This window comes from Nyctereutes procyonoides, unplaced genomic scaffold (genome assembly GCF_905146905.1).
Source record: "Nyctereutes procyonoides isolate TBG_1078 unplaced genomic scaffold, NYPRO_anot_genome, whole genome shotgun sequence".
Lineage (NCBI taxonomy): Eukaryota > Metazoa > Chordata > Mammalia > Carnivora > Canidae > Nyctereutes > Nyctereutes procyonoides.
The window spans coordinates 25,872,905-26,161,262 of record NW_026575046.1 but is presented as its reverse complement, the minus strand read 5'-3'; the positions used below and the strand labels follow the sequence as shown (position 1 = coordinate 26,161,262).

The 288,358-nt window shown below is 37.7% G+C and overlaps 2 protein-coding genes and 2 pseudogenes across 3 annotated transcripts; 1 reads left to right on the top strand and 3 right to left on the bottom strand.

The window, feature by feature from the left end:
- Positions 1-27,298: 27,298 nt before the first annotated feature.
- On the bottom strand, positions 27,299-28,154 carry LOC129509906 (leucine zipper transcription factor-like protein 1; annotated as a pseudogene).
- Positions 28,155-113,091: 84,937 nt separating this feature from the next.
- LOC129509324 (SUMO-activating enzyme subunit 1-like) lies at positions 113,092-114,108 on the bottom strand (annotated as a pseudogene).
- A 60,112-nt stretch (positions 114,109-174,220) lies between these two features.
- On the top strand, positions 174,221-183,696 carry MOCS2 (molybdenum cofactor synthesis 2). Of its 2 annotated transcripts, none has more exons than XM_055324999.1 (6): positions 174,221-174,327; positions 177,079-177,223; positions 179,814-179,941; positions 180,503-180,653; positions 181,501-181,624; positions 183,578-183,696. In XM_055324999.1, the coding sequence occupies exons 2-6, from the start codon at positions 177,126-177,128 to the stop codon at positions 183,641-183,643; spliced, it is 567 nt and encodes a 188-aa protein (XP_055180974.1). In that variant the 5' UTR covers positions 174,221-174,327; positions 177,079-177,125; the 3' UTR covers positions 183,644-183,696. The 2 variants fall into 2 exon arrangements, with proteins under 2 accessions (XP_055180974.1, XP_055180973.1); XM_055324998.1 differs by lacking the exon at positions 174,221-174,327 and adding an exon at positions 175,522-175,643.
- A 2,641-nt stretch (positions 183,697-186,337) lies between these two features.
- Positions 186,338-287,920, bottom strand: ITGA2 (integrin subunit alpha 2). Its single transcript, XM_055324997.1, has 30 exons — positions 287,738-287,920; positions 261,299-261,419; positions 246,799-246,908; positions 244,282-244,373; positions 241,258-241,372; positions 240,958-241,085; positions 238,003-238,151; positions 232,852-233,002; positions 232,403-232,568; positions 230,248-230,324; positions 227,941-228,079; positions 226,328-226,473; positions 224,316-224,459; positions 217,822-218,025; positions 216,961-217,097; positions 214,177-214,316; positions 210,901-211,052; positions 209,093-209,203; positions 208,446-208,528; positions 207,896-208,037; positions 206,646-206,738; positions 205,951-206,027; positions 205,780-205,863; positions 202,230-202,332; positions 200,369-200,479; positions 199,315-199,419; positions 196,997-197,110; positions 193,506-193,595; positions 190,945-191,061; positions 186,338-190,264 (listed from the first exon to the last, which is right to left on the bottom strand). Exons 1-30 carry the CDS (start codon positions 287,793-287,795, stop codon positions 190,184-190,186), a joined length of 3,540 nt encoding a protein of 1,179 aa, XP_055180972.1. The 5' UTR covers positions 287,796-287,920; the 3' UTR covers positions 186,338-190,183.
- Between the last annotated feature and the right edge of the window lie 438 nt (positions 287,921-288,358).

The following is a 288,358-nucleotide window of genomic DNA, read 5'->3' as shown; positions in this document are numbered from 1 at the left end:
CAAATCAAGGCAAGATGGCTAGGTTTTTACTCATATATCAAGCAGTGATTGGAAACTCGGTGTCCACATTGGGCCTTTTTGCTAAAGCCTCTGTGGTGTTACAATAAACTAAAATCCAAACTTTGGGAAATCACTGCTCTGAATTGTTATGTATTATGGCTTTCCCTGATTAGAGACTGTACTATTTCTGAGAATTATTGTTTGCTCAAGAGAATCTGTGTGTTTGTGTATGTGTGTGTGCACACACACATCTATTCAAAGTTTCCAGTGAGAAATTAAGGTATTCAAGAAGAATCTTGAGAGAAGGACATATCTTTATCACTCATTAGTAGAGAAGCCCTGAAGTATAATGAGATTGGGAAATGAGTATGTCACCTATGGCAGGGACACTGTACACTGCTGAACTCCAGGGGTTGTCTTTCATCTTATAACTAAACCTATTACTATCCCATTCAAGTGACCTGTCTTTCCCAATTACTTTATAAGACAAGCTCACAGTCTTGAATTTTGTATTTTTCTTCCCCTCATTTTTATTCTTTCTGATTTTTTGTCTGGTTGATCTATCAATTATTGAGAAAGAGTATGTTGAAATTTTGACTGTATAATTATGGATTGTTATTTCTTCTTTTAAGTTCTATTCATTTTTGCTTCGTGTATTTTCAAACATTGTTTTTAGGGTGCTTATATATTGATGATTATTATGTCCTCTTGACTTCTTTATCATTATAAAATGCCCCTCGTTATCCCTGATAATATTTGTTGTTCTGAAGTTTACTTTCTCTGACTTTTGTATACTCGCTGCAGCTTTCTTAGACTTAGTGTTTTCATAGTATATGTTTTTCCATCCTTTTATTTTTAACCAATCTGAGACTTTTATTTAAAGTGAATTTCTTGGAAACAACATATCCTTTGGTTTTACCTTATCATCCAATCTGAGGATCTTTGCTCCTTTTAATTGGAATGTTTAGGCCATTTACACTTAATATGATTATTGTATGGTTCTATTTGAATCTATCATCTTGGTATTTGTTTTCTATTTATCCTATATCTCCTTTGTTCCCCTTTTTTCTTGCCTTCTTTTGGATGAATTGAATATTTTGTAAGATTACATTTTTACTACTGGTTTTTCACTAATAACTCTTTGCTTCATATTTTTGGCAGTTGAAGTAGGATTTATAGTACACATCTTAAATTTATCACGGGTTACCCTCATATATTACTTCATATTTAATACAAGAGTCTTATAGCAATATTTGTTCAATTTCACTTCTCATCCTTTATGGTATTTTGTATATAAGCCCTACAATACAATGTTATTATTATTGCTTTAAACAGTTATTTAATTTTTAAAAGAGATTAAAAAAACTTCTTTATATTTACGAACACATTTACTATTCCTAGTGCTCTTTATTCCTTTGTGTAAATCCAAATTTCCATCTGGTATCATTTCCTTTCCGCCTAAAGAACTTCCTGTAGTGCAGCTCTGTTGGTGATAAATTCTCTCAGCTTTTGTTTGTCCCAACAATCTTTATTTTGCCTTTATTTTTGAAAAATATTTTCACTGGATGTAGAATTCTAGGTTGACAGTTGTTTTCTTCCATCACTTTAAAGATGTCATATCATGAAAAGCAAGCCCTGGAGTTTTGTGTTACACAGCCTGCATCACCATATGTGGCAATCCCATGTCCCAATTCAGGCACACTTCAGGGCTTCTTTGCTAGTGTGATAAAGATATGTCTTCCTCCCTGAATTCTTCCTGAATCCTTCTAGTTTTCTACTATCAGCTTTGGAAAGAACACACACACACACACACACACACACACACACACACAGTTCCTTGATCAAATCATAATTCTCAGAGATAACACAATCTAATTCCCTATTAAAGCAGAGAAAGATTTTTTTTTCAAGTCAATGCTATCTGCCTGCAACACTTTATGTCATCATGCAGAGAACATTTGATTCCCCCTTTCTGATGTTTGGATTCCATAATGTCTTGCCTTGTGTAAGATATTGGATTAATAGTATAAGTAGATAACAGGGTTATCTTCTAATGCCTTCTCTTCCTTATACAAAGAATTGGTGAGAATTTTGAAATAATAGTTTTTCCTTATATTGGGCCACTTCAAGTTCTTAATCTGCTCCTAATTAGAGAGATGTGGCTGTGTGTATGTTTTTCACTTTCAGTTATAGTTGTATAATATTGTTCCTCTTCCCTTAAAGATAGAACTGATTATTCTATCCTTTGGGATCTCATTTTATCCTGAAGATCAGTGATAACACCCGTAACATTTCACTGCATTTGTTTATTTACATATCATTTTTTAATTCTATATATCTTTAGAAGATTTAGGAGAAAATATGTAATTTGTTTTTGTTTCTACAATATTGCATAAAGCATTAGACATATTTGTTGGTTGAATTAATGAATGAACGAAGTCCTATGTAATTATTTTGGTGCTATTGCCTGAATCCTGATATTAATCAAGGAAGTATGATGGTCAGTTTTGTTCAAAGAGTTTTGATTTTAGCACTATCATCCTGATTTTCTAATATGTATATTCAGTCTATTTAATGAAGTCAATATGAAGATTACAGCAAGGACTAGGATTGGTGAAGTAAATCTGTGATCTTTGGGAAAATCTTTCAATGTAATCGAAACACTTGAAGAAATCAGTTCTTAGTTGCTTTTTGACGATATTTGCTGTCTAAAAATATGAAAGACCTAGTAGGAACTGGGTGGAAAAGTGGTTTGAAGTGGTTAAATTCTTTAGTACATGAGATCAAGACAAGACATAAAAATGTACAAAAAGGGATTGGAAACATGGCAATGGTGTAGATCCTTTGAGAATTCAGGCCTATCCATTTAGACCTCTCCAGATTGGTGCCAGAGGGGTCAGGAAATTAGGGCAAAAGAGTCTTTACTATCTTTTCTTTTTTATTGCTTGGAGTCCAAGTGGAATGCTTTGGCAGAACCCTAGAGGCTGATAGTTTGTCCAATCTAAATATGTTGTATTGAAAATCACCCTTAGGAATGAACAGTAGCCCACTGGTTCTTGATGTAGCCCAGAGAAAATTTAAATTGTTTATTTTATAAGCTGGTCACATATCCATCCACAATTTCCAGAGTTAATATCACAGAAGCAGCACAATAAGACTCATGTATATGAAACTGTTTTAAAAAGAAGGAAACAGAACATTACTATATGCGTATTACCAGTGGACTTCTGGGAGTACATTTATTGGAGGAAAGGGGGATGTGCAAGAGTTTGTGTAATTTAGTTAGAGCTGTTTGTACTGAGAGAAGTTTGGTAAAGATTACAAACTACAGAATCAGAGTTAACTTTATTTTTCAGAAAAGGAAGAGTCGTGTATGTTAAAAGGATAACAAAATTAACACTATTCTGTGCACTCTGGGCCACATCTGTGCTGCAGATTTGGCTATTGGTTGAGTGGTTGCATTCATTTTATAGATATAGATCTGGGAAAACATAGTCATGACTTATTATGATTATAAATACAGTCCATGTAAATGCACATGTATGTGTTCAAACACAAGCATAGATGCCCTTACATGCTCCTCCTGATAAATGGTGCTACAGTTCTAACATAAGCTACATCTGCTATGTTAATATTTACATGTGCTTTCCTCTAACAGCTGAAATTCAGAAGTTATTTGTGAACTAGTTATAGCTAGAACCATAAACTCAGAACTTTTCACGGCATGTTTTTTAATTTGATGACCCTAACTTTTGGTGTGTGTGTGTATTTGTTATATTTTACTGCTGTGTGCAAACAAGTCAAACTGTATTTAAGGTAGCAGTTATGGATCTTCAAGATGGAACACAGCTCAGACCCAAATAGGATTTTTTTTCAATTATATTTTGAAATATTTTAAGTCCAGAAATTCATTTCCCTTAATCCCTGTTTTTAAGAGACTAAATAACATGCCCTTGACCTTCTCAAAAATTTTGCATAGTGATTTAAAAATGGTTTTCTGAAGTTAAAGTTAGAGAGCTTGACTTTATGAGCTGGGACTATTATTTGTAAGGTCTCTATTTTCTTATTAGTGATATGTGGCTATTAATGACATTGAAATGAGAAGGTTATTTTGAGAGGCATGTAAACTGCCTCTCACAGTGCTTGGTTCCTGGTGAGTTCTTAGTAAACACTAGCTATTTTAATTATAGTTAAAACAATTCTTATAGTTCAACTACAAGAAGGGCTTAAGTAATATCTATCTCTTATTTACTCTCTGAAAAAGTAGTCAGATCTGTTGAAGTACTGGTAGATGGCTAGCTTCGTGGAAAATCAGGTAAATGTAAATTACATTGTTACATGCATCACAGATATATAGGGTAAGAAGGTAGATACAGCCATGAATTTCACTAGGGCTTTTTTTTTTTTAAGCATAGTGCTATGAGAGTATTAAGTCAAATAACAAGCACTATGAAATCAACAGTGTTTTAATATCACATTAGCAATTACATGGAATTATCCTAGAGTGATTTCCAAGTGATTTATTCTATAACACAAACCAGTGCAATTGGTACAGACATACACAAGCATACACTTGCACTTGAGCATTGATTTAAGAACGAAGACTCCCTGAGGGAGTTTTAAAAACTGCTATGTCCCAGTGTGCTAGTCTATATTTTATATACATTTCTGAGTCAGCAGAAATGTGTGTAGAATCATATTAAGTCTGATAAGTCCCTTGCTAGCCCATGAAGCCATAACCCATGAATTACTTATCCTAGGTCTGGAACATGTCATTATCACAAAATTCATTCCCTATGCAATCATCAGGGCTGATGGTAATTAAAGAACAGTTGGGGCATGAAACTGTAGTAGATTGTCAGGATTGTCTAGCATATGGTAGATCAGAAACAGAGGTATTGCCTTCTGCTTTTTGTGGAAGCAATATTGTGCTATAGGCTGGGCAACAGGTATTAACTTGGGGCCCTAATTATAATTGTTTGTCACTAACCTGTGGTGCCATCTGCAGCTAGTCACTTGGTTTCTTTTTATGTAGATGAACATACACTCAGAGGCCCATCTATATAGTTGCAAATAGTCTTCAGAACAAGCATTAAAGCAAATCACAGAGACTTATTCTGAAGTCTGAAGAGTGTAAGGGCCAAATCAACAAACCATTCCAGTAAGGGGCAACGGCTGTCCAGTCTCACTTTGCTTGGTAAATGTTGTGGGAGGATGAAAATAAACCTGTTGTTTGTCTCTCTTTATAACACGGAGTGGCATTCCTGCTGATTAATCCAAATGGTATGGATCCTACGGTCTTTTTCAGTGGCTCTCAGTTTGGTCAGGGCATTGAGGAATAATGAGAATCAACGTAATACAATGGTAGAGAACTTGGGTTTTGGAGACAGACGGTCAAGAGTTTGAATCTCAGTTCTGCCATATACTGTTGCCTAACCTTGGGGCAAGTCATTTAACCTTTTAAAGACTGTTTACTCATCTATAAGATGGGGAAAAAAATAGAACAATAGAACATTATGTGGATCATAGAAAATCCTTGGTATATTTGTTAGCTTGTAGTTAGCTACAAGTTAATAAATGTAAGGTGAAACCATTGTTATGCATTCAAATGGATGATATAATTACCATTTTGGACTATGAAACTATAATTGAGATTTTGTAGGTATTAATAACAAGGGGATTCTTAGGATTATCTGCCAGGAAGATTCCATAAACCCAGGAAAACAGGGTGAGATTTTGAGGATAGTAATGATCAGTTAATGTCATCATTACTAAGTGCTGTGGGAAATCGCCAACCCTGAACTAATTTAATAATATTTATTCCCAAAGCTTGCCTTGAAATGTAAATGAGATAAGGGAAATAAAGGATAGGCACAGTATTTGATACATAGTAAACACTCAAGGACAATATTTTTCATTCTTTTATTTCTTGGATGTAGTTACCTTGGACCTGCAACTTGGGTTTGTCTCAGGGTTGCCTGGGGCCACTTTAGGATCTGGTTCTATCTCAGGGGTTCCCAGTAGGTGCCTGGGTCCAAGGTGGAGTCCACCTGGAGAACCCCTGGGATATTGGATTGGTTGCAAAATGGCTTCAGAGAGAGGGATCCTATAAAAGGGAGGCAGTATGGTATATAAAGAAAAAGCCTGGGAATCCCTGGGTGGCTCAGTGGCTTAGTGCCTGCCTTTGGTCCAGAGCATGATCCTGGAGTCCCGGGATTGAGTCCCACATCGGGCTTCTGTGTGGAGCCTGCTTCTCCCTCTGCCTGTGTCTCTGCCTCTCTCTCTCTCTCTGTCTCTCATGAATAAATAAATAAAATCTTAAAAAAAAAAAGGAAGAGCCTAAGGAAAAGTACTCAGAAATATTGCTTTTTAATCTTATTGGCCTTATGACCCGAGTGTTTTACCGATAATCTACTAATTTTTTTTTCCTCCTTAAGATGGAGGAAATAGTCTATACCATAGTATCTATGGTGATATATAAAAACCAAATGTCAAAAGTGACTTAATGAGAGTGCTCTGAAGATGGGAAAGCATATAAATATATGGAAAGTGGGAAGTATATATGTTGAAATCAGTCTGGAGCCCCTCAAGTAGGACAAAGCTAGATCTTGATCAAATTGCACTGGTCATAGATGATGTCAAATTCAAGTTGTTTCTTCTGAAACCTCTGCCTGCATTTCTCATATGAGTCTAAGCTTGAGAAAGTAGCTTAGCTCAAATGCTAGACTCCTCCAAAGTCTCCTTTGATCTTCTGCTCCCCACTCCCTCAATGCTAAAAGTAATTGCTAAGATTTCTAAACATCTATAATCCCTTATCTGGATAAGCACTGTCCAACAGAAATATAATGTGAATCATGTATGTAATTTTACATTTTTTGGTAGCCACATTAAAATGGTAAAAAAATAAGTTTGAGTAATTTTATTTTATTTTAAAGATTTTATTTTAAAATATTTAGTTTATTCTTGAGAGACACAGAGAGAGAGGCAAAGACAGAAGTGAGGAGTCTGATGTGGGACTCGATCCCAGGACCCTGGGATTATGCAATGAGCCAAAGGCAGACACTCAACCACTGAGCCACTCAGGTGCCCCCAAGTTTGAGTAATTTTAATACTTTACTTAATTAAATACATTAAATGTTTTATTTAGTTTTAATATTTTATTTATGCCAAATATTATAATTTCAAAATGTAATCAATATAAAACACTTTAATGAAATATTTTACATTGTTTTTTTCATATTGTCCTCAAAATCCAGTGTGTACTTTACACTTACTGTACAAGCCAAATTTCAAGTGCTCAGTGGCCACATATGGTTAGTAGCTACCATATAGTCAGTACAGGTGTCTATCTATCTTCCATGTGGTATTGAGGTGTGTCTTGTATTTGATGTATGTAAATGCTACAAATGTGTTATTGAACTGTGGACTTCTTGAGGATTCCTGTATGATTGGTCTTTGTTTCCTTCACAGTGCACAACACTTCATTTTGTGTATAGTAGGTACTTGCCCAGTGGATTGAATAAATTAGTATATTAACAAAGGAACAAACCAATGAATAAGAAAAAAAATGGAAACCCTGAAGAACTAGGTTTTTTTTTTAAGAATTTTATTTATTTATTCATGAGAAACACAGAGAGAGGCAGAGACATAGGCAGAGGAAGAAGTAGGCTCCCCACTGAGCAGGGAGCCCAGTGCGGGACTTGATCCCAGGACACTGGGATCACGACCTGAGCCAAAGGCAAACGCTCAACCTCTGAGCCACTTAGGTGCCCAAACTAGTTTTTAAAAAAATCTGGGAAATACCACTTTGATCAATACAGTTGGGCTGTGACTACTCAATGCAACCAGTATTTACCAAGTACCTACTATAAGCAAAGCAAGTGCTAAATTCTGCAGGGTTTGTCATGTTGAATAAAGATACAGTTCTTGCTCTAAATGACCTTAGTTGCCATGGTCACCTAAGTTTGGGAAAATTAGTGTTCCATGTGCCAGCTTTGATAAGGGAGACATAATTCATCATGCTATTTATTCAGCAATCTAGGATTTTGCACACCTAACGAATTACATATATTTGCCTAAAAATTTGTCATTTTAGCTACGCCAAACAACTTTCATAAAAGATGTGTTTTCCCCCCTGTATCCTCCCATTTTAGAAGCAAGAACAAGATAAGGGGGTATTTTAAATTCACATTACAAATTTGCAATAAGTTATCCCTGAGGAACTTAAGAACTTAATAATATCTTGTGCTTCAGGGGAAAAAATGGACACTGAGTGCTATAAATATATCAAAATCTAATCCAGTTCAATGGAATGGGCACAAAAATTTCCTCAGGGGAGTTCCCAAATTCCATGTTCTGAGCCTGAATACTTGATTTTGTTTTTTAGTCAGTAAAAAATGTTTACTTGTTTGATGACTTTCCTGATGAAGGATATCTTTGAGGGTCAGGAGTATTATCTGTCTGTCTATCTACTTACCTACCCAACATCTATCCACTCATTTATCTGTTCAGTTATGCACCTACCACAATTCCTGGCTCATATTGGGAGTTCAACGTGGCTTTTGCGTGAATAATGCAAAGTAAAACCTATGATGATTTTTATTTGTGATTCATTACATGTATCTTCTGAAATTAGTAATCTGCATTTTCCAGATGAGGAGAAAATGAATGACCAGGGTTATGCACCCTATATACTTTCTTATTCATGACTAATCATGCTCACAAATTTGTGATGTACTTTCCTATGATGTTTTTATTTCCTCATACCTTTTCCCCTTCATATGACTCATATTGTTACAACTCTTATATATTAATCATTTTGAAACCACAGTACTCTGAATCATTGATGGATCCTGGGTTACAATGAAATACATCCACTTGGAAATGAGAGCCCTTCTAGGAAACATCTTGGTGCCACGTGGCTCTTCTGATAAGGTTCCAGGCTACCAACTTGAGTCTATCTAGAGGAAAACGTTGGAATTGATCTTCAGTATTCTGTAGGGAACTAAGAAACCCAAGAGAGGTTATGAATACTGGCAGTTTCTCAAGACTATTGTATCAATGTGAATGCACTGCTCTTTACACTTATTTCAACCATGTTATACTTTTTATAATGAAAGTGAGGAAATGAGTTTTTACATAGAAGCTCTCTAGTGGACATCAAACTAGTTCCCTTTTCTATTTTTGCATGTCATTAGATGCTGAATTTCCACAGTTTGTTTCTAGACATAAAACTTGATTGTCAGAGTCTCTTAGGCTAGAAGTCTTTAATCTTCCTATCTAACCATCTTAACAAAGGTTATATTTGTTTTCATAAACATACTAGTAAGACTTGGGCTTCATATGCTGACTGAATAACTGGATTATTGGAAGGTTGTACAGTTTGTGTTTTACTGGTTGTGAAATCAAAGGCTGTATAATCTCCATTTATGTTTAAGTGTCATCCTGTGCTGCCTACAGACTGGGGAGGTTACACATTGAATCAATCTTGAATTTTAAGACACTGTATGTATTTATATGTTATATATCTCAATGCTTTTTTTTCCACAGTTGAAAATTTGCTTTTAACTATTTTTTTAAAAAGTGTAATATATGAGCCAATTCTTTTGAAACACTTTCACTTTATTCTAGGATTATAAAGCTCTATAGGATCTCAACTTTCTCTTGAGCCAATTTGGTAAAATAGCATATGTTGGCAGAGTATTCAAAATTGGAACTTATAGCTTATAATCAAAGCCAACGTTATCATTCCACATATTCCCATATAAACCCATTTTGTGGGTCTAGTTCTTCACTGTCCCTGGTCCCATATTTTCCCTTTAGAAACCTTTTCCCTTTCAGTTACAAGGGCAGTTTTATTTTCAGAATGTACATGTCATGCCTGTTGTAATAATTAAAATACAAACAAATGCTGGGCCTCACTCCAACTTAAAGCTTGGTTTCTCCCTAACGTAGGCCTGCCTCAGCCAGCCTTTAGGACCAAGGAGGGTCTGATGGCTTCTCTAGTTCCACTTCCTTCTTCCTCTCTTCCTCTGCTCCCATTTCTCTGTGTAGTTTTGAGTCCTGCAAAGTGGAGGAAGGATAGGGGCAGGAGAGTCATACTTGCAGGACACACTGGCAATATGGCACTGAGTTTCTCTGCTAGAGGAACTTTGCCCTGGGGTGCTTTGTAGGCATTTTAGAGATGTCACTGCAGGGCCCCCTAGTGCACCCCTCTTGACTCAGGCAGCATCTTGTCCTCAGCTGGGTTACACAATCTGCTAAATCTGTTTCTTTCCCCAGCAGATGCTCTTTTAGGTGGTGGTGTAGGCTGAATTGTGTTCTCCCAAAAAGATATGTTGAAGTTCCAACTCTTGGCTCTTGTGAATGTGACCTTATTTGTAAATAAGATCTTTGCAAATGTTATTCACTTAAAATGAGTTCATTAAGGCAGACCCTAATCCAATATGACTGGTGTCCTTATAAGAGGAGAAGATAGACACACAGGGAGAGCACTATTTGAGGGCAGAAGCAGGAATTATAGGGAGGCAACTGCAAGTTAAGAAACACCAAAGATTGACGGCCACCACCAGGAGCTGAGAGGACAGGAAAGACTCTCCATAGGCTCAGAGGGAGCTCAGTCCTGCTGGCACCTTGATTTCAGACATCTAGCCTCCAGAACAGGGATAGAACGTGTTTCTGTTTTTGGTACCCAGTCGATCATACTTTGTTACAACAGCCTTAGGAAACTCATACAGATAGGATCTCTTTTGGGAGTACTCCATCATGACATTCCTACTTCGGGTTTCCCATTTGGTCTTTAGGAATTATGCATCTTTAATCTATCATTGTCAAGAAAGCAGTAACTCTTCAGTTTTGCACCTCAAACCTATTTTCAAGGGTGAGTCAGGCAGCAGTCCACTGTGTTTCCTAGGCTGCAGGAGACACACTTTTACCCATGGAGTAGGAGGAGAGCTGCCAGTGAGCCAACACGCTTTTAATTTCTAACAATTTCAACCCTTTCAAAGCCTCTCTTGTATTGGGCTACAGATAAGAAACATCAATTGCAGGCTCTGCACAAGTCATTTAGCACCTCACTTTGGCAATTAGGAGTATTTGCATCTGTTCTTTTAGTTTTTGCCTTCTGGAACCTCCACCAAAACTGAAACAAAAATGTCCCATTTTAACATTCTGACTTAAGTCTAAATTAATTTCTGCCAAATTGTCAAGTTTATTGATATTAAGTTGGACAGAGATTTTTTTTTTTCGTTTTAAAAATCTCTGTATTTGTAGTTATGTCCTTTTTTGGTTCTTAGGTTGCTTCTCTCTCCTTTTTACCTTGTTCAAACTTAGTAATCTTTATTTTATGTACTGTTCTAGCCTTTTTAAAAACATCAGCTTTTGATTTTATTGATAATTCTGCTAATATATTTGTCATTGTCCATTTCTTCTATTTTTTGTTTAAATTTTATTAATTTTTATCTTCTTTCTTTGGTTTACTGGGTTTTGCTTAACTTCCAGAGATGGAAGCTTAGTTATTTGTTATGAGCAGTTTTTTTTTCCAGTAAGTGCATTTTTTTTTTCCGTGAGTACCGGTGTGGCTATGTAGCAGATGTTCATTAAATGTTCATCTACTCTGCCTTATTCTCTTCCCCAGGATCACAACCTGAGCCAAAGGCAGATACTCAGCCACTGAGCTACCCAGATGCCCCATTTGATTTCTTCTCTAATCCAAAAGTTATTTAGAGGCCTTTGGTTTTTCTGGTTGATACTTTGAAACTGCTACTGACCTTTTGTTGTTACCTTTTGAGTTGCTGTCCTTTTCATGTTAACTTTTAAATTTTAATTGGATTTTATTTTATTGGATTTCAATAGCATGTTATTGGATTACAATCAGTTAATATGGTTGCTTGACTCTGCTTTGGAAATTTATCAACATTTCCTTTATTTTTTAATACATGGTAAATTTTTGTGACTGTTCCATGTATTTGAAAAGAACATATGTTCTGTTTGTTGGAAACAAAGTTCTATGACACACCGGGTGATATGCTATATGTTGGCAAATTGAACTCCAATAATAAAAACAAAAAAAGAACAAAGTTCTATGACAATTTATAGGTTAAACAACTTAATTGTGTATCACAAATTCTCTATATTGTCATTTGTGAATTAATTTTTAAAAATATTTTATTTATTTAATTGAGGGAGAGAGAAAGAGAAAGAGAGAGCATGAGCAGGGCGAGGGGCAGAAGGAGAAACAGACTCCCTCCTAAGCACGGAACCAACTCGGGGCTTGATCCCAGGACCTTGAGATCATGACCTGAGCTGAAATCAAGAGTTGTATGCTTAACTGACTGGGCCACCCAGGCGCCCCTTGTGAATTAATTTTTTTAAAGATTTTATTTATTTATTCATGAGAGACACAGAGACAGAGGCAGAGACAGAGGCAGAGGGAGAAGCAGGGTCCATGCAGGGAGTCTGATGTGGGATTTGATCCCGCGGGATCATGCCTGAGCTAAAGGCAGACGCTCAACCACTGAGCCACCCAGACATCCAGTGAATTAATTTTTAAATATACATGTGTTAAAAAGTTCTGTGATTTTTGAGTCGATTTTTATTTGTATTTTTATAAGATTTTAATATCAAGGGCTGTCAGGAATACAAATATCTGTGACCCTGAAGTTTTAATATATTTTATATTTCATTAATATGAAATATCTACCTTTGTCACTCATTTGTCATTTTTATCCTGAATTTATTTTATCTCATATTAATGTTACTATACCTATTCTTTTTTTTAAAAATTATATTATTGTGCTAAGAATAGACCTACTTAATATGAGATCTACTTAACATGAAATATACTCTCTTAACACATTTTTTAGCAAAGGAAACAATCAGAGTGAAAAGGCAATGTATGGAATGGAAGAAAATATTTGTAAATCATATTTGATAAAGGATTAATCTCCAAAATATACAAGGAACTCTTACAACTGAATAGCAGAAAAACTGATAACCTGATTTAAAAATGGGCTAAGGACTTGAACAGACATTTCTCCAAAGAAGACGTACAAATAGCCAACAATTGTTTGAAAAAATGTTCAATGTCACTGATCCTCAGAGAAACGAAAATAAAAACCATAGTGAGATCACCTCACACCTGTCTGGATGGCTATTATCAAAGAGCAAAAGACAACAAGTGTTGGCGAGGATGTGAGAAAATGGAACCCTTGTACACTGTTTGTGGGAATGCCAAATGGTGCAGCCATTATGGAAAACTGTATCTGCTATTTAGCTTTTGTCTTAAATACCCTTTTGCCTTTCTTTATTTTTTAACCTTCCTGAATTGTTTCATTATACTTGGATATCTTTATCTTAAATACCTTTTTGCCTTTCTTTATTTTTTAACCTTCCTGAATTGTTTCATTATACTTGGATCTCTGAAAAAGATATATGGCTATGTTCGAGATGTATGAGAACTTTTATCCTTTAATAAATGAATTTAACCCATAGCAATTTATCACAGTTACTAATATACTAGAATATATTGTTGCAATTATATTTTATGGTTTTCTTTTGCGTGCTTTCTTGGTGTTTCTTTTTCTTTACTGATTTTTATATGACTTGGTTCTCTTTGTTCCTTTTTCCCTCCAAATGGTTTGGAAATAATATGTCCTAACTCTTAGTGGTTAGCCTTAAGTTTTTTAACAAGCACACTTAAACTTATAAAGAAAATCAACACCTAGAGTTGATCAGCATCTATATGTCTCCTCCTAGGACAGTAAGAACATCACCCCTCATTCTGCTATACTTCCCTGTTCTTTATCATATACCCCTCAATTCTTTCACTTTCTTTTTACCTTCTGCAACCTTCCAGCATCCAGTCAATAAATTTCACCTGCATTTTTTCCTCTGTGGAGTTGGGTAGATGAAATCGGGGTGAGGTAATTTCAGGTTCAGTTCTGCTTTGCTGGTGGAGGTCTTAAATGCTTAAAGTTCTGAAAAGAGCTAAGATAAAACTTTCCCTTGATAATACTAATAATCTTGTGTAACATAGTTTTGATGAATTACTTACTCCAACACAATCATTGTCTGTATTCTCCATCTAACCAGAGATTCAGTCCTGTAAACCAAGAGAAGGGAATGTAGAGAGAAAGGAAAGGGGAGTAGAGAAGTACCATTCACACTGCAGCATTTAAAATGTATATATCACAAAATAAATTTTAAATGAAATAAAAAGACCAAAAATATAGGCAGTACAAGATTTGTAGCACATAAATATATAAAACCTTAGTAATAAGATTGCTTCTGAAAACATTAAGAAATGGAACATGACATGAAGAAAATTTGCTGAAAAATACAGTTAATATATAAAGATAATGACAATCATTAATAAGTAATACAAAACAAATTTAATCGACAATAGATGCTCTTTCTTTTTTCTTATTGGATTGGTGAAAAAATTTTAAATGAGTGAAAATACCAAATGTTGATGAAGATGTGGGAAAACTATTATAATGAAAATTCATTGCTGAAAGGACTATATATAGATTGATACAATTTTGTAGATGGATTGGTACAAACTTTAAAAAAATGTGGTTATTTCTATTAACCTAAAATGCAAATAAATTATAACTATTGGGAACCAAGATCTCACTGCTAAGAATTAATCCTATAGAAATAGCAAATTGATTTTTTAAAGACATTCTTTCTTCTTTCAACAAAAATTTTTAAAGTTTTATTTAAATTTCAGTTAACATACAGTGAAATACCAATTTCAGGTGTTCAATTTAGTTTTCAACACTTCCATGTATCTGGTACTCATCACAAGTACACTCCTTTTGACTGCCTACTAAGTGTCAGGCATATTCTATACACTTGAGATATATCAGTTAGTAAAACAAAGATCCGCACTTTTGTGGAACATACATTACCATGGGGAATCCTGGAATCTAAGCAATTATTTTTGAACTATTATTGGTTTTCGTGTGTAGTATGTGATATTACTTGGACAGGAAAGGTATCTATAAATAGCCAAAACTAAAGATGTTAATGATGAGGATTCATTTAAATGTGAATTAAATACCTAAAAGGCAGCCAAAATACTTAAGATACCTTGACTAAAATCCAGAGATAAAAATCTTATGTGACTTATTTCAGATTTAGTGTGTTTTACTTAATATGGTAAATCACAAAATATTTATTCCATGTAGTCAATTATCTTGTTTCATCTTATGGAATAATGAATATCATTTAATATCTTAACAACTGATATTCATTTAATATATTAACCTTAAATGATATTCAGTCTATATTTTCCATCCTTTATTAAGAAAAAAAATATATCTACTTGTCTTAACAGTTTTTGACTGTACTATATATAGCTTTCTTTTTTATTACACATATATAAGTTTTGAAAATATATAATTAAATTACTGGAATTATTTTTATTTTATTTATTTCTTATTTTAAAGATTTTATTTATTTATTTTAGAGAGAGAAAAAGAAAGAGTGTGAGTGGGGGAGGGGCACAGGCAGAGGTAGAGAGAGAAAATCCTCCAGCAGACTCCCTGCTAAGCACGGAGCCCAACATGAGGCTCAATCCCAGACTGAGATCATGACCTGAGCTGAAATTAAGACCCAGCCACGTCACTGACTGAGCCACCCAGATACCCCTATTCCTTACTTTTATGAATAATTCTTTTTTTTTGAAATGAATAATTCTTATTTAATTATTCCTCATAGCCAAATGCTGAGTTTTGATGCATAAACACATATATTTATAATATTCTTCAAATAATGACTGACACATTAGTCACACAAAATACTGCCTTTATTACAAATTAAGAAATGAGAAAGTGCATAGTATTTTTATAACAAATTAAAAATTATAACAAATTGTAATATACATTTATTACATTAGACCTATACCATAATAATCTTGATCTTATTACTTTCAGTAATCTACCTTTTAATATAATCTCTGTGAATTTGTTTCTCCATGGTTTTATATTTTGCAACCTTTTAAGTATTTTATTTACATTAAATGAATCCTCATTAAAATGTTTATTTTAACTCAAAGTCAGTTTTTTTTTATAATAGAAGATAAGTCTGACTTAAAGACTTGACAACCATTACTGTCTTTGCTAATTAAGTTACATGATGGGGAGTTTCTACATAAGTCATATGATAAAAATGATAAATTTGTAGCTCCAAACATATAACAATATGTATTTAAAGCATATAAAATAAAACTATTTTATTTTTAAAATTATATTGGAAAAATGTACTGAAATGAATGATAATTCAGATTTTCCATTCTTCCTGGGCATATCATGTTATACAAGAGACCACTAACTGAAAGAGCAACAGATATAATTAACAATAATTTGATAAATCTTGGTTGTGAGAAAGTGAATGACAAATGTATATGTAATAGATTTGGAAAGTCAGGTATTTCTATTTTATTTTATTATTTTATTTTATTTTATTTTTTTATTTGCGTGTGTGTGTGAGAGAGAGAGCACAAGCAGGGGGAGCGGCAGAGGGAGAGGGAGAGGCAGGCTCCCTGCAGAGCAGGGAGTCCAAAGTAGAGTAGAGGCAGGCTCCCTGCAGAGCAGGGATGTGAGTCTTGATCCCAGGATCATGACCTGAGGTGAAGGCAAATGCTTAACTAAATGGGCTACCCAGGCACCACTGCAAGTCAGGTATTTCTAATCCTTTGCTTTCAACAAAATTTCAGAATATCTTATTCAGGTTGCCAGCTGATGGATCAAAATAATTTTTGGCAGTGATCACTATGACATATTGGGTATTGCTAATAATTTCATATTTTAATTTTTCTTAGAATGACTTTAAGTAGTAAATAAAAGCCCCATGACAAATAGAGAGTGAGGTTAAACAGAGAAGAGTTTAATATGTTACTATTGTTAACAGCATCTTTTCTCTGATTTTGAGCAAAGGACCCTACATTTGTATGTTGCACTGGGCTCTGGAAATTATATGTATCTGACCCTGGTGCTCCCTTTATTTGGGAAAAGGGCCAACAAATAAACATAGCAAAAACTCCTTCTTGGGAGTGAAGGGGAGATGGGGAGGTAGGGGTAGACCAAGGGAAAGTTCAGAACTCCATAAATGTTCAGAATTTCCAGGGACTGGGAATTAAGTTAAGTAAAGCGTGGGGGAGTAGCCTCTTGACTCCAGGACATGTTCTCTAGTCCAGCAATACCAATAACACAGCGACAGTTTGATGGCTTTCTGACTTCAGTTTGGTGTTGCTTTCTAAAATGGATATTGAGTAAAATGTCAGCAGGGAAATTTACTTTTTCTCAAAGAGAATTCAAAGTCTGAGGATGTATTTGTTGTAAAAAATACTATTAGGAAATAATAGAATAATAACCCTAATCTTTTGAAAGTACTTTTATAGTTGTCATTGCTAGATTCAGAGGACAGACTTTAGCATGAAGACAAGGGAGCTTCCTTGCTGGAATGTTTCAGTGACACTGGAGCCATATAAAGTAGTGGTTGAAATTTAATATGAGCTTATGGAATCAACCAGAACTGAAGTTGATCCAAGCTTCTGTTCCTTCCCAGTTATATGACTGAACATCTTTTTTTTCAGGGAGTCCCATAACATAGGCATGTTGTGAGAAAGAAAAGAAGTAATACTAGGATATCCTTAGCACAGTGTATGTTATGGAAAATCTAAATAAATAAACGTTAATTTATTATCATTGATAAAATTTGGAAGCAATTTTACTTAGGAGGAAATGATTCCTTTTGAGACTCCCCACTCTTCTTATTCCCTATATCCTTGTTCTTCCTCTCCCTTAATGCAGTCACTTATTAAGAATATAGAATCATAGGTCATGATTGCTGATGGAAAAATGCAGAAAAATATTCAGACACATTTAGATACTGTCCTGCCTCAAATAAGATGAATGAAAGTGGTGATTCTCAGACATCCTTCCAGTTTTGTTTGAGGATTATCAGTGTCCTAATGCAGTGTATAGTGGTTAATTCCTCCTCTAATCCATTTTTTCCCCCACAAACATTTGTTGAATATCTACTTTCCTCAAACTCAAGGAGGTTGTAGTCTAATGGGTGGGCAATCATATAATTTTGATGATGTGTCACTATACAGAAGGGGATACGGTGTACTAGGGGAGCATGTGGGATGTCACCTAATACAGTTAGAGTGATTTCTGGAATGCTTCTTGGAATTGATAACAGGTTAACTGAATTTTGAAGAAAGAACAGAAGTTAGCCAGATGGGTAAAGATGTCTCTGGTTTAGAGTTGCAAGTATAAAACATGGAGTTCTGTGAGGACTTTGTGGGTTTAGAGACGAAGAGATTGAACAGTAACCATTTATTTTCCCTTGTTTTACTAAGCATATTGTTCCATTCATTACTTTATACATTGTAATTCCCAGAAAATAGGAATTAAAGACTCTTTTGTGATCACATAAATGGTTAAAATAAACTCTTCGGCCTAAAATGATTTTATTAGGTGTTTCATATACTTAGAACTGGTGAAAAATAGCACCCTGATATTATTACTTCATATCTCTCTTAAATAATTTATTCTGCATTGATTCTGTTTTTCTTGAGAAAAACTTACTTTAGTCGAATGTCATGCTTATGAAGCAATGGATTTATCAAATACTGGCATTATCTCACTGTAATGACTCATCATTCTAACCCCTAGACTTTATATTCCCTTGAATGGCTTATGTTATTTATTTGTGGAAATTCCAGTGGGGTGGAATGCAGTTTTTATTTTTGCTTTCAATTCATGATTTTGTTATTTAGTCATCCTCAACAAGTACATATTGACCACTTATTCTGTTCCAGGCACCGTGCCAGATACTGGGAATGAAACCATGAACAAGAAGACTTCGCTTATCAGCAACTGACAGACTAATCTGTGTGTTAGCAATAGAGGTGTGGATGGAGTCTGAAGTAGGAGTAGGATGAGTGGGGGGTGAGGATGTAGAGAAGCTAAAAGGCAGTTGCAATGAAGCTATAATGTAGGCAATGGGGAGAGGGGGGACAATGCACAGGCTCATTTGAGAGTATTCAAGAGAGAAAGATATCCCAGCTGAGAGAGTTCTCCTAAATTAAACTAGGGAAGAAGGGAAAGAGGAAAAGTTATGATTGCAAGAAATGTTTAGAATCTATGGAGATTCACCGATAAAAGAAGCTCCAGAGGCATAAGTGAGGTCTGGGGTTTTATAGTATCATTCAATCCTTCAGTCCTCGAGACAAATCACAAATGCATGAGAGAGAGTGAGAGATTCTAGATGAATCCAGCGACAATGACAACATCAAAAGCATTGCTGTGATCAGCCCTAGTTTGCAGAATCATGAACAAATAGATGGCTGTTACTTTAGATCTCCATGGTTTTGGGTGGTTTGTTACACAGTAACAGGTAACACAAATACCTGGGTTAATCATCCATTTAAACACAAGTTCCTTCACAAATCCCCTCTTGCATATCATCCACTGGGAAAATCCTTCTCACAAACTATGACATTATGCTATCCACAGGGAGTTCATAGCCTGGGGACAAGAAAATTTAGTCATTACCTAGTACCTCTTCTTGCTTTCCTGCCATTACCAGCTTTAGCAAACACTTCCTAGCCTGAACTACTCTGGAATTGGAGGAAAACATTGGGAGTATGGAAGAGTCCAATCCAAGTTGCAGTTTTACTCTTGGTTTTAGTTCAATGCAGTTTGTTGTATTGCAATTAGAAGGCAAATAGGAATGTCCTTAAATGATTACAAGAATTGTGTTTATTGCCAACAAGGAGGCATACTCTCTTAGGGTAATAAAAGACAAGACTTATTTTTTCCTCTGTAGAACAGTTAATTAAACCAGGAGTTTGAACAGCCCTTAGAGACATCTCTAGTTTCATCTGAGGTGTAAGTGGTGAAGGATGCCAAAGAAAGAACTAAGATGGGATGGAGCAGAGAGGAACTCCTTCAAGGATTGGTTTTTGTATTAGAGGAAGAACACCCGGGCTGTGTCTTTTTTATTATTATTATTAAAGATTTTATTTATTTATTTATTTGAGAGAGGGAGAGAGAATGAGCGGGGGGGGGGGGGCGGGGAGAGAGAGAGAGAGAATGAGAGAGAGAGGCAAACTCCCTACCCCCTCCCAGCAGGAAGTCTGATGTAGCAGACTGGCCTGTGTCCTAAAAAGATATTTTCTACATCTAGAAGTGATTCGACTTTTTTTTTTTTATAAAGGAACTGAGGTGTAGGTAAGGGTGGATCATGAGTCTATCATCTTTTTCAGGAAGATTATTTTGAAAGTTTCCCTAATTATGTACCCCAAAATTATGAGTTGTCTTCAGCTATATTTTGCAATAGCAAATGGCAAGTTTTGCTGAGAGAAGCAGTCTTAACTCTCAGAAGGTAGTTCTCCAGAGTCTTATTACACAATAAGAGATTACAGAATCAGCACTTATTCTGGAAATTTGCAAGTTTGTGCTGAAGTGACCCTCCCTAAGCCTTGCGTATTTGGCAAAGAGAATGGGATATAAAAGGCAAACAGAGTTCAGCTATTTATTTCTTTATTAACTAAATGTAACAACCAGAATCCAAGTGATGACTCCATAGCAATGAACCAGTTTTGCTTTGCAAAGATTTGATGAAATATTTGATTATATGATAACAGTTGCCATTACATCACTGAAACTTGAGACCAGTAAGAAAGAACAGCACTGTCTTATCGCCTCTAAACACTAGCATAAGTTGTCTTTGATACTGAGTTCTATTCATATGACTTATGTAGCTAAATTTCTCTGGGAAAAAAGTTTTATTATGCACTGGATCTTATTCAAGGTGATTTCTGACTTAAAACTCTCTCCTGGGCAACATTCTTAATAATACTGCCTTCTTGTCCTGCTGATACCCATCTATTCACCAAACCTTTAATCAACTCAAATGTTTGCCTATGCTCCTACAACTTAGCAGCCAGAAGAAGTGATAGAATTGCACAAAATGGTGCTACCGAAAATTTGTAGACAACTTTCAGATGGATTTTTTCACATGCATTGTCAGTTCTTGTACTAATTCACCAAAGGAGCAATTCCAAATTATTATCATTTTGCTCAAGCACAGTGCACACTCTTGTCTTCAGTGAAGTGGAGATGTTGAGAATTGGGAACTTTCAAATATGGCCAATGAGACTTTAAATTGGTGTAATATTTCTTGAAGATTATATTGGCATAAATTATAAAAGATTTAAATACACAGATTTTATTTCTGACCATGATGAAATAATAGTGGCTTCACTTACTTTTTTTTCACTATTTAACTATTTTTATATCTTCTATATTTTGTATTTGTAAGAGCCTTAAATATGACAGATATCATTCTTTGGTTTGTCACGTATATTACAAGTATTTTCTATAATTTCTATTTTGTTTTATGATTTTATTTATTGAGATTGGAGCTAGGGTGAGGCAAGTGAGGTGCCTAGGGTGAAAGTTTTAAGATTCTGGTCTTGCATTTGTGTAACCCCAAGAGTGAATGCCTCTTTTTCTTTTCGATATTTTAAAATTTTTAGATAATCTCTATACTCAACATGGGGCTCGAATTTATAATCCTGAGATCAAGAGTCGCATGCTCCACTGACTGACCCAGTCAGAACCCCAGAGTGATTGCCTCTTTAGGAGTAAGCTGCCAAAAGTTTCACCCAGGTTCTAACTCTATAATTTATGATATTCATATTTTGCTGTAAACAATTAGAAAGTTGAGCAGGCATATGAAATATCTGTTTTTAGTGCAAAATTTGATGTCTAAGAAAAGAAAAACAATATGTCTGATATCTGTGATTTTCTGCCTGGAGGTACTTTCTGGATCACTGTGCAGGGAGGAGATCCCCCAAAGTAGGTCAGTTTTACTAAGTTGAAGAAACAGATAAGATTTCATGGTAGTTTAGACAATAAGAAGTGTGACACCTCTGGCTTTGCTTTGTTCTCAAGATTTCTTTGGTTATTTAGGGTCTCCTGTGGTTCCATACAGATTTTAGGATTTTTTTTTCCATTTCTGTATGACATGCCATTAGAAGTTTGGTAGGGATTAGGTCAAATCTGTAGATTGCTTTGGATAGGTAGTATGGACATTTTAGCAATATTGATTCTTTCAGTCCATTAACATAGGGTATCATTCCATTTCTTTGTCTCTTCTTCAGTTTCTTTCATCAATGTCATAAGATTTTCAATGTGCATATCTCCCATCTTATGGGTTAAATTTATTCCTAGGTATTTTATTCTCTTTGATGCTATTGTAAATGTGATTGTTTTCTTAACTTTTTTCAGATAGTTCACTGTTGGTGTATAGAAATGCAACTGATTTTTGTACGTTTATTTTGTAAACTAATTTTGTTTGTTCGTTTTTTTTTTTTAGATTTTATTTATTTATTCATGAGGGACACACAGAGAGAGGCAGAGACACAGGCAGAGGGAGAAGCAGGCTCCATGCAGGGAGCCCGATGTGGGACTTGATTCCAGGACTCCAGGATCACAGCCTGGGCTGAAGGCAGAGGCTGAACTGCTGAGCCACCCAGGTGTCCCTTGTTTGTTAGTTCTGATAACTTTTGTGGAGCTGTTAGGGTTCTATGTGTAAGATCATGTCATCTGCCGAAAGAGATAGTTTACTTCTTCCTTTCCAATTTGGATGACTTTTACATATTTTTTCTTGCCTAATTGCTCTGGCTAGGACTTCCAGTAGTATATTGAATAAAGTGGTGAAAATAGGCATATTTGTCTTCTTATTGATCCTAGAGGAAAAGCTTTTAGCTTTTCACCATTGTGTATGACGTTAACTGTGGGCTTGTCATATGTGGCCTTTATTATATTGAGGTACATTCCTTCCATACCTAATCTTTTGAGAGTTTTTGTCATGTATGAATGTGGTATTTTGACAAATGCTTTTTTTGCATCTATTGAGATGATCACATGATTTTCTCCCTTTTTTGTTGATGTGGTGTATCATGTTTATTGATTTGCATATGTGGAACCATTCTTGCATCTTACAGATAAATCCCACTTATTCATGGTGTATGACCTTTTAACATATTGTTGAATTTAGTTTGTTATTATTTTGTTGAAATTTTTTTCATCATGTTTATCTGGAATATTGGCTGTAATTTTCTTTTCTTGTAGTGTCCTTATTCAGTTTTGGTGTAAAGATAATACTGGTCTTGTAAAATGAGTTTAAAAGTAATCTCTCCTCTTCAATTTTTTGAAAGAGTTTGTGAAGATTAGTATTAATTCTTTATATGTTTGGTAGGATTATCCAGTGAGGTTTTTTTATTTGGTCCTGAGCTTTTCTTTGTTGCGAAGTTTATTGATTACTATTTTAATCTCCTTACTTGTTTCTGGTCTGTTCGGATATTCTACCTTTTCATGATTCAGCTTTGGTAGGTGGTATGTTCCTAGGAATGTATCTATTTATTTTAGATTATCCAACTTGTTTGGCATATGATTTTTCATAGTACAATTGACGCTTGAACAACATGGGTTTGAAGTGCAAGGTCCACTTACTGGATTTTAAACAGCACAGTATTGTAAATATGTTTTTTCTTCTTTCTGATTTCTTAATAATATTTTCTTTTGGGCAGCCCCGGTGGCGCAGCGGTTTGGCGCCGCCTGCGGCCGGGAGTGTGATCCTGGAGACCTGGGATCGAGTCCTGCGTCGGGCTCCCTGCATGGAGCCTGCTTCTCCCTCTGCCTGTGTCTATGCATCTCTCTCTCTGTGTGTGTGTCTCATGAATAAATAAATAAAATCTTTAAAAAAATAATATTTTCTTTTCTCTAACTCATTTTATTGTAAGGATACAGTGTATAATACATATAACATACAAAAGATGTGTTAATGACTGTTAATGTTATCAGTAAGGCTCTGTTCAACACTAAGCTATTAGTTAAATTTTTGGGTAGTCAAAAGTTGTACATGAATGTTCTATTGCATAGGGGGTTGGTGCTCTGTTTTTAACCTCCACATTATTCAAGGGTCAGGTGTAATTTCTTAAGACTTCTTATTTCTGTGGCATCATTTGTAATATCTCCTCTTTCATTTATAATTTTATTTATTTGAGTTTTCTCTCTCTCTTTTTTTCTTAGTCTATATAAAGGTTTGTCAATTTTATTTATTTTTTGCAAAACTCATTCTCAGTTTATTGATCTTTTCTATTGTCCTAGTTTCTATTTTATTTATTTCTGTTCTAATGTTGTTATTTTCTTCCTTTTGCTAACTTTGGGTAGTTTGTTCTTTTTCTGGTTCCTTGAAGTGTAATGTTGGGCTGTATATTTGAGGGCTTTCTTTTTTCCTAATATAGGCATTTATTGTTATATGCTTTCCCTAGAACTGCTTTTTCTGCATCTCATATATTTTGGTATACTGTGTTTGCATTCTTGTTTCTGGATATTTTTTTTATTTCTCTTTCAATTTCTTCTTTGACCCATTGGTTGTCTGGGAGCATGTTGTTTAATTTCCACATATTTGTGAATTTCCCAGTTTTCCTGTATTCATTGACATGTAGTTTTGTACCCAACTATTAGACTTTTATAGAATACTCCACATCTCCACACAACATTAGGAGATTGTTCATGGTTTTCAAGCATACTTGGAATGTCCCATAAGACCAAGTGCTGGAACATAAAATAGGTATAAATAATTTTAAAATGATTGAAATAAAAATCATAGAGTATGTTTTTTTTTACCACAACAGAATTAAACTAGAAATTAATGATAAAATATTTTCTGGAAGATTCTTAAGTATTTGGAAATTAATAAACACTTCAGAAAATAACAATCAAAAGGAAGAAATCAATAGGAAAACAATCAAAAGGAAGAAATCAATAGGAAAACTAAACATTTTAACTTAATGAAAACAAAGGCTTAGGATGTAAAATTTTGTTGGATGCTGCTAGAACAATGCTAGGAGACATTTAAAGGTTAATAATGTTCATATTAAAGTGAAGAAACACTGAAAATCAATTATCTAAATTTCCATCTTATGAAGCTAGAAAAACAAGAACATGTGAAAGGTAATTTAGAATAAAAGAGGTTACTGAAGATAGAGTACAAATCAAAGAGAATATGGACAACTAATAGAGAAAAATCAAACTAAGAGCTGGATGTTTGGAAACATAAGCAAAATTGGCAAACCTCTAGCTAGATTGATCAAGGAAAAAGAGGAACTTGCAAATATCAGGAGTGAAAGAGAGAATAGCACCACAGATACTACAGAAATTAAAACAACTTTCAAATGTGAATATCCCTAAATCTAGTAAAGAAATTGAGTAAGTAAATTTCTTTCTACAAAGAAAACTCTAGTACCAGGTGGACTTACGGGCGAATTCTACCAAATATTTGAGGATGAGATAATACCAATCATACCAACTCTTTCAGAAAATGGAGTAGAAGGCAATAACTCCCACCTTATTTTATGTGGCCAGCATTACCTTGATTCCAAAACCAAAGAATTACAAAAAATGAAAACTGAAAGGCAAATATGTTTCATGAACATAGATGTAAAAATCCATAATACAATATTAGCAAATTGAATACAGTTATTTCTGAAAAGGGCAATACACCATGGCCATGTGGAGTTTATCTTAGAAAAATGTTGGTTTAACTTAAGAAAATCAATGTGTTATTTACCATATGAATAATAAAACATAAAAACAATATAATTATTTCAATAGATGCAGAAGAAATATTTGACCAAGTTTAGCATTCATTTATGATAAAATTATCCAGCAAACTATGAATGGAAGGTAAATTCTATGAAAATATACAATAATTATATTTAAGAAATTTATTACTAAGATAGAGAATGAAGCAAGGCTGTTCACTTTCACCACTTCTATTATCATTTTATTGAAAAGCTTAACCAGTGCAAAAAGGCAAGAAAATAAAAGAAGAGGTATACACAATGGAAAAAAGAGAAGAAAAACTGTTTTTATTCTATGACATGATTGAATGTGTAGAAATACTAAGGAATCTATACTTACCAGACCTGAAGGAAAATTAGCAAGGTCTTTAGATACAAGGTTAATATACAAAGGTTAATTGCATTTATATATATTAGCAATAACATTTTGAAAGCAAAATTTCAAATATTTGATTTTATGGCCTCAAAATAGAAAATTTTAGTAGTAAATCTAACAAAATATGTGAAAAACCTGTATACTGTTCCAAACATGGGTAAGAAAATCTAAGTAAGACCTAAATAATTGGAGAATTATGCTGACTGACTGGAAGACTGTTTTGTTACAATGGTCAGTTATTCCCATATTGATCCATATAGTCAACCAATTCTCAATCAAAATCCTTGCAAATGTTTTGGAAGAAATGCACAAATTGATTCATATCTATCTATCTATCTATCTATCTATCTATCTATCTATATATATATGGGAACAATATATATATTGGTCCACTGGTCTATTGATTCTAATATATATATTATATATATTATATGTGTGTATATATATATATATATGTCCAATTAATGTTCATATGCCAAAGTAATTAAATGGGGGGAAGGAAAATCTTTCTAAACACTAGTGCTGAAAAACTGGATATCCATTTGGGAAAAAATGAATCTAAACCTTTATTTCATACTCATTTACATACCACCCCACAAAATTAACTCTAAATGAATCCTATGCCCAAGCATAAAATTTAGAAGTATAGGGATCCCTGGGTGGCGCAGTGGTTTAGCGCCTGCCTTTGGCCCAGGGCGCGATCCTGGAGACCTGGGATCGAATCCCACGTCGGGCTCCCGGTGCATGGAGCCTGCTTCTCCCTCTGCCTGTGTCTCTGCCTCTCTCTCTCTCTCTGTGTGACTATCATAAATAGATAAAAATTAAAAAAAAAGAAAACCCTTTAAAAAAATTTAGAAGTATAAACCTACAGGAAGAAAGTATAAAGAAAATCTTCTGGACTTCAAGTTAGGCATAGATTTTTTTTTTTACTTTAACATTTATTGAAATGGTGTACTCTTTATACTAATGCAAAAGGATAAAACTCTTCTTCCCACTCTAAAAACCTCTTCTTTACCATAAAGAATTCTCACTGCATTGGAACTAAAACTCTAAATCTCTCAGCAAAGGAGTTTGGGATGACTGGACAAAATCAGTCACCAGGTTCCCCTTTTCTCAATTAAAAAATAAGGAGAGGGAGAGGGAATATAACAAACTGCTTCACATATATGCTAGGCAAGAAATAAGAGGTAAGGTAAGAAATAGTTCATACTTTCACAGTGTCAGCTTCCAGAAGAAATCTTCTTCAGGTTTTAATCTTCAGGTTTGTATTTGGCCAGTCATCTCAGATCTTTGATTTGTTCATTTTTCCTGGTGTGAATCTCTTTCATGTTTCAATAAGCTGTTGTTGGAATTTCTCCTCTAATTCTTTTTCAGCCATCCCCAGCTGCTCCTGAACCCTGAGTAGGTCATGCTTGGCCATTGCTAGATTCTCCTCCAGGGACTTCTGGTTTTCTGTCTTGTCATTAAGTGTCTTCTGAAATTCACTCTTTAAAGCAACAAATGTGTTTTCCAATCATTCAAGTCTTGGGCCTTTATAAAATCCTTATTATTTCCTTGGTCAAGCTGTAAATCCTGCAGTTCCCTTTCTAGCTTTGACTTCTCATCTAATGCATGCGTTGCCTATATTTCAGTGGCCTTCAGCTGTGACTTCAATTTCTCATTCTCCTTGAAATCTTAAAATTTCCTTGTTCAGAAGTTCTGTTGTTTTACTCTCGTTAAGTGGTGCAAGTTTCGGCTTCCTGATATCTATGATGGGTGTTCTATTTGAAGATGTAAATTCTGCAACTTGTTCTAATAATTCTGTTTTCAAGTTCAGAGATACCTGTCTGTAGCTTGAGGTACCTTCTCAGCTTGTGAGAAAAGCTGCTGCAGAAGTAACACACTGGTATGAGCTGTGTTGATGAGCTCAAACTCCACCTTGCTGTAGACCACAGCGGCAGTGGAGACCTCTTCTACAGTGAAGGTCTCCTCTACCAGCCTGCTTTCCTTAACGTCTTGGAGGCAGGAATCTATACTTTTGAGTCTTAAGCCTCTTTTTGAACAAGCAAAATGCATGTACTTAGTAACTTCATTTTGATTGTGCTCATTTAAGTGCAACTCTGCCATGGCGGTAGCAGAGGTTGCAGCCCTGAGAAGCTCCACCAAGCCTATGGTCACTAAGGGTGTTGGGCCAAAAAACATACGCACAGATTTCTTTCTTTCTTTCTTTCTTTCTTTCTTTCTTTCTTTCTTTCTTTCATTTATTTGAGAGAGGGGGAGAGAGAGCGTGAGTGCATGAGTAGGGGGAGGGGCAGAGGCAGAGGGAGAAGCAAATTCCCCACTGAGCATGGAGCCTGTGGGGGCAGGGATGGAGGAGGAGGGGGCTCAATCCCAGGGCCCTGAGATCATGATCTAAGCTGAAGTCAGATGCTTGACTGAGTCACCCAGGTGCTCGGGCACAGATTTCTTAAATGGCATACCAAAATCATCATCCATTACAAATTATAAATTGGTTATTATTAAAATTAAAATCTTTCTTTAATGAGAGATTTAATTTAAACAATTAAAAGGAAAGATATAGACTGAGAAAAAGATTTACAGTACAGATATATTTTTAAAGGATTGTATCTAGAATTTATAAAGAACACAACTCAATAGTAAGACAAACAATTCAGTTAAAAATAGGGAAAAATCTGAGTAGACATTTCAAAAAAGATATAAAAATAGCAAATTAGCATATGAAAAGATGTTTGACAGCGATATTTATTAGGAAAATGCAAATTAAAAGCACGACATCATATCCTAGTAGAATGGCTAAAATTGAATAGACTGACAATATCAAGTGTTGAGAGGATATGGAAGAGCTGAAACTCAGGTTGCTGGTGGAATGTAAAGTAGTAAAACCACTTTGGAACAGTTTGGCAGATTTTTATAAAATTATCTATATATTTACAACACAACTCAGTAATTACACTCCATAATTTTTTTTTTAAGATTTTATTTATTTATTAGAGACACACGCACACACACAGAGGCAGAGACACAGGCAGCAGGAGAAGCAGGCTCCACACAGGGAGCCTGACGTGGGACTCAATCCTGGGTCTCCACGATCACACCCTGGGCCGCAGGCAGTGCTAAACCACTGAGCCACCCGGGCTGCCCCACTCCATAATTTCTACCCAAGAGAAACCCACATATCCACTCAGATTTGTGTGTGAATAAAGGCATTTTTATTAATCATAGCCCAGACTGGAGTTAGTCCAATTTTTCATGACCAGGTAAGTGATTAAATAAATTTTGTTTATACCCATGCTACAAAATACTGTTGAGTCATAAAAAAAGAATGAACTATGGATATGTGTAATAATGTGAATGAATCTCAAAAATATGTTGAATGGAAGATGCAAATATAAAAGATTACATACTGTATGATTTCATTTTTGTGAAATTCTACAAAAAGAAATCAGGTCAATACTGACAGGAAACAAATAATTGGTTTCCTAGGGCAAGTGGTGGGGCTAATGTTGACTGTAAATGATCATGAAGAAGCTTTTTATATTGATGTACTCTATATCTTGACTGTGGTGGTAGTCACACGGATGTATTTGTCAAAATTCATTTGTTAAAGCTCATTAAACTGCATGCTTATAATTGGTATATTTTTTTCTGTAAATCAAATCTCTATGAATTTGATTAAGAAGAATTAAATGTAATTATAATTTGAAACAACAATCCCATTTCCCAGAATTTATCATAAGAAGTTGGACAATTGTGAAAAATGTATAAACAAGAATATTTATTCCTGTTGTCTTTGTAATCTTTACAAATCAAATTCAACTCCATTCCCATCAACAGAAGATGGCTGAATAAATCCATAGAATGGATTATTCTGTGGCCATTGGGAAGTGTGAACTAAAGCTGTGTGTATAGTCCAAAGAAGTTGCTTATAATAAAGAAGGAATAATGTATAATGCAGAAGGGATTTGTGCATAAACTGTAAATGTGTATTTATCTCTGTCTAAATATATGTATGTATGCATGTATATTACAGAATAAGATGTGTGTGTATACAAGTGAGATTTATTTTAGGGACTTGATTAACACAATTATAGATGTGTGATGAGTCTGGTGGGGATACTGTCAGGCTGCAAAGAGTTGCAGTTTTACTCTAAAGGCAGTCTGCTGTAGAACCCAGAACTGCTGTTGCAGATGAAGTCAAAAGACAGTCTACTGGAGAAGTCTCTCTTGCTCCGGAGAGGTCCGCCTTTGTTCTATTCAGATCTTCAACCCATTGGATGAGATCCATCCACATGGTGGAGGGCAATGTGCCTTACTAAAAGTTCACCAATTTAAATATAAATCTAATTCAAAAACAACCTCACAGAAACATCCAGAATAATGTTTGAATAAAGTTTATTAACCAGAATATCTGGATACCTTGTAGTCCAGCTGACACATAAAATTAACAATCACAGTATATGTGTGCTTACCCACAGAAATGTCCTCTCTCCCTTCCTGCCTTCCTCTTTTCTTTCTTATTTAAATTCAATTACCTAACATCATTAGTCTCAGATGTAGTGTTCAACAGTTTATCAGTTGCATATTAACACCCAGTGCTCATCACATCACATCCCTTCTTAATGCCCATCACCCAGTTATACCCTCACCCACCTCCTCTCCAGCAACCCTCAGCTTGTTTCCTATAGTTATGAGTCTGTCATGATTTTTCTTCCTTTCTGATGACTTCCCATTCAGTTTTCCCTCTCTTCCCCTATGATTCTCTGTGCTGTTTCCTATATTCCACATATGAGTGAAACTATATAATTGTCTTTCTCTGATTGACTTATTTCTGTCAGTATAATACCTTCCTGTTCCATCCATGTCCATGCAAGTATTCATCTTTTCCTTTTTTTAAATTTTCAAAAAATTTAAATTCATTTTGCCAACATATAGTATAACACCCAGTGCTCATCATATCACGTGCTCTCCTCAATGCCTGTCACCCAGTTATCCCATCCCTCCACCCACCCTCCTTCCACAACCGTTTGTTTGCTTTACAGAGTCAGGAGTGTCTCATGGTTTGTCCTCTCTAATTTTTCCCCACAGTTTCCGCTCCTTCCCTTATGGTCACTTTCACTATTTCTTATATTCCACATATGAGTGAAATCATATAATTGTCTTTCTCTAATTGGTTTATTTCTCTCAGCATAATATCCCCCAGTTCCATCCACGTCAATGTATTCATCCTATATACCACATCTTCTTCATCCATTCATCTATTGATGGATATCTCTGCTCTTTCTACAGTTTGGCTATTGTGGACTTTGCTGTTATGAACATTGGGGTACAGGTGCCCCTCTAGACCACTGCATTTGTATCTTTGGGGTAAATATTTAGTAGTGCAATTGCTGGGTCATAGGGTAGCTCTATTTTTAACTTCTTGAGGAACCATCATGCTGTTTTCCAGAGAGGCCATACCAGCTTGCATTCTCACCAACACTGTAAAAGGGTTCCTCTTTCTCTGCAACTTCACAAACATTTGCTGTTTCCTATCTTGTTAATTTTAGCCATTCTGACTGGTGTGAAGTGGTATCTTATTGTGGTTTTGACTTGTATTTCCCTGATACCAAGTGATGTAGAGCATTGTTTCATGTGTCCCTTGGGCATGTGTGTGTCTTCTTTGGAGAAATGTCTGTTTACATCTTTTACTCATTTCTTGACTGAATTATTTGTTTTTTTGAGGGTGTTGAGTTTGATAAGTTCTCTATATATCTTGGATACTAGCCTTTTATCTAATATGTTATTTGCAAATATCTTCTCCCATTCTGTAGGTTGCCTTTTAGTTTTGTTGACTGTTTCCTTTGCTGTGCAAAAACTTTATCTTGATGAAATCTCATGTTTGCTTTTGTTTCTCTTGCCTTTGGAGATGTGTCTAGCAAGAAGTTGCTGTGGCCAAGGTCAAAGAGGTTGCTGCCTTTGTTCTCCTGTAGGATCCTGATGGTTTCCTGTCTCACATTTAGGTCTTTCAACCATTTTGAGTTTATCTTTATGTATGGTGTAAGAGAATGGTGCAGTTTCATTCTTCTGCATGTGGCAGTCTAATTTTCCGAGCACCATTTATTGAAGAGACTATCCTTTTTCCATTGGATAATCTTACTTGCTTTGTCAAAGATTAGTTGACTGTAGAGTTGAGGGTCTATTTCTGGGTTCTCTATTCTGTTCCATTGATCTATGTGTCTGTTTTTGTGGCAGTACCATGTTGTCTTGATGATCACAGCTTTATAATATAGCTTGAAGTCAGGCATTGTGATGCCCCCCAGGTTTGGTTTTCTTTTTCAACATTCCTCTGGCTATTTGGGGTTTTTTGTGGTTCCATACAAACTTTAGGATTATTAGTTCCAGCTCTGTGAAAAATGTTGACAGTATTTTAATAGGGATTGCATTGAATGTGTAGATTGCTTTGGGTAGCATAGACATTTTAACAATGTTTATTCACTTCTTTTTCTTTTAATGGTTTTGCACTGATTTTTTTTTTATGATAGTCACAGAGAGAGAGGGGGGCAGAGAGGCAGAGGGAGAAGCAGGCTCCATGCACCGGGAGCCCGACGTGGGATTCGATCCCGGGTCTCCAGGATCGCGCCCTGGGCCAAAGGCAGGCGCCAAACCGCTGCGCCACCCAGGGATCCCTGCACTGATTTTTTTAAACCAAAAGCATTTTGATATAATCAGAAAAAATCGTCAATATAAATCTAGTCTGCTTTTAAAACTTTTTCATTGTATTTATTTTTATTGAGATATAATAGTAAGTGATGCATAGCATTATGTAAGTTTAAGGTGCATACAGTGTTGATTTGATAAATTTAAATATTGCATTTATTTTGTCTTTATTGTATAAAATATACATAACAATATTTACCATTTTAACTATTTTTAAAAATATTTTATTTATTTATTCATGAGAGATACAGAGTGAGAGGCAGAGACATAGGCAAAGGGAGAATCAGGCTCCCAACAGGGAGCCGGATACAGAAGTGGATCCCAAGACCCTGGGATCGTGACCTGAGCCACAGGCAGACGCTCAAACACTGAGCCACCCAGATGCCCTGATGTTAACTATTTTTAAGTGTACAGTTCAGTGGCATTAAGTAAATTTACATTATTGTGCAATCATCACCACTAACCATCTATAGAACTTTTTCATCTTCCTAAACTGAATCTATTTGTTTTGTTTTTAAGCTTTTATTTCAATTCCAGTTAGTTAACATAGAGTTATATTAGTTTCAGGTATATAATATAGTGATTCAACAATTCCATATATCACCTGGTACTCATCATGATGAGTACACTCCTTAATCCCCATCACCTATTTAACCCATCCCCCTATCAACCTTCCCTCTGGTAATCATCAGTTTGTTCTCTATAGTTAAGAGTCTGTTTCTTGGTTTGTCTCTCCCTCTTTCTTTTTTTCCCTTTGCTTGTTTCTTTAGTTTGTTAAATCCCACATAATAGTGAAATCATATGGTATTTGTCTTTCTCTGACTTATTTTGCTTAGTATTATACTTACTAGCTCCATTCATGTTGTTGCAAATGGCAAGATTTTGTTCTTTTTTTGTGGCCAAATAATATTCCAGTGTGTGTGTGTGTGTGCATAGATATCTATATCTATATCTATATCTATATCTATATCTATATCTATATCTATCTATCTAATATATATATACACTGCATCTTTTTATCCATTCATTAATTGATGGACACTTGGGCTGTTCCCATAATTTGTAAATAGTGCTGCTAAACACATAAGAGTTAACGTATTCCTTTGAATCAGTGTTTTTTTTTTTTTTTTAGTCTTTGAATAAATACCCAGTAGTGAGATTCCTGGATTTTAGGGTAATTCTATTTTTAACTTTTTGTGGAACTTCCATACTCTTTCCCATAGTGGCCGCACCAGTTTGCATTTCCACCAACAGTGCATGAAGGTTCCTTTTTTTCCACATCCTTGCAGTATTGTTGATTCTAGCCATTCTGATAGATATGAGGTGATATCTCATTGTACTTTTGGTTTGTATTTCCCTGATGGTGCTTACCATGGGTATCTTTTTATGTGTCTGGTGGCTGTCTGTATGTCTTCTTTGGAGAAATGTTCATATCTTCTGTCCATTTTTAATTAGATTACTTGTTTTTTGGGTATTCAGTTTTATAAGGTCTTTATTTTAGATACTAACCTTTTATTGGATATATCACTTGGAAATATCTTATCCCATTCTGTAGGTTGCTTTTTAGTTTTGTTGATTGTTTCCTTTGCTGGGCAAATGCTTTCTATTTTGATGAAGTCCCAATACTTCATTTTTGTTTTTTCCCTTTGCCTCAGGAGACATATTTAGAAAAAAGTTCCTACAGCCAATGTCAAAGAAGTTACTGCCTGTGTTCTCTTCTAGGATTTTTATGGTTGGAGGTCTGACATTTAGGCCTTTAATCCATTTTAATTTATTTTGTGTGTAGTGTAAGAAAGTTGTCCAGTTTTACCTTTCTTTTTCATGTTGTAGACCAGTTTTCCTAACACCATTTGTTGAAAAGACTGATCCATTGGATATTATTTCCTGCTTTATTGAAGATTAATTACCCATATAATTGGGAGTTTACTTCTGGGGTTTCTATTCAATTCTATCTAAATATCTATTTTTTTGTGTGCCAGTATCATACTGTTTTGATTGCTACAGCTTTGTAATATCACTTGAAGTCTGAAATTGTGATGCCTCCAGCTTTTCTTTTCCTTTTCAAGATTGCTTTAGTTATTCGAGGTCTTTGTAATTCCATGAAGAACTTTAGGATTCTTCTAGTTCTGTGAAAAATGCTGGTGGTATTTTGACAGGGATTGCATTAAATATGTAGATTGCTTTGGGTACTATAGATATTTTAACAATATTTGTTCTTCTAATCCATGATCATGGAATGTTTTTCCATCTCTTCGTGTCTTCCTCAATTTCTTTCATAAGTGTTCTGTAGTTTTAAGAGTACAGATCCTTTACCTCTGTGGGCAGGTTTATTCCTAGATAGCTTATGGCTTTTGATGCATTTGTAAATGAGATCAATTATTATGTTGAGGTATATTCCCTGTAAACCTACTTTGTTGAGGGTTTTTTTTTTTTTATCATGGATGGATGTTGTGCTTTGTCAAATGCTTTTTCTGCATCTATTGATATAATCACATGATTCTTACCCTTTCTCTTATTGATATGATGTATCATGTTGATTGATTTGCAAATATTGAACCACCCTTGCAACCCAGGAATAAATACCATTTGATTGTGGTGACAATACATTAAATACCTGTAAGTTGGATTCACTTTCCTAGTAGTTTGTTGAGGATTTTTGCATCTGTATTCCTCAGGGATATTGGCTTTGTAGTTCTCTTTTTTATTAGTGTCTTTATCTCATTTTGGTATCATGGTGATTCTGGCCTCATAGAATGAATTTGGAAGTTTTCCTTCCTTTTATACTTTTTTTGGAATAGTTTGATAAGAATAGTTATTAACTCTAAATGTTTGGTAGGATTTGCCTGTGAAACTGTCTAGTCCTGTTTGTTGGGAGTTTTTAAATTACTGATTCAATTTCTTTGCCGGTAATTGATCTGTTCAAATTTCCTATTTCTTCCTCTTTTAGTTTTGATAGTTTATATGTTTCTAGGAATTTATCCATTTCTTCTAGGTGGTCCAATTTTTTGGCATATAGTTTTTTATAATAATCTCTTATAATTGTATTTCTGTGGTTTTGGCTGTTATTTCCCCTCTCCCATTTGTGATTTTATTATTGTAGTCTGTTCTCTTTTTTTCTTGATAACTCTGGCTCGAGGTTCATAAATTTTTTTCTTTTTTCCCCCCGCAGAACCAGTTCCTGGTTTCATTGATCTGTCCTCTTGTTTTTTTTGGTATCTGTATCATTCATTTCTGCTTCAATCTTTACTATTTTCTTCCTTCTGCTGGTTTTAGGTTTTGTTTGTTATTTTTCTAGCTCCCTTCAGTGTAAAGTTAGTTTGAGATTTTTCTTGCTTCTTGAAGTAGGCCTGTATTGTTATAAACTTCCCTCCTAGAACCATTTTTATTGTATGCCAAAGGTTTTGGACCATTGTGTTTTCATTTTAAGTTCTTTCCATGTATTTTTAAATTTCTTCTTTTATTTCCTGATTGACCAATTCATTGTTTAGTAGGATATTATTTAGTCTCCATGTATTTGAGGTCTTTCCATATTTTTTCTTGTGGTTGACTTTAGTTTCATAGCACTGTGGTCAGAAAAGATGTATGGGAAGACTTCAAACTTCCTGAATTTGTTTTGTAGCTTAATATATGATCTGTTCTGGAGAATGTTCCATGTGTCCTTGAAAAGAATGTGTGTTCTGCTGTTTTAGGATGGGATGTCCTGAATATATATTTTAAAAATACCTGTTCTGGTGTGTCATTCAAAGACATTATTTACTTGTTCATTGATGTTAAGTGGGGTATTAAAGTTCCCTACTATTATTGCTTTATTATGAATTAGTTCCTTTATGTTTGTTATTAACTGTTTTATGTGTTAATTATCAGGTGCATATGTGTTAATATGTTGGATGCATAAAAATTTACAATTATCTCTTTTTGTTACATTTTACTGTTTATTATTATAGTCTCCTTCTTTGTCTCGTTACAGTCTTTGTTTTAAAGGCTATTTTGTTCAATATAAGTATATAAGTATTGCTACTCTTTCTTTTGCCACCCATTTACTTGATATATGTTTGCCCATCACCTCCTCACTTTCAATCTGCAGACATCTTGGGTCTAAAAGGAGTCTTTTGTAGGCAGCATATAGATGGGTTTTGTTTTTATAATCCATTCTGTCTTTTCATTGGAGAGTTTAGCCCATTTCCAGTCAAAGTAATTATTGATAGATATCTATTTATGTCATTTTGTTGTTTTGTGGTTGTTTCTAAAGATTTTCTCTGATCCTTTCTTGTCTTTATTTCATAGTTTGCTAATTTTACTGACATGCTTGGCTTTCTTTTTCTTTTTCTTTACATATTAGTAGTTTCTGATGTGTAGTTAGGATTATATTTATATATAACCTCTTCTGCAAATAGCAGTCTATATTAAGTTGATGGTTGTTTACATTTGAACCCATTCTTTACCCCTCTCCTCTCCACATTTTAGATATATACAATCATACTTTATACCTTTTATTCTGTGAATTCCTTTATTTTTTTAACAGAAATATTCAATTTTACTGCTTTTGTGTTTCCTGCCTTCATACTGTCACTTTTGGTATCTTCTTTCCACTCAAAGAGTCCCCTTTAATATTTCTTGATGGGCTGATTTAGTGATCATGAACTCCTTTAGTTTTTGTTTGTCTGGGAAACTCTTTATCTCTCTATTCTGAATGATAGCTTTGCTGGGTAGAGTATTCTTGGCTGCAGATTTTTCCCATTCAGCACTTTGAATATATCATGCCCATCCCTTCTAGCTTGGAAAGTTTCCACTGAAAAATCCCCTCCTAGCCTTATGGGGCTTCCCTCGTATGTTACTGTCTTTTTTTTTTTTTGTCTAATTGCTTTAATTTTTTTTCTTTATCACTATATTTCACCAAATAATTAAAACATGTCTTGATGTAGATCTGCTTTTGTTGGTTTTGTTGGGGGTTCTCTTTACCTTCTGGATCTGTATATCTGTTTTCTTCCCCAGATTAGGGAAGTTTTCAGTATTTATTTATTTATTTATTTATTTATTATTATTTATTTATTTATTTATTTATTTATGAGAGCAAGTGAGCAGAAGCAGGGAGACAGGGGAGAGGAAGAAGCAGGTTCCCCATTGAGCAGGGAGCTTGATGCGGGGTTGGATCCCAGGACTCTGGGGTCCTGACCAGAGCTGAAGGCAAATGTTTAACTGACTGAGCCAGCCAGGTGACCCTCAGCTATTATTTCTTCAAATAAATTGTCTGTCCCCTTTTCTCTCTCTTCTTTTTCTGGGACTCCTATAATATGAATGTTACTATATTTGATAGAGTCACTGAGTTCCCTGCCCATTGTTGTTTTCTATCCATAATTCCTTTTTCTGTCTTTTGTTCATGATTGCTTTTCATTACTGTGTCTTCTAGGCCATTAATGCATTCCTCTGCTTCTTCCAGCTTGTTGTTCATTCTATCAAGCATGTTTCTACTGTCATTTGTTGCACTCTTCATCTCTGATTGATTCTGTTTATCTATGTGCTAAGGGTCTCACTAATTTTTCCCCCTCTTTTCTCAAATCCAGTGAATGTTCTTATGATCATTGCTTTTAATACTCTATCAGGAATGTTACTGATATCTGTTTCGGTTAGATCTATGGGTGTGGCCACAGATTCCAAATGGCTTTGGAATACATTTCTCAGTCTTTTAATTTTGTCTAAGTCTCTGTGCCTGTTTCTCTGTGTTAGAAAAGTCAGCTACATCTTCTGTTCTTGAGGGTAATGGCCTTATGAAGATTGGTCCTATGGTGCCCTGCTGTGTAGGGTACCCTCTTCACCAGGAGTGTCTCCAATGTGTGCTGTGTATGCTTTGTTGTTTTATCCTGGCCACTATAACCTGCAGGCCATTCATCTTCAGAGGTTCTCTTTGCATATTGTGAGCAATGTATTGTCCCTGGCCTGAATGTGGCACTTTTTAACTAGGTATGCTGGTATATTTGTGAGATGAGACCTGTTGCTACCACCACCACTGGAACAAAGGCCTCACACAACTCCAAGGTTGAGCAAGGCAATGTGAGCAGGGGTTGGGCTGGTCTTCTGGAGACAGGAAACTGCCTCTCTCCAAGAGAAGCACAGTGCTCTTTGTGCTTTGTCTCACCCAAGCCCACTGACCTTTAAAACTCCAGGTTTAATTTATTTTAATTTGAATTAAATTTAGTTAACATATATAGTGTATTGTTAGTGTAGTATCTGTATATCTGTTGATAGACATATGGGCTTTTTCCATATTTTGGTTATTGTGGACATTGCTGCTATAAAAATAGACTGCATGTGCCCCTTTGAATCACCATTTTTGTATTCTTTGGAGAAATACCTGAATCATAGGGTAGCTCTATTTGTAACATTTTGAGGAACCTCCATGCTGTTTTCCAGAATGACTGCACCAGTTTGCATTCCCACCAACAGTATAAGAAGGTTCCCCTTTCTCTGCATTCTCACCAACATCAGTTGTTTCCTGAGTTGTTAATTTCAGCCATTCTGAGTGGTGCAAGGTGGTATCTCATTGTGGTTTTGACTTGTGTTTCCCTGATGGCAAGTGGTGCAGAGCATTTTCTCATGTGCTTGTTGGCCATGTCTATGTCTTCTCTGAAATTTCTGTTCATGTCTTTTGCCCATTTCATAATTGGATTGTTTGTTTCTTTGCTGTTGAGTTTAATAAATTCTTTCTAGATCTTGAATACTAGCCCTTTATCTGCTATGTCATTTGCAAATATCTTCTCCCATTCTGTAGGTTGTCTTTTAGTTTTGTTGACTGTTTCTTTTGCTGTGCAAAAGCTTTTTTTTTTTATCTTGAGTAAGTCCCAGTAATTCATTTTTGCTTTTGTTTCCCTTGCCTTCATAGATGTATCTTGGAAGAAGTTACTGTGGCCAAGTTCACAAAGGGTGTTGCCTGTGTTCTCTTCTAGGATTTTGATGGATTCTTGTCTCACATTTAGATCTTTCATCCATTTTGAGTTTATCTTTGTGTATGGTGTAAGAGAATGGTCCAGTTTCATTCTTCTGTATGTGGCTGTCCAATTTTCCCAGCACCATTTATTGAAGAGACTGTCCTCTTTCCAGTGGATAGTCTTTCCTGCTTTGTCGAATATTAGTTGACCATAATGTTGAGGGCCCATTTCTGGGTTCTCTATTCTGTTCCATTGATCTATGTGTCTGTTTTTGTGCCAGTACCACACTGTCTTGATGACCACAGCTTTGTAGTACAACTTGAAATCCGGCATTGTGATGCCCCCAGCTCCAGTTTTCTTTTTCAGTATTCCCCTGGCTATTCGGGGTCTTTTCTGATTCCACACAAATCTTAAGATGATTTGTTCCAACTCTCTGAAGAAAGTCCATGGTATTTTGATAGGGATTGCATTAAACATGTAAATTGCTCTGGGTAACGTTGACATTTTCACAATATTAATTCTTCCAATCCATGAGCATGGAATATTTTTCCATCTCTTTGTGTCTTCCTCAATTTCTTTCAGAAGTGTTCTATAGTTTTTAGGGTATAGATACTTTACCTCTTTGGTTAGGTTTATTCCTAGGTATCTTTTACCTGCAGCCCAGGAATAAATCCCACTTGGTCATAGTGAATAGTCCTTTTAATATACTGTTGGATCCTATTAGCTAGTTGCTTGTTGAGAATTTTAGCTTTGATGTTCCTCAGGGAAATTGTTCTGTAACTCTCCTTTTTAGGTGGGGGGTTGTCTGGTTTTGAGATCAAGGGTAATGCTGGCCTCAGAATGAGTTTGGAAGTTTTCCTTCCATTTCTATTTTATGGAGCAGTTTCAGAATAATAGGTATTCTTCTTTAAATGTTTGGTAGAATTTCCCTAGGAAACCATCCAGCCCTAAACACTTGTTTGTTGGGAGTTTTTAAAAAAGGATTTTACTTATTTCTTTGAGAGAGAACATGAGTAGGGGAGGAGCAGAGAGAGAGGGGGACAAACAGACACTGCTCTCAGCATGGAACCTGACATGGAGCTCAGTTCTAGGACCCTGAGATCATGACCTGAGCCAAAATCAAGAGTTGGATGCTCTACCCAGCTGAGCCATGCAGGCATCCCTGTTGGAAGATTTTTGATTACTGATTCAATTTCTTTGCTAGTTATGGGTCTTTTCAGGCTTTCTATTTCTTCCTCTTTCAGTTTTGGTAGTTTACATGTTTCTAGGAACTTATCCATTTCCCCCAGATTGCCTAATTTGTTGGCATATAATCGCTCATAGTATTCTCTTAGAATTGTTTGTGTTTCTCTGGTGTTGGTTGTGGTTTCTCCTCCTTCATTCATGATTTACTTATTTGGGTCCTGTCTTCTTTCTTTTTGATAAGTCTGGCTCTTGGTTTATCAATCTTGTTAATTCTTTCAAAGTACTAGCTCCTAGTTTCACTCACCTGTTCTACTGTTTTTTTTTTTAATTCTATAACATTTATTTCTGCTCTGATTTTTATTATTTCTCTTCTCCTGCTGTATTTAGATTTTATTTGCTGTTCTTTTTTCCAGCTCCTTTGGAAGTAATGTTAGGTTGTATATTTGAGACTTTTCTTACTTCTTGAGGAAGGCCTGTATTGCTATATACTTCCCTCTTAGGACCACCTTTGCTGCATCCCAAAGGTTTCGAACTGTCATATTTTCATTTTCATTTGCTTCTATGTATTTTAAAAATTTGTCTTTAATTTCCTGGTTGACCCATTCATTCTTTAGTAGAATGTTCTTTAACCTCCATGTATTTGTGGTCCTTCCAAATTTTTTCTTATGGTTGACTTCAAGTTTCATAACATTGTGGTCTGAAAATATGCTTGGTATTATCTCAATCTTTCTGTACCAGCTGAGTCCTGATTTGTGACCCAGTATGTGATCTATTCCGGAGAATGTTCTATGTGCACTTGACAGGAATGTGTGTTCTGCTGCTTTAGGATGAAATGCCCTGAATATATCTGTTAAATCTATCTGATCCAGTGTGTCACTCAAAGCCCATGTTTCCTTGTTAATCTGCTTTGATGATTTGTCCATTGCTGTGAGTGAGGTGTAAAAGTACCCTACTATTTTTGTATTAATATCAGTTTTTAAAAATTTTGCTATTAATTGGTTTATATATTTGGCTGCTTCCAAGTTAGAGACATAAATATTTACGATTGTTAGATCTTTCTGTTGGATAGGCCCCTTTATTTATGATATAGTGCTCTTCATCTCTTGTTATAGTCTTTGGTTTAAAATCTAGTTTGTTTGATAAAAGTATTGCTACTTGGCTTTCTTTTGATATTCATTAGCATGATAAATGGTTCTCCGTGCCTTCACTTTCTATCTGCAGGTGCCTTTAGGTCTAAAATGAGTCTTTTATGGGCAGCAATATAGTTAGGTCTTGTTTTTTTTTTTTTAATCCATTCTGGTACCTCATGACTTTTGCTTGGAGCATTTAGTCCATTTACATCCAGAGTGATTATTGATAGATATGAATTTAGTGCCATTGCATTACCTATAAGGTTGGTATTTCTGGAGATTTTCTCTGTTCCTTTCTATTCTTTTTTGCTTTTAGTCTTTCTTTCCCACTCAAAGCATTCTCTTTAATATTTCTTGCAGGGCTGGTTAGGTGGTCATGAACTCCTTCAGTTTTTGTTTGTGTGAGAAACTCCTTACCTCTTCTATTCTGAATGACAGCCTTGCTGGATAAGGTATTCCTGGCTTCATATTTTTCCCATTCAGCATGTTGAATATATTATGCCACTCCTGTCTAGACTGTCAAGTTTCTATAGATTCATCTGCTGCTAACCATATTTGTCTTCCCTTGTAAGTTAGGGATTTCTTTACTCTGGCTGCTTTTAGGACTTTTGCTTTTCTCTGTATTTTGCAATTTTTACTATATGTTTTGGTGTTGGCCTGCTTTGGTTGATCTTGATGGGGCTTCTCTGTGCCTCCCAGGAATCTGATGTCTAGTTCCTTCCCCAGACTAGGGAAATTTTCAGCTATAATTTGCTCAAATAAACCTCTGTCCCCTTTCCCCCTCTCTTCTTTTTCTGGGACTCCTATGATATTGGTCCTTCTTCATCTATTTTTACAGCCTTTTGTTTAAAATCTAGTTTGTCTGATATAAGTATGGCTACTCCAGCTTTCTTTTGATGCTCATTAGAATGATAAATGGTTCTTCACCCCTTCACTTTCAATCTGGAGGTGGCTTTGGGTTTAAAATGAGTCTCTTGTAAACATCATATTTATGGGTTCTGTTTTTTATCCATTATGATACCCTATGTCTTTTGATTGGAGCATTTAATCCATTTTCATTCAGAATAATTATTAAAAGATATGAATTTAGTGCTTTTGTATTACCTGTAAAGTCACTGTTTCTGTAGATTGTCTCTGTTCCTTTTTGGTCTTTATTACTTTTAGATTCCTTTTCCCCTTTAATATTTCTTGCAGGGCTCGTTTAGTGTTCAAATTCCTTTAGTTTTTCTTTGTCTTGGAAAGTCTTTATCTCCCCCTCTGTTCTAAATGACAGTCTTGCTGGATAAGCTATTTTTTGCTGCATGTTTTCCCCATTTCACATGTTAACTATATCATGCCAGTTCTTTCTGGACTGTCAGGTCTCTGTGGACATGTTGCTGCAGCCTTATGTGTCTGTCCTTGTAGGTTAAGGACCTCTTGTCCTGAGCTGTTTTCAGGATTTTCTGTTCATCTGTAATTTGCAAGTTTCACTATAATATGTTGTTATGCTGACATATTTTTGTTGATTTTGAGGGTTCTGTGTGCCTCTTGGTCTTGAATGCCTGCTTCCTTCCCCAAATTAGGGAAGGTCTCAGCTGTAATTTATTCCAATAATCCTTCTACCCCATTTTCTTGCTCTTCTTCTGGGACTCCTATAATATGGATATTATTTCACTTATGGGATTGCTGAGTTCTCTACGTCTACCTTCATGATCTAATAGTTTTTTTTTCAGTCTTCTTTTCAGCTTCATTATTTTCCATAATTTTATCCTCTATATCACTGATTTTCTCTACTGTTTTATTCATCATCATTTTTATGGGCTTCATTTGGGACTGCATCTCAGTTACAGCATTTTAAATTTTGGCCTGACTAGACTTTAGTTCTTCTAACTTGATGCTAAGGGATTCTCTAGTGTCTTCTATGTTTTTTCATGTCCAGCTAGTATCTTTCATAATCATTATTTTTTTTAAAGATTTTATTTATTTATTTATTTATTTATTTATTTATTTATTTATTTATTTATTTATTTATGAGAGAGAGAGAGAGAGAGAGAGAGAGAGAGAGAGAGAGGCAGAGACAAAGGCAGAGGGACAAGCAGACTCCATTCAGGGAACCCGACGTGGGACTCGATCCTGGGTCTCCAGGATCACGCCCTGGGCTGAAGGTGGCGCTAAACCGCTGAGCCACCCAGACTGCCCTATAATCATTGTTTTAAATTCTAGTTCAGACATCTTTCTTATATCTGTATTTATTAAATCTCTAGCTGTGAGTATTATCTCCTATTCTTTCTTTTGGTGTGTATTTCTCTGTCTTGTCTTTCAAATGGTGGTTTGCTTTTCTATTTATAGACTTGCAGCATTTGTTTCTCAAACCTCCAATTGATTTCTCGGGTGTTCAGAATGATTTGATAACTATCTAGATGTATTCATGGGATGAGACAAACTTAGAGTCCCACTACTCCTCCTAGGCTCCTTTTTTCCCCAAAAATTTTATTAAAATTCCAGTTAGTTAACATATAATGCAATATTAGTTTCAGGTATAGAATTTAGTGATTCATCACTTACATACAACACTCAGTGCTCATCACAAGTGCCCTCCCAAATACACGTCACCTATTTAGCCAATGGTCCCTGTCCACCTCCCCTCTGGTAACCCTGAGTTTGTTCTCTGTAGTTAAGTCTGTTTCCTGGTTTGCTTTGGCTTTCTTTTCCTCTTATGTTTATCTGTTTTGTTTCTTAAATTTTACATATGAGTGAAATCTTATGATATTTGTTTTTCTCTGGCTGACCTATTTTACTTAAATAATACTGTCTAGTTCCATCCAATCATTGCAAATGGCAAGATTTTATTCTTTTTTTATGGCTGAGTAATATTCTATTATATACATATTATCCTATTACAATATATATAATATTCTATTATATATATGATATAGGATATGTATATATGATTTATATATCACCTCTTCTTTTTCCATTCATTAGTGGATGGACATTTGGGCTCTTTCTGTAATTTGCCTATTGTTAATAATGCTGCTATGAACATCAGGATGCATGTGTGCCTTTGAATTAGCATTTTTGTATCCTTTAGGTAAATACCTAGTAGCACAATTGCTGGATCATAGGGTAGCTCTATTTTTAATTTTTTGAGGAAACTCCATACTGTTTTTCAGAATGGCTGCTCCAGTTTGCTTTGCCACCATCAGTGTAAGAGGGTTCCCCTTTCTCTGCATCCTCAACAACATCTATTATTTCCTATGTTGTTCATTTTAACCATTTTGACTGGTTTGAGGTGATTTTTCACTGTAGCTTTGATTTTTATTTCCCTGATGATGAAAATCTTTTCATGTGTCTGTTAGACATCTGAATGTCTTCTTTGGAAAAATGTCTATTCATGTCTTCTACCCATTTTATTTTTTTATTTTTTTAAAGATTTTTTATTTATTCATTTATGAGACACACACACAGAGAGAGAGAGAGAGAGAGAGAAGCAGAGACACAGGCAGAGGGAGAAGCAGGCTCCATGCAGGGAGCCCGACGTGGGACTCAATCCTGGGTCTCCAGGATCATGCCCTGGGCCAAAGGTGGCACTAAACTGCTGAGCCACCGGGGCTGCCCTCTTCTACCCATTTTAAAATTGGATTATTTGTTTTTTGGGTGTTCAGTTTTAAAAATTCTTTATATATTTTAGATACTAACACTTTATTTTTACTTTTTAAAAGATTTTTTGAAAATTTATTCATGAGAGACACAGAGAGAGAGGCAGAGACATAGGCAGAGAGAGAAGCAGGCTCGGCGAGGAGCCTGAAGTGGGACTCAATCCTGGAACCCTTGGATTATGAACTGAGTCAAAGGCAGATGCTCAACCACTGAGCCACCCAGATACTAACCCTTTATTAGATATTTGTTTGTTTGTTTTTATCTCAACGAAGTCCCGATAGTTAATTTTTGCTTTTGTTTTTCTTGCCTCTGGAGATATATCTAGTTAGAAGTTGCTATGGTTGATGTCAAAGAAATTACTGCCTATGTTGTCCTCTAGGATTTTGATGGATCCCTGTCTCACATTTAGTACTTTCATCCATTTTGAATTTATTTTTGTGTATGGTGTGAGAAAGTGGTCCAGTTTCATTCTTTTGTATGTTTCTATCCAGTTTTCTCAACACCATTTGATGAAGAGATTGTCTTTTTTTTTCCATTGGCTATTCTTTCCTGCTTTGTTGACCATATAGCTGTAGGTTCATTGGTGGGTTTTCTATTCTGTTCCATTGATCTCTGTGTCTGATTTTGTGTCAGTATCATACTGCCTTGATCACTATAGCTTTGTAATATAACTTGCAGTTCATAATGTGATGCTTCCAGCTTTGCTTTTTCAAAATTGCTTTGGCTATTTGGAGCTCTTTTATGGTTCCATACAAATCTTAGGATTGTAAAACTCCAGGCTTTAAGCTGCACTGGTTGCCAGAAGCCATGAAATTTGGCCCCTCTTACTTTCTAAGCCAGTTACTATGGGTATTTGTCTTCCCCCTGTGTTCACCTGTGTGGTAGTCTGTTTCTTGCTCTTCTCTGAGTTCAACCCCATTGCCACCGCAGTGGCTATGATCTGTTTCTCTCCCAAACTGTGTCTCTGTATATTCTACCTTCTTTGATGTTGCCTCTTATCTACCTTTAGTTGTGGAATTTGCTCTGTCATTCTTAGGTCAGTTTCCAGGGTATTTAGGATGATTTGATAGTTATCTAGTTGTGTTCATGGAATGGGCAAGCCTAGGGTAATTATACTTTGTCACCATCTGTCCACTCCCTTGAATCTCTTTGTTTTTAAGTGTGGCATTAAATAGGCAAAGGACAGACATGTAAAATGCCATGATCTTATTTTTAAGGTGATCTCATTCTCCAGTATCAGATTTAGTTGTAATAAGCTTACATTTTAATTTTCCTCTGTCTGACCTTGATGCCCATTTCTCAGTTGGTTTGAATGCCTAATGGGATCTGAGAGGGGATGTTATGTATTCATGTATCTGCCTCATTAAATCCTAATATGGTACATAGATTCATCTCTACTGTTAAATGAGTAGATACTCCCCTTCACTCCCATGCCATAAATCCTCTTGGCTGCATGTCTGCTGATGGGTGTTAGAGTTGCTACATCATTACATTGTTTTTAGATGTACCACAAGAATGCTGTGAGCCCTAGCCCTCTTGGCTTTTAGGATACTACAAACTTAGTAAATGAGAATAATATATCATAACCTTTCCTGTGTGAGTTTCTGTGTCCTGTAAAGGACATGGGCATGGATGCCTCTCTTGGGATTTTTCTCTTTATACTGAAGAACAGATTTTCATAGAATCAGGATAGCCCTATGTTCATTTTGTAGAGGTAGAATTGAATTATAGAGAAAGTAAAGCTATATGTCTGGTCACTTAGAAAAAGTTTTCTTTCCAGTTTGCCTGTAAAATTGTGATTTTTTGAATAAGAAGTGGTATATTTCAGTGCAGTCTTATTCAAGTTATGTTCTTGAATAAAATTGTTAGAATATGAATTCAGCAATAGAAGGATGTTGTCTAATTCAAAGCATTCAAAACTGAAATCAGAATATTAAAGTACTAAACTCATGTGTAATCTATTCAACTACTGTTTTTCAAGTTGGTAAGATAGAATATTTTTTATTTCCATCCACATTATTTTGTGCATTCAAGAAAATATTGTGAAATATTATAAATAGACATCTACTTTATTAGCCCATTATATTTTTTTTTGTGCAACCTACATTTCAATAAATGCACCTCCAGGTGCTAAAAATAAAAACTGGTATTCTAACCTAGTTATCCAACAGAAATCAGTATTAACATTAGAAATTCAATGAGTGGCTATTGGTAAGGCAGTACATGATTTAAAATGGGGAAAACAATAAAACCAACTTTAGTATTGTTAGTAACTGAGATGAATATTACGTGCTTTGGGAACTATGTTTGTATTACATGTCACATCCCATTACAAAATATGTCACTAGAATGGAAAAGTTAATAGAAAAGAGCATATCCACACCCCTGGCCAATGGCTCACTTATTTAAAATGACATTCAATGTAAAACAGAGATATTTCCACTGTCTTTGGAATTCACTAATAAAATTTGGCTTGTATTGCCATATACCTCCTGCCAAAAGATTCACATCTAGTGCACATTTTCCTGTGCATTGATCCTAGAACTGTATTCTTCATGATCCCTTTCTACATTCTCTTGAATTCCCTCCCCACATTCCTGCTAGACTCTTGAACTAGACCATGGATTTTCTTCTATTGAAATTTCAAAATGGGTGAAAAGTATTTAAGGCAAGCCAGGAATTCTTTAAGAGCTTTTCTGAGATCTAATTATTCCAGATGATAAAGCATTAGCTTCCAATACATGTCAGGATTGGGTAGCATAATCTGCTGATATCTAAGGAATGTAGTTCAGTAATCACTTTGGTTTTAGGGTTTTCAGAGGATTGATTTGGATGGGTAATGGTTCTGTTGCTGAATCAGAATCCAATTTTAGTGACAATTTCAGAATCTCTGGTGATAAAATGGAGAAATATATGATATAATTGTTCAATTGAACAAATTTCCAATATAAGAAGCATCTATAAGAAGCATCTAAATAATTTCTGGGAACTAAAACTTCTTGAATGTACTGATTTTACATACAAAGGTTATCACCTAATTTGTAAAGTGCCACAACTGGAATATGAAAAACTAGATCTCAAAGAGGATAATACTCCTTGGTAAGGCTTGGCCTTACCAATAGCCACTCATTGAATTTCTAATGTTAATATTCAGTTCATTGGTCACACTAGCCACCTTTCAAGCTCTCAATAGCTTCATGCATCTAGTGACTATGATGTTAGACAGTATAGATATAGAACATTTGCGTCATCATGGAAGGTTTTTTGGACAGTGCTATTATAAAGCATATAAGATTATAATATTTTGTACTTTTTTATAAAAGGAAACAAAACTTACATTATAACATTGTGTTTTTTAAGATTTCTAAGGCAAGCAATAGGAGTCCCATTGCAAAAATTCTAGGCTTCCAGGCAACCAATAAGAAATCCTTACACAATCATGTGAATTTTACTCTGCATTGTTTATCTTATTTTACACTTCAGGAAACAGCGAGAGGTCACAGGACTTGTCCCATCATCCTTACAGGGTTAGTGAGTAGCTCAGGTAGAATGAAAGCTGACAGCCTAGACCACTTAATCTGTGGAGAATCCAGGTGCCAGACACAATGGGGATAAACATCACAAGTGAAGACAATCTCACATGGGCCTCTGGAAAACCCTTCAAAACACTGTGCAAGTGTTCTTTGTTACAGACTAAAATAGAAGAGTGCTTATTTTGTTTTCTTTTCAAATTGTCCTTGGAACTGAGAGCTTATTCACTTCATTACCTTCAGTAGACTTATAGTGACTATAGAATTCATCAAGTTATTTAATACAGAAACATGGAAATATAGGAGATGGTTTTACATTTTTAAACTTGAATGGGGACATTCAGACACTAGGAAAAACTAATTAGCTCAACCCTTGGTAACAGTATAACTGACTTGATTAGAAATAGAGGCATGGCATACTGGAACTGGCTTGTACTGGCTCACAAGAACCCATTGTTAAAATTTCAGGAATTCTGCAAACTGGTTGTTAAATACAGCTATTATTAAAAGTTAAATTATGAAAACTTATAATTAAATAAACCATATTAAAAACAAAGGTAAAAATACTCAACAATCATGTTTTCTAGTGGTTTTACTACATTATACTGTTACGTATGTTCTTGAGGTTATTTATGTTTACTATGTCTGGACAGCAGACATACCATATAAGGAATGCTGTTGTACATTTCCCCCCAAATACCTGTAACTGAAATGGTCTGTTCAATTTTCAGTTTCCCACTACATTTGGTGCATTTGGTGGGAAATCTTTTTTTTTAAGATTTTATTTATTTATTTGAGAGAGAGAGAGAAAGAGAGAGAGAGCACAAGCAGAGGGAATGCCAGAGGCAGAGAGAGAAGCAAACCCGCTGCTGAGCAGGATCCTGGGACCCCAGGTCATGACCTGAGCTGAAGACAGACTGTTAACCGGCTGAGCCACCCAGGTGCCCTTGGTGCCTTATTTTCAAGGAATCATGTTATACAGAGATGAGGACAAATTAGAGATGCTTTCTGAAGTCTTACATATCCCATTTCTCTCTGTAAGTTGTTAGAGAGCAAAGTGAACATTTGAATAGAGTCTCCAAACATATAGATGATTCTAGCATCAGAGAAAGGGTTAAAGGATGGTATTCCAGATTAAGGAAATAGCATGGTCATAAAAGTAGAGGAGGAGAAACATATCACATGTGTAACATTCAAAAAGATTTCTGTAACTCAGATGTTACCTAGATCTTCCTAGAGCTTTTGGTAAAATAGATTCAACACCCTAGTTCACCTCATATAGAAGTCCAACAACCAATTCCAACAACTCTCTGAATTTCTGGGAGAGTTAGAATATCATGGAGACTTAGAATCTGAGTTCCTACTTCTTTTAAATTAGCTAAGTTTAGGGATATCTCTCCTCAACTTGTGCAGGTTACTCCCTAGTCCCTAGTATGTCATCCAGATATGTCACTTAGCTCATCTCATCAATTCTACCAAAACTAACAACAAACACTCACATCAAATCTTGTGAATGTTCATATGCGTGCATGTATGTGTTAGGTCCTTGCTATGAGAAGTGTGACCCACAGACCAGCAGAATCAGTCTTGCCTGGGAGTTTGTTAAAAATGCAGAATCCTAGGCTTCTATTCAAGCCTACAGAATTAGAATTTGATTTATATGTACATTGATGTTTGAGAACCACTAAAGGTAAATGGTGGTAAGAAGCAATATATATATATATATCTTAAAAAGGCTGGAAGATCTAGATGACATCTGTGTTACAGAAATCTTTTTGAACATTGTACATGTTCTGTGTTTCTCTTTCTCCACTTTTATAACCATGCTGTTTTCTAATCTGGAATATCATCCTCTAACCTTTTCTTTGACTCCTGGAATCATCCATATTCTTAAATTTCAATTCAAATACTCATTTTGCTCTCTAAGAACTTACAGAAAGAAACAGCAGATGTAGAATTCCAGAAATCATTTCTAATTTTTCCTCCTCTCTATATAGTGTGACTCCTTGACAGAAAACACCAGATATAGTGGGAGTTGAAATAGCAAATAGACCATTTCAATTATAGGTAGTTGTATGTGTCCTAATTTAAAAATAAATTTGCTGGGGGGATTTAAATGTATAAGCCCTGAGTATTGACAATCTTTGGGAAAAGTGAGAGTAGTGATTATTGATATCTCCATTTCATTTTTAAGTGAGATGGTCATACCATTGGCCTAAAACATCCTGATGTAGAGAGACAACTTCCCTTCGATCCCTTTCTCTGAAGTTACTTCAATAAATTATTCATTAGATATAATGATAAGCAGCCAGGGAGAACATTTGGGTGAATGCTTTGATCTTGTTTGTATACCAAACAAGGTAACAAGTAAGACTAGGTTCCAGACAGAATTGTTCTAGCTCTGTGTAGAGGGCAATCGTATGTCAGGGGATGTGGGAAAAGAAGGGAAGGCGTGTGAGTAGAAGCAGCACTAGCTGTACAGTGAAGAAGCTCAGAATCTAGTACTAGTTCCAGCACTAAGATTGTTTGGGGACTTTGGTTTTCTTCCTCTGGGTTGTATCCCCTTTCTTAGTCTCTTCTGTGATCAGTCATCAGAGTACAGAATATCCCAGGTCACTAAGTATTAGTATTATACTCAGTATTATTTACTCAGTATTATTTACTTTGGGGCCTGATGGGACACCTAGAACTGCTACAGCTTTTCCAAACTCACACAATATTGAATCCAACAATTTTTGTAACTTAGAGAACAATGATTTTGCTCATCTTGTCATTTTCTTAAAACTCTTTCCCTTAATTACCTATAACATTTTATTCTTGTCTCTGCTGTATTATCAGCATTGCTATTCCGGTTACATTTATTGGAATACAGTGGATGCATTAGTTGCCTGGATGTGAAACAAATGCTAAATAAAGATGTTTTTTTCTTTTCTCAGTGGTGCTTTAGCCTTGAATAACCTATTTTCTGTTGTGGTAACAATGTTATATGAAAACTAAGAATAATTATCAGAGATCAGGGATAATTCTTATTTTCAGAGGAAACTGAAGTCCTTCCTGAGTCTTGCCTACCAAAAGTCAAATCCAAGTACATTATTGTAGAAAATCTAGTGAAGTTTATTTTTTACTTCTTTCCGGCTTCCCACAGGGATATGCCTAATGATGAACCTTTATCAAAGATGTGGTTTCCTCATGTTACCTTTTGCTTTTCTAGTTCTTCCTCAAGTGTCTGACATCCTAAACTTATTGCCTTGGCTCAAACCTCCCTCTTTCCTCCTCGTTTCTCTCTGAATATTTGTTCTAATACTGGTTGGAAAGTCTTGATAACAGAATTCACAATAAAATGTTGATGTGTTTGATCCTGTTGAAAAAGTTTACATTTCAGGGTTTTCTTGTTTAGCCAAAACAAATGAATACTTATGTACCACATCTTTATCCATTCATCTGTCGATGGACATTGAGTCTTAGGGGAAAGGAGGGAAAATGAGTGGGAAAAATTGAGAGGGAGACAAAACATGAGAGACTCCTAACTCTGGGAGATGAACAAGGGGAAGTAGAAGGGGAAGCGAGCAGGGGGCATGGGGTGACTGGGTGATAGGCACTGAGGAGGGCACTTGACGGGATGAGCACTGGGTGTTATACTATATGTTAGCAAATAGAGCTTCAATAAAAAATATATAAAACAAATGAATACTTATGTGAGAATAATCAAGAGACTGGTTAGCAGTCCTAAAATTTAAACCAAACCTCCATTCCTCCTACATCTAAGGGTGGCCTTTGTCCCAAAAGGCCATTAAGAACAGCCAATATTCAATAGGACAGAGGAGCTGGAAGGCATGAATCAGAGCCCCGAGAATATCGCTGTTCAGTTTAAACAATGATATTTTACCAGTATATTTAGTATATAGTAGGCTGTTGGTACCTATCTAGATCCCATTTACCATGCTTGTGTGCCCATCCCTCATCTATGAGTGTCAGCTCCTAAAGATACAGTAGTCTCCGTCTCTAGACAATTTCTCATGACCCAATGGGAGATACTTCATCTTGGCTGCTATGCCTCGTGGGTAGGAGAGAAGTTGAAGACAGCAGTGCAGAGACCCTTTGCCTTAAGGTAGGAACAAATCTGTGATACATTCATGCTTCAGAATTCCTATATATATTAGGCAAAGCTGATCTCTAGCTGAGGCTTCATTCTTGTTTAGTTTTATCATGGCATATCCTGTTTTCTTTGCCCTCTTCTGAAAATAATATTTGAGTAAATTTGTCATACAAGAATTCCATCTCAGGCTCTGCTCCTAGGGCATTTGGTACTAGGAATAGTACTAAGAAGTGCTCTCTGCAGACAGCATTCTGGAGGTGGGTTAGTCACTGGCCAGGTGGCAGTGAAAACCCCATCTTAGGTAGCTGGAGCCTTGATAGTTCCTGACATGCTGCAGAAGTGCAGTTGTTAAGATGCTCACCTATGGTGAATTGGCATAGGGTACAGATGGAAGGAGGTATACTAACTGGTTCAGTGTTTCTGGCAATTGAAAGGTACAAGGAAAAGAGTAACTCTATGGATTGTGAAATGGTTTGCTTTTGCAAAATGGCATTTATATGTTGAAGAGAGATGATGACAATCTCCAATCTATTAATCAGCAGTTTAAAGCAAAATATGAGTCAGAAATCCTCTAATTTCTGTAGATTGAAGGCAGACAAAGCCAATAGCCTGGAACAGGACTTAACTGCAAGTGGCAAGAAACTTTAGAGAAAGTTGAATTCTCAGCCTAAGAAGGTCTCCTAATCTAAAGGTAGAGGTTTGATATGAGAGAAGTGGGAGCCTGAGATGGGAATATCTAAACAGATGCATTTGAGTACCTTGAATTCCTAGATTTTCCTTAACTCTCTGAGTTTTCAGAATTGACCATTATCCTTTATTGGAAGATAAAATTTTCTCTCTCTTGCTTAAAGACCATGTAAAGATCTCAAAGGAGAAAGGCATCTTCAGGAAAATCTTCCTCAGGAGCTGTTTCTATTTGTCTTTCTGCCTACCATACCCATAACTTGGGTTAAATTTCAGCAAAATTAGATTGGAGAATTGTTCGCCTATTAAAGAAGAGGTATTGAACACACACACACACACACACACACACAAACGCTGGACTTAGTTAACACGTACTGTCAGGATCAAAGAGATGATGCCTAGGAGTGGATCTTGAAGCTACTGGGAAGGATTAGGGATAGTATATTGATATGGGGGCACTTTTCTGTGACACAGGATTTAACAATCTGGCAGAGGTCCAAAGAGGCATTTTTAATGCCCTACTGGGATGGCTCTTAGAAGATTGGAAAAAGCAATGCCATGCATCAAGTGTTAGCAAGCTTTTTCTGTAATGGGCAGGATAGCAAATATTTTAGAACTTGAGTGTAATATAACCAATATATAAACAAATGGGTGTAGCCAATAAATTGGGTGTTCCAATAATACTTTACTTACAGAAAAAGGAAAGGGCTGGATCTGGCTCAAGGGTCATAGTTTGCCAACTGCTGCTCCACACTTAATGAGATAGAGGTGCCAACATTTCTGTGGCAGACTATGAAGGAAAGTATTAAATGGCTTAGAAAGTAGGCATGTTAGAATGGGGCTGTTACTTAAGACTGGAAAAGCCACCATTTGACTGTATTCCTTGGGAGGTCCTGGAGGAGATTTTACTTATTATAACAATAAGGAGTGTGCCAGTAAGAGAGAGCCAGTATTTTTAAGTAGCTATGAGGTGGCTGTTCTATACACTAGGGCTGAGTAGGAGATGCTATTACAGACCTGGGGATGATAGGATATGGGAATAGCCAGGTGGTAGCACTTAATTGTTAGAGCAAGGTGGGCATAGTTACCATAATGCGCAGAAGCTTGGAATGGCAGCCAGGAAGGGATTATTCACAGGGATCTATGGAGATTGCTAATATAGCATCACATTCCTAGGGGCAAGATAGATGGGCAACAAACAAGGGTATTTATTGCTTAATATACGTAGCAATCAGAATAGATCATAAATATGTGATCAGAAAGCCGAAGGCAGCTGCCAGAAAGTCACAATTCCTTGCCCAGTTTATCCTGAGGAGATTCTTAGACATAGAGCCCATCAACTGAAAGAGCAGTCAGAAATCCATACAAAAAGACTTAGCAACACCATGAGTATATACAGCAGTGAGATACTCCATCTTTCCCTCAAAGATACCTACTGCCACTTACCTGGGTAACTAACTGTATACTTTGGAGAAGGATATACCCTAACATTTCACTAACTGATGGATCCGGGTCTTTGTTGATCCTGATGCCTAGGGACCCAAAGTCCCTCATTTGTCCCCTGTTAGAGTAGCAACATACAAGATCAGGTAAAAAACAAAACAAAACAAACCCAAAGTCTTGGTCTATGTCTATTCACTCTGTTCACTGGGATTAGAGACTCACCTAGTGGTCATTTCCTCTATTTTTGAATGCATAATCAGAAAGAACATACTCTGTAGTCAGCAGGGCTTTCATATTACTTCCTTGACCTTTATTTTTATTTTTTAAAATTTATTCATTTATTTATTCATGAAAGACACACACACACAGAGGCAGAGACACAGGCAGAGGGAAAAGTAGGCTCTCTGTGGGGAGAGGGTCCCCCAAAGTGGGACTCGATCCCCTGACCCAGGATCACCCCCTGACCCGAAGGCAGACACTCAACCACTGAGCCACCCAGGCATGCCAGTTCCTTGACTTTTAGAGTAAAAGCTATTGTAGTCAGAGAGCCAGGTAGAAGTATTTGAAACTGCCTCCACCCTGTCAGAATAAATAAAAACAATATCATTTAAAATGATATTTTTGAAAGGGTTGGTAGATTAAAACCTAAGGGATGCAGGGCTGGTAATCTTTATCCCAGTTAATTCACCAGTCTTGTTCTTGCAAAAACTGGATGTCTCATGGGAGGATGACAGTGGACTAATGCAAACTTAACTAATTGCAGCTGCTGTGCCAAATCTGGTATCTTCATGAGAGCAGAATAACACAGCCTCTTTATGTGGTATAAAATTATTCAGCTGGCAAATACATGCTTTTCATATCCATAAAAAATGAGAATCAGAAGCAGTTCCTATTCACGTGGGGTGGGCAGCAATACACATTTGCAATCTTATCCCAGAGAATTTTCCTCTCTTTGTCACAACGTAAACTAAAGCAACTGGATCATTTGGTCATTCTGCAGAAAAGTACATTGGTCCACTTTATTGATGATATCTTATTAATTAGATCTGATGAGCAAGAAGTGATTAATGTTTGCCTTGGTAAGACACATGTGCTCCTGAGGGAAAGAGATGAATTCTAAAAAGATTCAGATTAGTGACACATTACGTGTCATTTAACATTAGTGACTTTTTTTTTGCAGGTTCCAGTGTTGTGAGGCATGTTAGAACATTTTCATTGAATATAAAGGATGAATTGTTGCACCATACACTTCCTAGCACTAAGAAAGGAGCACATTCCTTAAACCTGTTTGGGTTTTTATTATATATTTAGGAGTATTGCTGTGACCCGTTTTTTGAGAAGATGAAAGCCTGTTTTGAGTGGATCTCAGAGCAAGAAAGAGCTCTGAAGCAAGTCCAGGCTGTGCAACAAGCAGTTGTACTCTTGAACAATATGGTCTGACAGACTCAGTGGTGCTAGAGGTATTTCTACTAGAGAAAAGCACAATCTGGAGCATCTGGAAAGTCCCAATAAGGGAATTTCAGCAAAGGGTTCTGGATCAAGGTCATGCCATCTGTAATAGAATTACTTCCCATTTGTAAAACAGATCCTGGAATGCTATTAAGCCCTGGTATAAGTTGAGCATCTAATCATGTGGTACCAAGTGACCATTCTGACATAACTTCCCATTATGAGCTGGATACTATCAGTCCACCAAGTAGTAAATTTGGGCCCAACATCAATCCATTGTAAATTGGAAGTGGTAGATCCAGGCTAGGGCTTGGGCAATTCCAGGGAGCAAAAGTAAGCTGCATGAAACACTCATGTCACAGACCAGTGTTTCACCAATGCCTCTCCCTCAGCTCACATCTACAGCCTCTGGGGCTTTCTTACAAATGGATGATGAGAGGCAAAAGCCTGAGCTTGGTTTGCAGATCATTCAACTTGATATGTGGCTATAAACTAAAAATGGACTATTGCTCTGCTATAGCTACATGCAAGGGTGCGACTGAATGACGGTGGTAAGAGGAAATCCTTCAAATGGGCAGTTATTCAGTGATTTAGTGATTTGACTTAGTCACTTTGTTGGAGTGGAAGGTGGCCTGAGATATGGTGTCTGCAGATCCATGAGTGGTGGTGAATGGTTTATCTGGTTGGATATATGTAAACTCATGGGCAGTGGTGAATGGTGTAGCTGATTGGTCAGAAGCTTGATAAGAGCAAGATTGGAAGATCAGTGATAATGATGTCTGGGAAAAAGGCATATGATCAGAACTTTAGAAAAGAGTGCAAAGTGTAAGTAACTTTATATTGTACCTTAATGCAGAAGATGTACTAAACAACTAACCAGACAAGATAGATATCAGCCTTCCTCTCCCCTCAGTCACGTCAGGGCTTGTGCAATGAGCTTCTGAATGGAGTGTCCACAGTTGGAGGCCATAGTGAGTGAATCTTTGAATGACCCAACAATTTAAGTTCTCTCTCACTTGCAAATACTGCTGTTATTAATATCCAATCTATCAGCCACCAAGACAAATACTGAGTCCCTACTAAGCTGCCATTTCTCAAGGAGACCAAGGAGTTATTTGGGGGAAAGTTTTTGCTTTGATCTCCCTTTTACCCTAAAAGGGACAATGATTCATTCTGCCAGGATTTTCTTGTATTTCAGGGTGGATTGACCTTTCCTACCTTGGCTGTAATCACCATCCAAATGTTCCCAAAGTATCTAATCTATTGACATAAGATATCATATGATATTGGCTTGAACAAAGAACCAAGTTATGGCACGGCGAGTGTGATGGTAATCACATGACCATGGGATCCACTGGTCCTACCACCTACCACACCATTCCAAAACTGGATGGCCTGGTAGAGCAGTAGAATTGCCTCTTTCAGGTGAGGTATCAACTTGAGGATGACATCCTGTGTGGATGGGGTACCATCCTTCAGGATGTGAGGTATACATTAAACCGATGGCTATCATATGCTGTTTTATGTGTCTGAGAACTAACAGGTAGAAGTAGAAGTGTCTGTACTCACTGTTACTTCTCTTGACCCATTTGGGAACCTGTGCTTCTCATTCCTGCAACTATAAGCTCTGTGTATCTGGAGGTTCTAGTTGTCAGAGGGAGAATTCTTCCTCTAGAAGACATAGTAAAAATCCATTTAAACATTTGGTGCATGGTTATTTTGGGGCTTTTCATGCCAGTAGATCAGCAGGCTAAGGTTATAGTTACATAATGGTAGGATAATTGACCCCAGTTATCATGAGGAGGTAGGGCTTCTGCTACATGATGGGGGCATGGAAAAGTGCTTTTGTTACTAAGTTGATCCATTTGGGTATCTTTTGGTTTTACCATGTTCAATTTTAAGTGTAAATGTAACCATAGCTACCCCAGCCTGACAAGGAGATGGTCATTAGGATTTAGTTTCTCAAGAATGAGGGCCCACCAAGCAAACTACTTAGTTAGGCACAGATGCTGGCTATAGAGGAAATCAGTTACAACGTTGGAAGCAACGGCAGCAGTTGGTTGATTGTAGTTTGATCTATTAAACTACATTTTGTAGTCTTCACTGAATTTGTAAGTGATCTAAAGCTTGGAGAAACTATTCCTGGAAGGAGTAAACTTAATGTGATAATCAGGTGGGTCTGAGCAGTGTGAGGGGTAGACTGTAGTTGATGTTGGTGTCCTGTGTAGAACCTCTTTAAAGGAAGGTGTACTTAACTCCTAGCTGCTGTGAATGTTGGCTGTCTAATGGCTCATAGCTGCCTCCTTCTCTAGAGGTTTGCCTTTGGCCAAATGGGAGCCCTCCTTTGTGGGAGATGACTCTTCTCTCCAGAAGATTGACCCAGGGTACAAAAATATGTCTTCTTTGCCTTAATATGGGACCAATTTTATGATGCAGTTCTTGCTTCAGAGCTCCCTGTGAGATCAGCCTGGAATTAGTCACTATATATATATATTTTTTTTTCTTAGCTTCCTCCCCTCTCCCTGACGACTTTTGCAATGAAGTCCTATTACACTGATACAATAACTTATAAGTAGCTGGAATGAAAGGAGAGATAAGATTATCTTCCCTACTTTGCATGCCTTATTTTCCTTCTCCTTATTTTATTTTCTCAATAAATTGTTGCACAAGAATCCTTATCATAGGTTCTCTTTCTAGGGAAACTGACTTACAATAAGGCATAAAGCAAATTTCCAGGAATGTTGGTTGTTACTAATTTTGAACACCATCAGTTATAACCAAAGGATTTCTCAGTAAAGAAAGATTTGATCCAAGAGCTATCCCAAACATACCAAACATATGTATATACACACATACATGTATATGTACTTAGGTTATGTGTATGTGTTTACATAAATAATAGATACTGTTTCATTGAGTAAGTAAGCCAAACTTCTAACTCCCCAAAATGGTTTGGGACCCTTTACCTTATAGCAGCCAGGAAATGTGAAGGTTCAAATCCTAAGTGGTGGGCATGCCTGTTTCAGTGACTTGTGAGCACATGTATCTTCTTGGAAAGGAATGTAGGCTGTATGCCTGCCTGGGAGTGCCTGGGATGAATGCATGACTCAATCGCATGTCTTGGAAAAGAACCAGTAGACTCATAGCCCGCTGACTAGAGCACAGGTGAAGCCGTTTTGGTTTACAAATGTACTTTGGGAAGATTTTATATTAGGCAATAATTAGGACCTTCAAACTAGGCACAAATCTAATTTTTTGAACTTGGATATAAGTGGACTTTTGTAGTTAGAGATGTGACGTTAATGATTTTTAAATAGCTGAAATGAGAAGGAGAGATAAGATCATCCATCTGCCCTGTAGACAGAGATGGCGTGTATACTTTTAAAGTTATGATAATGAGAGAAGATATTCAGTGACTTGCAAAAATCAACATCTCAGCAGGAATAAACAAGATAGATCAGAAGATCTGAATCTGAAAACTGTCCAAAATAATAAAAACAAACAAACCACTTTATTTGCATGCTAGAAGCCTTACTGAAGCCACATGTGTGGTTATTGAAATATTCGATAAATGTCAAAGTTGTTCTGGCCCAACATTTTAGTACATTTGGTTTAGTTTCATTAACTATATAATTTTGAAGTTGGCTTTGTCAGCAATCTTTCACATGCCAAAAATACCAAAAGAAAACATAGACAATTGATTTTATCTAATAATAAATAAAAGTTGTTCAGGCCCTTTTCTATGAAGGCAGAGATGCTTCAAATCCCTTTAGGGATTTACCCATCAGTTTGCTTAGGGTGAGAATCAATGAAAAGAATGTTAAAGAAGGCTGATATGGGGCATTAAAAAGAGGGCTCCACAGGAGTAGAGAAAGAAATCAAGAGAGCAATGCCTGAATATTTGCTCTAGACAGGTGAAAATCTGTGGCACAAATACAGAGTTGTGGGTTGCTGTCTTTACAAATTCTACTCGCTGAGGGCCTTGTGAAATTTCTTCCAGGTCTTTGAAATTCTGGCTCTAATAGCATTTCTTCCAAATTCAGCTGTATGTGGTTGGTCTGTTATTCTTCCTGCCTGACTGTTTCACACAAACTTGACCAAGAATATATTACTCAAGAAGATTGCTGTGGCAGGCTATCCATTTATATTGCAACAACTCCGATATCACAGTCCCTGTCCTTGGAGTCATCCAGTATGGGCTGGAGATTTGGAACTTGATCAGGATCTAATCTAGGCAAGTGATAAGATGATATCAAGACTGGTGCTCAAGTCTATGGAAGCACCTGATATGGGTACTTCTCCAAACCCAGAATACTCTTAAGAGTCAGCAAATCTGGACTGGAAATTTTAGAATAAGATGATTTGCTATGATTTTTCTGGTAGTTTTTCTTTTCCATCAGGTCATAAATGTTATGAGAACAGCTTTTCTTATTATATTTAAATTTATCCAGTGCTAGCTTAGGTCTTGGCCCAAAGTAAAAAACTCAGAATAGGGATATATTAAAAGGAAAAAAAATGGTCATTTTGAAAGAGCCTAGAAAGTTCTGTGTAGATTATGATCTAGAAGATTTTGAAGGACGGAAGGCAGATGATTCTTATTTTTGTAAGCTCGTTCCTTCATCCAGATGGTGGTTTTGATGGGCCTCTGGGCTGAAGGTCTCTACTTGAGTCATCTGTCTGCTGAGAGGCAACTGTTTCAAGTGAACAATGTTGGACAATGTTATTGTAATGGAAGAATCTCAACTGGTACATCAAATAGGTTAGACTTGCAAATCTTAAATCATGTGTACATAAACAGACAAAAAAAATTCCAGCTGAAGATTTAAGTTTTCTGGAATGAGAGGAACCACTAAGTTTAGAGTATGGAACATAGAGGAATAAAAAGACAGGGCAAGAATGAAGTTGCAATGTTGTACTGCAAAGTGTACATATAGAGGAGGCCTGAATGGGAAGTTGTGGTGGTGAGAAGAGATTCAAGTGTGGAAAGAAGTACATCCTTGCTCTCAGCCTCCTAATTTCCTAATAAAATATCAGAATCCAGTCTCTTGGGTATTGGCATACATTTACATATTTCTTTATGGCTTTTAACTTTTTAAAAGTCTCTGAAATAGGTAGAAAAGAGGTCTGTATATATGAGGTAGCCAGTACTTTTTAACTGATTAATTAACCTCTAATTTCATCTACTAGAAATTCCGGGTATAATAAGTGTACAGCAGGAACAAATATTTTATTTTTTATTGCAAATGAGTTCTACTTTTCTTTATTATAGAATAATATATAATTCTGGGGGCTTACTGCTTATTGATTTGTCTTCCAACATTCATTTACTGAGTGCTTGCTCTCAGACACTGCAATAAGCTTGGGTGTTACAAATATAATAAGATAGATTATTGGAGCAAAACTGGCTTCATAGGTATGTAACCTTTATAGTGGTACAGGGTCCCATTGTCAGAAGGCCCAATGCTTGGCTTAAAGCTCAGGTGTCCCTGTCCTGAAATTTTTAAAAATTTTTAACAAGGGGCCCTGCATTTTCATTTTCACTGGGTCTATGAATTATGTAGGTGGTTCTGCTTCTGAGGCTTGTCTGAGGGGAAAAAAACACATTTAAATAGGTAACTACAATACAACAATATCTCATACAATATGATAATGTTAACAAAAAAAGAAAGTAATAAGCATATATCCAGTGTTGTGTTGTGAATCCCAGAAGGTATATTTATATGTGCTTGTGTGAGGTCATGTTTTCATTTAGGATGTGTTATTTTGGTGAGGATTGTAATACATATTTGTACCTTATAACTCCATTTTGTGAAGACAATGCAAAGTTGTTATCAATTTGTACAGTTAGTTTAGCAAAGCCTAAAGTACAAAGAGCCAGACAGTATAATTTGTTAAATAATTTTGCTTCTAACTTATCATGCACTATTCTTACTTCCCGTTGGGTATCATAATGGAGCAAACTTAAGGAGAGGGAGCAGAGAGTATGATGAAAAGGATTGTGTGTGTCTCTGTGTTAGCGTGTATGTGAATGTGTATGCAAGCATTTCAGCTGAGGACAGGCAGGTAGACATTTGCTTATTAATTGTTTGCTTTAAGTTGGTAATAAATGCATTTTAGTAATCTCACATGACTAAATTTTCAGAGGAACCTGCTAAGGCTAAGTTAAGGTAGGGATTTAATGCAGACAAAGATCTGTATTTAGAGACAGAAATTTGGGACAGATAAGGATGAAGATAAAAAGAAACTTAAAAATAATGGTCTTATCATATATATATATATAGTTATATAGTTATATAGCAATTCCATGTTTTATATTCTAATTCATTTCTTTGGCCAATTAGCAACAATAGCCCTTTGTCTTTTCATCAAGTGGTTTTTTTTTAAGGAAGCAATTTAAATGTCAGAGTTGAGAATTGGAATACCAAAAATTTCTACTCTTTTCCAAGATGTGTTTTGAAGCTGTAGGCGTATATTGTCTTTAAGGATATTTTTTTTTACTACATGATATGAGCAATTTTTTTTATCATAAGAGTTTCCCTTTCACCCAGCATTGTCCCTCTTTAAAAACTGAGCTTTCCTGCTCTTAATCCCCCCCCCAAAAAAAAAGGCAGCTACCCTCAAATGCCAAATGGAAGGATTTCCATGTCATTCAGAGGAGAACAGTGACAGTGCTTTTTATTTTCATTTATGAGGATTGGGTTTTCACCTGAGCTGTAGTCTACACATCTAGAATCACACATGGTAAAAGGACGAAAGAACGTATTGGATATTGAGAAAGTATTCAACTGAGATGGAAAGGCAGAGGCCTTGACAATAATTTAATATGATCAAAATAAAGAGGAGATTATAAACCTAGAGGCTTAGGCAAGAGAAAGGAGGTAAGTTAGGTACATGGGACTCTTCAGTTTTGGTAACACTCATAATAAAATGGGCATTGTCACAGTTAAAGCAATATTTGTAGATGCGAGTTAACAAGGGAGATGTTTTCTAATTTGAAAAGATATCTGCACCCCTAAGTTTATTGCAGAAATATTTATAATAGCTAAGTTATAGAATCAACCCAAGTGTCCATCAATAGATGAATGGATAAAGAAGTTACACACACACACACACACACACACACACTCACACACACTGGAATATTACTCAGCCATAAAAAAGAATTAAATCTTGCCATTTGCAATAATGTGGACAGACCTAGAGGGTATAAGCTAAGTAAAATAAATCAGTCAGAGAAAGACAAATACCAGATGATTTCACTCACAAGTGCAATTTAAGAAACAAAGAAGAAAAGAGACAAACCAAAAAACAGACTCTTTTTTTTTAATAAATTTATTTTTTATTGGTGTTCAATTTGCCAACATATAGAATAACACCCAGTGCTCATCCCATCAAGGACCCTTCTCAGTGCCTGTCACCCAGTCACCCCCCCCCGCCCACCTCCCTTTCTACCACCCCTAGTTCATTTCTCAGAGTTAGGAGTCTCTCATCAAAAAACAGACTCTTAAGCACAGAGAACAAACTGATGGTTACCAGAGGGGATGTGAGAGGGGAATGATGAAATAGGTGACTGGGATTAACAGTATACTTATGATGCGTACTGAGTAACATACACAATTGTTAAATCACTATATTGTACACCTGAAACTAACATAACACAATATTAATTATACTAGAATTAAAAAAGTAACAGAAGAAAGGAGATGTGTGCAGGGTAAGAAGTTTTGAGGGAAGGAACATATTGACAAAAATTTTCTTAAAAATTCAACATAGATAAACCCTACAGAGTGCTGTTATGCAACACAGAAGTGTGTTTGTACAGGTGAATTCTTGGAAAATAAAGCAGTATGAATAATTTTTACAGTTGTACATATTGGAAAGATGATTAATTGAAAGTATGCATTTATTTGAAGAGGCCAAGAAGATCTGTCTCAGTTTCATAGATAAGTGTGTGTAGGTTGTGATTTGTGGTTTTAGAACCAAGGTGCCCAGAGAGAGGGTAACACAGCTGGGTTGGTGGCTGCGATCTTTGTTATTATCATCATCATCATTAGGCAACAAGGACACTGTACATTTTGGGGTGCTCAGCCCCACAAGTGTGATCCAAATATCAACTGCCTAAATATTTCCAATCCTCCCAGATTACTGAGGTCACCAGTCCAGCCTCAGTGCCAACTGAGTAACCACCATCGTCAACTACATTCCCTATCTCCTCAACCTCTAAGGATTCCAGGGGTTCTTATTTCTTATTATTCCTAGTCTCTACTGTGAATCTTACTTTATGTGACTGCTTCTCTCTTCTTCATATCACTTTGCCCCATTCTGCACACTGCCTTGCTTATTTCAGTTCCCCAAACTGCCAATAAAACAAGGCTGAGCATGTGGCAGAGTTTTACTTTGATGGTATTTGCTGCAGACTGAGTGTTTGTATCCTACCCAAATTCACATTTTGAAACCTTGATCCCTGGTATTGTGGTATTTAGAGATAGGGCCTTTATGAGGTAATGAGGTCATGAGAGGAGCGCTCTCATGATGGGATTTGTGCCCTTTAAAGAAGAGACAAAAGAGAGTTTGCTTTCTCTTTGCAGTGCACACTGAGGATAGGCCACGTACGGACATAACCAGAAAGAGGGGCCTCACCAAGAACCCAATCATACTGGCATCCTGATCTTGGGCTTCCAGCCTCCAGAACCATAAGAAATAAATGTTTGTTATTTAAGCCACACTGTCTATGGTAATTTGTGATAGCAGCAGAAACTAGACAGTAATAGAGTGATTACATGGTAAAACTATAGAGACAAAACAAGAAATAGAATTTAGCATTGTTCTAACATTCATTACCAATTTCCTATCTTCACATAATTTTTGCTTTACCTATGACCTCCTTAAGTTTTGGTTGCCTTCATCTTTTTGTCTCTGGTTCTATCTGCTAGCCTCCAGCCCCCAAATTCCTATTAATTTTTTAGGCAATATGATTTAGTTTTCAGCCTGCTACTCTAAACTAGACATGTAATTGAGCATGTTTTAACAGAAAGGACTTTCTACTGTCGGTGGCTCTCATTTCACAGCATAAAACTTTTAAGAAGCTCTGCTAATCTAAAAGGCTTTCTACCACATATGTCTAAAATTTAACAGTAGAGGGAAAAAAACTAGCAGAAGCTCTGTAATTTTTTCTTTTAACAAAATCAAAACTTTAGACACTATTTCCTCTCGCTCATTAGAGCACAACCCATGGAATATTTTGTTCTCCTTCCTTTAGAAACACAAATTGAACACAAATGATACTTGTAATTTTAATGATAATAAAGGGATAAATAGAAAAATGTATTTATACAAAAATCTTTAAGAAACTTTATAAGTCAAACTTTGTGTCCAAGATTTTCACATACCCAATTTCTTTAATTTTTACAACAACCTGGTGGCTAGTTTTTAATTTCACATATTGCTGAGATATTGACATTCAGATAGAAATGTTGACCAATGGGTCATTACATTTCACATTGTGTTCTTAGTCTGACAAGTTAATAATCTGTTCAATTTCATATACTCTAAAATGATCAGGATTTCAGTAACAGATTCATACTACCTTAATCCAAAAAAGGCTGATATATAGTCCAGAATTCCAAAATTTTAATTTATAATGGAACACTTCCATCCTCAATTACCATAACTTTTGTGTATTACATCCTTGGGGACTACTTCCTTCTTCCTGGAATCAATGTATTTGGGGGTAAAATTAATAATCATAAATATATCATTGGAAAATAGGAAGAAGGGTTGCTTAGATATATTTTACCTACATTCAGAAAACCTTGATCAGCTATGAATACCCCAACATCTCTTCCAAGTAGGCATTTTCAGTGCAGGCCACCCTCTTTTCCTTGACACATATTTTCTTAAGATCAGTTAATATTATCGATTAATACATAATCTAGCCATTAATTCACAGAGCTGAGAAAGAGTACAATTCTCAGAGTGTTGGATTGCCCCAAATCATAGTTTAGGTACTCTACAGAGAAAACGGAAGGCTGAGATTAAGTGACTCATTCAGTGTCCCAAGGGGAGCAGGTGCTTGTGTATTTTGCTTCTCTACCACAGAAGGAGAGCCACTTTACTTTAAACTAAATTGCTATAGCATCAAGAGCTATTCAGGGGAAAAATCAAATCAATATGACTGAGTAGGCCCTTGATTTATAAGAGGAATAGTATTATTAATGTGTAATCTGGACACAAAATGTTGCTAAATGTATATTTACATCTGTTCCCTCTTTTCACTTTCATCAGAGGGAAAGATTCTTGCCCTCTCCATCAAATTCTGGGGTCTCCTTTGGGGTAGAGAACATTAGTAATGGGCAGAGGAGAGAAAAAATTTAAAGAGAAATCCAAGAGGTTGAGTTGATTTACCTAAGAACTGGGAGTGGGGGTGGCGAAGGGGAGAGCAAAAACTTTTATGGACTTTTTAAAACAGATTTTATTTATTTATTTGTGTGTGTGTGTGTGTGTGTGTGTGTGTGAGAGAGAGAGAGAGAGAGAGAGAGAGAGAGCAAGAGAATGCAAGCAGGGGGAGTGACAGAGGGAGAAGGAGAAGCAGGCTTCATGGGACTTGATCCCAGGACCCCAGGATCAGGACCTGAGCCGAAGGCAGACACTTAACCAACTGAACCACCCAGGTGCCCCTCCTTATGGTTTTTTTTTATCAGGGAGGACATGTTTTGCTATAAAATGGCAAATGAGAAGCAAAGGATAAAAGATTCTAGAGCAGCTTCCATAAGGGAGGACCAGAGAACAGAAACAAGGAGTTTAAAAATTATAACTCTGTGTTATGAATTAGATTCTCTTTATTGGTCTTTGCATAATGCAAGCAAAGAGTAGAATTATTTTAATTACACTTAGCTACTTTACTGGATTGTGTTTCTTTGAGTGAGACACCTTGACAAGGTTAAGTCACTTGAAGCCCTGGGATTTATTTGGATCACAGTTGGAGGAAAGACACATTGTTCCTGAAAATTCATTTATTTGAAGTAAGTTTGGGCCTGGCTTCATGGGTATGCAGCACGTGCAATGGCACAGGTCCCTGTACACACAGAACCCCATGTTTGCCAAATGTAGTCTGAAATTCTTGATAATTCTACCTCAGAATTTGTGAATTTTTTTTTAGTTACTGAAAAGATTTTTAAAATTTAAATTCAATTAGCCAATATATAGTACATCATTAGTTTCAGATGTAGTTTTCAATAATTCATTGATTGCATTAATACCCAGTGCTCATCACATCACATCGAATTTGTGTTTTATAAGTGAGGTCTCATGGGACAACGGAGCATGGGCATAAAAGTGAGCTAGTTGGAGTCAGGCCATGTTTGGGAGTGGGGCCTAGTGGTAGCTGTCCTAATGTCAATAATATGGAGCATTAAATGGCACAGCAGAGTACAGCCTCCTGCCCACTCTGATTCATGAACTGAGCTATTCCTGGTGCAGAGTTTTTAAGATCCTTGGGGTCATTCATCTGCCCAGAGTTGGGTCAGTGGGAAGGGGGTAATGGTTGACTGACTTTTTCTAGGGCAGCTGGTGGGAGCGGGAACCCCTGCCGGAACCTGATGAAGCAAGTGCACATGCTCTACTTCCCAAGGCCAGATATTCAGGGTCTGAGGTTATAGGGTGGGAGTGCTCTGGGAAGGTCTTCTCTCTCCCCCCACAAGTTTTCTTGTGGCCTCGAGTGCTCCTTTGATCACTTTTCATTTGTGGGCATGCTCTTCCTACTTCCTACCTTGTGTCTGACTTGTGTTGGTCTCTTCTAGTCAGTTCAGAGGGCCTGTGGGGATCAACCACTAAATACAAACTGAATATTTCTGGTGTTTCTCCACATCAATTAAATACTCAAATATTTCCATTTAGAACTGGCACTGTGTAGTATAAATATGGATGGTAACATTCAAGCTAGTAATTTAAAATGTCAATTTTCCTTTACTTAGGATGACATTAAGTAGCAAATATAAAACAACATGATAAGTAGAGAGGGATCATTGGGAAAATGACAAAACTGTATATTTTAGTTTATTTAATGGCATTCCTCACCCCTACCCGGGTTTTTGAACAAAGGCTCTGTGTGTTTGTGCATGTTTGTTTTGTTTGCACTGGGACTCCCACATTATGTAGCCAGCTTTCACGAGAGAAATTTATTAATTTAATTTTATTATTATTTTTAAGATTTTATTTTATTTATTCATAAGAGAGAGAGAGAGGCAGAGACACAGGAAAAGGGAGAAGCAGGCTCCATGTAGGGAGCCCGACGACGTGAGACTCAATCCCGGGTCTCCAGAATCACATCCTGGGCTGAAGGTGGCGCTAAACCACTGAACCACACAGGCTGCCTTACGAGAGAAATTTATTAGACGTCATTGATAGAAGAAGGGAGAAGGCTTGTAGAAACGGATTCAGGCTTGAGATGGAAATGCAGTCAAGATGCTTTACTGCTGGAGATGATAGAATTACTTTGGATAAAGTGCTGCAGAGCACAGGATGCCGCCAGGATTCTATGGTATGGCATTTCAAGCCATGACTTTAATAGTGTATTTATGGAACTTTGATTTTTTTGGGAAAATGAATCCTTCCATCAATTGTAGCATGGAGGGTTGCTTGAATATAGGGGCCATTTGAATATTTTGACACTTAATGAATTTTCCCAAGATTTTTATATTATTCGGATGGTGTTTGTGAGATTGTCTACCAAAACTTGTGTTCCACCTTCCATAATGTAGTTATCACTGCAAAGTGGCAACCAAGCCAGGGACTACATTCCCAGTCCCTCTTAATGCTAAATAGGATCATGTGATCTGGCCAGTAGAATACAAATAATGAAAATCGGGTGTCATTTCTAGGCAAAGGAGTTGAAGAAATGGGTGTACTTTTCTTGCTGCTTCTTTACTCTTTTTTAAAAGATTTTATTTATTTATTCATGAGAGACACACAGAGAGAGAGAGAGAGAGAGAGAGAGAGAGAGAGAGAGAGGCAGAGACACAGGGAGAGGGAGAAGCAGGCTCCATGCAGGGAGCCTGATGTGGGACTTGATCCCAGGTCTCCAGGATCAGGCCCTGGGCTGAAGGCACCGCTAAACCACTGAGCCACCCAGGTTGCCCACTGCTTCTTTACTCTTTTGTGGGTCAGGTGTAGAGAGATCCAAAGCTTAGGGAACAATAGAGACACAAGATGGAGGAAATCTCAGTTCCCAAACTGACACATGGAAGAAAGCTACCTGTAATGTGCTTATGGAACTTGGTCATGTAATGACCAGTAAATAAACTTCTCGTGTTATGCCTCTAAATTTGGGGAATTTCATTGTTATATAACTAGCCTGCTCTAACAGCTTTCACCAAACTCTGTAACAGACTGTCTGTAATCTTTAAAAAAATTGAATCTATACTCTGATTTTACAGATGAGGGAATCAAAGTCTTGGCACCTAAATTACTTTTTCATATAAATGTAAATAGCTGCTAGCAGGAACCAGAGATAGATACTAGAGCTCCAGTCCTCTAGTCCAGTTTTCTCCTTTTGGTGATAAATTCTAAATTTAAAATATTTATCTATGGCATGCTTTTGGAAGCATTATTAGGTAGAGAACTGCAATAACATTTCTTACTTAAAAATCATATTAGAACTAAACTAGTCAATATATATTTTTTAATGTAAAATTGAGCATTATTCAATTTTATTAATCACAAAGTCAATCTTTTTCCTTTAAACATAATTTTAAAAGTTTCATAAAATTTTAATCTTTTGCTATGCATGTTTAATTTTAAATGAAAATCACAAGAGAGCTTGATTCACTTATGAACAATTTTCTTTACGGCAAACTTTGTTAGAATGTTCATTAAAATCTCCTAAATGAAAAAAGAAATGCCAGTGATGAATGCTATAGTTTAAAATTGAATGGCATTTTTGGAGAATGCCAAGAGATTTCTATGAATTCCATCACCAAACACTCTGCTCCATCAAACAAAGGAATCAGATAAAGAAAAAAAAAAGCACAAGAGAAAGAATGTGGAACTTGTCTTGTGCTTGAAAATTGAAAAGGAAAAAGGGTAAAAATAATCTTGTGCTTCCGAGTTTTTGGTAAAAATCTTGGTCAAAGAATACTTTTGTAGGAAGATAATGTAATGATATATCCTTGTATAAGTATAGGAAAAATATTTTGGGTGGAAAATAGTGATATGTAGTGTATGTTGAGAGTGGTTCTCCTGGGGGAGGATTAGGAAGTTTTCATCATTTGTGTTAAGTATTTCTGTAATAATAGAATTTTGAGAATTAATAACTGCTTTTAAAAACAAAACACCTTAAGTTAGGCACAGAGACTTAAATCAGACTATGCACTGTATTAGTTTTGCAAGATATTGAGCAACGTGTTCTAAAAATCCGTTATATCTTATAGTTAAGGAAACTATCAAAGGTGAGGTTTTAAGGCATAAAGTCATCCATTTGAGAGAATTTAGAAGTTGTAACTAAAGGCTTCTAGATGGAGAGATAGATATTTGTTAGGATTTTGTTGTGATGTGAATATATCATCATGCCCTTTACCCAAATTTCCTTTCCTGGTTATTCAAACTCTCATAACTATTTCCATAGTTAACACTGGTTTACTACATTCTTGGAATGGGGGTGGAGATGGAGACAGGAAGGAGCAGTATTAACTGAGAGAGAAAGCATTCTTCAAGGCAGGCCATGATCTGCAAAAATATCTCTGAGGTATCTCTCAAAGGCACTCCTGTTCTTAATTTTTGTTGAAACCATGAACACCTCTTTGATGTACTGGGTCTAGTAATACACACCTTCTTCCTTTCCAGCCAGCCATATGAATTTATTTACATCACAAGCCTCTGCCAGAGGCCAGGAAAGAGATCTGTAGTAATTCCAAACACAATCAAAAAAGGAAGTGGCTCAGTAGTTTTCATAAAAGTCAATGACACCTATCAAATGGCATTAGAAATATTTAGGAAAGACTATTCATAATTGCCTCAAACTAACATGATAGTACCTGTCTCAAATGAAATTGCACATCACTGGATGGTCTTTTAAACATTCATCCAAAGTCATGCAGTCAGCAAGACAGTTCTAGCTGCCCAGCAAAACAGATGTTAAGTGGCAATTGTGCTTTGAAATAGAAATGAAGTCAAGGGTCTTCTATTGCTTTTGAGTATCTAAAAGGCATAACAATTTAAATGAAAGCATTCCTTTATATTGTACTTTTTTACTCATAATTCACATTGTGTTGTCTGTGTGTACAATCCCATCTATTTTTATAATTAGGAGGAAATCCTAAAAGCAGTTTCTACATAGAATTGCTAGTAAAATCAGCTGTATAACATTAGGCCTCTATTCACCTTATTATGTTGGAAGCAAATTTAATTATAAAAACAACTGTATGCTGGCTAGGCAAACATAAAATGATTAATTCTTCAACTTATAAATTAAACAAGAAGTATGCCATACCACATCATACACTGATAGCTCCATTTTTAAAAACCAAGTCTTTTTTATCTAAAAGAAGTTTTTTCTGGTTCTCAAACTAATACTCTCACTTCTAATATCATCACTAATTCTTATGTACTGATTTCAAACATGCTCAGTAGTACCAGGAAGCATTTATTTTTGCTCAGTTGTATTCTTTTAGCAAGTCTTACGGTACAAGCCTTTAAACAGCAATTTGCTTTCATAATCTGTGCCTCTGTGATATTTCATTCCAGCAGTTTAGAGAGTCTTCCAGTCACTCTCTTGTATGATTCAACCTCAGGACTTCCTAAATGAGAACAGAAGGCTCACTCAGCATTCTTTCCCCACTTTGGGGTAACAATGACTTTTCCTCATTACTTGAGGGCAGCCCAAACTCATGATTATGATGACATCTGCCAAGGATGTAGGACTGATATCTTGTTCTAGCACTGAATAGTCAAAGGAGTTTGGCTAACTCATGTGTGTATGTGGATGCACGTATGCATATATATTATATATATATATATTTGCCTCTTTAGAAGATCAACATGTATTTACACAACACACTGATTTTAAAGGATCAATTAATCTTTAGATAGTAATGAATATATTCTATGTAAGTATACAAATTGCTAAGGTACAATTTAGTAAAGTACTGTTTTGACATGCAAAGCACTGACAGCCAAAATCCTATTTATCAAGTCTTAGGCTGTTGCTCACATGTTTCAAACAATATTCCATATTTAAAAAAATGTATCAGGGCACTTCCTTGAGATTGTGTTAGTAATATTTTCTAAAATTTGAAAGCCAAAAATTTAAAATAATCAGCTGAATATATCCAAATACCCGTATGTTTGGCATTATACCTTAAAACCCCTTGATATTTTTGTAGAGAACTCTTATCCTAATGTTTGAAGTCAGGTAGGTATGATCTATGTCAACTATGAAAATAAGCATTCATCCACAAATGGCCTTGCCCAGGGCTTTTCCCAGGACTTTGCCCAGCATATGCTTAAGGGAGTTAGGCAATGCATTTAATGGAAATCGGGTGCCTTAGACACATAAAGTAGACTCTCATCATTACCTAAACATGGGATTTTACATTTGAAAGAGACACAAACTGCTATTGTTACCCATAGATACTAGTATTTTCTTGGACTAAGTTCCATTCAATGATAAATATCTGACGACTTGTCTTACTTTTCTTTTTTTAAATAACTGTCTCTTTTTATTACTCTTGCCTTCCTCTCTATCTCCCCTTCATCAAGTTTCATTGGATATATCTGCTCTATTCTATCATCCAAACTTAGAGAACCAATTACAGTGTATTTCTTTAGGTTTCAAATCTAGGCTCTCTTAAAGAACTTAAACTGATACATACAGATGGCTAACTGACACATGAAAAGGTACTCATCACTCATCATCAGGGAAATCCAATCAAAACTACAATGAGAAATCACTTAGCATCCATCAAAATGGCTAAAATGAACAACACAGGAAAAAACAAGTGGTAGCGATTATGTAGAGAAAGAGGAACCCCCTTACACTGTCAGTGGAAATGCAAACTGGTGCAGCCACTCTGGAAAACAGTGTGGAGTTTCCTCAAAAAGTTTAAAATAGAACTACCCAATCCAGCAATTGCACTATAGATACCCAAAGGATACAAAAATACTGATTCAAAGGGATACATGCACCCCAATGTTTATATCAGCATTATCAACAATAGTCAAATTACGGAAAGAGCCTAAATGTCCATTGATTGATGAATGGATAAAGAAGAGGTAATATATATATATATATATATATATATATTATATATATATATATATATATAAAATAGAATAGTCAAAAAGAATAGTCAGCCATCAAAAAGAATGAAATCTGCGTCCCAGTTCAGTAAATGAATTGTGGAACAAAAAAAAAAAAAAAAGAATGAAATCTGCCATTTGCAATGACATGAATGGAGCTAAAGAGTATTATGCTACGTGAAATAAGTCAATCAGAGAAAGAAAAATACCATATGATTTTACTCATAGGTAGATTTTAAGAAATGTAACAGATGAACATAAGGGAAAAAAGAGAGGTAAACCATAAAACAGACTCTTAACTATATAGAACAAACTGAGGATTGCTAGAGGGGAGTTTGGGGGGAGAATGGGTCAAATAGGTGATGAGTATTAAGGAGGGCTTGTGATGTGCACTGGGTGTTGTATTTAAGTGATGAACCACTCAATTCTATACCTAAAACTAATATTACTCTGTATATTAACTAACTGGAATTCTAATAAAAACTTGGAGAGAAAATAAAGAACTTAAGTTGATTACTCACATTAATCAACACTAGTATATTGATACATTATCCTTTCCAGTTAAGCTCTTTGTAAAATTTTATTTTATTTTATTATTTTTTAGAGATTTTATTTATTTATTCATGAGAATACACAGAAAAGAGAGAGAGAGGGGCAGAGACACAGGCAGAGGGAGAAGCAGGCTGGGAGCCCGATGTGGGACTCGATTCCAGGTCTCCAGGATCATGCCCTGGGCTGAAGGTGGCGCTAAACCATGGAGCCACCTGGGCTGCCCTCTTTGTAAAATTTTATTTTATTTATTTATTTATTTATTATTTATGATAGTCACAGAGAGAGAGAGGCAGAGAGGCAGAGACACAGGCAGAGGGAGAAGCAGGCTCCACGCACCGGGAGCCCGACGTGGGACTCGATCCCGGGTCTCCAGGATCGTGCCCTGGGTCAAAGGCAGGCGCCAAACCACTGCGCCACCCAGGGATTCCCCCCTCTTTGTAAAATTTTAATGATTCTTTCTATATCAGCTTTCAAACTGGTTGTGTAGTACAACAGAAAGGAATATAGAATTTGTAATGAAAATATTTGGGTTAAATTCTGATTTTTCTACTTAATCCTAGACATGAATCTTCCAGAACTTTAATTTTTCATCTATAAAATAGAAACACAAAGAAAATCCTGCAATATGTCATAATATGGATGAAACCTCAGGGCATTATATAAGGTTAAATATACCAGTAACAGAAGGATAAATATCAAATGGTTCCACTTATATGAGGTACCTAAAATATTCAAACTTATAGAGCAGTGAGTGGAGTGATAGTTGCCAGAGGCTGAGGGAAGATGAAATGTGGGGTTGCTAACAAGTATAAGGTTTCACTTATATAAAATGAATAAGTTCTAGAGATCTGTTGTACAACATAATGCCTATAGATAACAATACTGTATTATATACTTAAAGATCTATTAAGAGAATAGATCTCATGCTAAGTGTTCTTAAAACAATAAAATTAAAATAAATTTTGAAAAATCCAATGCACTTATTCTTGCCTCAGACATAATGGATACATTTTGGGGTTATCTGCATAACTTATTACAAACCAATTGCTCTGAAATTTCCCATTGCCCATAGGTGGGCTATGGCAGCCATGTTTTCAGTACCTGGCCCCAGCCTGCCAGCCAAAAATGATTGGATCAGGAAAGGGTATCTTTTCCAACTGGGCTGATCAGAGTGTACTCTCCTGGGAACTTGAATTGATACTGAGTAATTATAATTTAGCGGGGCTGGTCACTTGATCAGAGGAGGAGTAAACTGGGAGTGTTGATCATCAAGTTGGGCATAATGAAACAAATGTACAGAGAGAAACAGAGCCAGAGATGAAGAGTGAGACCCTCAGATCCTCCTGGCCTTCCCAGGTCCTGGTTCCAGCCATTTTTGAGACTGGTTGCCCTTTGGGTTTCATGAGATGATGATGATGGTGATGATGATGGTGATGATGATAATGATGATGATGATGATTTTTTTTCTTAATATTCGATCTGGGTTTCTTTTATTTGCTATAAGAAGCCTTGACTAAGCCATCATAGGTGTGCTATGAGGATCAAATAATATTTAGGAGCCTTTGTAAAACCATATTGAACTATATACATATATATACATTTTTTTATATAAATATATTTTTAAAAGATTTTATTGTTTATTTATTTATTTAGAGAGAGAGAACAGGGGGAGGAGAAGAGGGAGAGGGAGAGAAAGAATCTTAGGGGACTCCATGCTGAGCACAGAGCCTGACTCAGAGCTCTTTCTCACAACCCTGAGATCATGACCTCAGCCAAAATTAAGAGTTGGTTGCTCAACCAACTGAGTCACCCAGGTGCCCTGAACTATGTGTGGTGTAGATAGCTATTACTCTACCATTTCCAGTTAAAGAGAGAAGTAAGAATAAATTTGGCCTAGAATTGAAGAAAAGTAGCCCTGAAAAATTGGAATTGCCTAATTTAACATTTTTTAAGCCAAATAAATTTTGTCATCTAAATATTTTTGGAAGTGATTGGCAAAAATCTAATAATATAATAAACTGAGAGAATTAGTGGAGATCCTAAATCTTCATATATAAAAACATCAACCAGTAGAACTGAGATTAGTGATTGAGAAATGGAGGCATAATAACAATTGTTAACAAATATGCTCTTTTCTTATGTTTTTTATTATTTTGTTTACCTGTGACTTTTAAGTATATATTTTGTGTTCATTCTTTCCAACCTGAGGGTCAAGGTTGCCTGGCCTGAAGACATGGGAGTGCAAGAGTAGATTTAGAGAAAATGGCCCTTAAGTTCATATATACACCAGTCATTATCTATAGATGCGATAAATACTTTACTTTGTATTAAAAATGGCTGATCTTTATTAAACGATTACCTAATGAATTGTATGATTTAATTCTCACAACAAGCCTAGATTTCATCTCCATGATATAAATGTGGTATCTGGGACTTAGAGTGATTTGGTAACTTTCCAGTGTCAGTTCTCCCAAACTCTTAATCCATAATTTCCAGTATAAATATTATTAGGTTGAATGAAATTGCCATTTGTATAGGCTGAGAACATGCAGATATTAGCAATTTCATGATTCATGTTATTATTTTCTATAAGCTTAGGTAAAGCACTAATTCATTTAAAAACATAATTGAATCTAATGTAGTTTAGCAACATGTATTTTCCCATGATGCAGAAATTGAAAATATAGTTAATGTCTTATGAACACTAATGTCTTTGGTTTAATTGGGAGATGACATCTCAGAATAACATGAATAAGGGAATAGGTGAAGTGAAGCAGGGAAGAAAGAGAAACAAATACTAGATTATAAATTTCTGAGCTTGCCACAGCTTCACACACACAGACACACAACATGCACAAACACACACACACACACAGAGCTAGTTACTCAAGCATACAAGGCATCTTCTTATGCACACTGTACCTGGAACAGTCTGTTAGGGACTTGAAGACAAAGGAGTTCATCTCCTGGTCACTTTCTGTTACCTCACTGAGATACCAAAGGTCAAAGTTCAACCTCTCCAGGGTAAGTTATCTGGTCTGTATGGGAAGATCTCTCTCTCATCATCTGCGTCTGAAAGTTGTGGGAAAAGTAAGAACCCACCATGGGTTTGGTCTGACTGGTCTATATCCACTATTGATTCTGACATAGTATGTTGACTAATGGTGGTGTTGACACCTAGTTCTCACTTGGGGGAACCGTGAGAGAGCATTAGACTATAGGCCAGGGCGGGAACAGCTGAGGCACTCCATTCAGCAAGCGGCTGAGGCCCAGATGGCTGGGGTGAGCCAAGAAAATCTGGGCAAGCTCATAAACTAGATCCGGTATGGGAGAACCTCAATCTTATTTGAAGCTTTGAAGAATTCCTGGTAATCTACAAGGCTGAAAGTTATAGAAAAACATAGCATCCCAGTCCCCCCATTAAAAGATTATTTATTTTTTCTTGGATTGCCTTGCAGTCAGTCATTCCTAATGAAACCACAAAGTTTTAATATTATGCTTTTAGATTAATATAACTCCCCCCCACACACACACACACTGGAAATGATAGCAAACTAACGAGCAAAAAACTAGTGGGCAATTTAGGAAAGATTGACTAAAACCACTTATCTGGTACAAAAGGGTGTTACATCATTCATAAATATTCCAGGCTCATCTCTATTTGAGAAATAGAGATTTTCTCTTTTGTCCCCCAGGGACCACAAATTAAGTTTTATTGAAATATAGTCATGCTTATTTGCTTACATGCCATTTTTGGTTTTGTGCCACAAAGAAGAGTTAAATACTTGTAACAGAGACTATATAACCCACAAAGTCTAAAATATTTACTATCTAGCTCTTTATAGGAAACGTGTGCCAACTTGTGCTTTAGGTTGCTATCTGTATTCTGAGATTCCCCAAGGCTTCCACAGACACAATTTTATATAAATACAGCTTGCCATCAATTGCCCAAAATAAATTTAAAATTCGGCTAAGATGCAAGGACATTAATAATTACCTGTTCTTAAAGCTCAAACTTATATATGCTTTTATGAAAAAGAACTGGGATATGCAAACAAAGTGCATATGTGTATTCCCCTATCTGAAACAACTTAAAACTACTTGAAGACTTTGGATGTGTGTTTCTTCCCACACATAATTTAGAGCAGTTCTGAGTGAATGTTCTCAATTGGACATGAGGTTCTGAACAACCTAAGAATAAAGACAGTGTGTACTCTTGGCCAGTTGAGAAGAGTTGGTTATTTTTTGTTTGCCCTGACAAGTTGTCCCACCTCCCTCTTCAAAGACTTGTCTGAGTCAGCCACCTTTTCTCTACTTTCTTTTCTTAGACTCTTGCTACCTCTCAAGATCAAACCTGTTTCTGATAATTTCACAAACTAATCAACAGTCATTGTGCATAAGGCTGGGAAGGAAAGCTAGTAGCTAAAAAAATACTTTGACTTTTATTCTCATTGGAAAGACAGCACTTTTCATGACACAGTGACCCTAAACACTGCTGTATAGTATAGATCCTGAGAAATCTTCAATTCTTCCAGATAGCACTTGATCACATTACTATTGTTGTTGGATAAGTCCCATTTCACTATTAGCCAGAACTGACCTTTCATAGTTGATCCATTCTGAATAGCCCATGGCTTGAGGTGTTAGGATGTTAGCCAAACTGAAAGAAATATAATACTAGAACACTGTGTATTTCTATTTTTTTCTCTTTAGATAGGTTTTCAAGAAGAACCTAGGGATGGGAAAGTTGAATGGGGAGGAAGAGGCAAAAGAAAGGAGAGTAAAAGGCATTTTTCCATAATCCTGTCTTAGGATGTTGCCATTACAGTAGCAGCCATATGTTGGCTGTCAGTAGCATTGTCCCTACTGTTCTGCTCAGTGATATTACAGCAATCCTTTCTGGTGAACAAATGACAAGATAATGTGTTTGTCTGCCTGAGTGTGGAACCTGCTTATGAATAGAACAGAGTAACTCACTTTTAGAAAAATCTTGCTTGTTCGTTTCTTTCATGAACAAAATTCCTTTTCCTACCTAAGACCTACCACAGAAGACAGACATGTTGGAAAAGGTTCCCAACAGGGGGGCTTTGGGTATCTGGAAACCTAATTTACTTGGCATGTACCTTTCAAAACTACCATGTTTTCTAGTTTTAAGACTATTTGTTAACTTTAATTGCAATTCACTGTGAAGCTGGCTAAAATTCAATAGCTAAATGGGCTAAAATTCAATAACTAAAAGGTCAAAATACAATTACATAAGGAGTGGGCAAACTCGACCAGTTTGGAATTGGCTCAGGTTTTCATCTTATTCTTTCATGGTTTCAGATTTGAATATTTCTTAAAGTTTAGAAAAACTTAACGTTTTAAAAAAACATACACAAGAGGAAAATAAGATTAAGTCCCAGTGTTGTGTGATGATATGACAAGTGACAGCATGATTTTTAAAAGTTCATAGTAAATACTTGAGCAATATATTATTTTACCTGCAACTTTCCCCCATCACCCAGAATTGCACTACTTTTTTTGAGACCATTTTGGTTCCTCTATATCAATTCATTTTTGAAATATTAGGATATGGAAATAGTCACACAGGAAATAATGTCTGAAGGTTGAAGGAAAAGACTGAAATATCTTATCTATTCAGACTGAATATCAACGTCTGGCTACAGTTTATCGATTAGCTAGTGACAAAATTAAGTCCTAGAAGTAGCTTGAGTCAAAGTACTGGAGGTTTAAAATAAAATACCAAAATGTCATTAGTTAACTCAATTTAACATTGTTATCATTTTTTTAAATTTATTTTTTATTGGTGTTCAATTTACCAACATACAGAATAACCCCCAGTGCCCGTCACCCATTCACTCCCACCCCCCCCCCCGCCCTCCATCCTTCTATCACCCCTAGTTCGTTTCCCAGAGTTAGGAGTCTTTATGTTCTGTCTCCCTTTCTGATATTTCCCACACATTTCTTCTCCCTTCCCTTATATTCCCTTTCACTATTATTTATATTCCCCAAATGAATGAGAACATATAATGTTTGCCCTTTTCCGATTGACTTACTTCACTCAGCATAATACCCTCCAGTTCCATCCACGTTGAAGCAAATGGTGGGTACTTGTCATTTCTAATGGCTGAGTAATATTCCATTGTATACATAGACCACATCTTTATCCATTCACCTTTCGATGGACACCGAGGCTCCTTCCACAGTTTGGCTATTGTGGACATTGCTGCTAGAAACATCGGGGTGCAGGTGTCCTGGCATTTCATTGCATCTGTATCTTTGGGGTAAATCCCTAACAGTGCAATTGCTGGGTCGTAGGGCAGGTCTATTTTTAACTCTTTGAGGAACCTCCACACAGTTTTCCAGAGTGGCTGCACTAGTTCACATTCCCACCAACAGTGTAAGAGGGTTCCCTTTTCTCCGCATCCTCTCCAACATTTGTGGTTTCCTGCCTTGTTAATTTTCCCCATTCTCACTGGAGCGAGGTGGTATCTCATTGTGGTTTTGATTTGTATTTCCCTGATGGCAAGTGATGCGGAGCATTTTCTCATGTGCATGTTGCCCATGTCTATGTCTTCCTCTGTGAGATTTCTCTTCATGTCTTTTGCCCATTTCATGATTGGATTGTTTGTTTCTTTGGTGTTGAGTTTAATAAGTTCTTTATAGATCTTGGAAACTAGCCCTTTATCTGATATGTCATTTGCAAATATCTTCTCCCATTCTGTAGGTTGTCTTTTAGTTGTTATCATTTTTTAAAACACTTATTGCCTGCCCAGTGATCTGGAAAACAAGGGAAGGTATCCAACTCTGTCATTGTCCTAGAATAAAGCAAGGCACAGGAGATAATTAGTGACTCTTTAAGGCAAAATGGGATGTTAATACATTTCCAAAGCAGTTCATACTTTTCCAAGACTCTCATTTCACAACAAGTGAAACATAGATGGGTCAAGTGTTATTTTTCAAAATTTTACAGATGGAAGACTGAAATTCCAAGGGAATATTTAATTTGTCCAAGATTATGCAAGAATAAATGGTATACTGTGAGTTAAATAAGGTAACATATTTTTCATTATGGGACTCCCAAGGTAATGGACACCAATGTTGAGAGCCAAAGGACATGGCCACTTAGACAAAGCTACACATATAAAAAGAGGTTAATGGCAGCTATTTATGAATCCACTTGAGTGAGTTGTTTCCTCTCCTGAAGCTAGAAGTGCTCAGCTGGTGCTCCAAAGTTCTGGCATGCCCATTACTAAAAAGAAGCATAAAAACAGGAACAGATAATCCATATACTCTGTGTGTGTATAAACGTGTGTACATATACATATATATGCATATATTTAATAAACCCATACATACATTTTTGTATCTTATCAATTATTTACTTTACGCCAGACATTGTTCTGGGTGCCAGGAGCACAACACTAAATAGTAATAAAATAAATAATAATAAAATAAATACATGTTAAATTAATAATATGAATTTTTTTTGTCTTTGATTGGCAACTAAGTTTAAGATTATAATTAACAAAAGCATAATAAACACACTCATATACCATTCATGAAAACATAAAGTGGTACCAGCATTTTGGAAATGGTAATATATCTAAAGCATTCAAAATGACAGCTTTAGCACCAGGATTTCAATTTCTAGCAATCTGTACTAAGTAGATCGGGATGTATCCAACCATACTGTATATATGAAAGTTGTTTAGGAGAATAGAAGTCTGTGGTGATGGATGTTAACTAAACTTATTATATTGATCATTTCAAAATATATATACATACATCAAATCATTATGTTGTACCCCTGAAGTGAATACAATTACATCTCAATAAAATTTTAAAAATGAGAGTATGGACCAGATCAGTAATTGCATATTGGTGGCCTAAAGAATACTTGAAGTCCACAGATATGTTTTGTTTGAGCTGCATATTTGTTTTGGTTTAGTTTTTTGGGGCAGTGAGTTGTATTAAATTTGAATTTCTTTATGGTGGCCAGTTTAGACACTGGCCTGATGACTCCTTATAGTCTTAAGTCTGATTCACAAATTTATGTACTTGCCTACTCTCTTGTAGGCTTTTGAGATTGCAAATTGAGGATTAAATTGTCTCTGAGACTAAAGTCAATTATGTTTATTTTTTCCTGGGATCTCTGGAAAAAAAAAGATGTTCTCAAGACTTATTTTCTAGGAATTGATCTCATTTACAATTGCACCAAAACCCATAAGATACCTTGGAATAAACTTAACCAAAGAGGTAAAGGATCTGTACTCTAGAAACTACAGAACACTTATGAAAGAAATGGAGGAAGACACAAAGAGATGGAAAAACATTCCATGCTCAAGGATTGGAAGAATAAATATTTTTAGAATGTCTATGCCACCCAGAGCAATTTACACATTCAATGCAATCCCTATCAAAATACTAATGACCTTTTTCCACAGAGCTGGACCAAATAATCCTAAAATTTGTATGGAATCACAAAAGACCCGACCCCATATTTGGGGAGGAATGTTGAAATGGAAACGAAAACTGGTGGCATCACAATTCCAGACCTCAAGCTCTATTACAAAGCTGTGATCATCAAGACAGTATGGCACTGGCACAAAAAGAGACACATAGATCAATGAAACAGAATAGAGAACCCAGAAATGAACCCTTAACCCTATGGTCAGCTAATCTTCAACAAAGCAATAAAGAATATCCAATGGAAAAAGGACAGTCTCTTCAACAAATGGTGCTGGGAAAATTGGACAGCCACATGTAGAAGAATGAAACTGGACCATTCTCTTACACCATACACAAAGATAAACTCAAAATGGATGAAAGACCTAAATGTGAGACAGGAAACCATCAGACTCCTACAGGAGAACACAGGCAGCAACATCTTTGATCTCGGCCACAGCAACTTCTTGCAAGACATGTCTCCAAAGGCAAGGGAAACAAAGGCAAAAAATGAACTATTAGGACTTCATCAAGATAAAAAGTTTCTGCACAGCAAAGAAAGCAGTCAACAAAATTAAAAGGCAACCTATGAAACAAGAGAAGATATTTGCAAATGACATATCAGATAAAAGGCTAGTATCTAAGATCTATAAAGAACTTGTTAAACTCAACACCCAAAAAACAAATAATCTGTTAAGAAATAGGCAGAAGACATGAACTGACAGTTCTCCAAAGAATACATACACATGGCCAACAGACACATGAAAAAATTCTCCACATCACTTGGCATCAGGGAAGTACAAATCAAAACCAAATGAGATACAACTTTATACCAGTTAGAATGTCTAAAATTAACATGACAGGAAACAACAAATGTCGCTGGGGATTTGGAGAAAGGAGAACCCTCTTCAACTGTGGTGGGAATGCAAGCTAGTACAGCCATTTTGGAAAACAGTATGGACGTTCCTCAAGAAGTTAAAAATAGAGCTACCCTATGACCCAGTAATTGCACTATTGGGTATTTACCCCAAAGAAACAGATGTAGTGAAACAAGGAGCACCTGCATGTTCATAGCAGCAATGTCTACAATAGCCAGTGTGGAAGGAGCTGAGATGTCCTTTGACAGATGAATGGATAGAGAAAATGTGATTTGTGTGTATATATACAAATATTACTCAGCCATCAGAAAGGATGAATACTTACCATTTACATTGGATGGAACTGGAGAATATTATGCTAAGTGAAATAAGTCAATCAGAGAAAGACAATTATATAGTCTCACTCATATGTAGAATATAAGAAATAGTGCAGAGGATCCTAAGGGAAGGGAGGGAAAACTGAATGGTAAGTCATCAGAAAGGGAGAAAAACCATGAAGGCCTCTTAACTCTGGGAAACAAACTGAGGGTTGCTGAAGGGGAGGTGGATTGGGGGATGAAGTAACTGGGTGACAGGCATTAAGGAGGGCACGTGAGTGATGAGCGCTGGGTGTTATAAGCAACTGATGAATTATTGAACACTACATCTGAAATTAATAATGTACTATGTGTTGGCTAATTGAATTTAAATTAAAAAATAAAACAGAAAAGCAGAATGGTTGAGGACAAATTTCATTAGTTAGGTAAATTGCATTATTCAAGGAGAATTAGGTAAAATGAATAGTCTCAAGATCAGGTAAATCTAAGTATCAACTTAAAATTTTAAAAAATTAATTAAACTTAAGAATTCTGCTATAAGTCAGTCACTTTTGAATTTCAGAGATATAGAGTATTTACTGTAAAAAGTATTGCAAATGTATACAAGAAATATTTACTTTTATATAATATATCACAATAATAACAATCTAAGTATCCATAGATGGACAGAAAAAGTGTTAAATATAGAGACAATAAAATATTATCCAACCATAAAAAAACAATAAAACACTGCCTTCTGTGACAATGTGGATGGACCTTGAAGGCATTATGCTAATTGAAATAAATCAGAGAAAGACAAATACTATGATGTCTTACTTATATGTGGGATCTAAAAAAATCCAAACTCATAAAAATAGAGTAGAACAGTAATTATCAGGGGCTGGGTGGGTGGGGAAATGGGGAGGTGTTGGTCAAAGTGTACTAACTTCTAATTATAAGATGAATAGGTTCATGGGGATCTAATGTATAACATGATAACTATTGTTAACAATACTGTATTATATAGTTGAAAATTACTAAGAGAATAGATCTTAAATGTCCATAACCACAAAAAAGAAGTTACTATGTGAGTCAATGGAGGTGTTGATTAACTTTGTTGTGGTAGTTTTTTATGATATATACATATATCAAACCATCACATTATACACCTAAACTTACACACTGTTATAAGTCAACTATATGTTAATAAAACTAGAGAAACAATAATAAATATTGTATTTTAGATAGCTAATAAGAAAGTAATCATTAAAATGGAGAGAATTGTATCCAAAAGAGGCAAAATTTGATAAATGACATATAAAGTTTTTACATTGAGAAATATATATTAAAAAATAGGAAATTAAGGGGCATGCTTTTGGATTAATTGACCCAATTACTTTGAAATGCTCAAAAGTTAGCAAAATAGAAAGTGATATATAGAATACAAACATTTTTTTCTTTTTATGATAGTCACAGAGAGAGAGAGAGAGAGAGAGAGAGAGAGGCAGAGACAGAGGCAGAGGGAGAAGCAGAGGGAGAAGCAGGCTCCATGCACCGGGAGCCCGACGTGGTATTCGATCCCGGGTCTCCAGGATTGCACCCTGGGCCAAAGGCAGGCGCCAAACCACTGCGCCACCCAGGGATCCCTAGAATACAAACATTTTATAGACATCAGGAACTACTGTAAAGGCAACAAGTATTTTTTAAACTATGACTTTAGCGTATGTGTTTATAACCAATGTGATCTGATTCACAAACTCAGGTACCATTAAGTGGACAAATATTTATTTATCCTTTGAGCAGGAAGCCCAGTCTTTTCTGCTTTCAAATGCCAGATGAATAAGTTTATGACAGCCATTGCTGCTTATCTCCACATGCTGCCAATGTTTCTTCAATGATTGCCAGCGGCTTGTTATCTTACAATGATGTCTCAAGCATGAAGCATCTTTTAAGTAGAAATGTCTCAGCCTAGAAGTAGTATCACTGCAAGATGACAAGTTTTTTTCTACTGTCATGGTGAATTGTTAATAATACTCCTTTTCTATTTAAAAGCATCATGGTTTAAAAGGAATTACACAACCTCCTTAGATTTAAGGTTAATGTACTATCCGTTTCCACTGCACCTATTTCTCCTCAAATTGTACTCACTTAACTCGAGTTGTTCTTTCCAGAGAGCTGCCAGCATCAATTACATTAACCTTTACCTCAGAACCTTAGATATTTGCTTGAGCCTGAACCACAAGCTTACACTCCTCCCTTTCTAAGGATAGTATTATATCAGAGATCTCCTTGCTCCTCTTATCCCTACTGGCCCTGAGGTCTTGATCTACCCCAGTTGGTCTCCCTAGTTTTAAAACCAGGTTTGGAGCCTCTACCCTAAAAACCTCTGGACTCATTGTGGAAATTGATCTATCACAACCCTTGTGGTTAACTTCTCACACCAGTTCTCTTACATGATTTAACAGTTTTGACAAAGCCCCAAAAGATTTTGTAATAGCTAATCCTGGAGCAATGAATGTCTTGTTCTCAAGAACAATAAGCAAGAGGGTCATCCACTCATGTGATGCTTCATAGGACAATAAAAGATCAACTTTTCTCATTTAAAATATTATACTACTTAACAATGAAAAGATAAATAACCCAATTAAAAAATTGGCAAAAGATTTGAATAAACATTTCTTCAAAGTTGTATGAGTGGCCAATAAGTATGATGAAAAGATGCTCAACATCATTAGTCGTTATGGACATGCAAATCAAAACCACAAGACACAACTCATACTCATTAGGATGGCAATAATAATAATAATAATAATAATAAAACCCAGACAAGTGTTGGTAAGGATATGAGAAAATTGGGACCCTATACATTGCTGGTGGGATTGTAAAATGGTGTAGCCAGATTAGAGAGCAATTTGACAGTTTCTCAAAAGTTAAAATTTAGAATTATATATGGCCCAGCAATACCCAAGAAAAATAAAAATTTATGTCCATACAAAAGCATGTATGCAAATGTTCATAGAAGATTATTAGTAATAGCTAAAGAGTAGAAACAATCCAAGTGAACATCAACTTATGAGAGGATAGATTAAATATAGACTATTTAATGGAATATTATTCAGTCATAAATAAGAACAAAGTACTGATATATGCTACAACGTGGATGAACCTTGAAAACATTGTGTTAAGTGAAAGAAGCCAGACACAAATGGAAAAATATTGTTATGATTTCATGTATATGAAATGTTCAGAATAAGCAAGTATACAGAGACAGAAAGTAATTTAGTTATTTCCAGGGGTTGGGAGGAGAGGAAGTGGGGAGTGACTGCTAATAAGCATGATTTTCTTGGGAAGTGATGAAGTTTTCTGGAATTAGATAGTGGTGATGGTTGCACAACTTTGTGAATATACAAAAAAACACTGAATTGTATACTTTTATAGGGTGAGTTTTATGATACGTGAATTACATCTCAATTAAAAAATATATTTTGTTGCTTTGAGTCATTGGATAATTTGGTTTTAGTTCAAGATTGATGAGTTATTGTTTTTTTTAAAGATTTTATTTATTTATTCATGAGAGAGAGAGAGAGAGAGAGAGAGAGAGAGAGAGAGAGAGACACAGGCAGAGGGAGAAGCAGGCTCCACGCAAGGAGCCTGATGATGCAGGACTCGATTGCGGGACTCCGGGATCACGCCCTGAGCAGAAGGCAGACAATCGCTGAGCTACCCAGGAGTCCCTGATGAGTTAATATTAATGAATTTTTAGAGATTATGTTAAACCTAGAACTAGAAAGTGAGGGAAATGTTCTGTTTAAGGCAAACTTTGTTTGTTAAATATCTCTTCAACCCCTACCCTACACCTATACAGATTTTGTATTATACTTCCACTACATATAATATAATTATTTTCAGATTGGTCTATCCAGGTATCCCAACATAACATGAATACTTTTTCTTTTTAAAAAAGATTATACAATAGGTAAACCTTTAGGATGATTCATTGTCTTTCATTTTCATAGGGTTTCCATTAAACAGTGAGATTCTTGTAATTTAAAATATGATGATATTCACAAAAGTTGGTTTGGATATACCATAAGAGACATATGAAAAAAAGTTATATTCTGAAAGGAATTGCAAACTGGCAGCTCCAGATCAACATCTGGCCTGCAAAGATGTCATACATCCTATAGGCATTTGAATTTATGACTTATTTTGAAAATTTGAGTTTATCAGAATTACTGGTATTGTCTTTTTTCCCTTGCCATTTCTCTTTTGTTCCTTTATTGCCATCCTCCTTTCTGTTCTTCCCTTTTTCTTTTCTTTCATTTTCTTTTTGTTTGCAAATTTGTGTTTGACACTTAATTAGCTCAAATTCAGAGACTGGATTTAGGCTCATTAATTCCTTTATTTTTGGGTTAGTATAGACCAATTTGGGTAAGGTGATACATACAGAAACTCCCAGTGTAGCTTTCCATACAGATCAGGGGGGTTTATCTCCTTCTGTATGATATTAAAATACAACTTTTATTATGACGGTAGTGACAAAGGTATCTCCATTTCCTCTTCCTCTTTAAGTTGGAAAAAAGTTCCACTTTAAGTAATGACTTTCTCTGTTACATTACTCAAACAGAAGCACAAATTAAAGGCACTGGGAGCTTGGAGTGGCTGATGAATTTAAGAATATTACAGAATTCTCATAGATAAGATGGGCTGTCCTTAAGAGGCACATTTCCCACAATTCTCTGGTTGAGTTAGACAAAGGGCCATGTGAATCTAATATGGTCACACATTTGGTTTTTCTGGAAAGAGACTCCGAGACTGACTTTAGTATGTGGCATATTTACTGAGGATGAACACCTGTGGAAGTCAGGCTGCGCTACATGCCTGAAGAAGCCATGGCTGACTGCAGAGGAGCTCTGCAATTAGAAGGGCCATTCAGAGTTGTTCCCCATTAGGCCAAGATGGCCAATCCTTTATACTCCCACATCAATAAATTATGAGATGTCAGTTGTTCCAGTTAACCCTGGGTAAGGAGATTTTCTGCAGGTGAGACAGTCCCTGAAGAGACTGACAGCTATAGGCATCAGCTGATGGAACCCTTAGCAGGTGGAACTATAGGCCCTTCTTTGAAAGGGCATCTGGTTGGTACATTATAGTCACCACCACAAATCACACGTAGAACATTGCTATCAGTGTCAAGCAATTAATGAATCAATTAATAGCTGGTTTATGCACAAAGTAGATATTTATGGAAATGGTCTTCATTTTGTTTTTAGTTACTTGATGATTGAATTTTTGATTGATTGATTGATTGGAGTTCGATTTGCCAACATATAGTATAATACCCAGTGCTCATCCCATCAAGTGTCCCGGCTCAGTGCCCTTCACCCAGTCAGCCCAACACCCCCCCCCCCCCCGCCCACCTCTCCTTCCACTACCCCTTATTCATTTCCCAGAGTTAGGAGTCTTTCATGTTTTGTCACCCTCTCTGATTTTTCCCACTCATTTTCTCTCCTTTCCCCTATAACCCTTTTCACTATTTTTTATATTCCCTATATGAGTGAGTGAAGCAAGTCAATTGGAGGACAATCATATGATGAATTTTAAGTCTCTTTCTCCCTCTCCTTTTCATTTTTAAGCTGGGAAATCAATGTGGACTGAAATGCCAACAACATACATGTCAACTCCTTGAAAATCATAATTAGCTAGTCCAGGAATCCTCTCACCTAAATACCAATACCCTTTTTAGGACTAGGAAGAAAAGTAAAATGAAGCCAATAAAAGCTTTTCTGGGAACATTCCTGATCCCAGGAAGCATGAACTCTTCAGGATGTGTCTCAGTCATGATACATCTGCTTTAGATGTTCAGGAACTGGGTCCTTGTGAGTTTGAGTTAAACTGTGACAGGTGTAAGCTCTTCTGGATCTGGCCTAGACTTATTGATACACAAAATGCTTGGTAAGCTGGCTGGGTGAAGACCACGTATTTCTTTGCTCATTTTTTCCCCCTTTTCTCATTTTCTGCAACCCTCCCAACAGTATGTTGTATTTGAAAAACTGAAATGATAACTCACAAATTCTGATTTGTGTTATATCTAGAATATATATTTAAAATATCCTTGGGCAATGCCAAACTAAATAAAAATTTTTCCCCTTCTGTGCTTCATTTGAAATGATTTATGCAAAACCTCCCTCAATAGTAATCTTTATATTTCAAAGACTAAAATATTTGTTTTGGTTTTGAAATAGTTTCACAATCTTTGTCTTCAGAACTATACTTAATGTCTTTGCAAATGTCAAATCTTCTACATAAGGTTTTTCCTTATTTTATTAAACACTAAATATGTATGCATGAATAAAAACTTTATATTGCATTTTGAAGTCCTTAAGCTTTCTAAGATTTTATTTTAAACATATTCTGGATGTTAGTATGCCCAATATGCATGTAGTTATTTAAAATAACTTCTAAAACAGAGTCATAGTTAAATTCAAGACTTCTCAAACCACAGAATAATCTTGGATATAAATTTAAGCCAGATAATCTGTTTTTTCACAATTTCCCTGTAGCAGATTTGCTCTCAATTATTTTTTTCTACTTTATTTCTTTAGATGTGGACTTTAAGTATCTTTATTTTTAGTTTGAATGCCTCTGATATTTAAGAAAAAAATCATCCTTGATGGAGAAAAATACTGTATTTCCTCCAATTTATAGTTTGCATGAACTGATTCCTTTGTATCTCTATTATCTCTGCAATCTAGGCTACTTAAAAACTTTTATCAACCAGCAGTCTGTTCTTAGTTAAAATATTTGAAAAGTTAGAAATAATAATTTAGTTTGGAGTGTACATTTCTCTGCTTAGATTGACAAAGTATATGTAAGGGAAAGTTTTGTCCACTATACATTTAGGTCTGTTCATCTAGTTACAATACATATAGTTGTTATAGTCATTAATCCTTATAAAGACAAAGAGAATGAAAAGATCATATCAATTATTTACAGATCAAAACTACAGATTAAATGCCAGATCAAAAATCAAAAGCTTGCATGCTATAGGACATTGGGAGATGACTTTTATTTAAGTATTTGGCTTATATTTTCATTAGCTTAAATTGTAATGGGACTATAGGAGGCAGAGGAACATAGAGAATAGTTTCAGAATGGAGGAAGTGAATGATAAATAGAAATCACTTGTCTATTAAGTTTTATCAGGTGTGAGGGCAACATTTAAAAATATGTAACTTTTTTACATCTACTAAATTCAAATAATCTATTTCTTCACTGGATGTTGCAGTACCATATCTGTGTCATTTCCCCACACCCGCACCTTTTTTTTTTTTTTGCATGCAGGGAAATGCCAGATAAGTTGGGTGAAGTGAGCCTCCTACCCTCTATAATCAGTGTCTGTGGGGGGAAGAGGAAAAAAAGATTTACTGATGACCATAATTTCACTACCAAATCACTAAGAAAATATTTCATTTCCAAGAACCCTAACATAAAAAGAGAAAACTCCTATATTGCTGATGATTCAGTGTTGGCAAGGAAGACTACAAAGGCTTTGTCTAATAATGAATCATATGATAATCTCATGTTAGGTGACAAATAACTTAATTACCTTTAATCATTCACAATTTCAGTGGTCAGCTTATATGTTGCAGATGTGAGATACATTAAAAACACATTTCATATTATTGCACATTTTGGTTTGTTTTTTCCTTAAAACCTGAATGCTTTTCTCTGTCTTTGTGCACTGGAGTTGAGGAATAACATCCACTACTTCTCTAATACTCTGTCTTCAATCCCTGTCTTAGTCTGCTTGGGCTGCTATAACAAAAATACCATAGACTGGAGGGGCTTAAGCAACAAATATTTGTTTCTTATAGTTCTGGAGGCTGGGAAGTCTGAGATCAGGGTGCAGGAAGATTCTGTGTCTCGTGAGTCTACCTTCTGATGGTTCTCTTCTTGCTGTGTCCTCACAAGGGAGTTCCCTAGGGTCTCTATTACAAGGTCACTAATCTCACTCGTGAGAGCTGCAACCTAATCATCTAATCACCTCCCAATGGCCTTATCTCCAAAAAACATTACACTGGGGATTAGATTTCAATATGTAAATTTGAGTGAACACAAACATTTCCTAAGAGCAGTTTCTTTTATTATATATACTTTTTTTTCACTCTTCACCAGAAAATATTTCAAACAATAAATTAAGATTGTTATTTTTTTGAGGCACTCTCTGTAGATCCCTCACCCCTCTAGTCTGTTTGCAAATCTGTTAGGCACTAAGAAAATCTAATAGAATTAAAACCTGTGTTTCCTATTGGGGCTGCCTATAGCCTATAAAGATTCTTTGTGCAGGGATCCCTGGGTGGCGCAGCGGTTTGGCGCCTGCCTTTGGCCCAGGGCGCGATCCTGGAGACCCGGGATCGAATCCCACGTCGGGCTCCCGGTGCATGGAGCCTGCTTCTCCCTCTGCCTATGTCTCTGCCTCTCTCTCTCTCTCTCTCTCTCTCTCTCTCTCTCTGTGACTATCATAAATTTAAAAAAAAATAAAGATTCTTTGTGCAAATTTGAAAAAGACGCCCCTTCCCCTGGCAGCTATAGCCCTGCTTTAGGGCCCAAAGCTGGAGGGCAGAACACAGGCCAGATTTCAGCCCCTGCTCAGCCTTCAGCTGGGCACCTGTTTGGCATGACCTGAGCAGCAATATACAGGGTCTTGTTTCTACCTTCCTTTCAGGACTGTTCACTGAAGTTGGGAAGAATGATAGATAGGCAATAGCTAGAGCACAATGTTATTTATATTTAGTAAATGTGGGATAATGTGATATAAACTTGGGATAGAAACCCAGAGAAGTTAAAAAATACAGTGGAGAGGAAGACTGGGTTTCTACTCTAAGTAAGAACTTTTGATTTTATTTCAAAACATGTAAGTCCACTTGGGTCTTGCTAAGCATGGCTCAAGATAACCCTGGATACCATTTATTGAGAAGCAGAGGCTTCTTTCTAAAGTGTATGAGTTCCTGAGTTTCATGTGCTCTCCAAGAGAGAAGGAGAGGACTTTCCAGATGCCTAATATCAGACTTTCCACCACATGTTGGCAGATGGAGGTTCAAGCCAGTTCTAATTAAATCTGAGAAAATCAAGAAATGCCAGACATTATGCTAAGAATTTAACATGTACTTGCTCAAATGATCCTCAAAACACTCTATGAGGAAATTGCTTTTCATGTCATCCTCATTTTACAGACAGGGAAATTGATATTTAAAAGAGTTCAGTAACTTACCCAAGGTCACCAGCTGGTAAATGTTAGAGCCTAAGTTTTAACTGAGGCAGTGATCACAGTATCACCATCTGGCTACACTGCCTGGCTTTACCAGGTCTGATGTCATAGTCTTAGTATGTATTTTATAGTAGGCATATAGGCTTGGCAAGCAACTCTATGACTCAGCAGTTCTAGCACAAGTCAGAAGGACTTACATTAAAATATTGGCATTATGAACCGAGTGAAAATAGCAATATATCAATATCAGTCATGTGCTTGTTATTTCTTGAGGCGGACAGATACTGAACTGGGTTTACTTATGGTATACAATGCAACATAAGCCTATGTACATATGACAGTTGTGTAGCATATCATCAGCACATCTATAGAAACAGCTCAAATGTTTTTCAAAGCTCTCAAGGGCTCCCCTGATTTTATTTGTTAATTGGTGATCTTTTGAATTAACATTTATTTTATGCCTTTTTCACATGTACTTGTCACTCATGGCTTCAATCCACACCTTCCTTCTTCTCTAAGCAGGAAGAAGGTATGGGTGTAGGAGTCTGGGTAAGAATTAGGTATTAAATTTGAAGCCTGGGCAACTTTCGCAAGAGTCAGTAGGAGGTGATACTCAGCTTGGTTGAAGGATCTTGTTGGTGTAAGTAGAGAGTTTGAGGTAGGGGCTCTAAGGCACAAAACCCCATGGAGTTTTCCAAATGTACAGGCAGGATAAGGAGGCCTCTCAAATGACTGGTATTGCACTCCATACCAATTTCTGACAGACTTAGTTTCAAGTTGGTTTTAATTAAATCAGAGAAGGACATGAAGGAATGTGAAATTGCCTCCATCCTGAATATCATAGGAAGGGAGGCCACAGAATTTATAATCCAAGCTGAGATCCTTTTGAAGGTAAAAGGGCATTCTATTACTGTAGGCATGAAGTCTGTGTGTCCCAAGCAAATTAGGAGTGCAGCTCACATCTGCCGTATCCATATTTGTTTATCTTTGCACAGTATTTTAGAGTTTGGTAGCAAATTCATTACCATATATAGAATATAATACCTATTTCACTCATGCATTTGTATAATTTATAAAACTAATTCCCTGAGCATCAACCACCACAGGCTCAATTGAACAGCTATCTTCTTGCTGGGTCATCCTTTATTTCTATTTGAAGTTTATCAAGTGTCCTTCCACCTCAGCAGTATGTGCTTTAGTCTATTTTATAAATTGGGATATCTAAAATGTGGGTCTGAAAATTAAAAGTGAAAGGAAAAGCTAATCAGTGAAGTCAAGTATAATACACAGCTCTCCCAAATGAACTCCTAAATGCACACTATCCAGCTGGGTCTTCAAAGCTCTTGATAACGTATCCAACTAGCCAGTGTTCCTCCTGCTTCTCTGTTCTCTTGACTCCTCTGCCCCTGCCTTTACCACAGGCTTTTAAAAAAAATTTAAAGTGATTTATTTGAATTAACAGTTTACTGTTCATTCTGAAATCGCCGAATACAATGACTTATATAGAACCCAATTAGAATATCCAGAAATTTCTCTAAAATTTTGTCTGAGACCTTGAACTTTATGGCAACATGGGTACCATCTCTACCACCATGCTGAACACATTGCTCAGAATGCAATGAAAATCATTAGCAATAATTAAAAACAAAAGTGAAAAGAATATTATAAATGAGCTTCACACAGTAAGATCTTAGGAATAGTTTTCTATAATAATGCTTACAGGATTGATAAACAGCAAACACTGAAAAAGTGCCATCAGAAGTTTGTACTATTTACTGTGCAGTGAAGCAGAGTTTTACATGGTGAATGAAGGCTGAAACCAGACTGAGCAGCGCATATCACTGCATTCTTTGTTGTTGGTTCTACTGGGTGCAAACCATGTATCTACCAGAATAAGAAAACATAAACAAATCTAGGCAATAAATCATTATCAATGTAGTTTCAACAATGCCTTTACCATCCTTACCTTAATCTGCCTACCAACTTCCAAACTATCCTATTCACTTCTACATTGGTAGAAGTGATCAAAATGAGAGATACTAGAATGCCCTTCACTCCAAACCTAATACCTGCTTAGCAGAACTGTATAAATTCCAGTTCAAGTGATCAAATTCTTCTAGTAGGATTATCTTCTCCTTTTCTAATGCCATATTTCCGTGTTTCCTATATTATTTATCATAGACTATTTTCTCTCTAGTCTGTGGGTAACCATGTAATTTATTACCCAAATCAAGATACTTTTGAAACTGAAATGATGTGCTGAAAATAATTAACAGATGTTAATTGTTCATAATGAAACAAGTGAAATGTGTCATCAACTGATGACATCAACTGAAACATTATTTCATAATGAAACAAGTGAAATGTGTCATCAACTGATCAGAGATTTTTAGATGTGTGCCTATCTGCTCCCACTAGAATGTGAGCTCCAGAGAAAGCCAAGTATATTGGTCAGGATTAGTCAAGTTTATACTTCAATAACGAACAATTCTAAAATTTCAGTGGCTTCATTAAGAAAAATTATCACACTATGTCCAGCGTGAGACAGTAGGAAGACTGGTCCATACAGTTACTCAGAATTCCAGCTGGCAGAGGCTCTACTGTGGCACTGTACCACCTAAAACAGTTTTCTTGATTGTCAAGGAAGGGGAAGAGCAACAAGCTAAGTAATGAGCCAACACTTTCTATGCTTTGGCCTTTCTTTAACTGACAGATCTCTGGTAGAACAAGCCACATGGTCTTGTCTAATTCCAAGAGGTCTGAGAAATGCAGGAAAGCAGCCCAAATGTTTTGTGGGCACCATTACCTCTGTCAAAGAAAAGATCGTTCAGGGCCATATTTTTATATATTTATATCTCTACAGTGCCAAGCATAGTGCTCTATACGTAGAAAACACCTAATAAATGTTTGTCATATTGACTTTCTGAGTGGTTTGACTTGACTCTTTTTGCTTTCTTTTTGTATATTGCTTGCCTACTTGAAAAGGAAACCTGAATTTTTGAAAGTGAGGTGTATGTCTGGAAAACTTACCTCTGTGTATCAGAAACAAATGTCTACAAATAAAACTGAAAAAGGGCAGCCCGGGTGGCTCAGCGGTTTAGCACTGCCGTCGGTCCAGGGCCTGATCCTGGAGACCTGGGACCCATTCCCACATCAGGCTTCCTGCGTGGAGCCTCCTTCTCCCTCTTACTCTCTCTCTCTCTCTCTCTCTCTCTCTCTCTCTGTGTGTGTGTGTGTGTGTGTCACGAATAAATAAATAAAATCTTAACAAAAATAAAACCGAAAAAAAAAAAAAAGATGAGGAAAGGGTGGGAACTGGTTTTCACCATGAGACACTGCCACTCACAAGCATATGGAGGCTCTTCTCTTTGCCAAAACATCTGTTTGTGATTGTGTAGACATGGCCTCCCCGATGTGATCTACATTTAAAAATATGTTATTACATATTGATCTATGACTAAAAGTCACACATGGAATCTTGTGAAATTTACTGATGGCTTTATCACTGGGAGGTAGCACATAAAATTCATTCAAGTAACCCTCAAGCTGAATTTTTGAGGTTGTGTGCAAAAAGCTGAAGATAGAAACACATATTTGTTCTAAAACACATGGGCAAAGGTATTTCATGTGGGTTGCAGGACTGTTGGAGCATCTAACCATTAGAGGACTTCATCTGTGCCCACTCTGTATGGGACTGACATGGGAAGTGGAAGGGAATAAGGGAAGAAACAACCTTTGATATCATTGAACAGCTCTTAACCCCTTAGTCTTTGAACTTATTCCTCTCTTTTCTTTTGTGACTCTCTTTCCTGTTTTTCCTCTTACCTCTCTAACCACTTTTCCTATTTCTTTTCATAGCTCCTCTTCCTCCAACTTCTCATTTAATATAGTCCCCAAGGGAAGTTTATCAACTTGCATGGTTTTATGTGTTGCCTTTCTGCAACAGATCCAAACTATATTTACAAGTGAGAAGTGAAGAATTCCAGTCTCCTAGTGCTCAGCGTCTAGGAGATATCAACCTAAATTTCAGAAGGCATAAGTGTGGCCTTGTAACTATCTCACAACATGGACTTCAAACAGATTACTTACCTTCTCCAAGTTTTCTTTTATGTAAAATGGGAATAAAATTTGCTCTGCTTACTTTTGCAGAGCTGTAGTACAGGTAAAACACAGAAGTGGTGAGAAAGTACTTGGTTTAATGTACAGAACTATTAAAAATGTCACTCTAGGGACTGCTGGGTGGCTCAGCAGTTTAGCACCTGCCTTTGGCTCAGGGCGTGATCCTGGAGTCCCAGGATCGAGTCCCACATCAGGCTCCCTGCATGGAGCCTGCTTCTCCCTCTGCCTCTCTCTCTCTGTGTGACTATCATAAATAAATAAATAAAAATAAATAAATAAATAAATAAATAAATAAATAAATAAAAATCTTTTAAAAAATCACTCTAAAATAAATATAAAACTATAGTCCTGACTACTTTCCTTACACCAGTTCTGAATTTGCATCTTTTTGCTGGACATTTATCTCCACATGGTTGTCTTCCAGGCACCTCAAATTTACCATTTTCAGTAGTAAATTTTCTGTTTTCTTCCCATGGGATTTCCCTTTCCTTTGTCCTCTGCCTCCTGCATTTCCTCTGTGAGTTTTTGCATTACCATCCACTCGTTTTTCTCAATCAAGAGGCTCAAGGGCATCTGTAACCCATCTTTTTACTGAATTTTCATACTTGCTTCTCCAAACAGTTTATATATCTTGTGGATTCTTCCCCTAAAATGTCTCTTGAATACGCCCACCATTTCCTTCAGACGGTTGCCAGTCTTTTGTCCTATTCAGATTCTGATCTTTTTTCTTTCTTTGTTCAATCTATCAACAGTGTATTATCTCTAGCAATTATAGCATGCTATGGGAGAGGATCAGTGCTTGTAGACACAATATGTGCAATATAAGATAGACCTGGTATTTCATTTTTTTCTGATGTCTCTATGTGCCTCAGAGTCTGCAGTCATAATATATTTCAGCCAATGGAAATATATTCCCTTAAATAATATACAGAGGCATCCTTGATGCCCTGGTCCAGGGAATTTGGTGCACGGTGAATCTTCTGAGAGAAGAAATGGGCTGGTGTATTCCCTTAGTGCAACCAAAATCTTACCTGCAAACAAGGACAACAATTATGGGATGGCAGCAATGCTACAGAACTCTACTGGTGTCACTTTTTTCCAAGTTGCTAATCCATGAATTACAATGGGATTTTTGGTTACTTAAGTTCAGGCAGTGGTCTCTACATTCTACATCTCAAGCTGTGCATTTCTGTATCCTGAAATATGTATTCATGGCAAAAAAAAAATCTGTGTTTACTTTGTGAGACCAGAAACAAATGAAGATAAAACAAAAGCCAGCTTCAAAACCTTTTGTTATGTTTATCCTTCATCTGTATGTCTCCTAAAAACTCTCATTTTTCACTTATTTAACAAAAACTTGTGAATCAATTAAAAACAACATCAAGTCTCACATGCAAACAGAAGAATTGCTCTTTTTTCTCCACGTGTTTCAAATTAATTCAGTTTGTTTATCAGTGAGAAATAAAGCAGTAGACTGAATTCCTGGCAGAGGCTAATCTAGAATATCAAAGTATTGAAAGATTAATACAACATCAAGACTCAGAGTTGATAAGTTTCTTTTCCTGGAAATTCACTTGAGATCTTCCACAATGGTGCATCTTAGTACTTCTGAAATGCTTTCTTCTACTTTCGTTCAAGTAAAGATTATACTGAAAGGCACTGACCTTTCCAGTTTTATATTACTGAGGCTATTGAACTAAGATTTCATCTCAAGGTTAAATTCATAATCATGAGATTGGTTTTGTTTTTTACCAAATCACAAAATTATAAAAAGTAGTTATCGCTTTAAAACTTAGATTATTTACTTTCCCCTCCCTTTTAAAACCCTCCCTTTTAAAAGAGAATACTTACATAGCTCGGACTCTGTGCTGGTCATTTTCTAAGCCCTTTACATATGTTAAGTCATTTAATAGTCACTGTATAAAGTAGACACCATTATTTTACCCAGTTACTTATGAGGAAACTGAGGCAGCATAAAAAAATGGAAAAATGACTTCCCATCTTCCATCTCATCTTGTTCCAACATGAAACTCCAAAGACCCTCAGACTTACTTACTATATTTATTTAGCCCTTTCTTTACTTAGGAGTTATTGTGATGTCATTCATTCATTCTACAAATATTTTTAAGCACAGACTGTGAGTCATCAGAAAGATCTGGTGAACAAAGATAATGGCACAGATCCTGCCATAGAAGAGCTCATAGTCTAGTAAGAAGAAAGACAAGCTAAAGGATGACTGCATGGGTGAGACAAGAGTAAAGGTATAATGGGACCCTGAAGCCAGGGAAGGAGGTTAGGAAAGAAAGTAGAGTGAACTGAGTCCTTGAGATCAAGTATGGGTAGACATCTGGTGCTAGGAGCAGACTGCAGACAGCTTGGAGATGGGAAAAGGGATTTGAGTAGATCTGTGTGGCTAGAGTATAGGGTGTGAGAAAAGAGCTTGAGCTCTGGGATTCAACTGAACTTAACTTTCTACTATTTGACAGGTGACTTAGGACACTTATTCTGACCCTCAGTTTTCTTATCTTTAATAAAATAGGGTTAATACCTATCTTAAAAAGTCATGAGGATTAAATGAGATAACAAATGTATACTTGTTTCATATGGCTGTTGTAAAAAGTTACCACAAATTTGATGGCTTAGAACCACAGAGATTTATTCCTTCATGGTTCTGGAGGCCAGTAGTTTGAAAGCATGATCACTGGACTGAAATCTAGGTGTTAGCAGGGCTGTACTTTTTCCAAAAGCTCTACAGGAGAATCCATTACTTATCTCTTCCAACTTTCAGAGCTGCTGATTTTCCATGGCTTTTGGCCACATGACTTCAGTCTCTACTTCCATGGCCACATTTTTTCTCCTCTTCTGTATCATTTCCCTCTGGCTCTCTCTTATGAGGACTCTTCTGATTGCATTTAAGGCTTTCCTGGATAATCTCCTCACCTCAAGATCATTATTTTAATTTCATCTGCAAAGACTCCTTTTCCATATAAGGCTAACATTTACAGGTTCTAGGTATTAGGATCTGATCTTTAGACTGTCAATATTCAGCCTACTACAATATGTAAAAGATACTGGCACATCAGAGGCCCTCAGTGCATGCTAACTCCTACCATCCCTACCATTGCTACCATGGCTACCATCTCAAGTAAACCTGGGCCATTGATGGGTCCTAGTCTCTTGTACCTGCTGGCCTTTCTATTTCTATGCAAAGGTTAAACAACTTTGGCTTCCCAGATAAGCCTGTCACTATAAAAATAAAAGGAACACAAAGATGAATAGCTTTGTGTTAATGCAGGAAATAATTCTTATTTATTTTGCTAATGCGGTCCAAACCATTAAGATGATTATGTTGAGGACCCAGTGGTACATTTCAGAGAGGGCTTGTCTTCCATGTTTCATTTTGCCAGGCATGGCAATGGGCTTTGGATACGATTAGAGTAGATATATATTGATCTTTTTTCTCTAAGCATTACTCATTCTTCTTTGCCCATCAGCTCAAGTAGCACTTAGGAACAATTTAAGAGTCGAAGCACTAGGCTATGAGCTTTGGGATAATGCTCAACTTTACACAGACCCATCAACTCCTTACATTTTTTTTGATAAAGAGACAAATATTTCCATAACTCACCAACCCTAACTCAAGAGGATTTGAGATAAAATATTTATTGCCCTGAAAAAGTAAAAATTTGAATTCACTTATAAAATTACTAATAATGGAGTAAAGAAGCAATTGGGTACCTGAAACAAATAATGACTATATGAACATATAATGTCAAGGATGTGACCCACTCCAGGTTCCAAGATTTGGCTGACTTGAAATTCTTTTACTTTGGCCACTGGTCATAACTTTGCACATTAGCACTTTAAAAGTCATCTCTTTACTTAAAACTAGTACACTGGCTACCAGTATATTTGTTCCATATTGGTAGTCATCTTTATTGCTCCCTTTTTTTCTTTTACTCAGATTATATCAATAAATATATCTTGGGTACCTTCATGTGCTGGAGACATTAAGTTTACCTCCAAGGAACTTTGAGTCTTAACTTGAGTTTCTCCCAAAAAAGCAGAAATTAGGGTAAGTACTTAAGGATGAGTGGTTTATTTGAGCAATTGATCCCAAGGAACAGAAGTGTTGTATTGAGAAGTTAAAATAGAAACAGAGGGAACCCCAGTCCAAGAGTTGTGATTAAGCTCATTATTGCTGTGGCCAATTGAGTCTCAATCCTGAAAATTCATATAGAATGTGTCTTGAAAATTTTGGCTCAGGAGACAGTAAAGGAGAATATTTATTCATTGGTTCCTGTCCCCCATTGGTCAAGGGGTCCTTGTACTTTAGTGTTTTCATGCTTCCGATTGCCTAAGTGGCCCCCTGAAGCAGGGATCCCAAGTGATGGTAGCACAAAAGCATTGGGGCAGAAAATGAGAGAGTTAGTCCTCTTAGCTGAGATGGATGAGGTACCTCCAAGTGCCAACTGGCCATAGGTGATCGCTGCACCAGTGTCTGGACTGAAAAGATAGGCCATGAAAATATGAGGCTGGGCATTATGTCCAATGCCTACATAGAAAGCTATGAGTGCAAAGTATAAACAGTAGTATATGACAGGTACACAATATCCCGGGCTATGCAGAAGTTATTACCAAAGGAGTAATAGATACGGAAAGTATATTTGGGGGTTTATGATACAGTTTTTTGGGACTGGATGTTCAAAAAAGTTTAACTAAAAAGAGTGGGTTTTAGTTTAGTACTTGAAGGAGTAACAAGGTGGACATTAGTTGGTTTTCCACTCAGCGTCCACTTGTCCTTCTTCTGGTAACCAAATAGAATTCTCTTTAAAGAATGACTCCTCTTGGGGATCCCTGGGTGGTGCAGCAGTTTAGCGCCTGCCTTGGGCCCAGGGCACGATCCTGGAGACCTGGGATCGAGTCCCACATCGGGCTCCCGGTGCATGGAGCCTGCTTCTCCCTCTGCCTGTGTCTCTGCCTCTCTCTCTCTCTCTCTCTCTCTCTCTCTCTCTCTCTCCCTCTCTCTCTCTGTGTGTGACTATCATAAATAAATAAAAAAAAAGAAAAAAAAAGAATGGCTCCTCCCTTACCCTTAGTCCATATGCTTTAGCTTCCTCTAGCCCAGGGGTAGAACATATGACAGGAGCCAATGCAAATCAGATCATGGTGCTCCCTGGCCACTGGGATTGAATATAAGAGCAGTTATAATGAAATGAGACGTTTCCTGAAATTCTAGGCAAGCTATTTCCTCTCATTTGCTAGACTTAAAGCCAAGATGATGCAAGGTGTAGAATTGCTATAATTAATCTGTTCCTTTGAAGGTGAGGCTGCCTGAGGAGATGGAGTAAAGAAAGAGAGACACTAAGACCCAGACAGAGAAGATGTTTGAGTCCCTGCCTCAAGTAGTACTTGAAGCCAGAAGTTCCTTGGATTTTTCAAATATATGAACCAATAATCTCTTTTTTATATTTAAGTCAGGTTTAGATGGATTTTCAGTTGCCCCCAACAATAAAAATAGCAACAAATCTTATAACTCAGGTAACTTTTAGGCACTTTCATGTTCTCTATAATTTATTCAATTTTTGGGATCCCTGGGTGACGCAGTGGTTTAGCGCCGGTCTTTGGCTCAGGGCGCGATCCTGGAGACCCGGGATCGAATCCCACGTCAGGCTCCCGGTGCATGAAGCCTGCTTCTCCCTCTGCCTGTGTCTCTGCCTCTCTCTCTCTCTCTGTGACTATCATAAAAAAAATTTTTAAAAATTAATTCAATTTTTAACTTTAATTGTAATTATTCCAGTGTTTTCTTCCTTGAGAATTAAAAAAGAGAAGGGACTATTTTCAAAACATAAAGAATCAAAATAGGTTAGAGGTAGGTAAAGTGTGACTTGGAAGTTTACGTAATGTGGCAGACAGATCTGTGTGCACGTCATATTTATAAGTATCTTGTAGATCAATCATATAGAAGAAAGGATCAGTAGAACTATAGTATCTTTCTCCATCTGCCTGCAGTGACCTTATAAATTTGTTATTGGCTTTATATGAAAACTGCTAAGGTTGCAGTATTAACCAAGAGTCTAAACCAGACTGTCTCTGAACAACCTACAGTTCCAAGCAGGACACAAGAAAAGTGAAGATGAATTTGCCAAAGAAAAAAAAATGTATCCTGATGCCAGGAAAACTTCTAAACAAAGAGATGGTTATTTACTTATTTATTGTATTTATTGGATTTGCCCATCACTTACTAGCTCTAGCACAGCTGAGCATCAAAAATCTAAAAGGTTGAATGGTCACATCTGACATTATACCTCACAGTCTATAGTAAACATAAAAAAGTAAGCCTGAGATGCAAATAGCATTTCAAATAGAGCCGAGTAGAAGCCCTAGGAAGGAAATTGGCCATGACCATGTTGATTTAGGTTGCTCAGTGGAAGGCAGCTCCATCAATATATCGATATTGATATATATTGATATCTGTATATCTATAGGTATGTCTACTATATCTCCAGTTATACCAGTATGAACAAGAAATGATTTCTGAAACAGAGCAAAAAAAAATGGAATGCTATGCAGTACTTGGTATAAAAATTGAAGTTTATGGGATGCCTGAGTGACTCAGAGGTTGAGCGTCTGTCTTTAGCTCAGGTCTTGATTCCAGGGTTCTGGGATCAAGTCCTGCATTGGGTTCCCTGTGAGGAACTTGCTTCTTCCTCTGCCTGTGTCTCTGCCTCTCTCTCTCTCTGTCTCTCATGAATAAATAAATAAAATCTTTTTTTTTAAATTGAAGTTTATGAAATCAAATAGCATGCTTCTCTCTAACAGAACAAAGAATCGTTGCTCTGAACTAATGAGGAGGTGGCTTGGTTAAACAAAAATATTTGGATTTATTTTGGCTTGGTTTAGATTATCAGAAATACCATCTTCACATAGGGAATCATTTTGAAGATGATTTGGCTATTTAAAATTGCTCACCAATAGCTTGAATCTTTTCTGGTGTGACATGTCACTACATCTGAGATAAGTTTGACTTTGTTAACTCCTGAGTCCCATGTTTGGCCATATTAACCTGAAAGCATGATTAGAGTTAGAAAAGCAACTCTGTAAAAGCTGTCACCTTCCTACTGAACCATATCCACACCTCCCCGTGTGTCTCTGGAGCACATCTGTTTACTGACAGAGGTCCAACCAGTGTCCTCATTCACTCACACGGAACATCAGTGAGGGTTGCGTGTATGTTCTGACAATACATGTTGGCCTCAAACTTAAGTTGTACTAATATTAACTGAAGTCCCTACAAAAATGACCTGGATTTTATCTACTTAACTCTTACATCAAAATGATTCCCATCCAAGTTCCTGCCCTCGTAGTTTCACGGTGACAGAAACAACAACAACAACAACAACAACAACAACAACAACAAATACTGCATTACAATTTGATTTTCACATCTCAAATAGCGCTATTTTAAGCTCACTGAAATAATAAAGCTTGTATATCTAGCAAAGTAAACTACTTTGGTAAAGAAGTGAAAATTTACTTAGGAAAAATAAAAGTCTGCCTTTCTCCAAAGTATATAAAGGCACATTTCTCCATACTTTTTCCCCCCTACTAACCCTTGAGACCCACAAATAGAGTTCTTTTTTTAAAGAGGAGTTTCTGGAGCTAAAAAAAATATGCATGAGATATTACCTCAGATAATTTCAGCATATTTTATAGAGGAAGGATTTCGTGTTTAAATGATGATAGATACAGAATCCTACTCTTATTTTCAAATAGTTTCATTTAATGTGTTTTTCTTTATAAGTGAGAATAAGATTATGCCTTTCCTTTTAAGACTGGAATAGATTTTCTCTACTTTGGTAAATTTTTCTAGTTTTAAAAAAGAATATCAATATGTAACTATGTAACTTCACTTTTACCTAAAGCATATTGCTGTAGAACAGCAGTGGATACATAATGACTAACACTATGGTGACCTAGTTTGAGCCAAATTCTTTCTGCTTATGAGGAAGAGAAAGGTATGCAAATTACCACAGAACCATGGGGAACAAATGTAAGTAGAAGTCAAATGACAGCTTGTGATCATAACCAGGACACCAGTCACACACCGATGTTTGCACATACACTTATTTATTCAGGAAGTAAAATAGATAGAAGCATCTATTTTCAACATAGTATTTCTAAGTTTGAAAAGATGTGCTACATGAATGGTAAGTAAATGGAAGAGTAAACTCGGGACTTTTGTTAGATTATTGAGCAATTTTATTTTTCTTTGGTTATATACTGGTTTCTTAAAGTAAATGTGGACTTGTTAAGGCTTGGTACCATGTCGACTCATCATCTGGTGTACAGATTACTATTTAAGAAATTATAACCCATGTATTCATTCAGTGCATATTTATTGAGAGTCTATTATGTACTAGGCACTATGGTAAGTGATGGGCATAGGGTTAGTGAATGAGGGGGATAAAGAAGAGGAGATCCCTACCCTAGTCAATGAGGTTGTAATCTGTTTTATAAATTTAAGAAAGAATCAGGCACAGCAAACTCAATGCTTTCTTTCTTTCTTTTTTTTAAGATTTATTTAATTATTTATGATAGACACAGAGAGAGGAGAGAGAGAGAGAGAGAGAGAGAGAGAGAGAGAGAGAGAGAGGCACAGGCAGAGGGAGAAGCAGGCTCCATGCCAGGAGCCCAACGTGGGACTTGATCCCGGGACTCTGGGACCGCGCCCTGGGCCAAAGGCAGGCGCCAAACCGCTGAGCCACCCAGGGATCCCCGTCAATGCTTTCTTCTATTTGGAGTCATCCTCCTGTCAGAGAGCATATTTTATGATCAACCTTTTGCCATGAGGTAGTAGGGGCCTTCCCTCAACAGGGAGGCCTGAAGTTTCCCACCTAATTACTAGATGAGTAAGATTCTTGATTCTGGAATGAAGTATCAGCATACCTGTTTGGTCTTATGCCTAAGATATTTTTCTTCCAAACATTCTCATTATTCGAAAAGTTAGCACTTTATCTGCCTGACTCCTAAGTTTCTTTCTCACTTGGTTCTAGACTTGAATGGATAAGAGAAGGATAGTAATATTGACCTCTTAAAACAACAAGATAGACATATCTCTGCCACTAAATAGCAGGACGACCAATGTCAAATTACTTAACTTCTGAGTTTCTTTACTTAAAATAAGACTAGGAAGTGATTTCTAAATTCCCTGGCTGCTCACATATTCTGTGATTCTATGATTAGTAAAAATTGTTTTAAAATGTAATTGATTAAAATTATGTTTTTACTATTAAGAGTCTAGAAAATTTTTAGCTTCTAAACTTATTATTGGTTGTGCAGTGCAAGTACTTAGTAGTATGGTCAAATTTGGGAAAATACCTGTCACATGCAGTTTCTTTTACATATAAACTGTTCCATATATACTTGCTTTATGTTGCATTGCTACAAGTTGTGCCTTATAAGAATTCTGGGAAATTTTGTTTTGCATGATTTCCAACAAAAAATGTTTAAGTATGACACATTTATCAGTGTATTCACTATATTATTCAATGTATTCCTAAAGTAAAGAACTTCCCTTTTGAAAAGGCATTGATAAGAACCAAATCCTTTTTCCAATTTATACGTACAATGATTAGAAAAATTTTCCATAGGCTAGCTTCTTGGTCCTCCTCCATTGTCCATATACTTCCAACTGCTATTAGAAGTATGTGAAATTGACCTACTGAGAATAGAGGAGGATAAATATGTAAGATGAGAAGCTTACATTTATTTGTTCAACATAAATATTTTTACCCTAAAAGGATACTCACATGAAAAACTCATATTATGGTAGTCTTTGGCCTGGACCTTCCTGCTATGATGTCAGATAGTCGGAATGTTCCAAGAAACCATTTCTTTTTAAAAAATCATTTATTCATTCATTCATTCATGAGAGACACAGAGAGAGAGGCAGAGACACAGGCAGAAGGAGAAGCAGGCTCCATGCAGGGAGCCTGATGTGGGACTTGATCCCAGGACCCCGGGATCACACCCTGAGCCAAAGGCAGATGCTCAACCGCTGAGCCACCCAGGCATCCCTAGAAACCATTACTATACTAAGATATGTAGAAACAATTTAACTACATAGAAGTAATTTTTTAAATTTTTGTAAACAAAATTTTTTATTTAAATTCAATTAACATATAGTGTATTATTAGTTTCAGAGGTAGAGTTCAGTGATTCATCAGTTTTATATAGTATTCAGTGCTCATTACATCACATGCCTTCCTGAATGTCCATCACCCAGTTACTCAGTGTCCCCAACCCCCTCCCCTCCAACGACCCTCAGTTCGTTTCCTATGATTAAGAGTCTCTTATGGTTTGTCTCCTTCTCTGATTTTGTCTTGTTTTATTTTTCCCTCCCTTCCCCTATGATCCTCTCATACAAGTAATTATTAACTACATAAATATATACCACTAAACCCAAACTAAGTGTATCATCAAGTTGGGTTCCCCTTAGTTAGATCTCAAGTATGCCTGGTCCCACTCTAGCTCCATGCAACACAAAAATAAATGTGACAGAGGTTATCATGGACTGAATTGTGTCTCTCCAAAATCTGTATACTGAAGCCTTAACCCCCATTGTGACAACTACACTTGAAGATAAGATTTATGAAGAGGTAATTAAGATAAAATAAGGCCATAAGGATAGGGTCCCAATCCATTAGGACTGATGTCCTTATAAGAAGAGAAAGAGATACCAGTGATACTTGTGTATATATAGAAGAAAGGCCATGTGAGGACATAATGAGAAAGTGATCATCAGCAAGCCAGAGAGTGGAGTTAGGAGGAATCAAACCTGCCAACACCTTGATCTTGGATTTCTAGCCTACAGAATTGTGAGAAAACAAATTCCTATTGTTTAAGCCACCCAGTCAGTGATATTTTGTTATAGCAGTCCTAGCAAACTAAGACAGGGAGGAAATTTAAGTGGAAAGAGTCCATGATTCTAATTGATTTTGATTAAAATATCTTAATTCTGAAAGTTTTGCAAAAATATGACTCAAATTCTGTTCCCACTCAGAATGTAGCAAGATGCAAGAAAACATTAACCTCAACTAACAATGAGAAAAATCTGTACAATCTACAAACTCACAACTTTTCTTGAGTTTATCACAGAGTGAGATTGCAAGGCAACTAGGTGGATTGGATTCCAGAGGGTGACAAGCCCCTCCTGTGAAAGATGGACATAGGAACTATTTCACCTTTGACAGAGCACTGGAGGAAGGGACAGCCAACATAAAAAAGGGTAAGAGGAAAACAGCTGAAAATTCAACAAATTTGCAGTGGCAGAGTCCAAGTTAATTTGATGGTTTAGAGCAGAGGTCAACAAGTTTTAACCCATGAGCCAAATTCAGCTTTCTGCTTACTTTTTATATTTTTAAATCACTGGGAAAAACTCAAAAGAGTAATAATTTGTGACATATGAAAATTATATGAAATTCAAATTTTAATGTTTATGAATAAGTTTTTGGAACACAGCCACCACATTGTTTACTTATTGTCTATGTTTGTTCTTTGTACTACAATGGCAGAGTTCATTAGTTGCAATAGACTGTATGTTCTGCAGAACCTAAAATAGTCACTATCAGGACCTCTACATTTTTTGACCCCTGATTTAGAGCCCTATGAGCCCAGGATACATTGAAGTTGCACTTACTTGCCAGCTCTTTTCCATGCCAGGTCTCTACCATGTTCTTATAAGAAAGATAGGGGAAGGGCAGTGGAACAGAAAAGTCCCTTGGTGATATACAGACATAAAACTACTTCCACTTCCCCAGAACTTTCTCTCATTTGAGGCAAAGGCAAGTGCCAGGGGCATTCGAGGAAATCTTTCCACTCTCTAGGTCAGGAAAAGAGTCAACATCTTTTAGGGAAGGGTAGAAGTAAAAGCTTCTGACACTAGAAGCATAACGGAAAACTCTTCTACTTCACCAGTCTCTGGTCCTCACTGAAGAAGAGGTAGAAGCAAAAGGCATCTATTGCTGTTAGAGTGTAAGGAAACACTCTTATGCTCTGGATTTTGTATTTAAACAAAATAGAGATCTACTACTACTGAGTGAGGACTAATAAGTTCTTGTTGTGTAATACCTTTCAACTATACAAGAATTATTAGGCTGTGATAGGGGAAGGGACAGAAATGCTGAGTAAGTCCCACTTCTGAGATCCAGATGCACAGAGCCCACCTATACTAAGGCTGGACTGGAACAATAGAGCTCACCACAAGCCTTGTACTAAGTACCAGCAGTAGCAATCTACTAGTTGAGGAGAGACAACTACCTACAACGAGACACTCTGTGTGATATAGGTGTATAGGACTTGCTGAAAGGCATTGGTTGATCAGGAACATAGAATAAGAAAAATCCAACAATGCTACAGGTCATGAATTAGGTATAAGATAGCAGCTGACCACCACTGGAGGAAATTGAAGTCTGTGGTGCATTATAAGTAATTCAATCAATGGCAAACCAAACTCAGTTCAAGTATGGAGTAAATTGACTTAGCTCCCTACACAATAGTGTTTCAGAAGAGATATGTCATGTCCCAACTATAAGTAGCACTTCGTCTTTACTGGTTTTTGTTTTTGTTTGTTTTTACACAAAATATTAAAAGACTGACAGAAAATTATGAGACATATTTAAAAAGCAAGGAGAAGAAAAGTTGACTTATTGTCAAGAGAAAAGTAGTCAATAGAAGCAGATGAAAAGATGACTTACATGTTAGAACTATCAAAACCTTTATTTTTTTTTTTTTTTTTTTTTTTTATAAATTAATTTTTATTGGTAATTAATTTTTAAGGGAAGGGAGAAGAAATGTGTGGGAGATATCAGAAAAACCTTTATTTTTTTATTTTTTTTAAAGATTTTATTTATTTATTCATGAGTATACACAGAGAGGAGAGAGAGAGAGAGGCAGAGACACAGGCAGAGGGAGAAGCAGGCTTCACGCAGGGAGCCTGACGTGGGACTCCATCCAGGGTCTCCAGGATCACACCCCGGGCTGCAGGCAGCACTAAACCGCTGAGCCACCGGGGCTGCCCTATCAAAACCTTTAAAGTAATTATAATCAACATGTTAAAAGCCTTATGGAAAAGATGAATAAATTTAATGAACACATAAGAAGTTGCAGCAAACATTAGAAACGACAAATACCCACCATTTGCTTCAACGTGGATGGAACTGGAGGGTATTATGCTGAGTGAAGTAAGTCAATCGGAGAAGCACAAACAGTGTATGTTCTCACTCATTTGGGGAATATGAATAATAGTGAAGGGGAATATAAGGGAAGGGAGAAGAAATGTGTGGGAGATATTAGAAAGGGAGACAGAACATAAAGACTTCTAACTCTGGGAAATGAACTAGGGGTGGTGGAAGGGGAGGAGGGCGGGGGGTGGGGGTGAATGGGTGACGGGCACGGAGGAGGACACTTGACGGGATGAGCACTGGGTGTTATTCTGTATGTTGGTAAATTGAACACCAATAAAAATTAATTTATTAAAAAAAAGAAGTTGCAGCAAAGAGATGGAAACTTAAAAATTAAATGGAAATCCTCTGAATAATTCAGATATTGAATAAGTCTTTTGACAGGTTAATTAGCAGACCAGACACAGCAGGGAAAAGAAAAAAAGAGCAGGGATAGTCAATAGAAGTTATGCAAATTGAAACAGAAAGAGAAAAAAAACACAGCCAAAAAGTAGAACAGTGCATCAAAGAGCTCTTGATCACCATCAAATGGGGTATCTTGTGTAAATGGAATCTCAGAAGGAGAAAAGAGAGAAAGTGAGGTGGAAGAAATATTAGAAGAGTTACTGGCAAGAATTTCCCCCAGATTAATGAAGACAACAAACCACAGATCCATGCAACTCAGAAAAACACACAGAAGACACATACAAAGAAAACACAACCAGACACATCTTAATCAAACTGCTGTAAACCAAAAATAAACAGAATATCTTAAAGGTAGCCAGAATGAAAGGATTCACTGCATTTGACAAATAAGAGAAGAATAATAGTAAACTTCTTGTCAGTAGCTGTGTATATCAGAAGACAATGGAGCATTGTCTTTTAAGTACTGGAGTGATCTTTTAAGTACTGAAAGGAGGGGGAACTTCTCAAGCTAGAGAAGACACAAATTACAAATTATGAAGATCAATAATGAAAGTCATTGGTTTAGATACTACAGACATTAAAAGGATAATAGAGACTATTTTCTGTCTTCTCCATTTCTACTTCATGTACATAGATTTGACACCTTAGATAAAAGGACAAATTCACTAAAGGCACAAATTCCCAAGCTTTTGCAAGAAAAAAAATAGATAATTTGAATAGCCTTATACATCTTAAATACATTGAATTCATATTTTAAAAACTTTCTTATTGGTGTATTTTGCTAAACACTTTTTTCCCTAAAACAAAAACTTTGTTTCTATCATCCCCTTTTCAAGAACCAAGGAAATATAGAAAATATGAAACAACACAAACAGCTGCAATTGGAGGTGAGTGGGTAAAGGAAGGAATGGCACAGCCCTTGAAAGCAACCTCTGGGATGGCCTGAACCACATCAGGGGTGGGGGCCCTGAGAAGACAGGCTCCTATGTCCTAGCTTGGGCCCAAATAAATAAAAATCCTTATGGGGTGGGACCCTGGAGTCTGCCTTTATAAAATAAGTTTTCCCACTAATAGTCTCTTTGCAAAGTCTGCCCTAATGCCCAAGGGAACTTTGGTAACATTTCCTCTCTTCCAAAATCCAGGCTGAAACCCAAACTAATCCTGAACTAAAACTCAAGAACAGCACACCAGATGCCACCTGTTGTTTTTCAGGGTCTCAAGCTCTGGAGGAAATGCATTCTGTCTGCCATGTCTTTTCCTCTCTAGGGCACCTGTCTGCATTTGAAACTGTGGCTCCTCTAGTGTTTCATCAGGCCAGGCCTTATTCCCCACCTGGAGTCATGCTCTTTTCTGTATGACAGCAGACGGGGAGTAAGTCCAAGAAGGTGGCAAGAGGATCCTAAGCAACAAGGCGTTCTGGTTCCTGGCAGGCATCTCCTGTGGGACCTCAGAAGGCTGGTGATGCTGTGGTGGCACCAGGACAGAGGGATGCATCAGCGGGGGCATTCAGGTGATGGCTGGCAAACAGCTCTCAATAGTGTTGCAATGGAGATAGCCAGTCCCTGTGCCCTTTGCTGAGCAGCTGCTGGTGCTTGGAAGTTGCACATCTGTACAAGCTTATTGCTCACAGGAAATGGTTTGTACTGGTCCAATGGCTTCACTTTTTCCCCACCTGGAGCTGCCTGCCTGGGGGTAAGGGGACAGGGCACACATGTGGGCAGCCTGTAGGTCAGCATCCTCAGAGCAGCCAAGTCTTAGGTTCACTTGGGGTGGAGGCATTCCACAAACCCATTCCCCTTCATGCCATCAAAAAAGAAGATGTTGTTGTGAAGAGGGTCCCTTTGAGACAGAGGCTTCACAATTTCCTGGGCCAGGATCCCTCCAACCACACTGGGGCCATCTAGAATAGTACCTGACAAAGTCTTCAGGGGGCAGGTCAGGACTAACAACCAGGGAGTCAAGCATGTTGTTTCAAATCTGGAGCAACAACTCAGAATCTTCTCCAAAGGTAACAGAACTAGTATCTCTTCCTTTACCTATGCAGAACTTCAGGAGCTCTTGAAGGAGAAAGTAACCCAAAGTTGTGAACTTCAGAGCTACTTTTGCTTTATCACTGCTCCAGTCCACTTGTGGCCCTTCCTTAGTAGAGCAAAAGACCACCTTCTTTTTGATGTAGTTGTTTCAGATGAATCAAGTTTTGCTCTTGGTATCAGGTCCATCTTCTTCTACCCATTGGCTAACTTTGGCAACTTTGGTTTTCCCCTCTACAAATTCATACTCTCCAAGATTGGCAAATGTATACCCATTGTAGCCAAAAACATCATCTCCTCTAAAAAACTTGCTATTATTTTTGGGACAGATCTGGTCAACTTTGACTTTGACATCCCTGGAGCAGCAAGTCAGACAAGTCATGTCAAACCGAGTGAAAAATGACTCCGGTTTCTTCTCTGTATTCTGGGTGTCCACCTTCATATCCACCACTGGGTTGAGATTTTGGGCTTGCTCCAAAGAGGCTTCAGCCCTTGTTACAGCCAAGAGATCCAGTATGGATAAGGAACTGAGCTTCAGGGTCTTCTGGAGATACCTGTTTAGGATCCAACATGGTCAGTCCTTTCACTCCTGCCAGAATGAGATTCTTGGCAAAGTTAGCCCCAAGTCCTTTCATGCCAACAAGGAGCACCCTGGAGGCCTGCAGCCGTTTCTAGGCCTCCAATCCCCACGGACTGTGCTACCTCCTCCTGGGTGATGTTGCTGCCAGCCTTCTCCTTCTCCACCATACCGTGAGCTCCAGCTGCCTGTACTCAGGTTCTGTCTACAGCAACCACCCGTCAGCCCCACCATGTGCTGCCAACCTATTTTGCTAAACATTTAAGGAGGAAATAATACCAACTTTGTGTAAAATCTTTTAGAACATAGAAGAGTGAACCCCTCCCTCACAGTTTATTTATGAGGTCAGCATTACTCTGACAACAAAACCACAGATCAATATTCTTCATGCACAAAGAAAAAAAATCTTCAAAATATTAGTAAGCCAAATCCTACTATATATACTATAATGAGATGGACTTATCCTAGGTATGTAAAGTTGGTTCTAATTAAATAATCAATCAGTGTAATTTACCATCTCCATAAACTAATAAGAAAAACCATTATGCTCATCTCCATGGAGGCAGGAGAACATTTGACTAAGTTGAACAACCATCAGTGATAGAGTCATTAGAATATAGAAAACTTCCACAACCTGATAAATGGCATAAAATACCTGCAGATAACATCACATCAAATCATGAAAGAATAAATGCTTTCTCTCTAAGATAGGACACAAAGCAAGGATGTCCACAAAGGCATACAGGTAGGAAAGAAAGAAAAAAGTCTTTATATAAAAATGACCTCATTATCTGTGTGGAAAATCTAAGGAATTTATGAAAAGAATTAGAACTAATAGGTGACATTAGCAAGGTCAGCACACAATTATGCAAAAGAACAAAGTCAAAGGAGATATGCTGCCTGAATTTAAAATTTAATATAAAAGCTACAGTAATAAAAACAGTATGATATTAGAGAAAGAATAGACATATAGAGCAAATGAACATAATAGAGAATCCAGATGCATTAAGTGAGAATCTGCATTTTAATAAGATTCATAGGTGATTCACAAGTACATTCAATTTTGAGAAGCATTAAGCTAGAATGAGAATGAATGGTCTTAATCTACAATAAAAATGATCTCTTATTAGTTCACATCTCTTAAAGTGACTTTACCATTGATTAGGTCCTCAAGTCTCCAACTTAGGTGCTATCCTTGATTTTTCCCTTTTTCTCACCCCTTCCTCCAAGATCATATCTGCAAGTTCTATTGGTTCATACCTCCCGAACAGTTCTCAATTCATCTATGTCCCTATTCCATGGCCATCCTATTCCAAGATACCATTTTCTCTCCTATACTACTGAGGCCTTCTGATTTCCTTACTTCTTTTTTCCCCTACAGACAAGTTATAAAACAGAGTGATCTTCGTGGAGCTTGTGTCCTAGTGGAGAAGACAAAATAAACATGTGAATAAATAAATGAAAACAATCATTATTAACTGTAATAAATACAATGAAGGGCATCAATACAGAGATGTGATAAACAGAAAGGAGGCTACTTGCCTCTTGTAGATAAAGACTATATAAGTAAGCTTGGGTTGTCCTAACAAAATACCACAGACTGGGTGGCTTAAACAACAAAAACTTATTTTCTCACAGTTCTGGAGGCTGGTAGTCTAAGGTCAAGGTTACCTCAGGGTTGGTTTCTGGTGAAACCTCTCTTCTGTGTGTAGAGAGATTATTATTATTATTATTATTAATTATTATTATTTGCTGTGTTTTACCTAGGCTTTCATGCAGGATAGGGGGCAGGGAGCATACTGCTATATCTCTTCTTGTAAAGACACCTGTCAGTCCTATCAGGTTAGGGCCCTTAAAACCATTTAACTTTACCTATTTACAGGCCCTATCACCAATAGTAATATTGGGATTAAGGCTCCCCTGCATAAAATTGGGTAGGTGGAGATACAATTCAATCCACAGGAAGATTGGGAAGGCTGCTCTATAGAGGTGGCATCTGAGGATCTGAGGTTTGAGGTGGGGCCAACCATATAAAGAATAAGAAAAAGAGCATTATAGTTAGAGGGAGCCCATAGACATAGGACATCTTCAAGTACTGGAGTTTTGGATTATCAGGAGAAAAAGTAAATCTACCTATTTCAATCCTGGTTGGAGGTGAGACTTTACAATCAGACCTGACATCTTTGTATTTCTATTCAAAAGTCACTCTACCAGCATTTGAAATTGGCATTTCAACAAGGACAGAAAGAATACAAAAAGCAGCAGCCAATTATAGGCAGGTGGAAATTGCCACTTTATTTCCAATCCAAAACTAATACCTCTCCCTGAGACTGGTTCACTTAAAAGCCATCTCAATGGAAGATGACTTCTTGGGACATTTTATTAAGTATTCAATAGCTATATGGCTATTCCATATTCCACTGATTCCACTGATGGCAATTTAAAAACATTACCATGAAGGAAAATTCCTTAGACAGTTCTAAAGTTCTCATTGGCTGATATACATGGAAATTCTTAATTTCAGACTAAGTCAACTGAAAAATATTTGACATCACGTGTCAGCAAAAACTTCTTATGGGTGCTCCCTGCAGCTCTCCACTGTTTACTCAAGCAGCAGCTCCCAGTGGACTGTGGTTGAGATGTGCTCTAAGGCAGGAATGGGGAATGTGAAACACTGAAATTTTTCCACATTTATTCAACCACACCCCATTTTCATTATCTCTGTGCAGGGAGGTGAACAGAGAGAACTACTAAATACCACAATAAACATGATTTGTGCTTGATTCACTCTTTTCCCAGTGTAATCATCAATAGCATCGTAGTGATATAAATGGGCTGAGTTCATGGGCAGGGAAGGGTTGCTTTCATGGCAGATCTTTAAGTGATTGAAGTCTTAAATTACTCACTTTCCATATGTTGTATTAGTGTTACTTTGTAGCAATCAGTTGACCAAATATTGTATTTGAAAAATTACCTTAAATGTTATTATAAGACATAAATTGTGTTGTTTGTGAAAAGAATACAAAAATAATACATTTTGAAAAATGCATTTGCTGTATATGTTTTCAACAAAACCTGTATATTCTTGATTTTCTCTAAGGACCAATTTCTATTTTTGGTTTGTACTAATAATTTTTTTTTACAAATAATTGAAAGTTTACTTTATTACAGATGGTATTTGTCTATAGCCAAAAATACTTTCCAAGATGCACCTTAGCTCAAAAAACTAGTTTAAAAAGCATCTTCAATGAAAACAGTCAAAACAGATGAACAAGAATCAAAACCCCTTATGAGCATCATAATTGGCTATTTGCACCTCACTAGCCCTAGTTTTTTTTTTAATTAATCTAGAATACAAACGTGTAAGAATCAGAAAATCAATTGTGTGACTATACACATGATTTAATGCGACACAGTTACTTGAAGGGCTGCCATTTGTGCTATGTTAAAAACAGAATTTTACACATCTCTCTAAACTGGACCAGATTAAACTGATCACTGAGTTTAATACAGTCGAGATTACCAAGTATTGAATAGTTTTGGCTAAAACTCTGAACAGTTGGTTGAATAGGCAGAAAAATTAATTTTTCTACACTCACAACTGTATCTTTAGATTTTTATATCAGCATGAAGGCATTTAAAAAAATACCCTGAGTGCCTACTGTTTATGAAGCACTGAGCTAAAATGAGGGAACAAAATACATATGACACATCATTATATGTTATATTAATGTATATTACATATATTATACATCAGTGTATAATATACATTAGTGAATAAAATATATATTATCTATAATCATTAATATATAAATATCTGAAAGACAATTGATCTTTGATCAATTATACAGGCAATAAATTGCCTTTATGATAAGATTGTTATTAGAATTTAAGTAAATGAGATAAAAATTCCATTTCAAAAATGTTTTAAACTAGCAGTATTAGGTTGTTCTGAACATGTACTGCCACCCAATGGAGATGTGCCCCAATGGCACCAGTGTGTAGGTTCAGAGACCATACATCCTTTTGTGGAAATAATACAATGTGCAAATCATTCCATGTGGTAGGTTTTGGGGTTTATTTATTTTTTTTAAGTTTTTTTTTTAATTTTTATTTATTTATGATAGTCCCACAGAGAGAGAGAGAGAGAGAGAGAGAGAGAGAGAGAGAGACAGGCAGAGGGAGAAGCAGGCTCCATGCACCGGGAGCCCGATGTGGGACTCGATCCCGGGTCTCCAGGATCGCGCCGTGGGCCAAAGGCAGGCGCCAAACCGCTGCGCCACCCAGGGATCCCGGTTTTTGGGTTTAGAATGCACTGAATTGCCCTAGGGGAGGGACAGGTGGTGAACTTTAGGTAAAACTATTTTCTTCTGTAAACCCAGGGGGGGAAAAGCCTTACTCAAAATCTGATCTGAGGGGACTATAGTGAAATAGTGAAATTGCCTATAAATATCTTAGTGATATCAAGTAAAAGTGACTATTTCTAAGAAACATTACCAATATGCTGATAATAACCTTTTTGTGTTATGTAGAAGTTGTATCATGAAAAATTGAGGCTGGGGAAAAAAAGCCACTGGAATAAACTACAGGTCTTCCAGGCTGCAGGTCTCCAAATTTTCAGCTTGATCCTTCTATTTTTTTTTTTGTTTTTGTTTTTTGTTTTGTTTCGTTTTTCATTGAATCTGGTTCTTATGTATCAAGGGTAGTTTGTAAAGAGTTCTGACTGCTCAAGAAGAGGTATGGATTAGAATGTCCCTTATGGTCCCTTCCACCTTCACAATTACATTTTCAATGCCATTGTTCAAGCCTCTGACAAAAAGTACTTAAAGAGGAAAAAAATGTAATTCATCTCCAAAGTTCTTAAAAAGACTTATGCTAGGTGCTTTCTCAAATATGTTAAATAGGCATTTTCACATTTTTATTGACCTAGAACTTGAGAATATTGTCCCATGGCAAGTTTTTAAATAAAAAGGTGTGTTGATGCAGAGTTTCGCTTTATTTAGAAAATCTATCATTCAGTAAAAGTTAAAGTAATTTCCAGTTCAGTGATAATGTTGCTATGAGGCTCTTTATGTTCAAAGTACCACTTCCATTTTTCACATAGGCCAAAGTAGCAGAGGGTTTGGGGTGTTGGCAGGGACCCCGGCACATAGGAACCAGAACTTCTTTTTTTTAATTTTAAAAAATTTTTTACATTTGAAACTAATGATGTATTATGCATTGGCTAACAGAACTTTTTTTTAACTATAGCTGCTAAAAAGGTCTGAGCTTAGTAGTATCATTTTGGGCATGCTGCAACATTCTCTAAGGCAGCAACCGCATTACTGAATTTATCATTTGATTACCTTAACACCCAAGTCTCCAAAGAGAATAATTACCTAATAATACATATTATGTGACTATTTAAATTACTATGAAGTGTGATAAGAGAGATTAAATTGGTTTAATGAAAAATGTTATGGTAAATTTCTTGTATACATCTTCTGAACAAGTGATTGAAGCTATGCTTCATGTAGTCTTTGCAGAGTTTTTCTATTTATTGAAATGTCAGAAAGTGACAAACATGGAGGCAAAAGTGATGGAACATTATATCAATTGATCACCAAGTGAATTGGTACATTGTTGCTATAATTGAAAATTACCGCTCCATTAAAAAATAAATATTACATATTTTACAAAAATTATGCCAAAGATAGCATCTTTTAGCCAGCAGAAAGTTTCCATGATCAAATCAGAATACTTTAATAATGATAAGGTACTCTACTAAAAAAAGTTATAAATGCCTTATCTATACAAGATGCATAAAGATACACTAATGACAAAATAAACAGATGGGAATGCAGTTGCTCTGCTAGATCCTCATTAATAAATTTGTCTAAAAGGATGTTGCTAAAGGGCTATGATGGAATCTAGATACCTACTCAAGATAGAGCTCTTGTGTCTCTCTTGCAATTCACTGGGATTGAGAATCATTGGAGATGTGCTTATGAATCTTGACCCTGTGGATCTGTCCTACTCTCTATTTATCTTACTCTTGGCCATATTCTCCAAGTGCAGAAATCAATTCCATTTTAATTCTTACAAGTTCCTAAGGGTATTTACAGTAATAGCTCTTAAATGCCCTTGGAGTGAAGAACTTTCTAAAATTGCCCAACTGACTCCCAGATAGTAATTTATGAACAGAAAGTTACTGGTTTTGATCTGTGTCGGGCCTACTCTGTAGATCAGAAGGTAAGTGGACAAATAAATATCTTCATAGACTGTTCACATTTTGGATTTTCATGGACTGTTCAGGAGTAGAGTTAATTTCAATTTGCCTAATTTTTTCCTATTATCTCTAACGTTGACTCTATCATTAACAACATCAATTATATATCCGCTGTTTGTAGAACCTTCTGTTTTTCTTCTACTTTTGTAAATCCTTTTAAGGGAGATATTTTGTTTTCTTTTGACAAAATTTATATCTGTTATTCTCCCTTCCAGTGGACTGAGAAAACAAAGTGCTCTATGGGGGAGAAATATTTAATGTGAAAAGATTTCTATTTTGTGACCTCATCTGGACTTTCTAATTTGGACAGTATATAAAAAAATGATTATTTGGGAGGATAAAAAGAACGTTTGGATTCTTTTAATAAATCAGTCCTTTATAAATGGGCAAAAGAACACAACTAACTAATGAGAGAATAGCGGTATTTCAAAAATTATGTCATATTTTATATTTACTTTTAGTAACAAAATGAAAACATTTAGAGTATCTATCTCCAGAGCCACACTTATCTTCCACTCTCCAAAGATGCACTCATAGACATCACCTTATCCTTTTTTTGATTCTGAGACTTTTTCTGTATCTTTAAGACCATGCAATGTTTCTTGTTTGTCTGTTCCTTCCCATGGTCATTGCCCAATGACACCAGGTCCAGCCAACTTCCATCCACAAGGATCTGGGTTTGCCCATAGCTTATTCTTCCAACTGTCCCTGATTTCTCCTCTCAGTTCTGTTCTCTGTGTCCTCAGCTGCAGCTTGTCCCTGGAACTATTCCCAGTTTTAGGAACTAGCCAAGAGAAGCTGACCCACAAGATGAGAGAAATAGAAGAGAGATTTCTCAGCTCTCTCAATTCTTTGGATCTGAGAGCTGCTGTGGTCATAGGAGCATGTCAAGTTCTAGCAATGCCTTTCCATTCTCATTATGAGCATTAGTCCCTTGAATCTTCATAACAACTCTATAAAGTAGATAATTCTTTTACAGATAAGGAAAATGAAATTTCAAGAGGTTAAACTTCAAACTTACGATGGCACAGCTAGTAAGTGAACCAGGATTGAATCTAGTTGCACCTATCTCCAAGAATCAGGCTCTTAATCACTATAGGTCATTGCATTCTAGACACTCAAATGTATAAACAGCATCTACGATATTCAGTTTTACCAGCTAAGCAAGTGAAATGCAGCACAAATGACCTAATCAATTATATTTTGTTTAATATATTTGGAATTTAGAGCTTAGAGCCTCTTGAATTTAATGTATGAGTATATAGTAGTTCATATTTTTGTGTAGTGATTGTGTACTAGGGCAAGGTATATGACATATATTTTCTCATTTAAGTCTCATAACCAACATGTAGAAAGGCAGGTACTATTATTCTTTCCACTGATAAAAATTGAAAACAGAGGCACAATATGTTTAAATAATTTGCCCCAAATCAGAATGTTGGGAAGAACTGAGAGTTGAGCTAGGTATTTCCTACCCCCTATACTTTACCACTTCTGATAGTATTTTATGGCTTCCATTATAAATGCTTCCTAAGAGTAGATATTATACAAAATGTTGTTTATGTATTATGCATTGAGTCCTCATCTAAACCTAAAGAGGTGATATTATTATCTACCTTCTTTAGCTAAAGAAAACACAGATAAGAGACTTTTAGTGATGTAATGGTAAGAAGTAGTAGAACTAGGATTTGAACATAGATCTGATTGATTAAAAACTGATGCTTATGGGAAATAGTCTGAAAAATAAGAGGACAGTTCAAAATGGTGAGATAGCAGACCTTGAATTCACTTCTTCCCATGAACACATCAAATCTATACCTATATATAAAGCAATTCCTTCCGAAGAACTAAGGGTTGATTAAATAGCTTGTGCACAATAAATGATAGAGGGATCATGTAGAGAATGATAGATGGAGACATGGAACAATGGGAACCCCACCTTTGACATGGCACTCTGCAGTAGGGAGGGATATCATTGAGGGGCCCCTGCACAGACTCACTCACTTTGGGGTACAATAGAAAAACAGTAGTTTGGAAAATAACTAGACTATAAGTGAAAGAAATCCATTTACTAACCTTAGTACATCAGCCAAATGATTGGGGAAGTGTTAGAACTCTCTTTGGGGTCAAAGATGCTAGTGAGGGTCACTTTTTATGCTCTCCTTCTACCTTGATAGTGCCAGCAGGAACAGCATACAGGTGGTCTAAGTAGCCTGCTAGGCATGCCCTGGATGATTGGCCCACAACAGCTCCAGACATTTTGCCAAGGTGGCCCAAGGACAACACACCCTGGGAACTCTTGGCCCATGCCCACTCTAACTTCAGCCATCCTGCCAGGGTGGCCCCAGTGCAGCATGCCCAGAGATGCCCTGGCCTGTACCTACTTCAGCTTTTGCTATCCTGTTAAGGCAGACCTGGCATGGCCTGCTCCAGGAATCCCTAGCCCATACCAGCTTCAGCTCTAGGCATCCTGCCAAAGCTACCAGGCACACACAGTCTACATAGATGACACCCCTACACAAGGCCACTTTTTCAAGACAGGAGAGGTAAATGTTTCATCTAATTCAGAGAAACATAGAAGCTCAAGTAAAATGAAAACCAAATACGTTTTGGATGAAAGAATAAGATAAAACCTCAGAAAAATATGCTGATGAAACGGAGATAAACAAATTACTTGATAAAAAGTTCAAAGTAATGGTTATAGAGATGCTCACCAAACTCAGGAGAAGAGTGGAAGGACACAGTAAGAACTTCAAAAAAAGTTAGAAAATATATGAAAGAACCCATCAGAGTTGAAGAATACAATAACTGATATATATAACTGATATAATACCAAAAGCTAGTGCAATTAAAATGGCAAAAATTAAAGACAAAGAGAGAATCTTAAAATTAACAAGAGAAAAATAGTCACATGCAAGGGAAACCCCATAAAATTATCACTGATTTTTCAGTAGAAAATTTGCAGGTCACAAGAAAGTGGTAGAAAATGAAATGCAGAAGGGAAAAACTTAAAACCAAGAACACTCTACCTGGCAAGACTATCATACAGAATTGAAGGAGAGAGAAAGAATTTCCCAGATAAGCATAAACTAAGGGAGTTCATCACCACCAAACCAGTCTTATGAAATGTTAAATGATCTTTAAGCACAAAAGAAAAGCCCAAACCTAGAAATAAGAAAGTATATGAAAAAAGTCTTACAGATAAAGGCAACTGTATAGTAAAGACAGTGGATGGGCCACTTACAAGCTAGTATGAAGGTTCAAAGGCAAAAAATACTAAAGTCAACTATAACTACAATAAGCAGTTAAGGGATATACAAAATATAAAGATGTAAAATATGACATAAAAAACAAAATGTGTAGTGGTAGAGTAAAAATGTAGTAGTTTTGGAATGTGTCACAGTTAAGTGACTATCACCTTAAAGTACACTGAGATAGATGATAGATAGATAGATGATAGATAGATGATAGATACATAGATGATAGATAGATAGATGATACTTCATGGTAACCATGAACCAAAAACCTACAATATAAACACAAAAAATAAGGAGAAAGGAATTCAAATGTAAAACTAAAGGTAATCATCACATCACAAGGGAAGAGAAGAAAGGAACAAAGAACTACAAACACAACCAGAAAACAATTAGCTAAATGGCAATAAGTACAAACCTATCAATAATTTATTTTAATGTAAATGAGTAAATGCTCCAATAAAAAGACAAAGGGTGGCTCAATGGATTAAAAAAATAGACCTATCTATATGCTTCCTATAGGAAACTCACTTCAGATCTAAGACTTACACAGACTAAAAGTGAAGGGATGGAAAAATGTATTTTATGCAAATGGGAATGAGTAGCATTCCTACTCCCAAAGGCTGGAGTAGCAATACTTATGTCAAACAAAATAGACTTTAAAACAAATATTGTAACAAAAGATAATAAAGGGCATTACATAATGATAAAGAAAATCCAAGAGAAGGATGTAACATTTCTACATATTTATGTACCCAATTTGAGCACCCAAATATATAAAGTAAATATTAACAGACATAAAGGGAAAAGTTGCCAGTAATTCAATAATAATAGGGGACTTTAATACAGCACGTATATCAATGGATAGATCATCCAGTCAGAAAAATCAATACTACATTTTTACTCTAGAAGTAGAAGTAGAAACTTCTACTAGAAGTAGAAATCAACTACTAGAAGAAACTAAAAAATCACAAACACATGGAGACTAAACAACATGCAACTAAACAACCAATGAGTCAAGGAAGGAATTAAAGAGGAAGTAAAATAACTTTGGACAAATAAAAATGAAAACACAACAGTCTTAAATCTTTGGGACATAGCAAAAGCTATTCTAACAGGAAAGTTCATAGCAATACAGGCCTACCTCAAGAAACAAAAATTCTAAATTATTTTACATCTAAAAGAATTAGAAAAAGGAGAGTAAACAAAGCCCAAGGTGAGTAGAAGGAAGACATTAGTTAGAGCAGAAATAAATAAAATAGAAGGGGAAAAGATTAATAGAAAAGATTAATAAAACTAAAAGCTAGTTCTTAGAGAAGACAGTCAAGAACATGAGAGACACCTAACTCTGGGAAATGAACAAGGGGTAGTGGAAGGGGAGGTGGGTGGGGGGGTTGGGGTGACTGGTGATGGGCACTGAGGGGGGCACTTGGTGGGATGAGCACTGGGTGTTATGCTATATGTTGGCAAATTGAACTCCAATAAAAAAATTAATTAAAAAAAAAGCCAAAAAAAAAAAGGAATTTGCAGAGAGAAAAAGGCAAAAAAAAAAAAAAAAGAAAGAAAGAAAGAAAGAAAGAAAGAAAGAAAGAAAAAAGAAAAAATCTCTAGCCAGACTATGAGGAAAAAAAGAGAAAGCTCTCCAAAATAAAATCAGAAATGAAAGAGAAGTTTCAACTGACACCACAGAAATGCAGAGAGGATCAGAAGAGACTACTAACAATTATATGTTGACAAATTGGAAAACCTAGAATAAATGGATAAATTCCTAGAAACATACAACCTAGAAGACTAAATCATGAAGAAACAAAATCCGAATAGATAAATTACAGGAATGAAATTGAATCAGTGATTTTAAAACTCCCAAAAATAAAAGTCTAAAACCAGATAGCTTCACAGATGAATTCTACCCAAATTAAAAGAATTAGTACCTATCCTTTCAAATTATTCCAAAAATTGAAGAGGAAAGAATGTTTCCAAATGCATTTTATGTGTTACCATGATACCAAAACCAGAAAGACACTGCAAAATAAGAAAAGTACAAGCCAATACCCCTGATGAACATAGATGCAAAAATCCTTAACAAAATAATGTGTGGGAGATATCAGAAAGGGAGACAGAACATAAAGACTTCTAACTCTGAGAAATGAACTAGGGGTGGTGGAAGGGGAGGAGGGCGGGGGGTGGGGGTGAATGGGTGACGGGCACGGAGGGGGACACTCGACGGGATGAGCACTGGGTGTTATTCTGTATGTTGGTAAATTGAACACCAATAAAAATTAATTTATAAAAAAAAAACAAAAAAAAACAAAATATCATCAAAGTGAATTCAACAATATAGTAAAAGGATCATACACCATAATCAAGTGGGACTTATTCTGGGGATGCAAGTATGGTTCAACATCTGCCAATTAACCAATGTGATACATCACATAACAAAATGAAGGATAAAAATTATGTGATCATTTCAATGGAAACAGAAAGAGCATTTGAGAAAATTCAGCATCTCTTTATGACAAAAACTCCCAACAAAGTGCATTTGGAAGGAATGTACCTCAATATATTAAAGGCTATATGTGACAAACCTTTAGCTAATATTATACTCAGTGGCAAAAAGATGAAATCTTTTCCTCTAAGATCAGGAACAACACAAGGTTGGCCACTCTTACCACTTTTATTTAACATAATTTTGGAAGTCCTTGCCATAGCAATTTGGCAAGGAAAAGAAATAAAAAGTTGGAAGGGAAGAAGTAAAACTGTCACTATTTGGAAATGATATAGAAACTATAAACTCTATAATATAGAATATAGAAAACTTTGAAAACACTTTTTTTTTAAATTTTATTTATGATAGTCACAGAGAGAGAGAGAGAGAGAGAGAGAGAGAGAGAGAGGCAGAGACACAGGCAGAGGGAGAAGCAGGCTCCATGCACCGGAAGCCCGACGTGGGATTCGATCCCGGGTCTCCAGGATCGCGCCCTGGGCCAAAGGCAGGCGCCAAACCGCTGCGCCACCCAGGGATCCCTGAAAACACTTTTTAAAAAAACTATTAGAACTAAGACATGAATTCAGTAAAGTCTCAGGATACTACATAGAAAAATTGGTTGGATTTTTATATAACAATAAGCTATCAGAAAAAGGAATTGAGAGAACACTCTTTTTTTTTCTAAAGATTTTATTTACTTATTCATGATAGAGAGAGAGGGGCAGAGACACAGGCAGAGGGAGAAGCAGGCTCCACACAGGGAGCCCGATGCGGGACTCCATCCCGAGACTCCAGGATCACGCCCTGGGCCAAAGGCAGGCGTTAAACCGCTGAGCCATCCAGGGATCCCCAACAATCTGATTTTTAATAATTTAACCAAGAAGGTGAAATAGCTATGTTCTGAAAACTATATTGTTGATGAAAGAAATTGAAGACAATACAAATAAGTGGAAACATATTTGTGCTCACGGATTGGAAGAATTAATATTTTCAAATGTTCATACTCCCCAAAGTAATCTACAAGTTCAATGCAATATTCACCAAAATACCAAGAGCATTTTTGACAGAGTTAGAGCAAAGAATCCTAAAATTTGTGTGGAATCACGAGAGACCCTGAATTGCCAAAGGAATCTTGATAAAGAATAAAGCTGCAATTATCATTCTCCCTGACTTCAAACTATACGTCAAAGATGTAGTAAATAAAAACCACTCTGGTTTTTACTGACATGAAAACAGACATGTACATTGATGAAATAGAGTAGAGAACTTGGAAATAAACCCACACATATATGGCCAATTATTCTAAGACAATGGAGGTGAAAATATACAATGGGAAAGTCTCTTCAATAAATGGTGATGGGGAAAATGGACAGCCATATGCAAAAGAATGAAACTGGAGGGGCGCCTGAGTGGTTTAGTTGGTTATATCATCTGCCTTCGGCTCAGGTCATGATCTCAGAGTCCTTAGAAGGAGCCCTGCGTTGGGGTCCCTGCTCAATGAGGAGTCTACTTCTCCGTCGGCTCCTCCCTCATTTGTGCTTTCTCTCCTTCACTTACTCTCTCTCAAATAAATAAATAAAATCTTTTTGAAAAAAAGAATGAAACTGGATTACTGTGTTATACCATATACAAAAATGAATTCAACACGAATTAAAGACTTGAATGTAAGACCTGAAACCATAAAACTTCCAGAAGAAAACACAGGCAATAAACTCTTTGACATCAGTCCTGGCTCCCATTCTCTCCCTCTTCCCCTCTCTCTCCCTACCTCCTTAGTTGTTTTTTTCCAACCAGTTTCTTCAGGTAAGGGCAACAAAAGATTAAAAAAATGGGATTATATCAGACTAAAAAGCTTTTGCATAGCAAAGGAAACTATCAAGAAAATAAAAGACAACCTATTGAATGGGAAAAGATATTTGCAAATCATACATCCAAAAAGGATTAATATCCAAAATATAAAAGGGATTTACACAATTTAATATTTAAAAAAAAACCCTAACAACTCAATTAAAACATAGGCAGAGGGAGTGAAATTTTTCCAAAGAAGACATACAGATGGCTAACAAGAACGTGAAAGATGCTCAACATCACTCATCATCAGAGAAATGCAAATCAAAACCACAATGAGGTATCATCTCACTCCTCTCAGATTGGCTGTTGACACAGTCTTGAAAAGATCATGTCCCCCTCGCAAAATATGAAGAAACATTAGAGACACATGAATAGTTGTCCCCCAACACATACAACCAGTCTTGTAACAAACAATCTGCTGTTTACAAGGAGAAAAAAAAAAGACAAAAAATAACAAGTGTTGGTGAGGATGTGGAGAAAAGAGACTTCTTCTGCATTGTCAGTGGGAATGTAAATTGGTGCATCCACTGTGAAAACACTATGGAGGTTCTTCAAAAAAATTAAAAATAGAACTAGTGTGATCCAGCAATTCCACTTATGAGTATGTATCTGAAGAAAACAAAAAACACAAATTTGAGGGGATATATGCATCCCTATGTTCATTGTAGCATTATTTACAGGAAACCAAACCATTATTTGCCAAGAAATGGTAGTTACCTAAGTGTTCATCAACAGATAAATGACTAACAAAGATATGGTATATAACATGATGGAATATTTCTCAGCCATAAAAAAGCATAGAATACTGCCATTGGCAGCAGCAAGGATAGAACTAGAGGGTGTTATACTAGGTGAAATGTCAGACAGAGAAAGACAAATACCTTATAAATTTAATTGTATGTAGAATCTGAAAAACAAAACAAACAAAACTAAGCAGAAACAGGCTCATAGATACAGGAAAGAAACTATTGGTTACTAGAGAGGAGAGAGGTTAGAGGGTGAGTGAAAGAGGTGAAGGGAATTAAAAGGCACAAACTTCCAATTATAAAATAAAGAAGTCATGAGGATGTAATGTACAGCACAGGGAAAATAGTTAATAACATTGTGATAACTTCATATGTTGTCAGATGATAGATTTATTATGGGGATCATTTTGTAATGTATAAAAATATTGAATCACTGTGATGTACACCTGAAACTCATAGATATTGTATGCCAAATATACTTCACTAACAAGTAATCAATCAATCAATCCCCCAAAATAACTTAAAAGAGGAGATTTGAAAAAAACCCTCATCCTCTGGCAAGTCAATTCATCCTGGGTTTCACTTGAGGTCTTCACATCGCTTCTGCTCATTAGCAGTACTATTTGGGAGATGTAGTGTTTGAATCATAAGAAAATATTTATTGGAATGATTGATTTATACCTAGTGATCATACTTAGTCATGGCATTAGCATTTTATTTTATTTGAGGGATTGTATTGTTCATTTTAATGCTTTGAGTCTTAATCACACACAGGTTGACTGTCACAGGCAGACCATTAAAATGCATGTCACCTTCCACCCACTTCATCTTCCCGGAGTCCAAAAATCTTTCTACTGTGAATGGTGTCTAGTCACCTGAGGCTACTTAATAGATCTGTTAATGCAATTCTCCTGGCTTTTCTGGAAGTGCAACCAGTTCATTCCATGATGCTATTATATTGGCCTCATATGATTATTGACCTGATGTGCCCCTCTGTGGCACTACCTCTCTCGGCAACACACTCTGGTTTGATAATATTTGCAAATACATTAAATTTTAATCTCCACTCTTGGAAGTGGCAGATCCTATTTGGGAATAAAAAGTATTGTGATTTTTGTTACTTGTTTTTTTTTTTCTCCCTTCAGGCCAGATTTTGGACCCTTTTTCTGTTTCATATTATAATTCCCAATTGTATCGGCATTCATATTTCCAAGTTGAATTTCATTTCACAAATTTTTTTGCCATATTTCTAGCCCCTCTTTTTCGTGGTGCATTATATCATCTATCACTGCAATTTTAAACAGCTGCCAACTTAACACATTTATCAAACTAGCAGGGGATATGGTTTACTCCCTGCCCTTTACCAGACCATGAATAAAGATATTAAAATAACCTGGTTCCACTCCAATACCATAGAGCCCTTACTGGACACCTTCCCCTGTCCAGGGATGGCCATTTATCACGCTTTTGGAATGTGTTGCTCTGGCTTATTTTCAGCCCATCTGACAGGGCTTCCTTATGATAAATCTAATTCAAGGGAGATTTTTGTGTTGCAATATATTAGCTGTGATATTGAAGATCAGTTCTATTAGGTCTACTGAATTCTTTCCTTCACACTGATCTTGGTAATTCATTCAAAGAGGGATTAAGTGTGCCTGGCATTATGCACACTGCCTTTTGTTTAGAATTCCTTTATTCCAGATGTTCAGAATAAGCAGTTATGGGTACTTTTGATGAGGAAAGTAAAATATTCCCAGGCACCCCATTATGTGTACATAAATGCCAGAAATGATTGCTGACTATAAACATATGTGTATTTTGAATATATTCACATATATGAGTTTATATATATATATATATATATATGTATTCACATATGTTCTCTGAGAGAGCATATAGTTGTGTGTGAAGCAGAATTCTTCAGGAGGGAAAGCACTAACCGAGTTGTCAAGAGGTATTTCTTCTACTTTAAGTTCAAATAGCTATATAGCTATTTGATCCAATTTAAGACAATGATCTTTTTTTTTAAGACAATGATCTTATGAAATCTCAGTTTCTTTATTTGTGAAATGTCTGGATAGGTCATAAATATTTCTAATGTCCAATGTGGCATCTAAACATATTATTGCATATCCTTTCATTTATCTTCTATTTTAGTATCAGGGCAAACAACAGTCCTTTGAGATAGCCTGGGGAAACTGATGTGTTACATCTGAGTCTGTGTCTTTTTTCCACCCCCCAGCATCAGATTAGGAGATTTGGGCCTTCTTGGCATATTAGCAGAAAATATTTGATTCTGGAACTAAACCACACAGCAGGAAGAAGTAGGGGGAGTTGCCAATACCACTATTGGTAGAACAGATGAGCTGCATTACATACCCTGGTCTGGAAGATTCACTTCTAAGTTTGCTCCTAAGGGTTCCTGAGAATAAAACAGAAACTTCTTTGCCTTTGCAGAGCTTTTCTGCCTTAGAAACTCACAGACTCTTAGATCTGGGAGCATATTTGTAAGTCAACTATCCAGATCCTCATTTTAGGAGACCTAACTTATTACAACTCTCAGTGTAGGGCTATTTCCTCTGCATGCAGGGGACAGAAATCAAGGGTTTATAACCAAGGAGTGACCTTACCTTCAAGTTTCACTTGGAACAGGAGCTGAGGACCTGCCACAGGTAGCTGGGCAAGCAAGAGGCACAAGGAGATGCCTCAAGCACTGAGAAGGAGTAGGGAAGAATGGCAGGGTCAACCAACCCCACCCAACCCCAAAATCAGAGCAGAGGGCTTTGTCTTTGGATTTTCATGAAGGTTTAATTCACGATTTAAAGAAAAGACAAGTGGCCATGACTTCTCACCCTAATATTTCTCCCAGGTTTATAGTTCAGTGAAAACAAAGGTGAACCAAAAACTTAAGGGGGCATGCTCACTCTCCACCCCCAACCAAAGCACAAGAGAGTTGCAAGGCTATTTATTCACAAAGGCAATAAAACCAAAGGAGAGACTATACTTTATTTAATCAAATGCATGCTATTTGAAAGCCAAGTTTCCCAGAGTAAATTATGTCCATTTCTATTACCGGTGAATTTCTGTATTCTTTAATTAAGTCATCAGCAACAATGAAATAATGAAATGCTGAACGTTTCAAAAATTATACGAACACTTTGCAATCACTGGATCTTAAAAACCATTTTACATGCTAACTAGAAAAAGAAAAATAATCACCCATTTTATTTATTATTTATTTATTTATTTATTTATTTATTTATTTATTTATTATTTTTTTACATATTTTTTTAATTGGAGTTCAATTTGCCAACGTATAGCATAACACCCAGTGCTCATCCCGTCAAGTGCCCTCCTCAGTGCCCGTCACCCAGTCACCCCCACACCCCTTCCACCTCCCCTTCCACCATCCCTAGTTCGTTTCCCAGAGTTAGGAGTCTCTCATGTTTTGTCACCCTTTCTGATATTTCCCACTCATTTTTTCTCCTTTCCCCTTTATTCCCTTTCACTGTTTTTTATATTCCCTAAATGAATGAGACCATATAATGTTTGTCCTTCTCCAATTGACTTATTTCACTCAGCATAATACCCTCCAGTTCCATCCACGTCGAAGCAAATGGTGGGTATTTGTCGTTTCTAATGGCTGAGTAATATTCCATTGTATACATAGACCACATCTTCTTTACCCATTCATCTTTCGATGGACACCGAGGCTCCTTCCACAGTTTGGCTATTGTGAACATTGCTGCTATAAACATCGGGGTGCAGGTGTCCCGGCGTTTCATTGCATCTGCATCTTTGGGGTAAATCCCCAGCAGTGCAATTGCTGGGTCGTAGGGCAGGTCTATTTTAACTCTTTGAGGAACCTCCACACAGTTTTCCAGAGTGGCTGCACCAGTTGACATTCCCACCTACAGTGCAGGAGGGTTCCTCTTTCCCCACATCTTCTCCAACATCTGTTGTTTCCTGCCTAATCACCCATTTTTATTAAAAATGTATAATTGCGTAGAAGAATTACTGGGAGAATGCTAAACAAAATATAAAGTGTTTACCTCAGGGTTTTAAAATTTTGGATAATTTTTACTTTCTCTTTAAACTTTTCATGTATGGTTTATTTATTTATTTATTTATTTATTTAAAGATTTATTTATTTATTTATTTATTTATTCATGATAGATGTAGAGAGAGAAAGAGAGAGGCAGAGACACAGGAGGAGGGAGAAGCAGGCTTCCATGCAGGGAGCCTGACGCGGGACTCGATCCTTGGGACTCCAGAATCATGCTCTGGGCCAAAGGCAGGCGCGAAACTGCTGTGCCACCCAGGAATCCCCCTCATGTATGGTTTAAACAGCATAAGTAAAAATTATTATTTTTTGCTTTAAAAAGACAAAGTTTGTTACTTTGAGAAATGTTAGTACAGGGTTAGCTTTCAGGTGTCTACAGAATTTTGAGCTTGTGGTTCATGATAAGTACTTCCATTTCCCATCCCTTCGATCTCTTCCTAAACCTCCACTACTTGTTCCTTTTCAACCCAACTCTGATGTTACCAATGATTTGTCCTTTTAAAAGACCTGATGTTATTTTATGTATCTCAATTCCCTGAATTTTCTATAGTCTAGGAACCAGTTGTCTATAGATTTCTTGAATATGTCTTGCCATAATTTTTAATGACACTGAAATTTTCTCCTTCTCATCCTTCATCATACATGAACATTCCTTCTCTATGCTATCATTGAACTGTATGCTATATCATCCCCCCTCTCTTCACTAACATCTTCGGTGAGCCCAAAAGCTTTGATGATTCTAACTACTCAGGAATCTACTGCATGGAAATTGATAGCCACCAGGAGCCAGACATTGTGCTATATGATGAGAAGTCCATCACAGATAAGACACAGTATCTTGCAGGAACTCACAAAAAAGGGGAGAACATTAGATTATGCAGCTTGGTAATTTTAAAGTTACAGTTAGACAAGGAAATCCAAGGAAGGAGTATTTAACCCAGCTTGGAAAGTGAGGAAAGCCTCCCTTAAAGTAGTGGTCAGTCATTTTAGAAATAGAATGCAGCTCAAGCAAAGGAACAAAGACATGAGATAGCATAATGTACATGCTGAACTATAAGCAGCCTGGTATTGATGGGCCTGTGAGGCGGGGATGCTCACAGAGAGCAGACTTGTGTGATGTGCTAATGCTGTGGACTGAATTGTTTCCCTAAAATTCATATGTTGAAGCCCTAACTCATCACATGACTATATTCGAAAAAGGCCTTTATAAAAGTAATTTTAGGTTAGATGAAGCTATAAGGGTAGGGTCCTGATCTAATAGGATTTTTGCCTTTATAAGAAGAAACACCAGAGATTGTTCTCTTTTTCTCTGTACCATGTGAGGACGCAGTGAGAAGGCAACCATTTGTAAGCTAGAAGAATATATTCACTAGAACTTGATTATGATGACACCCTGATCTCAGACTTCTACCTTCCAGAGCTTTGAGAAAATAAGTTCCTGTTGCTTAAGTTGCCTTACTCTCTGGTATTTTGTTATGGCAGCCTGAGATAAGACAACTAGGGAGTTTGGACTTCATTCTACAGACCAGGGATTCTTTACAGAGAAGTGTGGCTGCCAGGGGCATTTTGGAAATTTGAGAGAGGGTGTTATTTTTTGGTTGTCACAATGATTGCTAAGTGCTATTGGCATCTACTGGGTAGGGGCCAGTGGTGCTAGATGTCTTCTTCTTCATGGAGCATTTCTATGTGATGAAGAAATGTCCCACATCCAAGAAACATTTATGTAGATGAAAAACCTATTTATCGTTATCTGGGTCCAGAACCAATCTCCAGAACCAAACATAAACCAAGCATTTTTTATGCAATTTAACATAAACTGAAACTTCGGGAAGGTCATTACCCTGTAAATTGAGAGAAAAAGTATTTTTAAAATGTACAGACATTATACACAATTGCAGAAAAACTTGCCACAATAAAACCATTCTTGATATTTGTCTTTGCAGTTCGTAGACGTATAGCAGTCAGCATTTGTAATTGTCACGTGTGTGGTGTCTTAACATATAGGTGTAAACATATGTCTACTTTATTAGGTCTTTTAGTGGTTTTGTGTCTAGGTATTTACTTTTGAAAGATACTTTATTATGTTACTTTTTTATTATGTTACTTTAAAAAATTTCTCTATAATACAGCTAGAAGAAAATTCTAGTTTTTTTGCTTTGTTTTGTTTTAAATGTGTATAGAAAGATTATGTTTTATGTAAATTATATATGAGGATAATAAAAAGGACATGGAAAAATATTTGTTATAAAAATGGGAGGATTAAGAACTATTATTCTAGAAGATGGAGTTCTTGTGAGGAAATTTAAGACAAAGATTTATATAAATCTCTTCAGAGCCTTTAACTTTTTCCTCTTGCCCCAAGGGTTCAGAGTTGGGAGACACAAAAGTCCCCTTATTACTTCCTTCCCACCCTTGGGTACTGTTGTCATAAGAAATCTTTTCAAGTTCCCACTTTGAAAGTCACTGGATTGATCCTTGGGCTTGACTATTAGTGACATAGATCAAATGTAGGAGGAAGTCATCACTCATTTCATTTTTTTTCATCACTCATTTCAATATTACTTTAGCCAACCTCATCAAAACCCTGATTTCTACTACTACCAATCTCAGAGGGATCCTGATAACCTGAGGAATGTTTGGTCCCTTCTCATGAGGATGCACTTATTTTAGGATGAACCAAATTCTGCATTCATAGTAACCTTGGTTTTGTGCTCAGCACCTTATAGCTCTCTTGGTTTTGTCCTCAGAAAGGGTAACAAAGTGATCAGTTTGTTTTTAAGCCACACTAAGTCACATACTAATAGCTCTGAAGTTGGCTATCAATACCATGAAAGAGTGTTGTAGAGGTCAAGTCTCAGTTACACTACATAATTCAGCTTCTTTGCCCAAGCCCAGTTCTGTGACTGCTGCTCTGGGAAAATCTTAGGATTGTTCTATGCAATGAATGCATAATAAAAACTAAAAACACTGCTTCTATAGGCTGGTGCTTTGCCTTGATATCAGAGATGAGACTGGCAGAAGGATCACATTTCACTCATTATCTCTCCCATCCCTACAAGAGGAAGAGTATTTCTTGATGCTGGTGATTCTGGCCCACCCTCTCCTTGCTCCTCAAATCCTGGAACTAATTCTGCTACATGTTAAGGTTCAGATCTCTGAAGGGGGAGTTAAAATTCTAGTGGATTTCCTGAAGATAGTAATTTGCTCCAGGTTGTGACAGTAATAAATTCATTGGGATAGGCTGAACTTTGATTAATAGACCAGGTTCACTATCTAGCCCAAGGCTCTAGCATTTGAGATTTTCAAGAATATTCTCACTGTTTTTGGGGTTAGTGACCTAGGAGACCACATTTATTGAAAGATGTAGGAAAAATCCTGAGATAACAGGACCATTGTTCATGTGTTCCCCACATCATACTTCAGTCTTCACCATCTGGCTAGAAGTCCCTAACTTGCTCTTCTTATAAATGAGCTATACCTTCTGCTTTTCTTCAGAATTATCCTGTTAACATTGTCTAGGTTCTCCTAAAAGCCCATGTAATCCCTGTGCCATAGGTCCTAAATAAACATGCCACTTATAAAGTAACATATATCCCAATTCTGGTCTCCTTACCCCTATTTTCATCATGAGTAAAACTTTGATTGACCTCGGGTCCATCTTCAGGGCAAGAAGATAACACGTTTTTTTTTTTATCATTTCTTTTTTTTTTAATTTATGATAGTCACAGAGAGAGAGAGAGAGAGAGAGGCAGAGATACAGGCAGAGGGAGAAGCAGGCTCCATGCACCGGGAGCCCAACGTGGGATTCGATTCTGGGTCTCCAAGATTGCGCCCTGGGCCAAAGGCAGGCGCCAAACCACTGCGCCACCCAGGGATCCCCTGATAACACATTTTTAAGTCAACTTCTTTTAAGCTTTTGCAATTTCACTGACACAAATTTAAGACAGAGCTTATGGTGCTCCCAACTACAATTGTGAGAGACATAGTATTTTGTGTGAAGAAAAAGTTCGTGAAGCTCTTTTCTGGAAATAGACTATGGCTTAAACATAGTCATACGCTTTTAACTGGTATCAATTTCCCTGATTCATAAGCCCTTGGATCAGATTGTCAGATGCCCTCCAGAGATTTTTTAACCTCATCTAATTTTGGAAAGGTGATAAATGGAAGATCTTGCAGACATGCCTTGTCTAGTATGAGTATACTCTTAACACTATGTGTAGTGGAGGCTGCAATGCCCCACCCAGATTCCCCTTCAGGAATGAACGATTTATTACCTTGGCTGTTGGATGTACTATCAAAAATAGTTTTGGCTGTCAGCCTTCTTCAGGGTTTGCCTCAGCTGAAGAGAACAGCCTTACTCAGTGCCATAATTCCTTTCGAGGGTGGCCAATATTCAACGTGAAGGAGCTATAAAGCCTTTGTCCCTTCTCCTCAACTTGGGACCTCTACAGAATGATCTCACCTTCAGAATAACCCAGAGGATCAGCTGAGGCCTCTCCTGAGGCTGTATCCCACATTGCCTTTTCCCTTGACTGATCTTTCTTCTTCCCATCCTTTCCACAGGTTTTGATCCCAAGAGCAATACCTACTAACATCCTATATGCCAATCTTTGTCTTGGAAGCTGCTTCCCAGGGAATACAAACTTCAGTAGTTGGTGCCAAGAATGCTCTGAGAAAGCAGATACTGGAATATGATTTTTGGGCTGGGTCGCCCACCAATGACCTGAGCTTGGAGAATATGCATTGGACTGGATTCTTAGGGTACTGATCAAGAGAGAAGGAGCATAGGTTGAAAAATGGAGAGGTTATTAATTTGGGATCACATTGCTAGGGTACAGCATTTAACACCCTGGAGATGGTGCATACTAGTTACTAAGAGGACCCCTAAAAGCAAGGGAAAGTTATGGCCTACTCTAAGTGAGGCCATATTACTCTAAGTGAGCTGGAAGTGCTAAAATGCTATGGCTTATGGAAAGGAAGATTTTGGAAGGTTCAGAGAAGTGGACATGCTGGAATGAGTATGCCATAAGGCAGAGAACCCACTAAGACTGTGTTACACAGGAAAGCTTGGAGGATATACCACTTATTCGAGCAATAAAGCATGTGCTGGTGAGCAGGGTACTAACATCACTCAGAAGCTCCATTGGTGGCAGGGGGATGGTAAGAGACACTGTTGTAGAACTAAGCTTAAAACAGTAATGTGGATGATAAGACTCTGAAATAATAGAGACCAGGTGGCACCACTTTACCAAGAGACCCCAAGTGCATGCAATGACAATAATGAGTGGCAAGGAGGCATGGAGGCAGCTAATACACAGAGAGTTATGGATAGGGTTAAAAGTACATGGCCTCCCTAATGGCAAAAGAAATCAAGGACAGGTAATCACAAAAATGGGCAATTTACTAGTTTTCAGATCTGAGGCAGTTCTTAGAGCTAGAATCCTCTGACTGAAGAGTCAGGTACCCAGGAAGAAGGATTTGGAATAGTATAACAAACATGCACAATCATAATTCGCTAGTCCTTCTCAAAGGGATCTATAGCCATTTACTCAGGTAAATGTACTCTGGGGTAAGAGAAATACACATATATTTTGAGAACTTTTGGACACACGGTCTGAGTTGATGCTGATATCTACTAACCTGAAGTAGTCTTCATGGGCCCTGGTTAGAGTGGGAGAATGTAAAGCGTAGGTGATACATGGAGACCTGGTCCTCATCTGGCTCCCAGTGGGTCTATTGGATCCATAGGCTATCATATTGCCATTTTGCTAGACCCAAATGCATAACTGAAATAAATTAATTGGTACTTGTGACAACCTGTATTGGTCCTGGGCCTCTGGAGTAAGAGCCATAGTGATAAAGGTCAAGTGGAGCCTTGAAGCTGTCTCTACTTAAGTAGAAAATAAAAATTAAAAAAAAATCATATCTAGAGGTTAAACCAAAGCTATATTTAAAGACCTAAAAGGTACAGAGGTATTGGTACCTGTCACATCCCTGCTTAACTCAGGATACTGGTTCCTGCAAAACTCAGACAAATCAAGAGGATAACAATAGATTACTGTGAAATCTACCAGAGAATAGCCCCATCAAAGCTATTGTGTCAGATGTAGTACCTATTACTGGATAAGAATAACACAAATCTGAGAATGTGTTGATTTGCCATTCATTTGCTGAACGAATCATTTTTTATCCCTATCAGAAAAAGGGTTCAAGATGAGTTTGTCTTATTTGGAACAAACCACAATATATATCTTCAGTCTTCCCTCAGAGATATAGCTGGTCTTTGTCATCATATAGTCTAAAAAACATGAGTTCACTAGACATTTTGCAGAATATCACATCAATGACATAATACCAATCAGATCACATGAGTACAAAGTAGGAGTACATTTGAAGGCCTGGTAAGATACAAGCACTTCAGAGGATGGGAGATAAAACTTATAGAAATTCAGGGTCCCATCACCATTTACGTAGCTGGTTATCTAGGGCATGTGAGAAATCCCCTTCAAAGTTGCATTTATTGCTTATTGTACCTCCCACACATGTAGCAATTCCACTCCTACTAATATTGCCCCAACTAATATGGTTTGTGACACAAAGACTGCCAGGTTTGAAAGGGGTCCAGAGCAGGAAAAGACTTGTCATTAGTTCCAAGTTGCAGTGCAAAAGATCTACTGCACTGACCATATGATCTGTAAGACAGTATGTTATTAGAAGAATAGCTGATGGGAAAAGACACTGTATGGAGTTTATGGCAAGCTTCACTGGGGAAATCATAGTGCAGACCTCTTCAATTAAGCCATGCCACCTATAGTATGAAATTATATACCTTTCAAAAAATAGCTTCAGGTATACTATTGGGCCCTGGTGGAGATAGAGCACTTCACCATGGGACATCAAATGACCATATTGCCAGAACTACTCTCATGAGTATTGTCAAACCTATCAAACCCAAAAAGTCAAGTGGGCCTAACATCAATAAATCTTAAGATGGAAGTGGTGCTTTCAAGAAAAAGCACAAGTAGAATCAGTAGAGGAAATGAAGGTGCTATGAGCTGGTAGCCCAGACCTCCATGTCATCTACTACCGTTGCACTTGTGCCTTCCTCAGTTTACATCTATGGGAGAATCCTTTATGACCACGGAATGAAGGAAGAAAAAAGTCCAAACTTGTTTTCCAGATAGATCAGGTTAGGAATGTGAATGCAAGTCAAAAATGGATGGTGGCTGAACTATATCCTCACTCAAGTGTGGCTTTGAAAGTCAACGGTAAAGGAAAGTCTTCATAACAAACAGAGCTTCAAGCAGCAGATCTCATTATTTACCTTATCTAGAAAGAGAAGCCTGAGGTTGGAATATATATAGCATACACAGACTTAACTGGCAGCACCAAATGATTTGGCTTCTTCTTCAGGAACCTGGAAATGAGAAAGTTTCAAACTATAGATAGTAGACCTATGGGAGTGAACATGAAGTATGAATATCTTTGTATCTTATGGTATCTACCAAAAATCACAGAAGAGACACTAAATATCAGTTAATCTAAATGACTTGACAGTAGATATCAGCCAGAGTGTGCCATTGACTCCCCAGTGCTGTCATAATGTACATGTGAATGGAGTAGCAATGTTCTCAAGGTTAAAGGGTATGTGTGGGCCCAATAGCATGAGCTTTTGAGGCTGAACTAACTATTGCTAATAACAAAGACCAGTGCTGAATTGCCAACAAATTGTGAGATATATGTGTCTGGAACCTAGGAAAAAAGGGTAAGATGGTGGTATACATTTGGTACTTTATTAGTATAGGATTAGTATGTTATAGAAAATATCCATTGGTTTTAGCAACAAAGAAGACATTAAAATTTTTGACTAGAGCAATTTCAAAGGAATCTTGAGAACAGGGGACTTGAAATGTGGTCGGGAACTGAAGAAAGGAATACAATGGGTGTTAGTTGAGTTTTTAAAGCAATGTACTACTGTGGGAAAACAGATAGGTGGTACATAAAGAGGAAAGTAGTATTTGAAATAGCAGCTATAGAAAAATAAGTTGGCCAACCATGTACACAAATAGTCAAGCAGTGCTAAAGCCAAGCCAGAGTTGAAGTCCACAAGTCTGCATTGGCACCAATTTGATTTATATGCTTTTTCACGGGTGCTTGGCTTCTATAGGTGGGGTCCAGAAGGCACAGAGTTGGATTGATCTAGGAACTAGCATAAAGGTCAGAGTTTAACAGTGGGAAAAATGAGCTACAGTGTTCAGGATCCTGGCAAGTAAGATTATAGTATGATTCATCATGATGGAAAAAAAAGAAAGGAAACCATGAAGAGTTGATGGTCTAGGAAGCAGACAGATCCAAATGTGTAAGACCAAGAATTCTGGAAGCTAGGGAATAAAAGAAGATAAAAGAATGAGTGGTTATGGGCAGAGATGATAAACTGGGGTTTATGGTTTTATAGGCCATTCAGTTTTAGTTTATGGTAGTGTCTACCTTGAGACAACAGTATATCATGAAGTAGAACCTTTGATGGATCACCAGCCTGGGTAGCCAATGGTTAAAGTGCAATGAATTTTAAAATTGTTAGAAGTAAGGAAGTCAACAGAAGTTGAATATGTCTTCATCATAGATGCTGAGGTCACCCAGAATAGTGATAGTAATTAGCTTTGAACATCTCAGCAGCTAAGGCACAATGGCAGATTCATGATCTTATTTAGTTCTTATCTTCTTAAAGAAAGTATTATATTGATCTGAAGAGATGCTAAATTCTGGAAAGAATGATTTGGTGAATAATTTGAGGTATGACTCAGACGAAGTATGACATTGCTCCAGGAACAGAACCTGAGTTCCGTAACAGGCTAGGTAGGAGAGGACCACTATTACTCCTACCATGTCCAGCAACTACAAATGCTCTTATCTTCTTTTCTAATTAGTCAAAGTGTAAAATCGCTGTTTTCTTTATGTCCCCAAAAGATAGTGGTAGGGATGTGCAGATGGGATGCCAATCATGTGGCTAAGATGTCTCCAAAAGTCTCTCTGCTGCTTAAACAAAATTCTGTGGTCTTTTTTTAAAATTTTTATTTATTTATGATAGTCACAGAGAGAGAGAGGGAGGCAGAGACACAGGCAGAGGGAGAAGCAGGCTCCATGCACCGGTAGCCCGATGTGAGATTCGATCCCGGGTCTCCAGGATCGCGCCCTGGGCCAAAGGCAGGCGCCAAACCGCTGCGCCACCCAGGGATCCCAAAATTCTGTGGTCTATGGGGATTCAAAAACTTTCCAAGAATGTCTTCTGATTCTACAGGTGGTTTCCATTTCCTTAGTTTCCCCTAACTCTTAGATTTCTCACTCACCTACACCATTTTAACCCCAAAGTGAAAATCAATGTTTTCTGCAGTTTTTGCTAGTAAGACAACAACGAAGAAATTTCTCAAATTAACTATTCTTTCTGAGTCAAAACTTATAATTTACAGCATATAATGGGTGGAAAATCAAGAGATAGCACATAGAATGCCATCTCAAGAGAGCCAGGACATAGCCTAAATAAAGTTTTGCTTGTCAACTCTAAAATTTAGTGTTTCTAAACTCTAAACCTTCATCATGATCATGATGATATCCAACTTTGTCAACTTTCCTTTAATCACTTAGTAATGCAAACAGGAAAGTCCTTGTCTGTAAGTAGGAATTTTGTACCTATTATTTGAAGACATATATATATATCATATATATATGACATATATGTCTTTATATATATATATTATTTTGTTACTAAAAGGGGGATTTATAGGCCCGTCTATTTATAGGCCATACTATTCTCTCCTGTCTAGCCTGAAAAGGAGAGGGGACAGACTGAAGATGCTGTGTTTTGGCATAATAAAAATTTGCTATGGGGCAAGAGAACTTCACTAGATACAGTAACTATAGCTACAATTCTTAGAAGAACTGGTAGGAGGCAAATGATTTTTCCAGTTTTATAACAAGAACAATCTTCTTAGGGACTACCATTGCAGCAATACTTGATACTGTTTGCAGGGTGCACATGTGCTTGGAGAGTAGTGGTGTTCCCTCCTAAGGTATTAGGATAGATAAGCAACTAAAGAATGCTGTAATGAAGACAAAATCTACCTATTAGCCAAGTACATATTGCTTTCAACTCTTGCACTAATCAGATTCTCCCCTCCCCAACTAATCAGTGGTACTTTTATTAACTTATGTAGGAGGATGCTGTTTGGCAAATTATGAAAAAGTTTGTTAAATTTTTTAAAAAGTCAATAACACAACATCTGATTCTTGTTAAAAAAGTTTCTTCCCTTGAATACTTTCATTACTTTTGATTGTGGACTTATAACCAGTTGTTATTTCCATTGACTAACCCAACTTTTCGTTTCTGGTTCCACGTAACTGGAGCCCAATAGACTTAATAATATTTAAAGATGACTTGAGTTAAGTAGCTGAACTTTGCCTTAGCTTGAAACTGTGAGTTCAACTGTGCCTTGATATGCATTAGCTGCCTAATCAATCACTCAGCTGACTACACATTGTACTGTAGGAGAGTCTGTCTGTGAAAAATAATGGAACTGGTCCAGAAGAATACCCAACAGGCTCTCAAATCATTAATTTTTGGATTAGGCCTTTACTTTGGCAACATGTGTACAAATAAACAAGCATGACTGAAATTAATTTATTGCATTCAAGAGACATCTGTAATTCTGCAGTTACTCGGCGAGAAAGAATTAAACAATTTCAGCTTTGACCATTTCCCTTTTTATTCCAGCTAAACAAACCTCGCCTTCCTAAATTACTCAGATCCTCTCTTCCAGCTGATAGGAAAACAAAGGGCCTCATAAATGAGCTTTTCTTTGTATTAATACAAATAAAAGCACAAGGATGACATTAAAGTGTCATGAAAGACCAGTTTGAGACAAATTAAAGACTAATGCTCCTTGCTTCAAGTGGATCTTGGGCATCTGTGCCAAAGTATTGCAGCACATGCTATGTGGGAGAACAGGATCTGAGCTCATTCCCTTACAGTTCTGAAATATGAAGGCTGGTGTACAAATCACCCTTGAATATCTTGTGTATCCTGGAAAGTTATATTCAACAGGACCTTATTTCAGATTTTTCCCTCTATTTTAATATATTTCTCTTTTTTAAAAGGGAAACTATTAACTAGAGAAAGGTGAAAAATACAGTCTGTGAGATTGTCACAATGCCTTCTTATCTCACTAGGAACGCTTTCACCAAAACTGCCAGCTGTCTAAGGGATGGATTGGACTCTTCTGACCCAGCATGAATAACCTAAGGCTAAAGAGCAATCAGAAATGCATCAGGATAAATGACAGTCTTATTCCAATAATTGACAATGTTCCAGGGTTTTTGAGATTTCTGCCAAGATTAGAAAAATTTTAGTAATAGGTGGCTAACTGGGAATAGGTCCATAGGTACCAATATATGTTACTGGAAACCCTGCAGGAAGAAGGGCGGGGGAGAGAAAAAAGAAGGTAAATTCAGGTAGTAGGTAAATAGAAGACGAGGTGAAGAGAGCCCTTTTATAATGATAGAAGGAAGCCATCGACCTATAAAAAGGCAACCTATAGAATGGGAAAAAATATTTGCAAATCATGTATCTGATAAGGGGTTAATATCCAAAATATATAAGAAACTCATACAACTCATTAGCAAAAAAAATACATAATCTGATTTTAAAATGAGCAAAATACCTGAATAGACATTTTTCCAAAAAAGACATAAAAATGGGGATCCCTGGGTGGTGCAGCGGTTTAGCGCCTGCCTTTGGCCCAGGGCGCGATCCTGTAGACCCCGGATCGAATCCCACATCGGGCTCCTGGTGCATGGAGCCTGCTTCTCCCTCTGCCTGTGTCTCTGCCTCTCTCTCTCTGTGTGTGTGACTATCATAAATAAAAAAAAATTAAAAAAAAGACATAAAAATGGCCAACAGAAGTATGAAAACATGCTCAATATTACATAGCATCAGGGAAATGCAAGTAAAAACCACAATGAGATATCACTTCACACCTATTAGACTGATTATTATCATTTATTTACTCTGGTTAAGGTGGGGGACATGAAGATGGAAAGATACTTAAAATGCATTTTTCCTTTTTCTACATAAGAATCTTTGTCACTTGGTGTTGTTTTGAGAGTTTTGTGGAAGTACGTTGAGTGGAATAAGTTCCATTCATTGAATACCCACTATGTATTTACTCTTCTTTATTTTATTTACTCTTATTTATTTACTCTTATTTACTCTTATTTACCCACTATGTATTTACTCTTATTTAGTCTTACAACAACATCATAAGGAGTTTTATCTGGATTTATCTGGGTTTATAAGGAAACTAAATATCCAAGAAGTTAATACATTATGAGATTTGCTCAAGTCATACATATAATGGAAGGAGAGCTGATTGATTGAACCTGGATCTGGCTTCAAAGTCTGAATGTATTATATTGCCCCCCGCCAAAGTGCCAAATTCCCGAAAGCAAATTAAAATCTCTGCATTAGGCATTTAATTGTTCAAGCAGATTCTTTCTGTAAGTAAGATTTAATATTTAATTATATGAAAATGTCATTAAAAAATAGTTTCCATGCCTAGTGTGAGAGCCCAATGCAGGGATTGAACTCATGACCGTGAGATCAAGACCTGAGCTGAGATCAAGAGTTGGACACTTAACCAACTGAGCCACCCAGGCACCACCAAAATGTCATCTTCTTAATAAGGGTTTTCTTCTATAAAATATTCTTTTCTAGATTCATTTAGGACTCGGATGACAACAAAGTGTTCTAGAAGGCAGACATGGAGCCAGAAAATATACTTAGCATTTTGTGGACAGTTTCATGATACATAATTTGTGCTTTTAACTTATAGAGTTAAAAATATGAAATGATTATTGACTTACTAAGTTCAAAATAATTTATAACCCATTTTGCTCTAAAAAGAGCAAACTATTCAGTTGACTTGAATAATTAGCTAAATATTTCTTTACTCCTTAATTTGTCCTAACTAGATAGTTTTAATCTTTGGGGCCAGAGAGTATCATAGCCATCTTTATTTCTCCAGCAGTACCTAGCAGTTCCTGATATTGTAAGTGACCAACATTTGTTGAATTTATTCCTGCTGAGACAGCTTGACAATGGAGTGTACAAAGAAGAAAGGCTTCTATAGATAAGAACTGTACTGATTGTCTTTCAAAAGAGATAGAATGGTTAGAATTAAGGCTAGATGGAATGATTCACGTTTGATACTCTTTACAGATTAAATAGATGACCCTTTTGAGTCTTCAAATATCAACAATTCACATTGAATTAAGAACATTTTAGATCTATCATTTTATGAATATTTTCCCAGTCCAGCAACAATCATTCTATACATTTTTATGGTAATGGATTATTATTTTTGCTCTTTTATAAGGGAACAAAGGAGGCAGGTGCCCTGACGAATAAGCACACAGGCTGTATTTATCTCTGGGCTCCTCTTATTTATTGACAAGTTTATGAGTGTTAACTGGCTGCCTTCTGTTTGTATTCTTTTTGCTTCTTTTTTCTTTTTGCTTTTTATTTGCTGGGAACTCTTACTTATACTTTGAGAAAATAAAAATGGTACCTGACAGACTCTGGTTTTACTTTATTCTTACCTTGTTTTTTACTTGCACAATATGAGTGCTATAATTAATATGGCAATGAAAATTCAATATTACATTGAATACTATATATTTAATGCTATATTTCCTGTGACAGTGCAAGGCAATAGTGAAAAATTAATAAATGATGATGGATTAAGAGTTTACTTGCTGTTAACTTTGGACAAGTTATATCACCCCTCCAGATTTCATTTTTAGCATCTGAAAAATGAAGAGAATGAAGCAAATAATATACAAGGACCATTGAAACTTTAACATCCTATGAATGACTGCATGGTATAGATTAGTTCATTACTTCTGTTTTTCCACTAGGAGAGTCAAGTTACTTGTAGTTTTATGGGGTAGATGCGTTTAGAATACAGCTTTACCACTTATGCTTTTTTAAAAAAGATTTTATTTATTTATTCATGAGAGACATAGAGAGAGGCAGAGATATAGGCAGAGGGAGAAGCAGGCTCCCCATGGGGAACATGATACAGGACTGGATCCTGGACCCCCTCAACCGCTGAGCCACCCAGGTGTTCCCATTTCTGCTTTTCTTAACCAGATGCCAACTTCAGGGTAAATTAGGTATTTTTTCTGGTATCAGAAATACACTTCGTTCAACCACTTAGGGTAGGCCTAGAAAGAGATTCTTTTTACCATGCCTTCCACTAATGGGGTAAAAGCTTTCAGAAATATTACTATTCTGACTAATATTCAAGCTACTCTATTAAAAAATTTTTTTAGCCTCCTAAAACTTTTATGCCCAGTAAGGAGAAGAAATAGCCAGAATTCATCTAACTTTAGATGAAATCATATACTAACCCAAACATAAGTTAACTTGGAAGAAATTCAATATCTTCACAGTGAACTTCTAGACAAAGTCTGTGAAAGTAGTTGCTATTTTTCATGAATATTGGGTGGGGAGGCTACCTAGCTACAAATTACACTGTATGAGCTTGGGAGTCCATAAATTATTTCTAAAAGATTATTGGTGATATTCTTTTGTTATGTAGAACAAATTTCCAGAAAGAAAATTACCAGGGTTGATATCTGATATCCAAGCAAGTTAAAGTGAAAAAAAAAAAAAAAAAAGAACAGGAAACTTATTATAAGAGCCAATAAAATACTCACCATTTCCCCTTCTTTAAATGTGATTTCTTTTACTTTTTTCTTTTATGGGCTTCACTTTTCTGACTCTAGCAATATGTGATCAAAAAATGTAATGTGCTCCAAACATGGAGATGAATTGCAAAAGCCAGCCAGATAATTTATTTTAATATTTTAGACTACCCAGAGGATTTGAAAATATATCTTAGATTTTTAGGGATTCTGGAATAAATTTGGATTATGCTACTAGCAATGGGTAAGTAACACTTTGTGTACACTACTAATATACATTGATATTTTTTTAGATTTACTTATTTATTTATTTTTTTTATTTATTTATGATAGTCACAGAGAGAGAGAGAGAGAGAGGCACAGAGACATAGGCAGAGGGAGAAGCAGGCTCCATGCACCGGGAGCCCTACGTGGGACTTGATCCCGGGTCTCCAGGATCGCGCCCTGGGCCAAAGGCAGGCGCCAAACCGCTGCGCCACCCAGGGATCCCTACATTGATATTTTTATTGAGATACAGAAAAATCTCTAAAGAGGCCCTCAGGTATCTCTTTGCTCCAGAACACTCACTGTTACTTCCTTCAATTAGCAATAAAAGAGTCGCTAACCATTGACAGATGACAGTAATCAACTCTGTAAATATGTTCTAAATTAATTTGAATTTTATATGGAAATCAGTATGTCCTGAGTTGTGTCCCTTCTATCCAAAGAATAAATATCCAACTTTGAAATTAATGTTTAAGTATATGCTTATGTATTAATATTTAGATTTTAAAAAATCTACAGATAGTTTAAATAAAAATGTATCATGAATGTAAAAATGAATTGCTGTTTATATCTTATTTTTAAAAGTTTTGCCATAGTCTTATTATCTGCTCCAATATTGTGTGCTACTGTCAAAAGAGAACAATGAATATTCAGAAATGTCATTGCCTTCCCCAGATGGCCTGACTTTTGGAGATTTTTGTTCTTGAAGGTTATATACAATTCTGGCAGTTTATCCCATGAGGAGGTTATGGCCTTTGCAGTCTCTCAAAAACAAATAAAATAAATACCACTTTCTAAACTGTGCTCACAGAAAGATTTGCAACCACTCAAGTCTGAAGGGCAGTTTGAATTGATGTGCCTTGATTAGCAGACTCTCTCTATTCTGAATTTAGCAGACAGCCCACACTGACCTTGACTCAAAGACCAGCAGACTGACTGGCATTTACAATGTAATTTGGATGCCAGTGGATCATTTTAGTGTGCATAACATTGGAACTTGGTAGAGGATGTGGAGAAAGATTGGTAGACAGGTAAAGAGATGTATGGATGAACAGAGATTGCCAGAGATGATTTTTGTGACATTGATTTAATTCACCACAGTGAGAAATAATTATTTTTTAAAAATGGCTTCTCCAGCCAATCTGTAATTTCTGGTTTTGGGCAGAAATAATAGGTGCCTGGGACTTTCCTGTGCCCTAATGATTGTCAGATGTTAGGAAAATCTTGCACCTAAGTAAATTTGGTGGTAGATCTGCACTAGGAATTCTTTTCTCTACAGAAAACTGCCTAGGTTTGGTTGGTACCTTTAATACAGTCATAAAATTATACCTGGCTTTTAAGTGCTAGTTTGATCTAAGGCATGGCTTCTTTTATTTGTAGTAATCTTATTGTGACTACGGGAAAATCATGATTGAAGGTTATGTTGCGTGCATCTGCTTTGTATAAATGCTTTATTTCACTTGGAAAAAGTTCAAATTTTTGGGTTACCATGATTTTTGAATATTATAGACAGACAAATGAGGCTCTGGAACTTCAAGAGATAATAAGGAAGTGTTTAGTTTTTCAGGGATAACTGAAAAAGTCCCTTTATTTACATATGATGTGGTTATCTTAGAGGGCACTCACTGTTTGCTTTCTCCCTACTTTGAGCCAACATACACATCACTCTGATTTCCTGAAGTTTCTTCACTCCTCCTTCTGCCAAATAATATCCCAGTCTCCTTTCAAAACTATTTGTAAAACACACATCCTTCAGGAATCTTTCTGGACTAACCTCACCAAGTTCCACTCTCATAATATTCCTGTTGAGTTTTATTTTTATTTTTAAAGACTCAATCATTCATTCATTGATTCATTTAATATATGCACCAACTCTGTGCTAGGCATAGTTCTAGGCACTTGAGATATATTAGTAGACAAAAAAAAAAGATTTAATTCCTCAAGAAACTTATATTTCACCAAAGAGAGTGTGGTTATTAATTTTATCTATTACTTTGGGTAGACCATGGCACCTAGATATTTCATTAAATCCCAGTCTAGATGTTACTGTGGAGGTACTTTTATAATGAGATTATTTGGTCTTTGATTAAAGCAAGTTACCGTCCATAATTTAAATGGGACTCATCCAATATTTGTAGGACTTAAGAGAAAAAGACTGAGATCTCCTGAAGGAAGCGTGTTTTCAGATTGCCTTTGTACATCAGCTGCAACATCGACTCTTCCCTGCATCTTTAGCTTTGCAGAATTCAAACTTGCCAGTGCCCACAATCAGGTGAGCCAATTCTTTAAAATAAGTGTCTCTTTCTACACACACACACACACACACACACACACACACACACTCAATTGATTTTGCTTCTCTGGAGAACCTTGAATAATAGAGATACATACAACAAATAATAAACATAATAATTAAGTAAATTATATATTATATTAGAAGATGATGTGAAAGAAAAACAGAAAAAAAAGTAGATCAGGAAAAGGAGGACTGGGAATGTTGGGGATGAGAATCAGGCTGTTTTATTAAGTAGAGAAGGCCTCGTTGTGAACATGAGATTTGAGAAAACATCTGAAGATACAGGGAGAGTTAGCCAAAGGGTTCTATAGAGAAAGAGCATGTCAGGCCGAGTGATCAACTAGAGCAAATTCCTAAGTCAAGAGTGTGTCCAGTGTATTCAAGAAATAGCAAGGAAGTCAATATGGCTGGAATGGAAAACACAAACGATTGAGTAGTAGGAGATGTGGGCAGTGATAACAGAAAGCCATATAAATTAGAGTCTTACAGCCCCTGTAAAGTGAGCCATTGTAGAGTGTTGAGAAAAAGAGTGATATGATTCTGATTTATATTTTTTAAAAAGTTATTTTTGTCAGCTGTCCTAGAATAGACTTTGGAGGTCAGGAGTAGCAGCAGGGACATGTGTTAGGAAGCTGTATCCACCAGCTATTGCTTAGTGAAAACCACCCCATTTTTTAGTGTCTGAAAATAAGAACTATTATTTAATTCACAATTATGTGGATTGGCAAATTAGAACGGGCTGAAGTGGCAGTTCTACTGGTCTTGCTTGCATTTGGCTACAGGTCTGCTGGGTGGCTCTGCCTCAGGGAGCTGCTTAGCTGATGGCTTGGACTAGGGATGACTGGGCCAAGTGATTATTCACATGATGGCTGCAGGGTTTCAAGAGAACAAGCAGTAGTGTGCAAGATCTCTTGAAGCCTATGCTCAAAACTGGCCTGCCATCACTTGGGGGTATATTATATTAGTTGAAGTGTGTTATGAGGTTTATACAAATCAAAGAACCAGAGGAATAAATTCCACATCTTGACAGGAGAAGCTCCAAAAGTAAATTACAATGGGGTATGCTATACCAAGGGGAATAATTGCTGCAATTTTTGCAAGCAGTCTACTATGGAGGCTATTTTGGATGTCCAGGTGAAAGATGATGGTTGCTTAGACTAGAATTGTAGCAGTGGAAATGGTGTGAACTGGTCAAAACCCATGTATGTTTTCAACATTGAGGCAACATGATTTCTTGATGGATGGCAGAGAGAAGAAAAGGAAAAGAGTCAAGGGTGAGTCTGAAGTTTTCAGCCTAAATAACTGGAATGATGAAGTTGCCATAAACAGAAATAGAGGAGATTGTATGTGGGACAGATTTCTGAGAGAAGATCAGGACTTTCATTCTGGCCATATTATTTAAAATGTCTGTTAGACATCTAAGTAGAAATGTGAAATAGACAATTTGATAATAAGAACATTTGACAGATAGGAGGAGGCGTAGCTGCTCTGTGGGTATGGAGTCTGTATGGGGCATTCCTTCCCGGACCATGAGCTGAAGAATGGAAGGGGTCCTACGCCGAGCTGAGCTGGGATCAAAAGATTCACAGGTGCGGTGAACCCAAATTCTTTGAGTCCTCTGCATGCAAGGCCATGGCTCAGAAGAGCCCCACAATCAATGGCAACAACCTGCCCTATGGAGACCTGGCCTCCGAGGTGACCAGACACAGAGTCACCATGGCCACCAGAAAAGAGCGATTTACTAAGAAAAGCGATGAAGCCAGCGCGATATCCTCCACTCTGGATCTGGAGCAAGTCCCTTCTAGAGTGGCCAGCCCTAAAGAACCTCCGGCCCCTCCTCCTTCACCAGTAGAAGACTGCAGAATCTAAGTGGGCTTCTATATCATTCTAGCAAAGTTCCCCTGATGTCTTGGGGGGTGTCTTTGAAGACAGTCTTGAAACATCTTTCTTATTTCTTTCCTATTTTTCTTGTCAATCACTGCTGAGTGTTGTTTATCCTCACTAGTTCATGTAGAGCCATCTTTGGTCGTTCAAGTCAAGTCTCTGATATGTGTCCACATTTGGTCTTTAATTTGTGTCCTTCTATAGAACGTAGTAAATTGTATTGGAATTAAAAAAAAAAAAGCTTAAAGCTGGAGTGATTCAACATGTAGCTAATATTTAAAACCATGGGACTGACCAGTATCACTTCAGGAATGATTTAAGATAAAAGGAAAGAACAAAGGCTTGAGCCCTAGAACTAATATACTAATACTAATACAATACTGATTCTAATACTAATATGATGCTCCTAATATGATAGGAGTTCAAGAAGAAGAGCAAGAACTGATAATGGAGGCTGAGAAGGAACAGATAGTGACATGAGGAAAAAACATACTAAAAGAGGGCAGTGTACTGGTGGTCATAGTAGTAATGTAGTAGTAGTAGTAGTAGCAATGGTGGTAGTAGTATAATAATAGCAGCAGCAGGGCAATAGTAGTTGTAGTATAGAAGTAGTAGTACAAGTAATAGTGGTGGTGGTGGTGGTAGTAGTTGTCATAGCCACAGCAGCAACAATGGTATGCTCCAAGCACTGTTCCACATACTTCATGTGGATTATTATTGAATCTTCACAATAATCCTTTTCTTTATGAATGAGGAAAATGAGTCACAGAAAGGAAACTAACTTTTCTAGAATCACACAGCCAGTATGTGATGACTCCAGAAGTCACATGTTCAGACATTATGATTCCAGAGCCTTTCCCCTCACCACTCTGCTATACTGACACTCAGGAAGTAGGAGCAGTGGCCTCCTTAGTTCTGGGGTTACAACACATTACATTTTAGGCATTGGATCCAATCATCATTTATTATGAAAGCCATGCTCCTGGTCCTATAACCATTCTTCTAGCATACCTTGCTCTTATTTATTTACTTAATTATCTCCACTTCAACCTAAAACCAGTTTGAAGCAGCTTGTACAAATTATCTAACATAACTAAAGAATAAGTGATGGGCTGGGGCAGACACCTTGCTTCCATAGATCCTTCTAATACCTGACATAATTCTGGTAGGGAAATGATAAAATTTGCTTCGCAACCAGATTAAGAAGGTAATATGTAAATTTGATAAGCACTTTCATAATTGTCCATGTTTTTCATGGCATGAATGGTAAATGTCCTTTATTATTAAGTATCAGCAGCATGTCAAGCTTTTTGTGCCTTATTTAATGAAAATATTATCTTTGAATTATAGACCCATTATAATTGTGAATAACATAAAGAATAATGTTTTTTTTCCTATTCAAATTTGGCCTTAGAATCACTTCTATCTATTTCAAGTTTCTCTAAGAATGATACTAACACACTTCCTATTCTTTCTATTAATATACAATGCTTTGACACAGTACAAAAATATGCCTTCAGCCTAAATTATTTTTGTCATAGTGGTCATTTAAATCCACTGTTGGAAGTAATAAAGCAGAGGTGATGGTGGGATATCTAAGTACAGAAGTCTGTAGGCAGGTAGGCTAGCATCTAAGACCTTGGTTCAGTGTTATCCACCTAAAGCACAGTGTGGTAAACTAAGTGTGATTTTAAACCCATTTGAACACAGGAGAAAAAAAAAACTGATGCAAACTCACATTTCTGTCATCAAACTGCCACATTTGGAAGTGAATACATGTTTAAAATGAGACATGTTCTTAATCTCTCTTGTTGCCTCTAGTTTCTCTGCTCTTAAATTCATTCTTTTCACTACCACCAGATCAGTCATATTAAAGCCTCACTCCGTATTGTTTCTTTTCTGAAAATCTTTAACAACTATCTATTACCTATAAGACCCATACAATGCTCCCCTAGCTTGGGCAGATGGCTAACTAAGGCACCAGCCATCCCCAACACTTTTCTTCTTTGCTATTCCCCTTATAAAGGCTGAAAAGCAGAAACCTTTTTCTCTGCCTCTCTTTCAGCTGCAAGTGGCCATTGCCTCATTTTGGACAATGAGACATAAGACTAGTGGGGATCCTGAGAAAGATTGCTTTTCTGATTAAAAGAACATATGTGGTGGTTACTATTCTATCTCTTTGTTTTGTGTCTTCATCATAAGTATAGTGCCTGGAACTTTTGCATCCATCTTGTGACCAAGAGGAGATAGATATAAAGATAAAAAGTCCCTAAAGATGGTAGAGCAGAAGTAGAAAGATCCCGGTCCATGAGAACTATTGAACTGCTGATACAACTCTGAGATTACCTGCTTCTAGATTTCTTGTTAAGAAAATAGTAAATGTCCATATGTTTTTGTCAGGTTTTCTCTTTCATCATTCCTAACTAACACACCTTGGCATTCAAGCACACTATCTGATTTAAAACTGTCCTTCCATATACACTCACCTTTTTTACTTGATCATTGTGTTTCAAAAAATCTTTACTAGTTTCCATTTCCAGAACACTTCCTGGCCTTTCCTGCTTCAGTGACTTAGCTCATGTTATTTCTTCCACTTGGAATTCCTTTTTTGCATTCTTCCACCGACACCCTCCTCCCTTTTTTGTCTTTAGTCTTGCTATATATTCTAGTTTTAGATGTCCAGCTTATGTGTCACCTTCTCCATGAAAGCCTTCCTGATCTTTCTAGAGATGATAGTTCCTTTCTTTAAATTCCTATGGAACTTAACTATGTAACAAAAATCATACCAAAACGCAGAATATAATGACATGTGTACATGTCATTTCATCTTCTAAACTGTAATCTTTGACTAAAATTTGACCCATATATCACTATTTCCCCTGAGGTGGGGGACTTTGAACTTCAGTGTTCAATTTTTTTTCCTAAATGAGTTGATGAATGAATAAAGGAAATGGATTCTAAGTCTCTAAAATATAAAGTAGTGTGGAGTAAGTGAATTGAGAAGTGGTGATATAGAGAGGACTCCCTAGATAAAGCCAAAGAGCAGAGTATTCTCTCAGTGTAGAGGCCACAAAAAGTCCCATCAATTACAGGACAACCTAAATGAGGTTTTGGTCAATTGCAAGAAATGAAGCAACTCTTTGGTCTCAAGTAATATTTTGACTGTTGGGTGGTTGTGCTTTTCTGCATCGTTTTTGTTACATTTAATGAGAATTTGGCACATAATTCTATATATTCTACAAGGGAAACTGGGCCCATAAAATATTCTAATTAAAAATTTTATTCTTTGTGGTTTTATTCACATGTTTTCTTTGTATTATAATCTAATATGCTTGCTTAGAAAAACACATTTCATTGTTTTTGAGTCATTTATCCATCTTGAGTTTATTAAACTTGAATTAAAATTATTCTAAAAACAAGGCTCTGTTTTCTACACTGGAACTTCAAAAACTTTTGAAACTAAATAAAGTTAAAATTCAAAACACTAAGCAACTATAAGTCTTAGAAATGCAAAGGCCTTGCCCATCTCAAATATAGGCATTTATTACAGTAACATGGGAGTCATTTTGTTTCTTGGTCTTTTCCAGTCGAGGTTGATTAATGTGATGTTAAATGCCTAATATTAAGTAATGAATTAAGTTACTCATCCTGTACCTAGCCTCTTCCCACCCACTTGTAGCAGCAAAGGGTGGTTAAGGATAAACAATTATGTGAGTGGAAATAAATATACTTATGTGTACAGACAGACATATCCATGGCCTTGCAGAAAGAGAAAGGAAGAGAAAAGCTATGAGAAAAAAAGCTTTCAAATATTTGCCTCTCTGTCTCCATCATGTTTCGTAAATATGTATTACAGAAGAAACAAAAATGCTTAGCAAATAAGGGAAGCCTGTCAGCACTCCCTAAGGACTGCTGTCACTACTAGATCTTGATGACAGCCAGCATTCTAAAGAAATATAGTTAAATCATGGACTTTTTAAAGTTAAGACATCCAGAAAAGTCATAGGTCCTGGCATGAGCTAAGTAACAGTTTTTAGACATAGTGTCCTCTTAGTTGTAAACCCACATATGGGGTCCTTTACTGGCCAACTTCAGAGTCAATCTCTTCATGCAAGCCTGGAACTCTATCTACTCCTTTCAGATCTTTCAACAGTTTTCAAGGAGTCAGCCTTCCTTCTTTCCAGAAAGCAACCACCCATTCTTTCAACTTCATGTCACAACATTACTCATCACAGAGAAGAAATAGACAAGGGCAATCTTTTTTTTTTTTTTAATTTTGGAAACTGCCCAAGGTTCCAAATTTCTTTCAAAATAATCTAAGTAGCTCTCTGGTCTGTGACTCTCAGTTTTTTCAGGGGTTATTAGAATTGTTTTTTACACTGGGACACCTGTATCCCGATGTTTATAGCAGCAGTGTCCACAATAGCCAAACTGTGGAAGGAGCCTCAGTGTCCGTCGAAAGATGAATGGATAAAAAAAGATGTGGTTTATGTATACAATGGAATATTACTCAGCCATTAGAAACGACAAATACCCACCATTTGCTTCGACGTGGATGGAACTGGAGGGTATTATGCTGAGTGAAATAAGTCAATTGGAGAAGGACAAACATTATATGGTCTCATTCATTTGGGGAATATAAGAAATAGTGAAAGGGAGTAAAGGGGAAAGGAGAAAAAATGAGTGGGAAATTTCAGAAAGGGAGACACAACATGAAAGACTCCTAACTCTGGGAAACGAACTAGGGATGGTGGAAGGGGAGGTGGGCGGAGGGTGGGGGTGACTGGGTAATGGGCACTGAGGTGGGCACTTGATGGGATGAGCACTGGGTGTTATTCTATATGTTGGCAAATTGAACACCAATAAAAAATAAATTTATAAAAATAAAAAAAGAATTGTTTTTTACTTTGCTCATTCATTCATTCATTCATTCTTTCATTCACTTCTTTATTCATCAAATATTTATCAAGCACCTCCTATGCAGCAGGCACTGTTCTGGACTCTGAGAATACATCAGGGGACAGAATCCTAATGGGGTTTGCATTCTAATGGAAAGAGATAATTATAAGCAAATAAAAAAAACCCCAATATGTCAGATAATGATTAGTAATGTGAAAAAAAACAAGCAGAATTATGGAAAAAGAGAAAGCTAGGTGGGAGGACTGCTATTTGCATTGTGTGGTCAATAAAGAATGTTCTGATAATGTGCACCAAGGAGGAAATGAGGGGTACACTATGCAAATATCTGGGAGAAGAACCCTCCGGCAGAGCAAACAGAAAGTGCAAAGATCTGAATATGTTGATGTGTTCAGAGAATGGCTGGAAGCCACGATGACTGGAGCAGAATGGGAAAAATTTGTGGAGGAAATGACATTAGATGTGACATAGCTGAGGCCAGATCAAAGCCTTATCATCCATTTGAAGGGTTCTGGCATCTACTCTAAGCAAGAAAGGAAGCCATAGAAGAATTTTTAGGGGAAGAGTGGTATGATCAGGTTTAAGTCTTAAAGAGTCACTTTGTTGAGAGTGAACTGTAGGGGTCAAGTTTAGGAGAGTTCAGCAAGGAGAACAGTTAGGAGACTACTACAATAATTCAAATTCTAGATGGGCTCTTGTCATAAAAATTTATATATCTAGCCCTGTCTGCATTGGGTGTTTAACCAAGATGCTCACCTCAGAGCCAGCTTCTGGTTATAGCATTTCCTCACAACCATTCATAACCTGCCCTGGTCTCATTTCTGCACATGGACCAACATCTCTTTAATCTATCTACATTCAAGTCAGCCCTGTGATACTATCCTAGGGAAGGAAGATATTCAGCTTTATGGCTCTCAGAGTTTCTTCCTCTGGGCCTTAAATGTTTTTGAACAATCTTGCATTTGTATCTTTCTCCTCTTCCCAGCTATCTCTGCTACTTCCTGTTTTGATACCTCTTTCATTATTTGGTCCATTTTTTAAAAATCCTCTTGGTCTTACTCATACCACATTAGGCTATATGTTACTAAAGCTGGTTTTGGCTTTAGTTGGTTTTTACTCTATTTACTTGTTCTCAGTGGTGCCTGAAAAGAGTCTTTCTGAGGTGATGTGTGTTCTATGGCAAGTGACATCATCATAGGGGCACCAGTGCCTCATTCTTTAGCATTAGCAGAATTTGTCCTGCTTCTTCTATCCCTCAGACTTCCTACAAAGTTCCTATTTCTAGTGTGAGAGATGCCTCTGGTCCAAAGCTCATTTTCGGCACAGTAGTGATTGACAGGCCTTGAGCCTTCATTCTATTTTTCAGTTCTGACCACCTTTCCCATTACCTATGCCAAAGGTTGCTGGCAACCCACCAGCCATATCAGCTCCCAGATGTGTTTCATTTGGCCCATACAGTGCTGCTTAAAAATTTTGGATAATTGCCAACACTTAGAAATGATGAGATTTATATAAAAAAACTGAAAATTTCATTTCTCTTGAGAAATTGGAAGACTTGGCTAAACTAGATATGCACACTCACATAGCAAATGTAAACTGGGGTTGAGTAGCAGCTGCATCATTTGACAGGGGCATGCACTCTGCCCTGACTCCCAATTTTATTGGTCATATTCTCTGCCTGCTGGTCCCTCTAGATATTTAAGTGCAAAGCCTCTCGTTCTCTCATACTTCACTAGCCTTTCCAAAATTATTCTAGAGGTCTCCAATGCCCTTGAAAAAAATTTAAAGATGAGAGTAATCATTTAAAATTATACTTTAAGGGATGTCTGGGTGGCTTAGTCAGTTAAGTGACTGATTCTTGATTTTGGCTCAGGTCATGATCTCAGGGTTGTGAGACTGAGTCCTACTTTGGGCTCTACCCTGGGCATGAAGCCTGCTTAAGATTCTCTCTCTCCCTCCAAAAATATAAAATAAAAAAATAAAATTACACCTTGAAATAAAATTAACAACATCTCCTGCCATATAGGAGAATGATACAATTTCACATATAGAAGAATAAGATACAATTTCACATAGGAAAGTGACTAGTTTCTTATATCTCCTCAAAAATAACAATCCAAATTGATAACTGGCTAGTTGTCCAGTTTAATGCATCCTGCATAATCATTGGATAAACACCTTGACCTTCCCTTTGGCCCAGCCATTCCCTGCCCCATTCCAGCAAAGTCTTCTGAAATAAGATTTATAGAAAGATTGACAATGCAATGTAACTGTAGACAGAGCTACTGGTGCTGGATTTGCTACTTCTGACCTAATGCCAAAGATTTTATTGCCCCTTGATCCATTTTCAGGTATCTGTATGGTGAAGGAGGGATTCTCTAATATCCCACCAGAGTTACTGAGCAATCTCTACTCAGTGGGGTATAAATATATAAAGGTTTTATTTCTTCCAGTCAGTGCCTTCAACCATGCCTCATTCATTTTCCAGTTCTTGTCACTTAATACCATCTGGGATAGATCCCATAAATTTCCAGTCACTCTGAGCCATTAAAACTCAGTTATTTTAAAGTATCACTCTCAAATTGGATTTAAATCCCTTCCTTCCTTTGTGATCTTTCTTGTGTGGTCCCTGTATGAGTCCTTCAGAGGGTCCTCTAGGACCCATCCACTCTGCAGTTCCCTGACCAGGAGAGCGAGCTTGAACTCCACCTCTCCCACTTCCCATTCGCTTGTATCATCACTCTACAGCTTTTTGTTAACGGAATCCCTTTGTCTGGAGGACATCATTGTGGGCATGGCCAGATGCCTAAATCTGCTACTTTCTGCAGTACCCACTTGACCCACAGTCAACTTTCTCATCTTTGCCACCAAACAACAGTAGAGGAAACCGGCGTCTTTCTCCCTTCTGTTCTTTCTCTTTACATGCTTTCTTCCCACCCAGATAGGCACAAGAACAAATCAACCAGTTAACTGCCTACGCAGGCATGTGACCAGGGCATCCATCCATTTGGTCCCATGCTCTGAGCTATTTTCTTGGAGCCTCCCAGTCACTTGCCTTGGTGATGGGAACACCCTTCTCTTCTCCCTGGTGAAAGAGAAGCAAATCATCTGTCATCTAAACCCTATAGTTTTCCTGAGTGAAAGGCATCGATTGACTTTCACCCTAACCTCTTCCCATCAGATTGGAGGAAGGAGGCAGTCACATGTGGGAGGGTCAGTTCTGTGGACTTCTTGTAAGTCCTGAGGGAGGTGTCTGACTGCTCTTTTCAGAATGCAGGGACTTCATGATTTCACATGTGTTGTTCTCTGTTTTGAGACTTGCTGCCAAGTTAGGGAAAGCCTGCTCAATATCCTGCTACACTGTTGTATTTGAGCTGGATGAATCAGCTAGGGTAACTCCAGTTATGAGTGACTGAGAACTCGACACAAAATGGCTCTGCCAGTAGGAAGTATATTGTCTCACATAATTAAAAAATGGCAAGTGGAAAGACCTGGCTTCAAGCCCTATTGATTCTTGGCCCAATGATATCCCCAGGGTCACTATCTCCACTCTGTTTTCTCTGGGTAATAACTGGTAGGTGGAAGAGTCTCAGGGTTCTTATGCAGCCCCACTCAAGATTCATGCCATCTACTTTCCCAGTTGTTCAGATAAAAATCCCGAAATGTACCTTGGCTCATGTGCCTATCCTTGACCTAATTACAGTGTTCAGAGATGGCTGATGACACTTCAAGAACCACTTAAAATTTGGAAATAACTTTGCTTCATCTCTCCCACTTCCTATGATATCCATCAAAGGAGACCATGGATTTTCTAGATTCACCCTTGTCCAAACATAGCCTGAGGGCATTAGATACACTCTAGGACCTAATTCCAAGGTGTAAGGCAGGTAAGTTATTGCTGGGTTTCAGAGAGGCATGAAGAATAGTGGTTAAAAGTTTGGGGCCTGGGAATCAGATAGACCTGCATCCAAATCATGGTTGTACTAGGGCAAGAAAACTTGGGGAGTACTTAAGTTCTCTGCAACTCAGTCTTCTTAACTATAAAATGGGAGTATTGATAATACCTAAGTTATTGGGTTGTTAAAAGGATAAAATAAAATATGCATGGTACAATTATTATTGTATAATGCCTGGGACAATTAGATGCTCAAAATATCACTTTTTTAAAATATAATTTTTATTGCTAAATACTTCCTCCTTTGTGTAGAGAAACCAACACTTGGAAAAACATGTTAACTTATGAAAGTTTTCAGCAGTGTCTGGAAGGTACTAATTTGACACTATTATTCCAGGGGGTAAACAGATTTTTCTGCCAATTCTCCTATTATTCTTTGCATACAGCAAGTAGATAACTCAATTGAAAGATGAAGGGTGGAGGAGACCTAAGTATGTAAAATATCTTAAGTACTGAGTGTATGTGTGCACGTGAATGTGTATTTTGTTGTGTATGTACTAGGAAGCTCATGCTAGGATTAAGCTAACAGAGATTTACTGATCATTTCCATAGAGCAACATAGGATACATTGTGGCATGGTAATTCCCCTATGAATTTAGCAACACTCTGGAGACACTGCTGAGGCCTTCTACTTTTAGATTTATCCTCATAAACAGGGGAAAAATCGAAACATTGTTGTTGTTGTTTTTTTTTCTCATTTAAAGCATAGCAATCTTGCCAGATTTCACATTTGAAGCAAACTAAAAATATTGATAGCATGAATTCAGTTTTCTAAAATGCATTTTAATATTTATTAAAAAAAATTAAACAGTACTAAAGTTTAACATGAAAGGTTTCTTTTTTCCATGGACTAGGAATACACCTTCCTGAAACCTAAAATGTTATTTTCTTGAGGAACTGTAACAATGAAGGTGATTTTCCCAAATATACTGTGTGAATTATGTTGAAATATTTGGTATAACTATATAAATATAAAATGAAACAACAGCCCATTATTTCAAATGGCCTTCTATTTATTGAGAATAAGATGTCAATTGGTGCCCTCTTGTGGAAGTAATTATTTTCTGTGCTAAAAAAGAAAATCTATGTAATGTGTTATACCTGCCATAGATGTGTTTTTTCCCGGCACTTTTGATGACTTCAAGTTAATATGTAGTTTTGTTTACATGTGAAGTCCAGGAGAAGATTTTAGCATGAAGCATAATTATAGTCTTCACAGATTTGCACTGTAAGACTTCTTGAGTAGATTTGATTTATCATCTGATCCAACTGTTCTAAGAACTTTAATCAAGGTTCATTTACGTACATTCACATTTTACCTCAAAAAGTTGAACCAAATAAATATATTAAAATACAGATAAATATACTTTCACAGGCTTTAACCCTGTTGTGACTCCATCAGATTTTTTTCTTCCAGCCTCTGCCCTACCAAAGCTTCTCTTGATGGTTTTCCTCTAGGGATCTCTGGGATAGCTGACCCATCTCCTGAACAAGTTCTGATCAAGTGGGAAAGCCTCTACCAACTTCATGGCCATGGCCACCTCCATCTCCTTAGTGGCTGGTCATCCTTGCTATATGTGTCATATGAAGAACAGTTAGACTGGCCCAAGACTAAAAGTGATTCCTGAGCTATAGAATTCTCTGATACTCAAGGAGTAGCTGGCCAGCTGCTGAGCAGGCATTTGGCAGAGTGAATTTAAGCTTGGTTATTTGGACTTAGTGATCTTCATGGTCTCTTTCAACTCTGAGATTCTAAAGCTCTTCTTTTTAATCTTATGGCCAGTCCCACCAAATAAACCAACCACTTCAGTGGCTCCTCTTCAGTTCCAAGATGTCTGTGTAGACTTGAACTTGCTCCTCACAGCATCAGTCTGTACTTTCCTGTGGAGTTGCTCTATCAAGTAAATCCCCAGAACCTTCACAGGGCCAATCAGAGTGTACATCAATCAAGTCAGTGGACTATAATAGAGATATAAGCCCTTTCACTATTATTTTTTAAAGCTATAAATAATCAAGGAATGTATAAATTATCTCTAGCAGGCAATTGTCAGGCATAATTATAGGTGGGATGCTGATTCATATGGGAAAAGAGACAACATAGAAAGTGCAGGTGCATATATTCAAAGGGGTGAAGGTTGAGTGTGGGCTTTGGGCACAAAGGACCCAGATACAAACCCTAGCTGTTGGTTATTAGATGAATGATACTAGGTAAATGTCTGAGCTTCCTTCATCTTAAAATAATGAGTATACTTACCTTGAAGGCTTGTGGTAAGAAGTAAATGGCATAAAAATGCAAAGCACAGAGCATGGTATTTAGCACATAGAAGGCTCTTGAAAAACATTGGTTCTTCTTATTAAGGGGAAGAAATAGTATAAAAGGTGAAGTCATAGCCAGAAAGGGTCCTTGATGTTCAAGGCCTTAATAAGCATGGAGAAAAAACACTAAATAAATGTTTCTTGTATATAATGAAATTATGTTCATTGAAGATCTCTAATAGGCTTACTTCTTGAATCAGCAAACCATCTCTTCATCTTCCCAAATATTTTATCTTTGATTATTGACTGGGCATATTTTAGTCTCTCAGCATTTGGATTCACACAGTGTAAACACTCTTAGCTGACTGAGAACACTCTTAGCTGACTGTTCTGTACAAGCAGAACACTGTAATATGTACCTCACTTGGCTTTTCATTAGGGTATCTCTGAAACCTGACAGCAAAACCTTTCAGGAAATTACAGCTTTTAGGTCCCCACAGTGGGAGACCTATGGAGAACCTTGATAGATGAGTCCTGACTATTCTTTAGTTCAATTCAAATTATAATATTGGTCAGGTCTATAAATTGGTGATTACATTTTATTCAATTGAGAATAATTTCATGAAACTTAGTAGCATTCAAAGGATGTAAAACTGAAGAAAAATTCTATCGGTGGATGGTATTTGTAATTATTAGCTAAAATGGTGCCATCATGTGGCAAGAGCAAAAATAGCATGTTCTGAAGTAGCAATTTTTTAATTGATTTTTAATCAATTGATTTTGATAATTGAATTAATTGATTTTAATTAGTTAATTTCAATTTAAAATAATGTACTTCAGGGGCATCTGTGTGGCCTAGTGGTTTGAGCGTCTGACTTTTGGTTTTTGCTCAGGTCATGATCTCATTATGAGAGATCAAGCCCAGGGTCAAGCTCCATGTTCAGCAGGGAGTCTGCCTCTCTCCCTCTCCCTCTTCCTCTGCCCCTCCCCCTGCTCATGCTCTCTGTCTCTCTCTTAAATAAATAAAAAAAATCTTTAAAAAATAATGTATTTCAGATACTATATAAAATGAAACTTTATTATTTTTTATTTGGATGACTTTAAACACACATAATTCAAATGTACATAAAATGTAAAAGCCTTTTAATTTAATTTCTGTGGTCTGAACCCAATGTGGACAATAAGTGGTAACTTTGACTCCTGAAGCAAAGTGAAGCATGAAGTCTGGACCTGAATAATGTTAAATATTAGATTGCTTTGCTTTGCTTAAGACTCTACTAAATAATTTGATTGATTCCCTGAGTAAAAATAAATATATAGAGTGCTAAGAGAATTGACCAGCATAAAAAATATAAAGGCCAGATTTTGTGGTCAGTATGGCAGACTGACTACATAAAATTGATGGAATTTCAACAGGATATATCCTCAATGAGAAAGAGAGACAGAGATAGAGAATGAATGAATGAGGTATCAATGAATACTTGGAAGAAAAAGTGCAGTTGGAGGACTTGTAACTAATGAGGTTAGAGGGAGTTGTAACATAGTCTAGGATGTCTAAGGAAAAGGATACAACGGAGAAAGTTTAGGTCTCAGAAAACTGGGGCTGGAGCAAAAGCCCAAAGGTGTGTGGAAATAAGAACATACAGCAAATACAGGATTTTTAAATTAAAATCTATACTTAGGTTGACCCCTAAACTCTCAGTCACAACCCTCACTGTAGGCACAGAACTCTAGGCAGTCAGAAGCTTATGCCTCCAGAAACAAGTTGGAATGTATCTTTCCGGTTTCTATTCCAAAATGCTATGGAAAAGCCTCTTCTTCTGGCTAAGATGAGTAATATGGACAATATTTACCCTTCCAACTGAGACAGCTAAAAATAAGCGGACAAAATACATGAAATAACAGTTTTTAGTATATTGAGAAAATGTTAAAAACACAGGCAGAGGGGAGAAAAAGCCACAGTAGGTGTAGAGACACAAAGATAAGGTAATAGAAGAGAAAATAAAAACTAGAATGCCATGGAGAAACAGCTTCAAAGTACCAAAAGAAAAAAAAAACTCAACTTAGAATTATGCAGTTATTTGATATTGTGTTCTATATGTCAATGAGAGAGAGATCAAATTGATTAATTGTTGTATCCAAATCTTCTCTATTCCTACTGATTTTTTGTCTGCTTGTCTATCAGTTGATAGACATGTATCAATAGACATGTGTTTAAATCTACAATCACAGTTGGCATTGTGGATTTAAATGTGATTGTGGATTTATCTATCTTTCTTTTAGTTCTGTCAATATTAGCTTTATGTATTTTAAAGCCATGTTATATGGTACATACTAATTTATTTTTTTAAACTAATTTATTTATTTTTTTGGTATATACTGATTTAAAAATGTTATACCTTCCTCTTGAATTGACCATTTTTGGGGGGTGAGGAGGGGCAGAGGCAGAGGGAGAGAGGGAATCTTAAGCAGATTTCTCACCCAGAGTGGAGCCTAACTCAGGGCTCAACTGCACAACCTTGTGTTCATGACCTGACCTGAAATCAAGAGTCAGAAGCTTAACCAACTGAGCCACCCAGGCGCTCCTTGAATTGATCTTTAATTTATGATGTGATATCCTTCTTTATCTCTTATAGTTCTTACTTTAAAACCCATTTTGTTCTTTGTGAATATAGTCACATGAGCTTTCTTTTGGTTAGTGCTTGCACAGTATATCTTGTCTTCATTCTTTTCTTTCCGATCTGCCTTCTCTCTTGGTGTCTCTTTCCCTGTACCAAGGTCTGAAAAATACCCTTAAAGAGAAAGCTGGAATGAAGGTGAGGCTTACCACATGCGCTTTCTTTCCCTCAATGCAATCCAGTGTGTACAGATAGTTGTTTGATATATCTTTCCAGATTTTAATTTTTTTGTGAGAAGGTAAGCCCCAATCCAGCTACTCAATCATAACCAGAACTGGAAATGTCTCATCTACTGTCTATCTTCCAGCATTTTTCTTTAGTTGTTTTTCCTATTCTCCTCAACCTTATGGGCTTATGTCTTCTTCCTTTCCCCATACTTTCAGAGGGAGAAGAAGTAAACATACATGTTCAATCCTGCCAGGTTTAATAAGACACTCTCATCTATTTTATGCTGAAGTTTTACCAGAAATTGGTTTCTTGCATGCTTGGTTTCTTCCCTATCCCTATTTTCCCCCACTTCCTAACCAATAGTTCCCTAAGATCATTTCCTTAATAAATACAGGTGTATTTGAGTCCTCATTTCAGCTTGTGCTTCTGGGAAACCAGGCCTAAGGTATTTTTTAAAATTTTAAAAAATATTTTATTTATTTATTCATAGACACACGCAGAGAGAGAAGCAGAGACACAGGCAGAGGCAGAGGCAGGCTCCGTGCAGGGAGCCCGAGGTGGGACTCGATTCCCGGTCACCAGGATCACACCCCAGGCTGCAGGCGGAGCCAAACTGCTGCGCCACCAGGGCTACCCCTAAGGTATTTTATTATATGGTAGTATTTACCTCTTAAATTGAAATGTATTTATATTTTATGTCCCATTTTTTCATATTAGTTTTTTTTTTTATAAATTAATTTTTATTGGTGTTCAATTTACCAACATACAGAATAACACCCAGTGCTCATCCCGTCAAGTGTACCCCTCAGTGCCCGTCACCCATTCACCCCCACCCCCCACCCTCCTCCCCCTCCACCACCCCTAGTTCATTTCCCAGAGTTAGAAGTCTTTATGTTCTGTCTCCCTTTCTGGTATTTCTCACACATTTCTTCTCCCTTCCCTTATATTCCCTTTCACTATTATTCATATTCCCCAAATGAATGAGAACATACACTGTTTGTCCTTCTCCGGTTACTGTGGCCAAGTTCAAAAAGGGTGTTGCCTGAGTTCTCCTCTGGGATTTTGATGGAATCTTGTCTCACATTTAGATCTTTCATCTATTTTGAGTTTATCTTTGTGTATGGTGCAAGAGAGTGGTCCAGTTTCATTCTTCTGCATGTGGATGTCCAATTTTCCCAGCACCATTTATTGAAGAGACTGTCTTTCTTCCAGTGGATCGTCTTTCCTCCTTTATCGTATATTAGTTGAGCATAAAGTTCAGGGTCCACTTCTGGGTTCTCTGTTCTGTTCCATTGATCTATGTGTCTGTTTTTGTGCCAGTACCACACTGTCTTGATGAACACAGCTTTGTAGTACAACCTGAAATCTGGCATTGTGATGCCCCCAGATATGGTTTTCTTTTTTTAAAATTCCCCTGGCTGTTTGGGGTCTTTTCTGATTCCACACAAATCTTAAAATAATTTGTTCTAAGTCTCTGAAGAAAGTCCATGGTATTTTGATAGGGATTGCATTATACGTGTAAATTGCCCTGGGTAACATTGACATTTTCACAATATTAATTCTGCCAATCCATGAGCATGGAATATTTTTCCATCTCTTTGTGTCTTCCTCAATTTCTTTCAGAAGTGTTCTGTAGTTTTTAGGGTATATTTTGAGAACCATTTGAATGGTAAATGGTTCTCCAACCTTTTATTTTCAGGTTGTAGGTGTCCTTCTGTCTAAAATGAGTCTCTTGTAGACAGCAAATAGATGGGTCCTGTTTTTTTATCCAGTCTGAAACTCTGCGCCTTTTGATGGGGTCATTAAGCCCATTCACGTTCAGAATTACTTGAACTTCTTCTTAAAGGGGAGTTTTAAGAGTCCCCCTTAAAATTTCTTGCAGAGCTGGTTTGGAGGTCACATATTCTTTCAGTTCCTGCCTGTCTTGGAAGGAAGCTCTTTATCTCTCCTTCCATTTTGAATGAGAGCCTTGCTGGATAAAGTATTCTTGGTTGCATGTTCTTCTCATTTAGGACCCTGAATATATCCTGCCAGCCCTTTCTGGCCTGCCAGGTCTCTGTGGAGAGGTCTGCTGTTACCCTAATATTCCTCCCCATGAAAGTCAGGGACTTCTTGTCTCTTGCTGCTTTAAGGATCTTCTCTTTATCTTTGGAATTTGCAAGCTTCACTATTAGATGTCGAGGTGTTGAACGGTTTTTATTGATTTTAGGGGGGGATCTCTCTATTTCCTGGATCTGAATGCCTGTTTCCCTTCCCAGATTGGGAAAGTTTTCAGCTAGGATTTGTTCAAATACATATTCTGGCCCTCTGTCCCTTTCGGCGCCCTCGGGAACCCCAATTAAACGTAGGTTTTTCTTCCTTAGAGTGTCATTTATTTGCCTTAATCTGTCTTCATGGTTCTTTAATTGTTTATCTCTTTTTTCCTCAGTTTCCCTCTTTGCCATTAACTTGTCTTCTATGTCTCTCACTCGTTCTTCCACCTCGTTAACCCTCGTCGTTAGGACTTCTAGTTTGGATTGCATCTCATTCAATTGATTTTTAATTTCTGCCTGATTGGATCTAAATTCTGCAGTCATGAAGTCTCGTGAGGCCTTAATGCTTTTTTCTAGAGCCACCAGTAGCTGTAGAATAGTGCTTCTGAATTGGCTTTCTGACATTGAAGTGTAATCCAGATTTTGTAACTCTGTGGGACAGAGGGCTGTTTCTGATTCTTTCTTTTGAGGTGAGGTTTTCCTTCTAGTCATTTTGCTCAGTGCAGAGTGGCCAAAAACAAGTTGTATTGGAACACGGGGGAGTATCACTGGTCCCTCTAGCTGGTCTTCTGGGGGAGGGGCCTGTTGCGCTGATTCTCAGGTGTTAGCACTTGGGGGAGCTGCTCTGCCCCTGCCTGCTGCCGGGCTCAGCGGGGGTTGTTTACCCCGTGGGGCCCCAGGAGGAACAGTCGCAGTTGCTATGGCAACTCTGGAAGCCTGGATTCAGCCTCCGCAGGAACTACGGGGCTCGGGGCTCTCGGTTCTCCGTCCGCAGGGCCTGGAGGCTCCGGGCGGGGCCACTGATCTGCTCAGCTCGAGGCAGGAACGTCCTCGCTGTCTCGGGCCCTCCCGGCCTCTGCCTGTCCCGGGGAGGCCGGATCCTGGGCTGTGTCCCGGCGCCCTGTGCTCCGGGGCCTGCGCTGGTGGATTCGCGCTCCCGCCCCGCAGCCCCCTCCCTGGAGCCGCCGCCCGAGCCCCTCCGAGCTGCTCCGGTCGGTCCCCGCCGTGCGCGCTGCAGCCCTTAGGGAGCTCGGAGCACTCTCCTGCGCTCGCAGGTGCCTGTTAGTGTCCCAGGGAGCCCGAGGGCATCCCCGCCCTCCTGGGTCCTGCTCCAACTCCCTGCGAGCCCCTTTCCTCCCGCCCGGGAAGGTTGGTGCAGCTCCTGCTCCTCCGGGACGGGGCTCTCCTGTCCTGGGGACACTCGCCCTGGCCTCAGCCCGGCTCCTCGCGGGGCCCCTCCCCCTTGGAGGCCTTTTGTGTCTTTATTTCTTTTTCCCCGTCTTCCTACCTTGATAGAAGCGCGAACTTTTCTCACTGTAGCATTCCAGCTGGTCTCTCTTTACATCTCAGGCCGAATTCGTAAATTTTCAGGATGGTTTGAAGGTTATCTAGGTAATTTGGTGGGGACAGGTGATTTGGGGACCCTGCTCTTCCGCCATCTTGCCCCTCCCCCCTTTCATATTAGTTTTAATCAATTTTTGCTGACATGTATTTTCCCTTTTTTATACTTTACTGTTTCTCAATTTACTGATATTAACATGTAAAGATTTGTCTAAATGCATTTATGCTGATTACAATGTGGCTGAATTCCCCTTTTCTCCACCTCTGTCCCTTTCCTTTATTTTATGAGTGACACTGGGAGGGTCAGCAAATATGGCACATACTACAAATGGGTCTATCTCCTATTTTTGTAAATATTTTTATTGAAACACAGCCATTTACGTAGCGTCATTGGCTGCTTTCATGGTGCAACAGCAGAGCTGGGTAGCTGTGACAGATCACAGGCTTGGGGTATCTAAATATTTACCATCTGGCCCTTTACAGTAAAGGATTGCTGACTCCAGAAGTACAGGGAAGGAAGCATCTATAGCCTGAGGGCATGGGGTGGGCTGAGTAAAGTATTGGTACTTTACTGAGATTTTACTCAGCTAGGTCTGTGTGCAGCCTCTATTGGCCAAACCAGGATCTGTTCTCTTTTGTAGTTTAGTTAAAGGTCTTCATCTGGGTTAACTTCATAATGTCTGTGATATCCCTTTACATCCAGGGATAAACTTGGGCTTCAGATCCTCCTCCACTTCTAGTTGGATTTGGAAATATGGGACTTTTTGCCACTTTTAAGGAGAGGCAGCACCACCTGTGGTCTTATCTTGTATTCAGGCATCTGTTGTTTCTACTCTAAAATTGCTGACAGGGATGTGATAAGTGGGGTTGACTCCCTTCGTGAGCACCTTTAAGGCAAGGAGGACTTTTCCAAGGCTGACACTAAGGGTTCTGGGTTCTGCCTCTCCTTGCTCTTGCAACTGCCTCAAGTCAATTTTTTATTTCTGAAGGGATGGCTTTCCTATTTTTATAAAGATTTCTGTGTCACCAACTCTCCTTTGGTAAGATTTTTCAGGTTTTTGTTTTCCTAAGTTCTCCCTCTTAAAGAATATTAAGGAAGTGAGTAATAGGAGCTTTCTAGAGCCCACACCATGCTCCTTAAAAGAGCCTGGTATTTTCTATTTGTATTTTTCCTTCTTTTTCTCAGACCTAGCTGAGAAAAATCTCTTCCAATACTTTACTCAGCCCACCCCATGCCCTCAGGCTATAGATGCTTCCTTCTCTGTACCTCAGGGGTCAGCAAAACTTTTGTGTAATTGTATTTATTTTTTTATTGGTGTAAAAATACACCAACCCCTGTGTGGTGTATTTTTCTGTTTTTTTTTCTTTAATCTATTTGTGTGCTTATCTTAGATTATGCAGACATGAAATTTTGAGATCCAGTTTTTCTCTGCCATCCAAAACTGGAAGATTGTATATTGGCTTCAGAATATGGTTAGTGAAAAGCTGACCATTTGCAAAAAAAAACTCTTCTGTATTTACTTCCCACTTAGGTGAAGGATTTGCAAATGGAATAGCTAACCACAAGGGGGCGTGTTTCTTTTGATTTTCATTTCTTTGAATAAACTAATGTATACCTAGTGTATCCTGGTTTTCGTGTTTTCATTGAAAACGACCAACGAATAAAATTACACAAGAAAAATGTGTTATTTTGTAAATAATTTCATTCAATTGCAAAACGCATCAACAATATTTTGCATACCTACAAGGTACAAGGCACTCTGGCAAGCTCTTATTCTTTGGGCAACCTGTTAAAATGAGTAATTCTGGATGAGAGTTTATGCTGAGCTAGTTTAAAAATAACAAACTGTTGTATTATCCATTTTTTAAGTGAGGAGTTCAAATACCACCAATAATATATTAAAGACATTAGCCATGTGTCTACAGATTTCACACCACACAGTTGAGATTTCCTCAGAGAGAGAGATTTTCACTTTTCTCAAGTTCGACTACACTTAATAATAAGGGCCTGCATATGGACTGAGACTTGAAATCTGTTCCTTCCATTTGTTAACATAGTATATGAGTATAATCTTCAACTTGCCTAAAGTCACTTAAGTAAGTAGTATTTCATGGAGAGTTCCTAATAATGGGGTAAAATACTAGATACTATTTAATAGCTGAAAAACTATGGCAGAAAATATTTGGGAAAAGTAAGGAATTTATTATATCACACAATTAAAAAGTCCATAGATAAGGCTTCACTGGATTCCTTTTTAGACTTATTTGTGCTCAAGCTCCTCAAAATGGCCCAGAGTAGATTCAGAATCTTATCTTCAAAAGCGCATGTGTGTGTGTACACATGTGTATGCGTGTGTGTCTTTGTGTGTAGCTTTCTACTGAAAGTAAAAATCCACTTTGGCTTTCAGGACCTCCCAGGTTCCCTTTATTCTTTTCAAAATCATCTCACCAGGCTTGCTTTCCTACTTGCTCTCTTATTTTTATTTTTATTTTTACTATTTACATTCAGCCACACTGACCTCTCTTAATCCTTCAAACATCTGAGTCTTTCCTACCCAAAGCCAGGTTGCCTCTTCCTGCAGCACTGCACAAGTCTGGCTCCTCTCATCCTTCAGATCTCAGCTCAGGTCAGGCGATGTTCATTTCCCCCTGCACAAACCTGTATCCTGCTCCTTCTCTACCCAATTCCTTCTAAGCATTCATCACAAACTGTTCTTATTTGTTGCTGTTGTTGTTTTACATATAGTGTCTTCCAAACTAGAATGTAAGTTCCATGAGGCAAGGACCTTGCTTTTCTAGTTCACAGATGTGTCCCTGGTGCTTAAATAACAATGAATACTCAATAAATATTTATAGAATAAACAAGTGATTTCTAAAAATCAAGCAGCGCAGAAACTTTCAAAGAAAAAAGCAAAAATGTTTTTTAAATCATCTATAATTCCATTACCTAGATATGGTAACAATTATCATTTGGTGAATGTTATTGCATGCCTTTTCTCTGGGCATTAAAGTTATATAGATATAATTTTTAAATGCAATTATGCTTTGTACTATTTTTCTTTTTTAGATCTTTCTTTTTACTTGAATTTAACAACAAAATAATTGAAGGAATTACAAATCATCAGATTATTTATTCATAAGACATAGCTGCCCCTAAAAGATCCTTCTAAAATTAAGAAACAAGATTATGAAAAAATACTAAGAGGCTTGAGTTGTATTTTGTAACTACATGTTCCAATTTGGGGCAGTTTCTATAACCATTTTTTATTATTTCAATGTTATTTTACATTTTATTCCATAACCATAATCCCACAACTGTCTTTGTTTTATAAAAATTTAAATGGATTAAAATCTCATCTTCAGTTTCTTTGTTTTTACCATTAACTTCTTTATTACTGAGTTTTTAGTTTGATTACTCTGATTGACTGGATTTTTGTCTGACAACATTTTATAAGAAGGGCTCTCGAATATTGCATTTTTTGAGGTTTTGCAGATTTATGAGTATATTAGGCATTGGCCTTTTACAACACCCCCTTGGCAAATGTTACACCCAATGTAACATTTTGGGTCATGCCTTTGTTCTTAGTCGCTTTTAGATATTGCACCATCCTCTGGCATTAGATCTCACAGAGAAGTCTAAGGCTGTTGTCACCATTCCCCTGCTTTCCTGTTTGTGAATATAATTCCTTATCCTTGATGTTAAGCAACTTTACAAAAATATATGTCAGTGTTAGTCAATTCTTGTCCATTTTTCTTGCCACGGGCTACTACCTGGTATCTAGCCTCATTTCCAATACTTCCTTGCAGGGGTCAAGTCTACTCTGCCAACTATTTGCCCTTCTGTGACCTCATAATGCTGCTTGATTCCCCGCTAGCTTGGCACACCTTAGTGAAATTCCTTCATCCCTACCCTCACTCTGACATCCACTGCTCCTCAATCTAGCGGATTTAGCTCAAGCATGCTTCTATGAAGACATCCTATACTCCTCAGGGGAGCAGCCACCTTTCCCTTACCACTTGCATGAAATGTCACATGTGCCTCTAGTATCGCATGTTAGTACACTGACTTAACATTTATGGTTTACGACCGTCTCCCAATCAGCATTGAGTTCCAAGGGGAAGCGTGCCTGGCTTATATCCACAAAACTGTGTAAGCAATTGTTTTTTAATTTTTTTTTATTTATTTATGATAGTCACACACACACACACACACACAGAGAGAGAGAGAGAGAGAGAGAGAGAGAGAAGCAGAGACACAGGCAGAGGGAGAAGCAGGCTCCATGCACCGGGAGCCCGACGTGGGACTCGATCCCGGGTCTCCAGGATCGCGCCCCGGGCCAAAGGCAGGCGCTAACCCCCTGCGCCACCCAGGGATCCCTATAAGCAACTTAAAACAGAGTTCTTGTTCATAAAAAGTTGGAAATGCTGGGTGGATAGATTAGCAATCGGACAAATTCCTGAGCAGCTAGTAAACCGGGAAACTGTAAATCTGACACCGTGCGAACACTCTGAGAAGCCCGGTGCTCGGCCTTTAAGGGACGTCGACCCTACACGGGACGTCAAGGGCAAGCCTGCAGGTGAGCAAGCGGCAGAGCCGAACGCAGGTGACAGGCAGGTGTCCCCTCTCCCGCACGTCGTCCTCGCCTCTAAGAAGGCGGGCGCGAGCGGCCAGGCCTCCCCGCAGCCCGTGATACCTAGAGCGGGAGCTCCCGCCGCGCCCCGCCCGCGAAGGGATCCTGAACCCTGCGCGGAGCAGGCGCGCAGCCGGTAGCCCCCGCAGCTGCCACCCGGCGCGGAGCGCGGCGGGGCGGGGCCAGCTCTGCGCAGGCCCCGTGAGGGAGCGGGCGGAAGAGGCCGTGAGGCTGCGCCTGCGCACTCCGCCGACCTTGCTCCGCCTCCGCGGCCGGGACACCCGAGCGGGGGCCGCGGCGGGATGGTGTTGCGGTGTCAGGTAAGGGCGGCGCGCCCTCGCGGTCGCATCGGCCCCCCCTTTCCTCCGCTCCACAGACCCGGCCTTGCTCCGAGGCGACTTTCGTCGAGCCTTACGTCCGCGCCCGGCGCCCCCAGCGTCGCCCTTGGGGGCTGCCCCAACCAGGAGGTCGGGGCCCCGCTGCGAGCTCGGGGTCTCCGAGGTGACGGCCGCCAAGGCCTCGGAGGGCGCCCTCGCCCTCGCCCTCGCCCTCGCCCTCGCCCTCGCCCTCGCCCCGGTGCTTCTCTGGTTCTGCGTTTTGGCAAAGACCGTTTCCAAGCCCATGCATTTAACTCCCGAGTCCCCGTGAAGAAAAGGGGCTTCCTGGATACGCTTGCAAACTCTTGATTATGTGCAGACCCCTTGACTGTTTGGTAGAGAATGATTTGCACGGCGAGTGACAGGAGGGTTAGTTTACCTGCCCGGATTTCTTAGGTCCCAGGCTGACGGAATAGGTGTGTTCTAGGAAATACCAGTTGAACCTGTTCTCAAGCCCACCTGCCTTTGCAAACGTTAGGGTTCGTATGTTGCATAACCGAGTCCTCGGCAGCCGGGTTCCTTGTGATGTGGACAGGAATCAAAGGTCCTGTGACAGCCGTGAGACACGTGTCCTCTCTCTCTCTCTCTTTGGTTATTGTATTTGTGTAATTTCTCTCTGAACTCAGACATTAGTTCCCTGCTTAAGTGTTTATAAAAGGTGCTGTCATTTTGTGTCAAGAACAGCTTCGTGGTCCTTAAGAAGATACCGTTAAGGTTCTGTTGTGGCAGGCTTGGAGATCAGTCTGAATTGTGCTCGAATCAAAGAGCTTTCAAAATTTGAACTTGCAGTTATACCGACTTTTTGTGGGTGATTTAATTATCTCTAACTCATAAAATTTGCCTTTGATTAAAGTAATTGGAAAGAAGGACGCCTGCAGTGGCTCAGTGGTGGAGCACCTGCCTTGGGCTCAGGGCCCTGACCCTGGAGTCCCAGGATGGAGTCCAGCATCGGGGTCCCCAGGGGGAGCCTGCTTCTCCCTCTGTGTGTCTCTGCCTCTCTCTCTCTGCGTGTCTCATGAATAAATAAATAAAATCTTTCACAAAAATAAATAAAAAGTAATTGGAAAGAAAGAGAGCCCACCCAGACAGATAAGGTCTATTACTGTTATCGTTAAAGGCATTTTCTCTCCTTTTCAGGTTGAAGTGTTGTATTTTGCAAAAAGTGCTGAAATAGCAGGGATTCGCTCCGAGACCATTTCTGTTCCACAAGAAATAAAAGCATTGCAGCTGTGGAATGAGATAGAAGCACGACATCCTGGGTAGTTAAAATTTTGTAGAATGCATATGATTAACACTTTTTAAACATTGAAAAGTGTGGAAATGATTAGAGGAAAAAAAGCTGATTTTTATTTCCGTGCTTAATGTCAAAAAGGGTCAGACATTTTTCTGGAACTAATAAATTCTGGTGTCTAAAAATACACAATGTCCTAAAGAAGGCTAAAGATATTTTACTAAGAAAAACTACAGTGAGCTGGAATACTGTCAAAGGGACATGGTTGTATTTGCTTTTATAATTTACAAAATACTGAAAATGTGGGTTCCACATTTTTATAACATTAAATGAAATTGTTATAAATTAGGTTGAAGACCTGTCCTTTAAATTTTATGTTCTGCCCCTTCTTTAGAGAACTCAAACTAGGAATTTCTAAGATTAACAGAAAAATGAAAGCTCACAAACCTTAGCTACTACTGCTGAATTGAGTTTTCATAATATTTGATTTTTTCTGGTTCTTGAAAATCTTTAATTTGCTGCTACTGTTCCTACCTCAAGACCTTTTTGCAACAAGGTATAATTATGACTTATTTGAAGGGGTTCCAGGAATATTAATTGTGTCACTTAACTCAGTATAGATTTGGAAGTCTTAGTGCATCATAAAAGATACTCCACAGTGTTGGTTTAAAGGGAAAACTATTTCTTGATTTCATATGTTTTAAGCTTTTTTTTTTTTTTTTTTTAAGAGAGAGTGAGTGTGGGGAAGGGCAGAAAGAGAGGGAAAGAGAATCTTAAGCAGGTTCTGTGCTCATCATGGAGCCTGATTTGAAGCTGGATCTCACAACCCTGATATCATGACCTGAGTGGAAATTAAGAGTCAGTCGAGTGGTTAATGGACTGAGCCAACCAGCTGCCCCTTTGAGTTGCTCTTAAAGTACCCTGATAATCCATGAAATAAGGTGGGGGCTCTGTCCTGCTTTATTTTTAACCTTTTACCTATTGGGAAACACCTGGTCTTGTGGGAAAATTCTGAGATATACTTAGTTTGGTTGTAGGCTGAGAAGACTTCCTGGGGAGGGCATGTACTGATTAGGAAATTTCTCTTTCTCTCTCTCTCTCTCTCTCTCTCTCTCTCTCTCTCTCTCTCTCCCCCCCGTTCTCTTTTTCTTGACCCAATCTGAATATTGCATAGTCTAGACTTTTTTTTTTTTTTTTTAGGATGGGAGAGTTGTTTGTTTAAATCCCCAAACATAAATCTTATTAAAGAGTTGTTAGCAGTTTACTGTGTTCTTTGTGGTGAATAAATATGTTCTTCAGGGGATATGTATTTTCTCTGCATAATATAAGTTGGTTTAATTAGTAACTTTGCAGATGGCACTTCATGAAGTAATGTAATATTTAATGTATTTTTAGTTGTAGCTGAAGAGATTTGAGGTCTAAACACAACATTGATACTTCTAATTATACTTTTTCCCCTTTAGATTGGCTGATGTCAGAAATCAGGTGATATTTGCCGTCCGTCAAGAATATGTCGAGCTTGGAGATCAGCTCCTCCACCTTCAGTCAGGAGATGAAATTGCCATCATCCCCCCCATTAGTGGAGGGTAGTGCTCTGGAGCCATTTAGGTGTGTGAGGTATATTTTCTTAATTTTGTGGAAGTGGATCACATAGGTGACAAGTTGTGTATGATTTGCTTTAAGTATATGCTTTTTGTAAGTCTGCACCAGTAGTTATTGCTATAATAGAAGAATTGATGCAGACACACTTAACACGTATCTGCGTATTACCTCTACTTCTGTTCTCTTGTAAGCAGTTTAGTTTTATGTCAGTTTGACATGTTCATTCTCTCCACTTAAAATGATTTATTGAAATTTTATTTTGTGTCAGTCATAGTGCTGAATGCTGGAGTATTAATATTCCTATTTTGCAGAAAGGAAAACAAATTCGAGAAAAGACTTGTTTATGATCACACAGCTAATAAGTGGCAGAGCCAATGTTTGAATTCAGATTATTGGATTCTCTGTACTTTCTCACAAATATGTTTGTTAATACAGGATAAAAGCTCTCCTGGGCACAGAGAAATATAGAAAAATTACACAGCCAGGAAGTAAAAAAGATCACTGTGCCTAACAAGAAAGTTACCATTTTCCAGGTATGAAGAAATAGGTAGCTCTGGGATCCATGACATCTTCCCAAACAGCATAGTTTTTATCTAAGGGTATCTCTTGGTATAGTCTGGAGAGATAGAATAAGGCTTAATTTACTGTCAACTGAACAACATATCATGTAGAAATTAATTATTATCCCTAATTGAAAAGTTAAGAATGAACGAAAACTTTTTTTTTTTTTTAAGAATGAACGAAAACTTTCTTAATGTTATAGGGCTTTTCTCCCAAATCAAGAGTAAATACTATACTCAATGATAAAACCTTGGTTTCATTGAAGAAAGGAACATATAAGGTTGCCAGTTTGTTTTTTTCACTTGTTTTTTTTTCTCTAGTCTGCTGGAGGGCAGTGGCCCCAAAAGTAAAGAATATATATTGAGAAGCAAATTGCCCATCATACTGATAAATACTGGATCTTTGTTAGTCCTACAATTTGGAAATAAGTGTTTCTTTTAGATACGTATCTCAGTTTTACTGGAAAACTGGTGACCATATCATCACCATGATTTTAGAAAAAGGCCATTTTTTTGAGTTTGGAATTTATTCAGAAAATAGTATGCTACCATTAAAGGTGTGTGTGTGTGTGTGTGTGTGTGAGAGAGAGAGAGAGAGAGAGAGAGAGAGAGAGAGAGAGAGGATTAAAGGTGTTCTTTGGAAAGATTAGGAAGATTACTCAACTGCGTTATGTATTGTTAGTGTTTGACAGGATTTGTAACGTGGTTTTAGAATCCATGTCCTTATAGAATCAAGTTGTGGAATTTGGTATGGTTTGAAGTTCATAAACCATAGACCACATTTGGATTACCTGTTATTATAAGAAACTCAGGTGGTGTGTACAGAAGATTGAAACATCCTATAATCTGGTGCAATGTGAATATTTATGCTTTTCTTTCTTTTTAGTAGCTGGAAGCATAGGGAAGAGAACGTTGGATTGGAATCACCTTGGATGAGTCCTTAACTGCTCTGAGCCTTCTTTCTCTTGTCTTTCAATGTGAATGAAATCTTGCAGGATTTATGATTATATACAGACTCCTCATCCTGCTCGGTCCAACCTGCGTGCCCAGTCTCAGTCCATCTGTTTTCTCCCTCGAGCCCTGAGTTCCAGCCTCCCTGTAGGTTCTGGAGCACACTTCTGTCTTTCCTGTCCCAGAGGCTTTCTATTTGCTATTCCCTCTGTGCCAGAGATCACAGGCCTGTTCCCCTGTTTTTTTTTTTTTTTTTTGTTTTGTTTTTTTTCAGTACTGCTCTTTTATCTTTCAGTTCTCACCTCTAAATACTATCTCTTGAGACAGGTGTTCCCTGAGCCTCTTATACAACCCCTCCCCTAGCACCCATGCTCTGTCTCTGAACGCTGTTTATTTTGATAATTACTCCTATTTATAATTTTTCTTTATTGCTTTGCTTCTCCCATTCCTGTGTAGGTACCCTGAGGGCAGGAGCTAGATTTTTTTGTTCCCTGGTCCTTGTCTAGTGCATGGGGTTGTTCTCTTAGTGAGTATATAATAATAGATGCATGATGAAGGAAATGAGAAGTGCAAGGCAAAGGGCTTTGTATGGCATCTGGTGGTAGGCACACCGTTCATTTTCTTATTTCCTCACTTAACTGGGATTATGTCCAGTATGAAATAAGCCCAGTTCCTGTGGAGTCACCATGGTTTCTGTTCTCCCTCTCTCCTTTTTGGATAAAGAAAAAGGCAGTTCCTAGGTTTGGTGCATGGACATGAAGTGGTTAGAGGTAATGTGCATGGAGATTTTGATGTCTGACCCATATCATGCTGGAAGATAAGAGCAGCAGTTCAAAAATTTGGCATAAAGTGGCATATGAGATAGATTATATTTTAAGTGATCATGTTAATGGTAAATTTCTCTTTATATCCTGTTTGATTCATTAGGGATATTTACAAATATGCTGAGTTTTGCTAAAATTTTACACCTGCTTATTTTTATCATTCTCTCAGGTCTAATGTACAAAAAACAGAAATTGAAACATAATCTGTACTTTGGGTGTTTGCCTATAGTACTATTGTTAAGGTTTATTATTATCTTCTAGGAAAGATCAGAATGAAATTGAAGAGAAACCTAAAGATATAATAAAATTCACTCCTGAGAAACTCTCCGTAGATGAAGTCTCACAGTTGGTGATTTCTCCACTCTGTGGTGCAGTCTCCCTATTTGTAGGTGAGTTGTCATTTTCACAGCATCTGTAGACTGCACAAGACAGGAAAAATTAGTGTTTCCCATGTTCAGTGTTAATATAGGATTTTAAGATACTGAGAACAGTAAGCCAAGATTACCCATGGTGGTGGGTAGAAATTTTTTTAGTTCTTATTTTGTTTTAGTAATCTTCAAATTAGCATATGTTAAAGGCTTTGAAGGGCAGGATTAAAAGTCATTATTAGCAGGGAGAATTCTGTATTTTCCAAATATTGAGGGGAAATATGGTGATGATACTAACTTAATGATAATCCTAGGAGCATGTTTCCCTACCTGGTTTGTCCATTGAATATTTTTGGTATACTTGCCTAATCAGTGTCATTTTATTTCCTTATCTTTGTGATAATTATTTTTTATTTTTCTAACCAAGTTTTTGTTTTGAGAAAGTTTGATAGCAATTTTTAGACAAATTGTTATGTTCTTGTCTATTCAAAAATAATCCTCTTTTCTATTCTTATGTTACTTCTATTGTAAGGAAAAACCTTATTGTAATATTTTTCTTTTTCTTTCTGTTTTCTTTTTTAGGGACTACAAGAAACAACTTTGAAGGGAAAAAAGTCATTAGTTTAGAATATGAAGCATATCTACCGATGGCAGAAAATGAGATCAGAAAGATCTGTAGTGACATTAGGCAGAAATGGCCAGTCAAACACATAGCAGTGTTTCATAGACTTGGGTATGATTTTCTTTAGCAATTTAAAAGTTAATTGCTGCTGTTTCCCATCTTTGTACTGATTCTAGAACCTTCCATAGCAATCCTATATTACCAAGCAAGGAAGGTTTGTGAATTATTCTGGCCCAGAGTGGAAACACTGGGTGCCTCTAGGGCTGTGTGTTGCATTGTAACATTTGGAGAGTGGCTGATGCTGTAAAAAAGTCCAAATGTAAACAGACAGCAGTGCTAAAGTGCTAAAGTCCTTAAGGCTTTTTAAGAATTGTTTCATAGTCTGGACTCAGTTTGTATGACAAGTCTGTTAGTAGATTTTTTTTTTTTTAACGTAAATGCCTTTAAAGGTTATTAAATTAGTTTGCCTTTTCATACTGCTAAAAAGAGTGGAGTTCCGGGCTTCAAAAAGAACCTAACAATTGAGGCTCCATCTCTGTTATATTCCATTAGTTTGTTATTTTATCATTAATCATAATTTTATCAATTATTTTATATTTATTTCTGTTTGATATTTTAAAATCTGCATTATACTCATCATGCAGTAAGTTTGTGTCTCTGGGTATTACCTGGCACTGTGCCTTGTTTGAATCAGAATCAGTAGGCCTTTTTCTCAGTGCCCATCAGACTGGTCTAGTGGGTCAGTGCTAACAAAGTAGCTACAACCTCAGCATCCCCTCTGCTGAATGCAGTTGGGATAAATTACTGTTTTTTTTTTTTTAACTAATCTGGAAATTTATGTAAAAACAGAACTGAATGTTGTAAGAATTCTTTACTGGATTTTTTTTTTCATCTGTTCAGTAGATTACTTAACTAGATTCAAAAGAGATGGCATTTTGTTTTCTTCATTTTGTTAAAGCTTAGTTCCAGTATCAGAAGCGAGTGTTATCATTGCTGTGTCCTCGGTCCATAGAGCCTCATCCCTCCAGGCTGTGAGCTATGCCATTGATACTTTAAAAGCCAAGGTGCCCATATGGAAAAAGGTAAGAGAACATCTAATGTTGCCATTTGAACGTGATTTTTCTCATAGATTTTTAAAAGATAAGGAGTAAGGTTACGTATAGAACTTGTATTCATGGGTCTTCCCTGACTGTATAGAATCATGTTCTTTTTATCTGTGAAATAAGCTGTTTATGTAATGTCTCCTTTCCAAGGTTTGCTAAACCTGAAAAGAACATGCTTCAAAGAATGCATGGCACAAATTAGGCCTCACTAGATGGTAACAACTAGATCTCCTGGTCTGGACTGTTCCATTGGTTCATGTATGAATTCATTTTCTTTGGATTAGAATTCCCTTGAATTTCTTTTGCTGACTGGGAATAATGCATGGCTATTTAGGCAATAGCTTAAAAATATTTTTCAAGGCAAAACAGCAAAGAACATTCTAGAATTTCTTTTTAGGAAAAGAAAAGGGTGGGGTATTGCCTCTTCTAAGAAAATGCATAGTGAATGGATATTAAAATATAAATAGGAAATTTTAACTCATTTTCTGCCAATACATCTGTCAAATGAGCAAATCTCTGGTTAAAGAGGACATTCTGAAGGGATGAGAAGACCCCACTCCCTAATTTCTTCCAACAACAGTGGGATTGTTCTGAATTCTCAAACTTGTGATCACACTCAAGAGTCTAGAATTACCCACAGCATTTTGGCTGGTAGCAAAACTGAGGAATGAATTGAATTAACTGCTCAGATTAGAAGGCCAGAGCAGAGGACCAGAAGGTGAGTCTTTCCCAGGAGCCTACCACCTCAGCCAGTAGTGGAGATAAGCAAATGGGACTCTAACAAAGGGCTTGTGAAATTCAGGGACCGTGTTTTCTGAATAAAAAATGAAACCCTTTCGTAGAAGGGTATACTTTGGGATTCGAATTTAGGGTATCTGAGAGAAAACTGCCTTAGTGAAGCTCAGATAGATGGTGGCTTTGCTATGAACAGAGCTGCCACAATGTTGATGGACTACCTGAGGCAGTTTCCTGACTAGAGTGAGGTATGGAGGGCATCCTACATTGAGTTGTGAGCCTGTGCAGCAGAGGTAACTTTCTTTATCAGGGAGGAGGAAAGGCTAGCTAGCTGATAGCAGATGAAGAAGGTAGGTGCCCAGGATAAGGGAGTGAGCAGGAGCTGGGACATTCTCTCATTTTTACACTTTGAGAGCTAGCTGAGCTTTCTGTTTTACTTTTCTGCCTGAGGAGGTTGAGAAGTGTGTACAGGTGTTCAGAGGAAAGTCAAATTTGGATTTCTGTCCCTCAGAAATAGAATCTGATAGGAGAGTGAGAAGAAAGAACAATACATTTTTATTCCCCTCCCTTCCAAGAATTATCTAAATTTTTGTGAGTTCTAGTCCCATCTGTACTTTGAGATCATTGGTGATCTAGGCAAGATGTAGGCAGGTGGATGGGCCCACACTCACAGAGCAGTTGTCACTAGGGTGCAGCCCAAACCTAGTTAGGAATTAGGTGTGTGGTCACTTAATTTCACACTTAGTGTAAATCCGCCTTCTGCCTATGGAAATGAGTAAATATAAGATTTTTGAATTTGGGACAAAATGATAGCCTTAATATACAGAAAAAGGCATATTTAGAAATGTTGAAGTAGTAGATGTGTTTGGAAAGAAAAAAAATGCTTAAAACTAAAGAGGTTCCATCCTCCTTGCATGACCTTGCTCAGGCTTTCCCCTGACATGGTCCCAGATGGAATTGTTTATTCTATTCTTTGGTTGTGCCTTGTCTTGTTAAGTCTTGTCTATTGTTTCTCCCACATGATTGGAAGTCCTTAAGTATAGGGAACATATTTATTTATTTTTCTACTTTCAGTGTTGGATTGTTAGAAGAGTAACAGATTTAAATAGACGTGATACTCATTTACCTGAATTCTTCAGATGTAGTTGAATTTATTAAGCCACTCTGTTTTGAACCTGTTATGGTTCTGTTTTTCAGGAAATGTATGAAGAATCATCATCATCTTGGAAAAGAAACAAAGAATGTTTTTGGGCAACTGATTAAGTCACACATTTTTTAAGAGTACTAAAATTAAATTTGGTGAACAACTGCCTTTATCACATTTTGATTTTTCTTCTCTAGAAGTTAAGATAGTTTACTGAAGCACAATGTCTTCTTATGTTACACCAGTGGGACAAAAGGGAGAAAAAAAATAAGTGGGTGTCTGGGATGAGGGTTTTTGCAGGAACCAGAGATACAGGAAACGCTGTAAGGAAAAAAACAGAAGTGTAATTTAAGGAAAAAACGGAATTGTAATTTAAATGTGAGGAAAGATGCCTGTGGTAGACATACTATGCCATGAAGTAGGAAATTCAGATTATTTATATTTTAAGTATTTTTCAGTAAGCAAAATGAAAAGGATTTTTTTTAAGTAATAGTAGATGGTCAATGAGTGAAGTATTTTGTGATTTTGTGAATATTTTAATCCTTTGGTAATGATATTGGAGTCACAATATATTTCAGTTTGTTGTGAGGAATAGTGGTCAAGAAGTCAGTACTTTGAGTCTTGACCTCAGATCCCTGAATGAACTTAATGGAGAATTTGAAAACAGATTTGATGTCTGAATCCAGCTGCTACTTCCGTTTTCTGCTGCTGGGTCTCCACTCCACTGCTCTTGGACTGCTGATGTGGCCTGCTGACAGTCCCCCCTGCTGCCATTCTTCTATCTCCCACTGAGGTCACTTCATCCTCCTTGGAGCCTTCTGAGAGCTAATTCCATCCTAGAACCCACTGTCCTCACTGTGGCCTTCAGTCTGTGATTGGGCTCCAGCCCCCACCCCACCCCCGAACCCTCTTTGCTGTGGCTGGTGTGTAACAAGTTTATTTTGTCATAGGGTCCTTACTTGTACCTTTATCTGGAATGCTCTTCCTCCAGATATTCCCAGTCTACTTCCCCACTTTATTCCAACCCCCAGTTAAATGTTATCTCCTCAGAGAGCCTTCTCTGACTATCCTATTTCAAACTGGAATCCTGTTCCCTTACTCTGCTTTCTGTCTTGCTGTGGACCTTTATGCTACCTGATATACCATATCTACGAGTTTCTTTTAGACTATGGACTTCCTGAGGTCAGGGCAATGCCTTAGCTACCACCATGCACTGAAAAGTGAGTTGGTGTTAAGAATTGTGCCCCCAATTAAATACACCTAAACACATGTAGTTGTCACGCTCACAGTTGTGTAAAGGTATCAGGCTAACTGCATGAGTGGGCAGGTTTTCCCCTCTACTCCCTCCCGCATTCCCATCCTGACATCTTACCTAGCTACTTACTAGCAACGAGTTTGCAAAAGAGGTCTCTTAAGGCCTGAATGATTTGTCATGTAGTTGGTAGCTGACCCAGCAGAGGGCAGTAGAGCCAGGGCTACAGCAAGAGCAACTTGAGTCAAATTTTTAGTCCATTACTTTTCTTTCTTTCTTAAAGATTTTATTTATTGAGAGAGAGTGCGCACACACATGAGGGGGAAGGGGCAGATGGAACAGGAGAAGCAGACTCCCTGCTAAGCAGAAACCCTGATGCGGAGCTCCATCCCAGGACCCTGAGATCATGACTTGAGCCAAAGGCAGACACTTAACAGACTGAGCCACCCAGGCACCCCAGTCCATTTCTTTGGCATAGAACTAAAAAGTTCAATATAGGTAGCCTTTTTAAGTTAAGTTGGAGTGGCTCTTCGATGAAAAGTAGTGTCTGACTTTGAATAAGATTATTTCCAATGTTTAATTAGTATCTGAGTTTATTAAGGAGTTAGGATGAGGATGGAATTTTAAAAAATGCTGTTTATGGTTTTTAAAAACTGATGTAGAATAGTAAAAGGAATTACTTTTAAAAAATGAGTAAATACAAGATTTTCCAATTTGGGACAAAATTGTGGCCTTAATATATAGATCTGTGACAGAGCTAACGTTCTTTTTTTTTTCATAGTTGAAGTTTAATGTATGATGCATACCAGACACACTAACTGGTGGCAGTTCTGCAGTAAGCTGCCCTTACAATGTAGATCACCACAATTGGGATGGGCAGAGTTGAGGGCGTTTGAGAGATCACTTGATCTGGGAATGGGAGATGTTTGTGCATCACTGTAGATGGAAACACATGCCATCAACCTTTGTATTAACTAATTTAAATGTCAGTAAGCTTGATGACACATAATAACTTCAGCATATTTAATCCTTAATGTATTTAAACCCTCCTGCTTACTACTAAAACAAACAAAAACAAAAAAGAAAACCTTGCAGATGAGTGCCTTGGCAAGTTGCAACAGTTGGAGTAACTTTTTTTTTCCTCTCTATTCCAAGCACACATTTTATTTCAAGAGATAAATTGTATTTAGAGCAGTACTTCTCAAACTTTAATATGTAATGTATGAATCATCTAGCGATTGTTAAACGTCCTGTTCAAATTCAGTAGTTCTAGATGGCATCTAAAGTACGCATTTTGTGACAGGCTTCCAGGCGATGCAGTGCTGTGTGTGGACACATTTAGAGTCTAGCTTTTATACTTAGTCCCTAAACCATGAAGGTAGTTTCAGGTCTTTACAAAACATCCTGTGGTCACTGCTAGTGTAATCTTACCACTGTAGGATTAGATACATCCTCACTCTTACTTACATTGAGTCTTGAACATGTTCAGAAACAAAGTGAGTGGGTAAGATAAATACAGTGAAATATACGAGCCATAAAATTAAAACTCCACAAAGTAATGTAGCTTTGTTTTTAAAACAATTTTAATTATAATTCATTGATGTATGAAGAGTGGTTTACAATTAAATAACACTTTTGATTTTCATAGTTGAGTTTTTCTCATACTAATGATTACTTTTCCAGTTCGTTTTTCAGAAATGAATTGTGCAACTTGAACATGCATACATTTTTATATTTTTGGAGGAGAGAAAAAAAAAGGCAAAAAACCAGTTAAAAAAAGCAAATATACTTATTACATCTTAAAGATTTATGCTTTACATGAAAGAAAATACCAAGACAATTGTTCTTTAAGAAATATACAATTCTAACATAGTTGTGCAATATATACATTTTTATTTTGACTTTATCTGCCAAAATAAACCTGGTACGGATGAAACCATCTTTTTATATTTACATATGGCTACATTTTCATTATTTAAGGTTTAAAGTTATTTTAAACTTTACCCTCATGTTTATCTTTTACCTCTATATGTTTAGTCTCTAAAATTGTTTAAAATGGTTCTGCATTAATGTACATGAAGTGCAGAGTCCTGAATGGTTGTGGATGCAGGTATTTTCTGTGTGCAAACTGAAATAGCAAAGATGGGCCAGGGTGCTCAGTTTGAGGGATCTTGCTTTCTATTTAATGTCTTAACTGATGAGATTTTAAATATATTAACTTATAGCTGTATATCAGAATAGATAAATACATTATAAATTTATACCTTTTATAATAACTTTTAGTATAATCACTTATGTGATTATGATAGATTGGTTTTAGTTTTCACAGTTAATAGATAACTTCTATTTTATAAAAACACTGCCAGCCAGAAAAATTTCTTTCCAGTTGGGAGTTCTCCTTTTGCTGCTAAAATGAATGATACACAGTATTTTACAAATGGCTTGTGGGGCAGCTATGCATGAAGCAACTCTGTTTTTAATCACATTCTACAGATCTTGTCTATATGCCATTTATGAAATGGAAACTTTAAGATGGTATCTTTTAGACCCCATATTATACTTTTAAAAGTATGGCTGAACAGGAATACATAACTTTTTTTCAAGCATTGGATTTTGTTTTTCTTTAAATTGCTTGGATAAGTATTTGCCTTTGCTTAAAAGGGCTTGAGAAATACTCATTAGAGCCCCTCCCTCAAACTTGTGATCTGATGACAGAAGTTGTGTACTTAGAGCACTTGCTTATAGTGCAGCAGGGTTCTCAATTGGGGGGATTTTGCCTCCCAGGAGACGTGATACAGCATCTGGGGATATTTTTTGATTGTCACAACTTAGAAGTGCCAGGGATGGTAATCATTCTATCACACGAAGGACAGTCGTCCCTTGCCAGAATGAATTACCTAGGCCCTCGAGTCAGTAGTGCCAAGGCTGAGAAACCCTGTGCTAGTGTAATAAATGGTACAAAGACAAGTGGCTAATTTTTTGGTTTATAGTAATACAACTACTTCATGGAGACAATGCCAACAAGGTAGATTACCTAAGCTGTGGCATGACCAAGACTCTGCAGCTCGCCGTGGGTATGTGACCTAGTTCAGTAAGAAAGGTGAGGCAAAATAAGATGAAAGACCTGTTGGAGTTCTTTTATAGCACCCTGAAGAACTAGTGTGTTTATGTATACAGTAGTTACATGGTTTATGAAATATTCTTTATCGACTTAGTGATGTTTTTCCTCCACTCTTTTTAAAAGAAGTTTTGGACTCAGTGTCCACACAGCTGTTTTAAGAATTGGGCTCTAGCCCATCTAGAGGATACTGTGTTTTTGCTACAAACCCCTGATATTTTATGGCTAACTTTTTCCCCTCATTTTGCTTTGTCAAATACAAAATAAATCACTAAACAGTGCAGATAGCTCTAGATAGCTTATAGGAGTTGGGGCCAGGAGGGCTGTCAGGGCTAGAGGCACACAAGCATAGACCTGTTTTCAAAGTCAGGTTTTTGGAGGATTGTCTAGTTATAAGAAATCCAGATTAGACTTTTAAAGCTAGCAGCATTGCTGCTGAGCTCCAACACAGCCTTCCTATTTTAATTTTTTAAAATTTATTTATTTATTTATTTATTTATTTATTTTTAATTTATTTATGATAATCACAGAGAGAGAGAGAGAGGCAGAGACACAGGCAGAGGGAGAAGCAGGCTCCATGCACTGGGAGCCCGACGTGGGACTCGATCCCGGGTCTCCAGGATTGCGCCTTGGGCCAAAGGCAGGCGCTAAACCGCTGTGCCACCCAGGGATCCCTCCTTCCTATTTTATAATGAGGACACTGCAGTGTAAAGACGCCAAGTGACTTGACCAAAGCTTTAGGTTTGCAGTTTCTGACATAAAATAACCCTCTACTGGCTTTGCTTGGGCCCTTCTCCCTCCTGGAGAATGTATGGGCTCAGAAACAAAAGAAAGTGCAGAAGGAGAAATCGGTGGTGTTTCCAAGATAGTTCATTCCACCAGTGACTAGGATGCTTGTTAAAATACGGACTAGTAGTGCATGTCATCCCTGTCTGACCAAATGTCTCAGGAGTTGGGATGTAGCAAGCTACCTACTGAGCAAACTTGCCGGGGGGAGTCATTCTGGACATATAAGTCCTCCAACAACACACAAACACAGAGGGTGTACCTGTTAATTTGGTGGTTTCCAATGTCTCCTTGTAGTTGCTTGCAAATTCCTGAGGCTTTTTTAAACTTGTTTACACTGTCTAAAATTCCAATAATTAGAAATTAACTCTGGCTTATATTTCTTACCTGTTTAACAGTAAATGAAAATAGCTCCCTGGAGTCAAGGGAGTCAATATGTAAGTGAGAGGATTTCTCTTTCTCATACCTGGTGTAGAGCAGCTGCTCCAACGAATGGGAGATTTGGACGAGGGCCAAGGGAAGGTGGCTAACTCTGAATTGCTTGGAGAGAAAGGCATGCCTCAGGTGGCTTCTGGAAGACAGGCACACCAGGAGGCGGGAGAGTGGTTTAGTATGGAAGGAGGAAGGATGGCAAAGAAATTATTCCTCTTCCAAAAATTCAAACTAGGTCCCTACCATCCAGTCATATCAGTCAGGTGGACATCCCGAAGGAGAAAGGAAACTTCCTACGTCCTCTAGCAGCTAGGATTTTACTGTAAGTGTTGTGATATTAAAGATTTTAAACAAAATTTTGTGCTTTGACCTCAAAACTACCCTCCCCACCCCCGCCTTAAACAGAGGTTTCTTCTCTAGGAAGCATACCCTGGGTTACTACCAGGTATCCAACCAAGCATGTTTTGATAAGTACATCCTACCAAACAAGGGACTGAGGAGGCAGCTCCAGAGGGCTGACAACAGCAAGTTTCACCCTGCTTTATTAACAAAATTATCACTTGAAATAACCTGTGGCAGCTTTGGATGAGCAGCATAAGTTGAAGACCTGGTTTTTTTTTTTCTACATCAATATCCAAACTAATTCTGTATCTATGTCAAGTCCTTCCACTTTTGTTGTTACTGTTTAAAAACAATCAATTTCAATGGTTGGAGTGCCCCCCCGTCCCAAAATCTAAGAAAGGGTATATTTTTCTTTAAGACTTCTCATGTTTGGAAGCATTTCATGTTTCTGACACAATGCACATTATAATGTAAACTCTGGACCAGCCAGTGGAAAGATCACTTTCCCTCCCCCCAGTATAAAATAAATCTTTTACCCGTTATACTTCTAGCCACCCCCCAATCCCCCAATTTCTTCTTTCCAAACTGACCTGCAGTTTTCGTAAAATAACAGGCTAGTTTACCCAATTACACATTAAACACTGGGATTAAAAAAAAAATCCACTTATGCGAATCGCAAACCCTGGGTTGCAGTGCTGCCAGCTTGCACTGCAGGGAGATGGCTGGGGCTCAGCTGTTGAGTTCTGTGGTCTCGTCAATCTCATCTGCATTTTTGGACATTTTTTCATATTTTCTTTTGAAGAAGCCAAGCTGTAAGATGATGTAAAAATTTTACCACCTATGGGCTAGTTATGGCATCTTTGCCCCCCTTGGCCGCCCCCTAAAGCACCTCTGAGAATCCCTGGGGCTCTGAAGAGGATGGGGTACAGACTATGACCTAATGTCAGCTTATTAGGTCATTAGGATCTAAGCTGATATTAGGTCATAGTCTTAGAGGAAATAATACCCAGAGAGTTGAACTGAATTCATAGTTCCCAGGGTCTACGTATTTGCAGCTGAACGAAAACAGAGGTCTGGATGTAAAGCAGGTTAAAAAAATAAAAGTATATAGGGACCATGACCAAGGATATAAAATCCTTAGTGTCTTCAAGGACATAAGTGAGAATTTGCAAATAAATTTGCATTTCCTTTTCTCTTATGATGGAGGAGATACCTTATGAAACTTAGAGTCACCATTTGAAAAGGAAATTCAAGGCAGATGTCTTTAGGAGATCCATGGTTTTTTTGTTTTTGTTTTTTTAAAGATTTTATTTATTCATGAGAGACACAGAGACATAGGCAGAGGGAGAAGCAGGCTCCCTGCGGGGAACACGATGTGGGATTCCATCCCTGGACCCGGGATCATGACCTGAGCCGAAGGCAGACCCTCAACCACAGAGCCACCCAGGTGTCCTGGAGCTCTGTGTTTTTAAATATGAAAATTTTCTTACCTTCCATAAAACTGCAACCAGAGCTAATAGCAAAATTATTCCAGCAATTACGCTTCCTATTATAACTCCAGTAGGTACTTCAGCTTTCTCATGGGGTTTCATTATCGTGATGGGAATCTGTAAATGTATATATGTAACAGTTGAGTTAACTAATTGTAGCACCCAGAAAAAGTGAGATGGTCTAGTCAAATTCTCCCAATTTTATAAATGCTGGTCCAGAGAGGTGATGTGACTCACTCATGATCTCATTCCTCAACTAAATGTCATGAGATAAAATGCTTCTGCAAATTACAGGCAAGGAATACAAGTTTTCTAGTTTCCTTTAATTGTGTCCATACTTGGTGGATATGTCACCTCTGACAACCTCCGATGCTTTATTTATGAGATAGGAACTTCAAATTTGGGCATAGAGGCTCATCGTCAAGTGATAGCATTTGGAGTCCAGATTTGGAGAGGGGAGTCAAAGACCAAACAAATTAACCACCCAAATCCCTTGTGATTAAGCAACAGCAGTTTCCTTAATATTGGTTTCACTTAACTCTCAAGAGTACTTGATGTGGATTGTTAAAAAGTAGAAGTAACAGCTTAGGGCTCAAGCTAACCTTTTCAGTGATAAACTATTCCTTGAGGCTACTTGTGATTCTTTATACCCACTTCTTGGGAATCTTTGTGACCTTGTAATAGAATTTCTGCCTTAAGAGTTCTAATGGTAAAATGATATCTTTTATGTACGTATTATATATATATATATATATATATATATATTTTTTTTTTTTTTAATTGCAGAAAGAATCACTACCGTTTCCTCTACAAAGTGTATTAGGAATATTAAGAGCTGCATTTTGGGCAAAACTAGTCCTCAGAACCTAATTTATTGATTGATTTAATATTACAGTGGTAGGTGATCTGCTTCTCATCACAGAATTTACGAGTTGGGCTGAACTTTGTCTTGCCTTTTGGTAATTATATTTCTTTTCATTTATGTTTTCAAAAGCTAAAATAAGGCTTTATAATTGAGGAATAAAGTAACTAAATTCATATAGTCTGCTGCTTAATGTCAGTCAAACCTGTACTCTGCATTCCAGAATTTCCTAGTCTGGGGTCCATGGATCCAGAGGGATCCGTGAATATAAAAATTTTTGTATTTTTAAATGGACTGGGATTCAAATAAATTTAAGGATCACTCAGCTACCTATAGTGATATATATTTATATATGTTTATTTAATCTATTATCTGGATTACAAATATTATTCAAAAATTATCCAGATTATTTGGATTCAAAATATATTTTCATAGACAATAGTTGGCTTTTGTTATTGATCTGTATTGATAAGAAAATACCAAGAAAAAAAATCTAAAGCTGTCATTAAAATTCTTAGATAAGTGTATTGATTAAAAATTGAAATTAATAGTGGTTTCTGAAAAAATCTCAGCAGATGTTCAGAAGGTCTGAACAGTACATTTTTCTAAAATGAACTTTTAAAATATCTATAGTACTGGTAAGTTCATAATACTTTGAATTTTAAGTTCACATTTCCTTTGGCTCCATTTCTGATTTTCCATGCCCCAGCCTCTGAAGAGAGGGTGTGGGCCTTTGCTGAGGGTCCTAAGCCAGGGGACGAACAGCATCCTTTCTTGGAATCATTTCCCCTGAGACCAGTGGGACACCAGGGCGGGGAGTCCTACTCCCAAGTATTGAGAGAGGTCCAGAGTTCACAGGGCCTTTGGCTTTTTAATGGCTCCAGCAGTGGACTAAGGCCAGCTGCCAGGCTGGCCTTGGGGGCAGAGTCTTAAACTGAGGCTTCCAATTTTTAACAAAAGCATTGGGAGGAAAATGCTCAGGGCTCTGCCAGCTGATTAGCTGAGCATGGAAATCCTGCTATATCTAAATATGGCATATTCCAAGCAGAGTTCACTGCAAAGGAAAGTTGTCCTGTGCCAGCCCTTAGCACAGTGAGCCTTTGTTTTCTCTGAAAGTACATTTCTTTGTTAGACTTTTTTTTTTTAAATCAAGGAGAACATTTATAGTTTTTTAGACTATAAGAACTAATGAATGGATACTTCACATAGTGCCAGTATCTAGCTATAAGGAATACTTAAACCCTTTAATAAGTGCCTTACCAAGCATACTTAAGTACTTATCTTTAAAAAATAAATAATTCAAATAAGCATGACTTGAATGTTATAGCCTAAGATCTAGACTGTTCTGTGAAAGCAAGAAGAGAAAGGAAGAGTGGGTGCTGCTGGCGTACGGATATGGACTAGGGAGCCACAGACAAGAGCCACTTTCGTTGTGCCTTCCACTGGACTGTCCCTTCTGATCCAGCTTTGCCAACATCGGTTGGGGGTGGTGGAGGGAGTGGAGGATGAGCATATCAGTGAACTCTTTTTGGGTAGCCAACACCTTTGCCAACAAGCCTAACGAAAAACCTCAGGTTTTTACAGTTTCTCTAAGATGCTGGTACAGATGTATAGGTGAGAAGAACCACTACTCTTTAGTTTTCAGAAATGAATGCCTGTCAAAAGACTAGTGCTCACTGAGGTGAGAGGGTGCACTCACCGTGACTGTGTTTTCTTCGATCACATATATCTGAGGGTTATAGGTGTCGATTTCTGCAGATGCTGTCAGCTGAACAGTCTGGAAAGTTGACTGGAACATAAGAACAAAGAATATGTTTTACCCTGGCAGAAATTAACACATAAAACTTGGCATGTTGGGACACCTGGGTGGCTTGGTGGTTGAACATCTGCATTTGGCTCAGGTCCTGATCAGGTGCTGGGATTGAGTCCCACATCAGGTTCTCTGCGGGAACCTGCTTCTCCCTCTGCATATAGGCTTCTGCCTCTCTCTGTGTGTCTCTCGTGAATAAAGAAATGAAATCTTTAAAAAAAATTGGCATGTTATTTATTTCCTTGTGGAAAATGACAAGAGCAAATGACACCTACGAGGCCTCAAGAATCTTTGTGTTCCTAAATTGATGCTACATGTAGGACCACACATGGAAAGTGCCTGAAGGAACGTAAAATGTGTGGACACCTGGACCATAAGAGCAAATTAAACCAAAACTTAGGGGCTGAAGTTCAGGCATCAGCAGGTTAAAACCACTTCCAGGTGATTCTAACTTGAAAACGGTTGAAAAGGATTTAGAAATGAAGTTTTTTAATTGGGAAAGCTCATGGTTCAGATTTTTTAAAACTTTATAAAGTTTGCATCATGAGGGAAAATTGCAAGCTTGTTTCATATATTTATCTGAACAAGTCAAATAATGGAATGGAAGATCCAATTAAAAACAGTAAAAGTGGGGCAGCCAGGTTGGCTCAGCGGTTTAGCGCCGCCTTCAGCCCAGGGGGTGATCCTGGAGTCCAGGGATCGAGTCCCACATCGGGCTCCCTGCATGGAGCCTGCTTGTGTCTCTGCCTCTCTCTCTCCTGTTTCTCATGAATAAATAAAATCTTAAAAAAAACCAGTAAAAGTATACTTAAACTGGGCTATACATGTCAGTAGCAGACACCCTGAACGTTTTGTCATGCTGCCATGATTAATAATTTCAGGTTTCCTAATTTAAGTGTTTCTATTAAAAAGTTACTGGATTTGGGGCAGGCATATAGGAAGGACACATATTTTATGTTGTTAATAGTAACCACATAATATAACTTTACATGTATTCCTGGAACTAGCTAATAATCATTTTTTGGTGGATACATTATTGATGCGTATTTTATTTGCGTAAAGCCAGTGTTGGGACTGATGCTTACTTTGAAATAGCGACAATGCCCAGATTTAAGAACTGCCTTCATATGCTCTAGCTACTAGGATTCAGTTTTTCTGGTTACCAAGGCACATGTTTCAACATACTTCATGAGGTAATTTGCTAAATCATATCTGGGAGCCAGAAAGAGAATACATATCCAAAAAGTGAGCAGTTTATTTCCTTTCCCCAGCTCAGGCTCTGATTAGTTTTAATTTTCTCAAGATGGAAGGTTGCATCAGAAGTTAAGCCTGATCACTTGTGTCTTAAACACATATTATTGGGGAAACATTCACAGTATCGATAATGGTTTCCTTAAAAAATATAGCAATTAAGTGACGTTATTTTCATAGTCCCTGTGGACTAAAATTTCTTGACAACACTGATCTATCCTCCCAGCCTCCCCCTTTGCACAGCTGTGTACATGATATCACGCAGGGTTTATAGTGGTAGGTACACCACACATACCCAGGAGAGTGAAGTAACACACCTGCTAGCACTCAGCAAGGCTTTGCCTTACAAACGGCAGCCAACAATGCCATTGATTTGGAGGCCTGAGCAATCACTTTATGATGAAATTACTTGACATGTACACTTGCACTGCATCAGAAAAAGGGTGAAGGAAGTATGCTAATGGACTCAAATACAGGGAATGAGAGTTGTATTTCAGACTGGATCTCCTAGGTGGCCTGAGAACATCCATTTGGCTGTTGAAATAGCTGAAAACAAGGTGGGGATAAATATTTGACCTTTTATGGTAGAGGAAGATGTGTGGGACTCAGATAATTCTCATGGGTTTTTTCAGCTTATCCAGAACCATTGAAAAAGCATAAATACATGTCATCAGAAATTTGCTCCCAGAAATGAAACTGCTGCTCCTGACCACCTTTGGGAAGGTACTTTTAAAAGTCTTAACAGTTAATAATGTAGTTTTTAAACAAACTCAAGAAAACCCAAATGCTTTTTACAGAGCTAGTATGATTGCATTTTGATTTCCAACAGTAAGTTTTCCTTCCCAGCTGGCAAAGGTTGCTAGGAAAACATTTGTTCCTCAAATCCAGGGAGACAAGAACCAACTGGTGAAATCTGGCCAAACTGCATCAGCTGGGATGGTGGTATAGCTCTCTGCATGCTTCCCATCTTATAGGATTTAGACGGATCTGAAAGGCTTGAAACCAAACGTAACTAACAATAAAATAAACACAGACAAGAAGAAAACCCAATTCCTCACTCCACTCTCCCACTTCTCTGTTCCCGCCCTGCCTTTCACTATTCCTCTTTCTGTTATGTCTTTATCCAAGAATATTGCTTATATTTTGGTTTCAGGGACAAGTCTGGAGAGAACTTAGTTCTCTAATCTTAAAACTCCATGGCAGGGTATGGGGTTCTTGGAGAGATCATGAAATGGTTAGAATATAGGGAATAGAGTATAGATGGTTGGCACCTTGAGGATTGATGATCTGTTTAAAAAAAAAAAATCCACAAGAACCATAAGGACTCTTGGAAGTTTCAGACTAATTATTTTCCTGCCTTGAACAAAGCCAGTGTTGATAAAATGAATAGCTAGCTACTTACGCAGATTTAAGGAGCCCTGTCCGTCCTATTTTTCATGCCAGACTGAGATTCTGGCTACCAAAATCTCTGCAAGAAGCAGATATGACTACTGCCGAGTCACACCTGCCAAATGGAAAAAACACTGACATCGTTTTGACACTTTCTTCAAACTTTTCGTGAGATTGGAAGGACTGGGGAAAAAAAAGTGTATGTACCCTGGGCTTTCACCAGGGAAAGGGTAAAACAGGAGAGCAGAGTGGCTCCAGGGTTTGAATATAGGAAGATGGATCCTTATGTTAGCTTCATCTACATGGTGAGCTGAGATCAATCAATTAGCTGGGAGCTCAAGGATGGAGACAGACTGTACTTGGATTTAGCCATGTTAGAAGTGACTAGGAAGTCAGGAATATCAGGAGCATGAGGACAAAGACAAACTAGGTGACCCATGGTTCCCCAGGACAGCACGGGATCTTGAGGACATCCCAAAGATTCTGATGTACTAGGGTATCATGGAGTCTCTGCAGCTAATGCTTTATAAGCACCTCAGTGATTCTGAGGCACACCAGAATCCGGGCAAGCTTTGGAAAGGGATCAGAAATTTATTGTCTTCCAGGGTAAAAATCGCTCTGAGTCATTTGGGCATTGCTGATATTAGCCGGAATACTTGTTGACAGGTATGAATTTATTGACAGTGAAGCCTTATGCATCGTTACTATTGATAAGCCCAACAAATAATGCTTATACTTACTGCTGCAAAAGTCCCATTCCAAATTCTGGTAGACACATTAAGGAAGTACTCTCCTTTGACCTGGAGGTCTTTCAGCCAGCAGGTAACATTGCTACATGAAGCAGTTCTGCAGTTCTTTCAGGTTGGAGTCAAGGATAAAAGGAAAGAGTTAGTATGAGCTTAAAAAATAAATGCTAAGATTTTACAAAGATAAAACCCCGTGCTGGGAAGGACTTAGGGAAATAGGCAGTCTCATGAAAAGGGAGACTGTGGCACTAATGCTCCAAAAGGTAAAAAGTGCACACTGTTTGGCCCAGCCATTTCCCATCTCTATGGATGATAATCGGAAATGCGTGGAAAGGAGTATATCACACCTGTTTATTGCATTACTATTTCTGAGAGTAAAAACACCCCCCACACGAAATAATTCGTGTTTATCCCCAATGTACTAGTTAGGTAAGTTATTGAATATACATGCACAAAGTGCAGTGCAATTTAGCCTTTTTTTAAAAAAAGATTTTATTTATTTATTCATGAGAGAAGGAGAGAGGCAGAGACATAGGCAGAGGGAGAAGCAGGTGCCCCACAGGCAGCCTGATGTGAGACTCAATCCCAGAACCCCAGCATCACGACCTGAGCCAAAGGTAGATGCTCAACCACTGAGCCAACCCAGGTGCCCCTGCAATTTAGTCTTTAAACATAATTGATAAAGGTGCATTCCTTAGATGAAAAAAAAATTGACAGTAAAAGAATCAGTGTTTGCCAAGGGTTAGGGAGGAGGGAAGGATGAATCGGTGGAGTGCAGAGGAGTTTTAAAGGCAGTGAAACTATTCTGTATGATACTATCATTGTGGATACAGGTTATTATACATTTGTGAAAATCCACAGAATGACATCTGAGAGTGGATGCTAATATAAACCATGGGCTTTGGATGATTATGATGTGCCACTGCAGGTTCATCAAATGTACTGCTCTGATGTGGGAGGGGGTTTGAGAGTGGGACAGGCTGTCCATATGTGGGGGGCAAAAGGTAGTTGTGAAACTTCTGTACTTTACAATCAAATTTGTGTGAACCTAAAACTGCTCCAAAAAAAGTCTATTTTTTTAAAAAAAAGTCAATGACATATTGACCTAATAAAAAAGGTGGCATGGTCCATTTATATAACAGTATACATATATCTAGATGTGGTTAATTCTTAGAGGTATAGAGAAGGATGTTCACTCAATACTGAGTGGTTGGCTATTAGCTTTCTAGAGGACTTTAGTTTGTTGTTTGTGTTTTATGTTCACAGTGAACACTTGCCATTTTTACAAAATCAAAGTATTTTCAAATTAAGGAAAATGCTCAGAGGTATATTTTGGCATACCCTGAGATGAGTTTCTCCTGGGCATTTTTATATACTACTGTTTAGATTTAAGCCATACATTGTAATTACACCATAAAAAAAGAAACTATTTCATTCTGTTTCCTGTATCCACACCCCGATCCATCACAAAATAAAATAATTTCAATAAAAGAAAACCAGAATTTCCATGTCGTGCTTAGAGGAGAACTACTGTTTGTTTAGGGTTACTGTTTGCTAAATGTTTATTATTTGAGTACTTAATATGTGCTAAGCATCGGGCAGCCCCGGTGGCACAGCGGTTTAGCGCCGCCTGCAGCCTGGGGTGTGATCCTGGAGACCGGGGATCGAGTCCCACATCGGGCTCCCTGCATGGAGCCTGCTTCTCCCTCGACCTGTTTCTCTGCCCCTCTCTTCGCTCTCTCTGGATGAATGAATAAATAAATCTTAAAAAAAAAAAAAAAAAAGAAACCATGAAAGCTAGAAGTGGGATAATATTAAAAAAAAATATGTGCTAAGCATCATACCAGATGCTAGACTAGTCTCTTTCTCAAAGAAAGGCACATCACTCTGGAGCAGGAGATAATAAAATATTGGAAAACCAAGAAGGGTGGCCGGAGAAGCATCTTAGTAGCTAAATAAGACCTCAGTGATTATGTGGATGAAGGATGCAAGGCATTTCACCTTCAGAGTGCCTGCCCAGTTCCCTCTCAGTTCTTTGCAATGCTTGCAAAGTGCCTGATACAAAACAGTAGTTTCACATGGAATACTTTTGATTTCATGAAATCCAGTACTTTTACATTACTGGCATAAGTAATAATCCCAAAACCTAGATTTGAGGATTTATTTTTGAAATCTTAATTCATACAGGCCATCAAAGCCAAAGCAAGAAAAATCTATAATATGAAGTGATAGGAGCAGAGAAGTGCATTGATTTCCAGGTAAAACAAACAATGCATCACCCAAAGAAAGTCACCCCGTTAACCTATCCTCACCAAGTCTTTTATGTGCCGGAAATTTTCATTCTTGAAAGACACAGAAGGAGATGTATGTCCAATTTTCAGTGGATTTATTTTGGCATTACAACTGATGTCACCGGCCTATAAAGAAGGACATAAAATCAATTTCAGGAAGCAAAATCATTATGATGTTCCTTTTAACATGTTAGGAAATCCTGTGGTCACATGTCGGGATGGAGGAGGGATTGTTAGGCTTCTTTCACATTACTGAACCTGCCACACTTCTTGTAATTACTAATGTAAACTTTGAAATATTCAAATGCCCCTGATGCAACCTGGTAGGGTGGCACTGGTTCTTACAGCCTGATACATAGAAGACTATTTGCAATAATAGGCTGTGACTGACTGAATTCAGGGTTTTCTGTGGAACATTTTAAAATTTTGATTTCCTGTAGTCACCTATACACATCACAGGAGTAACACTACCATAGAATTTGCTCTGAGTGCCAGACTAAGGCTGAGCCGGTGTCAAGGGGTTTGGCTAGACAGGGCTTCTCAATCCAGGCTGCATGTTAGAACCACCTAAGGGTGGGGGCTTTTAAGGAATCTTTGGTACTAGAGCCTTCGCCTTGAAGATTCTGATTTGAGTAACTGGGAGTGGGCCTGGGCCTGGGCTGGAAACAGCTGATAAAAATGAGGAGCCAGGGTTGATCACTACCAGGTGAAAGCCCAGGCTGACATCTTAAAGACCAGCTACTAATTGTGGCTGCATAGACCAACTAGTCTCCCATGGTGGGTTCAACCTCATACTTCCCAGTCGACTACTCTAAGAACAGGACTCTAACAGAATCAGATCTTCACCTGGCCAAAACAGAGCTTTAGGAAAAATTTCTGCCATCTGTAATTGCTTCCTTATAACAATATCCTGCTTCTAATATGAAACTGATGGCTAATTAATTGGCACTCAGGATGCATGGCATTAATCTTCTCATCTTTCCATCCATATGATATCAGACATGATCACCACAACCTCATGGGTTATTTCCGTATTGAAAGTGCACACTTTTATAGGCAATTCAGTTGTCCTTACCTGATCTGTGTGCACCTCAGTCAGATACATTAATGGGTTCTTTTCTTTGGTGTATTGAGGGATGTGGATGATTACAGATGCCATGCTTACTGGAACACTTCCTGTTGTTACCTGTGAAGTATGGAAGAAAACATTCTGGTTATTGCTACATCATGCACCTATTGCCAAGGAAATGCTCAATAACATCTGTGTTGATGGAGGGCGACTATTAAGTGGTAAGATTGAGTCCATTGGAAAGTAAGCATTGTTACTTTAGAGTCACACCCAGGTCTCTGTGTCTCACCTCTTCATGGAGAAATTAACATTTACAACTTAAACTGGTAAATGATTTGTGATTTAGCAGACACTAACTGTCTGTTGAGTTGGGCTACCAGGGCTGACATTCCACTCTGTCCCTGACTAACAGTGTGGTTTGGGCAAGATACTTGACCTCTATATGCTTTAGTTTTCCTCATTTGTAAATTAAAAATAATGAGCAACTTAGTGGATGTGTGCAGGTACAGCATCTGTTCTTGTTGGTAGGGAGTCTGTTCTAACTGGGCAATGCTCAAGTCTTATACTGGCTGTTAACATTTTAGATTACCATAGGGGGACATCTGGCTGGCTCAGTCAGTAGAGCTTGCAACTCTAGATTTTGGGGTTGTGAGTTTGAGTCCCACATTGGGTGTAGAAACTACTCAAAAATAAAATCTTAAAAATAAAATAACTAATAACTATACGAACAATAATCCCACCAATTTTGTAACTAACCTGGGAATTAAATGAGTTAATATAGATAACATATTTGATAACTTATTATACCCTATGAATGTTATTTTGTTACTACTAACTGATTAAATATGCCATTAAAGAAGTAGTTGCTAAATACTAGCCACATGTTATAAATTCCAGTATCTGGATCACAAATCAGGAATTTTAAAGATTTCTTTCTTTTTTAAATCATCGAATTGTAGGGTTGTAACCATGTAATTCACTAGTAGGAAACGTTTAAAAAAAAAAAAGCATTCATTTAAGGTAGTGAATGAATTCTTTTTACTTTCCAAATTTTCAATAATTTATTATAAAATAGCCATTTTCACAAATTTCTTTTTATATAATTGATAACCTTTAGATTATAATTGCTTACTAATAGCCAGTGTAAACTGACTGAAAGATATTTGTATATAAATGGTTAGTTTCTCAAATAAAAGTGATCTCCCCATGATAAACTGGTATGTTAATTATATTCCAGAGACTTTTGCCCATAGAAATACCATTATGTTAATACTTTGTTGATTAATGTTGAACATTTGCTTCCAAAATAAATCAATTATTTTTTTTACCCAGAACACATAGCTATGCACAAAACCCAGCTGTTTACTTACTGAGTCTTAGTGGTTCTCAAAGTATAGCACCTGCACCACCAACATCTGGAAACTTGTTAGAAATGTGCATTTTTAGTCTCACCATAGACCTACTGAATCAAACCCTGAGGATGGAGCCAAGTGACATTATCTTAATGTTCCCCCAGGTGATTCTAATGCATGCTCAAGTTTGAGAACCACTGGTAGCTTTCAACTTTTTACTTTCTTCTTCTCTTCCTGCTCTCCTTTTTCCCCTTCCCTTCTTCCTGATTTAGTATTTTTTAAAAAAGATTTTATTTATATATTTGACAGAGAGAGAGAGAGAGAGAGAGAGAGAGAGCGGGAGCAGGGGAAGCACCAGGCAGGTGGAGAGGGAGAAGCAGATTCCCTGATGAGCCCCTAGGCGGGGCTCGATCCCAGGACCCTGAGATCATGATCTGAGTCAAAGCCAGACACTTAAATGACTGAGCCACACAGGTGCCCCCCTGATTTAGTATTCTTATGACAGGCTTACTAACCTTAATGGAGAAGATGAATTTTGGACCAATATCTTCATAACTGTGCATGATAGAAGGAACATTCCCATCTGAAGAGACTTCATAAAAATTTATGTTGGTGGATCTGTTGGATGATGTTTGTAAAGCCAAATATTTTAGTTTTGCTGTTGTTCTTGAAGCATAATACCTCTTTTATTTAAATATCTTCTAGCTCATATTACAAGTAAAAGTTTATATTTAGTTATAAAAACCTAATGAAAACAAATGCTACTTATAGGCTAATGTTTCCAAGGCTAAAACAAATTCCTTTAAAAACATTTCCCTTCCTGATCTTTCTGCAAGATTCTCTGTTAAATATTTACCAGTTGTAAAGTTTCTAAAATAAGTACAAATATATTACTTTAGAACTGATAGAACTCAAGATTGCTAATATACTGACTGCCATGTTAATGCAGTGCACACTTAGTCCTTGTTGATTGGATGAATGGATTTATAAGCCAGAGGATTTTCCACTTGGGTGGCTGAAATGCAATGATAGGGTGCTGGGTTTTAGATCCTGCAGTATTTTATACTGGATGCCTGTAAAGTAGGGCATACATTTTCCTTGTTATTCCTTCTCCCTATCCTTCTCTAGTTCCAAACCAACTCTAATGCTTTGGTTTGAATTGAGTTTGGTCAGTCTGTTTCCATGACTAGTGTAGGGACCATGTTTATGATGATTGACCTAGAGGTTTTATTAGACTAGACATGAGGTATCAGATGATACGATCTGTTTGCTTGGGGTTGCCAACTAGGGTTTGCATGTGAAGTGAGGACCAGGTCAGAGGAATCCCCACAGGACCACTCAGACTGGAACATAGCTGGACACCCTTCCCTATCCTCCTCACTCATCTCTAAGGCTGAGGCTGGATTCCAACCAGGATAGCTTCACTGGGACTGTAGGGGGTTAGTAGCAGGAATAGGAGTCTGAAAAGCAATATTTCTTCCCCCTGGACAATTTATCATAATTCTAGTATGTTGATTCTATTTCCTAAAAAAAATTGAACTGGATCTTTTCTGAGATAATTTTTGGGCTTCTTTATGGAACTCCTGTCTTTTTTTATACTTAAAAGAAAACCCACAAACTTTTCCAAATTCTCAGAAGGAAAATATGTCCTCGGAGACTCAAATAGATGTGGCATTTGTCAAGGTTATTTAGATGAAAGGAAACAATGATTTGTCAGCCTTACATGGAAAATGGGAATGCTGATGAGAATTCAAAACAGAGAGACTGGCCGTATATGCATGAATTATTCCCTTACCTTCCAAAAGACCTTTGTATGAGCCCCTAAGAAGAGTCAGTTTCTAAATTAGTATGTTCTGTTTTTGCATTTTAAAGAGAGCTGACATTTTTCCATGTGTTACTTAAGTTTTCCTTAAGTTACTTAAGTGTGCATGATCAATGTATTTATAGGCAGTTAGCTATCCTCAGGGGTCTCCTATTTTAGAAGTAATTCAATCATGATTTCCACCCATAATATTTACATAATATAAATGCACATTTATCAAAATGGTTGCTAAGGGATACATTCAATGATTGGGTAGGACTTTTTCAAAAAAAATGCAAAAATGTTATTTTTTATAGTACTTGTGATAGTTAACAAAATAAATATGCAAAACAACCAAATATCTCATTAATTTTGAATTGGTTACATTAATTATGATCCAGCCAGGAATAGGATGTTAGATCTGTATGTCCTGATACAAAAACTTCTCTAAGATTACATAAAAAGCAAGGTTAGAGAAGGATTTTATTATTCTATTTGGGTAAATATGTGTGTGTGTGAGTGTGTTACATGCATATATCCTGGTAGATGAACAAACCTCCAGTCTGGAAGATATTCTGAAAATAGGGAAGTCCTCTCTGGAATGGCCAGAGGGAGGGAGGGATGACTTCGCTTTCCATTGTCTATCTTTCTATAGTGTTTTAGATTTTATATCCATGTCTTTCTTTAAAGAAACAAAACAAAACAAAAACATCAAGAGGAACTATCTGGATAGTAGGATTTTTAGTGTTTATACATCATAATTCTCCATATTAATTAAAAAAACCCTTTTTGGTATATTTTAAAGAGCATTAGACAGTCTTAAAATCCAGTATACTATCACAAAAATTCAGAGCTAAGACCTTATTGAAAGTGAAGTCTCACTTCAATCTTATATTTATTTCATGTTAAAGTATCTGGAAATATTGGCCATGGTGCCAGAGTAGAATCCTATAAAGGCTGTATTAAGAAAAAACATTTATGATAAGAATCAATGTAGATAGGAAGAAAAGACAGGTAATGTGGTAATATCAATCTCTCTGGATGCATTGGCCTTCAATCCTTTTAGTACCATGGGTCTTTTTGGAATCTGCAGTTAGTGATTAGTTTTTCAGGGATGGATGACTTGTGCTATATTTTGTTCTGCTTTGGCTGTTTGCAGCTCACTTGATATAGAAGGATTCTTTCATCTTTGCTCATATATCTTGAGCCCTAGACATAATGACACATTTTCCTTTTTGTTTTTACTCAGTGATCTACTGCATGACCTATATTCCATGCTTTTAGGGGTTGGGTGATGTGGCAAGTCAGAGAAATCCATTCTCCCTAAACACTGTTTGCAGCATGGCTTGTTGGCAATATACCGCAGGACATGTGTGCTCGGAAGCTCCCAGCATGCCTCACTAAATGGAGAACTCTGGTTCCTGGGCTGGGAGTTGAGCATCACCTTCAGCCTGTGTACCTGCATAGCTGTGCTCCAGTGTGTCTGCACCCATGAACCTGACTCATTTCTTGATGGGAGTTAAAGGTGATGCATCACCCTATTCATGCCTATGGTGTTCCACGTGTTAGCTACTTCTCAAGACACCTGCCCTGCTGAACAATTCAAGATAGCTGGTTCCAACCAGTATCATATTTCCACTGCCTTCAGCTATGCTTGCTCTGGCCAGGCAAAAAAAGAGAATACAGCATTTCTTCATAAATGATCTCCTTTGGCAAATGCCTCATTTCCAGTTGGTTGGGAAAAAACTCTAATATGTTATGTCAGGAATTTTCCACCCAGAAACTAATTTTCCATGACTAGATGTCATATTTGTGGTGGACCTACTATGTGTAAAGCGTTGTGCCTGGCACTTCAGTGTTTAGAGACGGGGCTATTGCTTGAGTGCTCATGTGGATGGTAGGGAGCCGATATGGAGAAGAAAGTGGTGGCAACTCCTCAGGGCCCGGGGAGTCCTGCTTTGACCCCTTGGGAAAGTGTGCATGTCCTCTGAAGGGCTGCAGAGGACTCTCACTGTGGCCTGGGCAGAAGGGCTGCTCCTCTGGCTTTCTGATATTGCCCTCTGTCTGTAAACCCAGATAGTCACTCAAGATTCTCCTAAGGACTGACGCATCCCTGGGTTTCTGTTTTAGTTGACAGGGGGGAAATATTTAATTCAAATTTTCCAGTTAAGAATGAACATATGGAGGACTTCTTCAGTCCTGAGCCAAATGTGTTACAAACCAAGTGACCTCAGTGGCCACAGGTGACTCACTGTTTCACCCACCTTGTTATGTGAATATCGGCGTCGTACCGCAGGGGAATTTTGAAGTTGACCACATTATCTGCCTTGTTCTCTTCATAGCTTTCGCTATTGAAACAAACATTAGGAAACTACTTAAAGAGAAATATTATTAAAGCTCACCTATCATAAATTCATGATTTCATTACGTTTTACCTTAAGGCTTGGAAACTGACAGATGCCTGATTCTGAAGGTTTTGAAGATTGAAGTCAAAGTTAATAGTGAAAGTCACCTATGCACAAAATTAAAATTCATTAATCCAGGATAGTTTATACCCAGGGACCAATTAACAAAAAGTTCCCCAGAAAAGTAAACTCACTCCAGTTTGATTGTGAATTTTATATGCCTTAAGCTTTTAAACTTGTAAAATATCTGTTCATCCACCTTGCTTTATTTAGCCTGCCACACCTTTAGAATCAGAGGGTTCATCTTTCAAGTGACATGTGCAGATCATCACATCACAGGCATATCTACGTGTCAGAATTGGAAAGTTTTGTGTCGATGTGAAATTTGCTTGTCAGGGGTTAACGTATACTATCTGTGGCTTTCTACAGCATTCTGACCAGTGTTGGTCAATGTATTCAGAAAACAAAACAAAACAAAACAAAACAGAAACCTCTCCTTATTGTATGTGCTTTTGAAATGAATTGCATAGAGGGGGGAGGAAATCTCACTTTTATTAATAACTTAAAACATTCAGATTTTCAAAAAACTTCCTTTAAATATTCACCTAGTTATTTTGTGATACCTGTCAAATGGTGTTACGTAATGAAGAAGGTGGAATGGTGGTGAATGAACATGAGTGCCAAGGAGGGGCTAGTGTGGATTTAAGAATGTAATGAAGTCGTACCTGTTGCTCCCTCTTCAAAGCAGGGTAGCCTACATCACAGGTGACAGTCTTCTGAGATGAAGCAATCTGGCATGTTACTTCTGTCCCATCAACCTAAAAGAGACCAAGGAAACAATGACTGATTGGCATATAGTGTGCATGTGTGTGTGTGTGTGTGTGTGTGTGCGTGCGCACATCTGCACGTGTGAGCACATACATGCTGAGAGATGTATAAACCACAGGGGCATTTTAGCAGCAGAGCTGGTTCACAATGAAGTAATTTATTGTCCCCCAAGACTTGAAAATCTTAGATCATCCAGGTAGCTATTATACTACTTTTATTGCCAAGCAGGACACCCAATGAGCCAAAAGGGAGGTCAAATACTGGAATTTCCCCCCAGAAGTAAATCCTAGTTCTTATATTTCAGAAGCACATAATAACTTCAATCTAATATTCAGAAATGCTGTCTTTAATACATACCTTTCTCTCAATGTGTTTGAAATTTCTAGTTTCGAGAGAAGAAAACAAATCATATGTTGGTGTTTGCATTTTAAATAATTTAAAGAATCTTTTTTAGTTCTCCTTGGTGCTTTTTTTTTCCTTTTTAAAATAAGAAGTTCTCATTTGGCACAGGAAATTGAAGCACCAAAGACAGAATAGATTTAGAACACTAAATCTGTTAAGTTCATGTTGACTTTAACTTGGATGATACCATTTTTAATCCTTTTATCAAGTAGTGAATTTGGGAAATCTCAGCTTTTCCCTCTTCTCCCTCTCATTGCTTGGTGGTAGGGGAAGGGCCAGAGGGGCATTCATGGCCAAGTGTGTTCCTGGTATAGTGATCGAGTCAACATGATTAACTGACCTTGCTGGAATGCATCATCTTGGCAGTCGCAAGGCTTGTGGTTACAAAGCTTGGACTGGGCAATGGGACTCGAATTTCTCAGAGCAAGTTCAGCTTGAAGCATCTGTGCGGCACTACGCAGCCTCCTCACACAAATGGTTTGAGAAGACTTATGGTAGTGTCTGGCCAAGACTTAGGGCAAAGGAAAAACCGACCAAGCTGTGAAGCAGAACTGGGCTAGCTACAGAATCAGCCTACACTCTCATGTGGTCTAACTAGTTGGGAGCCCCCAAAGTTAGGACTGATCACACCCAGAAGTAAGGTGCTTCTTCAGACAGCATACAGGACTCAGGGATGTGAGTGTGAGCAAGATGGCCACTAACAACAAAAACACAAGAGCAGTGAGCCCAGAGTGTTACCACCTACCGGCATGGACCAGGAAGCAAAATACAAATTTTCTGAAAAATCCACAACAATTCTAGTGTTGTATGCACTTTCCCTTTTGTTTTTCAGGGTTATTGAAAATGTTAACCTTCTGTTTTGGTTGCTGACAATAAAAGGTTGATCTCTGTTAAAAGGGAAAAAGAATTATTAAAGTTACAAAGGTAAGTGTTCAAATACTTCACTCATTTAAAAAATTAAAAGATAAAACTTTAGATTTGGAGGACTGAGAAAGTTGTTTAATAAATCATCTCAAGATAAAATGATATGGACAACAAATAAGTCAATGCTATTAGATTTCCTTCTTCACTGATTTTAATTACATTGCAGGGAGAAGAACCATCCCAATACAAATGGTTTTAGATTTCTTGTTTTCCCCCTTATGGATGGTAGAGATTAAAATTCAGATTTTAAGGGTCTTTATTAGTTATGGATGTTTCTTTCATAGAAAAAATCTCCATAAACATTCATTTGAATAAAGTGATCTAATGTATCTTATTTCCACACTTTACACTGAGCTCTAAAGCAGACTTACTGAGCAGCTGACAGATGTTGGACATTTAGAACTAGATCTGAGATGCAAACTCCATCATCCCCACAGTCCTTGTAGAAAGGGATCTACAAAAAAAGGAAAAATAATCCCACACATGTGCTCTTGAGTTAGAAATCACTGTGGAAGGATCCATGTAGTATCATTCCATCTATATAAAGCTCAAAACCACGCAAAACTACACAATATTTTAGGAATATATGCATGATTAGCAACATAGGAAGGGAAGCATCAATAAAAGCAAAATTTGAGATGATGATATGCCTGAAGGAGCAAGATGAACATGAATGTGATAAAAGTAGGGAGGGATACAGAGAACATAGCTATTTGTTACATTTCTTAAAGGTGGTAAGAACAAGGTGTTTAACTTTATGGTTATTTATTTCCTCAACAAATATTTATTGGACACCTATGGTGGACCAGGCACCATTCAAGGGTCTGGGAATACAGCAGTGAAGAAGACAAAAATCTCCATCCTTCACGGAACTTGCATGTTGGTGAACTTTACACATATTTCACTTAGAAAACTAACAATTTGAAAGTTATGTCCTAGGTAGCTTTTGAACACTACTACAGTGACTATGAAGCTTTCCCAGCCAGTCTGAATTCCAGGAAAGGTAAACCACACTTACACTGAAGACTTTGGCCTTTTCAGAGTAGGCTTCGAGGGCAGGGCTGGTGCCAGGGTGTTCCAGGCTGATGTCCACATACAGATCCAAAGAGTTGACAACATCAGAGGGCTTCTAAACACACAGACACAGTGAGGCAGTTTACTAGGGCACGGTAGTTCCCAAACAAGAAAATGACCACAATGAGTTCACAAATAACAACACAGTCTCCTCTCAATTATGGAGAATATCCTCGTTTTGAATTCTCAAGACTCTTGCTTCTTCTTTTCTGTCCTAATTCTGTTCTTAGCCTCTCAACCAGCAAGACACTTAGAGACTTGGGGTTCAGTAAAGATCTGAAGCAGCAATTCTTAGTTGAGCTCACCAGAAATCTTGTTATCCATACACAATTTATGAATATTTAGAGGATATGCCCAGTTTTAATATTTAAAAGACCTGTCAGTACACGGCTGTTCTTAGGTATCCTGACCAAATTTCTGGGAGGGAATATTGTAACTGAGATGGGAAGGTTGCTCAGGGCTGGCTACTGGGCAATGACAAGAGAACTCCCTTCTTTAGTCAAAATCTAACTCACTCTACAAAATTAGATAGATTTCCTTAGCTGGCTGCAAGGCTGGCACACAGGATGGGCTTAGTATTGATATCCAATATGGTGTGTCTTAAACGAATAAGATCTCTTCGCCTACCCAAGGCACATATGTCTTCTTAAAAACTTCACAGCACACATCAGCATGAAAAGGATTATGTGTGAACAATAGCTTGGCTGACTTCATTTCCCCAGAATGGAATGCATGTTTCATTTGATCTATGACTTAGCACAAAAATCGGAAAGAAGGAGATCCAGCTTCTAGCCCTTTAAAGAATCTGGATAATTGTGCATCTTAACAACAAAAAGGTCCAGGCTTTCATAAGTAAGTCTCCTTAAACATGAGCAAGAAATTAAGCAATGCAATTGATTTTAATTCCTCTATTAACTCTGTTTTCCCAAGCATACTTAGTAGTTATTGAGATGTGAACTTTGTATCATTCATCTAATATCAGGAATATCTTGGAGTACTCCTTAAATCGGCATATATCTCAGACCTTCAAACCCAAATTTCTGATGGTGGGAACCCAGAATATGCATTTTATAAAAGTTCTCTTGGCAATTTTTATGTATCTTAAACTCTGAGAACCATGTTCTAGGAAAGTTCTTAAGCAGCTCTTTTAAAAATGCTTTCCTGAGGAAATCACACTTTCAAATACCATTACATAGTTCCTAGGGGAAAATAATCCTATAATTTATAAAATCCATTTCCTGTTGGAAATTTTCCTTAAAGAAGCATTTTTCCTACTTGTGAGATTTTCAAAACTCATGTCAACTATAGTAACTGTGGCATAAGATTGAAGCAAATAATTTTTACCTCATCCTTTACCTATGTTAACTTAAATCCAATAGTGGAAATCACAATTGGAATTGTCCCTTTAGCAGCTTGAAAATAAAAATTTTCCCTGATAAGAAAATACTAAAATAAAACTGTCTACTAAAAGCTCATCCTGTTAAACATTTAAGAAAGAAATTTTAAAGATTTCTTTAAAAATCTCATTTTTTAGACTTTCAGTTGTAATCCTAAATAAAATTTCATACTAGTAACATTTTCATTGAATGTGACCATGTACTAGCAGAAAGAATATGATTTCCCCCCATAAAATTAAACAAGAAAAGCATTAACTAGAAGGGCAAGCATTTTCTAACTCCCGAGTTTTCTTTTTAGACGTAGACCATTCATTAGTCACCCAGAGGAAAAGAGGAAAGAGGACTGTGGCCCCACCTGTATGTTGATGGTGTACTCAGCGCAACTCTGTGCTTGACTTATGAGCATATTCTTCTGCAAACACCTTTCATTATTTTCTTTAAATAAACCTCTGGAGGTTACTCTGGATGAATATAAGTTTGCATCAATTGTGATATTGTATATAATGGCTATGAAAAAAAATCATAAAGAAATGTTATTACAAATAAACCTTTACAGAAAAACCATCCCTGCCTTATTGTATCTTACTGGGTGAATTCAAGGACTTCGAGAAAATATAAAAACAGTCTTTACACTGCATTGTGAGCAGTGGCCAACCAGGACATTTGTGGTTCAGGCTCTGGTATGATGTAGGTGACTGTGGATACAGACAGATGGGATTCAAAGCATGGTTTGAAGCAGTGTGGAGCAAAGCAGATTTGCCACCAGGAAATCTACTGAGTGAATATGGGCAAATTACTCACTTCCTCAAGCATTGGTTTCATCATCCCTAACATGGTGATATGATAAAGAAGCAGTTACTGAGTGCCCACAATTGAACACATTCTCATATGTTACCTTATAAAATTTTTACTATCAACCTGGAAAATGGATATTATCTCATTTTTGAGATAATAGAATAAAAGGGGTAAAATAAACCAGCTCCATTCACAAAGCATGGTCAGAAATAAAACTGGGGTGATTTTGAAATCAGAACTCATGTTCTTTCAGCTTTCATGCAGTTGTGAGGATTAACTGCTATTTGAGGATTAACTGACATACTTTGAGGGAACACTCTAGATGCTCACATGAAGGGAAGGCACGCAACTATGCAGTCATAAGTTTGGAATCAGACATACTTGGTTTGAATTCTAATTCCACCATTTATGAGCTCAATGGCTTTAGGCAATTTGTGTAACCTCTTTGAACCTCCATTTCCTCATCTATAAAACAGAGATAAACTACTACCCCAGGGAAATGAAAATGAGAAAAAAAAAAAAAACATAATACTACTACTAACCCAGGGAAATGAAAATGAGAAAAAAAAAACATAATACTACTACTAACCCAGGGAAATGAAAATGAAAAAAAAATGCAATAAAAATTGATGCCAGTAGCCAATATACAAAGTATCAGAGCCTTTAACTAGAGTCTGCTGCCCAAAACTGAGGAAGGTGATCTGATGATATTCAAAGCATCAGCTGCTTTATCTGGCCTTACTCCATCTTATTTTACTCTTTTCAAGATTTTAAAGGTTGAATAGACTCCCAAAATAGATTAATTCTACAGATAACCTTTAAAATACCTATTAGAGATATTGGATAATTTTTCTTGCTCCAATGACTTAGTTAACAAAGATAGATAAAATGCAAGTGAATCAAATGGACTAAAAACAAATGAAGAAAATAATACAAAGGAAACACAATGACAGGAAGTGAACACAGCCAGACATAGTTAGTACACATGGTAATACTAGTTCATTTTTCTCAAGTAGTCTCATGAAAAGGATAGCCGCCTAAGCAATATACTAATTTTTTTGGGGGGGGTATTAACTTTAAACCAGAGTGAACACCTGATACAATAAATAATAAAGACCATATGCTTTATAAATTTACAAAGTTGTGAAGATGGGATTCTTGTCTTACATACTTTTATTGCCAAGCAATTAAGTGACAAAGGATCATGACTGGCTTGTCTGTGTGGACCTGAAGACATCAAGGAAAAGGTGCCCAATGGAAAGGAAGCCCAGGGAAGGACATTCCCTGAAGTCAGAAAGCTGCTTTCAAGTTATAGCAAGAGAAGGGTTGAAGCCCCATCAAAAAGAGGAAGATTTAGGGGATAAATCCAGGCTTTCAGGCCTGGAGAGCTAACCAGCCAGCCATCTCTGCCAACTAATCTATTTCCCAAATTAATGTTTTAGGCAGACTAGCCACTTAATGTTTTTCCCCCAGCTTTGTTAAGATGTATTGGAGATATAATATTGTATCAATTTGGGGTTTACAATGCATATTGTTATGTATGTAACAATGTATGTTAATTTATATATGTAAATATTAGAAAATGATTACAATAAGGTTCATTAACAGATCATCACCTCACACAGTTGCAATTCTGTGTGTATATCTATATGTATGGTGAGAACTTTTAAAATATACTTTCTTAGCAACCATCAAATATACGACACAGTATTGTTAGCTGCAGTCATCGCGCTGTGCATCACATCTAGTCACTTAGTATTTATACAGAAATGGTTTTTGACTCAACTCTCCTGGCTACTCAAACGCATCTGCTACAAGGCAAGCCGTGAGATGTGCTACTCAGAGTCGGGTCAGTGTTTGAAAGCCTGAAAGGAAAAATGCCAGATAGATATGAAAAGTAGGAAACCATGGAAAGCATGCCAAGATGTGGATCTAACTTCTGCTTTAGGATTTTAACCTATGTATTTCTTGGTATGAATCATGACAAAGGCTGAAAATAAAGGGGCAGGTTTGTTAACCGCTTAATGAATCACTTATAGGAACTATAGGTGTCTGAAGGTTAGAGCCAAAATCTGATGGAAGGGGGATGAGAACCCATGAAAAAAACAGCAAGAGAAAGAAGGCTGTGTTGCATCAAGTACTAAGTCCATTGCCATGCTCTGCATGCACTGGAACAGGAGAGATGAAAGTGAGGGGTGGTGGTTAGGAAGGACTTGGCCACACTCTGAAAGGGGACTCAGCTGGTCCGAGAGAGAGATGACAATTCCTGCTGACATTTGTCCAGTTTTCCTTACTCTTTCCTGCTGACAGAACACATTTCAGATTTTTATTCTCTTCTCTGGATTATTTAGAGCATTTTAAACACTGGGCACAAACCACCTATTGTTTTATATTTTCTCTTATTTCATGCATGTTAATTCCTCAAGAATAGTAATATTTGGTACTTGTGCTGAACACACCGTATCTAGATCATGCCATAACCGACATACAGTATACTAATATAGGCATACACTAGTATCATCCGTGTGTGCCCAAGATTTGAGGTAAGGAACCCATGGGTAAAGAAACTTGGATAGAGTTGCGAGAGCCAGAGACTAGGTCACAGAGACAGTAACTTTCTGCAGCAGAATGTTACCTTCTAGAGACAACTGGGGAAGATCTAACCATACCTTCCATGCATAATTAACCATTCTCACACACCTCAAATGTGTGTCAATTTAAATGTCTGCAAGACCCTTCCTTCTTTTGGTCTATAAACCCAAAGTGTAGGTTATGTTCACAACTAAGACTCTACAAGCAAACCTATCTCCACACAGATTACTTCAGGTCAACCCACCCACTTGATCGTTCTGCTTAGTAGGTCTAAACTTGGCGCTGAAACAGAGCTTGAGTGTTATGTCAGCATTCTTGTTGAACAAAGTAATTTTATCTGGTGTGAATGAAGCATCCACAGATACATCAGCAATGCTTTGTGACCTGAAAGACATAAATGGAAGTAGGTAGTTACTGCCAAGTGTACATGTTATTACTTTCACCTAAGGGACCCAGGGCCAGCATTATCAAATTATTCTCTGCACAATCTAAGCACTTGAGCAGTATTTCATATATGAAAGCTCTAAAGTGGCAAGTTGGAATAATGTCTTCTGTGTTGTGACTCTATTACCAGCCCAATCCACATTTAATTTTTTTCGTGTGTAATGCATGTGTAAGTGCAGGATGTGAGTTTACAATCTCTTTGCAAATGAAGTACAAAGTCATGGTCCTGGCCGTGTTTTGCCAGCTATAGAGAGTGATATTAGCTCTTCTCACAAAAAGAAGGGAGAGAACAGATGGCAAGGTGGGTGTGGCTGCGGCCGAGGAGCATGGCTGAGGCTGTCTCCCTGTTGCCTCCCTTAATGGTTGGCAACAATTCTTTGATGTGTGGTATATGACCATGATATGATGGTGGCAACTAGCCTGACACCAGAAAATGGCCGAGGAGCCTCTCAGGCAGGGAGCTAAAGACCTCTGACTCTGGCACGGCCCTTTATATATCTGGAAAGCTTTCACATACACGTGGTCTCATTTGCCCCTAGAACACTCCTGTGAAATAGAACAAATATTGTCTCCCTTCTGTTGAAAAAGTATGAAACCAAAGACATTTGGTAACTTATCAATTTACTGAGTAATAGCAAGTGAAGAGTTAGAATTCATGTTCTCCTAGTTCCTCTGTCAGTAAAATTTTGTACTTCATCATAACGATCCTTGTGCACATGCTGCATTATTTACAGAGCAGCAGGTAGAAATTAGTAATTTCACTGCTTTGAAAAGTACCACCGCAGAAAACATTTTTTCTTTAATTTCAGGTATCATCTTTTAAAGGACTTGAGTCAATTGAAAAAATTATTTTGTCAGTTAATTGTATACCTATAAGGCCCCCTAATAAGTAGTCATAAAACATCTAACAACATGTTCTCAAACCTACAAGAACTAAAATGTCAAGTGAATGTTTTCTGTAAGTCAATATCTTTTAAGAGCATCTTTTATCCCATTGGAGATGGTGGTATTGATTGAAATGATTTTGTTAACTTGTTTTTAAAAAATTATTCTTAGCAAGTTACCCAGAAAATCCAGTCTCCACACCTTATAGGAATGTGACCACAAAATGGCATAAAACTAGCTTGACTGATACCTCAATAAATTGATCTGATTCCATGTGTCTTGACTTTTTGAAGAATCAAATCCACTTTCAAAGAAAAAAGTCTGGTCATCATTGGCTATATTAAAAGGTATCGGGGTGCCTGACTGGCTCATTCAGTGGAGAATATGACTCTTGACCTTGCAGTGTGGGTTCAAAATCCAAGATGTGTGTGGAGATTACTTAACAAATCTTTAAAATTAAAAAAAGGGAGAGTCACAGTATAGCAATTATATTGACTATGAAGGATGAAGCCTACCAAGATGGCTACAGGGGGATGTTCACTGAAAGGTAGGATTTCTTAAAAATTAAAAAAAAAAAAAAAGAGTTCTGTGACTATGCCACCATACCTTGTATTTTTCTAATGGCATGCTACTCTTAACTGATTTTATTCAGTAAATATATTTTTGAATCTGTCAGTCTTAAGTGTGATCTGTGAGTTTCCCCCCACGTGAAGTTTTCATTAAAATGATACATCTAAAATAATGCATTTTGGGATGCCTGGGTGGCTCAGCGGTTGAGTGTCTGCCTTCAGCCCAGGGCGTGATCCTGGGAACCCGGGATCGAGTCTCGCATCGGGCTCCCTGCATGGAGCCTACTTCTCCCTCTGCCTGTGTCTCTGCCTCTTTCTCTCTGTCTCTCATGAATAAATAAATAAATAAATAAAATCTTTAAAAAAAAAGCAATGCATTTCATCTTTTAAAAGTACACATGAAATATTGTAAATAGTTTAATGAAACTCAGAAACAATACACCAATATGTAATGCTTCTCTGTTCTTGAAGTATTTGGACATTTAAAGTACATTTTTCAACAGAGACAAGTGAACGAATGAAATATATTTTTTTGGTGGGGGAAGACTCTTGATCTAATTCTCAATTTCTTTCTAATTCCAACCCAATATATTTGTCTTTGTCTTTGAATCACACAGCCCTTGAATTCCTTATTGTTCCCTCTTGCTCTTCAACTCCTACTGAGGTCAATGAGAAGTCAGCTAAACCTAAATAATGGCTTCTTGTTTATGACTAATAATTTCAAAAGTTACTTCATAACCACATGAGAAGTTACACTTTACTTGTGTGGTCTGAGTTTTCAGTATTTTTAGGGCATTCTCATGAGGCTTCCTTTCTGTGAGTGGAGGTAAGGTTATTTGGAAGATAATATTCAGAAATATCTTGGATACCATTTCAAAGGCTCTGTCTCGTCTATGTCCTTTTTCTGCTCACCATATAGAGAATGGTGATAGCAATGGTAAGCAAATATTTTCTTTTCTCCCATAAGGAAAAATACTTTTCTTCCTTTGACACATAAATTATGACACATAATTGTCCTGGAGTCTTCTAGAATGCAGGTAGCATTTCCACAATTTCAGCACAATTATCTGCTCTACTTAGCAGGTCACTTTTTAATTAGCTAGTTTGTGTCTGGCTTTCAACTGACTCACCAGAGCTGAACCACTTGCCCAAAGGCACCAATGGACACGTCAGTGATGGAATCCCCATTTAAATCACCATAGCCATCCAAAGATCTCCCAAAGTACTGGAGCTGGCTCCTAAAGGCTCCATTGGATCCTAAGATTTTCTGTAAGAGCAAGTTTTACATGAAATGATAATGTATAACAACTGAGATAGAAAAAAAAGGGAGCTTCTACATTGCATAGATTCTCTACATAGCCACTTCTCAGGTTCTTTTATTCTCCACAAAATTCCATTCATTTTTCAATCACAGCTTTTCTCATCTGTTTATTATTCTTGCAGCCACATCATCACAGAAAATCACCAAGTCATCACCATGACTCTTTTAACATAAAAAAAAAAAAATCACAACGCAGCAGCAGATCAGTGGACTGAGCAGGATTTGAAGCAAGCTCAGGTCATGGTTATTCTCCTAGCCCACATCTTTCATGACTTTAATGGAAAGTTGCCTGATCAATGAGGCCCCTTGGTCACCCTTTAAAGTACTTAATAACTCCCATCCCTGAACATTAAATTAAAAAAAAATACCTTATTTACTATGATCTGGAACACTTTATCTCACTTATCTTATCCCCCCCCCCCCCGCCCCCGTCTCCTTCACAAAAATGTAAGATCCATAAAGGGCAGAATTTTATCTGTCCTGTTCTTTACAGCGTCTCCAGATCCTAGAACAGTGCTTGACACACAACAGGAGGTTTACTAAATGTTTGCTTAATGAATGAATAAGGTTCTACAGTAGGTGGGATGGGTCAGATTACCTGCATGGTATGCTGTAGCTCTAATATGATGATACTCACATGTAAATGCATCACTATGGAACTCAGGATTACCTGGGAATATCTCATGCGAATGGTGCCCTCGTGACCATTGTAGATATACACAGCCCCAGAGTTCTGATTTTCCAAAGGCGAACCAACTATTACATCATTAAAGCCATCCATATTGATATCTGAAAGAGCTGCAATTGCTGAGCCAAACCGAGCATTTTCAACACCACTGGGGCCTTCGAGAAACTGGTGCCAATTCAAAATGCCCTTGCAAGGGGGAAGAGAAAGATGATTAAAGCAAACTTTCCAACCTCCACCTTGAAAATTCACAGCAAATGATGCTCAAACCAATTTGTAAACTGTTAAAAGTAGGCAAGATTTCAAACCTTGATTTCAAAATTCTTTAGGATGAGAATTATAAATGAGAATTCTAGCAAGTAAGCTCATAGGATATGTGCTCATAAACTGAGATGAAAGGGATGGATTCTCTTTACTGTGGCTGTACCACCTACATACCACACTATCCATATCTATGTCTCCTTTCCCCCTTAATATTAGAATCTTTACTTCTTTCTAAAACTTTTGATTTAAATTTTGTTGATGAAAATATAATATCTTGAATAAAATTAAGGTAGAGACACAACAGAAAACACAATATCTTAATTTAGACCTTACTTAAAACTTACTGAACAATGGCATAATTATAATGGTATAGGAAGTAGAAAATGAGACCGCTAAGTTCCGATCCAAGACAGCAACCCTGAATTCTCCTCTTGCCTGGAACACATCAGATTACACCTATTAATAGGACAATTCCTCCTAGTACTGAGGTCTGACTAGACAGCTACTGAACAACCACAGACAGAGAAAATGGCAAGAGAACACCAAGAGAGACGAAGACACAGTAACACAGGGAAACTGACACAGAGGGGATGCAGAGGACTGAGAAGGCAGGAACAGATTCCACTGTCCTTAGGCACAGAAAATAAGCCACAATTTAAAAAGAGTGATTAGCATATAAAAGAGGCAACTCTAGAACTCTGCCACATGGTGGAGGAGCTACAGGGAAAGCCCTCCAAGTCAGAGGGATTGGTTTACATTATTACCATCCCACCTTAAAAGCCTAGGTCAGAGCAGGGTCTGGTCAGGTCTGGTTATTTCAGTGAGACCTCACTGACTTCAACAAGCCCAAGGTCCTCAGGCCCACACCAGTGTCAAAAAAAAAAAAAAAAAAAAAAAAAAGAAGAAGAAGAAGTCAGAGTTTAAAAGGGCCAAGGAGTGGTAGGAACACTCTCTCCTCATCTACCTCTAAAGCCCAGATTGGAGCACAGTCTAAACACCATAAGTAGTGGGTTCAGATGCCATAACAGGCAGGTCCCAACCATATAAATGGCAAAGTCCAGTCATCATAGGACGCTTGCAACATCACCAAAGCCCAGGGTCTATAGGCCCATACCAGCCTCTGTGGTGCCAGGGCACAGCAAATAAGCTGTGGAATCTAGGGTTTTTGTTTTTTTGTTTGTTTCTGTTTTAAATTTTTTAATTAAAGCAAAACAAGTATTATTTTTAAATTAAAAATGTCTTGTTTTATTTCTTCTTTTTTTCCTTTCCAATTTTATTTTTTTCTTCTTTTTGCAAAAAGCCACAGTTTATTTTTAAGATTTTATTTATTTGAGAGAGAAAGCACAATCAGAGGGAGGGGCAGAGGAAGAGAGAGAAGCAGACTCCTTGTGAAGCAGGGAGACCAATGCAGGGCTCAGTCCCAGGGCTCGATCCCAGGACCCTGGGATCATGACCTGAGCCAAAGGCAGATGCCTAACTGACTGAGCCACCCAGGAGCCCCCCAAAAGCCACAGTTTTAGAAGAGTAACTTCTAAAACAACCACGCTCCAGCCAGCCAGCCAGCCAAAAAGTCATCAAGCACACACAGTCTGCAAAGGGGCACCATTCTTATGTGTTCTTCCTAATCCATAGAAATACAGAAAGTCAAGAAAAATGCAGAGACAGAGGAATATGCTCCAAAAGAAAGAAAAAAACTCAGAAAAAGAACTAAATGAAACAGATAAGCAACATGCCTGATAAAAAAAATTAATGATTGTGAGGATACTGGGCTGGAAAAAAAAAGGAGGAAGATCTCAGTGAGACTTTCAATAAAAGCATAGAAAATATTAAAAAGAATCCATCAGAGTTGAAGAATACGATAGCTGAAATAGCAGGGGATCAACGGAGTCGAGGATGCAAAAGAACATATCAGCAACCTGGATGATGGGGTAATGGAGAGAAACAGCAGCTGAATAGCAGAAAGAGAAAATTTTTTAAAAGACAGGTTAAGAGATCTCATGGACAACTTAAAGCAAACAAACATTTGCATTATTGGGGCCCCAGAAAAAGAGAGAAAGGTGGAGAAAACTTATTTGAAGAAATAATAACTGAAAACTTCCCTAACCTAGGAAAGGAAATAGACATCTAAGTCCAATAAGCACAGAGAGTTCTAAACAAGATGAACCCAAGGAGGTCCACACCATGGCACACAGTAATTAAAATGTCAAAGTTTAAAGATAAAGAGAGAATCTTAAAAGCAGAAAGAAAGAAACAAAAAGTTACTTAGAAGGCAAAAATCTATAAGCCTATCAGTTGAGTTTTCAGCAGAAACTCTGCAAGCCAGAAGAAAGTGGCAGGACATATTCAAAGTGCTGAAAGGGGAAAAAACAAAGAAACAAACAAAAATACCTTATAGCCAAGAATACTCTACCAAGCAAGATTATCATTCAGATTTGAAGGAAAGATAAAGTTTCCCAAATGAAAGATAAAGGAGTTCATCACCACTAAATTGGCCTTACAAGAAATATTAAAGGGATTTCTTTAAGTGGAGAGGAATGGTCATAATTAGACATAAGAAAATTATGAATAAAAGATGTAAAATATAACATACTCATAAAATGTAGAGAAGGGAGTAACAGGAAAGAGAAGGGAGAAAAGAAAAATGTTCCCCATTTGCCACCTTTGAACCACCTTTGGAATGTCTTTGAACTTAAATGACCATCAAATTAATACAGACTGCTATTTACTTGGAATGCTATATATGAACTTCATGGTAATCACAAACCTAAAACCTATGATAGACACACAAAAAAGAAAGAAGCCAAATATAACACTGTAGAAAATCACTGATCACAAAGAGAATGAAAAGGAATAATAAGACAACCAGAAAATTTTAAAAATGGCAAAAAGACATACCTATCAATAAGCACTTTAAATGTATATGGCCTAAATGCTCCAACCATAGACATAGGGTGACAGAGTGAATAAAAAACAAGACCCATCTATATGCTGCCTATAAGACACTCACATCTCAGACCTAAAGACATACAGACAGAGAAACATTCATCAAACAAATGGAAGTGAAAAAGAAAAAGCTGGGGTAGCAATACTTATATCAGATGAAATAGACTTTAAAACAAAGACTGTAACAATAATCATTACATAATGATAAATCCAACAAGGGGATATAACAATTATAAATATCTACACATCCAACACTAGAGCATCTAAATACATAAAGCAAACATAAATGGAAATAAAAAGAGAAATTTATGTTTCTACAAATAGTAGGGGACTTTAACACCCTACTACATCCATGGATAGATCATCCAGACAGAAAAATTAATAACGAAACAATATTTTAAATGACACATTGGACCAGATGGACATGGAGCATTCCATCCTCAAAACAGAATACACATTCTTTTCAAGTGCACATGAAACATTCTCCAAAGTAGATCACCTATCAGCCATAAAACAAGCCTCAATAAACTTAAAAAGATTGGAATCATACCATGCATCCTGATAACAGTATGAAACTAGAAATAAGTTATTATATATTGAGAAAAAAAAGGAGAAAACACAAACATGGAGACTATACATCATGATACCAAACAACCAATAGGTCAATGAAGCAATTAGTCAAAAAAGAAATAAAAAACATAGAGATGAATGAAAATGAAAACACAATAGTCCAATATCTTTGGGATGCAGCAAAAGTGGTTCTAAGAGGAAAGTATACAGAATATAGTGATACAGTCCTATCTTAAGAAATAAGAAACAGCTCGAATAAACAATCTAACCTTACACCTAAAGGAACGAGAAAGAAGAACAAACAAAATCAAAGGAGAGTAGAATAAAGGAAATAAGAAAAAAGACCAGATCTATTTTTAACTCTTTGAGGAACCTCCACACGGTTTTCCAGAGTGGCTGTACCAGTTCACATTCCCACCAACAGTGCAAGAGGGTTCCCCTTTCTCCACATCCTCTCCAACATTTGTTGTTTCCTGTCTTGTTAATTTTCCCCATTCTCACTGGTGTGAGGTGGTATCTCATTGTGGTTTTGATTTGTATTTCCCTGATGGCAAGTGATGCAGAGCATTTTCTCATGTGCTTGTTGGCCCTACGACCCAGCAATTGCACTGCTGGGGATTTATCCCAAAGATACAGATGCAATGAAACGCCAGGACACCTGCACCCCGATGTTTATAGCAGCAATGTCCACAATAGCCAAACTGTGGAAGGAGCCTCGGTGTCCATCGAAAGATGAATGGATAAAGAAGCTGTGGTCTATGTATACAATGGAATATTACTCAGCCATTAGAAACGACAAATAACACACCATTTGCTTTGACGTGGATGGACCTGGAGGGTACTATGCTGAGTGAAAAAAGTCAATCAGAAAGGACAAACATTATATGGTCCATTCATTTGGGGAATATAAAAATTAGTGAAAGGGAATAAAGGCAAAGGAGAGAAAATGAGTGAAAATATCAGTAAGGGTGACAAAACATGAGAGACAACTAACTCTGGGAAATGAACAAGGGTAGTGGAAGGGGAGGTGGGTGGGGGGTTGGGGTGACTGGGTAATGGGCACTGAGCGGGGGCACTTGACGGGATGAGTACTGGGGGTTATGCTATATGTTGGCAAATTGAACTCCAATTAAAAAAAAAAAGAAAAGGAAAAAAAGACCAGAGCAGAAATAAATGACTTAGAAACAAACAAACAAAAAGAAAAATTAATGAAATAGAGTTGGTACTTTGAAAAGATAAACAAAACTGATAAACCTTTAGCTGGATTCAAGAAAAAAGAAAAGAGGACCCAAATTAAAAAAAAAAAATCAGAAATGGGAAGTAACAACTGATATCACAGAAATACAAAGGATTATAAGAGAATACTAAAAAAGGCATATACTAGCAAATGGGACAAATCAATCAATCAATCACATCACTGCAACAAAACGAAGGATAAAAATTAGGATCATTTCAATAGGTGCAGAAAAATCATGTGACAAGATTCAACCTCAATTCACGATAAAAAAAACTCTCAACAAAGTGGGGTTAGAGGGAATATACTTCAACATAATAAAGGCCATATATGAAACACATGCAGCTGACATATACTCAATGGGGAAAAACTGAGAGCTTTCCTTCTGAGGTTAGGAACAGAATAAGGATGTTCACTCATCATTTTTATTCAACATGATACTGGAAGTCCTACCCACAACGATCAGACACAAAGAAATAAGAGGCATCTATGTTGGTAAAGAAGAAATTAAACTGTTACAATTTGCAGACAACATGATGCTGTATATAGAAAAATCCGAAAGATCCGTTCAGCGAGGAGCCAGACTTGGGGCTTAAATTTCTGGCCCTGAGGTCACTAACTGAGCCAAAATCAAGAGTTGGATACTCAACCAACTGAGCCACCCAGGCACCCCTGCTTTAGAATTGTTTTAATTGCCTCTGTTTGAGAGCTAATTTTTACATTCATTTAAATAAATAAGGTAGAACAAATTATCACAACAGCAAAATGTAAAATTTACTCTATCAATACCAGTTTCCCTTTTTTCCCATCCTTTCCCAAATTTTCTATGTCAACTTGTGCCTTTAATTCCAGTTTTCAGCTCCAAGATCATTATACTATGGGCATGGATTTAGAGAGCTCCGTCTAGTTAGAGTATGCGAAGTTTTATGTTCAAGAACTAAAAATCCCAAGAGCTACATGTATACATGCCTAACTGCTGAACTAAGCAACAGCATTTCCTGACAAACTGATGTAGAAAGCATCCAAACATTTGCAAAGTCCCTGGTACAATTTGTCTTTTTCACTGTAAAATGTTAACAAGATAGTTTGTTCTGTATTATGATCTCTTTACAGTGAAGAAGAAAAATTGAAGGAGATATTTGGAAAATATACAGATGTGCATGTATTTCAAAAATGATGTGCATTTATACTGACTTTGTTTGCAAATATATATTCAAAGACCTTTCATGGAAAACAGCAGTGCACCATACATTTAGCTCTTTCTCTAAAGGTGACGCTTTTTAATGTGATTTTTTTAAGATTATAAATTAATGGTTACATCCTCAAAGTGATGAAATATAAACCATACTTCATATGAAAATGATCATTAAATAATTCTTTATTCTGCAAAAATGAAGATTAATTTACCAATACTGAAGGAAATTAAACTAAGTCAGTTTAACAATTTTCTTTACCCTTGTGATAGTACCTTTGTGATAGTAAACAGGTAGACTTTTCCTTCTTCTTTCTTTAGGTCATTCATGTACATTGGTGCACCCACCAAGAGTACATCTGTAATGGTGTCTTTATTCACATCGACTGAGCACAGCACACTGCCAAAATAGGAGCCAATCTGGAATGATAGAGCATATTAACCTTAGAATTCTAGGACTCATACACTCCTAACGTTACACTGTACTTTCATTTACTCACTCAACAAACAAGAATTGAGTGCTTCCTACTTGTAAGGTGCTAGGAACAGTAAGATGAATAACCTAGTGCCTCTCAGTTTGTATCATGATATAACACTTGGTTGTTAAAACAAAGTTAGCGTGCACATAAATCACCAAGAATGTGTCTTTAAAATCCAGATTCCAGAGACCCATTTCCAGAGACTCAGAAGGGGTGCAATCCAGACAAAGGTATTTTAAATAAGTACTCTAAGTGTTTCTGATGCTGGTGTGTGTGTGTGTGTGGGGGGGGGTCAAAGACCACATTTAAAGATGAAACACTTAGAAGGTCTGTGAGGTGTGTTGTAGAGAAAGGCAGGAAGGGAAGAGGGAAGTGGGACAAATGTCTGTGCATGCGTAGTCAGATAAGTTATAGTAGAGGCAAGGGCTAATGCTGTGTGAGCAGAGTGCAGAGGAGCTGGAAAGCTCACTAAGATTAAGTGTTATTTAAATGGCATCTTAAAAAACAAGAAGTTTTCTAGGTGGAGAAGAGTGGACAAGCATTGTGATGGAAGTATCTGTGACATGATGCTGGACAGGAGGGACGTTCTCCCATAGACTGGGACAGATGATCAGGTGAGATAGAGTGAAGCAAGAGAGGCTGGCGAGCTGACTGTTCAGTACCTGCCTACATGAACACCTCTTCAGGATTCAGAAATGAGTAAGAAAGGATTCGTTCTATAACACGGTCATTGTTTTCCTCAAAAAAAAAAAAAAAAAAGAAAAAAGAAAAAAGCACCCTTCCTTAAAATATTAAAGAGAGAAAAATATGTGACCAAAGCAGATTTGTGGTCAGGGAAGTCAAAGACTCAGGTCCTCTTACTCCTGGAAGATCCATAGACACAGTAGGATCACACTTAATCCTGGAGAAGGGAAATCTAAATAGTTGGTTTCTCTGACTCAAGGACAGAAAATTTCTCTTGGTTGTCAGAGATCAGGGTTGTCCATTTCAAATATGTGCCAAGCTCATGGGTCAAATCTTCTTAGTAAGGAAGTAGGATTCTGTTGGCTGGTCTTTGCTCTAGTAGGCCATGAGTGGGAGTTATCATAGGTTCTGACTACCAAACAGTCATGCTGAGAAGAAAGTGGCAGAAAACAGAGTTGCTTTAATTTTAGAAACCTTAAAGCCACAGAACACCTTGACAGACCCAGATGTAGTAGCTTAGTCTTGACAATGCTACACTGCTTCCTTCTCCTTTTTCCTCTAGATCATTGGCTCCTGGTAGGAGCTTGCCAACAAAGCTGTGGTGAGGTGCCTGTCATTAGGACTAAATAAAACCCACATATTATTAATCTAGAGAGTCAAAAATACGCAGGTGTGTATGACCAAACAGCACAGGCTTTGAGGCTACATAGGACTGGGTTTTAGTGACAACTTAACCCCATGAAAGCTATTTGACCTTAGGAAGGTAAATGCTCAGCAAATGCTCAGTAAATGCTCATCCAAGCGGGTGGTAGGTCTCAGTATTGTGAAGATTTAAGGACTATTTTTTAAAATTTTACTTAAGTTCAATGAACACATAGTGTATGTATTATTAGTTTCAGAGGAAGAGTTCAGTGATTCATCGATTGCATATAACACCCAGTGCTCACTACATCAAGTGCCCTCCTTAATACCCATCACTCAGTTATTGATTTAAGGAATATTCAAATACAGAACCAGCCACAGGGTAGGCACTCAATAAATGCTAGCTTCCAGTTCTATCAACTCCTATTCCTATGTCCCAATTGTCTGTACGAGTAATTTCACCTGCTACACAATGGAATTTACCTGGTCACCTCGGTGAGCCTGAATAACTGTGACATTGCCATTCTCATCAACACTGTATAGCACTATCTGGCCAGTATAATTTGCCCGAGGAGCACCAGCAACAAAGTGGATGTCTTTTCCAGTAGAAATCGCAGCCACCGAGTAACCTAGGAGAAAAGGAGTTACAGAGTAGGTACTATTGAAGAGCTCAGCCAGATGGCTGGCAAAGTTAGTAGACTTGACCAGAGATCCTTTATTGTTGGGCAGGGTGGTGTTAGAAGGTGGAGGAGGGTCAGTAATGAATCCTCCAGGCTGAGAAGGCATCTTAATTCTGAATAACAAAGCAAGCCACTCTATATCATTTACAGAGTTTTATTCAGGGTAATTTACTGACAAGGGCAATCCGGCAGGCAGGCAGGCAACCCAGGACCACAAGCAACTATTCTCCACCTCTCCTCAGACCTTCATCTCCAGCATTTACGGAGTGACAGGCATGGCGGTGACATCACAGGGTAGTTATTTAAAGTGGTGCCATCTGTATGCCAGAGGCTCGCTACTAGTTGTCTAAAGTGCTGCCACCTGTGCCAGAGGGCTCCCTGTTGATTATCTAAAGTGTGCCAGAGGGGAGAACCAGACAGGGCCAACGGTGAAGTCAGTGCTGTGAGCACTCCTTCATGGGGATGCACAGTTCCTAGTGTGCCCAGGCATATGAAAGAGGGCACATCTTCCTTCTTCTAAGATGAACTGCTCCTGTCCTTTGACTGGCAGCATGCCCGGCCTGGGTGGGACACCTAACGCTAAAGCAGGCCCTAGATTCTGGGTTGTCCCATCGGCCACTCATGAACTTGGCACTGAACAATTATTTCTTGAATGAATAACTACTGAGTTTAAAAGGCAATGTTGCATAGTGGAAAGAACATAGATTTTGGAGTCAGACAGTCCCCGGTTCAAATTCTGGATTTGCCACTTACTAAGTTGTTTACCTTTGGGAATGTTATTAACCTCACTGGCTCTCAAGGTAAAATGGGGTAATGATACTTTCTTCAAAGGGTTGTTGGAAAGATTTTTTTTTTTTTTAAGTTAGGCTCCATGCCCAGCATGGGGCCTAATGCGGGGCTTGAACTCATGACCCTGAGGTGAAGACCTGAAATGAGATCAAGAGTCAAACACTCAACCAAATAAGCCACCCAGATGCCCCTGGAAGGATGTAAATAGAATTGCCAGGAACTCAGGCAGGAGCTCAAGAACTGTCCCATAGTAGGTGATTAGAATCGGACCAATAAATCAAACTGTTTATTATAGGAACAAAAAGACTAAGAACTCTATAGTAATATAAGACTACCACTTCCTGTATCGGCTTTTAGAAACGACTTCCATTTTAGCACAATCACAGCTGCTTGAATAACCAGAAGAGATCAGCAGGTGTAATACAGTGTATCAGTAAACAGTTTTAGGATAAGCGCTGATTTTCAGAGGCAACATAAACATGTGTAGTAAATATAATCACTATATGACACTTCAAGTGTTTTGCTGAACCGATCCTGAGATTCAGCAAGGAGCCAGCAACAGTACTATTGAAGAGCTTAAAAAGAAGGGAACTTAAATTTGCCAAGTCAAATGCTGCTATGCCTTACCTAAATATGAACTGTGATTTTTATCTTGCAGAATTTGGTCAAAGGCTTGTTTAGGAAAGATAAAATGTCCATGAGATGTCTGCTGGACAACAGTCCCGCTCCAGCCGTAAGCTCCTACTGCACCCAGCATCAGAATATCCTAAAATAATTGAAAAATGAAGATCATGAAGACAAATTACCTTTAAAGCACAAGAATGCAGCGTAGGCAAAACACTGAAATAAATGGTCTAGATTTAAGGAGAAAATGATGAAGTAAAATGCTTATCAGGGCATGTTGATATATGTCCAAATTGTTTTAATAAATTTTGCGCTGGAAAACAAGCCTTCCCCCGGGCCAGGTTACCTTGATAGATTCCATAGATAAATCCCTACTATACTACAGGAGGAGCAGATAGCCATCTTCCAATTTCCATTCAAAAGCACACATCTGCAAATGCTGAACACTTGTGAGCCTCCAGCCTCACGTATTTGTAAGAAAAGCTCACAGCGGAGGATGTGAGGCATGCTTGAGAAATAGGAAGTGCAGCTGGCAGAGGAGGAGAGGTGGGGCTGCTGCTATCCAGGCAAGTCATCGTGGGAGGCTCTCTTCTGATCTATTCTATCTTTAACATTCTTCCTCTTTCCTCTTGACTCCTTCTCAAACGTTCCTCCATCATCTCTTTCCTATTCCATAGGCTATAGATACCTATATCCTTTCAATAGGAAAATAGCACCGCTACAAAAGGTAACCAACTATATGGTGTGATGTTCAATCTGAGCCATTGGTCAGGCACAGCGCCAGGAGGGGGTGGTGCACAATCAAGGAAAGGCTGCTCTGGAGGGACTCAAAGTCCTACCTGCATAGTCAAAACTGTAAGTCATTGTAGAAGGCAGGGTTTGTTGGGACGGGACTTATTATTTTTAAGTTTTTGATCTTAGATCTTAGAAAACATCAAAGATAGGGATTTTGGATCGAAAAATATAACCTATTAAAAATAGAGCAAATAAGAAAATGTGTCCCACTTTGAGGACTAGAGACCATGAAATTATGTGAATGATTGTCATAAACTTGGGACTCTGAATCAGGGGTGCAGGAAGGGACTTTAGGAAGTGTACAAAAACCTCAGGAATTTGTGTTAAAATTCTCCGTGTGTGGGTTCATTAATATTCTTTCTGAGGGAAAATCCCGTAACTTTTATGAGCATTCCTAAGGATTGGTGATCCAGACAAAATTAGCATCTTTTATTAGAGAGGAAAAAAACCATGCCATCCCTGGTCCTTCATTCTGGCAATCAAATCCTCTTTGTTCATACTGTTCCCTAAGCATTTCCAGGGTCACCTGTCTCTGTATCCCTCTGCACTGAGACTCTGAGCAGAGCTGGAACCAGAGCAGGAGGAGGTGGGTGTTTATGAGAAGGAAGAATGGATTTTTCTGGGCTAAGAAAGCTTAGGGACCGTCTCACATGGTCCCTAACTTCTCACTTTTTTTTAGCTATCTTCTGTCTCTGCTCTTAGAAGAGATACTCCAGGGGTGCCTGGGTGGCTCAGCGATTGAGCGTCTGCCTTCAGCTCAGGGTGTAATACTGTGGGTTTGGGATCAAGTTCCACATCAGGCTCCCTGCAGGGAGCCTGCTTCTCCCTCTCCCTCTCTCTCTGCCATTCTCTCTGTGTCTCTCAATTGAATAAATAAAATCTTTAAAAAAAGAGAGAGAGAGAGACTCGAGCAGCTTAGAATTCAACAGTGGCACTGATGACAAGAGTTTGTGTTTTTTGCTTTCTTAAATATTTATTTATATGAGAGCGAGTGAGCGTGTGTGGATGCGAGCTGGGGGTGGGAAGAGGGAGAGGGTGAGAGACAGAGAGGATCTCAAGCAGACTCCCCACTGAGAGAGACCCAATCCCAAGACCCTGAGATCATGACCTAAGCCAAAATTAATAGTCAGACACTTGACCAACAAAGCCACCCAGGCGCCTTAAGAGTTTGTGTTTTTAATAAACTTCTCCAATAGTTAATTGATTTAAAGGAAATTCCTGCAATGATAATCCCTTGAATTAATACAGTACCTGTCCCTTGGAGCACTCATAATTTTCTTGCATATTATCATTTTTTTCCATAAAAAATCCCCATGAAACAGGAAAGAAAAGGCATTATTATCCTTCATCTTTCAGATGATAAATCATCAGCACAAAGAAACTGAATGACTATGACTGGGAATCAGAACAGTTGATCACTGGATGGCTATTTTTTCCATTCTATATATAAAGCTACTGTGCCTCGTAGTGTTCAGCCAAATGATAGCATGGCTGGAAGTTATCTGATATACACACCTTTTGAGGAGAGTAATCTGCACTGAATCCCACTTGTGACATTTCCATCTGGAAGTTGTCTCCTCCTTGAATAGTACCTGGGAGATGGTAATTTCAAGAATTCTATCACTGTTAATTTTTAAATCAAACTTTCAAACACATGTTCATGCACATACAAACATGAACACATGCACACATGCACATATGCATATATATACACAACCACATATACCCACAATGTTCGGATGTTTGCTCAAGAATATAGAGCTGGCAAATTCTGGGAGGGAGAAATCACTAAGAAATACAACAAAGTTGTTGTTGTTAACGACAACCCACAATACTCCCAAGGTAGTGTTTGAAGTTGGTGTTAATCTTTAATATGCATTCATATATTTATTGGTATGCTCATGATGATCCTAATACCAAAAACATAAGAGGATGAGGTAAAATAAAAACTGAAGTGATGGCCTTTTTTTTTTAAAAAAAGTTATTATTACCAGCCAAGAAACTGAATTTTCAGCTTTTAAATATTGTTACTAATAAGTGCACACACATCTCAGATGCAGTTGGAAGAGCCAGACAGTTGATGTGTAGCGAAGACCAAACAGAGGTACCTGGGTTGGGTTTCAGGATCCAGGCTTCAAGACTGAGTAGGAATTTTACCAATAGGGAAGTTTGTCCTACTTCTACATACGTGCTTGCCTCTGACACTCAAACCGCAGGACTCCATTCATATTCACTTTCCATACAGTGCAGTCAAAGTGGTTGTATTTCATTAATCTTCTCAAAAAAGGAATAAATTCCTGGACTACCACTTTGATATAGAGAGTGATATATATAATGTATACTATATAATACAGTTACTTGTTTAGAAGATGTAATAATTTACCCAGGATGAGAAGAGATATTTTTTTTAAAAGATTTTATTTTTAAGTAATCTCTATACCCAACATGGGGCTTCAACTCACAACCTTGAGATCAAGAGTTACACACTCCACTGATCAAGCCAGCTAGGTGTCCCAAGATAATTTTTAATAACGTAGAGCAGTGCTTTCCCAAAATCCAGAATAGCAGATAAGGCACAAAATCATTTCTAATCATCATCTAGGTTGCACTGTGATTATTCATGTTCACACCACCACAAACAAGCATAAGTCATACCACAGGTAGACAAATAACTTTATATTATCTCAGGGCACATTAGATTTTGATAATGTTTTCAACAACTTAGAAGCACCATTGGAGGTTTAAAGAAGCAATAATATTTTTTGGATAGAAGTCTCCAGTGGAAAACCAGGAGAAGAGAAGACTGAGGATTTACTACTTAATATATGCAATGCCCTTGGACCCAGCTTCTGAAAGAGGACCTGACATATAGTAGGTGCTCAATAAAATAGGCTCTTTATTGCTGAGAGCTATTTGGGTTAACTATCAGAATTTGGGCCATGTGGGACTTTTTACCAACTGGAAAATGTGTGCTATACAGTGACTTTTTGAACATGTGGTATTTATACACTGACTAGACCTTCCAAAGCCATATAAGTATATTATTGTAGATCTGGTAAATAACATGTTTCCTTGAAATAGGAACTACTAAAAGTCTTCACTATATTTTTCTAATTTTAAAAGTATACGCATTTGTTGTAAATGAATTCAAGAATTTCAGAAATCATGTAACAGTATAAAAAGGTAAAACTTCTTATCATTATAAAAACTATGCAATGTTAAAAGGTAAATTTATTTACAATGATAATAGATATTACTAAATTACTTTCCCCCAAAAAGCTATACAATTTATAATCTTATCAAGACTGTATGAGCTTCTTTGCTTCGCCATAATATCTCCAAGCTTATATCTAATCTTCATTATTTTTAAGGCATAAAAATCTGTCTCTGCAAAAAAAAAATCTAATCTTCATTATTTTTTTAGGCACAAAGTGACTGATTCAATTTATAATTTAGAATAATTACTGAAATTGGGAATAGTTTCTTATCTTTATTAGCCATTTGTATCTTATCATTTATAAACTACTTATTCATGTTGCCTGTTTTCCTTACTGAGTCATAAGAGTTCTTTTCATATAAGGTATAGACAAGTGAACATTAATAGAGCAAGATTACGGCAATAAAATCAAGAATTCTTGAGAAAAGTTTTTGAAAGATGGAGTTCTCTTACCTTCAATGCTAAAAATTTGTTCTCCCAGTGTTCCAGCCTTTTCTAATAGAGCTGCTTCATCAGACACGTTGAAAAAATATCTTTCTGTTGGAATACTGGCAATTGCTTTAATTTCTTTTATTAAATTCTTAGTATCAAGGGCATTTCTGTTTAAGTACCCAAGAACCTTGAAAACAGAGGAATGGGGGGGAAAAGTCATTCTATTGTACTCTAATATCCGTACTAGCACTTTCTAGTATTGTATTTCTGAACACAATAGAGCCCTTGGAAAAGTAAATCCACACCCCCTTAGTAAACAGGATTGAAAATCAGCAAGAAGTAGAGACAGAATGAATATCTTTTCTATAAAGCTGTGAGCAGCAAATGAGAAAGTGCAGTCTTGGGAAGTGATGCTATAAAGCAGCACTTACCCATCAACTGAAAGACAACTAAAAAGAAAATCTACTTACTGCTATGCCAAACCTCAGTATATTGTCATTGTTGCATTGATCAATCACCGCTTTCAACATTGAACCATCATGTGATTCACCATCAGTTACAACCACCATTACTTTGGTGGCACCTGGTCGTCCTCCAGCAGCTGCTGCATAAGCAAAATCTCTGTGGCAGATAAGATTAAAGACTCAATATCAAAAGATGAAGCTAGTATGTGGACCTCTGGCTAGAAATAAAAATGTGAAACTAACTTCTTTGAACATGACCTACTGTGACTTAAAATTTGTCAGGTCTGGTGACATATTTACCTACATTCTATTTGTAGCTTATAGGGAAATATATAAATCTCACGTGGCATTAACAATAATTTCCATAGTTTCCATAGTATCATAGTATGTGTGTTTATGTATTTACATCAAGAATCCTTAGAATTGGGATCCCTGGGTGACGCAGTGGTTTAGCGCCTGCCTTTGGCCCAGGGCGCGATTCTGGAGACCCGGGATCGAATCCCACGTCGGGCTCATGGTGCATGGAGCCTGCTTCTCCCTCTGCCTGTGTCTCTGCCTCTCTCTCTCTCTCTGTGACTATCATAAATAAATAAATTAAAAAAAAAAGAATCCTTAGAATTATTTTCTGATAAGAAAATTAAATTCATTAATATTAATCAACAGAGCAAAGATATTCAGTCCTATCACCAGTTTTACTCACTGGATCTGCATTTACTTTCTCAATATGAAATTGTTTTTTAAAAAGTAAGAAATATACTTGGTAAAAGAATTTCAAAGCATTGGGAAAGGTAGAAAATAAAAGGGCAGCCCAGGTGGTTCAGTGGTTTAGCGTCGCCTTCGGCCCAGGGAGTGAATCTGGAGACCCAGGATCGAGTCCCATGTCAGGCTCCCTGCATGGAGCCTGCTTCTCCCTCTGCCTGTTCTCTGCCTCTCTCTCTCTCTCTCTCTGTCTCTCATGAATAAATAAATTAAATATTAAAAAAAAGAAAAGAAAAATGTGACATCAAGCCACTGTTCCAAAGGAAACCACCTTTTTTTTTTTCAAAGGTAACCACCTTTATCACTTTGTTTCCTTATAGAAATCATTTAATTAGATGTATGTGCATAGTCTACTCCTCAAATATTCATGAAAATGGGGGCATGGTCTATACAGTTATTTTTCATTTTGATGGAAATCTTTCCATATTGCACATATAAATCTCTCCCTTTTTTAAAAAGACTTTATTTATTTGAGAGAAAGAGTGAGAAAGAACACACAAGTAGGAGGGAAGGGAAGAGGAAAAGGAGAGGGAGAAGCAGACTCCCCACTGAGCAGGTAGCCAGGTGTGGGGCTTGATCCCAGGACCCTGAGATCATGACCTGAGCTGAAGGTAGATGCTTAACTGACTAAGCCACCTAGGTGCCCCCAAAGCTCTCCTTTTTAATGGCTGCATAATATTTCATTATTTGGGGGTAGCCATAGTTTAACCAATTCTCCATGATTGTGCATTTAGGTTATTTTGAATTTTATAAGTAATGCCATAAAAAATGTCCTTATGTATAGACTTTGGCATACTTTTCCAAATGTATCAGTAGGATCAAATCTTAGTAGTGAGATTACTGGAACAAAGGATTTATACATCTCAAACTTTGAAAGATATTGCCAAATTGAACTCTAAAATTTTCTACCAGGGAAGTCCTGGTGGTGCAGTGATTTAGTGCCGCCTGCAGGCTGGAGTGTGATCCTGGAGACCCGGGATCGAGTCCCATGTCAGGCTTTCTGTATGGAGCCTGTGTCTGCCCCTTTCTCTCTGTCTCTATGAATAAATAAAATCTTTAAAAAATATAAAAATAAAATAAAATTTTCTACCAATTTATATTACCATAATGTAAAAAAATGCAAGTTTTTCCATATCCTTTCCTAAACAATGAAGATTATTAAACTTTAAATTAGGGACACTCTAATAAGTGAGAATATATAACTTTTAATATGCATTTTTTCATTATGAAGAGATAAGAAGCATTTTATGTTTATTAACCATTTGTATTTTTTTCTCTCTGAACTCTTGATTTTTCTTTACCTTTGCCCATTTTTCTTTGTTTTGTTCATTATTTTCTAATTTTTCTATTTAGCAAGATATCTTTGTTAATCAAGAAAATGATCTTTTGTCATATACATCATAAATATTTTTCTCAGTTCATTAATCTTTTAAATTTTAGTGGTATTACTTCTATTACTCCTGTATAGAAATTGAATATATATATATTTTAAAGAGATTTTATTTATTTATTCATGAGAGACACACATAAAAAGAGAGAGAGAGAGAGACAGATACATAGGCAGAGGGAGAAGCAGGCTCCCCACAAGGAGCCTGATGTGGGACTCGATCCTGGGACCCCAGGATCATGCCCTGAGCCGAAGGCAGATGCTCAACCACTGACCCACCCAGGCATTCCGAAATTGTATATTTTGACATCAACTTCATTAGCTTTTTATGTGTGTCTTTATATTTGACATGATATTTTAAAAGAACTTCGTATTTCTAAGACTTGTTTCTTTAATCACACAAGTTTCTCATAGTCCTTTAATAATTCCATTTTCTTAGATTTAATTTTTTGGTGTAGCTGAAATTTATTTTGATTCAAGGAGTGATTCAGGGATTCAGCTTTATTTTGTTTCTAGATGGGTTTCCAATTGTCTAATAATTTTTTCCCTGTCTATTGGATTTTCTTCTTGGACATTCTTTCTGGGAAATGCCACCCACTCCTTTGGACTACCTATCACCTATATGATGACACCTTAAAGTCTACATCTATTTCCACTCATTCTCCTATTTCAAATTTATGTAATCAATGTCTGCTGAATATTTTTATCTGAATGTGTAAGGGACACTTTAATAGCAACATGTTTAAACTGAGAATATCATTTTATTCCCTATAACTTTCCTGTATTTTACATAGCAGAATGTAGAAGTATAGAAAAATATTTCATATTTGTCACCAGAAAAATTTGAATACAGTACTCACATTAAATATTTGCTGAGTGAATTATACTCTTTATGACATATTTAGAATTCATCGTGTGTGATTATAAGATTTCTGAGGGTAGAAACTGCCTCATTTGTTCTGATTACCTTCAGGTCTTGGAATATTATATCATAACCACAAGCACTCCATGAAATAGGATAAATGGAAAATGGCAAGATTTACTAAAAGAGTGTCAGAATTCTATTTGATGTTATAAAGAAACAGATCCCTACCCCCCCCCCAAAAAAAAAGATAAAGAAAGGGAATTAACTTCTGGAAAGTGTAAGAGGTTAGGTGATTCTCTGAACAATGGAAGGACTTCTACCAGCTTGGGAACTAGTGGTAAGAGTGAGATGATGGCACAAGAGAGAAAACCAAAGTTCTGAAAAGGCAAAGAAAGTCACATCTTAACAGACAGTGGCCATTCTTTTTGAGAGGAGAGCTTACCCCTCGGCTCCTTTCAGGGAAAAATAGCGCATCTATACTTCCTGCTGAAAATACAGTCCCTCTGCAGTTTGTAGTTCTTTCTAGGCCATTTTCTATGTCAACCTACTGCTCCTCTGAGTCTAGCTTACCAGACCATAAGGGGCACTTTGTCAAATGGCAACTGACCAGCTTCCTGTGAGATAGCATATCCCAAAAGGACATCTCAATAGGGACAACAGAGATTAACCAAACCATTCATATCTTCTCTTATAGGATATTCACTTCTGAGACATACAGAGAAAGTCACCAGTTGATAGAAACAGCAACTAGAATATACACCCAGAAAAAAGGAGGTAAGAATACAATAGGAAATGCAGAAATAGAAAAGACAGGATGTGGTGACTGACCAGATGTGTACTATTAAGGAAGAGTAGAATGAATAAAGAAAACCAGCAAATGCTTACTTTGAATGACTGAGAGGGTGGGGGGAAGGTGGTGGCATGAATCAAAATGGAAAAGTCATGAGCATGGGTAAGGAAAAGAATGAGACTGGTTTAGGATGTGTTGAATTTGATAAGTGAGTCAACACTCCAAATTTAAGATATCCAGTGTCAGCTGGATATCTGTGTGAATTTTCAGAAAGAGTTCAGAGCAGACCACATAGCAATGCAGTGACCTACACAGGGCTAATGCAGATGTTATGAGAGTGAAGACAAGGCCTAAGAGAAAAGGGAGATTAAAAAAAAAGAGGACTTTTAGTGAAGAAAAAATAGGAAAAGGAGACACTAAAGAGCTAAAACTGTTGACTAAATGTTGGCAGCGATTCTAAAAGTTTCTGATATGGCAACTGGGGCTGGAATAGCAGTGTGTGCTCATCAGCAGCAAATGGTAAGGGAAGCTAGAGGATGAGGTTTGAGGCAGGACCACTGGGTTACTGGCTGATGAAGAGAGCCATGTTTACCTGATGGCAAGCCATATGTTTCAAGGAAGTGGAGGAAGGGAGTAAAGACAATTTTTCAAGGATATGGTAGTGGAAGGAAGAAATGCACAACACAATGACAAAAGCGGGAAGTAGGTTTAAGGGAAGGTGAAGTTATTGTTCTCATTTATTATTTAACAATAGGAGAATCTAAAAAAAATAACAATAGGAGAATATTTAGCATTTTTTTAAAGGTATATGATTAAAACAGAGTGAAGATAAAAGCAGGAGTGCTGAGAAAATAGAGAAACTGGGCTAAAAATTAAGAGTGTTATATAGTTGTAACATTCATATTGCTCTGGATGTAATAAACATAATGAACCCATTCCATTCAATTCAGACTCCTAGGTCATTAACATTTAAGATTCTATGACCTTTCTTAATATGCATGAAGTGCTCCATTAGCTCAAGTCATCTGTGCCCTTGATAAATATTAACAAATAATTGCAGATTACTCCATTTCCTACTTAACCTAAGGTCTTTTAACATTGCTTCATCTACTTCATATAAATCTTTTTAAAAAATCATGGAATATCTTATAAAAGTTCTAGAAATCAAAGATTTTAAAATTTCATTTCCTATTGCTTTCTCAAAGTATTCAAGTGACAGAAGGTTTGAACTTTTCTTCTTCATTACTGACTTAAGAGTGGGTACCAAGTATGTCATTTTTGTCTTTTTTTCCTTCTTTCTTACTTACAAGCACTTCTATTTTATCAAAATATTGGGTTATTGTCATCATAACTTACTTTGCATATTGAATTGCTTTGAATGTATTTGTGAGGTCTCCACCATATTGGTATGTCTGGGATGTTGCTTCAATCATTTCAGCTTTGGTTTTGAAAGTGTTCAGGTTAAATACAACTCTTGGTTTGTTGGCATACTGAATTAACCCCACCTTCAAGAGAGCAGAAGTTCATTAAAGATTTGTCATTGTCATAAATAATTTCTAAATAACCAATATAATCAAATCAAAAGTGCATTTGGATCTGGGCTGATAGTATAAGGGAATGATTTCTAATTTTGTTCTTAAGAATAGTTATTTTTCTTCCAATGGAATAATGACTTCTTTGTTAGAGGCTGTCACTATTTAGCAGTAGTACTTGTTGATAAGCAAAATGATGTCCTCTCAGGTATGAATTGGTTCTCAAGAGTAATAGTTATAGATTTTAAACTATAATAGTTCTAGATTATCTGGTAATAGATTTTAAAGCACTGTCATAATATTTTAATATGGATAAATATTAGAATAAAGTTCATAACAATAAGATTAATATGATATAAATTTTCTAATTAACAATGGATATAAGCATGCAAACAATTAATTATAAGCAGTCACAGATGGAAGATAATAGCTCATTAATTGAGAATAAATGCATATTAAACAAAGAATTAGACTTGAATTAAAAAAAACAGTAAGCTAATCAACACAGTTAATTTGGACGTATTTATTGTTCTGGATTTCCTCTAATCACAGATTTCAGTATGCTTGAAAGAAAGCTGCTATAAGAGCATGTGGGCAGGAAGTTTCTGGCCTTTGGAGAAAATGCCACTAGAGAGAGTCTTATCTGAAAGGTCTGAAGACAGAACAACTTCTGAACAAGCTGCTGGAGTATATATCCTGATCCTTTAGACCAAGAAAGCCAAACATTTCTATTAGCACCCTTGTTCTCAGTACTGAAATCACCTCTATGCCTACGTGTTGGGGGGCTTTCAGAACAGGAAGTAGCAATAGGAGATCAGTGATAAAAAGGTCTCTAAAACAAAGGTCAGTATATAAGGAAGATGTGAGGGGCAAGGATTTCTGAGTTCAATCAGCTACTTTTGCTAGGAAGCAATCAAATAGGCACTGGGAAGATGTGAAAAATAAGATATTGCTGGGTCCCTCTCTTTAAGATAGGATGAAAGATTTGAGAAAGAGGAAAGGATCAAAAATAACTCTACAGATTTAAAGTCTAATATGAGAGGAAGATGTTGGTAACTCCCATGACAGCCCCAGAAATTCTGTGTGAGAAAGGGGAATGACAAATAGAAGACTTAAAGAAATGTATTATATTAGGACTTGCAGAAAGTTCAAATTTAGGTTGTAAGAAAAAAGAGGCTGTGTAAAGCACCTCTAGAGATGAACAGGATGCATTGGGGAAGGGAGATAAGGAGAGGAAGGCCATAAATTCCATTCAAGAAACTATTAAATATAGCAGATCTCATTTTGGGGATAATCCACTTAGAGACAGATAAAATAAGTGGATACTTATGAAAACTTCTCTTATGATGGGCCTTAACATTCTGCTATACAGAGATCAGTGCTATACTTAATCATTTTTTAAAATATTGTATTTATTTGAGAGAGAGAGAGAGCATAAACTGGAGGAGGAGCAGAAGGAGAGGGACAAGGAGACTCCCCGCTAGGCATGGAGCCTGACATGGGACTTGACTTGAGTTTGATCCCAGGACCCTGAGATCATGACTGAGCTAAAATCAGACACTTAATCAAATGAGCTACCCAGGTGCCCCTATACCTAGTCTGGTAAAATCCTACAGTGATAACTCCAAAGTTTCAGTGGACATTGGTGTCTTTTTGTTCTTGAAAAACAATGTCAATGGGGAAAACATATATTTTGTAAAATTGTACAGGAAAGCAGAAAATCAAATTTCAGAGTATTTAGGGGAAATGTTACAACAATTGTTACTAGATGTTGGATGCTAAGGCATCGGATGATAGGAACAACCCAGGAACATAGAGTGGTAACTATGAACTGGTCCTTGTTGATATTGGTTCAATGTGCTTCTACAACTAGAATGACCCATAAAATGGGCAAATCCAATAAGAAAGAAAGAAAAAAGACCCGAAATTTAACAACAAATGCTATTCAGTTTTATGAAAGTGGGAAGTTTCTGTTCCTGAGTTTTGAATGTATCTCAAGAAGATAAAAGAGCAAATTAAAGACTCATTAAAACACAGACAGCTAAACTAAATTATTGAAAAGACTTGTCCTGTGTAAAAAAGGAAGAATAAACTATGATAAAACACTAAAAATAATAGAAGACAGGATTTTGCTGTCTATGGACTTCTTTATTAAAAAAATCCCAGAATTCAAGGACAATTGTTTTACTAACAAACAGTGAACAAAATAAATGATTAGTCCATGTGGCTGTCAAGAAAAAATACATACTGGATTTTAAAATATATTAATAAATTCATGAGTTATAGGAGGGAAAAATAAGCAACTAAAGAGGATTAAAATGCTATATCCCAGGGGCACCTGGGTGGCTCAGTCAGTTAAGTGTCCAACTCTTGATTTAAGCTCAGATCATGATCTCAGAGTTGTGCGATTGAGCCCCATGTCAGGTTCTGTGCTGGACGTGGAGCCTGCTTGAGATTCTCTCTTTCTCTCCCACTGCCCCTCTTCTTAGCCCCACTCTTTCTTTCTGTCTCTCTCTCTCTCTCTCTCACATGCACAAAAAATTCTATATCCCATATCTGATGCTTGTGTCAGAAATAGAAATCTCACAGCTCAAAAACCAGCATTGGGCAAAGTCATAGAACAACTCAATGTAATACAAGTTTCAATTAACTGTTAGGATTACCATTAAATGCATTTAATGTGGGGATCTGACAAATGTAAAACTTAAGACCTCATATCTAATAATATTTTCTCAGAAAGAAAGCTGTGGGTTAGTGTAGGTATTATCCAAATCCATACCTGTGTTTTTTTGGGGCCTATATCCAGGCCTTGGACAAATTTTTCCAAAAAATTCTTTACTGCTTCCCAGGGATAGATACTGTTTGATTCATCACATACAACCACAACATCTATGAGGGAAGGGCAAGCTACACAGGAAAAGATGAAAAAAAAAATAGGTTTCCATAGGTAAGTCAATCTTCACACAAATGGCACAAAGTAAAATGGACTTGAGGAGTTGAGGGGCGGGGGTGCTTGACAAATCCCGCCTTCCCCCTTCATGTGAGGCATTGCTCAGACCTGTGCATATTCATCACTTACTCTGGACTGCAGGTGCAAAGCTGGTCAAGATCTGAAAATCGGGACTGACATCAGAACAAACACCAGTGGCGTAGTATTGGCTTCCACACTGCTGTGCCCACAGGGGACCACACGTCTTCAAAGAAATGAGAGCAGTGACAAAACATACAGAAAATTTTAGTCCTCTACTGCTCCATTTGTGAAGCTCAGACATCATCTCCATAATGTTACAGGATCCTAGGAATTGTCAGCGGTTGAAACTAACAGACCAATAAAGCCTCTGAGAGGAAGTGTCTCAGAAAGACAGAGGAGTGAGAAGTATGGGAGGAATAAGGGGCGGGAGGCAGGAGAAAGAAGGGTGCAGGGAGGAGCCCTCTGGTCACCCACCAAGCTAGAGAAAGAGGGTATGTGCCTTCATCTTTGGTCTCTCAGGGCCTGGGCCTCAGGGGCTGTCTCTGCAATGTTGGATAATCATACCTGCTATCTTTTAAGGTTGTTGTAAAGACTAAATGAGTCTATAGATATGAAACATTTAGGACAATGCAAGGTAAATAGCAAATGGTACATAATTACAAGACAGCATCATCGCTGTGGTTATTCTTGAACAGAATTATACTCTTCACCTATACTATTATGCTCTCTCTAGGCTACCAGTCATACTCTCCAGCAGAAACCAGAAGCCCACAAGCCCCAGGGTCAGGCGGGACCCTGGCCATGTTCTGGGCTGGTACAGACACAGTGATGAATGAGGCATTCGGGCCTCACATGCAGGTGCAGGTCCCTGCCCACTGCCAGCCCTGACAGTTCGTTCACATTTTCAGGGAGAGCCTGAGAGGACAAATGCTTTGTGAAAAGCCAGTTAAAAAAAAAAAAAAAAAAAAAAAAAAAAAAAAAAAACACTCTCTGGGCTAAACAAACACAATGAGGCTCATGAACTGCCAGTTTTAACTTTGTTATAAAGTATTTATTTGAGGACTTCTGATCTTCCCTACTTGTATTTCCTAAAATGTTCAGTCATTCCAGGCTGGCACTTGTCTCCCTGCCCACATCAGACACACTACAATTCTTAATATTCCCATTAACCCCACCTCAAATCTCTCCTTTTCAGCAGCCCTTGAATGCCAAGAACTCCTGCTTAAGTTGTGATTAAATTGCACAGGAAATGTTACATTAAATAATATTAAAATTGCCAGATGTAAAAGGACACTAGATCTTAAAGGGCGTCTACAAAGTTTAAGATTTTGTAAAGCTGTGGATTAATTATTAAAACTTAACACAAAAGTGTGAACTTGCAAAAAGCAATTGAAAGAATAAAAGGGAACTTGTTTGACCCAGTTTAATTGTTGGTTGCTCAAAGGAAAAGCAGCTGTGTTCATATTTCATCTCAATGAATAAGCCATAATTCTTCCCCTATAAAACTGGTTCATTTTGCCAATTAGGGGAAAATCACAATTGATGCCTTTGGTTAGTTTACCAAATAACGGATACCAATGATTGATTCTTATATCCCCATCCCCAAATTGTTTTTTAAATCACCTTGAAAAACAGTAACTCATGAAGTATTCAAGACTTTTTTTTTTAAAGCAATGGAAAACAGCATTTAGAAGTTGAAATTAGAATGCCAATTGTTAATGCCAAAACTACATTCCTGCTTTAAGCCCAGAACTTAATAAGTTTTTTAAAAAATGTGATGATTGTCAGTCTTTTCCACATAATTCTTAAGAATATCTTAAGATTTTGACCTTTTAGGTATGTAAAGGAAGCTTTGGCTTTTTTTCTTTCTTTTTTCCTTTCTCTCTCCCTCCCTCCTCTTTTCCTCCTTCTCTGCTTGCTACGTTGGTTATTAAGTTAATCTCTTGGATTCTCTAGCAATTTTTAATTTACTTTATCTGGAGTTACACAATAAAAATTTTGAAGTACATTCTGTAATCCCTATATCTCAATGTTCCTCTTCCTGAATTTATTCAACCTTAAAAACAAACAAGCAAACAACAAAAAAAAGACTTTAGAATATCATAAACCATGAAGATTCATTGCAATATTCATTTATGCTTTGAATAACACATATTATATGCAATACCAGATGTCTGAATACTAATATCTACTAGTAAAAATAGAATAACCTTGTTAAAAATTGATATTTTTAGAATAATTCAGTTATACAATAGGCTTTTAAGTCAATATGTCAATGGTATAGGCATAACTGATGTAGAGTTAAATTAAGTGTTCTAGGTTTATTTTAACAGAGCAACGTAACTAGGATTATCTATGAGCTGGTGGAAATGTCAGTAAGATTGGGTTTTTATTTGCCTTAAAAATTTTTTTTGGTACATGATGGTTTTCATTTCTTTATATAGTCAAATCTTTTCAACAATTTCCTGTATTATTTCTTCTGTTAGTTCTAAGCTCAGAAATTCTTCCATCAGAAAATTTCCATTTTCTTCCAGTTTTTTACATTAACTCTTTAATTCACTTGAAAGTATATTTGGATATACAAGTTATTAACCAATTAATTGTCCCCAGAGCACTTGTTAAAGAAGGTATTCTATCTCACTGACTTGTGATGTCTTTTCACAGCATTCTAGAGACTGAGAGTAAATACTAACCTGAAATAAGATGAGAGCCAAGTCATGAGTTAAATGATATCAGGGTCATCAATAGTTATAGCAAAGGATTAAAGACAGGAATACCCTTCAGCTTTGAAATCCACTCTTGGAATTAGCAGTAACTATCTTGAATATTCCTACGAGGAGAAACAAGGCCTGGAATTCTGCTATTATCAACAAATGTTAAGCACACTTTCCAAAGGCAAAGAATTGGTGTTCCTTGTGTTACTTTTTTCTAGGAGGTTCTATGGCAATGGTTTTGCTGAATATCGTAAGAATTCTATACATCGACAGTATTTCAAGTTGGATATCCACTTTGCATCATTTATAAAACTCTAATATTTAAATGTCAAGATTTGATTTGATAGGTGGGGTGGTAAGAAGACACTAACTTGATACTTTCTTGAACTGGATGAGAATTTGAAAGGTAAACACTCACAAGAAATCCTCCGGTTCCCATGTTCCTTGTGAGTGTCAAGCCAAGGCTCATGTTGGTTTTCATTTCGGTAACATTGGGAATGCTTGTGGCAGCTTTCAAAGGGAAAAAGATTTTAAAAAGTGAATCATTTATTTAAACTTGTTAAATTCCCCCTCCCCGACACTAATGTTTATGTGTAGCATTGAATTTAGTGTCATATATCCAGAAGCTCACATTATATAATTAGATGTGAAAAACTGAGGGGCCTTCAGTGATCCAGCAGTTTGTACATTTAAATGTGTGAGGTTACAGAATGTAAGGGATCAGAGAGTGGTGTCTGGAAATGGCAAGGCTTATAGGCATTTAAATTTAATTTTTTTAAAAACAAAGTGCTGCCCAAAGAAACATGTCTGAGGATACTATTTGGTCTCCAATTTGTCAACCCACTCTTTCCAAGGTCACGACTACTCCATCTAATGCTTTATTCTGGATCAGAAAAAAAATATATCCTTAAAGTGTTACCCCAAAATGCCATACAGTAGAATCTGTCCCAAAGCATTAGTGAGTGTGTATTTTAAATGGAAATCCTGAGACTAGCTGTGTAAAATAATAAATACTTCCCCAACCTCCTCTCTTCCTCTGAACTAGGGTGTCATCCACTGTATCCATTCTTGAGCTATGGAACACTGCAATTCTCAATAGTGTTATTTATTCAACTCTCTGCCAAGCCCACATTGCCACTTTTAATGGCAATGTTTTGGGGTTTTTTTAAATAACTTTTTTATTTCTCTTGATCCAGGGTGATTGTTTTATTACCTTTATCTAAAGGTCATTCTTGGAACTCTTCCTTGTTCTCTTTCCTTTGTGTCTTCAAGGAGGGAGTAATTTTTCTAAGACTAATTTTCTCATGGACCAGTGATGTTAATTCCAACCAGTTAATTCTATTCTTAACTAATAGTTACTCCCTTTCATCACCTCCTCCTACTCTCCCTACAAATAAAATCATCTTCTTTTTATGAGGAAAATCTTCACTCAACCCTGCTACTCTATAGAACTATTTTCCCAATTCTCCTGCACTCTTCAACTTCTGGAAACAAAGGCCTACCTTTACTCATAGAACTTATTTATAGCCTCACATGCTTCTGAATTCTTTGTGACCTATTTTCTCCCCTCAACACTACTAGATTCATACTCTAGGCAAGATAGTTGCAAAGTATAATCTGCTGTAGTGCAGAAAGAAAATGATGGAGCTGCTCTGTGCATGTTTTTATTTAATTAAAAATAAATAAATAATTAGTTAGTTAGTTTCAGGATTAGAATTTAGTGGTTTATCACTTATATATAACACCAGTGCTTATTCTTTTAAATTTATTTTTATTTAGGAATATGTCAGCATATGCATATAATTTTTTAAAAATAAAAAATATATACATTGACATGAGTATTCAAAAGTTAGAGGTGATATGATTCATTGGGGTGATAAAATGTTCAAACTACATAATAAAACCTTTGAGAATTCACCCTTAATGTCTACATTTTTATTATTTTTAGAAATGTTATATAGATGTATATATGTTTATCATATATCTTACTTATGTTTTATATAGATGAGTGTTCAAAATGTTTGGAGAGCACTGATCTAGTTCCCCCATTATCTCCTTATATAAGCTTATGATCTGTACTCAGTCTTGATACTCTTCAACCTCTGCAGCATTTGATAGCACTGATACTCCTTCCACCTCATGTTTATTAAGCTCTTATTATATGCCAGAAATGATGCTAGAAATTAAGTATACAGAGGCATATAAGACACATGCCCTTTAATCACTGTTTTTGAATCTCTACTTTCCCTTGATTTCTTAACACCATATTTTCCTAATCCATACTTTAGTTTTTCAGAACTCTAAAACTCCTCAGTGTGGTTTTATTTTTTTCATGATGATGATGATTCAGTTGAATACTTTTTTAGATGCATTGGGAAATACTGCATGGAAATATGACCTATTTAGCTTTTCAGTCTTGTACCTTTGATAATTTTTTGCATTAATAGAAAGCATCTGAGATACGGATAAGTAAAACAGCAATTCCACACAATTACAAAATATTCCAAATAGTGACTTTTTTATTAGAATGCAATCAATTACACAAGACTAGAAGCAGTGTTTCTCAGCATCTCTAAATGCAACACTAGTATTGACAGGTCTATACCGAATGGTTTGTTTGGAGGAGGGAGAGGAGTATGGATGGGCTTAGATTTCTGTAAATAATCAGCAAAATAATCCTAAACATTGATGGAAACTGGTCCACAGTCTAGGAGTAGATGGTCCAAGAGGCAGTACATTCCCCATGCATTAGGTCTTTCAGTTGTGTTGGAAATTTGTATACAATTCGATCCCACATGACTAAAGATATAAAGGCCAAAAAAGCTATCTATATTTCTTTAAGACACACTATGGTTGATTTTGTTATTTTTAGTTATATTTATAACAAAAGAGATCTTGTTATTTGTAAAAAATCATATTGCTAATTATCACTTACTTTCCAAATTCAGTTTTTCACATGTAGCGGCGGACAAATCAACAGGACATTTATACACATCTCCCATTCGGTTTTCAGGAAAGCCACTCCAAGGTGAACCAACCAGTAACCTAGAAACAGGAATTTTTTTATTAGACATAAATGTTAGCTATAGTTTCTTAAAGGTTAAACTGACCACAAAACAATGAAAAGACTCCCCACATTTAATTTCAATTTTTAATAAGAAAATAGTTCATATTTGTTCAACTATAATTTGTCCTTTTACCTTTTCTCTTAGCTGATCGAGATTCTTGATGAATATCTGCAATACATTATAGAAATAGAATGCAGGCCATAAATGTGATCTGCATATGTAATTTTAAATTTTCTAGTAGTCACATTAATACAATAAAAAGCAAAAGTGAAATTAACTTAAATAATATATTTTATCTAACTTGCTATATCCAAACTAGTATGCAATCGTTATAAATAAAAATTATTAATGAGCTATTTGACATTCTTTTTTCCATACTAAGTCTTTGAAATTCAGTGTGCATTTCATACCTGGAGGACATTAACGTTTCAAAGGCTCAGTAGCCACACATGGCTAGTGGCTGCCATCATAGTCAGCACAACTTTAAAGAATGAAACAATATTAAAATCAAAAGCAAAAACTAACATTTATTGAGAAGTTTTTCATCCTGTTTTCATATGTTAACTTACTTAGGTTAATTTCATATGTTAATTTACTTTCATATGTTAATTTACTTTCAGACGTTAATTTACAAATTTCATATGTTAATTTACTTAGCAGATGAGTTATCTAAGTGGTTTTACTGTTTATTGTCTATATAAGAGGATTCTTAGCAAAAATAGAGCAAATATACTGTAGAGCTCTCCTTACATGTAACATGTTTGTAGCCAGAACACAGGATGCAGAGGTTGGAGATTGGTGCTCACCTCCCCCTTTTGGTTAGTTTCATTGCCTACAGAACTTCTCCAACTAGACACTAAGGGTTTCCCGGTGGAAACATTCATCTAACATCTCTGGTCACAGAAAAATTGACAGGAAGAGCCCATATAACAGTCTGATCTTTAGAATCTTTAGTAGGCTAATTGCTCAGCAGCATCCAGTTACTAAGGATGCATATTTGATTCAATATTTTTTTCCTTGTCAAAATTGGAAGATTAGATTAAACTTAAATTCTTTCATAAGCCCTCTGTATGAATAGTTTGTCATGATTGATTAAACAACATGTGCCTCACATGAAATGCCACAGTGGATACAAAAAAACAAAACAAAACAAAACAAAACAACAACAAAAAACTAAGGTACATGCCTATCTACTAAACCTAGTAAAACTGTTTAAAATATATAACAACTTAAACAATAACAATACAAATGAACGGAAAGATACGAATACGTTCACCTCTGGAACAAACATTAAAATGATCAGAGGATGCAAAAATGGACGAAGGTGGCAGTCATCATTATCAGCAGAGGAAGAGTATGAATAATCACGGAAAGAGGAAAATACAGAGTATATTGAAAGACAGTTAATGATTCACACAGTTAGTGAGAGTGAAGTATAACTGATCCTCAAGCCCAGGTGCTTAACCGTCAGGTTATTCTCCTTCTTCTCAGATGCAAGAGGGCCTGGCATAGGGCCCAGATTGGGAAAACCATCTGGACAAATGGGCTGGGTTCCAGAATAATCAAGTACTGGAAACTGATGGTTAGGCCACACCTACCGTGATGAGGGTGTGGCTGTGTGGTATATAAGGAGGCTATGGGCTGGAAGGACACCAGCCAAGGTCATCTTGTAAGAGCACATCCATTCTGTGGTCCCAGGCTGTACTATTCATAATTTAGGTAAGATCAGATTATATTCAAATAGTACTAAATGTGGTAATTTGGGGGACCTCTATTGTACACGTTTTCCTCACTATCCTCATCATCCATCCTCAAGGAACACATTGAAGGATAAAAGTTTAAGTGTTTCTCATCTAATTTAACCATCTTATTCTTTGGAGCCTTCAGCAGTAAAGCATCCACAGCTACCTATTTCTTAATGAGAAAGCTCAAGGCTACTTGCTGTTTCTTATTGTCTCAGTGTTCCCTGGCTGCTCCCCCCACCCCTGCCTTGCTTCATTCAACCTCACCAAATCATTCAGGATTTGATAATCTTACATTCAGGAAGGGGTATGACATCTCCACTACTGCTGTGAGAGCTGTGGCCTCCTACGTTAATCAAATGTAAAGAAGAGAGAAAAAGAAGCATCTGCACAATTGTGTGCCTTTCAATAAAAAGGATGTGAGAGTATTCGTAATTCTCTCAAAAAATACATACGAATCTCTGGCAGCATTATGCCATATTAAACTCATAACACAGTAAACAATAGATAACACTGGAAAACCAGATCATTTTGGTGACTGGTTAAGAACAAGGGCGTCCTCCTCATCACGTATGACTCATTCTTTAAACATGATGAACAACATTAGTAAGTAGCCTACAGGTCATGCCAGTGACTACAGAGAATGTTTCAAAGACCATTGCTAACTCCTTTATTGGCAACATTTCCAGGAGACTCTCCTCACTTCTACCCATAGGCCCAGTGAAATTGTGGTTCCTGACAATTCATCCTTATAAGGAAAGGCTATGACATCACCAGTGGCTACTCCAAGGGAACTGTGACACTCTTACATTAATCAGAGAGGAAGATGAGGGAGGCTGGTATATTTATTTACAAAATCTTATGTAATCAGCTGTAACAGGAAGAAACATGCCAAGAGAGAATGTTACAAAGGTGGAGGTTAGTGAGTAAACCCTGCTAAGTATGGTAAAGCTTCTTTGAAGTAATGGATATAACTTAATCACAACCAGACAAAAGAGTTGCATGAACAATCGTGTGTGCTGATTCTCAAAACAAAATAAAATCCCAAGATATAAACTCTCTTTCATACAGTGAAACTGGGAATTCTTCCAAGATGACTTAAAATAACACTTACTGTTCAATTATCTTGTGGGGGAAATAGTGATTATGTAGAGTTCCAAAACATAGCCAATTTGCCCACCTCCAGTGGAATTCAAAATACTTTGTTTAGTTAGTAAACAGTATTTATGGTGGTGTAGGTAGTTTTAAACCCACAATTCAGGGGCTGTTATAAATATCTTCCTTTGGTCTGTGAGTCTATAAACTCTCCCAAGTGTTCCTTTAATGCTAGCAATTTTTCTAGAGATGACTGACAGAGGTGTACTTAAAATAGTAGGGCGAAACATGTTTTCTTTGATTCAACAAACGCTTATTGAGATCCCGTGGGGCTGAAATTTTGCACAACTCCAGGGGATAACATTTCCATATAAATAGTGTGCCCTGGTCTTGTTAAGTATGCAACCTGTGAGGCTGTACATGGTGTCCAGACCTACTATGCACCAGACTTGATTCTAGGCACTGGGGATACGTCAGTGAATAAGTCAGTCAAAAATTTCTGTTCTCCTGGAGCTTACATCCTAGTGGGAAAAGATAGAAAATAAAACTTAATAAGTAAATAAAACATATCCTGATGGTGATCAGTGATTTTTGGGAAAAATGAGGAGGATAGTTGGGAGTGTGATGTAGAGGGTGTTGTAATCTTTATTAGAACGGTCAGGGAGGGCTTCCTTGAGAAGGTGTCATTTAAGCAAAGAATTGAAGGAGGTGAAGGAGTAAACTATAAGACTCTGGTGGAAGATTACTAGGCCGTGGGAACAGCAAGTGCAAAAGCCCTGTGGTTGAACCTCAGTGTATGAGGAAGAATGTGGGAAGAAATGTGGTCAGATCGGTAATGGGGCCAGATCACATAAGATTGGTATAACATTCTAAGAATTTGGCTTTGCCTCTGAGTGACATGAGAAAGCCATTGGAGAGTTTTTAGCCCAGTAGTGATGTGATCTGACATATTTTAGTAGGATTCTGAAGACTGCTCTGTTGAGAATTATTGCACTAGGGTAAAGGTGAAAGAGATAAAACACTTCAGAGGCAAATGCAAAATCCAGGCAAGATTTGGGGGCTCCTACAGGGCTGGTGAGAAGTGATCTTATGTTAGATATATTTTGAAGGTCAGGTCAGCTGGATTTCTTGAGAGGTCCGTTTTTAAACACACACACACACACACACAGAGTCAAGGATGACTTCAAGTTTTCTTCCCTAAGAAACTAAAGGAAACCAGTGGTCATGATCAGATAAGGGGGATACTATCAATAGAGCAAGATTTTGAGATGAAGTGAGCTCAAGAGCTCAGTATGAGGTATTTTAAGTTTGAGATACTATCAGACATCCAAGGGGATATTTTACTTAGGATTAGAAGCTTATTGTACACATTAATGTAAGAAATTTCAAAGTCTATAGTATCTAAATATAAATACTATTCCTTATGTTGTTTAGTTCCAAGTCACTGAAATCACAAGGGGTTTGTGAGTTCTCTATGGGTACTTGCTTCCTGCTTGTAATGTAAAAGGAGTTTATGATGCAAGGAAGTCACCTGTGAAGACAACAAGTCTCCAGGAAGGAGGAAGACAGGTAAAGAGAATTCATTTTTAGCTCCTGGTTGGGAAATACTGTTGTTATAAATTTAATTGTTAAACCCTTTGGCATGTGTTGAAAGGCAATTTTAGTTTCTAAGCTTCATTATGCTACCTCTGACTCCTTCGGCTGCCAGATTGCTTCCTTAAATAAGGGGATGGCTAAACCCTCAAGGTCTTTCAGTTCACTGATGTGGAGTCCACCAACCTCATTATTGCTAAAACATCTTAAGCCCTTTGTTCTGTTTCATAAAAAGCCTGGAAATTAGCTTTTGCACTGGAAGCAAATGAATCAAATAAAAGCTGATTCTGTTATGTTGACTCACCCAACACGTGGTTTTCCTAGAGTTAAAATCAAAAGTTGATATATTCAATTTAAAGCCTTGTGCTAATATAACTCCCACATCTTTGGAAGGGAAGGACTGATTTTAAGACCACCACATTTTTATAAGTTGAATCCCTGAGATAGTACCTTTCAACAAGGCAGGTGGTTGTTTTATCAATGATAAAATATGGAGAAGCAACATTTATAAACCATTTAACAGTTTATAAAGTACTTTTTATGCACACTCTTCTCTTTGACCCTTATAGAAGTCAAGTATTACAACTATTCCTGTTTTCCTATAAAAACCAAGTCTAACTGTCTAATTGGGAACAAAGTCTAGATCTGCACTCATGTCCTTTCATTCCAAAACTCTGATTCTATCATAGTAAGTTCTGCTCAGAACTCTTCTAGAGAAGTACTCCTTATTTGCCCATCCTATTGGCCATAAACAAATTAAACAGTTTCCACTTGTGCCACTTTGTATTCCTCAAATCCCTCTTTGGATACAGCTAGCCCAGTGGAAAAGTTTCAAACAACTGGCCACCAGGAAGGTGTGCATATGTTAGCCCCATTCACTTGTGTAAATGAACTTTGTTCCAGGAACAGACATTCAGCCATTAGCACAGTGGAAAGCTTTAAATTGTAAGACAAGCTAGTGAGGCATGGAGAATTTTCACAGATCATTGAAGGTCTCCAGACATTTGGGAGTAGCAGATCTATCCCCGATGCAAGTCACAAAAGATGGGTGTGTGTGTGTGTGTGTGTGTGTGTGTGTGTGTGTGTGTTTGTAGGTATACACACAAATTTGTGTCCAGGGGCAAAGGGAGAAGCAAGTCAGAGTAAGGGATATTTAAAGTGCCTTTTCTATTATAGATTTTTTACTTATGATAACAGAAACCATGGAAAAAATTTAGCCATACAGATTATTTAAACTTAGTGGAAAAGAAATGAACAACTATGGCATAACAAATATAGGTGGATCAACACCAGGGTGGTCCGGGGGGTTTTAAAAGGTACTTGGTTCACTATTTATTCTCCCCCTACTGTCTGCCTAGAGAAGGTTCTTGTTGATAGGAGACGTGCCATTTTGCACACCTATATTAACAGTGTTGAGTGATAGTTTAATTATATGGCAATAACATAATAGTTATTTATAAGAATATAAGTTTTTAAATTTAAAAGTGTAAGACTAGTCAGACTTCTAATGCCTTTCCAAAATCAAAAATTGGACTCTTACAAGTTAGTGAAAATAAAATGTAATGAAAGAACAAAAAGGAATTATATGTCATGGGTTTAAAATAAAAGCAAACCCTGAGAATAAACAAAGTAAGCATGTTAAATGGCACCGCCAGGATAACCTAATGGCAAGAGAATTTTATCTTTGGAAAAAGACATAAAGGATGATATTGGCTAGTATTTAAAGGCCATAATGAAAGACAAAGACATGATTATTTTGGAAAAGGGATCAGAATAGCATTCTTGGCCTAGAAGAAGAAGAAATGGACTGAAGCTAATCCAATATGCATGGAAGCTAATCGATGACAGATGAGAACTGGCTGAGAAACAGGCAGTGGAGGGAGGTAGGGAGGAACTTGTTATTAAAAATCCTGATTTTTCTTCCTATGTATTTTTACACAGTGCTAAGGAGAAGGCCTCCTTATATGCATAGTGATTTTGTTTTTTTTTTAACAGTGGATATAATTTATTCATTTTTTTAAAAAAACTGGATATAGTTTATTTCTGTTTTTTAAGTTTTTATTTTAATTTCAGTTAACATACAGTGTAAAAGGAGTTTCAGGTGTATAATATAGTGATTCAACACTTCCATATGACACCTGGTGCTCATCACAAGTGCACTCCTTAATCCCCATCACCTATTTCACCCAACCCTCTGCCCTCACATTCCTTCTGGTAACCATCAGTTTGTTCTCTATAATTAGAGTCTGTTTCTTGATTTGTTTCTCTCTCTCTCTCTTTTTTTCCCTTTGCTTGTTTTGTTTCTTAAATTCCACATGATAGTGAAATCATAGTATTTGTCTTTCTCTGAGTTATTTCACTTAGCCTTATACTCTCTATCACCCAACAATGTCATTGCAAATGGTAAGATTTCATTTTTTATGACTGAATAATATTCCATTATATATAACCTACATCTTCTTTACCCGTTCGTCAATAGATGGACACTTGAGTTGCTTGCATGTCTTGACTATTGCAGTTTATGCTGCTATAAACCCAGGGGTGCACACATCCCTCTGAATTAGCGTTTTTGTATTCTTTGGGTAAATACTCAGTAGTGCAATTACTAGATCATAGGATAGTTCTATTTTTAAACTTTTGAAGAACCTCTATACTATTTTCCACGGTGGCTGCAACAGTTTGCATTCCTACCAATAGTGCAAGAGGGTTCCCCTTTTTCTGCATCCTTGCCAACACCTGTTGTTTCTTATGCTATTGATTTTAGCTAACCAGGTGTAAGGTGATATCTCATAATAGTTTTGATTTGCATTTCCCTGAAGGTAAGTGATGATGAATATCTTTTTCATGTGTCTGTTGGTCATCAGGATGCCTTTTTTTGAGAAATAGTTGTTCATGTCTTCTGCCCATTTTTTTAATAATTTTTTTAAATTTTTATTTATTTATGATAGTCACACACACACACACACACACACAGAGAGAGAGAGAGAGAGAGGCAGAGACAGAGGCAGAGGGAGAAGCAGGCTCCATGCACCAGGAGCCCGATGTGGGATTCGATCCCGGGTTTCCAGGATCGCGCCCTGGGCCAAAGGCAGGTGCCAAACCGCTGCGCCACCCAGGGATCCCCTTCTGCCCATTTTTAAACTGGATTTTTTTGGGGGGTGTTGAGTTCTATAAGTTTGGTTTTTTTGTTGTTTTAGTAGCCCCATTCCCGGTTGGAGCCCAAAGTGGGGCTGAACTCATAACCCTGAGATCAGGACCTGAGCTGAAATCAACAGTCAGATGCTTACCTGACTGAGCCACTAGGCACCCTGAGTTTTGTAAGTTCTTTATATATTTTGCATACTAACCCTTTATTAAATATGTCATTGCAAATGTCTTTTCCCATCTAGTAGGTTGCCTTTTGGTTTTTTTATGATTTCTTTTATTATACAGAAACTTTTTATTTTGATGAAGTCCCAATAGTTTATTTTTGCTTTTGTTTCCCTTGTCTCAGGACCTGTGTAAAAAAATGCTATGGCTTAAAGAGCTTACTGCCTATGCTCTCTTCTAGGATTTTGATGGTTTCAGGTCTCACACTTAGGACTTTAATCCATTTTGAATTTATTTTTGTATATGATGTAAGAAAGTTTCTTACTTTTGCATGTAGCTGTCCAGTTTTCCCCACATCATTTGTTGAAGAGACTGTCTTTTCCTGCTTTACTGAGGATTAATTGTATAGTTGTGGGCTTATTTCTCATTTTTATTCTGTTCCATTGATCTATGTGTCTTTGTACCAATATGATACTATTTTGATTATTACAGCTTTGTAATATAACTTTAAGTCCAGAATTGTGATGCCTCCAGCTTTGCTTTGCTTTTTCAAGATTGCTTTGACAAATCAGGGCCTTCTGGGGTTCTATACAAATTTTAGGATTCTGTGTTCTAGCTCTGTGAAGAATGCTGTTGATATTTTGATAGGGATTGCACTAAATGTGTAAATTGCTTTGGGTAGTATAGATACTTTAACAATGTTTGTTCCTCCAACCTATGACCTGGAATATCCTTCCCTTTCTTTGAGTCTTCTTCAATTTCTTTCATTAGTGTTTTATAGTTTTCCAAGTACAGGTCTTTCACCTCGTTGGTTAGATTTATTCCTAGAGCACTTTTGTTTTTGAAGTACATTACTTTTTTTTTTTAAACTAAACTACAGATTTTATTTGGATTTCACCAGTGAAGTGCTTTACTTTTATTCTCTCACAAGGTGCTCAAAACATTCCAGTTTGATAGGGATGGCCCTCTCTTTGTACTCCAGAGAGGTTGTAGACTTTCTCTAAGTCACTCAGCTACCCGTGGGGAAGCTGAGGGTAAAACCCTTGTGCTCTGGCTCCTAATATGACAAATTATCTATCTATGAGAGAATGAAAAGATAGATGGTGACTGTCATCTCTGTCCATGCAATGCTGTTTTGTAACAGAAATTTTCATTCAAAATACTGAATGAAGTTGATATTACTTTATAAAGTTTATATGACAATTATAATTAAATATTTTTTATAAATACCAATTATTTTCTGCCACTCTCCTCCTTGGATATTTAAAAAAATATGTATGCTTGGAACATTTATCTTTGTTTTGCATTAATCTACTGTATGCATATTACTTCTTAGCTCTGTAATCTTAGGCACACTAGTTAAACTTTCTAAGTCCGGGTCCCCTCATTTGTAAAAGGAGTAATAATACAGCCATTGTGAGCATTATGCATTTGGCAAAGAAAGAGTCCTCAGTACTTTTAAATATTGTAAATATCAGTAAATATCAAATACTGTTATTCCAACCTATATATGACATAATCTTTGATATGTGTATTGAATTGAATGTTTCTTATTTATCTAAAATTCTCTTCCATATATCCTATAGACAAGTTGGTACATTTATAACACACTTAGAGCTTTATTCATATTTTTCTTAGTTAGAAAGTTAGAACTATAATATAAGCTCATATATAAATGGAATTTTTTATTGGCCATAATATATGTTCATTATATTTCTCTTCTTTTCTTAAACAAGCATGCACTAGTCCTTGCTGACACAAGAAATTACATCTCTTCCACTGGAAATACCCCTTACTGCCAGACAGTTTTGGTTACACAAGTGACTGTTCTAAGGTTTTTGAGTCATATAATGAACTCGGACTATTCATGCGGCAGGCCTTCGGATTAGACAGAGACAGTACATAGCACCATAAGCTTCCAGGAAATGACTTTAAACATATCTCAATCCTTTGTATAATTGCTTCTGATAAGAATTGCATCATCTACATTTGAACATCCTGTGTGTATGATGGAGGCCTCAAAGTGACATTGAAGGGAGAGCAGACCACAGCTTTACTTACAGAGGGGCACACTGCTGCTCTGCTTAGGAGGTAATCTTGCCTATAGATAGCTTATTTGAGACTTAAAAATAACTCTAGAATTCTCAAAGCCACATCACTACTATTTCCAGAGTAAAAGTCCACAGTGCAGTAAAAGTACAATAAATAAAACAAACAAAAGCATCAAGATAATTTTGTTAAGCTCTTGTACAATCCAGTGTAGACTACACCTATAAATTCTTAGAAACATGGGACATGGGCAGCCCGGGTGGCTCAGCAGTTTAGTGCTGCCTTCACTCCAGGGTGTGATCCTGGCAACGTGGGATCAAGTCCCATATCAGGCTCCCTGCATGGAGCCTGCTTCTCCCTCTGCCTGTGTCTCTGCCTCTCTCTCTCTCTCTGTGTCCTTCATGAATAAATAAAATCTTTTTTTTTTAAAGGAAAGAAACATGGGACATATGGAACAGTTGAAGCGGTACTTGAAAAATAAGGAGCATGGTTTAAGAAAACTTAGACTAGAGCCAGAAGCAAGTTGTCAGAAGGAAGGAAAGGGCTGAGAGATAGAGTTGGGGCTCAACAATACAGATGGTAAAGAAAGTCAAAGAAAGCTTCAGAACAAGCAGTAAGAGAGTAAAGAAAACAAGAGTGTGTGAGTGTGTGTGTGTGTTACATAAATCCAAGAGAAAAAGACTCAGTTATTAAAGGAATTCACAATAATCCCACTTTCTGTGCCCAAAGCTAACTTGATTAGTATCAGGAGGAAAGTTAATGTTTAAACAGTCCTTCTCACATCTGCTACTTCTATAACGTCTGTGCAGTTTCATAAATTAGGAGTGGAGACCGGCATAGTGCCAATCGTCAAAACAAATAGGCGATTCTGGATTTCAAGTTTCATACTATTTTCCTTGAGCCTGAGAGCCGTGAGGGCCGCTGGTCCTAGCTGTGGCCTGCTCCAGCAAGTGGGAAAAGCCATTGGCTGCCTCTGCCAGGCACCTCTGCAGCCAGGCACCTTGGCAGGGCCAGGCTCATGAGAGTGGGGCCAGGAGCAAATCTTGTCCGTCAAGTGTCCCAGGCCGTGGGAGGAAAAAATGAACTCTTCACAGTAAAATCATACAGTTAGTGACACTGAGGGAACACCAGCGCTATTAACCACCTGGGGTTGGCCCTTACTATATCTCTGGTATTACTCATGGTTGCAAGCTCTACATATCAAGCTTCCTCTTTGGCTCTACTCCACACTCCTTAAAGGTATGGTCGACATTTCCTACGCTGTACCTCACCCTGTGTTCCGCCTGTGGTGGATTCGCAGATCACGTCCATGACTCGACCTCTTCTGCTGCTTTGCTTTAACAAGGCCAGCAGGGTGGAAGGGCAGACTGGCATGCCAGGCTGGCTTCGGCTCTCTTTCCTTCCAGCTGTGCCTTGCCATAGGATTAGCCTCTCAGGAAGACAACTCGCCTTTCTCTTCTTGTGTGCCAGGGTACGCTCATAGCAGCTGGTGTTATAGACAGGCTTGAGGGAAGTAAGGCCTTGATAAGCCTGACATTACACCTTACCAGAAAGCTCTATACTGGAGTTAAAGGCATTAGACCAGCCAATAACAGAGTGGTGACTTGTTTTCCAGTAGTCATTGTCCTATGTTTATACATCTTTCAGGAATGTCATAAGAAGGCCACAGAGGGACTTAAGAATGTCTAGTGTCGTTGGTCTGGACATAACCTGATCAACACCAGAATCTTATCATAGTTGCTAAGACATTCATATTTTAACAATGTTTTGTATGCTCAGAGAGAATCATGGAGAGAGAAAGGGTGTATGGCTGCCTCTCACTTTCCTGGGACTCTGCTTGCTAGATCCCTGTCAACATTTTGTCCTGGTTTGTCTTATTCAACTTCCAACCTGCAGTGTGGCCAGTAGTTGAGTTGCCCTCCAACCCTTGATAGGTTTATCATCTCTAATAGCATCTACTACTGATGGTGGCTCTTTATTTTAGATTTACCTTGTCCCAGAAAGAACAACCTTGACTTTATCATTTAAAAAGAACAACCTCAAGCTTGATCGCAGATTATCCTCAGCAAGGCCACACTTATGAAACAGAACTTCAGAGTCCCTCCAAAGGTCTTGTTCAGCTCATACTTAAGTCAAACTACTATTGTTCACTTCATAGAGTACCTCAGGTGAGTCATTTGGAAATAGGGCTTTCATTCAATCATTCAGCAAATAATTAATGATCCCCTAACTTGGTGCTAGATAGCACTCTGGCTTCTGAGTACATGCCACTGGAAAAAAACAATGCACTTCTGTCTCTTCAGGGCAGAAGATAGACGATGAGCATGCAGACAAAGGTGATTTCAGATAGTAATAACTAATCTACATAAAATAAATTTGCACGGAAGGTAGGAGAATGGCCGCGAGGTGTGCTGAAGTGCTCATTTAGGTAGACATGCTCTGAAAAGTTTCTATGAAGAGAAGACATTTGAGTGGAGACTGAACAACGGGAACCAAGCAAGCAAGTGAAGATCCTGGGGAGACTTCTCCTTCCAGGAGAAAAGCATTTGCAGAAGCTTTGACATAGTAATGAGTTTAGTGTGTTCAAGGGACGGACAGAAGACACAGTTCATGGGGTGCAAGAGTGAGGGGGTAAATCATGAGACAGGATAGGTACACTGCGACCAGATCATGGAAGATCCTTTAAATAATTTTAATGTATTCTAATTGCAGTTGGAAGCCACAGAAGGTTTTAATCTAGGGAGTGACATTATTTGAATCATGTATTTAAGCATTTATGAGCCTGCCCTGAGGGGTAAGAAGGGAAGCAGAAGGTGGGTTACGAAGGGGTTGCAGCAAGGACTCACGTTGGTTTGAGCAGGGGCTGCAGGGAAGATAGGGTTAACCAACAGTCTGTTATCACATGTATTTTGGTGGTGGTATCAATGGCACTGACTAATGGATGAGATATGGGGGGAGGTGACAGAAAGAGAGGAGTCAAGGATTTTCGGTCTCATCACTGGTACAGAAAATCAAATATTTATTTAAGTTTGGTATGTTAAGTTTGGTATGTAGGCATCAATGCCGTGATGGTTGTTCTGGGTATCTACATTTCAGGAAAGAATCCGGGGCTGGACATGTAAAATTGTGGGTCATCAGCAACTTTATGTGCTAGATTCCAAGGTCAAACTATTCCAACCATAACATCTTCCTACACTCTTGACTACAGTTTATGATTAACAAAGCATAATAAGATAATTGTTAGACATGTGCTCTCATACCCCAAATGCTGTCAATAATTACTACTCTTTGGGTTTTTAACCAGACCATTCTTATCCTTCCAAATGACTGACAAACTGCAATGCACCTTGCTTTCCAAGTCTCCTCATATTAGTTAATGCTTTTCTCCTGACTATTCATTTCCTCCCCTTGAGACCCACCTCATGAGTCACTTCCTTCAAGATGCCTTCTGACACATAGTGCCCTCCTGAGTGATAATTTCATTTTATTTCCTTATCACACAGATAGGCATGCTTCAAAATGTGGATAATCTGGATTTTAAATGTTTCCTTAAATTTAATTTTTAAGCATCAAACATAAGTTCACACAGAAAAAATACTATTAATTATAGCTTTTACTTGATAAGCCAACAATAGCCCATTCAATAATTGGAAAGAACGCTAAAGGATCCACATTGCAAGCTATAGGGTAAGTCTGGAACCTTCTGCTGCAACAAGGAGATAAGGTTCCAGTGGCAGGATTCTTGTGACCAGTGAACAGCAGGACTGGCAAGGGAGGAGCTACAGTTCTTCAACTTAAAGACAACTTTCAGAATCATCTGAATTCCCCTACATTATTTTCATTATTTTTATGAGAAACTTAAACCAGCTGTGGAGGTATATATTTCCATATCCATGAAGATAGTGCATATAAATGTAACCATGGTTTAAATGTAACCATTACGCAGCATTAAAAAACCAGGTGCACTTTCAGGCAAAAACAAATGATAAAAATGCACTAGAGAAAGCTAACTGTAAATTTTTCATGAAGTCTTCTGAGAATCCTGTGCCACACAGAGGAGGGAAGATTGACCTAGAATGACCCAGTAGATACAGCCTTGCTGAAGGAAAAAATTTAGGGGGGAAAATTCTACCATCTGGCTAAGAGGCAGCATTAGCTAGTTGACCATTTGCAAAAGCGCAATGGTGGATACCTGTTTGCAGAATAAGAAATGAAAACAACCCTATCTATGTATCTATCGATCTATCTATCCATTCACCCACCAGCCCATTTGTCCCTCCCTTCCCTTCCCTCCCTCCATCCCTCCATCCATTAATTAAATGGTCAAAACTACTACTATAAATGTACTACAAAATATTTAGGAAAAGTTTTCTATCTAGGTTTTTAAAAAGTACTATTACACCATCTCATTAATTATCAATCTCAAATTTATCAACTCTCAAGGAAAGAGCCGTCATTTAAGGATATTTGGGGGCTATCTATTAATAATATACTTATGTACCAATCCAAACAAGTAATTGGAATTGAATATTAAATTTATATAGTATTCTTATTGAAATCATAAAGAGAATATTCTTACCAGTTGCCTTTTGGATTTATAAACTGCTGGACTGCATAGCCAAACTGTTCACTTGAAGGACCGGAAAATATCTTTGCTTCTAGGAGACCAACATTATATGCCATACAACAATTTAAAATGCCTATTAAAAAAATGAAAAAAATAGTCCATATTTACAATTTGTGAATATTAAGTTTGTAATATAATTCTTAAGGGCCACTTAAAAAATTGTTTTATATAACATTTATTCTCATTACTGTTTACTAAGAAATAATAGATAATGCTTTTTTTTTTATTCACTAGCTAATGCTTTTTAAGTTCTTATTTGGGGCTCTGGTACCATGCTTAATACTTTATATGCATGATTCATTACCTCATTCATCCTCATAGCATCCCTAGGAGATGATTAATATTATATTTGTTTTGCAAAGATTTCTAAGGTTTCTGGAGATCAGCATGTCATACAAGTCTAAAGGAATAAGGGTAAGGGAAGAATTTGAACACAGGGCTGTCTGATTTCAAGTTTGAATTGTTAAACCACATGTTACCTCTAGGGACTCTTAAGTAACTTCAGTTCTCTTTGTCCTTCCTAACACAATGAGACTCCTAGCTGCCCAAGGGCAGAGGCTGAAGGCTATCTACCTTTTCTCCTAAATTCCCCTGAAGATTTTTGACATGGATTCCGTATGAAATATATGGTGGAAAAGCACTGCTGACTACATAAAAGGAGGAAGAAAAATCACAGCTCCTTGAAAACTACATCATTTTCTTTCAGAGGAGCTCATTTTTGAGGATGAAAATGTAGGGGATGGTGTCCTATCACTTTTATTCCCCTGAGAACTGTCAAAAGTGGTTTTGGTTTTTGATGCTTCTTTCTGAAGGCTCAAGAAACAATAATCATTTTCACAAACAACAAAGACTTTGATAGGCTAAAAGCTCTGAGAGCCTTTTTTTGAAAAACCTTATTTGTGATGGAAAGGGAAGAGGGGAAGGAGTGAGGCTGATGCCTGTCAGTCCTTCATTCTAGAGAAAGCAAGCTGTGCGTGGATACTAGTGCTGTCTGTGGGGATGGGAGTGCGCTTCATGCTGTTTGACATCAGGGTTTATCTTTGCAGACACTGAAGGCAGAGGGGGTTCTTTAAAACTGACCTCCACGATCTATTAATATGTGTTTTCACGGAAGAATAGCCCACTTTCTGGGCAGCAGTGAAAGCACACAGTTCATAAATCTATTGTTTCAGGCACTGAAAGACTGAGAAAAGAGGACTTGCTCTTCATTGTGCTGCGTACTCCTGGGAGCTGATTCTGCACAGTGGCTGGAGCATTATGAAGCCCGCGATAGAGCTTGGGGGACTTAAAGTAGTTACTGTGCTTCTCCATGTGCCAAAGTCATTCCACCACGGATCTGTTCATTCAAGAGAGCTCGGCTCATTATTTCTTAGAAATGTGGTCTGCTGGCAATAGAAGGACAAATAGCAATTTTGAAATACGCTATAGCAAAATCCACATGGCTGTACTTTCACAAAATTTCTCTTACATCTATGTTTCACATGTACCACTGCCTCTTCTTATTTTTCAGGAAATAAAATGCAGAAGAAAACAACATAGCAAATTAATCATGGAAACAGAACTGACATTCAGAACACGAGTGTTTTCAATCAACAGTTTAAAGATTTTATTTATTTATTTATGAGAGACAGAGAGGCAGAGACACACAGGCAGAGGGAGAAGCAGGCTCCCCAAGGGGAGCCCAAAGTGGGACTCGATCCCAGGACTCCAGGATCATACCCTGAGCCGAAGGCAGATGCTCAACCACTGAGCTACCCAGGCGGCCCTCAATCAACAGTTTTACTTCAGACTCTGGGCTCCTCCCTGTTGGACAGACAGCCGCACCTGCGGCGCAGGGCCAGCCCGGCGGGAGACACGCTGGTGAAGGGAGGAGTGGACGGATCGGGCCCTACCAGGCGCCTGGTCACCAGGGCTGCTGTTAACTCTGGCAAAGTGGATACTGTCGCCATCAATGACCTCCTCATTTATCTCAACTACATGGTGTACCTGTTCCAGTATGATTCTACCCACGGCAAATTCCACGGCACAGTCAAGGCTGAGAACGGGAGACTTGGCATCAACGGGAAGGCCATCTCCATCTTCCAGGAGCGAGATCCCGCCAACATCAAATGGGGTGATGCTGGTGCTGAGTATGTTGTGGGTTCCACTGGGGTCTTCACCACCATGGAGAAGGCTGGGGCTCACTTGACGGGCAGGGCCAAGAGGGTCATCATCTCTGCTCCTTCTGCTGATGCCCCCATGTTTGCGATGGGTGGGAGCCATGAGAAGTAGGACAACTCCCTCAAGATTGTCAGCAACGCCTCCTGCACCACCAACTGCTTGGATCCTCTAGCCAAACTCATCCATGACCACTTCGGCATCGTGGAGGGCCTCATGACACCGTCCAGGCCGTCACTGCCACCCAGAAGATTGTGCACAGCCCCTCTGGGAAGCTGTGGTGTGGCGGCGGCGGGGCTGCCCAGAACATCATCCCTGCTTCCACTGGCGCCGCCAAGGCTGTGGGCAAGATCATCCCTGAGCTGAACGGGAAGCTCACTGGCGTGGCCTTCCGTGTCCCCACCCCAACGAGTCAGTTGTGGATCTGACCTGCCGCCTGGAGGAAGCTTCCAAATATGCGACATCAAGAAGGTGGTGAAGAAGGCATCGGAGGGCCCCCTCAAGGGCATCCTGGGCTACACTGAGGACCAGGCTGTCTCCTGTGACTTCAACAGTGACACCACTCTATCACCTTCGACGCCGGGGCTGGCATTGCCCTCAATGACCACTTCGTCAAGCTCAATTCCTGGTATGACAATGAATTTGGCTACGGCAACCGGGTGGTGGACCTCATGGTCCACATGGCCTCCAAGGAGTAAGGGCCTCCTGGACCACCAGCCCCAGCAAGAACAAGAGGCCCTCAGCAGCTGGGGAGTCCCTGCCCCAACTTAATGCCCCAACACACTGAGAATCTCCTGACCTCCAATTTACATCCCAGACCCCAAGGAAGGGGAGGGGCCTGGGGAGCCCTACCTTGTCATGTATCATCAATAAAGTATACTGTACTCAGCCAAAAAAAAAAAAAAAACCAGTTTAACTTCACCTCATGGTACAGAACTTAATAAATGCTATTTAAATATGTTACCAAAGCTCCAACATACCAGCAAAATCTTGGGGAGATGATGTCAAATGCTCCTACTTTTCTAATATCTAACACTGGGAAGGCCACATATGACTGTAATGATGTCATTTTGATTAATTAGACTTAATTAGACTTCAGCAGATCACATGACATAAAATCACACTGGAATTCATTTTATCATCTAGCAGCTAAATTTCAATTTATATATGTTACATATAAATACGTATTTATATATTACATTAATATATACATGTTATACATACATATGTATGTCACACATAAGTACATGTAAATACATGCATATAAACTATTATTCAAAAATATAAATCAGATCATTTCAGATCATTTCATTTCTCTGCTAAAAATATCTCAGTGTCTTTTATTTATTCATTTATTTTTCTCAAGTATTATATACATATTCACATGTACCACATTTTCTTTATCCATTCATCAATTGATGAACACTTGGGTTGCTTCCGTATCTTGGCTATTGTAAATAATGCTGCAACATTGGGGTACTTATATGTTTTTGAATTTGTGTTTTTGTATTCCTTGGATAAATACCAGTAGTGGACTACTGGGTCAATGGTAACTCTATTTTCAATTTTTTGAGGAATCCCCATACTGTTTTCCACAGCGGCTGCACAAAATTACATTCCCATAAAGTGCATAAGGGTTCTTTTTCCTCTGCATTCTCACCAACCCTTGTTGTTTCTTGTGTTTTTGATTTTAGCCATTCTGACAGGTGTGAGGTGGTATGTCAATATGGTTTTGATTTTCATTTCCCTGAGGATGAATGATGTTGAGCATCTTTTCACTTGTCTGTTGGCCATCTGGATGTAATCTTTGGAGAAATGTCTGTTCGTGTCTTCTGATGATTTTTAATTGGATTGTTTTTCTGGTGTGGAGTTTTATAAGATTTTTTGAAAAGATTTTATTTATTTATTTGACAGAGAGAGGGAGCACAAGCAGAGGGAGTGGTAGGCAGAGAAAAAGGAAGAAGAAATCACCCTGCAGAGCATAGAGCCTAATGTGGGACTCAATCCCAGAACCCTGGGCTCATGATCTGAGCTGAAGGCAGATGCTTAAGTGACTGAGCCACCCAAGCACCCTCTCAGTTTTTTTATATATTTTGGATATTAACCCATTATTGGATATATTGCTTGTAAATATCTTCTCCTAGTCACTGGGCTGTCTTTTTGTTTTGTTGATGGTTTCTTTCACTGTGCAGAAACATTTTAGTTTGGTTTAGTCCCAATAGTTTAATTTTGCTTTTATTTCCTTTCCCAGAGGACACATACCTAGAAAAATGTTTGTACAGTGATACCAAATTATTGCCTATATTTTCTTCTAGGAATTTTATTGTTTCAGATCTCACATTTAGATCTTTCATCCATTTTGAGTTTATTTTTGTGTATGGTAAAAGAAAATGGTTCAGTTTCATTCTTGTGCATGCATCTGTTCAGTTTTTCCAACACCATTTGTTGAAGAGACTGTCCTTTTCCTATTTTATGTTCTTGCTTCCTTTGGTCATAGAACTATCCCAGTATCTTATCCATGCACCAAGAATAAAATCCAATTTTCTTACCATGGTTTCAAATGTTATTCATTATCTGACCTTGTATTATTGGTGACTTCAGTTTTACTACCCTCCTTTGTCACTATGTTCCAGCCACACTAGCTTTCCTTCTGTCCTTTGAGCACAAGCAGTTCATTCTGCTTATGGCCTTTGCAACTGCTTGACCCACCGCCTACCACATTTCCTCCCAACTCAGCATCTATGTCTTGGCACCTATTCAATATTTAGGTCTCTGCTTTCCTCATAGAGACTTCCCCTGACTCTTCTCTCTAGCAGCAACACTCTACTTCATTAATATACCACTATCACAGCACTAATTATCTGAAAGTATCTTCTGTATCTGCATTATTTTGTGTCTTTTCCTGCCTAGTAAGACCTAAACTCCTTGAGAGCTCAGATTTTATTTCTTTTATTCATTCTTATTTTCTCAGCATCTAGTATATTTGTTGAATGAAATGAATTTTTAATTAATATGTTCTTCAATGATAATTTGGAATATAGGGAAGTTTAAGGGACAAAAGATCACTTATATCATTTTAAATACATACCTACAACTAATTCACTAACAATGTCATCATTTCACACTTAGCCTATGATAAGTAATTAGCTTATGTAAATTTAATGTAAGTATTATGCCTAATTCAATATCTATCCTTTCTTTGAAGTCCCATTATGCATAGAAATATGTTTCTATATCTGTTCTCATAATTTAACTGGCTAATGTGGAAAATAACAACCATATTATCCCTTCCCCTACAACCAAGCCCATATGTCTGTACCCACTGAATGATCCAGTAAATGGATCATTCAAAACATATTTATCTAGCCCTTTTGTTCATTGCTATATCTTCAGGAACTAGAAAATGCTTGGCACAAAACAGACAAGATCTCTACTGTCTTTGAGCTTCTTCCTGATAATTTGAGGACAACCAAAAAATTACATCATAATGGGATGAATATTAAATTTCAGAGAACTACAAAGAACCCTGAACCAAAAGTTGAAAAGAGGGTAAATATAAGTTTGAAGGCTTCACAGAAGAGGTGGTAATTAATCTGGACCTTGAAGGACAAGCTGAAATTCATAATATAAAGAGAAAGGCAAAAGTCATAGGGCACAAGGGACATACTGCTCAGCAGTATAGAGATGTGAAAGAGAAGAGGAGGGGATAAAAAAAATTGGCACAGAAAATCATAGATTGTTTTATTAATTTATATGTTTGCAGTTCTGCATTGGACATAGTGAGTTTCAAGGTGACTTGAGCTGTGTCCTGCCAGGGACATATTATTACCCAAAATGTAAATCTTCCCTTTGTGTCCTTACGTGAATGTCTGTGAATACAATAACAGTGCAGCAAACTCAAAGTATTGATCAAAGGTGACCTTGATGTGCATTTGTTGACAGTAATTCAGTCGAAGTATTCCAGTGAATCTCACTGGAATTTACTGCAAATTTAAGCATTGTATCCTCTGGAAATCTAACTCATTTCCTCTATGCCCAAAATAATTGATTATAACTTGGCTTGTTATCATTTTAATATCCATAGGCAAACCAGATAGATAAGCACACCTTGATTAATATAGAATTATTTTTTCTTCCATTCATTTAAAAATATTTTAGAGAACCTCCTGCCCTGAGAGTTCCTGCTCATCTCTGAAAATGATGTTTGGGGAGCCTTAATAATTTAAGAATTAATTTCAGCAAATATGAAATTTGTTCTCCCACTTTATTCTGGAACCCAATTTTAAGTTATGAGATAATTCAAAAGAGAAATATATGTTTGGGGATTAGATATAGTTAATCCAGTTTTGTTCTCAAAATGTAGTGAAGCTCAGATAGGAAAGAAATCTTTTGAAAACAAGAGCAGAAATAAATGTATAAAACAAAACAGATCATTCTATATTTGCCAACAAAAATTTGTCAGGGGAAGTTTATTGACTTCCAAAATATCATTGTAAGAGATTAATGACCTATGTTTGTAGTAAAAGATGGCAGAAGGAGGGTCTAATTTGTGTGGTCAATGCAAAATTTAAGAATGTCTACATGTGTTGAAGGGCTGGTGGGGCACACTTTTCATGGAAGAGGTTCATTTGCAAAAAGGTCCAGGGAAATATAAGGGGAGAAATTCATTTTAAGAGAAGAGACTCAAGGTCAGTAACAGGAGGTAGATTTGGGAAGAGCATGGTGTTTTTAACTAGGATGCTCAGATTATACTCTGGCCCATTCCTGCAGATGTATGCTGGCATTTTAGGGGGGAAATAGCTCTGCTAACCAGTAAATAAAAACATAATAACTCTTCCAGTTATAAAATAAATAAGTCACGGAGATATAATGCACAGCATGGTGAGTTCAGTTAAAAACCTCGTATTGTATATTTGAAAGTTGCTAAGAAAGTGTATCTTAAAAGTTATCATCATAAGAAAAAACTACATGTAGTGATGGATATCAACTAGACTCATTGTGATCATTTCACAATACACACATACATAGAATCATTATGTTGTACACCTGAAAGTAACTTAATGTCATATGTTAATTACATCTCAATAAAAAAATCCAAATTAATCATTATATCTATATCTAAATCTAGATAAAGATATATAAAATGGTCCTCCTCAGAAGCCACAGGGGACTGCCAGGAGCAGAGGCATAGGTTAGTGAACCAGGGATTGCAGGGGCAGCAGGAAGTTCTAGCAATCACCAAGACCCTGGGGAACACTCTTAGGGGAAAGCCACATTTCCCAGGAAAATTGTGCTTTTCCACAATTTTGTGGAAGAGACCAGGAGAAACACTCTTATCTAAATCAGGGATAGGTGAGACTCCAGGGCTGGTCTGTTCTGGGGAGAAATTTCTCTTCCTCTGTGGGTCTATGAAGCTTGAAAATGAGTTGTCTGCTGCTAGAATATAGTGGTGTAACAGGTATGGGACTGACATTTCCAATTCAAAAGGAAGAAATTAGAAGGAATGATGGGTCATAGGTACCAAGAAAGTTTAACATAGCAGGTCAAATTCCATTAGGTTTAAAGGCCTGAGAATAATCCTCTGTGGCTCAAGGCTCTGTCCTCTGAGCCTACAACAGCTCTACTGGCCTCTACTTCTCTATCCCATTAGTCCAAGGTGGCAGCATTGCTGCTGAAACAATAGTCCTAAAAGCTCATAGGTCTCCTGTGTACATCATGGGGATCTATGCCATTACACAAGAGAGTTCTCCACAGACCTTTCCTGGATAACCTCATCTCTATTGCTGACCTCTGCTGAGATGGTTGAGAGGATCCATGAATCACATGCCTAATCTGTTATGCAAAGTTTACCAACCACACCCTTGGCCTATTCGTTAGAACAACACTTTCTTAACAATGAGTCTCCTAATATTAGCTTTCATTTTTGCAATCTGTATAGGCTGAGAGTGTCTCATCATTAGGTTACTGTTCTGTTTTGTTGAATTTCTCAATTTCTCATTCCTCTTGCACTTTACTACATTCAGCAAGGAAAAAGCAAGCATCACTTTCAACATTTTGCTGGGAAAATTTTCAGCTAAACATCTAAATTCATTGCTTGAAAGTTTTGCTTTCTACACAACTACAGAGCACAATTAGCCCACATTTTCTGCCACCGTAACAAGGATTACCTTCCCTCAAGTTTTCAATAGCATGTTCCTCATTTCTTTCTTGAGAACTTCACCAGAAGCAGCTTCAATATTCATGTTTCTACCAACACTCTCCACAAGATAATCTTCAAAGACTCTGTATCCAAATAAGGTAATATACACAGATTTTGGGGGGCAAGGATGTAGACATATTTTTTGGGGGCACCAGTCAACTTCATACAGTGGGTAGTCCAAGAATGTAAGATCCTAACTGCTGTTTACCTGGGCCATTTCTTGGGGTTGTGTTTACAGGGAACAGCCTTGATGGTTGAGGTAAGATCTCTCTCCAGGGCAAAGAATAAGTTTGCTGACTTCTTGCTGTAAAATAGCAGGTTCCTCTCTTGTAATGCAACCTAGTGTGAATGCAGGCATACATTTGGACCCCTTCACATAGTCCCCATAAGACTTCATGGAGAAGCAAAAGAGTTAATTATGTAAACACGCTCATGTGCATGGTGCATGTTGTGTGGTAATAACGTTCTTTGTCTCTGACTCAGGAATCTATCTTGTGTCATCTGTCAGCATCAATGAAACAGTAACAGGCTAATGTATTAGCTTGTACTTGGGGTGCAATCAAATACTGGACCCGAGAGAATGGAGAACAAAAACGCCACAGTCGGGAAGGTGGAGGTTGAATGACAATGAAAATGGATACCTCCTGAGAGTTCAGAGAAATCTTGGGAGAGCATTGTATTTTCCTACAAGGGTGGAATAGAAATTTGAAGGAGTCTTATCTCAGTTTGAAGAAGCAGAGAGACTCCAGCTGACACCTGAGTAATAATTCCCTGCCTCATGGTTTGTGTCTATCTTTAAAAAAAAAAAAAGAAAAGAAAACAGTGTATGCATGTATCATTTATTTAGCAATTACTCTGTGTTCATATTAAAGAAACATGTGCATCAATTCCATGGCCAGAGATAAATCCATTAATAGAATATTAAGGCTATAGGGGTAGCTTTATAGATAAATTGCATCCCTTCAAATTCCTCTATTGAAATCCTAAGTCTCAATGTGATTATATCTAAAGATAGGGCATTTAAGGAGGTAATTAAGATTAAAAGAGGACATTAGGGTGGGACCCTTATCTGATAGGACCAGTGTCCATATAAGAGGAAAAATACCAGAGAGTTCTCTCACTGTGTGATCACTGAGATAAGGCCACGTGAGGACACAATAAGAAGACAACAGTCCACAAGCCAGGAAGAGAGGTTTCACCACAAACCACCTCTGATGGCCCCTTGTTCTTGGATGACCAGTCTCCAGAACTGTGAGAAAATAAATTTCTGTTGTTAAAGCCACACAGTCTGTGATATTTTGTTAATAGCGGCCCCAGTAGACTAAAACAGGGAGCAATCAGATTATATCAGAAAATTTCAATTTACTATTCTGAGTTTGAAAGATAATTCTGTCAATTAATATATGTGCATATACAAATACAGGAGAGATATACACTAATTCCACTTATGTCATATAAAGTTCATATTTTGTGTGGAAAAAATAAATCCAAGTTTCTTCCTGACAAAGTAACTGCATCAAGTCTTGGGCTACTGTGGTATGTAGTTGGATGATTTTGAGATCCTTTCATATTTTTTGATCTTATAGGCTATGAACATCTTCAGAATTCTTCTTAAATTCATTTATTATGATATAGTGCCTCTTGATAACTTGATTCTCTCTCTCTCTCTCTCTCTCTCTCTTTTTCCATAAAGATGCCATCTGGCAGACTCACTGCCTCCTGGTGGCCAAGAGGACTGGGAATACCCACTTATCAATCCATTTTCTAGTTTCACACTTTATTCCTAAATTTCCTCTTTATGAAAGAAGAAATTCTCCTCCCCCCCCACCTCTCTCTCTCTCTGTCTCTCTCTGTGTGTCATTCTCTCTCACACAGAATAGCATTTTTTTTGTGCATTTAGCAAGTCAATGCCTGCTGAATAACTTGCTCAGTAACAAGATATGCCTCACATATCCTGAGGCAATATATGGAAATAACAGGCATAACTGAAGTGAATATTTCCTCTATTAAATCTCTGTTCACAGGCCACTTCTCTATAAACTTTGGTTCTGCCCCTCCCATTCCAGCCTGCACACACCACACTCTTCTAACTCCCTTGATACTCACCATTTGCAGCTCTTATTGTGGTGTACTGCCTTGAAATGTTACTCCTCTCTTCTCATATATTCATTCTCCTGGAGAGCTGTCATCATTCTCTCCCCTACCTGTGTCTCATCTCCTGGCCTATTCTCTCAGCCCAACTCAGCTGGACTCTGACTCTTCCTTAAACACACTGATCCCCAGCCTTTTGCATTCATTCCCTTGGCATGGAATATTCTTTTCCCAAAAAGGGTCATGTTCACTCTCACTGCCCTTCTGTTTGCATCAAAAATCAATCCATCAGAGCTGTCTTTCCTCACTACCTGTAATGGTCAGGGGGTTCCCAATGATCCCCATCTCCTATTATTCATGCCTTTGTGTGATTCTCTTCCCTGTGACTTCAAACCAATAGAACTGGAGATTCAAAACACAGAATTGAAGTTTGGGGTAAATCACTTCTGTTATTATATTACATAAGACTGTAACTTCTGTCTTGCGAGCAGATGCTCTCTCTCTGTCTTTGATAAAGCAAAGAAGTCCACAGGGCAAGGAACTCAAGGCAGCCTCCAGTGGAAGCCAGAGAGGAACTGAGGCCCTCAGTACAACAGCCCTAGAGAAAATTAATTCGGCCAACAATCAAAGTGAACAGAAATGGATCCTTCCTTAGCTGGTCATTTAGATGAGGCCTCAGCCCTAGCTCATACCTTGAATATAGCTTTAAGAGATACCCTGATGCAGAGCATTTAGTGAAGCCAGGCCCGAATTCCTGACCCATAGAAATTGTAAGATAATAAAGGTATATCATTTTAAGTCATTGCCTGCATGGTATCTTGTTATGTAGTAATAGATAATTAATAAATAACCCCATGTAAAACAATAACTGCCTATTTATCACCCTCTGTCCGCATTCTCTATCCCCTTTCCTCTGCTGTATTTTGAATAATGCATCACTACCTCACATGTTATAAATCTATCTCTATAAATCTAACATACTTCTGTAATATCTTTTTCCTACAGTTTTGGCTCTATACCTTTTAATGACCTTTTCATTTGACAATTTATAAAATCATATTGCCTAAAAAGTATTCAATATTTTTTGGCATGGTAAATTGAATCTTTTTAAAAAATATTAATTAACTAACTAATTAATTAGAAGGGGGGGTGGGGAGGAGCAGAGGGTGAGAGAGTCTTAAGCCCTACTCAGGGTTCGATCCCATGACCCCAAGATCACGACCCAAGCCAAAACCAAAAGTAGGATACTCAACCAACTCCATCACCCAGATGGCCAGGCATGGTAAGTTGAATTTTGAAAAATATTTATTATTTATAGTTAAGAGTTCTTTTCATTTTTATATCTCTTATCTGTAATGTCATGTGAATATTTAGGACTTTTTTCCAGTATCATACAGGAGCTATAATATTTTAAGTTCCCTCAAGTTTTCTTTACAAGGATTAATCCTGAAAACCTTTGAATTGGTGACATTTCTCAACCAGTTTGTTGTTGACATCTTTGTTGAAACATGCTATGTTAGGGTACAAAAGAGACAGTGACCTCAACTTTTGCATGTCAGGCTGTGTAGACACTTCGGAAGGTGCCTGCAGAGTGAGAGTCCTTGAAACTTAAGCTTCTCTTGTTTAATAGTAAATCTATTTTTGTCCCTGAGAATAGGGAATCTGCCTATTTTGTTTACTGCTATATTCCTCAGTATTCATAAAAATGTCCAAGACATGGTTGTCAATCAACTGAATCAACAAACTGATTGTTTCACCTTTCTTTTTTTTTAAAAAAAATATTTTATTTGTTTATTCATGAGAGACACAGAGAGAGGCAGAGACTAAGGCAGAGGGAGAGGCAGGCTTCCTTCAGGGTGCCTGGTGCAGGACTTGATCCCAGGACCCCAGGATCACGATCTGAGCCAAAGGCAGATGCTTAACCACTCAGCCACCCAGGTGCCCCTTGTTTCACCTTTCTCTCTAACAATAACATATAATGGGAGATCAATAAAGAATTTTAGAGAACATTTAACTTTGTTTTTTATCTAGTTATAGGTGAACCCTATAAAGAAGAGGTGGACTATTTTGGGAGGGTGATGGAATAGCAGAAGTATGCCATTGCTAGAAGTATGAGGATTTTTTTTTTAATTGAAAAATCCACATGCTGGGCAAGTCTAATAGTATCTCACAGTACCTAAGAACTTAGGGTATGAATAGCTCTGTGACCTTGTGCAAGTTTCTCATCCTACATAAGTTTTCACCTGTGAAATAGATGTAATACATAAATCTACCTCATTGTGATCAGACAATGCATTTAAAACTCTCAACCCAGGGACGCCTGGGTGCCTCAGTGTTTGAGCTTCTGCCTTTGGCTTAGGTCGTGATCCGAGGGTCCGGTCCTGGGATTGAGTCCTGCATCAGGCTCCCTGCAGGGAGCCTGCTTCTCGCTCTGCTTATGTCTCTGCCTCTCTCTTTGTGTCTCTATGAGTAAATAAATAAAATCTTAAAAAAAAAAAAAAAACTCTTCGACCCAGTGCCTAGTAAATGATGAGCACTTAGTAAAGACAGCTGATTTTGTGGGTTGTGTTTTGTTCACTATTAATGTCATTATATATTACCAAGGATAGCACAATTTTTGTGAAATTTATAAAGGCATACTAATTTGTGATCCCACCTTCACCTCTATCATGAAAAGCATATTCTAACTGAATTTCCATTTAAGTTTCTGAGAGTTGATGTGTATTAGGTAGGGGGACGACACATTGTTCCATTTTGCTGAGGCATACTCAAAGTATACCAGGAAAGCCAAAAAAACATTATCAGTTGGTGGATTCTCCAGGAAGTAACACAATCAGGAAGTGGGGTTACTCCGATCCTGACTTTACACTTTGAAAACAGACTTCAAACTCTAAAGTGTAGCTAATCATTACTTAGAATATGTATGACAATGAAAAATAGTCATAGGTTACATTAGATAATTTGAACACATACACAACCACAGGAACTCATTTTCAATAGCATTGTCTTCATAAGAGGACAAAAATGCAGAAATAATGTAGAAAGTCCTCTTCTGTTCCTAAAAAAACACAAAGCAAGTAAACTTAGAAATTACCGGCCCTCTAGAAATGACCATATATCATACACAGATTTAAGCACTATGATGGTTGGCTTATAGCTATACTGCTTTAAAAAAAAAGAAAAAAGAAAAAAGGTAGTGCAAAATCCAAAAGCATAAGATGACCTTTACAACTGCTTTTGGATTATAGTGGCATAACATCTTCCTGCTTTCATTAGGAAAGAAAAATGCAATTTTTCTCTGAAGGACTTTGAGTGTTAAATTTTATAATCAGTAAGGATCTAGATGCTACCCTTTTCCTCCACAGGTGATTTTAGAAATGAAAAGCAGAGCTCCTGAGGGGATGCCTTGAATCCTCCAGTTCCCCCAGGGTCTGATGCAGTTGCCACAGGACAGGCACTACATAAATGTTCCTTAAAACATATCTCTTCAATAAATGGATGATGATAAAAATGGATGAATACCAAGTATATGGATATTTTAAAAACAGCATCATATATACTTTTCCAGTCTGCAAATTACTTTGCCATTCATCATCCCCTTTGATCCTCCCATTGGCCCAGAAAGGTAGGGAAGAGTTTGCCTGTGATATGCAAAGTCACTGGGAAAAATGGCAATTAGTTTACTCTTCAGGGCTGGAGTTCTTCCATGAAGCCATGAACATTAACTATGCTTAATACTGGCACTTTGTTGTATTGCGCTTTACTTTATTGAGCTGTATGTTGTGTTTCTTACAAACTGAAGGATTGTGGGCAGCCTGGGTGGCTCAGCGGTTTAGTACCACCTTCAGCCCAGGGCGTGATCCTGGAGACCTGGGATCGAGTCCCACGTCGGGCTCCCTGCATGGAGCCTGCTTCTCCCTCTGCCTGTGTCTCTGCCTCTCTCTGTCTCTGTCTCGTGAATAAAGAAATAAATAATCTAAAAAAACCCCAAACAAACAAATTGAAGGATTGTGACAACCCTGTGTCTAGCAAGTCTATTTGGTACATTTTTCCAACGGCATTTGCTCACTTCATATCTCTGTGTCATATTTTGGTGATTATTGCAATAATCAATATTGCAATATTGATTCAAACTTTCCCATTATTATTATATTTGTTATGATCTATGGTCAGTGATATGACTTGCTGAAAGCTCAGATGATGATTAGCACTTTTTAGCAATGAAGTATTTTTAAATTAAGGTATGTACTTTTTTTGGATGTAATGCTATCTCACACTTTTTTTTAAAGATTTATTTATTTATTTATTAATGATAGAGAGAGAGAGAGAGAGAGAGAGAGGGAGAGAGGGAGGCAGAGATACAAGCAGAGGGAGAAGCAGGCTCTATGCAGGGAGCCCGACGCGGGTACGTGGGACTTGATCCCGGGACTCCAGAATCAGTGCCCTGGGACAAAGGCAGGCGCTAAACTGCTGAGCCATCCAGGGATCCCCTATCTCACATTTAATAGATTATAGTATAGTATAGTATAGTATAGTATAGTATAGTATAGTAAATATAACTCTATATACACTGGGAAACTGGAAAATTACTTAACTCACTTTATTGCAGTGTTTGCTTTATCGTGGTGGTCTAGAGCTGAAGTCTTATGATCTCTGAGGTACATCTATCTATACCTGTTTGTTTAGTGTAATGGATCTCAGCTGGGAAAACTTTGTTCCTCATGGGTATTTTGTAAGGCCTGGACATATTTTTGGTTGTCACACTTGGAGGGGGGCGGCTTCTAGCATCTAGTGGGTGAAGGCCATTGATGCTGCTCAACATCTTACAGTGGACAGGACAATACCTCCACCCACCCCCACCTTATCCCCCTGACTGAAGGAATCATCTGGCCCAATGTCAATAATGTCCATGTTGAGCAACTCTGATGTAAACAATGAACTGCCCTGTAAGCACAATTAAGTTGATTAGGTTACTGTGGTGGTTTTAAAATCTGTCTGGGAATTATTTGATACTCTTCCTCTCAAGAAAAAAAGTCTTCTCCCTCAGAATCTAGGTGAGACTTTGTGATTGCTTTGATGCAGAGAGGCAGTTGCATGATTTCTGAGTCTATGTTACGAAAGGCCATACGGTTTCTGCCAGTTTGGTGGAAGAGGGGGAGGGAACATATGTCTTTGGATCCCTGAGTCCTCCTGCAGGAAGTCAGGCTATCAGAGGGTGCCATGATAGCAAGGCCATTTGATGGGGCCACACAAAGAGAGAACTGCCCACCCTCTTATAGTAAGCACATGAGAAACCACAAGCCAGAACTGCCCAGACAAGCTATTCCCAAAGTCCTACTGAAGAAACCATAAGAGATGACAAATGGTGGTTGTCATTTCAAGCCACTAAGTTTTAGGGTGAGGGGTTACATGGCAATAGCTAACCAGAACAATCTCCAAATTCAGTTACTTGAAATCAAGTGCTCTAGTAAACAGAATATCCTCTCTCCCTCTAAACCGTCTGAAAGAATGGAAATCTTAACTAGAGAACTGCCACTCCTCAAGTGAAATGGATTATAATCAGCCTATGGAAAATAGGTCACCACGGGGGAGTTTGTTAAATAGGTTTACAGAAGTTCTGAAGAACATTTTGAAATTATGGAGAACACACTGCAGGTTGGAGTCTTGGGCCTTAGTCATTTTGAAAACTGATTATTATAAAACTGAGGCATTTACTAGATGATCTCTTGATGTTGTCCCAGCCTAGATTTTAGACTATCCTAATCTAAGCATAGTTTTCAAAAGATAGGCATTTTTAAATTGCAACATAAAAAGTGCACCCTAATGAATATGAAGAATGAAGAGTAAAATAAATACGAAGAATCACCTTACATCCACCAAACTACAAACAGCTAAAAAAAATAAAATAAAAAAATAAAAAAATAAAAAAAACTACGGAAAGTAAATTAGAACCTAATATTGGTGAAATTTGTAAATTCACACATTATTGAGAACTAAACTGTTCAATATGGAACAAGAGCTAAAAAATACACATAATCTTTGACCCAGTAATGCCTCCTCTGGAAACTGTCCAAAAGGAAAAAGGAAAGAAAAAGCTTCTTGCACAATGATATTTATAGCCACATTATTTACAGTAGGGGAAAAAGCCCACAGGAAACAACCTAAATATCCAACAATGAAACAATAGTTAGCCATGATATGGCAGGATGCATTAATGCAAAGCTGTAAATACAAAGCCCATATAGAAATGTACAAAGATATTAAGTGAAAAAAAGTAAGTTGTTCATTTTCATATAAATGGTAAGTATATCTATAAAAATTACTTCCACACTTATAAATGTCAAAAGAGAGAAATACAAATATTTTTTTCTGTTAAGGTGACTATCTTAGTATGTGTCATTTTTCTATAAGGATATTAAAACACTCTGCTTTAATATTCTGAAATTATTAATCACGCTTAGTATTTCAATGGACATATGTACCTCACAGTTATCTGAATGTTCATTTTATGTTTATTTTTTAAATTTTTTTACCAGTCATTTTTCTGAGCACTTACTATATGCCAGGTCCTCGGAATACTGTGATAAATAAGATTGAAGGTGATTTAGAAGAATGTGTTCAGTGAGAGAAATAGTCCAACTGAAGCTAAATTATGGGTGCTAGCTTTATGAGAACAGAACAGGGAAATCAGACAGCACGTTGGGGAAAAAAAGATGTCTACACTGTCCTCATGTTTTTATTGATCTTGTTACTTGTCAATACTCTAATTGGACATTTCAAGGCAAAGAAGAAATATCTTAAAAGCAAACAAACTCTGTCAAAGAAGTGAAGAAAAAAGATCAATGAAAGTAATATTTTAATATTTTAGCCAATTCAGATAAATCTGCAAATAGAGGCTTTTTTTTTTTTTTTGCATATTCTAATTGAAAAGAACCAGGAAGTTTTTGGCTTGGCCTTCATTTAGAACGTTTTTGCCCCGGGTTACAGTGGCTGTCATACATGTCTCATGCTGTCATCACTCAATTCAACAGAATTCAACTGGGCACAGATGACAAGGACATGGGCCCTGTCTTCTCAGAGTTTGCAATCAATGGGGGTTAGAGCTGAGTAAATGGATTTTTGAAATAGAAAGTGACAAGTGCTATGAACGTGTAGAGGACACTCAAATTGGATTGGGGTTGGGAATGAAATTGACACATAAATGATGTGCAGAATAGGGGTGGGGATAGAGAGTATTTCAGAAAGAGAAAACACAGACAAAGGCATGAAACTGTACTCTTAAGAAGGGTTAGGGTCATATCTCACTTAGACCATAACAAAAAAGTAATGATAAAATGATGTCTGATAATTTGGGGGCAAAAATTAAATACTGTCATAATAAAGGGGTTTTTAATTACTATGTGCTATGGTCTGAATACTTGTGTCCCCTGCCCCTCCCCAATTTCATATCTTGAAATCCTAACCCCCCCAAGATGATGGTATTAAGGAGTGGGGCCTTTGAGAGGTGCTTAGGCTTCACTCTCATGGATGGGATTGGTGGCTTATAAAAGAAGCTCCAGAGAGACTCCAGCCCCTTCCACCAGCTATGAACCAGGAGGAGGCCTCTTGCCAGCATGTGACCATGCTGGCGCCTGATCTTGGACTTCCATCCTCTAGAATCATGAGCAATAAATTTTTGTTGTTTATAAACCGCCCAGTCTGTGGTATTTTGTTACAGCAGTCCAAATGGACTAAGACACTTTGACATTTACATAAATTATTTATTTAATCATCTTTTAATTTTTCATTAAGGCTTTTTAATTCAGGCTATTTATTACATTTTTATGCTGAAAAGAAGATAGATTTGCATATAAGTATCCCAATTTTCAAGACTAAATTATTCTTTTTTTCTCCTCAACCATGTTAATAGGTACACAGAAAAATTAAGTCAATTGTTCTGAAAGATCTGTTTATACAGTAGCATTAGGAATATGACTTTAGAAAGGTTATAAAAGGGATGCCTGGGTGGCTCAGTGGTTGAGCACCTGCCTTTGGCTCAGGTCATGATCCTGGGGTCCAGGATCGAGTCCCACATGGGGCTCCCTGCGAAGAGCCTGCTTCTCCGTCTGCCTGTGTCTCTGCCTCTCTCTCAGTCTGTGTCTGTCATGAATAAATAAATAAATCTTAAAAAAAAAAGAAAGGTTATAAAATCCAGAAGATTCAGTGTCCATATTCTAACAAGTGTCCATGAAGCTATTTGGTCAGGACCTGAAGGTAACTGGTATACAGTTTGGAATAGAGTTATCTGACTGAGCTGACCAGAAGCCAGCTTGCATTCAGTCTGTATTTGGACACGGTATCCATGGGAATGAGATCAGGCGTGCACAAAGACAAACAAAGGCCACCTTCGAATGAATGAGAGGGAATGACAACTGCCAATGTTCAAGGCATCCATGGGCACAAGAGCTTTGCTCATGCTTTTCAAAACACAATGAAATAATCTCTTACGCTGACAATACAGTGTCCATCACTCCTTTATTTCCATTGCTCTGTTTAAACACTAACCTCATTTTTATACAGAAAGCCTTTCAATGCTCAGGAGTTATGTATGGCTTCTGTAGAAAAGCCATCTCTAGTCACTTTAAACTCCTAAAAGGAAGTATTGCGGTTATTCTTTCAGAACATAGAATAATAATACAGGAATCTTCACCGACAAAATTGCACAGTTGCCGTGAACTGTTTGGACAACAAGAACAGACAACTCTTTCAAAGGAAGAACGATATATTTGAAAACTATTAACAGTCCCAATATTCTGTGGACCTGAAAACATTAGCAAAATATGCAGTTCAAGTTTATACTGGTTAGTAAGTGTTATTTATAGGTACAAGAGTCAGCAGGCACAGACTGGAAAAAAATACTTGTATATAAGCACTTCGAACTGATTGTAACTTTAACAAAATTAAGCACTGGCATTAATTTCTTTTCTAATTTGTATGATTATTGAAAATGTTTTAAAACACTTTGAAAACACCCTGATTTACACAGAATAAAAGGCCTTAATATTTTACTAACAGAGCTTTTCAAAGCCAGCTCTAATTCTCTGTGTTATATGGGACTATGACTTCTGAAATGACTTTGAGGATCTTTATTATACTGGATAGAAATAAAGAACTAAAAGTTTAACTGGAGAAATCTACCTATAACTCCAAAGAACCCTTCTTTGTTAGGAAATCTGACTAAAGCACAGATATTAATTCTAGGACCAGAATTTGAATTCTGTTATATATTACACACCCTAAAAACCATGCGAAGCTTATTAATTACAGCTATTTTAGTGTGGTAAGTCAGTTCTGAAACAAATACATAAAAGGGCTCCCTCATCAATCCAAGCAGCCACACTGGGGGGTGGGGAGGTACCTTTGCCCACAGCTTGGCTGCCTCCCTCTGCAGTCCTCAAAGTCATCAGTTTAACCCTTGACTCATCAGTTCATGTCTTCTCCATGTCAGACCCTGGAACCCCATGGAGACTGCCCTCATCAAGGCTGTCCAACATGCTTGACTTCTGTGAGGAAGATGATCCAACTGGCCAACTCTTCCCTCTCAAAATATTTGTGTGGCACCCCACTTCCTGCGATCTTTTTTCTGTTTACTACTCCCACCGCTCCTCTGCCCCTGGCATCTCCTCTTCCTCACCTGATCCTCTCAGGTAATCCCTCGTGTTGTCACCGAAGCCATCTGCTGGTCTCTGCCTGACTTACCCATGGCATGTCTTCAATGACTCTAGTCTCCTCTGACTCCTAAATCTCTATCCCCTGTTGTTCTCTCTCCTGCTTCTAATACTGCTGTATATGCAACTATCTCCTACCTAGACATGCACTTGGATGTCTCAAACAACCTAGATGCACATGTCTAGGTAGTAGACAGTTGTATATACAGCAGTATTATATTATTATATTATATATTATAATTATATAATGTATAACATGTCCATATTAACATAGATTAATAGATAATAATTATATTATTAGCATATGTTAATACATGCTATTACATAGCATGTCTATAAACATGTCTATATATGTCTATATTATATTATTATGTTATATGTAATAATATGTATATTATGTTATAATAATAAGTTGCCTTTTTTCCTCATCTCCCCCTGTCTCAGTCAATAGCAGCTCCTGGGTTCTCTACATCCAAAGCCTAGGCCTCAGTCTTTTCTTCTCCTTCAGTTGCTGCACCACAGTAAATCTTTTGCCAAATCCTGTCTGTTCTCCCTAACTACTTTACAAACCTGTCCCCTGTGACCTTTCTCTACTGCTACTGAGCTTTGGCACCATCATTCCCCAATTGTGTACTAAGCTAAAACTAAGACCAGAACCAGTTCTTTATCCTTAGTGCCTTTGGGGCCTTCAGTCTGGCCTCTATTCAATCCACCATCCTCCCTGCCTCCAGTGATCTATGCAAGGAGCCAATCTGATCATGTCACTCCCCTGCTTAAGGCCTTTCAAAACTATCCAATTGTCCTAAATAGTCCATGTTTCTCGCTGCAGTTTATAAGGCCATTTCAGGTCAGATGCCTGCTAACTCTCAGCTTTCATCCTCTGTGAATACCTTGACCAGTGTGTTCTGGACATAATGACCTTCTCCTTTCCCATTCAAGCATCTAAAACATCTGATCTAGGATCTAGGAGACTTGTGTCCCATTTCTGGTTATGTTACTTTCTATCTTATATTGTCACTGATAGCCATTTTACAAGGTGAAAACTGGACTCTGACCCTTGAGTTCCCTCACAGTAGATTTGAACTGTAAAGATTCTTTCCTATTCCCATGAAGACGTGCAGGGAGGCTTAATACTTAAATGCATCACAGTGACATTTCTCCATCCTCTGAACTCAATATTAAGTTCTGTACCACTCATCTAGCAATTAATTATATATAACCAAATGATATTTATTATGTTATAGAAACTTATATTACATATATGTTATAAGCATAGACAACAAAACAATATGACGAGAACAACATAACCAAGTTTTAAATTACACATTTTTTTTAGGCACAAGGAGATGGCTCTAAATATCAATAATTCAGAAACTCAAAGAGAATATCAAAGACCTGCTTTCTGTCTTTCCACTGGGCCAGTGTACTGGCTTTATCCTCCAGATAGCTGACATTAAGGCTATCAGATGGCTACAGTTATCCCAAGCTCCACATTTCAACCTGGAAGTATGTTTCTTAACCAATGTCTCTCTTACGAATGAAAATTCTTTCCCAAAAGTCTCCAAGCCTACCTCCCTCCATGTCTCATTGCAGTCACATGCCCACGTCTAAGGCAAACCCTGGAGAGAAGTATGAGACCACCAGGAATGGCCCAGTGCAAACACAGCTCGAGGTTCCCTGCCTCTCACTCCGCTCTCTTAGCTGTGTAGAGGAAGAGGCAGCCCCATAACTGGACTTCTGTCAGAAAGGAGGACAGCAGGGTCTGAAATTGGTTTGGAACCTTCCAGGGACTGAGACAATGTCATTATCTCATATTTGAACTGGTTTCCAAATAGACTATAAACTCTCTGGACCATGTTTCAAGTTTCCTATGGCCGGGCCTAGCATATTGCCTTACATAAAATGGTTACTCCATAAAAAAAAGTTCAAATACTAGTATTATGGAATTCACCACAGCTGGATGAACAAAGCAAACAGCAATGGGTCATCTGAAGAGGCATCAAAGGAATCACTTTCACATACAGAATCTATTGTTGTTTCAGGACTTGTGTGTTCAGGTTAATCATTAGTCACCATAATAAATGAAAAAAACAAACAAACAAACACAAAAATCCTCCGATCTTTGATTTGCCAATTAGAATGACAGCCTTATGTAGTTCTTCCTCTTTTGTGCTGTGCTGAATCTTTCAGTAACATCCCAAGGCTGATAGTCCAGACAAAAGCTTTTGACTTAAGTGGTAACATTCACATGACATCAAGATGATATTTTGGTCCTTTGCCATCTTTCCTGAAATACTTTATTTTTGACATACTGACTTGAATTTGTTTTTATTTCACTGAATGTCTAAAATTCCATCACTAGAAGCTCATCTCTTTACATCAACAGGCTTCTCTCCCTTCTGACAGGCCCACGGCTGTTAACACATTAAGACAGGACTAGTCATCACCCACCTTAGAGGGAATTCATTTGAACTGACGCATTCACTGCCTGTCTTGGTGTTGAAACATACCTGTCTTGGTGGTCATCTCACAACAAGGTGGTACAGGCAATACCGGAATTTTAATTTGTTAGGAAAGACAAGATACAGCTCTAATATTTAAGCAATTACTTGCAAATCTGGCTGCATGTCAGAAGTGCATGAATAATTGTTTTTAAATAGTGATCCTGAGCCCTGGTGCATGAATTTAAATCAAACAGAGGTTCATGAACCAGGACTTAAGAGAGCAAAGCGTCCTTGAAGTTGGGTAGGTATAGCTGGAGAGCCATGGGGTGGGGAGTTACTTTTTAAAAGGGTGGTTTACAGCTGGCACAGGTGCTGAGGATTAAGAGGGAAGAGGCACTTTAGGGTTGGTCCCAGAAATGAAAGATCATCTCAAACTTCCCTTTTAGTCAGAAAAGAAAATTTTTTCTACTTTATAATTTTGCCCGGGGTTGTCTCTTTTAATGTAGGAAAATTGTGAGTTGCAAAGGGATAAGAAGAAATGGTGAAAATCATGAAGGGAGTGAAGGCAAAGGGAATAGCCTGGAAAATAGCACTTAATATGGTCTGATCAAGTGCAGTCAGAACACAGGAGGGTGTACATAGGTGTATAGATGTGGCTTTGAGGTGTGTGTATCATGTCTGTGTTTATGTGCAGTAGGTGTACTTGTGTCTATGTGTGTGCATGAGGAGTGTAGCAGAGAAAAGCCCAACTGGGCAGGCCAGGCTGCAGCCAGATGGCAAAGAACCTTTGCCGAGAAATGTGGACCTCACCCAATATGAGGTGGGGAGCCACCAAACGTTTGAAGCAAGGGGCTGATTGGATACAACTAAGTGTCCAGAAAGATAACATTGGTGACAATGACAAGAATGGCTTAGAGGGATAACAGATAAAAACAGGAAAACCAGTGTACCATTGTCCAGACGCAAAGAAAGTAAGGGTCTGAACTTGGTGGTGGCAGAGCTGCATAAGGTGGGGAGGATGGATAAAACTTGGAAATGGGCTGTGAGGTTGAAACAAGGGAGAAGATTCCTGGTTTTAGCATCTTCATGCTAATACTGCTGCTGGTAAACAACAGTGGACAATACGGGAGAGAATTCTGGAGGGCACTTGTTGACTTCAGTTGAGGACGCATTGAGGTCATGCTTATTTGACATCTGGGTGAAGATTGTTGGTAGCAGATGAAAATACTGATCTGGAACCAGGAGAGAAGCCTGGCTGGAGATCCTGACTTGAGGGGGGAACTAACCCAGAGAGAGAGAACTGGTAAAAATGAAGACTAGGATCCAGGATGGAACCCAAAACACCTAGGACTGGGCAAAACAGATGAGCCTGTGAAAGAGAGTGAGGAAGAACTGCCTGGAAAGCAGGAGGAAAATAGGGAGAATAGAAGACAGAGGTGGAGGGTGTTCCAGGAGGACAGAGCTGCCAAATTACATGTTAAAAGAAGGATTAACTTATTCTGAGAGAAATTAGAGTATTTACAGCTTGACAGGAGCTGGGGAGAGGATTTGAAGGTATTCATTAAAGAGGCAGTGACTCTAGGCCAAGGTGCCAGAGATAGGGAGAGAAGGTGAGGATCGTCTGTGGCTTGGCAGCACACTGTAGAATGTTAAGTGCCATCATGCATTTTAAAATTACATTTTCCTTTCCTCTATGTATCTATTGTTTAGATTAAGAATGATATAGGCCCCTTTGGGCCTTTCTCTTCCATCCTTCATCTGCCAGTTACCATTTGGATGACTCCAGGCACTTAAACCAAGAAGTGATCAATGCAAGGTGATATATAGGAAACTGAACTTTGAACACTGCTTTTTCTTAAATACCCATGAGAAGGTTTATAGAAAGTAAATTTGACTCTAAATGTTAAAATGAGATTTGAGAGTTTTAAGTTTCTACATTGGTTGCATGTATGCTGGAGAGGATGTGAGATGTATAAACACACACACACATATTGCTTTTTACGTTCCCATTTTTGGTATTACACAGTTGCACGTGTATATGATTTATAAACATCTATCTGTGTATGTGGAGAGTAATGATGAATACTCAAAAATTTTACATACATACAGTAATGCCAAAAAGATTCAGCTATCACTGACCTAGAGGCTTAATTATTCATGTTAATCTGGGATATTCATGGTATCAGAAAATGATATTGCTTCCCTAGGAACCTGGATTGATATCACAAATGACAGAGCTTGATTATGATCATCCTGAGTTAAGAGAAAACTTGTTTCTTGGGTGTGCAGATAACTGGAACGAAAGGAAGAAATAAATATAAAAAAAATCATTTGTACACATGTCATTTCAAATCACCTCTGCTTTCTTGCACAGATTTGTCCTTATTAACTCCCTCCAGGTTAAAAATCTCTATACCTGACTTTATGCCTGGCAGCAACACATTCCACTAAAGTATTTCTCACCGCTCTTGAAAAAACAAGCCTCAACACTTCAAAGATAAGAAAATGATGTTATGTTTCCATAGCTTCTGTTAATAATGGGTAATTAAAGAGAGATGAAAAGCTCGGATTTAAATGTGTATTAGTTGTTGGGAAGGTTGTGCTGTTCCAGAGACTGATTTTCAAGTGAATCCAACTTTACTGGCAACTCCTCAGTTAGGGCTGGTTGTCCCTCAAAAGACTCTTGGGGCACGGCACAGAATAGCCATGAAGCACCTTTGTCTAAAGGGTTAGGCTGAAAACCTAATGATGCTTCCCGTCTCCTGGGAGCGGGGATGGTGGCGCTCTTCTTAACTCTGCCTGGGAGAAAATGCTACAGGGTTCTCTGGGTCAGGTTTCTTCCGTAGTAAAGAATAGCTCAGCTACAAGCCTTAAAGGAAGATACGAAATATTTACATGTATTGGGAAATACTTATTTTCTTTGTAAAAACACTTGAAAAACAGAGCCCATGTTTTGTTTTGATAGCTGTTCAAACCACAGCATACGAACGTGACCTCTCCCGCCCCTCCTCCGGGTGAAGTTCTCGGACTGAGCGCGCCCCGGCCCGGGAGAGGCTGCGCTGCAGGGATGAGATGAGGGTCGCACGACCTGGTGCAAGAGGCGGTGGGTGGGCCTCGCTGCCAGCGCCCGCAGCCGGGGGTGCCGCTTCGTGAATTCTCTCGTTGGCAGCGGCAAAGCTCAAGAAAGTCAAAAAAAAAAAAGAACTCTTCCCGGCCGGAGTTGATGTTAAGTTGAACAGCAGCGCTACGACAATCAGAGGAAGGCAGAAGGGAAGGAAGAAGTCCCCTCTGCCAAGGGCTTAGGGAGCGCTAGGTTGTCCTGTGTCCTCTAAGGCTGGCAACGTCCGGGCTGCAGCCTGAAGAAGCGGGAGCACAGTCCACACCCTCGGGCTGAAAACCGGGCGTCGGGGGCTCCCAGGAGCCCGCCCGCATCGCGCTGGGGCGGTGCACGCCGCCTCCCAGAACCGGACCCCCGGACCCGAAGAGCCCTGCGGGGCGGGCTCGGGGCAGCACCTGCTGCCGACGCCGGGGTGCAGGGCTCGGCCGGCTCCGCGCACCCCGAGGTCCCCGCTCCGCGCGTGCAGCGAGGGCGCGCGGGGGCCGGCTGCGAAGGCGCCTCGGCCACAGGGTGGGACGTGCCCCGAGCCGGTCCCCATTCGGCTCTGGATGCCGGGCAGCCTGGGCCCACGTGGGCCCCGAGCAGAGCCGCGAGCCGCGAGCCGAGAGCCGCCTGCCCCGGGCCCCGCGCAGTCCCTCCCGCGGCGGCGGCGGCGGCGGCGGACTCCCCGCTTACCTTGACCGAGCAGCACCAGCAGCCGCAGCGGCGCGCCCCCTGCGCGTCCCGGCCGCATCCTGAGCCTGCCCGGGGCGGGGGGCGGGGGGCAGCACTGCTCGCTCCGGGCACAGGAGTCCAGACCGCGGACGCCAGCCGCCGTCCCGAGGGCTCCTTCGTCCCGCCAGGCCCGGGGCAGGGAAAAGTCGCCCGGCAGCTCCCGGGGCTCCAAGGCCCGCCCCGGCCCGCCCCCCGCCCGGCACACCGGATCTGCCCCGCCCCCGCCCCCGCCCCGCCAGCCGGGTCCCTGCACCCCCCGCCCCGCCCCGCCCCGCCCCGCCCCGGGCACCTGCGCTCCACCGCTCCCGGGCCCCGCCCCGTGGGTGCCCAGAGCCAGACTGGGGGCCGGTCACTCCCCCGCCCCCGAGGCCTGCCGCCCGCCGGCCCCCGGGGGCCTCGGCCCTTCTGCAGGCTCCAGGCTCCAGGCTCCAGGCTCCTGGCGGGGTGGGGGTGGGGGTGGGGGCGCCCCACGGCGGCGCAGTGCCCCGCTCCCCGAGCCTTTCCCAAGTGGGTGGGGGAGCGGCCAAAAATAAGTGCAGAATGACCAGGTTAGGAAAGAAAGAAGGTCTGCTCACAAGTTAT

Coding starts and splice junctions, on each gene's coding strand:
- ITGA2 (XM_055324997.1), bottom strand. CDS start 287,795: ATGCGGCCGGGACGCGCAGGGGGCGCGCCGCTGCGGCTGCTGGTGCTG. Junction 238,152..240,957: donor TAGGCCCCAAAAAAACACAG/GTATGGATTTGG, acceptor GCTCTCTTGAAG/GTGGGGTTAATTCAGTATGC. Junction 226,474..227,940: donor AAATCACAGTTCATATTTAG/GTAAGGCATAGC, acceptor CTTTTCTCCTAG/GTTACTCGGTGGCTGCGATT.
- MOCS2 (XM_055324999.1), top strand. CDS start 177,126: ATGTCGAGCTTGGAGATCAGCTCCTCCACCTTCAGTCAGGAGATGAAA. Junction 177,224..179,813: donor AGTGCTCTGGAGCCATTTAG/GTGTGTGAGGTA, acceptor ATTATCTTCTAG/GAAAGATCAGAATGAAATTG. Junction 180,654..181,500: donor GCAGTGTTTCATAGACTTGG/GTATGATTTTCT, acceptor ATTTTGTTAAAG/CTTAGTTCCAGTATCAGAAG.